Here is a 212,640-nt window from a genome sequence, read left to right on the forward strand (position 1 = left end):
GATGTCCCGATGGAGTCCATGATGAGAGCCGGGAAGAATGTCCTTCGCGCAAGTGAGGTGCGCGGATTATCACTCGTTGAGCACCTTGTTAACTGATGGCAGATTGATGACTGACTGACTGATATCTAATGGATTTTTTTTTTCCGAGGTGCAAAGTCTCTTGTTAGGAGCTTTTTTTCTCGTTGTCTGAAGTGCGCAGGTACCTGGAGGGGGGGTTTTGTGCCCTATGTGCGGGCTGCCTTTAGGCGACTGAGTGATGTGAGATTGTTTTTTTTTATTTTGGTATGTGTGATTTATTTATTTATTTTTAAAAATATATTGTTTTAAGCCCGCACATTAGGGGGGGAGTAGAATGGAGATGGGGTATGGGTATTTGGAGAGGGTGTCGCTTGGATTGGGTTTACCCAGGCTAGAGATGCTGGGGTTGGGGTTTGATGCTAGGTTGCTGAAGAAAGTTTTGGCCAGATCGACTATGTGTTTCCTAAGTGGGGGGATTTTCGTGCCTGAATTTATTATCGAGTTTCTGACAAACCATGGACTTTTGGTGTATCGTCTGAGCGTTGCATTTTGGAATTGTTCCAGACGTTTGGTGTTCCCCGTGGCCCAGATGGGGGAGGCGTAGGTAATGATAGGTCTGATTTTAGCGCGGTAGATGGTGAGTTTATTGTAAAGAGAGGTTTTTGAGTTTGCATGAAGGAGGGGGTAGAGGGCACTAGAGGTTTTCCTGGCCTTGTTAAGCGTTTCTGAAATGTGGGCGGTCCAGGAAAGTTTTTTGTCAAGGGTCACTCCAAGATATTTGGCGGTGTTGTGCCATGGTATGACTTCGCCGTGAAGAGTTACAGCCCTCCAAGGGGTGCAACGGTTCTTTCTATGGGAGAAGAAAACCGCTACACTTTTGGAGGGGTTCACATCGATGCGCCACTTGTCATACCAGTCTTGGAGTTTGTTGATGTCTTGTTGGAGTCGGTAAGTTATCATCCTGGGAGAACTGTATTGCGCCAGAAGGGCCGTGTCGTCGGCGTAAATTGCTTTTTTGGAGTGGGGGGTTGAATTTTCTGGAAGGGGAATATCGTGTGTGTAGATATTGAAGAGGGTGGGGGACAGCAGGGATCCTTGGGGGACGCCTGCTGTCATGAAGCGAGTGGTGGAGAGGGCACTGCCGTACTTCACTTGGAAGGTGCGGCGATGTAGGAAAGATTTTAGGGTCCCGAGTAGCTGGGGATCGATCCCTGTGTCGTGGAGTTTGAAAAGTAGGCCGTTGAGCCATACTTTGTCGAAAGCTTTGGCTATGTCCAGGAATATGGTGCCAGTTGACCGCTGGGAGTTGAAGCCGCCGAGAATGAGTTCGGTGACTCTTAGGAGTTGATGAAGGGTAGAATGTTCAGCTCTGAAGCCGTGTTGCTCGTCGGGAAGTGTAGAGACTTCGTGTAAATGCTTGAGGAGCCTGGTGAGGAGGATTTGTTCGAAGATTTTTCCAATGTTGGAGAGGAGGCTGATTGGTCGGTGGTTTTCGCACTGGAGCCGGTCTTTGCCAGGTTTGGCTAAAACGATGACGTGGGCGTGCTTCCAGCTTTTGGGGAAGTGGCGCAGTCGAAGGGCGGTGTTGAAGAGGTTTACTAGGGCCAGAATTGTTTTGCGGGGGAGGGCTTTTAGTGCGAAATTTGTGATGCCGTCGGGACCTGGAGCTTTTTTGTTCTTCCGACTTTTTATAGTTCGGCGAACTTCTGCGGGTGTGGTGAAATGAATGTTGGTGGAGGGGAGGTTGTTGAAGATTGAGTTTACTTTGCGGTTGACGTTAGTAATGTGTATGGGGTCGGCGTGTTTGAGGCTGGGGCTAAATTGTTTTTCTAGGCTGTCTGCGAACGCCTCAGCTTTGTCCGGGTCGTCGAAGACGAGCCCGGATGAGGTTTGGATGGGGTGGTTTGGTGTGGAGGTGGTTTGAAGGGCTTTTGCAAGTTTCCATAAGGAGCCATCTTGTAGGTTGATGCTTTGTAGCTTGTCGTTCCAGGTTGAATTGGAGTGCTCTGTTAGTGCTTTTTTAATTTGGGCTTGAAGGCGGTTGATGACCGTTTTGATTCTGGGGTTTTGATATTTGTGCCATTGGCGACGAAGGGAGTTTTTTGTTTGGATGAGTGATTTTATTGGAGAGGGGAGAGAATCTTGGAGTGGGGGGGGGCTTTTCATGAGGTGAGATTTTGAGGCTTCGGATATTGCTGAGGAGATGGTTTCGGTGAGTTCGTCAACCGCGAGGTCCAGGTCCGCGGTGTTTTGGATGGATGAATTTATTTGGGTTTTTTCGCCGACTCTGTGCGAAAAGTATGTCCAATCAGTTTTGGTTTTCATTGTAGGTGGTGGCGTGGGGGCGAAACGTTGGAGGGTTAACAACACGGGGTTGTGGTCAGAGCTGAGGTCGGTGATGGATTCAATACAGTAATTCCAGGATGATTTGTAGAATAGAGCTATGTCGAGTACGTCGGGGGTGTAGCCCAGGTCGGAGAAATGGGTGGGGTCCACGGGGGCGACGGCTATGGTGTCTGGATGGGTATCGAGAAATTTGTGTAAAAAGATGCCGTAGGGGTTGGTGACTCTACTATTCCAGGCGGGGTGCTTTGCGTTAAAGTCTCCTGCTAGGATAGTAGGTACGTCGCCGCCAAGAAGTAGCTCGAGATCCGACTCCCGTAGCCGCTGCTGGGGGGGGTTGTAAATCGAGCTAAGTCTCAGCGGGCCGGAGTGTTTCGTGTATATGGTTATGGTGGTGCATTCGAGCGTTGTTAATGTGGGTGTGGGGTTGTGTAAGTGTGCGAGTTTAGTTCTCACGTAGATGGCGGTGCCGCCTCCGCGAGAGTGTGTGCGGTCATTCCGGTACATCGTGTAGTTTGCGATTTTTGGTGTGTGAGCGGGGGTGAGGTGAGTTTCGTTGATTAATAAAATGTCCAATTTGTGAGTGTTGGTGAACAGACGGAGCTCTGGGAGTTTGTTTCCGATACCGTTTGAATTCCAGAATGCAATGCGTAGCGCGGAGGGCAGGGTAGTCGAGCTAGCCATTTTAGTTGGAGAAAAGACCAAAGATTTGGGGGACTGCTGCTAGAAGGATGGTGACGTAGTCGGACGGTGAGCCCGCCGACATGAACTTTGGGAGGAGATCGAAGAAGAGTTCTTCGATCTTGGAGAAATTTATTTTGGCGATAAAATCGAAAAAACTGAAGGGGGGGGCGGTAGAGAGGGGGGCGGTAGAGAGGGGGGCGGTAGGTAGGGGGGGGGGGGTATAAAGGGGGCGATAAGGGGGGCGATAAGGGGGGCGGTGGTTGTGAGGGGGGCGGTATGGAGGGCGTTAATGTTAAGGGGGGCGGTAAGGGTTGGGGGGGCGCTCGGGTTTGAGGCCCTGGCGTAGGAGATGGTTGGGTCAGATGGGCGGGAGGAGAAGGTGGTTTGGGAGGGTACCTGCGCACGTGAGTTTGTTCGGAGGGCGGATGGTGCTGGTCTCTTTGGGCAGAGAGAGTAGTTTGCGGTGTGGGGTCCAGAGCAGTTTGCGCATTTGCCGGGGCCGTCTTCCCTCTGCTTCAGGCATTCAGCGGTGAAGTGAGGCCCCGCGCATTTGACGCAGCGGGGGGGAGGTGGCAGCCCTTCGAGGAGTGTCCGAAGAACTGGCATCGGTGGCATTGGGAGGGGGCAGATTTCTGATCAAGGAATTCCACCTTTATGATAAGGTGGAATATGGAGGTAAGTTGGAAGATCTGCCTCCCTGTTTCTCCGTGGGTGAGCTGGACGAGCACCATTGGTACGTCGGTGCGGTCGGGTCCAGCTCGCATTCTTGTCACTGAAATCACAGGGAGTTGTTGGTTTTCCAGCTCCACTCTGATTTCTTCGGTGGTTATTGATGTAGGGATGCCACGGAGAACTGCCTTTGTCGTTTTGTCTTCGGACAACTCGAAAGTGTGGAAGGGGGTCAGCTGCTCATCAAGCATCTTTGTCGCAAGACGGAAACTGGAAGAGTTGGAGGTGGTGAGTGCGATGCCGTGGGGGATGACCTTTGCGTGGGCGATGTTTACCCCCGCCGCCATCAGTTTTGTACGGAGGGCGTTCCAGTTTGTTGCAGATTTGATTAAAATGGGCGGAATTTTGGCCGTGCGGTGAGAGTGTGCGGTGGGGGTGGTGAAGGGGCCAGCGGTAGCGGGTACGTCGGTGATGATGGTTTCAGTTGGGTCGGAGTCCGGGGTGGTCAGGATGGTGAAGCTGTTATGGGTCGGTATCGGTGAAGAGGGGCGGGGGGAAGAGGCGGGGGCCCTCCTTTTCTTCCGGGCAGGGGCACTCCATTCACCGTTCAGCGGGGGGAAATCTTCCGTGGGCTGGGGGGCGTGGATTTGTGCGGTGGTGGTCGGTTGGAGTATGGTGGTGAGGTTTAGCTGGGTCTTGGGAGCAAGCTTGGTTTGCGGCGGGGCGGGGGCCTTTACGGGCGACACTATGGGAGACAGGAGCTGAGGAGTGTAGTTTGTAGTCGGGAGCCTGGGTGGTGGTGTGGTGGTCGAAAGCGAGGTCGTGGCTGTGGTGGCTGGTGGGAGAGTGGTAATAAAAGCTTGAATGACTGCCAGAGGTGGGTTTTTGGTGCGGAGGTCATTCAGTAGCGACTCGAGGTTTTGTGTCAGGTTCATGACTCCGACTGACTCGGCTGGCCTGAGTTCTGGTTTGCTGGTTTTTTTTTACACTGAAGTTCGACTGTGGCTCGTTAGTTCCTTCACGCTCGACACTGACTGGACTGACTGACTGCTTTCTTCACGCTGACTGACTGACTTCTTCATGCTGTCGCTTTTAAAAGGTAAAGCTTCTAGAACAATTTGGTTGCTATGTATAATTTGCCAAACAAAAATGAAAAATAATAAAAGAACATCCAAGAATCTTGTTTGGAAAATATCGAAACTTCTGGAATTCCGTTCAAATGAAGTAGTGGCGTACCGCTACATTACCGCTACCGCTACATAGTTCATTAAAAAGAGTGCCATACAAAATGACCAGAGTTTAGAGGAAATTATTTTGTTCTTAAAATGAAAGAGTATTTTTTGTTTAGTGTAGGTAGGTACCTAAAGAAATTAGTGCACCTAAAAAAGTAATTTTGTTTTCTACCTTTTATTTTATGTTATTCGTTAATAATGTTCACACAGGTAATACCTAGATACTGTTTATTTTTTTATATTATTTACGAAGAAGTTATAACTTATTTAAAAAAGCACAACCATTTATTTGAAATAAGGAATGATAATTTTTAATTAATAGTAGTTGTAAAACAATGAATCTCGTGTCAGTTTTTTTTGTTTGAGAGAAAACTACATTTATTTTCATGTATAACTTGAATTTACAATATTTTGTTAGTGTTACTGTAGGTAGGTAGGTAATTTTTAATTTTAATTATATTGTAGTTCATTAAAAAGAGTGTCATAATAATACGACCAAAGTTTAAAAGAAATTATTTTGTTCTTAAGATGAAAGCTCTTCATTTAGCTTGAGAGAAAACGCTTATTTTTTTCATACATTAAGTATTATTTGCATTAAAAATATTTTGTTATTGTAGGTAGGATGATACTTTTTGATTTTAATTTTATAATTGTAGTTCATTAAAAAGAGTGCTTTACAATATGACCAAAGTTTAGAATAAATTATTTGGTTATGTGATTAAATAAAAGGTGTTTCAATTTTAAAACAAATTATTTGTTCTTAAGATGAAAGAGTATTTTTGTTTAGTGTACCTTAACAAATTAGGTATAAAAAAAAGTTATTTTGTTTTCCACCTTTTATTTTATGTTATTTCTTTTTTTATGTTATAAACGAAGCGATTTTATTTAAATAAGGAGCGATAATTATGTTATGTTTATTTTTAGTTCAAATATCAGAGACTGAATGATTTATATATATAATATTTAAAAATAAAGGCTGATTGATTAAGACTGACTATTTTTTTCACGAAAACATGACCTTATATATATTTTTTTTTAATTTGCGGACCCCCCCCTTATCAAAGCTATATATACGTCCGTGGTTGGCTGACAACGTCCATTAATTTTCCATCGTCCATGGTTACTTCCTACAGTAGTATGGCATTGTTATTTTCAGGAATGCAGTAATGATTTTTACAGAGATTTTAGTAGAAATACTCTAGGCCTGGTTCAAGGTCATTCGTTCCGCCAACTTTTCACATTAGTGTAAAATTAAATCAAAATAATTAACACTATTTTATTTTAATTATATAAACAAAATTTATTTCATTTAAATTTTCACACCATTCTATTTCGACTACTGGACCCTAGACAGGCCAATAAAATATCTGTTCTAGAAAGAATTTTGACCTACGAACATATATATATATATAAATTAACAAACAAAAAATGTATTTTTGCGAGATTGATGAAATTTTGCACACTTAACTTTCAAAATAAGAGGAAGGTCACTGCCTACATGAGATCTCAAAAAACCACATTAGTTAGAGAGAAGCTAGTGTTAGATAAAATAAACCCGAAGTAAGACAAAATTGACCTTACTTACCTACCCACATTCTATTGGTTAATCTCTTCAGTGATAAAAATCTAAATTAACAATCAAGTAATATTAAGCCAAAAATAAATTAATAAATGGCAATAAATTTATAAATCATAAAGAAGGTAGATATCGACATGGGAAATAATTTAGTGCCTTTCTTATTTGAGATCATAAAAGACAGACCTTTGCCACCATAATAAAACTGAAAGCAAAAATATGTTTGTGCATTCGTCGTTTTATTTGCATATTGCGTGTGCAGGGGTGAGGGATAAAGATGTCAAGTTGTCAAGAAGTTCCAGACAGGACATTGGACAAGGCGTTTTGCCATCAAACAGGCAACATTCAAATTGAAGGAATGGTGATAACGATTGATAGCCCTCATCTTTGTGGTTATAACAGCGGAATCGAAGAAATATTTGTCCTTGCAAGAAAGGACTTGTGACGTATGGACGTTTTACACGATGTTTTTTTTAAATAAAATTTCCATATGTGTCGCCTTTTCACATCGATTCGGGATGAAAAAGGACAATTATGTCCTATTTTGGTTTACTTTGATAATGAAGTTACTTCATTTCTAACCATATTTATATTTTATAATGTTACAAGATCCTGTACTATCATACACTCTATGATATGAGGTTTTACTCCTACACCAAACAAGAGCTAGTTCTCTTCATTGTTATTGTTGTAGAAATACTAAAAAACACTTTTTTCACTATTTTGTGCTTATTATTTTTTAATGTGTTGTTATCTATTTTAAAAGAATATATTGTGAAATAAAAAAGTAAAAATAAAAATTTCTGCCATTGTTAAAACCCTTTTTTTCACGGCAAAATAAACATATGCTACGCATGGTAATAAATATTATTAAAATGTATATTTAACAATTATTTTATAAATAATTGAAAAAAATAAAATAATTATACATCAGTAAATACAATATATATCTAGACGTATGTGGCACTCTATACATACAGCATAATTAATTAAAACATTTACATCTCTATGGGATTATCGGGAAGAGTTTGAGAAGTATAACATAAATTAAAGTGTCTCATTATACATTGAATCATGAAAATAGTAAATTCATATTTGAAAAAATCTGATGGATTTTTTTTGTAGTTTTTCCGATCCAAAAAAGAAAGAAAAAATACATTCACAGAAATAACACAAGGACGTGCGATGAAATCCGACTACCAATTAAAGGACACGGCCAACACAAAAGGAACGAAATATTATAAAGTCCTGCAGGAAAAGAAAAATGAATAGAAAAACCTATTAAAAGAATTGAACACTCGTATCATATACATTAAGGTCAGTAGGAAGCGTTCAAATATGGTTTGAAAGGGAGATATGTAAATACAAATGTTAGAGAGAGAGCGCTAATATTAAAAAAGAACGATAATAATTAAGCTAAAATTGTGAAAATATTTAATAAAACACAATTCGTTTGAAATAGGGCAAAAATATTTTGACAAATGCTTTAGTTTCATTTAAAGGTACTCTCTGTATTTTGTCCATGGCTATAACATATTAAACAACAGGATAAAACGAGTTTTAAATAATTTTCAGAGCTTACTTTGCGATTTTTTTCTATCGAGTGAATTTCATATAATTAGCGTTTCGGCATAAAAAATGTACAGATATTATCTTCAAAAATAGCATTTGTTTTGGAACTTAAAAACTTAAAGAGTTTACAAGAAACTTTTTATAAATCGGTAGAAATTGGGTATGCGGGGGTTTAATTTGTAGGTAAGGTAGTCATCATCTTCGTAATTTGAAAATTAGAAAATCTGCTGAACTTTGAAAACCGCATTTATTGTTCTGCTTATTTATATTTATCAACAAGAAAAAATAAAAACCGCAAATGCATTTACACGTTTGCACAAACATTATAATAATATTCATTATGCAGTTCTGAGAGGTTTTCAGTTCCCACGCATCCGTGGAGATATACGAGATAACGCTGCACTCAGCATTGAGACTTGAGACAAAGGACCTAATTTGTATCCGACATGTTTATTTGTCCTGAATCAATGCTGCCAACGAGATAATGGAAAATGTACCTTTTTTATTACCGACACTATTGTATAATATTAAGGTGCTTTAAGGAAATTGTTGTCAAGAAATTATCTGAAAACTTGATACGAATCTGATGTAAAACTGTCCTAAGCGGTAAATTGTCTAACAGAGCATTTTTTCTAATTTCTATCACCTAAAAGTGTGATTAGAGGGAGACGTTACAAGTTACAGATAATTAAAGATCGTTTTCTTCTAATGCGTCATTTTATCAGTGTGTTGAAAAAGTGACCCTTACCAGTCAATCTTTAGTGTAATAAAAGTTTAACACAATCCTAAACCACGTTGTGACGTTTGGGATTGTTTTGCACCCGCAATTAAAACAACAATTTGACCGGTCAGTGGCTGAGATGGCATCGCTTTTCTGGTTCCCACCCAGGCGTCGTGAGATCAATTCCTCGGCTGGCTAAATCCTCCAACACGACACAAGCAACATTTCCGCTTACTGTGATGGTGGTAGGAGTTTTTCAAAGATTGGTTTTTTGTAACCCAGGTAGGTATGTTTCTAATTTTAATTTTATTTCAACTTTAAAATAAAATAATGACTTGTCTAAAATCAAACGACAACCGAAGACAAGTTTAAATGTAAAAACGTACCAAATAACTATATACATGGGATAGCTTTACCAAAAAATTATAAATATAATATTTACTAGCTGACGTCTACCCGGTGTTGCTCGGGGAACTAAATGGTCTAATGCAGAGGTTCCCAAACTTTTTTGCCCCGTAGACCACTTGCAAAAAAAAAAATTTCCATTGACCCCCTGCCTGCCGAATATTGAATTTTCCTAAAACTATCAATGTCCCATGTGATAATAATTTATTTTTTTCGTAAAAAGATTCCCTTCCCTTGCCTGTCCAACAACCGGGTGGCGGTATAGTTCCTCTGTCTTTACACTGTGCAGACAGGGGCGCCCTTGTGAGGTATTACACCAAATGAAAATGAAGCAGGATAAGCAACGGGAATTTCTTTCTGTAGCTGGCCCTACAGAACTGCCCCTTAAGTTCTTTGTCAGCGCTTATTCCGGTCAGTTTTTCTTGTCACATAATATCCGATTCTTCAACGTTCCATTTCCATAGTCAAAATGTCCTCAAACTAAGTTTTGAAGTCTGTGTGAAGTGCATTTAAATGTTGAACGACATTATTACCCTGGACGTTTGTCAAAAACAAGTTGGGGAACTAAGAAAATACGCGGCTTCCAATGTGCAATGTTTTGCTTGAATATATTAATTCTGACGAGAAAAGGAACGTAGACTCTATTTATATACCTTAATTAACAACTTTACGAAATATAATGCAAAATAAATGCAAATATGAAATAGGTTATTTCTCAGTCTATTAAATTTGTGTTAGGTCTATTGTGTTATTTACGGAACTCCTAAATGTTGACTTGAGGTAAATGGGGGTCCGCCGTTACGTACCCTTATTTGAATCTCGTGGACACCCAGATTTTTTTCTCGCTAACATAGACCCCCAGCAAGCCAATATCAACCCCTGGGGGTCCATATAGACCACTTTGGGAACCTCTGGTCTAGTGTGAAGTTTTGAGTTTATGAGGCCTATTTACAATTCCGTAGTACATTATTGTGATGTATCTCATAAGGTTTAGCCAGCGTTAGCAAGTCCTGAAAACAGTTTTTTTACGACTTGATTATAAAACATCGACTTTTCTCTACTTTCTATAAACATAATACGCATGTATTATATACAGGGTTTTCCAATAAGAGGTGTTATTTTGGTATTCAATCGTAAAAGATCAATGATTTCGTTGCTTGTGTGGCACGTAGCGCCGTCTTGTTAAAATTAAACGTTCTCCAGATCAATACCATCCAATTCCGGCCATAAAAAATCATTAATCATCTCTCGATAGCGCAATCCATTCACCGTAACTGTTGCTCAGCCTCATTTCTCCGCCGGACCATAAACCGCACCAAACAGTCACACGTTGAGGATAGAGAGGCTTTTCAACAATAACTCTTGGGTTTTCCGAGCCCCAGATGAGACAATTTTGCTTTTTGACGAAGCCACCGAGGTGGAAATGGGCCTCATCACTCAAGATGATTTGCATTTGATTCACTCAAGTGAATTTTAATAATTTCAATGCGTTGTTGAAGCGTGTATCGTTCCATTTTTATTAATGGCGTAGTTTCTACTTGTCAAATGTCAAAAAATGACAGCTTCAAAAGTAACATCTACCGAAATAGCGGGCTATTCAAAATAACACCTCTTATTGGAAAACCTGTATATAAACCTTCCGGAAGAAATTTTCTAAGCGATACTGAAAACCCAATCAAAATCCGTTGCGTAGTTTACAAGAACTAAGCGCACAAACAGACAGACGCGGATAGCAACTTTATTTTATACTATTTAATATTTATGCGAATGTAAAACTGTGCAACGTGCTTGGCATAGTTTTGCACTTACAATGTCACTCGGTTTGTCGTTTAGAGCTAATTTACATTGTCAATTTTAAACGAAAATATTTTTATGGAATGTCGTTTAGGCCAGTTTTACAATAGATTTAATTTAAGGCGATGCACTACGTCGTGTAATATTTTTAATTGAGCCGCTATCAATAACAACTCTTACGTAGATGGCGATAAGGTTTAAATTCCCGCTTAACACCATACGCCTGTTTTGATTTATGCAAGAAAAAAACATGGCCAAAAAGTGCCTTTTATTTTATTTTGCGGATGTTCAGGCATAAATATTTAATTTTTTTCCGATCATTTTTTAAATAACTTCATTTTCCACATTATACAATAAAATCATAACCGAAAATGGGTTCGTTAGTAGGAGATTTTGAACTTTAAAGCAGTTTTCATAGGCCTTATACAATATTTTTTTCTGGGCTTATAAAAAGACTTATCTAAAAAATACTCGATTATTACATAGGCCAAAATGTATTCTACTCGCAGTATTTAATTAAAGCATCTGAAACATTTCTAGGCGACCAAATTTTCAAACCAAAAACACATGATTTTGCATTACTACGTATGGCATCGCCTTAATCTAAATTTGAGATGGTTTCGCCAACCCTTAATCAACTTCTTATTTTTTCACATGAAAAATTACTAATTTGAAAATCAGATACTAATTCCCATTATATCATTTATTTCCCCCTTTATTCTTGTACAAACATAAACACTAGCAATCACCATACAGATGAGACGTCTTCTCCAGGTGTAAGTAATTGGGTATATATTTCAAGAAACATATAGCCTGTTTAGCCGCCACGTATAGAATAGGAAAATAACTATTGAGGGGCGTTTCAATTACCAACTTTTTTTTTCTTCGTGAGACATACATAAAGAATTAAAAACATAATTATAACATACATACATAAAGTTACCAAAGAATCAACCAACGTCATAAGGTTTATCGAATAATTATATTAATAAAATATATGAATAATTTATACAACGCATTTCTGAAATACTTGTTTCTAGATCAACGAACTTTTTAATCATACAACGTTTTTCAATAAGACGCCATTAATATTATTCAATTAGAGAAAAATAAAAGACAATGTTTCTGCTTTTTAATTAAAAGTATAAATTTAAAATTTGAATTTCGATTTTGTTTTTGTTTTCTTGGAATAAATGAATGAAGTGGAATATTGTAAATTAGTGGAAATTAACATCCCGACGTCCGATCGAGCTGATACACGGCAAATAGACTCGTTGTCGATGACAATGCATTCTATCAAATTTTGGTGGCACTCACGCACACACACGCACACACACATACGCATTTCTCTGAAATAGGATGACAGTATACAAATTTACGGCAGATAATACTCGTACATGAAATAAATCCATACAATTGGGTTTTAGCTTAAGACGAGACAATATCCTAATATAAAGCCAGAATCATAACGACATAAGTGATGAAGTCGTGTAAAAACATTATTCGGCGCTCGGCCCGGCGTAATAGATGGACCTACTGTCGACTCTACCCTGGCAGGCCAAGAAAATCGATCTTTCCGTGGGGTTTATTTTAATTATTTCCGATGAACGTATTACTAAAATCTCAAATGTTTCTTGAGGGATCCCTCGGGAAGTTACTAATTCATCGCCTAGAAAAATAAAATCTGGTGCTTGCAGCTAATTTTATAGTTAACTCAAACCTTTTTTGGATTTTTGTAATACGTTCCATCAGAATTAATTAAAATGTGAGTAAAAAGATATATATTATAGTAAGAATAGATATATTATAGTAAAAATAGATAAATTATAGTAAGAATAGATTTATTATATCGTATTTCTACAGCATTCAGTCTACTTTCATCCTTCCTCTGCCAGTTCCATGCCTAACTGCCATTCATCGGGATAGGTTCCAGCACTCCATTGTACACTGCTAGTTTCGCATCTATTCTTTGAACATTTTTTGTCAGCGCCATTGTAAATTCACACTTACACGATGTAATTATTTTTTTACATCCCGTTGCTGCATCTTTCTCATCTAGTTCGAAGATCTTTTGCGAAGACACGTGCGAGAAACTGAACGGGAGGTGATAAATACACGTGGCGTTATTTTGACGTCTCCATCACTTCTGTTCCATGTGGAATCCGTGTCGACGCGGTCACCCCTCGCGTTTTGTTCAACCCCTGTCAACAAGTGAATCTGTTTAGCCGCTAAGGGGGACTTTGTTTATATTGTGAGTTCGTAGTTGATACACAGCATAAGCAAACTTGAAAGGTAAACATAGATAATTAAGTACCTTCCTAACCTAACCGTAACAACCTACCCAAAAACCTATCATCTAAAAATATGGTATTTTGATGGGTTCCACGACAAAAGAGAACATTGAAGAAAAAAACCTAGACCTTTTGTTTATTATTTATTTATACAATACTTTCAATTGTAAAAGTTGTGCATAATATAAGTATAAAGAATAGTATAAGTATAAAATCAAATTTTTTCACAGTCCCCACTAGGGTTTTCTGTTCTCAGGAGGCCTGTAGTTTTTAAACTTTTGTATTTAGTTTCAAGTGGATGAGTTTTTGTATTTAGGAAGCATGTTTACGAGAGATGGGAAGGCTGACAGAGATATTGAAAGAAGGGTAAATGCAGGTAACTCCGTTAATGGAGGAAAGAACGCCGTTGGCGCTAACAAAAAATTGTCCAAAGAAGCGAAGTTAGCAGTCCACAATGGAGTGCTGGTACCTACCTTGATGTATGGAAGTGAGGCATGGAACTGGCAAAGAAAGGATGAAAGTAGATTAAATGCTGTTGAAATGAGATCCCTGAGGCGTATGTGTGGTAAAACCATGTTTGATCGTGTGAGGAATGTGGAGATCCGCAAAGAGTGCAAGGCTGATGTAAGCGTAATGAGTAAGATTAAGAAAGGGACGCTTAGATGGTTTGGGCATGTAGAGCGAATGAGCGAAGATAGGAGTGTAAGGAGGATATATGACAACAATAATACCGCTGTACAGAAACACGCTGTGAATTTCGTTCCTGTTTAAAATCAAACAAGTAAATATTCTAAACGTATTTGACAAAAAATAGTGCACTAATATATACGGAATTGCAGTAGCAGTGTAGTAAAGAAGTGTCAAGCTGTACTAGTACATCTGTAATAACCTAAATCCGAATTTTTGAAAAAAAAGTTTGCTCTCAAAACATTTGATAAACAGCGATTTACTCGGTAATAGGCCAGTGTTGAACTCAGTTTGTGTGTGTGTGTGTGTACGTGCTACGACGTTCGACCGCCGACCAACATCGTCCACGCAGGGCCGCTAAACCTTTTACCGCTCTACATTTCGAAGCAGTACCATGGACACCAGTGACACCTTTTCTTTCATCTCTGCGGCAAACCAAATTATAAATTCCTTACAAAATACTATAATGGACCCAAGCAATAAGTTTACAAAAGAACAAATGGGGAAATTGTCACCAAAACTCACAGAACTGCTAGGGAATATAAGCCTTGTTGCTACCAAAATGGGCTTTCTGGAGAATAATCAACCTGCTGATATAAAAAAACAAAAAAATATAAAAAACAAGTACAGTATCTTAATTACTCCAAAAAATAAAGATACATCAACAGAAATACAAAATAAAATTCAAAGGCACTTTAAAACCAGCCAATTAGGAATATGCATTGAAGGCATTAAAAAAATCTCCCAAAATCGAATTGTAATCGATTGTGTTAATAAAGAAGACGCTAAAAAACTACAAACTTTAATTACTAAAGATCTACATGATATTGACTGCAAAGAATTAACAAAGAAAAAACCAACAATGATATTCAAGGGAATTTTCAACGACTTTATCAAAGAAGATTTTACTGACGATATCTTGAACAAAAATGAGGATATCAAAATTGTAACGCAAGAAACAGAAAAAAATTCTATTTTTAACCTAAAAACAATAATTAAAAACAAATACAATGACACCGCTAACTACATAGTAGAAGTAGACAGCACAACCAGGAAGATTCTATTAAATAAAGAAAAAATAAACATTGGCTACCAGCGAGTTACGGTTGGCGACGCCTGCCCAGTAATACAATGCTACTTCTGTCTACGTTACGGACATACATCAAGAAACTGCAACCAGAAAGAGAAAAACAATTCGCCTTCCTGCTCGCACTGTGGAGCTGCTCACTTGTTCAAAGAATGTGCCTCAACAAATCAACCGAGGTGTGTAAACTGCACTTTTCAAAATGAGAGATTTCAACTGTCATTTCCTACCAATCATAATGCGAATGATAAAACCAACTGTTTATATTATAAAAAAATGCTGGCATTCGCACAACAGAAAATTGAATACTAATTTGGATTCAAGGTATATTTTTCATAGTAACTCATGTTTATTGTCAATATATTATGCATGTACCTGCACTTTCAAAATTTTAAAAACTAACAAAATTAATAATGCTATGACATATTCTTTAAAAAAACATGATGTTCCCTATCAATCTCCAGTATATAAAACAAGTATACTTACTATTAAAACTGAAAATTCTAAGAAATATTAAAAAATGATACTAACAATTAAAAAAAAAATGTCCATAATCAAACGAACTGTCAATATTACAAAAAAATACTTGCTCTCACGGAACAAAAACTGGAATATTGTTATAAATTTTAAAGATGTCTATAAAAATATTTCATATCTATTCTCAATGTCTTACAAATACGCATGTACTTTTGAATATCCACAAGCTATAAAAAATAATAATAATATAGTCTATACATTAAAAAACCGACAAATCTTTCATCATTCTACATACTTTAAAGTCAGGATATATGTATTTAAAACCAAAAAATTTAAATCATTCTCTATATATAAGATAAAAAACCTAAATATTTTCTTCATGATAACACATCTCTACTTACTACACTTTTATGTTTATTTTTACAATTCATTACATCTACGTTCTACATTTGTATATTCCTACCAGAAAATAGAAAATACAATAACAATCCACAACTGCATTTATCGAATGCTAGTAAATTACAGAATACTAAAGTCTAATTATAGATATATTAATTTGTCAAAATTATTATTATATACATTACTAATCCATATATCATGCTGCCAATATTCTATATGCAATAAATCTCTACACTATATGTTCACTTGTACTATTGATATATTCTTACAAACGCTTTTTTTTTATTGTAATTATTATAAAAAGAAGAACGAATCAAATTAATTATTGCTGTCAATTAAACAAACACTCACTATGTCTCCGAGTATTATCTAAACATAAAATAAATCTTATAGAAAAAATCAAAACCTACAATTTTAGATATGAACTGAAATCGAGCAAGAATAGTGTTACACTAATTATGAGCATTATTACTTATTCATTTACTCGTAGAATTTTATATACATATTTTATCACACCTAAATAAATACAATGGAAAATTTTAACTTAAGCGAAATTGATAAAAATCTAAATATAGAAGAATACGTATGTGAAGCAGCCAGTGAATGCAATAAGATCTATGACAATATAATAAATAGACTAACAATCTTGCACCTAAACATTAGAAGTATAAATAAAAACATGGATGAACTTTTGGTATCCCTAAATACATTATGTTCACAGCCAGATTTCATAATACTATCCGAGGCGCACATACATGCAAACATAAATATACCAATCATCCCAAACTACAAAAATTACAATACAAATTATCAGATTAATAAAAATAGTGGAATTGTAGTATACGCTAAAGAAAAATTTACTGATATCAATATTACCGAAATACACATATGCAAAGCAAACTGTTTGTCATTAAATTTTGTTTTAAATAATATGCCATTCAATATAATCGCAATATATCGAACACACAGTTCTGATGTACCTTTATTTATAGAAGAATTAAAAAAAATACTATGTAACAAAAACCATCTAAATTGTATCGTAATAGGTGATTTAAATATTAATATTGGTCCTAATAACCACTGTAAAAATAAATTAGATTATATAAATGCTATGAATGAAATGAACTTTATATCATGTGTAAATAATTTCACAAGAGAATTTGCAAACCAATCGCCATCATGCCTGGACCACATATGGAGCAATATTAAACACACAGAAAAAATTAAATCTATTATATGGAAAAATGATATAACAGATCACCATACAAATATTTTTATTTATGATTTCAATAAAAACTTAGGATTAAATGACTCTAGAAAAAATATTAACATAATTTCCAAATTGAACAATGTAAAATTAAACAATAAATTAAGTAACGAATCTTGGTCCTCGATACTAAATTGCCAAAACCCAGACATGTGCGCAAACTTCTTTGAAGAAACTTTAAATGCTCATATCGCAGACTGTACAACCTTTATAAATAATCAACCAAGTTCTAAATTAAGGCAAATCAAACCATGGATTACGCAAGGATTACTCATATCTATCCGGAAAAAAGAAAAACTTTTCATAGACACAAAAAAAAACCCTACCAGTAGCCAAGTAAAAAACGAATACAAAATATTCCGGAACAAACTCATTAAAATTATCAAAGACACAAAAGAAAAATATTACAGGGAGAAAATAATCCTCACAAAAGAAAACCCTAAAAAAACATGGAACACTATAAATGAAATAATGAATAAAAATAATAAAAATAAGTCTACAATAAATGTCATAAACAATAATGGAACTAACATAAATGCTATCCGTGAACCAAAAATGTGCGCAAATATTTTCAACAAATTTTTCGCTACCGTCGGTCAAAAACTTGCATATAAAATTGACCAAAATTATCAACCTGATGACATACATGAAGATAAAATAACAAATAGCAATCTTTCAAATTTTAAACCGACTTCAGAAAAAAATATTGAAAACATAATACAATCACTTAAAAATGGTAGTGCGCCAGGATACGACGGTATAACTACAGAAATCTTGAAAAAATACTGCAATTTTCTAACCAAACCGATTACGCATATAATTAATGTAAGTACTAAATACGGAATATTCCCGTCTAACTACAAAAAAGCCATTATAATCCCAGTATATAAATCCGGAGATCCAAAAGAAGTAAACAATTACCGCCCAATATCCTTATTATCCAACATTGCAAAAATACACGAAAAAGTAATAAAAAAACAAATTACTGATTATACAGATAACCAAAAAAGTATTAACCCTAGTCAATACGGTTTTAGAGATAAACTTAGCACACAAGACGCAATTGCAGAATTAACTAAGATTATTTACAAAACATTAGATAGAGGCAAAAAATGCTTAAGTATATTCATTGACCTCAGTAAAGCTTTTGATAGTGTCTCACATTCAAAATTAATTAATAAAGTAAATAATATAGGAATTACTGGCAAAGCTAAAACATGGTTAAAAAGTTATCTCTATCAAAGAACTCAACAGGTTAAAGTAAACAACGAATTAAGTGAAATAGAAAATATAGATTTTGGAATTCCACAAGGAACTGTTTTGGGACCTTTACTTTTTATATTATATGTTAATGAACTTTTTCAACTCCCAATCATTGGAAACATCATATCTTACGCAGATGATACAGTTATAACTATTGAAGGAAATTCATGGAATGAGGTCGTAGTATCAGCTAATAATGCAATAAATATCGTTAAACTATGGTTTGACGAAAATTTATTGACACTGAATGTCGAAAAAACCCATTTTATACCTTATAGCCTAACAGGGAATAACTCAAATGTAAATCTAAACATAAAAATTCACGAAAGAAATTGCCTCCTTAAATTCGCACCCTGTAATTCAAACTGTATAAACATTAGTAGTAAAAAAGAAATAAAATATCTTGGAATAATTATTGATAATAACATTAAATGGAAAAGTCAAATAAATTCCACAGTAGACAGAATGAGAAAACTAATCTATATATTTTTTAGACTAAGAAATATTGTATCATTAAAAATACTAAAAGATATTTATTATGCATTGGCGCACTCTGTCCTACAATATGGAATCGTGGCTTGGGGGGGTGCATATAAATCATCCCTACTCCCACTGGAAACTATTCAAAAAATACTAATAAAAATCATCTTAAAAAAGCCATATTACTACCCAACTATAAATGTTTTTCAAGATTTCCCGGTTCCCCCACTTACAAAAATTTATGACAAAATTGCACTTCTACAAATACATAAAGATTTCTTTAATAAAAATAATTTACCACAATTGAATATTAGCAAAAGAATAATATCTGTTGGAGGACTAACCGTGCCACTAGCACGAACCACAACAGCACAACATCACTATATATTCAAGGGTGTAAAATTATTTAATAAATTACCCCTTGATATACGATCGGAAGAAAACTACGAAAAATATAAAAAAAAAATTAAATTAAAATACTCTTGTACCACCTCATAACTTTACTTATTGTTTAGAAATATGTTTTTGCCTTTTAAATTCTTTGAATAATTTATTAACTAACCTATATTTTTATTACTTTTATTGTTATTTTTTGTGTTATTTTTTGTTTTATTACTAATATTTTTTGTTTAATTTAAACAAATGTAAAAATATTTTTGTTGTCCTCTCCTAAACACAAGCAGCTGCTTTATTAGGAGAGTGATTGATATATTTTTGTTTATATTGTTAAAAAAATTGTAACCTTGTTTATATGTTTCAATAAATAAAAAATAAAAAAATAAAAAATATGATGCAAATGTGAATGGTAGCAGAAGTCGGGGACGCCCGAGGAAGACATGGCACGATCAAGTGAATCAGATACTCGAGTCGGGCCATGTCAAGAGTCAGAATAATAGAAGATTATGTATGAGACGATGTATGAATGTGAATGAGGCAAGGAGTGTGTGCCAAGACCGAGTTGTTTGGCGGTCCGTCCTCTCTTCCTACCCCTGCGGGGAAACGGCGTGATGGTTAGTTAGTTTAGTTAGTTAGTTGTCTTTACATCGTCTTCATAATTCAATTTTAACCTAACCTGCAAGTAACTAATAAACTAACAATCACGCAATTTCCCCGCAGGGCTAGGCAGAGAGGATGGACCTTCAAACAGCTCTGTCTTGGCATACCCCTTGCTTACTTTGATATGAATATTATCAGTAATAATTAATTTACTTAATAGTGCCATGTCTTCCTCAAGCGGAGAACTCTTGAGGCCAATCCCGCACTGGTGTAAATTTCACTAATTATTTACGTTGTTCCGATGCGATGATGTGATTATCCATTAGCGGATTTGATATTTGATTCCAATCAAAATTAATGTTGTGTTAACATGATATAAAATAATGAGCAAACAACTGGTATCTTCGAATAAAGTTGATCTTGCATGGACGCCCGACACGCGTTCATCGTGTTTTGCTAGCATGCAGCACCCCAAAAACAGTCAAAGAGGGGGAGATTCTGAATTTTATAACCTGCACATTGTCAACCCAACTATTTTCAACTCACAATGCCAATGTCCAGTGCCGAGCGCAGCTATATCGCGTGTTCTATAAAATTTTATAATTTCCAGTAAGATTTTTTTGATGGTGTTGAAACTACTGGGGCGAAACCGGGTAGTAGCTTCCAGTGCATATTATTAATATATGAACTGTAATATATTATTTTTGTTTGTAATTCAGGTCTGTTTTTACCTTCTCAAAAGAATAAAAATACATAGTATGTACACTGTAATCATTAATTTTAATGTATTTTCTTTGAACTAACTAACTAACTAACTAACCATCACGCCGTTTCCCCGCAGGGGTAGGCAGAGAGGACGGACCGCCAAACAACTCGGTCTTGGCACACACTCCTTGCCTCATTCACATTCATACATCGTCTCATACATACTCTTCTATTATTCTGACTCTTGACATGGCCCGACTCGAGTATCTGATTCACTTGATCGTGCCATGTCTTCCTCGGGCGTCCCCGACTTCTGCTACCATTCACATTTGCATCATATATCCTCCTTACACTCCTATCTTCGCTCATTCGCTCTACATGCCCAAACCATCTAAGCGTCCCTTTCTTAATCTTACTCATTACGCTTACATCAGCCTTGCACTCTTTGCGGATCTCCACATTCCTCACACGATCAAACATGGTTTTACCACACATACGCCTCAGGGATCTCATTTCAACAGCATTTAATCTACTTTCATCCTTTCTTTGCCAGTTCCATGCCTCACTTCCATACATCAAGGTAGGTACCAGCACTCCGTTGTGGACTGCTAACTTCGCTTCTTTGGACAATTTTTTGTTAGCGCCTACGGCGTTTAGTCCTCCATTAACGGAATTACCTGCATTTACCCTTCTTTCGATATCTCTGTCAGCCTTCCCATCTCTCGTAAACATACTTCCTAAATACACAAACTCATCCACCTGCTCCAAGTATTCCCCATTCACAATTATATTGCACACTGTTTTCGTACTCTCTCTTTCAAACACCATTACTTTAGACTTGCTTACATTCATCATTAACTCATTCTTCATGCATACTTCGTTCATCCTAGACACGAGAGACTGTAGATCATCTATACTATTAGCAATCAGCACCGCATCATCAGCATACAACAGGCAACATACTTTCAAATTATTCAAATTCGCGCCCAATCCCACCTCTTTCAATTCTTGCATACAATTATCCATGTATAGATTGAATAACCACGGTGACATTACGCAGCCTTGTTTAACACCTTTTGTGATATCAAACCACCCCGTAAAACCACCGTTTACCCTAACACATGCAACGCTTCCCTCATACAGAGACGCAATTGCCTGAATCAGATTCGTATTCACTCCATACTTGGACAACACCTTCCATAGCTTTTTCCTGTCGACTCGGTCGTATGCTTTTTGTAAATCTACAAAGGCACAGAAAAGTTTCTGGTTTTTTGCCAGAAACTTCTCAGTGAGCATACGCAATGAGAAGATCTGGTCCATGCACCCCCTTCCACTCATGAAAGCACCTTGCACATCCCATATTTTATCCTTAACATTAACATTATCAAACATTATAATAAAGTTAAAACATATTATATATTATACAAGGTGTCCGGGGGTAAAGTGCACTAACTTCAGGAGGTGATTCTATGTTATTATATAAGTAAAAGAGATAAAAAAATTCGAAATTCCAAATTATTTTGGTAGTTTTCAGGAATACTTTCAGGACACCTGTATATAGAATAACAGAAGAGTATGTATGAGTCGATATATGAATGTGAATAAAGCAATAAGTATGTACCGAGAGGGTTAACCCTCTAGGGAAACGGTGTTTTGGTTAGTTGTTTAGTTAGTTAGTAATAAAATAGGTAACCCAATAATAACTAACAAAAACCAGCAATAATTATTTGGTTCTAATTAATATTCGAATTATCGCGCCCCCTTTTCCGCATCCTGCGCAAAACAAAACGTATTTTTTACACTGATTAAAAACTACCTACCGTGAAGTTATAATTGGCGCCAGCATTAAATTATTCCTGCAGGATAACACGAGATAATAAAATCCATTTCTTCTAACAGGTCCACTGAGCACTGTTCATAAATAAACCGTACTGTTGCTTCGTTGCTTGCAATAACACCGCATTAACATATTATACACAACACTATAGTAAACGTAAACAAGGAAAAATTCACGTACACTTCACTTTTTAAAAATCATTCAACGATATAAATTATAACCATAGACAAACTAGAATTTGAAAGAAACAAAGTTATGGCCAAACGAACGGCGAATCACGGCGAAATTCAAAATTAGAACAACAACGCTTCGAATAAACGTCAGCGCCGTTGTGGCCGATGTCTCGACTATTCTCAGCATGGGAGCAATGAAGATTCAAGTTGCGTTTTACAATTATAAAACTTCACATGGGGTTTTTATTATTATTTAAGGGCTGAAGCCGAGACATCCGCTTGCTTTGTTTATAGCAGGATAGCGTAAATAATGTAACGCATACTGAACAGGCAACAGGCAATCTGGTCGAGGAGCAGCGTTCTGTCGTTGAGTGTTACATAGTATATTGTACTGTAGATAGGTAGGTACGGTAGAAAAAAATATTAGTAGGCATTTAAAAATAAAATAATAGCATTGAAAAAAAAAATCGTATGAAATTGCACGGACCGCAAGTTTAGTATTATCTCTTCAGCGGTAGGTAGGTACTAACGATGCGCAGTATTTATTATTATTCTGTGTGCGCTTCTGACAACTCCATCTCGGTTAATCGAAGATTGTCAGGGTTCATTGTGATCATAAACGATCGGTGACATTTAGGTCAGTACCTACCTACGTTGTCGATAGCTAGTTTAAATCATTATTATCAATATAAACCATTTAGACGTTGGGGTATTCATCAGTGTAAAAACATGTAGACATGCAGTTAGATTAGTTAGTTAGTCCGTGAGTGGTCTATTCATGGCCGGTCCTTTGCACGCGTTTCAGAAGGTCATGCACAAACTTTCATCCTTCCTCTTTAAAAGGAGACTAAGATGGTGGTGCTACACAAATTTTTAGACGAGTTATTGAAGTTTGAAATTACTTCGACGTAAAATGTCGCTTATTTGGGCGAGTCAACTTTCTTGGGTATTTACTTTTATAAAATGATGAGTCGACGAAGTAAAGGTATTTATTTTAAAACAGATAATTAATTACAAGTGAGTAAAATATCAGTTCAAATGGAGAATCTAACAACAATAGCTACAAGTAGCCTTGGTGACTGAAGGCTGAAGATTAGCCCTGACTCCTCTCATCGCTGGGCTTGTCCGGGTCCATCGTCGATGCTGATAGTGTCATTGGTGTTTAGCGCAGCTAGATAAGGTGAAGAGCTGGCTGCGTGGTGTTCTCGGTGTTTTCTTCGGGTCGTGGGCATCGGGGGCATTCTGGGGTAGGTAACAGGCGCGATTACCTGCATGCACCCGGCATCGAGTTTAAAGACGTTTCACATCAAAACCTAAAAATTCAGAAGCTTTTGCATAAGCCCCAAAAATCATTCCCCTCTTGACGTTGTTACCTAAACTGTAAGTAAGTAAGTATGATGCACACAAACAAATATTATTAAAGTCCCGACATTGATGGATGGTATTCCATCAGATGTGTGGCAGAGCCAGAACCGACACGCTTAGACCGTAAACATTTCTAATCCTATATAAGTAACGCTAAGCGCTAATGACTGCTGAGCGTTGAAAGTTTTCACCAATAATAGTTGATATTTAAGTTTAGTTAACACCGGGAGGAACGGCGAAACTTTTAATAAGCGTTTACCTACTGATATTTGGAATTTGAAGTTGGACGTCAATTGATAAGGTGACCATAACACTACGATTAACCCTAGTGCAAGGAAATATGTTTGCCCTAGTTATCGTGAGGATCGAATTCTACCAAGAACCTTATAAATCACTTTTTATTTCAATTCTTCAACACTTTGATTACTAAGCCGCGTAATCAATAGATCTAGCAAAACCAATTTATCCTACGACCATGGACCTAATAAGCCCTGGACGGATCTATTCGAGAAAAAATTGAATTAAATTTTATTTTTGTTTTACGAATACATTTTCTGAAACGGTTTAAAATGTGCCATTTTTTCGTTTGCCGCCAAAACGACATGTTTCTCAATATGGCGTTGTTGATGTCACACGTTAACTTTTTGAAATATTGGCATACAGAGCTCCAGGCCAAAGAGGCCCTTTTCTTTTTTATCATGATTTTAAAATAATGGTTGATGAAAATTTTGTTTATTTGGTTGTTTGTGAGAAATTATTTGCATAGGGACATGGCTGCAACATGGGGAGGTTAAACTTTACGAAGGATTGGTTTAGATTTTTTATATGTGATACGTACGTTTTGGTCATACCGGGCGAGGCAATTTATGGACGCGTTTTCATAGGTGGGAATAACGGCATAAAATGTTTGATGTCACACGTTACCCCCGAGATGGGGATCTAGGAGGTATTGTGTCACACCGTCCGACGTTAACGACAACCTTCTTACCAACCAGTAGAGTTTTCTCGTTGTAGCCAGTTGGAATATTCTGTTTTAGATAATTATGAATGAAAGTAAGACAGTTACACATATACAGTAGGTACAACGATCAGAATTAATAAAAATTAAATATTAGTTTGGGAAACATCCATATATTTTTAATGTAATTACCACACAAGGTCCAAACTGCTCTCATCTGTCTGGAGCCAGGAAGCCCTAATTGGGGTAAGGTGTGAGGCTGAAGGTAGTGGGGTGGGGGAGGAGACAGGGAAGAGGGAGGCGGGAAGTACTATGCAGATCTGGTCAACAAATACGGCAAAAGTCTTTCAAGCAACGTTTCAATTTTGAATGATGGTCTTACACCAGGGCGATACTGAAAGTATCATCCGCTCTATATTAGATGCTTAATATTATTATTAATTAAAATTAATAAAATTTACTTGCGCACGCCAGGCTTTGAACCCGCGACCATAGATTATTGGGATCGACTAAAAGTTGATCCACGATCGACTGATCGATCGCGATCGGTTGTATGTATGCTAGAATTATGGTAAAACATATATTTGACAAACAAATGGAAGAAATCAGAAGTAATTGATAGAAATAAATTATACCCTCACTCAGGTTTTTGGTAAAATGCATCTGCTAATCCATATTGGTAGATAATCAGAAGTGTAAATCAGACAAAATTGAATGCAAAAGCAGATTTCATGCATCAAAACCTTGATGCTTTCTCTCCCACCATACAATAAGTTTGTTATTGTCAATTCTCCGTAAATATGTACGACATAATGTTGCATTTGTAACGCAACAGATGTCAGGTAGCCGTCAATTTAATAAGTCACCTTTCCGAAATTACGTATTTCCTTCCTTTGGCTCTTTGAAAGGGGTATCGCCAACATTTGGTGACAATCCCATAAAATTAATTTAATAATATTAATTGTTCTAGCTCTCTTTACAATGAAAACAATAAAAAATATAAACCCTCAAACAGCAATGTTAGAAGAATTTGAGAATCGGCACAATTACCAAATACCTACCTACGCAGGTGGTAAATTAATGAAGTGCACGATTTTTGAAGGGTGGCAACACATCCGAAAAATATTGCCCATAAGACCGATGTTTTGACTCTGTATCGGCTGTCAGCTATCAAAGTGACAGGTTATACAGAGGTAGAGAAGACATTAGGCTCTGCTACTCGTACAATGCTCGTACACTTCGGAGCGGTGGTACCACGCGCCGCTACAGGCCGCTGCGCAGAAAAGTCTCACAATGGACTGCGTTGTAAACAGTGGCGGATTAACCCTAAGGCAAAGTAGGCACGTGCCTAGGGGCGCCAGTTACAAAGGGGCGCCGGCGGGCGCACCTAGAATTAAAAAATATATATATATATAAACTTAATTTTGTAAGTAAGTATGCACCTGCTTACACAATATAAAAGATTATTTACTTCTGTAGAGATGCAGAGCTTCCAACGCATACTCGCCTTCTTGATTATTCCTCAATGCCTACATCGCATGATTTTTTAATAGAAGGCCGCTCGCTCGTGGATTCGTTCGCGGGCGTTGCTAGATTGCAGGGCAAAGGGCGCAGCGGGGGCAGGGGCTAAGCGGCCGGCACCGGACTTCCGAACGGATGACGGGGTGACAGTCACACTCATCACTTTCAGCTTGGATGTCGCTAGTTCCTTGGAGCATCTTCCATTGAAATACCGGTTAATAAATATTTTCCGTGTTTGATGTTTTTTCTTTAGAGAATTCTGAATTTTAGTAAAAACGTCCGTAGTTGTTATGGCGGTGTGTTTTCTTGCAAGTTTCAAATCATCAGGAATATCAAATAAATGTTCATCGGGTGACTCGATTGAAGTTATGCAGTTCACACCGGTTTTTCCACCCAATGCTGCTAACACTGTAAATGTGAATCGTAACTTTTCCATTTTTCTTCACTAAAAATATCGTTTTATAAGACAAATAAAACAATGCGTGGGTGAAATGCAGATCACGCCAAACTCTGGGAATTGAATAAAAATGCACTTTCTAGATGAGAAAAGTGTGTAGAAACTCATTAAAAAAAGAATTAAGGCGCGGAAGAATAAATTGAGGGAGATACAGCCGATCAAAACCAATGCGTTGCTCTGAAGTACAAAGTAACGACATTTAAAGTTTATTTGTCGTCCTTTTTTATATTAAAAAATTACATTATTTTTATTAGTCACTCAGTCAGCCACATAGCGAGTACACAATGCTGTTCATAAATAAATGCTGTTTAAGTGTAACCAAGACAACACATAAGTGACATTTGAAAAGTGCATAAAATAAAATTCGTAATTTAAACACAAAGGGATCCTAGGCATTTCTAGGTAGGTACTTATTAGTGAGTACTTATTCCTTTACATAAATAATTGATCATTTAAATTTTTTATGTTTTATTAATTATCCCTATTAATATTATAACTGCGAAAGTGTATATGTGTGTGTTTGTATAGGTATATGTTACTTCTTCATGCAAAAAAACTACTGAACCGATTGTGATGAAACTTGGTATGTAAAAAAAAGATAGCTGGCAGTGTTGCCAACGAGGGCGATATATCGCCATTTAGGCTACTCAGAACGAGAATCGGCGCTGAAAAAATCTAAAAGGCGACTGGTCGGGCTACTTCAGAGTCAAGTTAAAAACATAATTTTCACGTAAAAACATCAATTTTAAACAATTCTCTAGCCACCCCCCCCCCCATGATTTTTTTTTCGGGACAAATTTTATTTTCTTGAAATTCTCTAGCCACCCCCCCCCCCCCTCCCACGAAATTTTTATTTTCACGTAAAACCCACCTAACTACAAATTCGACTACTTTAGGTACTTGTTAAAATTTATAATATGTGGTCGCTAGAGGGGCGCCGATGAGGTGCTTGCCTAGGGCGCTCTCAACAGTTAATCCGCCTCTGGTTGTAAACCACTACTACACTAGCCCTGGATGGAGCAATTCGAGAACAACTTAAAGCCGCGGGGTGAGGGGGAAATGTTTGGAAACTGCCAAAACCTACATCATTTTTTTAATGACGCATTCCATTCCTTATCTTATCAAATATATCAAAAAGTCATAAGCCGTTTTAACTGCATTAGCAAAAAAATCAATAATATAGGAACAGATATTATGCACCACTTTGCATACAAGTCAGTTCAAAAATTAGTCATACATTATGGCAGCCAGGCGATTTCCTCTCACCGTAGATCCAGGACTTTTTAGGTCCAATGCGGTAGGTGGGTATGGGTACCGCCGCCCCGGGAGCCATTTGTTGGATAACCAACACTCCTGCCATAGGTCACCCCAAGTGGTTCGCTACGTTTGGTGACTTAGCAGGGGTGCCCGGGTTCATGGGGGTTAGGTTTGTCTAGGTCTTGGTGGCGGATACGTTTCCCACCTACTGCGAGACGGTCGGATCCGGAGAAACTGGTTGAGAGAGAACCTTTGACCTTCCACCGCAGTGAGAGGGATGGATTCATAAGTCCGTCACTCCTGGACAGATTGACTCCCCACATTTCTACCCACCCCTCATACCTTTTTCCTTCCCAGAACTTCATCTCCTTCCTATCCCTCAAAAAGACCCTCCACTCGGGATCTCTAAGATGACATGGGTCTTGTGGAATTTTTTTTCTCATGGCCTCCTGTGTTGAGCTAATGTTAAAAAAATGGGAGAAGGTTAAGTTGGTTATTTGAAAAGGAATATGGAAAGTTTCAGGGTTTCTTAGTAAACGATGATTGATAATGATTGTTGATTGTGGGAAGATTCTACATGGTAATTTATAAGTTTTAAAAGAAATTTGATGTCATTTGTCATTTCTGTTACGACGTTCGTTTAATGTTTCTAATTTGAAATATATTATTAAAATTTTCCGAGTAGGTATACAATACATGTTTTGGTAGGTTCCAGACTCACTCCTAATAATACATTGATTTATATATTTATAATAGGGAATAATCAAGCGTTCGAGGGCCAAAGTTCTACCACCATATTTATACCAAATACCAACCGCCACGTAACATCTGCACCGGGGTAGATACTGTCTTAAAATTAAAATTTCTCATTCCATCCAACAATAGTGTTCGCCAGTTAGAATAATATTATATATAGCCGTGACCGCGGTCACCCACCGTGACCGGCCTGCATGGAGTATGGACGCTATGGGAAATAACGACGCAATTGGACGCAATAATACGAAATGACGCTATATTATAGAAATAGTACGCCAGCCGTGAGTTTACAAGTCACGGGGTTTGCGCACCCCCGTGCCGTGCGCCCTGTGCTTTCGTATCGACCTACAAGTGGAATAATTCTAGCAAAGGGTACCTACATAAGACATAGATATCATTAACGTGCTTGATCAGGGCCGGCCCTGAACCAAACGGCGCCTCGCACTAGTAAAAACTTCAAGGGCAGCGTATTAGGCATTATCAGCGCTTTGGCTCCTTGGCTCATGGAGCGAACTTGAAGACGATGCCCGTAGCAAATATTGCACCCTCTTGATAGTAGCATGATTGCGTATCGAGAGCATCTCTTATCACTATCCTCTTCCTCTCTTCTTTACCTAAATATTAATTTTAAAGCTCGTTGGCTGAAGAACAAAGCACAACACGACACAATAACCTAAAATTAATCTCTGTAATGTGTAGTAAGTAATTATTCTTCTATGTATTTTTCATGATTCCATGATAACTTAACATAATGACAATGCAACAAACCTTTAAAAGTGCTATAAAGTCAATAAAGCGATGAAAATACTAACCTATAAAACTGACCCACGTACAGGGCCGGCCCTTTGCGGGCGCAATTTGAGCAGTCCGCCTCGGGCGCCGAATTTTCAAGACGCTAAGGCGCTGATAATACCTTACAGTCAAAGAGTAACAACAATTTAAGAGGAAGCTACAAGCCAAAAATGTGTATATTCTTGCTGTACCTTATATCGTAGGTAATATGCATTAAAATCGCTTGACAAACGGAATCTAGAAACGTTCGATTTCAAGCAAAAAACTAGTTTTTACTTATTTTTTTAATAATTTTATAAGAAAGCAAAAAATTTAACCAAGTGAAACTGTCACAGATAATCTTAGCTATAAAACTGTGTTTTTTAAAAGTTGTTTCCTTTATGCGTTCATACATTTCTATGGAAAAAATATTTTTTGTAGTATTTTGCATTTATATTTTTTATTGAGTAATTTTTTTTTTTGTATTCTACTCAAGCGAAGCGATAGGAAAACCTTCAATTTAATTAAAGCATATTTTTCGGTATTCATAATGTACACCAATTCGTTATAAAGATTAATCAAAATAGTGATTTGGCATTAAGCTTCGCCTTAAGAATGTTTTATCGATTTGCCTTGATAATAATTTATATATCATGATTACAAAAAGAATTTTCGTCGAACACGTGTTCCGACATCATGATAACATATTCGTAATTTGCTAAAAGTTTACCAGGAAACTTGTTAATTCATTCGTGAGGCCTGCAATCCCGTTTTTAACCGGAATTACCAATAATTTGAAGAGATTCTTAATAATTCAGCAATAATCGTTTGCCTACGTGTAACTCTTTTGAGATTATTTTTCACCGAAACGGCGCTATACAAAATACAAACCATCCTAATATTATTGATTACAGTGATCGCTCACCTAGGCGTCTTGATTTCGACAAGGGGCGTCAAAAGTAACTCGCGCCAGGCTCCGGCGCCGTTTGGCACATGGCCAGCCCAGCCTACGTTTTTATTTATACTTTTTAACCTAGTGTTTGTTTCATCATTTATCGTGACTTTAAATCACTTTTATAAGTCTGTTGAATTGTCATTTTGATGAGTTATGTATATATGCAAATCTCTTTACTTAGATTTGACATTTTCCACAGAACTTGAACAGTGAGCATTGGGTGACCAATTTCAATAGTCTCTTCTGTGTGGATTTCTAGGCCAAATACGTTCCTATCGGATAAAGAATTTACTCGAATTAAGCCGGGTAGTACTTACCTACTAATCGTTTAATTAAAGGTTGAAGAGCAGTGGCGTAGCTAGGTAACCGAGGGCCCTGGGGCAAATTAAAAAATGGGGCCCCACTGCTATGTAAACTGATTAGGTTTTATCAAATAAAAATATGAAATATACAAACACTTTAAAAATGCTAAGCTACTTAAGCTCTTTTTTGTGCACTGCAGACTGCAGGGCAGGTAATAAAAATATTAAACAGTAACAACATAAATAACAATTAATACTTGGTGTGGGTTTGGCTAATAAAACAAATTAGAGAAGATTCAAGGGTTTATTATATAAAGGTCGGGCCTACCAACTGACTAAATAACAATTATATTTACATCTTTTTCCTAGCTTTAGTTTTCGCAAAAGTATCAATGACTTCGTTTAAATCCAGGCTTGATGCGGTTTTGTTTTCAATTGCTATTAGCGATAAATGTCGGAGTCGAGTTTGGCCCATCTTATTTCTTAAATATTTTTTTATTATTTTTTAAATGACCTTTCAGCTGCTGCAAAAGTGACAGGAATTGTAAAGAATAATAACATTAGCACTCCATATTTGCTCATTATTTCCTTACATAATTGGTGAACAGTCCATGCCTGAGTTAGTTGAGATAAAACTAGATGGTAAATATTAATAAATTGAATTGAAAAACTAGGGCCTATTATATCTGAATATTTTCTTTGGAATTCGTCACACTTTTGTAATAAAGTTGCTTCATCAACATGTAATAAAAATTTTGGTGTTAGAAAATCGAATATATGACAGACTGCACTCATACCAATAAAACGTGTATCTAATTGAGATATTACTGTGTCTAGTACATTATTGAAAATCTCAATTTTAAATATTTTTTCTCGGTTTGGAAATCGGTGATCAGCAGCTAATTCATCAAAATGTTTTTTTAACTTTTCTTTGCCTTTTTTCTTGAAAATGGGTATCAATACCATATTTTCTTGCAGTTTCACTGGCTTTGCACTTGAATAATTCCAAATCGTTTCTATAAATTTGCAACTTTGCTTTGGTCTCTGCTAAAACTTTTATACTCGCCTCGCCCAAATTGATGTCGCATTTTTGTAAAGTTTTGGATGCATAATTGATGTCGTTCAATACACTGTGCATGAATTCGCAAAGCAACACGAACTCGAAATTTAGCATTTTTGTTTTAATACTCTCTGCTTTACTACGCTCATCTTTATTAGGACTCTTTAGAACTATTTCTGATAATGCTTTGATAATATCAAAATAACGATTTTTTATTGCAGATATCGTATTGACCCTACTGGACCATTTAGTCGGATTTAGTTTTTAAATGTAGAGGTCTGTGGTTCCTCCAAACCCTCCGCTCTAATGTGTGTCATGCAAACATCATCCACGTTCACATGATCGGCGGCGGAGGTATCTCCAACTACAATAATTGTCGAATCTTCTTCAGTAGGCTTCTCAACCAACACTGTAGTTACCACATTATTTGAGTCAATATCAATAGAAATATTTTGGCCAGATGTACTTGCATAAGGCTGACTAAAAAACTTGTCAATTTTGGGCAATTTTTGTTTACTATATTCTCTTTCTTGGCGTTGTTTGCGTTTAAATGCACCACTGGGTGTCTTCTTTTTATCCATATTTTAATACGCTACAAGTGTCGTTGGGAAATGAAGCACATATCACTATCCCAACACTGCCAACCTACAGAAAGAATTTAGGGGAATTCCCTAGGCATTACTTTTGAATTTCTCTCAACTGAGTTGTCATGATTAAAGTGGGGTTTCAAGATGCAACCTGTCATATTTATTTTGAAAATGGGAGAAATTTCTAAAAGTTCAGTTCGATCGAGATATCTGGTAAGGATTCGAGGGCCCCCTGAGCTTGAGGGCCCCGGGGCACTGCCCCGCGTAGCCCCTAGGTAGCTACGCCGCTGTTGAAGAGATGTTACCATATTGGATATTACTAAATAATATTTTTTGAAGTGCCTGCTTCAGTGGTACGCATAAATGAACCACTCACGTGGTACGCATTAGATACTAAGTAGGTCTCTACTGTGCAATTAAAAACGATCTGCGATATACTTGCGAGTGTTGCTATTTACAACACTAATTTACATCACAATGGGTACCTACCCATATTATTATTCTGATTTTTAGCATAATTCACATTTACTATACCTGCACAACCTTGACATTTGCCAATCTTGATACGCGGAGCAATTATGAACACCCTTTCTGTCCAATGCGGTATATCTATGGGCCCGATGCAAGACGGCAAATAATAATGAAGATGGTGCAAACTGTAATTATGAGGCAAATTAATGTCGGAGAATTAGAGGAAGCACGCGCCACTGACAAAAGGCAGTGGCTCGTCGGTGAGCGGTGACCATTGTCGTCACGGGCCAAGGGACTAGGAACCAGTCTTCATAACGCATCCATTATTACACTGAAACATGAATTATTCATGGTTTCGGCTCAATTTTAACGCTGGAGGAGATAGTGTGAAATATGGCGCACCGGTCGCTATTTTAATTGCAGCAAATTTCTTTGTAATTATGGTCATTATGAAGTACAGAGTAATACCGAATTCACACAGGGCGATTTTAGTTGATCAAGTCTGTGTTGAATGCAGTGGCGGATTAACCCTAAGGCAAAGTAGGCACGTGCCTAGGGGCGCCAGTTACAAAGGGGCGCCGGCGGGCGCCCCTAGAATTAAAAAAATATATATATAAACTTAATTTTGTAAGTAAGTATGCACCTGCTTACACAATATAAAAGATTATTTACTTCTGTAGAGATGCAGAGCTTCCAAAGCATACTCGCCTTCTTGATTATTCCTCCATGCCTCCATCGCATGATTTTTTAATAGAAGACCGCTCGCTCGTGGATTCGTTCGCGGGCGTTGCTAGATTGCAGGGCAAAGGGCGCAGCGGGGGCAGGGGCTAAGCGGCCGGCACCGGACTTCCAAACGGATGACGGGGTGACAGTCACACTCATCACTTTCAGCTTGGATGTCGCCGGTTACGCGCGCTTCTATTGATTACGTACTCGCAGCGGTATTTGTGTGAATTAATTAGTACATTGCGTTTTAGTTCATTACCCAAATAATGAGTGAATTGAAGAAGAAACCTAGTAGTGCAGCTTATAAAAGGAAGGCTAAGGAAAAAGAAGAAAAAAATCAAAATATTATAAAGCATACGAAACATATTGAGACATTTTTTTCTAAATTAAAAAGTGATGATTCGGAATTTTCTAACGCAATTCACAGTGCGTCTTCTACCGAGTCTATTCAATGTGAAATTCCTACTAGTTCTAAACAACACGATTTGTCCATGCTGCCTACTCCCTCAGCCGTAGAAGTTGTGAGGCAGTCGCAAAATAGACTGTTTATCGTGGGATGTGACCCAGTCAAGTGGGATATCAATAACGAAACACAAAAATACATTGCAATTAATGGATTTAATCAAAATCAAAATGCAGATTTTTCATTGAGTAAGAGAATATATGAAGATAAAATCTCACGTTTTTTAACAAAAACAATGTCCCATGTTGTAGGAAGGAGGAAACACAGAGCCCGGCAAATCGTTCCACAGCCGAGCTGTTGAACACAATAACGAGTCGTAGAAGCAACCCGTTTGACATTTGTCACATGACAAATGTCAACCGTGTACATATGTTGGGCGCGCGTTTGGCGTGTTTCCCGACTATGCACCGGTGCCGAGGGGATCAATGATGCTAGTTCCTTGGAGCATCTTCCATTGAAATACCGGGCAATAAATATTTTCCGTGTTTGATGTTTTTCTTTAGAGAATTCTGAATTTTAGTAAAAACGTCCGTAGTTGTTATGGCGGTGTGTTTTCTTGCAAGTTTCAAATCATCAGGAATATCAAATAAATGTTCATCGGGTGACTCGATTGAAGTTATGCAGTTCACACCGGTTTTTCCACCCAATGCTGCTAACACTGTAAATGTGAATCGTAACTTTTCCATTTTTCTTCACTAAAAATATCGTTTTATAAGACAAATAAAACAATGCGTTGCTCTGAAGTACAAAGAAACGACATTTAAAGTTTATTTGTCGTCCTTTTTTATATTAAAAAATTACATTATTTTTATTAGTCACTCAGTCAGCCACATAGCGAGTACACAATGCTGTTCATAAATAAATGCTGTTTAAGTGTAACCAAGACAACACATAAGTGACATTTGAAAAGTGCATAAAATAAAATTCGTAATTTAAACACAAAGGGATCCTAGGCATTTCTAGGTAGGTACTTATTAGTGAGTACTTATTCCTTTACATAAATAATTGATCATTTAAATTTTTTATGTTTTATTAATTATCCCTATTAATATTATAACTGCGAAAGTGTATATGTGTGTGTTTGTATAGGTATATGTTACTTCTTCATGCAAAAAAACTACTGAACCGATTGTGATGAAACTTGGTATGTAAAAAAAAGATAGCTGGCAGTGTTGCCAACGAGGGCGATATATCGCCATTTAGGCTACTCAGAACGAGAATCGGCGCTGAAAAAATCTAAAAGGCGACTGGTCGGGCTACTTCAGAGTCAAGTTAAAAACATAATTTTCACGTAAAAACATAAAAACATCAATTTTAAACAATTCTCTAGCCATCCCCCCCCCCCTCCCCCATGAATTTTTTTTTCGGGACAAATTTTGTTTTCTTGAAATTCTCTAGCCACCCCCCCCCCCCCCCCCTCCCACGAAATTTTTATTTTCACGTAAAACCCACCTAACTACAAATTCGGCTACTTTAGGTACTTGTTCAAATTTATAATATGTGGTCGCTAGAGGGGCGCCGATGAGGTGCTTGCCTAGGGCGCTCTCAACAGTTAATCCGCCTCTGGTTGAATGACACTTGAAAGCTAATCGACCCGTGTGAATAACCTTTTAACAGAGGAGAGCTACAGTTGCCGAGAGGGAATACAATATTAGAAAAGAATACCCGGCATTGACCGTGCTTTACAGAGCGTTTTTCTAAATTAGATGTAAACAGTTATTTTCCTCTTATTTTAAACGTCAAGTGTACAAAATTCGATCAATAAGTATCAAATTTCAGAACATATACTATTTTTATGAATATTTAAACACACTATCTTCGACGGTTAGACGGTTCAATTTACGTTTTTAAGTGTGCAAAATATCATCAATCTCTCATGTAAAAAACAAATCCATAAAAAATATGTAAGTATACTTATTATATGTAATTAAATACAGAAGATTATAAATAAATACCCACTAGTTTAACTTCCGGGCGTTGCCCGGGATCTACGCAGAATTTTTCGAAATCAGATGTAGACAGTTATTTATTTTCCTCTTATTCGAACGTCAAGTATACAAAATTTTATCAAGAAGCATCCAAATATATCTGCTCTCTCGAGCCAACTTCTTGCACCCCAGTGCAGTGGAAGGGATGGACTTACACCCCTAATTCCTTTTTCCTTCCCAGAACTTCATTCCTTTAGATAAAATGACCCTCCACCCAGCTTTTCCAAAGAGGGCATACGCACTAAGGGAAATCCGCAAGTTAATACAAAAAAAAATTTATGTTGTAAAAATAAGATATAATTTTTTTCAATTTGAAATATATATTTTTTTTAATTCCTCGTCGTGATTGTTACGTTAAATAATATTCATTCACAATCGGCAAATTTAACTTCTCGCAATAAACCGAACATTCATCGTTGTACATTAATACAATCACGGGTAAATGAAAGTCAAAGGGGAGATTCAGCTTCAGGAACTTTTCCCTTTCGTCCTCTATGCCATTTTCTAGAAGGGTCTTAGACATGACCACTGGTCTATCCAGGTACCACCAAGAATACTTGAAACAATCGCTGTGGAAAATCTTGTATCGTTCGCCGATTTCCTTAAATGTCTCCTCTTCGCAGACCCTCAAGTGGATAGGTATTTCTGAAAAAGCGTATTTAACTATAAACACTTGACAGACATAATGAGGTCAGTTTTATGACCTCATTATGAATCTTATGAGAATCTTATGAAACTTATCAAACACCAACGCGGGAGTTGAATACTTTGAACAGATCACAGACTTGTACAATGTATCTGATAATAACTAATTATCACACCGTTTCCCCACAGGGGTAGGCTAGGCGAGAGGACGGACCGCCTAACAACTCGGTCTTGGCACACACTTCATTCTTCATTCACATTCATAGATCGTTTCATACATACATATACTCTCCTGCTATTTTGACTCAAGTATTTGGTTAATTTGATCTTGCCATGTCTTCCTCAGGCGTCCCCGACTGGTAGAAGTACCATTCAAATTCGCGTCATATATTCTCATAGGATAAAGAATAACACTAGAAGTGCCTTCCATACGAATTTTAATGGAAACAAATGTTCAATTTAGCCCAGTACTCTGTTTCACTCTTGCCTGACATCTTAGATCTCCATCCCATTTCGTAAACACGGTTTTGTATTGGAAATTTAAGCCTGGATTAGGCAATTATTTGAATCACGAAACACGCCCACAAGGCACTTTTGTGGTCTTCTTTATTCTGTGCATTTTCTACTCTCTAATTTGTTAATTTGGTCTACATGCCCAAACCAACTAAGCGTCTCTTTACGCTTTCATCAGCCTTGCATTATTTGTGGATCTCCACATTTCTAACACATTCATACATGGTTTTACCACACATACGTCTCAGGCTTATCTCATTTCTGCAGCATTCGGTCTACTTTCATCCTTCCTCTGCCAGTTCCATACATCATTACCATGCTTCAGGTTAGGTACCAGCACTCCATTTGGACTGCTAGCTTCGGATGTTTGGAGATTTTTTTGTTAGCGCCAGCTGCTTCAGTTCTCCATTGAGTTTCCTACACCTACCCTTCTTTCAATATCCCCATCAGTTCTTCCATCTCTCATAAACATACTTCCCAAATACACAAACTCACCCACCTGCTCCAAGTATTCATCATTCACAACTGTGTTGCACACTGTTTTTGTACTCTTTCTTTCAAACACCATGACTTTAGACTTACTTACGCTCATTTATTCACAAGACACTTTAGATCTTCAATATTATTTACTATTAGAAATCAGCATAAAAACAGGCAACATACTTCCAGATTACCTACTCATTTTCGCATCCAAGCACGCCTCTCTCAATTCTTGCATACTCCACAATAGTAATTAGGTACATTACAAACAATTTAAAAAATATATATTTATCTTGACAAATTCCGCTGCACGCTTAGTAAGCAAAAAAATATACATAGCACTTAGTTTCAACTTAATTTGGACAAGAAATAACATATTATGTGGTGGGAGATGGTAAAAGATGCATTTCTTCTCAATCAAAGTAAAGTTTGAAGGTTAGGAAATACGCATAAACTATTAAATAACTCAAACTAAACCCTACAAATCTATTTTGTGCGTGTTTACTTAAACTCCCAACTTAAATAGTTGTCTCCATTAAATAGAGAAGTCAAAATCAAGTGTTTTTTAAAGAGCCTTTGCATGCAGCGGAGTTCGACAAGTTTACCAAACATTATTCAGGTACGAGGGACACAGTCTCTAAGCGTTAGGGGTTTCAATCAATGCCAAACGATAGGGTGGTTGCATAAAGGAAATAAAATTTCAAATAATAACACAGTGTAACTTATACCTGTGAGAGTGTTTAACATAATAATTGTTCGTGGATTTTTTGTTATGTAGCCGATGACATATTGTTTGTCTTTCCACCAAGGAACGAAAGTTTTGTTCATCGATTTTATCCCCTTCAAATATTCGTCCAAATGTAATAAGGGGCCATATTGAGTGAATGGTTCTCTTTTCCCGGTTTTTGGATTTATAAACGTTTTAAATTCCGACTTCTCGTCGAACCAATGACTTATCTCTTTACCCGCAAATGCTAAAATAGGAAGAATTTTCTTAAATTAATATATTTAGCATCGAGAAGCTCACAATCTGGTTTACCAATGACAAAAATATTATGCTTGAAAAATACACACCTCATTGCTTCTGTGCTTATCTATCAAACGCGTTAAATCGAATACCTTATCGTGAATGATTACCCAAATATCATCAATATCATTGTGTACCACTACTTCGGAGGGCAAAAACCATTTTATGTTTGGCATTATTTCTAATAATTTTGTACAAAAATAATAAAAATAAAAAGGCCGAAATTAACCCGAGCGTTCCAACTGCAACGTGATCCTATAAAAAATAATCAATTGACAGGTTTGGTGTACGCCATTTTGTTTCGAATCACTTAATTAAATTAATTTTAAATACTTTAACATTTTTGCTGTTAGTACACTATTACTACCTCTATTTATTTTGAATAGAAATAGAAAAAAATTCTCTTCTTGTACTGGCAGCACTGGTACTAAACGGCATCTGTCAGATTGTGAATTTTGTAAACGTCGTATTATTGTTGACATATTGTAACTGCAAACTGTAAACTGAATCCTTATCCCTTATCACACATGCTTTTAAAAAGCATTTCTAGCTAATTTTAAATTGAAAAACAAACACAAAAATGTCGCTTAACACTGGTAATTAAATATGTGTTACGTACATTTATCCCATGATTTAATTTCATATTCGGACACGTACCGGCTGGTATTACAATATTTTGTTTTGATCAATTATTTTTTCAGATGGGTCGAAAAATTCAATTTCTAAGAATTTGGTAGCAGGGAAAGACGAACAAGAATCCATTTCGAAAATTTCATGTAGTACTTCAAATAGTAACCAAGTTATACTAACAGAAAAGTATAGCACTTATGGGAGAGAAATATTCTACGTACAACCTCCAGGTACCAACTGTTCATTTTGTAGCATAGTAACTCAAATTTCACATTTTTCGTGATATTTTATTTTTTATTTTACATTAAATCCCTCCCCATTGTGGTCACAAAATTCTAGTTTAAGTTTAAACGCGACGTTCGTTATAATAAAAATACGTGTTCATAGATGGCGTTAATTCATATTATTTCATTAAAATACGCTTAACAAGTTATGCTTTACAATATTAAAACAATTTTTTATTTGAGCATATACATTCGCAATATGAATATGAAAAAATAGTTTGGTCATAGACATATGAATATTAGTAGACCTGCCCTAAGTGATTAAAAGCGTATTATCCCCACTCCCCATACCGGTTCCATTGAGCCGGCTGGGCTCGCGTATGGCCTCAAATGAAATTTGAAAACGTGACGTCATCATTCTTGTGCGAACTATGGTCGAGGCATCATCGGTTCATTTTACGAAATAACACGGCAAAATTTTGACTTGTACTATGAAAACTGGTAAAAATAGATGTGAAAAAAGAGAATAAACCCAATTGTCGTATTACATTCCATATATAAGCATTATTTTACTTTATTTTAAGCACATTCACATCGTATAATATGAATCAGTTGTTACTATCACATCGAGAAACGTCTGGACGCGAAACACAAAGCTGGTTGGTTGCTGGGAAGTAAATTATGAACATTTATAAAAGTGTCTTAACTAAATACTCTGAAACTAACTACGACTCTGAAAATAGAAGCTGCCTTACTTTGCCGAATTTGGACTTCGCAAATTTGTTCATAACGTGGCGAGTAATTTGCGCTCCCATGTAAAAATGTCTATTCATTCAAAGCAGATTTTACTTTTAAGAAGTAAATGGTGATATTATAATGCGAGATGCCTATTTACTGTCAGATTGATTTATTGACGAATCACAGTCAGCTTCACTCCCTTCGTTCTTCAACAGTTGATTTTACCCCTCGCCCATATCTTCTCGTCTATTAATTCCTATGTCTGTGAGTTTGGTCCGTTTAAAAACTCAATTCCTTCAAGAAAGGCATACAAATACAATTAAATTAACGCCATCTTTGAACATGTAGATTATAACATACATTTACCCTAGAAAACCATTCAAACCAATGACTAACTAAAATACCCTGAGATTCAAACCAACACACTACCGCCATCTGTTGAATGTTATCTACACTTAGGACAGGTTCTATCGCAGAACTTGAAATCAACTTTGAAATTTGATGAATTGTTCAAATTCTTTGAAACAGCCCGTCCACATTCTTTTATACATTTTTTGACAAGAGCGGTAACAGTGTTGCCAGATGCACAGTTTTTATCATGTTTTCATGGTTCCTTCCCAACAAAATCTTTGTCAATAAATAATACAAATTTAATTTAATTACAGTGGTGCCTCACACAACGAACGCCTCGCACAGCGAATGCTGCACACAACGAACTTCCTTTTCGTTCATTTCACGATTCATACAACGAACTTCGCTTCACACAACGAAGTCGCCCGATCTTCTACGATCACTGCCGATTAATTGCATCCTCCCGCGCAGGCAGTCGTTAGACTCGTTAGTCACTGCGTAGTACGCTTAACTTACGCACGTATCGCAGCAATCGTTCTTCATTACGAATTAAATCGCACACGTATCACGGCAGTCGTCCTTTTAAGATAAACTCAACATTTTTTTTATATGATGGGTTCTAAAAAAAGCAGGAAGGTGATTTCTCTTGAAATGAAACAGGAAATAATTAGAAGGAGTGAATGTGGGGTAAAACAGTGTGACCTCGTCAAAGAGTTTGGCCTCAACAAGACCACCATTTTCACCATTTTGACAAACAAGGATGCAATAAAATCAGCCAAAGTAGCCAAAGGAGTATCAAAACTATTTAATGAAAAACATAGATCTTCAATCCACGAGGAAATGGAGAGGCTATTAGCGATTTGGATTAAGGACAGGCAGGTGAAAGGTGACGTAACAACCCAAGATATTATCTGTTACAAGGCCAAGATAATTCACTTCTGGCCCAACAACAGGACAATGCTCAAAGGGAAGCGTCATCTGATAACGGGGAGCAACAATCAAACAATCAACCAATTCCAACTGCTGACATCAAGAACATCCTGGTCAAATGGAAAGCAGTTCAGGAGTTTACCAATGCCCACTATCCGGATTCCGCTGAAGCAAACAGGATCAACGACCTGTACTCCGATACTCTTGTCCGTTATTTCCGGCAGATGTTGAAGAAAAGAGAGAAACAAACGACTTTGGACAGGTTTTTCACTGCACCATCGGCGGAAAATGGATGAAGATGTGCAAGATTCGATTATTTCTTAAAATTAAAAAATGTGTGTTTTTTTCATTATGTTTTTAGATGTATCTAAATAAAAATAATAACAAAAAAATTATCTTTTTTTTATGTCATCTTACCATATTTTATGCTACAGAACGAATTATTTTTTTTAACATGTATTGTTATGGGAAAACGCGTTTCACATAACGAACTTTTCGCATAACGAACTTGCTCCTGGAACGAATTAAGTTCGTTGTGTGAGGCACCACTGTACTATATTTTGTAACATTACTGCCTACTTAACTTACTGTAAAATATATAGAAATAATACTTTTCAATAATAATGAGTTATGGTAGAACGGATTATATTTATATGGGTGTTTGTTTTTTACTTATAAAACAGTATTTTTTATTTTATTTAAAAAAATATGTAAAATGATTGTTGAAGCAATATACATAATTTTTTTTTCTCCACTGCTCATCTCAATAGGGAATTCCTGTCTCGAGATATAGGATTCAAACACTAATATTATCAATATTATAAAGACGAGCTAAACTAAACTTGATATTGAAATTATTTTTAATAATGTAATCACATTGGCCATCGTTATTGAAGATTTTTCATAAAAAGAAATACGTTCACTTTTTTGTTATTTGTTTTTGGGGTGTTGCGCTAACTCCTTCTTTAACCAACGTTTACAGTGTCCATCATCAGGGCAGATGTGAGGTGATGATGGACACTGCAATGCTGTCCGAAACGTTGGCTAAAGAAGGAGTTAGCGCAACACGGCATAACACCCCAAAAAAAAAAAAAAAAATACTTTTGCCGTGAAAATCTTAAATCATATTAAACTTTCACTGTTTTGTTTTTTTTTCAAAAATAAACCACATGGAAATAAATAATCGTCAGTTGCAAAAGGCGCAATTGAATCTCTCAAGTTAAAAGAATTTGAGGTGAAGATTGTTTCATAAAACTGAGGTTATAACCGAAAGTGGCAGGTTTAAGAGACAGGTCAAACCAGTAAAAGACGAGACCAAAGACAGAGATCGAAATCATTGCCACGAAAGGCGTGAATGACGGACAGCAAGCAGCTAAAGAAAAGCACCATTCAGAATCGAAATATTTTGAAATGGCAATTACATACCTTTTTTAGTAAAATGACATCTGAATAGCCAGGTACTACCATCTCCCTTCAGCTTCACAACATACCCCAATTGGGGATACCATAACCCGGTTGGGAGCAGTTGGGACTCTTGTGGAGTATTCACATAAAAATAAGTGATTATTCTTTCTTTTCGAATCTTCCAGACCAAAATGTGCTCGTGGCAGTAGCAACTGAAACCTCGTTAGCAGGAAATATCCAAGATGGCTTCAGGAAGTTCTTCCAGGAGATATTTCTACCACAGGGCTACCCTAACAGCGTCAGTTCTGACTACACACGGTACCAGATATGGGACACCGCCCAGGCTTTCTGCAGCACTATTACTGGTAAGTTATGGGTTTTTACTGTAAAGTTTTCTATCACAGTAGTCATTTCCACTAGCAATAACAATAATTAGAAAAAGGCACTATCTATCCTACATATTGGAAAAACTGACCCAAAGCTTGCATACAAACTTAATGGAACACCTCTAAAAGCAGTGATGTTACAACAAAACCAAGGATTTACCACATCAGAAGACTTGAAATGAGAATCTCATATCGCTGGGATTATTGCAGGAAAGCTTTCCTTGACCTAACACCGGACATGATGTTAAAAATATATAAAATACATGTGCGACATCCTGGAATACGCTTTCCAAATATGGAGTCCGTATTTTGTGAAAGATATAGATCTAATGGAGTGAGTACAGAGACGATTTACAAAAATACCAAGTGCCTTGATAAACCGGCAATATGAAGATGGACTCAAGGAACTAAGATTACCAAAAGAAAGAAGAGAAAGGGGTGACTTGATTGAGACTTTCAAAATTTTATCTGGACATTAAAGTTGCCCTGGTATTAAATAAATCTTCATAGAACAAACTTCCACAACATTCTTCTAATACAAACCAATTTAAAGCTCAATTCGATTCTTACTTGGAGAGAAGGATTAATTTATTTTAATTATTGAAGACAGTATTAGCGATTCTTAAAACGAAAATTTGAAACAGAAAAATATACGGCTGTATCTAGGGCTTGAAAACCTGAACTTTGCCGGGACGCTGTTCTACCAACTTAGCTAATGGGACCCTTCGGTCATATTTAACTGTCTCATACTTTGAATAAGAACTATCAACATTATCTAAATTTTCTCACTGCACATTTTTATTGGCTGCCATCTTTATGTATGTGTTCTAGATGCGACCGTATCTTTTTCTGATTTTGGTGTTCCAAATTTTCATTTAAGAATCGCTAATATTGTCTTCAATAATTAAATATTACAATTTGAGGTTTTACTCACTAACTTATTTCAAAAATAAATATAAAAAATCTCATTTTAAATTTAAAACAACCTAATACTGTTAAATTTACTGTGAAATCAGATATGAGCAAATCGCAGTAATAAAAAAATTAAGCAATAATACTAATTTATTGAACATTACACACCACAGATCAAAGAAAAGATACACCTGCCCATAAGGGCGAGGGAAACAAACCAAGTTGTGCGAAGCGGGTGAAGTGCACAGACATAGGAATTAATAGACGAGAAGATAATGGCGAGGGGTAAAATCAACTGTTGAAGAACGAAGGGGGTTAAGCTGACTGTGATTCGTCAATAAATCAATCTGACAGTAAATAGGCATCTCGCATTATAATATCACCATTTAGTTCTTAAAAGTAAAATCTGCTTTTGAATGAATAGACATTTTTACATGGGAGCGCAAATTACTCGCCACGTTATGAACTAATTTGCGAAGTCCAAATTTGGCAAAGTAAATTTCTTCTGTTTGCAGAGTCGTAGTTAGTTTCAGAGTATTTAGTTAAGACACTTTTACAAATGTTTCATAATTTACTTACCCCAGTAAACAACGATGAGCACACTTGAGAATCGCTACATTGTGATGTGATAGTATATGTTTCTAAAACTGATCCATATAATACGGTGTGAATAAGCTTAAAATAAAGTAAAATAATGCTTACTTATGGAATGTAATACGACAATTGGGTTTATTCTCTTTTTCACATCTATTTTTACAAGTTTTCATATCACAAGTCAACATTTTGCCGTGTTATTTCGTAAAATGAACCGATGATGCCTCGACCATAGTTCGCACAAGAATGATGACGTCACGTTTTCAAATTTCACTTGAGGCCATACGCGAGCCCAGCCGGCTCCAATGGAACCGGTATGGGGAGTGGGGATAATACGCTTTTAATCACTTAGGGCAGGTCTACTAATATTCATATGTCTATGGTGAAGTGGCATGAGCGTGGCCCTTTAAGTGATGAATTGGATGGTCTACAGGCAACTCGCATAGTATAATCACTATTTAGTCTTCGAAAATAAAATCTGCTTATGAATGACTTTTCCTTTTTACAATGGCTCGTGAATTGCTTGCTGCATATACATGTAATTGGGAAAACCAAATCAGGGGAAAAAAGTTCAGCTTCTATCCAAAATTTAATATAAATTAAATATATATTCTAGGACGTAACACAAAGAGTAACTGTGATGATGTTATATCTAGATATATGCTAAAAGATCAATCCGTGGAAATTGTGACAAACCAATTTGTAAACTATTTTTCAGACAGCATTTCTTCAATGGTACACAAATGTGATTTTAGGGCATCAAATATCGTCCCGCTAGAATTGCAACATAGCTTATATATACCACGAGCGTCACTCGCAGACATAGTGAGCATAGTGAAGCTCCTCAAAAATTCAAAGTCTCCTGGCATAGACAACATACGAATGTTTGACATAAAAAGACACATAGATATCCTAGGCCCTATATTAACACATCTGATTAACATAATTTTAACTCAGGCTGTAATACCGGATGAGCTGAAGTGTAGTATTGTCAGACCTATTTACAAAAGTGGAAAACATACCGATATAGGAAACTATAGACCGATTAGTATACTACCAGCTATAGAAAAGATTCTCGAAAAATACTTATCTTTAAAACTAACTAAATACTTGGACTGCTTTTCTATAATAGATCCCAATCAATATGGTTTCCAAAAAAAAAAAGTACCGAAATGTTACTACAGGATTTTTCTAATTTTATAAATAATGAATTGAATAACAAAAGACATGTTTTGGTACTGTTCATAGACAATTCTAAGGCATTTGATACTATAGATACGACGAAATTGTTAAATATTTTGGAGGCAATAGGGGTAAGAGGAAATACACTCAAACTATTCAAAAACTTTTTAACCAACCGCAAAATCAAGGTAAAAATATCAGATAAATTTAGTGAAATAAAAAATGTCAAAACTGGAGTTCCACAGGGGTCAATTTTGGGACCAACATTTTATATTATCTTTGTATCTCTTATGACAAAATTTTTTTCGTTTGTTAAATATTATGTATACGCTGATGATACTGCACTTGTCATATCCCATGAAAATTTATCTATTGCAATGAAATTGTTGCAGCAAGACTTTATTTCTTTATTAAGGTGGTCACATGATTATGGTTTACTAATTAATTCTAAAAAAACAAAACTGATGCATATAAGATCACCACATGCCAAGTATAGCGAGGCACCTCTAATCATATCTCACTTTTTTGACTGCATTCACAACAATATCACACAGCCCTGTGCGTGTACAAATATCGAACTGGTTAACCACTATGTCTATCTAGGAGTTACAGTAGATTGTAACATGAAGTGGGATGTACACATTTCAAAACTGTGTAAGCGCCTTCGGTCTATTGTAGGAAGACTGTATAAAATAAAATATTTTGTGCCTTTAAAAACTATGAAATTGATTTATCTGTCTCTTGCAGAATCTACCGTAAGATATGGGATAACTTCATGGGGTCAATTGTGCAAAACCAACATAAATCATGTACAAATGATTCAAAATGCCATGGTAAAGTTGTTAGTAAGCAAAACCGTTTATAACCAGAGGAGAGACATTAGTATTATGTATAAATCAATAAATGTATTACCGATTCGTGCCCTTATGTGGCAAAAAATTGTATTACAGCATATATCTGACAGTCCGTATAAAACAATGGTGGATCATGTACACAATACACGTTTCATACAAAATAAAGGAATGAAAGTACCTGTGTTTCAAAACAAATATGAAAATATCAAAGAACTCTTGAATACACAATACCTTTAATTTTTAACAAATTGCCATATGAATTAAAAGAAAATTGCTCCATTAATAAATTCTCTTTAATATTAAAATCATGGCTACTAAGGAGTAACCTCATGTATTAAGACTGTTTTTTTCCCCACAACACTGTTTCTGTATTTTCAAATTTAAGGTATAACACAATTTTTATTTATTTTTTTTTGGTTTTTTTGTAGAAATGTATGTATTACTACGCTAAAGCGTTGATGATTATTTTAATTTTATGTACTATACTATTATTATAGGTGCAACTAATCTCCTGCTGACAAGCTACTTGCAGTAGCTTAGCGGGTATAAATAATATTGTATGTAATCTTTATACAAATAAAAAAAATAAAAAAAAAAAAAAAAATAAAAAAAAATAAAAATATATATGAATAGTAAAGAAGTTCTAAGGACGGGTTGTTTCACAGAATTTGAACAATTCGTCAAACGTAAAAGTAAAAAAAAATAAAAAAATAAAATAAAATAAAATAAATAAAAAAAAAGACTCTTTTAAAAACATTTTACAATTTACTCACCCCAGTAAAGAACACGTGAAAGATAAGTAAACGCTCGGGTGGTCTAATGAGAAAAAATATTCAGGCCGTGCGCAGAAAATTCCCACAACGGACTGCGCTGCAAACCGTTACCTTACTTTAGTGAACTTTCTTTTCAGCGCATTGTCTTGTTATATCGATGTGCGCTTGCCGGCGGCAGTGTATGAATTTTGTAGTTCATTTAAGATATCCCTCCTGGTGCCAAAAAGATTGTCACATGGTTTGTCTCCAGCTCGTTGAATTGATACTCAGATTTGCATTGGAGCATGACTGTGTCTTCTGACATCATTGTTTCACACGTTGAACTTAAATTACAATCATTACATATTTATAAGCATTAATTCTATACAAATAAAAACAAAAACAAGTTTTTCACCATCTAACGTATTTATTTTTAAGATAAACCTTAATACTCATTTCCACTAGCAGAATTATTTCAGACCTGATTGTGTTACACAGAGTCATTAACAACTTAATTGATAGTCCTGCCATCCTTGCCACTATTAAACTACATGTGCCGACTAGGAATACAAGACAAAATATAACATTCTTCTGTAATACATACTCGACCAACTATCAGACACACTCACTGATCAATAGGATGCATGATCTGGGCAACAAGTATGGGGGTGCTATTAATTAATTTATTGACTCCATATATAGAATTAAGCATAATCTACACCAACACTTTGTTGAATCCTACAAATTAGAGTAGCGTTGGTAAATCAGTTTTAATGATTTGTCTTATATGTAGTGTTGTTGTAATTTCTTTTTTACTTTATGTTACTCTTACGTTTTACTAATATTGCTTCATATTTTTTTAACATTTTCTCATTATACTTGTAATCACAATTTTACAAGTGTGTATTTTTTACCTTCTTTAAAATGGATTACATCTATTTACTGTCAATATCTCCTGTATAATACATATTCTCTTATTGTACCGTATCATGTATCACTTCTATGTAAAAGCCTTTTTAGGCGTATATATAAATAAATAAATAAATATATAAATACTCCCCATTGAAGTTCCCGAAACAGGAAGCCGGTTCCTATTACTGATGCATCTAATTCCATACACTTAAAAAATACATACAAATAGAATAATATACAGTAAATCATGAATATAAATGCTTAAACTTAGTTTAATCTTTAATAGGAACTTTGGCGACGCACGCTGTGATGAAGGGGGTGGGGGTGGGAGATGTGGAAGCCACCCCATTGGCCGCCACCATCACCTGGGTCCTGAAGGAAGGCACGGGGAATGTGGGAAGGATTGCTTTTGCCTGGTGGAAAGGGTACGCACATGCACTTCCTAACAATAAATATTTAACACTCATCATGAAAAAAAATTCTTTTCAAAACCCATGTTCAGTCCTCAAAAAGACCTTTCACACAGCATCCCCAAGATAACACAGGCCGCGAGGGAAATTTTTTTCCTCAGGGCTTCCAATGTGGGGTAAATGTTAAAAAAAAATCTTTCTTATTTTCCCAATAGAACTTCCTTGGACGCCGACAGTAAAAGATGGAGACTGATGGCAGATTGTTTGAATGATTCAGCCATATGCCTAGAATTGGCTTTACCTTTGTTTCAAGGGTACACAACCCACGTCCTATGTGTTTCCACTGCCATGAAATCTATTGTTGGAGTTGCAGGTAAATAACACTATTATTCAAAGTTGTATTTTATATTATTTTTTAATGATAAACTAATGTTTATAAGACAAGGTTTTATGCATAGCATAAAGGGTAACAAATAATTATTAGCAATAATTAGTCAATAATTAAATATTAATACAAATTGAAAATATCTCCGGAGTAAAAATAAATGCCGCCAACGGGAATTGAACCCGTGCCTTCTGATGTCCGGTCAGGTGCTTTGTATCCACTCTATATCTGTATGTCGGCTTCGGCTTAAGCCGACATAGCTCAATTTCGGGCAACTAATTATTGCTTATAATTATTTGTTGTATTTTCTAGGTTAACACAAATATTTTTTGCTCAAAATGCTGATAAGCAGCTGTAAAACATAGCATTTTAACATGGTGATCAGGATGGTTAGGTTTCAATCAATTTGTGTGTTTAAGGTGGAGCAACGCGGGCCGCTTTAACTCAGCATCAAGCCATCAGAGGGAATCTGGCTGATGTGGCGGCAAAAGATGGTTCCCAAGAAACAGCGGTCAATCTTATCGCCTCGTTTGTTGCCATCCTGATCATTTCATTGGTGGGAATGTAGGTGATTATAGATGTGCCGTAAATACCTATGTTTACAGAAAACCATTTATAAATTCATTTCATTTATCAATAATTATATATTCATTTCAGAAACGTCTGGCCAGTATTCTTCATCTTTACAGCAATGCATATCATTTCAAACTATCGTGCGGTATCTTCTGTTTGTCTACACACCTTCAATTCTACAAGGTTTCTGGAGACTGCCCTTTTCTTCTTGCAATATGAAATAATTTTGCCTCCAAACCTCGCTAACTCTATGGAACCTGTATTTTTCTTCAAAAACCGCCTGACTGGTAAGTACAATTCTTCCAGTTAAATCCTTTCTTCCGACAAACATTCCTAGCAACACAAAAATATTGATCAAATTAGTATTATAATCAAATTGGATTTCTACGCACTTTCTAGTAATGAAAATAGGAAAGTACTTCTTAGTAATATTGTGATGACATTGGGTAGGTACTTGCAATCATTCCACTACCACCCACTACTTGACACTGGCTAGAACACTCGTATGGTGAAGTCATTTAAAAAAAAATAATAAACATTGGTACTTATTCTCTGGTAATATGATTTTCATTCATATTATGGTTCCATTTTCAAATAATAATTGGACAAACAAAAGCAAAGTATTTTGTTTTGACAGGTGGATTATGGCGGGAAAAAAACAATTTAGGCCAGAAAAAACAAGGAGGGATAAACAATAGTTGGAGGTTAAAAATTAATACGCTATGGAAATGATAACAAAACTATTTAATAAATGCTTTTTGAGAAGATATCGAGAAATACATCATTATTTTTATCTAAATAACTGCAAACATGAATAAAAATAATCACATATCATCGACGACAATCCATCACTGCGTAAATCATATTTGGCCACTTTTCAGGAGAGACAAAAAACTGACAATGATTTTACCCAAACGAAAGACAATTGAGATGCGCGGTAATTCTATTTTCATTGTAAGTCTATTCCCTTACATTGAAAGAATCCTATATTAATCTAATCAATGTAAGTTTTATTACTGCCGTCAAATAGCATTGCAGGACGACTTACTCGGTGATGGATTGCCGTCGACGATATGTAGGTAATCTACTGTTCAAAAACCATTACCTATTTTTAATACGAGTTTGTTTTTACAGATAAAAAAATATGCGGTTTCAAGATCAAAGTTGGAGGTTCTCTCAAGGCTCTAGTAGCTTCCGGAACGGTTACCCTTGACAATTTGAAAGTAGCTACAGACACATTCCAAGACTCGAAATATCTGATAGTCTTTGACATGAAAAAAAAATGCATTCACATTGTTTTGGACGATACGGCAGATTCAGAAGACATTCTTTGCGGATATTTTAATGCAGTAATATTTGGTATTATAGTAAGCACCATCAAGAAAGAGAAACTGGTAAGCTTTTGAAATTTTCTGTCAATTGCAAGATTCATAAAACTGGGGCGGCTCTGCTAGGCAGGATACGCAGTGAGTAATCAAGATAGCCAACCAACAAAGAGAATTCTTCAAAATAAATAAACCTGCAGAATAAAAGAGCATTGGGAGGCCTAATTATTATTATTATTTAAATTAATGAGCAGGCAGTATTACGCTGATGCGCTCGTTTCTAATTTCACAATAAGTCAATCCTTTCTTCTCTCCAAAATGAGAAACCATTCGAGCGTTAAATCGATTTATATTTGTAGCGTCAACTACTCTACTCTACTACTCTATTGGCAAGTGTTTCCTAGTATGGAATGCAAAAGGTGTTTTATTAAATTTTTCAGTATCCACGGAGATTTACATTTTATATTGGTTGTGAAAATTTCTGGAATACCGGGGCAGCTATAATTTCCAGATAAAAGTCTCAATCAAGTCACCCCTTTCTCTTCTTTCTTTTAATGTTCGTAATTTTAGATCCTTGAGTCTATATTCATTTTGCTGGTCTTTCAAAGGTCTTTATATTTTAATCGTCTCTGTACTCTCTCTTATATCCTTAGCAAAGTATACCCTCCATATTTGGAAAGTATATTCCATGATACACATATGTATGTACAGGACACATATGTTTTCTCAATCCCAGCGATATGTGGTTCCCATTTCAAGTCTTGTGATATGGTAACTCCTAAGTCTTATTGTAACGTCACTGCTTTTAGAGTTGTTCCATTAAGTTTGTATGCAAGCTTAATGTTAGATTTTCCAAGTTATAGGACAATGTATTTTTCAACATTGAGTTTTAGAAGCCAATCCTTTGTTCATTGATTAATTTCATTTAAATCGTTAAATTAGAAGGCTGAATAGTGTGAAAGCCTACATAATGTGGTCAGTGAAGAATAAGTTTAAGTGTTCCTTTTCTGGTAGATAACATACAAATTTATTGTAATTTTTGCAACACAAGATTAATTTAATTAATTTTTCAGTTGATCACACTGGAAGATCCAAGTGGAGAGAAGTCTCCCTCCAATACCTCGTTCCACAGCGTGTGTGACAGCATGAAAGACGTCCACAGTTCTGAGGAAGATTCCAATAACTCACCTTCGCGAGAGGTCTATAGCGAAGTAAAGAAAGTTACTAATACGGAGTGGGAGAAGTTTAGTACTGGCCTGAAAATTTCGGGTAGGTTTTCTTACGATGTTATTTCCTTTGTGATAATAACCCTTTAACTGATCTCGCGATGTTAAAGATATATATATATATACATATACAGGGTGTACGGGGGTAAAGTGCACTAACTTCGTGAGGTGATTCTACATGATGGTAGGAGTAAAAAAGAGAAATAATATTTTCCATAATTCTGACTTTTTTCCATCCAAAAAGACATACCTACTAAAAATCCTTGGTGTGAGGTACAAACTTACCCGCCAAATTTTTTGGGAGCTTGCCGAGAGTGAGTGTGGCAACGTTGCATATTTGAGATTGGCCCGTATTCATGGAAACCACAGGTAAACAATAACATAAGACTGATAGTTTGACGTTTAAAAAATACTACAAAATCTATGTTTTAAACCAAATTCAAAAAGAGAACTGCACTAAAATAACAAATTGGTTATTCCCGACGCATGGCAGGTGCATTTCCATCATGTAGCCCATACACATAATGAATGTCTGCCCGTCCTTCGTGAGTAAAGCCAGCCATTGTCACAATAATTAAATAACAAAATTACGCACAAAAGAAACAATTAGGTAAGTCTACAACTAAATAAACACCATGTTAAAAGCAAGTAGGAGAAAACACGCACGGAATAAAGATGTTTTTTTAAGTCTTAATAAATGCACACTAGATAAATGCACACTAAATTAACAAATTTTGATTAAAACAATCAAGTTTTTAAAGTCTAACACTGTTTAAATCAAGTTCATTAAATTATCAGATCTACTTTGCGAAAAATAAAAGTTATTGACACAAAGCACGGCAACTAAAGTTGCTTTCAAATTCAACACTGCCGCACACGGCGGACCAGTTTTACTCTCTTTTACCTGAAAAGTACCCATAAACGTTGGAATTTCGAAAAAAGTTATTAATCTTTTATACTTGTACTATCATGTAGAATAACCTCCCGAAGTTAGTGCACTTTACTCGCGGACACCTGTATATGTATTATATATTATTGCCACTTCAGTAACAAATACTTATGTATATCCCATGTGTGGCCGGTGAGATTGCTAAGCTACCGAAAACAGAAATTTGCCGTTAGATTTTTAGTTGATACTTTTAATTTATTTTTTTCTGTTGCAGGATGGAACTTAGAGAAAAATTTGATCATTTCTCAAGAATGGAGGGCCAGCTGGAAGTACGAAGTCAAGACATGAAGCCAATTGTGTAATAATGTGATACACAAATCAAAATCAGTATAAAACAATGACATTACAAAACTTATAGACACGTTATAGAGATCTGAAAGTGGCTTACAAAAGATACGGTAATTGCTGTCCTTTCGATTTATGTATGTAGTACTAAACTGCCACGCGTCACGTGAGGTTGTGTGCTATCTCTAACCAAATTCGTATCTGATGAGAAAGTTTTTTCATTACACGCCCAACACTAGTAAAAGCCAGGGAATAAAATTTCATTCGTAAATATGTACACGAAAATAATACAATTATTTATATTGTTTCCCGAAGATTTTAAGCACAATTAGAGAAAGTGAGATGGCAAACGTAGGTAGCAACACAAAAGTATAAGGACAACCTTCTGGCAGTAGGACATCTCATACAGCGTTCCATATTCTCTTAGTGTAAACGAGTAAGGGTATTGTCATCTCTATCATACTCTTGACGTAGAATCTAGTATTCGGCGCAATTTTTAAGTACATAATTATATTTCATTTACACGCACATATTCTTTGAATGTCTATACATATTTGTCGTATATGCATTAACATTTGAATTAAGAATTTACTGGAACCGTAACCGTGTTTGTTACTTGCCACATTTTATGTTAATTTTGTGAGACAATGCGAGTCTATTGTTTAAATTGCCTATAAATGTTTGTAATGTCATTAATACAGGGTGTCCGGGAGTAAAATGCGCTAACTTCAGGGGGTGATTCTATTGGTAGTACAAGTAAAAAAGATATATAACTTTTTTCGAAATTCTAACTAAATATTTAAATAAATATTCTTCTGTGGAAAAATATTTTTGTATGGTAAAATAAACATTGGAATTTCGAAAAAAATTTTTTTTTTTTTTTTTACTTCTATCATGTAGAATCGCCTCCCGAAGTTAGCGCACTTTACCTCCGGACACCCTGTATAATATAAATAATTTCAGAAATTTAGAACTGAAACTAATAAAGGATCAACCCTTGAACACTGAACGTTCACCAGTGACAAGATTTTTTCCCGTTGACAAACCGATAGTGCACTGATGACATTGGAATTTTTTGTGACGCTATTTAAACCTCGCTACCAGAACGCTATCAGAATCGCTTGCGCTTGAAACACTTTAGAGTTCATTTCAGTTTAGCCCCTCAGGAAGGATCCGGTGTTCCAGAGGTCAATAAACATTACTTGTCTGATCATTAACATTTATCAATCTAAAATATATTATATATAATTAATAAAAAAAACTATTTGGTTGTAAATAATAATGTAAAATGTATTTCAAAATACCAATTACACAATATTTTTTATATTTAATACAAAGTGATGATTTCGTTCAACGATACAAATGAAGTTTATACACAAAGTTGAGAAACGTGGCAGATAAGTTAGAACAATAGATAATAAATTATTCTATAAAATAATATTGAAAAATATACAAACAGACGACCATACAAGTTATTGCACTATAACAAAACAAGATATTCCAATACTGCGATAATTCTGTCAATATGATTATTTATATAATAATACAATATAATGAATTGCCTATAAATGAATATCACAAAAAATTTCAAAATATAAATATATTTCACAAATGTAATTTTTGTGAAAAATCCTGTGTCGACATGGCTATAAAATTGCTAAATTAACTATTATTTAATGTTGTGACTGCTAAATGTACAATTTACATTGCAAAAATAATATAAGATTTTGAAGAATACTGCGAAAAAATGATTGCAACACACTATTGAGAAATTGCATTGAACTCATTGACAGACTTAGATTATCTGAAACATAAGACCTTATTAAGAACGGGTTGGTTAACAGAATTTGAATAATTCATCAAACTTTCGCAGAACTTGAAAATCAACTTTGAAATTTGATGAATTGTTCAAATTCTGTGAAAGAACCTGTCCTAAGACAGGGCATTGATATACCCTGCCCTGATGATGCAATCCCAATCTTGGAAATCGATTAGCTAACCAAACAAAAATATAAAATAGATAACTTTACACTTTTGATGCATATTCCCATAGTCGAAATGGTAACCGCATATACATTGCTTTCACAATCAGTTGTGTAGTTTAAATATTTTTTTGGCTGAAACAAGATGAAGAAATTGTAAACTGTTTTTCCAAATTAACCTGATCAACGGGGCTATCGCACCTGTGATCCATCAGCGACTCTATGCGACGTGCTATGAGATGGGATAAATTGTATTGAAGGGGTTAAAATAAACAAGAAATTGAGTCTTGTTCCTCGCGTTCTATGATATATGTCTGTCAAAGAGTTAAATGTATAAATTTGAATGTAAGTCTTAGATATGAATGAGATCAGTGGGCTGGTTAGGAGGTGGCCATGGGGGACTGCTGTGACTTGGTGCCAGCCTGCGACAGGTGTTTGACAATGTCCACCCAGTCGTAGCCGCGGGGCTTCTCACCACCCTTGCCGCCCTCGGCGCGGTCCCACACTCTCCGCTTCTGCGACTTGGTCAGCTGCTCCTTCTTGGGACCTTTCTTCGAGTCATCCTGTAATAAACGTTTCGATCAATGATAATGGATGCTCTAATGATGCGCCTCAGAAATATTTACAGATCTATGTGTTACCAGGTCAGATGGTAGATAGCGATGTTCCCAGATTATGAAACACAATATATCACAACTTTAAGACGCAGATAGTCGTGTAACACTACAGGATACAAATAGTCTCTTGTTCGCGGGTTCAGAGACCAAGGTTGTGTAGTTGGCATACAGGACACAGACATTATCGTCCTTCCCGAGATGACTTAGTTGTATCTCAGAATTGATTCATTAGTTTTAGTTCCTCCGTGATCGAGGGGTAAGGCTCTCGACTAGTAGGCCAGAGGTCGCAGGTTCAAATCATGGCGTGCGCAAGTAATTTTATTTGTGTTATTTCAACATGTAATCATTTAAAATAATATATAGTAAATTGTGGCACATTCCAGAGTGGAAGATACTCTCAGTATCACCCTGGTGTAAGACCACCATTTAGAATCAAAACGTTGCTTGAAATGACTTTGGCCGTGTTTAATGACCAGATCTGAATAGCCAGGTACTTCCCCACCTTCCTCTTCCCTATCTCTATCCCTTCCCCACTACCTTTAGCCTCACAACATACCCCAATCGGAGATGCCAGTATCACTGACTCCAAACGGTTGAGAGCAGTTGGGACTCTTGTGCGGTTTACTAGATTTTTATTTGATTGGTGAGCAAGATTTGTACCACATTATTAAAAAACTCTATTTTTAAAGTTACCTGAGTATTATCTATGGCAATTTTGGCTACGTCGTCTGTGAGTTCTGTTGTGATGACAAGAGTTTGCTCTTTGAGTAAGTCTGTTAATTTTTCTTTTAGACATTCAAATATGGTATATGTCATAGCGCAACCCAACCATTGGTCAGCCTCTTCTTCCACAGCCGCCGCTATCTTGTCCTTGACTGATTGAATTCTGAAAAACAGAACAATGAAACTATTATGCTCTGGAAAATGATTAATGCAGGTAAAATATATGCAAGTCTCCCTAAATGTCAAATCAACAAATTACAATCCGTTTTCAACGCCGCGGCAAGGCTTATCACCGGAGTATCTAAATACTCCCACATTTCAGAGCATCTCAAAAATCTGCACTGGCTCAAATGTCCTGAAAGAATCCAGTTCAAGGTATGCTGGATGGTATTTAAGTCACTTAACGGAATGGCTCCGGCTTATTTATCAGAATTGTGTATTCCAGAAGATTCCAATTCCCGACAGTCAACCCTTAGGTCAGCAACGTCATCAGCTATCGGAAGGTTGAAGGAACCAAAGCGCACACCAGATACTAAGTTCGGTGAGCGTGCTTTCGCCGTGTCAGGACCTAAAGCCTGGAATGGACTGCCACATGATTTGAGAATGATCGCAGACTCGACAGAATTTAGGTCTAAACTTAAAACGCACCTTGTCAGACAGTCGTATCCATAATTTCAGAAACCTCCACTTTCACAGTTGACGGCAATTTAAATTAACAAAATGTAAAAAATACTAAAAATAAAATAAAATAAATAAAAATAATAATTAAAAATAAATAAATAAAAATGATAACAACTAACAATTTGTAGGCTTTTAGACAGTTAAAATACATTTAAATTAAAATAAAAACTATAGCAGACTTAAGATCATGCGACGACCAGTGTTTTTTGATATAGTGTCCTCTGCGTGCAGTTCTATCTTTTATAAGCATAAACTTTTTAATATAAGTGTGTTTGTTGGAAGTGACTTGCCAGGTAAGTATGTTTCGGTATCTTTTCTAAATAACAAATGTAGATCCTAGGAAATAAATTGTACAGCGCCCTTGAGGTGATTTTTCACAAAAACGGCGCTCTACAAATTATCCAATTATTATTATTATTATTAAAACAAATTACTCCAGTATTCTTGCCACAACAAGTGTAAGATATCTTAAAATTCATCAAACATAATCACAAAATTTGCCAATTAGTACAGTTAATAGGTGTAAGTCAGTTAAATACATCTGTCGAAGTAACCAGATAACTCATCACAATGACAATTCAACATGAAAAGTGATGAAAGAACTACCTAATTACTTTTTAAAGTTGTGTTGAATTGTTATTGTGTTGAGTTATCATGGAATCATAAGACTTTGGTAAACTCCACACTGCATCCCCAAAGATGACATAGGCCCTGAGGGAAATTATTTTCTTCAGGGCCTCCTGTGTGGAGTTAATATTAAAAAAAAACTTGTCGAATTCCGCTGCATGCAAAGGCTCTTCAAAAAAACAACACTTGATTTCAACTTAAATATCGAAAGGAGATAACTATTTACGTCAGGGGTTTAAGTAAACATGCACAAAGTAGGTTAGGTTTGGGTTATTTTAATAATTTGTGCGTATTTTCTAACCTTCAAACTTAACTTTGAGAATATATGTAACTTTAATGCATGTTTTACCATCCCCCACCACATAAATAGTGTTGTCTCTTGTAGTAATTAAGTTGAAACCAAATGCTGTTTCTAATTTTTTTACATATTAGGCGTGCAGTGGAATTCGACAAGATTAATAAGACTTCTTACACTTTGGACGCCATGCGAGAAGAAATGAAAATCTGGACAAAGGGTGTGAAGGAAGAGGATGGTCTCCAACCCGCAAGACAGCAAAAGACACATCAGCAAAGAATTTGAGGATAATTACAGAAAAATCATAATAAAGATACTTACAAATTCCTATTATAAAAAGTTTCCATGTTTATAGTCGGTTTCTCGGTAGGATAATTTTCACCCCACGATATTTCTAGTAAAAATGATTTAACATCTTCGTTTTCTCCATACTGAAAACAATAAAGAATTAATGCAATTGTGTTCTGTCAACACATCATAAAAAACAAGTAAATTTGAGAGACAATAGTTACGAAAATTAACATTACGACTAGCAGGATTCGCTTTCTAAAATTTAATTACCTACATGTAAAATCTTAAAAACTAATGATAAATGTCATGAATTATGGATACTGAATATTATTACCTTGTACTGGAAAACTGTAGAGGAAATTTGTTTAAACGCCTCATCGCCATCATAAATAGAAGACAAAACTTCCCTTTCTTCGGCTTGTGATTCTAGATCAGTCATCTCTGTAAAAGAAATGAAAAAATATGTCCACAATAAAATGACAGATACACAACCAAAAATAAGTTTAGTCAAAAATAATGTTGTAACTTGGTCTCTTACCTTTATCATAAGATGCAAAATACGTTCATTAATTTAGTTTCTGTTATTAACATGAATTATATTATTTCTGGCACACGAGGAACACTATTTCACTAATAATAAGATACTATGATCACATTCAATCATATGGGAAACGTCAAATAAATATCATAGACAATTTATTACAAATTTGACAATATATTTCTTCAAAGAAATTGACATGGACAAGTTATTATAAAGCCATAGCCACACAATATATTTCGAAACTCAATCTCAAACTCAAAAATCTATTTTTTCTACATTGCAAAAATAATATTATTGTGTAAATAAAAAATACATAATATTGCTTTTGGGAGATTTATTTTAAATTGTTTTGTTTGAATTTTTATTGTGAATGAGGCAAGTAGCGTGTGCTAAGATCTAGTTGTTCGACGGTCCGACCTCCTTGCGGAGAATTGGCATAATGGTTAGTAGTTTTTGTAATGTTTAAATGATAATAAAAAACGTTTGCATATATATCTATTTAAGATTATAGGTCATCTATCTCGAAGTGGTCAGGTTTTGTTCATCAATTATTATTTTGAGAAATAATAAGTTTACTTTACAAAGCTTTACGGAAAGAATAAGTAACCATTTTATGCTAAAAGTAGTGCCTAAATTACTATTTTTTTAAATGGCTGTAGATTTTCTACGAACCTTTGGTACCGCTAACATACATTTGAATTAGAATTATGGCTATTTTTTTGTTTAATTTTCGTATAGTACAAATCCATGGCATAAATATCAAAATTTGGATCGCGCTGCACAACGTACTTCCAATGAATTATTTCCCCAATTAAAATAATAAGGCCTAGAGTAAAACCAATTGCAAGTGCAACGAAACCAGCATATAACTTTTTCAAATTCATTAACGCCTTCACACTCTCCTCGTCCGATGACATAACTGAGTATATGGGAACCATGACATCATTCAGCCATTTTTCCACGAGTCCTGCTTCAACAATCTTTCTAAGGAGCTTATCAGCTCTGGGTTTTAGAGGAGAATTTTTGTGCAAACCAATTGAAATCGGCATATGTATTGCACAATCCCTCATGATGTGTAATTTTCTGTCGCCGGTTGAGTTATTACTTTTTGTAGTGTTGCTTGCATTTTCTCTGTCTGAAAAAGTCAAGCTATCATCTTTATCCCTTTTCTCATGTTGTTTCGCACTTATAAACTTTAGAAAGTAGATGTTATCATAGTACGCCAATTCTCCTCTTGTTATTCTTCGAACAGCTTGTTCGGCATCATTTACAGTTTCAAACTTATTTCCAATTTCTTGTCCAGTTTCGTCTAGTGCAGTTATGAAAAATTCCCGCGTTTGATCACCCCATCCTCCACATGCAATAGTGCTTTCTCCTAGCTCCTTAAGTGTATCGATAGTCACCCTGAAAATAATTAATAATTGTTTTTTACCATGCAGCTAATATTATCCACAGATTTTTTTTCTACGACTAGTCACCTTAGAGAAGTTGCATGATTTTTATAGTGAAATAAAAGTCAATCTTCTTGTGGTTACCTCGGGGCTGGATTTGCTAGAATTGCAGTCATACTTGCTCGATAGGCAACCACGACCAGGACACAGTAAAGCCAGTACCAGCCAGTGAGCAACCGTATGGACCATCCTGGTGGCAGTTTTGGCAAAGATACCACGAGGAGCATTCCGTACGTGTACATGATACTGTTCGTTAATTCTTGAAACACATAGAGACCTTCCGGTTTTTTTGGCTTACCGATTTTTCTGATATCTGTTAAACAATTTAAATGCATCATTTTTTGACCAGTAGCAATTAACATTAATAATTATTGATATACATTTTTTCTTATGTTAAATTTTACTTTTAGTAAAAGCGATACATTTTTACTGTACCGAAATATGTATAGGTACTACTTAAGTGAAAAAAATATTATTTCTACCAGTTTTCTTATTAATATGTTTGTCCTTGGAATGCTCCAACTCATTTTCTAGGTGGACTTTTTCAATCAGTTCCTTTTCCATTTCATTTTCTTCGTTGATATGTTTATGAAACTGAGCCAATGAGTAAAATATAAAACCGCTTACTAAAAGCACTAGTAATACGGCAACCCACATGTAGAGCCTGCAAAACGATCAACGGTGTAGATGTTGGATTTTCAAAATTACCAGACGATGAATACTATTTAATAAAATAAAAGTTATTTTGTTGAAAACCACAATTTATTATTAATTTATTGACCGACCGGTTTCGTTTAGCTCAAACATAATCAGGGTGCAAATTAATATTGAATTCGGTCAATAAATTAATAAAAAAATCGTGGCTTTATTTAAAATGTCAAACCACAAAGTGATTGCTTTCTACAATAATACTATTTAAGTCAAATAATCTTACTTAAAGGGTAAAATGAGTGTCTTCCAAGAATTATCTGTCAATGATTCGGGTGTTAAAAATGTTAAGCATTGAGAAATATACGGGATGGTCAGATCTGTCAACTGGAGATGATATGGGGTGTAGTGTAAATTTCCCAAGCCAATATCTGCTTTTCCATCCACCATCTCTCCGAGAAGTCCAGAAAAGGAACCATTTAGTTGCTTGTGACCCCATTGCTCTTCGTTGGCATTTTGTGGCTCGTAAATTTTCGGTTTGAAATTCATAATTGATGCAAGTGCCTGCATTATCTGCAAAAGGCAATAAATTTTATTTGTAAGATAGACATTATTTATCGGCGAGCTTCTTTGGTATATTTCTTGTTATTAACTTTGCACAACCAATGAATTACAAATTAAGTAAGTAAGTACCTCAATTTCCATTCCGCTAAATAATGTATGCCCGGCCATGTCTCCCACCCGCCGACTTTTAACTACAGCGGGTATATGCTGAAAAGCGACTACTTGAAGTGAATGACCTTTTAAGTTCAGTGCCTTATCTGTAAATAATGAAGCCGGCTTGAATATTTCATTCGTCTTCCAAGTTTGAACTCTTTTGGTCACTAAAACCCCCCGAATCGGGGATGGGAATGGAACTGTGCTGAGTTCGAACCATGAACTTTGATTCTTGCGATATTCATTTTTTTCATAATATCTAATAAATATGACATTCACTACCCTTTTCCAAATATAGTGCAGGTCTGAAGTAAAGAGTCTCAAATCATGTAAAATTACAAAACGCGCTCTAGTGTCAATAACACGATATCTGAAAATAAAAGTTATTTTATTGATTGATTTAGTACACTGAAATATCGAAATATTAGACAGACATGCTCGTCCACCTCGAATGTCCTAGTTAGGTAGGTGAACACTGCAATAAAAAAATTGAAAACTAATGTATTAACATAATGGAACTGATAATATGGAACTATGGAACTGAAGGCAATAGAACTAAATTTAACTTAATTAAAGTGACATCTATCGACCAAATCATAAGCACAAATTTAAAAATGTCGAAATCATGTAAAAACACCAGTGCATCTCCTACTCCTCATTCAGCCGAATTACTCGAAGACCTAACACATCGACTAATGTCGCACATAGACACAAAAATAGATGAATTAAAAAACGAACTTTTCAAAAAAATGAACCTTGAAGCAGCAGAAAGACAAAAAACCATAGACTTTCTTTGTAATAAATATGATGAATTAATAGAAAAAATAGAACAATCCATTCTCTCGGAAAAAACAATGATGACAGATATCGAAACATTAAAAAAAACATTAAACGAAAAAAGTATTCTACTAAGGAATCTGGAAATACGGGCTGCCGAAAGCGACCATAGAATACTGGCAGACTCGTTAGAAATATCCGGAATACCTCTTAAAGCGGATGAATCTATATTGGAAATAGTAAGGTCAATAGCCGAAACAGCGGACATTCAGATCCTTCCGGAAGACATTCTACAGGCCGTCAGACTACATCCAACTACTGCCAAGGCTCAACCAGGGGGACCGTCTGCAGCATCAACGTCAACAAAACAAAGGGACCATCCGAAAATCAAAATTAGATTCAATAATCCTAAATTACGTGAGCTTTTGCTCTCTAAGAAAAGAGAAGTCAAATACAAAACATCCCCAGGGCTAAACTCAAAAATCTACATCAGTGAAATCCTGTCACCATATCTAAAGGAACTACTATGGAAAACAAAACAACAAGCCATCACAAAGGGATATGCATTCGTATGGACCAAAGATGGAAAGGTTATGGCGCGGAAAGCCGAGAAAGATAAAATAATTTGTATTAAACACTCCGATGATATAATAAAGATGATCTGAATTTACTATCCCAAAATCGTATACATCCATCCGATAATTTTAATCTTACCATGGCTAAACAATTAAAAATATTACACCAAAACATACGCAGTATCTCAAAAAATTTTGACAATTTCACTGTCGTACTTCAACAATTGGAGACAGAATTTGACGTGATAATTCTGACAGAATGTTGGCTAGATAAAATCTTCACACCAATACAATTACCTAATTATACGGTCACTCACTCCAAAAATATTAAAAATCAAAATGACGGTATTGTAATTTACTGCAAAAAACATCTACATTCAACTTTAACGGAGGTAGATATCACAGACGCAAACGGCTTTGAAATAATCATAAATAATGACATATGTATTTTAGCTATGTATCGATCACCTTCTATAAAAAACATATTTCCCTTTCTGAGGTCCTTAGACAGTCAACTTATCAAAATGAAAAAACAAAAAAATATCTGCTTAATAAGAGATATGAATATAAACATTTTAGAAAATAAAAAACATCCACAAAGTCACGATTACTTAAACCTTTTGTTATTCCATGGACTCTTTAGCACCATAAATGAACCCACAAGAGTCAACTTTAAACAAAATAACCTATTACCCACGCAAACTTGTATTGACCACATTATGTTAAAAACAAAAAGATCATACAAATCCACAATCCATCACTCGACAATTACAGACCACTATACACTTATCCTGGAAATAAACACTACAAACAATTCACAAGAAATACACTCCAAAACCACAAAAACCCACAATACAACTGATATTTTAAAACTAAATGACATACTACTTAATAAAAAATGGGAAGAACTCGTAGAAAATAATAAAATTAATGAAGCATGGTCACTTTTTATAGAATGTATGAAAGACGAATTTAAAAAAAATACCATCACGTCCGAAAAAAGTTCTCCAACTAAACATAAACTTCTAAAACCGTGGATATCAAAAGGACTCATAACAAGTTTCAGTAAAAGAGACAAACTCCACAAACAATGCAAATCTAACCCATATGACATCTATCTCATAAATTTCTATAAACGATATCGAAACTTATGCACACGACTTGCACGTATATCGAAAGAAATATATTATAAAAATAAATTAGATAAATGCAACAAGGACCCCAAAAAAATTTGGCAAATCCTAAAAGAAATATCCCACACATCTTCAAAGAAAAGCGATTCCATAACCGAGATTAAAATAGATAACGAGATTATTAAGACATCAGAACAACCACTAAAAGTATGTAATTTTGTGAATAACTATTTCGCTAACGTCGGCAAGGTATTAGCAAACAGAATCACTACAAATGACGATATCCCAGAATTCTCAAACCACTATACACACACTAGTGTTTCTTCCTTTAAAATTCCATACATTACCCAAATTCAAACACTAAAACTTATAAACGAACTAAAAAACTCAAACTCTCAGGGTAGCGACAAAATATCACCGATGACACTAAAAATAATAAAGTCAGCACTTCTTATCCCACTTACTATACTTATAAATCGGTCCATTAAAGAAGGAGTGTTCCCCACTATTTTGAAAACGGGCAAAGTAATTCCAATCCACAAAAAAGGAAACAAGGAAGAAATTAATAATTACAGACCAATTACAATTCTAAACACGCTCTCAAAAATTCTCGAGAAACATATCAAAAACCACCTTTTAATTTTTCTTAACAAAAACAATATACTATCACCAAATCAATTTGGGTTCAGGGAAAATATGAGTACCTCACATGCCATAGCCTCAGTAACAGACTTCCTCAAAACAAATATAGATCAGGGTAAAAAATGTCTTGGAATATTCCTAGACCTGGCAAAAGCGTTTGACACAATTCACCACCAAAACCTGTTCAATAAACTTAAATATTTCGGAATCACGGGAACAGAACTCAAATTAATTGAAAGCTACATGGAAAATCGCACCCAATATACCTCAATAGAAAACACATGTAGTGACAAGGAACAAGTATCCTACGGAGTACCACAAGGCAGCGTACTTGGCCCAATCCTATTTCTTATTTATATTAACGATCTTTGTCACCTCGAAATAGACGGGGAAATTATAAGCTTTGCTGATGACACTGTGTTACTTTTTAAGGCCACTGACTGGAACACACTAATCACAAAAGCTGAAATTGGCCTAAATATTACAAAAAAATGGCTTGACTCTAACTTATTAACTTTAAATATAGATAAGACTAAATTCATAACCTTTAGCATAAACTCGAGAGGCCAACCCGCCAAAAACATCTACCTTAAAATACATTCCTGTCACTCAGCGAGCACCCCATGCAATTGTCCTCCAATCACACAAACCGAAAATATCAAATATCTGGGTATATACTTCGACCGATATTTAAAATGGGACAGACATATTGAATCGGTTAAAGGAAAGATAAACAAGTTGATTTACTTTTTCAAAAACGTGAGAAATATACTGAACATATTTGATATTAAGAATATATACCTCGCAATAGCACAATCTATAATGGAATACGGCATTATTGCCTGGGGCTATGCCAGTAAAAAATACATAGACACACTATTTAAAGCTCAGAAAACCTTAATAAAAGTAATACTTAAAGTACCAATACTAACACCCACTTCAACCATATTTAAACAATTCCCAGTGTTGAAGATTCAAAAACTATATTCAAAACAAATACTTACTTTCCTTTACAAGAACCTAAACACATTTAAAACTTCACAAACTTCTCGCAATACCAGAACAAGACATGCACACCAACTACTAATACCAAAAACCAACACATCCTTTGGACAAAAACACTACAGATTCCAGGCTATAAAACTATTCAATTCACTTCCAACACAATATAAAACATCTAATCTTACAGAATACAAAAAACACATATGGAACTGGCTACAATCCTGTTAATATTTAACTTTTTATATTTCACTTTTTTGGAATAACTATGGAAAAACTACTGTTATAACTATGGAAAAATCGATTTTATATTTTAATTTTTAATGTTTTTCTGTGTAACCAACTCCACTGTATTGTTTTAGAATTATATAACTTTACAATTGAAAAAGTCCTCCACAACACAGGTGAACTCCTAGCGTGGAGGACAATATACTATACCATTGTTTAACAAATATATTAAAGAATAAATAAAATAAAATAAAATAAATAAATAAAAAAATAAAAAATATATTCTTTACCTGTCCCCAAATTTGAAAAGTCTCATCACCTGAAATCCATTAGCAATGAGAATTATGTATGCTTTACAACCATCTCTCCTTATTTGGCGGATTGACTCTAATGTGTCGAAATTGGGAGACAACAAATCTTCCGACTCGTCGACTACAACCTGTTGAAAAAACTGGTTATTTTCATAGATTTAAGTGATATAATACGACAAATCAATGTATTTTTCTTCATTGACCAACGAATAGAAAATAACGATGTTTTATTTAGTCATTAATATTTACCAAGAAGTATGAAAATGTTTTCAGGCCTTTATACCAAGTTCCTTCAAAGATGTTCAAGTAAACAGAATCGCAAATAATTGCAACGCAGCTTACATCACTACTTCTAACCAAATAGTTGACGATACTGTTTATAAGCTCTTTCAAATATCTCCTAGCAATTATTTCCTGGATAATAATATGATCCGAATGGTGCCTTAAATCCAATTAATGCTGTGTTAGTATTGAACATTCTTCTGAATTACAAGTTATTTGTAATAATAAATACAATAGTTCCTGTCATACTTCTTTTACCTTTTATGTGTATGAATAATCTGATGATTTTGTTTATACCTCATTGCAGCACAAAACCCTCCAAAACATATAAGTAAAAATGGTAGAATAATATTCCGCTTAGCTATATTAAACATAGTCACCTTTTCCCCTAGTTACTGACCCGAATGTATTTTTACACTGAAATGAGAACAGGAAACTAAAACGTTTTTATTCCCTTAATACAATTTTGTCTTGAAGTGAAAATGAATTATTAAGTAGCACGAGTGATTTTTTTTGTATTCAACATGTAATTTTAATTCCTGACAGTTCATTTATTCGCGTGTTTAACTGTGATTATCTGGACTCAACAGTGAAGTTATTCAAGCCAAAACCATCACTCGGTATCACGTTTTTTTAAATGTAGACAGAATTATTATATTTAAAAAAGTGATCGTATTGTTATTATTTACAGAGCGCTCTGGTTTAGTTTTTTTTAAATACAAAAAAATTAACCACAATACTATAATGTCTTATCAACAAACAGAAAACATGCATACAATTTTATAAAATTACCCCGTGACTTTTTTTTTCCAATTTAAAAGATTGTATCAATAATTTGATTCTTACAAATGTCTGTTTATTGAAAACTACGAAAAGTAAAAAAATCTTTTCGTTTTGTTGTTTTTGTAAAAAATAATAATCCAAGCCCCAATCATGAACTTGTTATAATTTATAACAAACCATTAGGTACCTGTTTTGCAACGATGTCGGAAAAAAATGTCTATGGAATTTTTAAAATCTTGTCTCTGAATTTAACCGTCGTCAAATGTCGGATGAAGTTTTGAATTATTACGTGACAATAATTTAAAGTATTACTCGCTCAAATGGATCGTTTACGAAATACCGATAATAAAGAAAATGCTGTGATAAGCCAATACAAAGTTATTAAATCGAGTGTTGAAAAAAACTTTGTGAAAAATAATTCAAATGCGGTTACCGTTCAGGCTTCAAATAATCAAAACAGACTTTATAAGCCGTTACATACAACACAATATCCGAATAAACCCATTTTAAAGTCCATAAAAACCTTGGACGGAGCTCCCACATTATCAAAAAATGTTAGATCTTCCATTCCGCTGAAAAGAGACGATTCAAAAGTCGGTGCTGTGAACTCTTATGGTCAAAAGCCTTCAAATTTAAAAACTGAACATGCAAATCAAGTCAATAAAGCAAACAAAAATGCCCAGAGACCAACGAGTGTCGTGTGTAAAAAAGAAATTACAATGAAACCAGTGAAACCTCTGGAAAATGTAGTAAAGACTCCCGTTGCGAATTCACCACCTAATAATAATTGTGTTCCTCCAGTGCCTACAGCAACGTTTTCTCAACCGCAGCCTGCGGAGGTCGATACCAATCCTTCAGCAGCTCCTCCCAAAAGCGTAACAAGTGGTGAGCCACCAGTTCCTATGAATCCCGAGCCACCGGTTAGCCAACCACAAGCCTCAGCCAATATTCCTGCCCAAATCGCTCCACATTTATCCAACATGAGTGATGAACTTAAGCAGGCATCTATGGAACCAAAACAGGTCAAGAATATGTGGTGCTTGGAAAACTTTGATCTGGGGCGTCCATTGGGAAAAGGAAAGTTTGGTAATGTGTATCTAGCCAGAGAGAGACAGTCCAAGTTTGTTGTGGCTATTAAAGTCTTGTTCAAGAATCAGATACAGAGTGCTCAAGTCGAGCATCAAGTGAGACGCGAAGTGGAGATACAGACTCATCTTCGTCATCCCAATATTCTACGAATGTATGGTTATTTCCATGATGATAAAAGGGTGTATTTAATATTAGAGTATGCGCGTAATGGAGCCCTTTACAAGCACTTACAAGATCAGCCCGACAAGCGATTCAATGAGAAAACTGTTGCAGCATACATCAGGGATCTCTCCAAAGCCTTAGTGTATTGCCACAGTAAGAAAGTCATTCATAGAGATATCAAGCCGGAGAACATTTTGTTAGGCAGCAACGGTGAGTTGAAGATTGCCGATTTCGGATGGTCTGTGCATGCTCCTTCATCTCGAAGATTCACACTTTGTGGAACCGTGGATTACCTGTCTCCGGAGATGGTTCAAGGAGTGGCTCACACTTACACCGTGGACCTGTGGAGTGTGGGGGTTCTGTGCTATGAGCTGCTGGTGGGGCAGCCTCCCTTCGATGCCAAAGAGTATGGATTGACTTACAAGAAGATTCTCTCTGCGGAGATTAACTTTCCCGACTTTGTGAGCGAAGACGCCAAGGACTTAATCTCAAAACTTGTGGTGGTCAACCCCGAGGGAAGACTGCCTTTGGAAGATGTCCTGAAGCATCCTTTCATCACTAAAAATGCTTGATAAGAGATCTCGTATTTGAGACTGATATATTTCTGAACTGATTCCGTATTTAAGAGTTGAACAGTCTGAAAACTAGTGTTCACAAATAAATTAACTTAATAATATTGTTTGATACAAAATGATAAATTTTTGCAATACAAGTTTATAATATTATGTCGTATATAAAAAAATGCAAATTTGTTTTTACCGATTAAAATATTATTTTATGTGATAATCAATTTTGGGTTCAGTTTGTAATAAATAATAATGGAGTTTTTGTATCAATTGAAAAATATACTACGCATTACTAATTATTTATGATTAAATGTTGGCCTAGTTTTAGAACCAGATAAGTACCTTGATATAATTACTCTTTTCCGTAAAGAAAAGCTGCAGGAGTATTGCATGTAAGAAAATTAGGTCAATGAAATACGCGTTTGAATTAATATGTTAACCTGTAATTCTATTTTTATTTTAAGACAGTTCATTTTTAGCCTAGTTAGCACGACATGCATTGTTTTTTTTAGTCACCATGTTTGTTTGTATTTCACCTAAAAAAAATAATTATAAACAATATTCTCTGAGATTGATATTGTAGATTCAAATCCATCTAAAATCATACCTCTGAGGGTATGAAGTGATGGATAAACTGGCATTTTAGCAGATTAAATCTTAAATCTTGAAGTAGGTACTGACGTAATCTCCTTTTACCAAAGTTATGCTTACCTACCATAAATCTTTGTGTGTAAAACTTCTGCTCAGAAAAAAAATTTTAGTACTTGGATAACATTTTCAATTACCAACAGAATAAATATCTTTGCAATTAATAATTCTAGCGTACAGGGTATTTTTGAAAAAATTTTTTACTAACAATGTGTAGCTATTATTAATTTGTAAATATTTTTGAATAAATGTAGTGAATAAAAATTTATGTTGTGGTGTATCATTTTTGTTCCGGCAGAGAATGTTATCTGATCAGAATTATCTGCCAGAATAGATGTGATGGTATAGTAAAATTATGTATATTATTACTATTTATAAATAGGTATGTAGTTCAATTTTCTCGAAACAAAAAAAAAATGTAATCTATAAAATTTATCCCTAATAAAAATAAAAACAAGAGTTTTTTAAATTTTATTAATATTTTTAAGCTAAGATAATTTTAAAAACAAACTACAAATAATTTTTTTCTGTTGTGTTGGCTAATGGAGGAAGCGCAACATGGCGTAGTGACACAAAATGGAAAATTGCTAAAAACGATGTTTAAACACGTTTGCTGGAAAGTTATTGTCAAAAATAAAACATACATAATATTGTTTGTCAAATTAGTTTAATAAAACCATAACAGTTGTATAAAAATATATAAATTTACACATAGGTACGTAAAATATAACAATATTTGTGTAACAAAAAAAAACAACAGTGCAAAAGTTAATAATAATATTTGGCTAATTTATATAGCACCGTTTTCGTAAATAATCCCCTCAAGGGCGCTGTACAAATATATTTATTAAATAATTAATACTAGAACTACTGACCTAAAACTAGTGACTAAGGCCTATAACTACTGTCTTAAGGCGATGCAATACGTAGTAATGCAAAATCATGTGTTTTTGGTTTGAAAATTTGGTTGCCTAGAAATGTTTCAGATGCTTTAATTAAATACTGCGAGTAGAATACATCTTAGCATTTGAAATAATCGAGTATGCTTTAAATAAGTCTTTTTATAAGCCCAGAAAAAAAAATGTATAAGGCTATGAAAACTGCTTTAAAGTTCAAAATCTCCTACTTACGAACCCATTTTCGGTTATGATTTTATTGTATAATGTGGCACATTAAGTTATTTATAAAATGATCGAAAAAAAACTTTATATTTATGCCTGAACATCCACAATCATAAAATGAAATAAAAGGCACTTTTTGGCCATGTTTTTTTCTTGCATAAATCAAAACAGGCGGATGGTGGCGGGAATTTAAACCTTATCGACATCTACGTAAGGGTTGTTATTGATAGAGGCTCAATTTAAAATATTACACGACATAGTGCATCGCCTTAATGACATTTATTTACATATGTAGAAACTTACAACTAACAATCTAATTTTACTAGCACCAGAATAGAAGAAGGAAGTTCTATTATATTAGGGTGTTTTTATAATTAATTTTAGAATTCGGTTGCAAAATGCGCCCAACATGTTAGCTGGATTTATAGAAAATTATACATATATATATCTTAAATGAAATTAATATTTTACACTGTGATCCGCAACCATTTAAAACTATCGTATTGCACTATTATTACAGTATTACTTATATCTTGGAAGGCACGTAAGTCTGCCAGTTTACCACTTCCTTCCACCAGTCGGGCCTGGAGAGTGCTCCGGGACTTGAAAAGATGGACGATTGCAAGTTCTGGTAGACCTGGAAAAAAATGTCAACAATTTTGAAAAAGAATCAAAAAGTTTTTTTTTAAACATAACATCTATTTTTATTAATAAATGTAATTAAAAATATATTTAAAAAAATATATTTGGTATACTGAAGATTGAACGATCCTCCCCAGGTACGACTACATAGACTAAATTAGACTAGACACGGCATATTCATTTAAAAATAACCCCAACACAATTTTGGTTTGGTTCACATGCACATTTATGAAAAGGCCCACGCATTATGTCGCAATGCGAAATGGGCACTGTGCATTGCGTTTTACCTTTTGTTGGTCTATTTTGTTTGTCAGCTATACTGGGCAAGTTCATTTTTGCAATCACAAAAATAACCCAGTTCCAAATATTTAAATTTGAATTATGTCCATATTACAACACCTCTGACAACAAATTCTCCATGTTTTCGCTTACGAGGTTGAACGCTTGTACAAGGAGTTTAAACAGAGTTGGGTTGTTAAGTTCATCTCCATATTTGTGACGTACGCTACGTGGCGTTATTTTTAAAATGAATTTAACTAGACAGGGCTAATCTAGTATAATACATCAATGACTGACTAGTATGAGTGAATTTTATGCACATTGCAATAGACGAGCGTCTGCACATCTTTTTTCGCTTGGGGTCTAGCTATAATAGACAATAATAATTCCCATATCTTCATATACTTTGGTTCTTCTTTGTTTTATGATGTCTCTCTTCATCTGTGACATTTTTAGGACGGGTTGTTTCGGAGAATTTGAACAATTCATCAAATTTCAACGTTCATTTTCAGGTTCTGTGAAAGTCCTATTCAAATTCTGTTATTATATCATTGTAGGCTAGTTGCTTGACAAAACTGAAATAAAAACAGAACTTGAAAAAATCTTTCACAGAACATGAAAATGAACGTTGAAATTTGATGAATTGTTCAAATTCTCCGAAACAACCCGTCCTTAGTATTAGATTTTGTTAGCTATTTAGCTGTGATACTTACAAATCCATCGCTGCTTCCAAGGACAGAGTTGAGAATGAAGTCAGGCACGGCGATTGTGTCTATCAGAGCGATGGCGTCAGGTTTAATGGCCGTACACAGTTCTATAATCCCTTCCCTCAGCAAATGTCCAGCATCACCAGTAAAGTATTTACCCTGTTAAGGAAAGTATAAAAAATTTTCGGCATATTAAAATTTTTGTTGAAGTTTGAAAAGTGTTCTTTGAAATTGTGATCAATTTTTTCAAAAATTGAACATAGAATCGTCTTTCAAATGTGAAAAAACAAAATGGCGCCGATTGTTTACATCGGTTGAGTTATGAGACTACTCGTCACTTTGGTTGGACAGGGTTCTAACTTCACTTTACCTTGTTCTGAGAGATGAGGTGTCAAAGTTTGCAAAGATGATTTCTCATAATTTTTGATTTAATAGGATGAATGCTTACTATTTAAGAACATATCTAAACATGCAGATAGAACCATATGCAATCAGCTAGAGCATAATAATTCACTGTATAAGGTTCCAACTACATATCCCTAATGATATACATACCTCCATACCAAGATATGGCCATGTTCTAATTAAATATTTTTCTTTTAAAATATGTTAAACTAATATACTGTACACATGATTAAACCTCATAATCAGAAATTGTTAAATAGGTTATGAGGATTCGTCTTTCATAAAAACAATCAACTGTCAGATATGAACAAAATGGCAATTGCAAAAAGTTCAAAGTGATGTTAGAAGCTTTAAAAACTTCATGTTAGAACTTCGTCGATTTTTTATGGCCGGAATTGGATGGTATTGATCTGGACAACGTTTAATTTCAACAAGACGGCTCTACGTGCCACACAAGCAACGAAACCATTGATCTTTTACGATTGAATATCAAAATAGCACCTCTTATTGGTAAACCCTATACAACATAGATGAATATTATTTTGGTTATAGAAATGAGCAAATGATATGGTTTTGCATTCAAAGGTCATTCTTGAGAAAAAAAGTCAGTTAGAACTTTGTCCAATCAAGGTAATGTTCCGGATTGAGTATGAACTCACCATGTACAGAGTTGCTAAGTGCTTCTCCAAACTCCAAGCGCCAAATAAGGACACAAGTCTCAACAGCACTTCTCTGGAATTCCTGTCTTCAACCTTGCTGGCGAATGTATAGAAGTTCTCAATAATGGCATGCTGAAACAAACAGAGTCCACTTCGTAAATACATAATATTTACTGTTAAGTGCCCTGAAAACAACCAAGTAAACATTATTCATATTCGAATCATTGCAACTTTGCCCTTGATCTAAAAATAAATGTGAATTTTATGTACAAAAATTCCTTGTAAACTGACTGCATTATTTATAATGCATTGTGTAAAAGAATTATTTATACTGAAAAATCAAAGGAAAGAATGAAAGGTCAAATTGAATGCTCCAAATTCAAATAATGTGTACGATAAAGGCTTTTTTGGTCTGTACACCGACATCTTTTTTTCTCAGGCTGTATTTTAGTTAGCACGGCAGTAACTTGGCGGGAACGAAAATTTCAAAGTAAAGAGACCTAAATAAATAATTAGTCGCCTGAAATATCAATACAAATTGAAAATATCTCCCGAGTAAAAATAAATGTCGTTAACGGGAATTGAACCAGTATCTTCTGATGTCTGGTCAGGTGCTCTGAAACCACTGAGCTATGTCGGCTTATTTCCAACCTGCCAAATTACTGCTTATTATATTTTTTTCACCTGTAAAGAACAATATTTTGAGGCGACTAATTATTGCTTATAATTATTTGTTATCCTTTATGCCATGCATAAAACCTTGTCTTATAAACATTAGTTTATCATTAAAAAAATAAAGAGACCTAATTACCCATGAAGGGCAATAAGTAAGAACAATATTCCTCGTCTAGATTTTAAAGATTTCAATAGAAAATGTTGGTGAATTTAACTGTGAAGGCAGAAAATATATATAACTATTATATGTTCAATATAACAAATAAATAATAATTCAATATTTTATAAAACTTTTAGTGACAGATAAATCTTATTTAAACTATATTATAATCTTAAATATATTCAAAATGTCTCATCTTAGGACGGGTCGTTTCACAGAATTTGAATAATTCAGCAAATTTCAAAGTAGATTTGCAAATTCTCTGGAGGTTCTATTCAAGTTCTGTTATATCATCATTGGCCAGTTGTTTCACAAAACTGAAATATGTAATAACAGAACTTGACTAGGACCTTCAAGAACCTGAAAGTCCTTAATGTTTCTACATCACCACCAACGCATTTTGCTAAACAATATAGAATACAAAAATATTATAGAAACATTATTGAAAATGTTAAATAAACAATCAATTTATTATTGGAACAACTTTTTTTTTTTACTTTGGAGGGTATCATTGAAGAAGAAGATAATATAAATAAATCTAAAGGAAACAGAACAAGACACGGAAAATAAAAAGATAACGGTCTCAACTGGGAATCAAACCCAGGATCTGTCTTACTGGGACAATGTCTTTATCCACCTAATTATTATCTGTCATATTTACCAATCTCATATAGATAGTGTCTCTTGATAAACATATCCAATTTTTATTTATATGTTAAAATGTAATATAAATCTTCGACAACGTAAAATAAATTTACTTAATTAATTGTTTAATTTTTTCGCATGAACTCTGGCCGCTTGAGAAATTCATACTAAAACCATAGAAATGTTCAACGAAGTCCGAAAATCGGTCTCTCTCTCAGTCAGTGCATTTCCTACAGCACGTCTTCAGAGATAAAGATGGCGGTGGTCTGCCAGATTAAATACATAGGTTAGGTTAATTCCGTAGGTCAATAATAGTTACCTCTCCGTATATGACGGATAATGTTGCAGCGTGATATGATTGTGTCTCATTCCTAATGGTAAAACTGTCCTTTCCTTCTTTTGCTAATCGCTCCACTTTGTCTGCGGTCTGCTTAAGGAGGTAACATACGAGCCATTTGTATGCCTTCAATATTGCTAGAAAGACAAAATAAATACATTCTTACAAGATTTCCCGAGGACCATATAAAAAAAACTTCTTATGTGGTATTATTTGGGCCATTTTTGCATTCCAGTCTTCGAGGGACAGTCAAAATAAAACTTCTAATCATAATTATTGACTTCTTATGCAGGGACTTTATATGTGGGTTTCACTGTACTACACATAATTTCCAATGTGCGACTGTCTGTCATAATTGTTGACTTCTTATGTGGGGACTTTATATGTGGGTTTCACTGTACTACACATAATTTCCAATGTGCGACTGTCTGTCATAATTGTTGACTTCTTATGTGGGGACTTTATATGTGGGTTTCACTGTACTACACATAATTTCCAATGTGCGACTGTCTGTCATAATTGTTGACATCTTATGTGGGGACTTTATATGAGGGTTTCACTGTACTACACATAATTTCCAATGTGCGACTTTCTGTCATAATTGTTGACATCTTATGTGGGGACTTTATATGTGGGTTTCACTGTACTACACATAATTTCCAATGTGCGACTGTCTGTCATAATTGTTGACATCTTATGTGGGGACTTTATATGTGGGTTTCACTGTACTACACATAATTTCCAATGTGCGACTGTCTGTCATAATTGTTGACTTCTTATGTGGGGACTTTATATGTGGGTTTCACTGTACTACACATAATTTCCAATGTGCGACTGTCTGTCATAATTATTGACTTCTTATGCAGGGACTTTATATGTGGGTTTCACTGTACTACACATAATTTCCAATGTGCGACTGTCTATCATAATTGTTGACTTCTTATGTGGGGACTTTATATGAGGGTTTCACTGTACTACACATAATTTCCAATGTGCGACTGTCTGTCATAATTGTTGACATCTTATGTGGGGACTTTATATGAGGTTTTCACTGTACTACACATAATTTCCAATATGCGACTTTCTGTCATAATTGTTGACATCTTATGTGGGGACTTTATATGTGGGTTTCACTGTACTACACATAATTTCTAATGTGCGACTGTCTGTCATAATTGCTGAACCTAAAATGTAATCTATACCAATTTGAAAGAACACTGATTTTGTCATAATCAAAATTTTAGATAGATAATATCTACATTGATGATAAAAACTTCGAAAATTGCTTTGGTAAATCATTAATGACTAACTGTACCCCGCCAAGCATTGCTGTGGCTCAGTCTGTCTGTGCAGATAGAGAAACAATAGCCTAAGTTACTTTTACGTCCAACAGATAGCACTGTTTAAAAAAAACATGTTTTTACCTATCACTGACCTGTGACATCTATATACAGGGTGTCCGGAAACTCGTAGTACAAGCGGGAAACTGGTGAATCTACATCACATTTGGAGTCGATTTTGTAGTATATATTTTTTTTATTTGAGCTTTCGTTATCGAGTAAATCGAGTTTGAAGTTGATTTTTTTTTTTTTTTTTTTTTTTTTTTTTTAATCAAATTCTTATAAATTATTACTGAAGATCAAAGTACCCAACTAATTAAAACTATTTGAAAGTAAAACAAATGAAGAAACTCGGATTTGAAGCATTATTTTGAAATCACCCTTCATTTAACCCGGTGTAATCATAAAATATTTCTGCTCTGCAGGGTTAAAACATCTGTTATTCAACCCTAAACACCAGAAAAAACTTTAACCCTAAAATAGCCGAAAAATATTTTTTTTTGGTTTTTTTTTTTTTTTGAAAATGCTCAAATCAAAAAACTTTATGTTTTTTTGGGTTCCCCATGTGGTGTAGATTCTCCAGTTTCCCGCTTGTACTACGAGTTTCCGGACGCCGTGTATAGGTGTATAAAAACACATGCGTATTCGAATGCAACGTTGTGTTAAAATTTCAAAGCAATCGATACATTACTTTTGGAGATTTAAGATTTTGAAAAAACGAACATTTACATTTTTATTTATATAGATTAATGATGAAAACAAAACTCTGCTAAATAATTACCCCCTTACTAATAAATATTATTACATTTTACACAACTGATAAACAAGCATTTACTATACATTAATGGTTGTTCATCATTGTGTAAAATTTTAAACACGTTTATTAGTAAGGGGGTTAGTGATTACTTATGTACATTTTGTCAACAAAGTCTAGAAATTGAATAAAAAAAAATAAAAAAATTATCACTACTACGGCAACACCGATTTTGGAACAAATTATAAGATATTGAAATCTGAGGTTATGTTTGACTTTCAAATCTGATAAATTGACTTGATGGGAAAAATGTAATGCTTTTTTGTAGTGGTTAGAATTTCTTCCTTTAAAATTCATTTGAAAGACTATAATTTTAAATGATCAAATTTCTTACATTCCGGCTGAGTCACATTCTTTGGTGAATCAGGGTTGCTACTCTTCAGGATGGTTTTGTAGTTATTGAGGAATGCCGCTGTGCCGTAAGGTGACTGCACCTGCTCCCCTTTCTGCAACTTCCTCCACAGGCCGAGGAGCCAGTTGCTGGTCTGCTGCACCAGGATGCTGTTCTCGCCCTCGTAGGTGCAGTTAGCATCATTCTCGTTGCGCAAGTCGCCTATTCCTGTCGCTGAAAAGATAAAAAAAAATTATAAGAATGTTCGGTACTTCCCTGTTATAGTAAAAATAAAACACATAATGTCATCCACAATTGTAATTGTAGTTTTCGGAGGTCAGCAACTTTTTATTGCGACCAAAACACATTTGAAATACATAGTTATTGTGTTTAAATTTTGAATTTAAATGATATATCCATATATGTATGTATGTATCGAAATTATCATTATTATTTCTAGCTTATTAAGTATATTACATTATTTTTATTGCATATATAATTTGGCCCATGATTTTAGAGAACAGTGACAAAACAGAATATTTAAGAATAATTACAGACCCACACTAAACTAACCAATTCTTTATCATGTTTTGTTTAGTCTGGTTATCCATATACATTCTTTTTTGTAGATTGTTCAAACATGGTAATCTTTACTTAACCTAATAATAATAATAATTGGATGACTTGTATAGCGCCGTTTTTGTGCAAAATCACCTCAAGGGCGCTGTAAAAAATAGGTATGTATATAAAAACTATTAACAATAAGTCTATCAATGTGTAAAATACCCTTTAAAAAAAAAAGTGTAGCAAAATGCAAAATTTTTTAAGGTTAAAATACATAACTAATATAATACTCTGTTTGTACAGATTAGTTAACATCATATTATGTTATTTAAGTTTATCATCTAGGTATATTATTATCAGTTAATTATAATGTACTTCAATTAATGTAATTTTTTAAACACCTTACAAACTATAATGGCGCCACTCCCCAATTCAAGCACGAGAAATAAATTCTCAATTGTGTTGGGCAGTTTCGTTAAAAATACCCTTTTTCACAACTAGACTCGAACTATCTGTATTTCTAAATCTATTGTGATATCTTTGTATATTTAATTAAAAAACTCAAACCTTTAAAAATAATTTAAACATCTTGCTAAACTCACTGTTTGTTCTTATCTCGTTTCCCTCCATAATCTATCTTTCCTCTGAAATATTTTGGAACAGATAAATATTGTTTTGAATAATCAATTAAAAAAGTACCTACCCCAAAGTCCTACAAAAAGTACATTTTTTTAAAAAAATATACCTGGACAAGAACTAAAGTGAGTGAATAGTAAATAGGTTACCTTTCAGATATCCATGTCCCCCGCAAGCCTCCCTGCACACCTGAATACCGTCTCGGGCCAGCCAAGTGATGACAGGCTTAGAGGAGGAAGATAAAGCGTGCATCTCAATTCCCTTATCGGGATCTTTTTCACTATTGGCATCTGAAATAACATCATAAAATTAATTAAAAGGGGAGAAAATAAAAAAGTAGGTACCCACCTTCTTATTATAGGAGGCTGGGTGCGGTTCCAAATTTAAAATACTACAAATTAGGGTAAACTAGACTATGATTAAAATGATGACTATGGTAAACTATGATGACTATGGTAAACTAGACTAGACGTATGAAACGTACGTAGGTAATTGAGCAGTTACCAGCTGTCAAAGTATCTTCCGATATTTTTTTGAAATCTTTGAGAATTTGAAGTGAAATAGTAACAGAAAACTGTTCTAGTGAATTAATCCTAAATTGATACACAAGTTAGTGAATCCTAAATAAAAATAAACCCAATAGAACAAACTTTATCTGACAAATTCTAACTATCTTTGAATAGAATTTGTCAACACTATATTTTTCAGTATCCAATAAGTGCAAATGTAAAGTGAACAAAACAGTGGCTTTCCATAGCAATTAAATAATAATAATCAGCTGATTAGTTCAACATAAAGCAAAAGAATATCAGTTAAAAACTTTTATCAACTTAACCTAGAAATTGGCAATAACAATTTGGACAATTAATAGTGGATACAAAAAGTGATACTCAAAACAATCAATTTGACATTAAATCATCTGCGGTTTTACTCATCATACATAAAAATTAATAATTAAGTATAAAAATAAATCTCAAATGCAATAAATAATACTAAAGTTGATATTGATTATTTATTTTTATCTTATCACATCTATCGACCAACAGACGAAGCTTAATCTGCTGCCAAAAACACCATAAATAGTTGCTGCCAATAGATGTCACTCTAGCCCAAAATTGAAATTTTATAATATCCAAAATAAATAAAAATCATTTAAAAATGGCTCCCAAAAGTGATACAATGGAACAAAAATTAGAATGTTTCAAAGAACAATTGTTACTAACAATGAGTGACAGAATTGACCTTCAACTAAAAAATTTTCTAAAAAAAGATGTCAATAAAATATTCTTAGACATTAAAAAAGAAATTCAGGATATAGTTAAGAGCGTAGAATTCTGCTCTAACAAAATTGATGATTTCGAAAATGAATTAAAAAAAACCAATGAACATCAAAAAAAAAATGAATCGAAAATTGAAGAACTACAAAAAGAAATAAAAAATCTTAAACAGTCAGTAAACCATATCCAACAGAGCTCACTAGAAACATCCATTGAAATTCAAGGAATCACACTGAAAAAAAATGACGACATCAGAAAACCAGTAGAAATGCTGATGTCGACACTAGACTGTAGTGACCTCCTAAAAAATAACTCATTGGTGAATTACTATAACAACCCGGTGAAACAAATTATTACTATTCAATTTGATACAAAGGAAACGAAGGATAAGGTCATCAAACAAAAAAAAAATAAAGGAATCTTCACTCCCAAGGACATCAGGTACTCAGAATCAACTGAAAAAATATTCATAAATGATAAACTTACCCCAAAGAATAAACAACTTCTTTGGTTAACAAAATCTACCAAATCTTTGGGATATAAATACGTTTGGACGAAGGATGGAAATGTATTACTGAGAAAGAACGAAGAATCCCCTATAATAAGAATAAATGATGTTAACGACATTCCAACCCAATAATCATGTACCTACTAGAGTAAGAAATTTATTTAATTAAATTTGAAAATGGATTACTATGACGATTTTTCGGTCCCAGACACTAAGGTTTATGAAAATATGACAGAACTAAATAACTACATAATTGAGGGAAATACAGATTTCAATTTAATAAATTTAAATATAAGAAGCATACGCAAACATTTTGATGATTTCTGTATTTTCCTCAATTCTCTAGATTTTCGTCCAAATGTAATCATACTTACCGAAACGCAAATGCGTGACTCAATACCCTACCACATCTCCGATTATGAGACTTACTCACTACCCTGTAAACATACTTCTCACGATGGTCTCTCAATATTTTACAGTTCAAATAAAATAACTAACGTAATAATTAATATCCCCAAATTTAAGTATTCTAATGCCATACATTTATCCTTCACACATAACAGTAAAACATACTCTATACTTGCTATATATCGCTCCCCTTCCTTAGACTCTAAATCCTTTATTACAGAACTTAAATATTTTATAAATGAAAATAATTGCAATCAATCCGATTTCTCATTTATTGTAGGTGATATAAACATCAACATTGATAATTCGATCCTAAACCCTATTGCAAACGAATATCTAAATGTAATATATAGCGAGGGTTATCTGTCTTACATAAATAAACCCACTAGATATGGCCATCACGCTGATTCTTGCCTCGATCATATATTACTCAAAACTAATAAAAATTTTATACCCAGATCAGCTGTCCTAAAATTCGATATCACAGACCACTACCCAACCTTTTTCGGTCACAGTAAATTAAATTTTCATCATACAACTAAAGAACAACAAGTGGAAAAAAATAAAATTAACTACCAAACACTAAACAATTCTCTAAAAAAAGAAACTTGGAACCAAGTTTTATCCAATGATGACCCAAATCAATCACTGAATACATTCTATTCGATATTAAATAATAATATCAAAAATAGTCTAGAATTAACACGAACACCTAAAAGAAAACATAAAAAAATTAAACCATGGATCACGCGTGGACTGATAATTGCAAGTCAACACAGGAACAAACTGTACAAAATTTACAAAAACCATGAGAATTACTGTATGGTAAAAGGTGTACCATCTAATGGAAATTTACGTCAGCAATACATAATCTATAGAAATTTTTTTAATATTCTTATGAAGAAATGTAAACAAGAATACTATGCAAACCAATTGCAAAAAGCTGATAATGATTCTAAAAAAACATGGCAAGTCATAAATGAAATAACGAATAGAACACACAAAATAAAAAGATTTCCCGAAAAAATTCGATAAAATAGTCATAACGGATGTAGGAAAAATCGCAAATAAATTCAATGATTTCTTTACAAACGTTGCCGCAGATTTAATAAATAATAATCCCTCATTTCAAAACAGTATACATAAATCAACCCAAATAGACATACCCACCCCCGAATATACTCCTAATTTATCTCAATTTAAACGGATAACTGAATCTGAAATTATAAAACACATTGACAATCTTAAAACAAATACAGCCAATGGTCCAGATGAATTAAGCTGTATCACAATCAAGTCTATTAAACAACACATTTCTATGCCCTTACAACACATTTTTAATTCCTGCCTTGAAAAAAACATTTTCCCAAATGCATTTAAACTCTCAATTATTGTACCCATACATAAATCTGGATCGATCTCTAAACTTGACAACTACAGACCAATATCGCTGATATCCCAACTTGCAAAGATATTAGAAAAAATCATAAAGATACAAGTACTAGAGTTTCTAGAATCTAATGCACTCTTGTCACCACACCAATATGGTTTCAGATCAGGTCTTAGTACTGATGATGCTTTATTTAATCTAACAAAAAAATTATACACCAATCTAGATTCGAATATGAAAAGTTTAACAATATTCTTAGACCTAAAAAAGGCTTTTGATACCGTCAATCATAATAAACTGCTTGGAAAACTTAATAATATGGGAATCAAAAACAATTGTCTGTCACTTTTAACAAATTATTTACTTGATCGCAGACAATCCACAAAAATTGGCGTAAATATTAGTAAACCAGCATCTATGAGACATGGGGTTCCACAAGGAACAGTTATAGGTCCGCTTTTGTTTCTAATTTATATTAATGACCTATGTAATATTAGTATTCCGGGAAAACTTTTCTCGTATGCTGATGATACTGCAATCACAGTTCATGGTAAATCCTGGGACGAGGTCTCTAAAAATGCAAATAAGTGCACAATTATTGTCAAAGAATGGCTCAATCAAAACCTTCTAACTCTGAACTGTGAAAAAACTATATATATTCCTTTTTATAATACCAAAAAAGCGGCACCCTTAACCCGGAGGCTGCCGTGCGCATCTATGTTTGATTCAAGATTCCGGGCCCTCGCTGCCACGCGCAATCATACGTGATTTTAATTTCATCTTGCGATATCTCGGAACTTTCTGTATAGATGGCGCAAAACTCAGGCTTAAAAAATAATTTGAACCTTTATCTAGCGACATCTCTACACAGATGTGACAAATGATTTTGTTTATATTATGAAAGACCTCGTCAAACTGGAGACTACAATATTTCCCCTCTCAGTGTTTGAATTCCCCGCGCGCGCGTAGTTGTGTTAGTGTATCACGTGGTTCTTTCTTATCTCGACGGTTCGCGAATACTTAGAATCTGCAACGAATCGTGGTTCTAACGTTATTATTTTAACAAATTGTTTTTATTAAGTGGTCATATTTTTAGTGCAAATAAGTTTTGTGGTAATCAACATGTTTTGTTTTTTTAAATGAAATAAGTTGTTATATCCGCCTTTCGAGTGAAAAAGTAATAATATACATTTTATTTTAATTATCTGTGTTTAGAAACTAATTATTGTGTTAATTTGTCTTTTTTCCTAATTTTTTTTGTGTAACCCTCCATCATGGCTCGACGCGACTTGTTTGATGACCAAATAAGAGAATATTGTCTCGATTTTATATCTGTTAAATTCTTTTATTGTACACAACACCATACAAAATTCAGGTATGAGCTTCCCCGATTATCAGTTATGTGTGATAAGACAAGTAATCGCAAAACACCACAAAAAACTCAACTCTACTCAACTCCTCATTCGTCTCATCATGACACACCATTACGTCTGCTTTCAAAAGAGGTTGTAAACATCAAAACAATCCAAGCCATACAGAGCCTGCCATGTTTGTGCGAATACAAAGCTTATACAAAGTCGCAGAAAAATGGCTCGATATGTGTTCCCAGTGTAATGTGGCATTGTGTATTCATTCTTGTTTTAAAGTCTACCATTCGAATAAAAACTATTAACATAAATAATACGATAAGAAACTGTAAATAAAAGTTTAATAAATAATTAAGTTTAAAACAATAATATTATCACAATTGTATCGTGAGAAATTTAATGGTGAGCCGTTGCAGAGGTCCCACTTCGGAGACGTGAATACTGATATTACTATAGTATGTCTGTATGTGTTGGTGAGATTACTGATTTGATAATGGCGGCGGGTCGAAGTTTGTTGATGTTTCATAGATAGTTTTTATTCTTCAAATAATGCATCAATTCATAAAGATATCTTGTTTAGACTTTTTAAAAGTGTAACGTAAACAAGTTTTTTTTTGTTTTGGTAATAATTTACAATCTCTAAGTGCTGAGGATAATAAATAATGAGGCAATGTAAAATATTCTAAAAATCCTTGGCGTGGGAGTATGTATCTTGTGTTTACTTTCGGGCAGCAAAAGGGTTAACTCATCTAAGTATAAGGTTTCACAAAAATACTTGCAATCCTGTCTTATGCACTAACTGTACAGAAATGAAATCGGGGAATACAGTTAAATATTTAGGAATTATAATAGACAGCCAACTCAAATGGACAAATCATGTAGAAAAGCTTGTAAATAAACTTAGATATTTAACTTATATTTTTAAACGTTTAAATAACATAGTAGATATCAAAAGAATCAAATTGGTGTATCATGCATTGGTGCAATCATCAGTATCTTATGGAATAATTGCATGGGGGGGGATTTATAACACCCATATTAAGCCACTAGAAATAACACAAAAACTAATACTAAAAATAATGTTGCATAAAGATATGACCTACCCCTCCTTGCAATTATTCGAAGAGGCTAAATTGTTAGAGATAAGAAAAATTTACTGTACACAATGTTTAAAATATATATTTGCTCGAAATTTTCTTTTTATAAAAAATGAAAATCGGTCTAGTAATAGGGTAAATAATGTATTTAAAGTTCCACTGTGCAAAACAAGGCTTGCGCAAAGACATGCTTATTTTATTACACCAAAAATTTATAATGCACTCTATACCAATACAGAAATCAAATGTGAAAATATATCATCCTACAGGAAACATAAAAATGTAATAAAGTCTTGGATAAATACCATAGATATTAATATTTACCTGCTGTAACATCTGATCTTAATCTCTATTAACTTTTAACAAATCCTTATTAACTTTTATTTTTCATATTTAATCCCGTAAATACAGTAAATAATGATTTTACTATAAATATTTTCATTCTTTTCTTTTCAATTTTCTACAAAGATAAAATATGTATATTTAGAGTAATTTTAACTGAACTGCCTTAAAGAAACACAAGTATACCCACGAACTGGCGATGCCTATGTGGGATTTTTTTGCTATCATACATTTATGCATTTTATTATTTTTATGTATATGCTGTTTATGAACTCGTGTGTGTGTACGTGTATTGTGTGTGTATGTTATGTATGGTGTGTAATACACTATATATGTATACATATGTGCATGTGTACATATACTTTTCTGTAATTCGCATTGTTTCTTTCTTTTTTTAATATGTATGTAAAAAACATAATTTGTATTTTAAAACCATGTATGTAACAAAAAAAAAATTAAAAAAAAAAAAAAAAAAAAAAAAAAAGATTGTCCGCAACTAGTGATGCCCACTCTCACTTTTAGTCCTTTTCTCACTAAGGTAATTTTCTTCTTTGAAATCTTAACAAATGTCACAATCAGTTCAATATGAATCAGGGGGGTATAACTCCGAGAAAAAAGTGGGTCAGAAAAAAAGACACGGTAATCTCTATGGGTGACTTGTGACGTATATTTTCCACAAACCAATACGAACTTCATGCATGTTTATAGGCCGCTGTCATTGGCCGATTTTCTAGCCAATGGGTTGGCTCCGAATGAGAATTATATTGTCTATGGTTACGCTTTTTTTATAGTTTCTATCCTAGTCGATGGTGAGTATGTGTAGTAGTGACGTATATTTTTCAGTTACAGACTTTTATCTATGGCAAACATTAGGACCCATGGGCTCAGTACTAAAAACCCGAAGATATTGATCTAGTGAGTGGTTCATTTATGATGTGAATCAACACACTGCCATATCAGCAGAAACAGCCAGGTTGTTAAAAAGTTAAATCAGATTTCGTGTAGATTTTTAAAATTTTGCAGGTATTTCTTATATTATCTTAAAGTTTTACCTATTATTTTATTATATTATTGATAATTAAAAATAAGTGTTTACCATCAGGTTGTTTTACTAACAGTTTTTATTGAATTAGTAAAGTGGGCAATCACCGTCATTATTGTGGGAATCACTATGAACAAGTGGATTATCATTGTACAATTATGTAGCTATATTTTTTTATTAATTAAAAAAAAATCTCATTACGTTATGGTGTGATAAAATCGATGGAAGGATTTGATACGTAATTAATACACAGTCGAACTTGGTTATAACGATCACGGCAATAGAGAGTTCACGGCTATACGAGCAATTACAAAACTATATTTTAGTTCAGGTTTATCTTCATATAGTTGTTGACTGTTATAATGAGGTTGATTCACTGATATAACGAGCAAATAATTTTGTCAACACAATTTTTCAATACATTACTGGCTCGTTGGGTCTGAAAAAAATAGTTGGGAATTATTCAAGAATTATTCTCGAAGTAGTAACAAACACAGGGGCGGGAATTTCCTATCCCGTTAAGGACAGATTCATATTTTTATGGCACTACCTGTGTAAGATTGTCGGATATGTGAATCATTGCTATCCAACGGGCACAATGTAAAATTGTCATAAAATCTGCGAAATTCATTGCAAAATTGTTCCCTTTTTACTTCTGTCTTCTTTTGTATTACAACTTATCGTCAATTTTGTTTTAAAAACCAATAAATATACGAGTAGGGCTAAATTTATGATAGTGATGCACAACTTTTTCAGCAGAGGGGGCACTTTACCCATTTTTCAAACAGGCCGCGACCTACAAGTGGATTTTTTTTCGTTACGGGGGAAGGGGTTGACAGCGAAATTCAAGAGTGAAGGTTTAACCAGCCAGGGTTTTGAAGAATTAATCCAAACATTTAGATTTTTCTCTATAGCAAAGTGGGCCGTATGAAATTGACATGCGGGCCGCAAGAATGGGGCCGCGGGTTGTGCATCACTGGTTTGTGACAAATAAATTTTTACAACCGAAAACCAAAACAATCCCGCAAGGTAGTTATTTATGACAAGTGTGATTTTACAAGTGATAGGTACAGTACACACAAGGTAGTGATAATAAGATAGACAATTTAGTCATATTTTTCTTGAAAGCCTAGAACCAGGTGATGATAATTATAATGCGTTGATTGTTTTGAAGAGGAAATTGAGAAGCATGAAAGCGAAATCTTTAAAACAATCTTTGATAGTAAATTTGAATAATAAAAGTGTATTTTATTTTGTAAGTGTAGAGGCGGGTAGATAGATAAATACGACTTTAAAAAAACTTATTTGTATATAACGATTAACAGCTATAAGGAGCAAATTTAGTTGGTCCCCTCGTGCTCGTTACAACAGATTGTATTATGCAACTATTCATTGTTTTGTAATGTGGTGGTAATTAACTAAAACTACCATCCAAGTGGGCCATTATTACCTAGTTTACCCTTGCCTGCCTTCTTATTATTTTAGGAGGCTGGACGTGGTTCGTAAATCGACATTTGACTGCATTTTGTAGCCACAGCGGTCTAACTACAAAAACTGGTGTTCTGAGTTAGGCTTTGTTTCGATAAAGCCATAATCAAATTTATTAGTGACACGAAGTTCTATCTTGTACATACAGCCGTTTAAGATATACAGTTGGGCATATCAGTTTGGCATACAGGAGGGCATATGACCATTCCAATCTTTATTTGCCTTATCTAAAACTATGGTTTTGTAGATAAGCCCCTGTTATCCTAAACCCCCGAGCTAGCTGTCTGTCACATTCAGATTTACGAAATTATATGATTTATTTTTGCAAAAATCGAACTTTTTTTAATTACAGTAACAGATTTTCGTGTGCAGACAAAAATAAATTTAGAATTTCGAATTAAAAACATTTTGAAGGTATGAAATTTTTTTTCTGGGGATCATGCATTTTTTTTTAATTATCAGTGTTTGAATTAACTAGGTTCTAATGTATTTGTAAAAGAAGTGATTTTTAGTAAATTTAATATTATAAGAACTTACTGAGTACGGATACTATGCTCAAATTAATGTGAGTCTCTGACAGCCAATTGGAGAAAATTCTGGCTGCGTAAGAAGCAGCCAAGTAGGGTAGTAGGCGGAATTGCTGAAAAAGATCCCATGTTAAATAAAATCATTAAGAAATGTTAAATACTCGGGTCATAGCATAATATATTATTACATGTCACATATCAAATTCATTATGCAGAGCTGTCCTAGATGATGATTTCCAATGTTTGGAGGTTGTTAAAGTTGGAATTTTTTAGTCTGCATTAGAATGAATATGACAAATAAAAATGCATGGATTACTATGAACATTTTTAACCTATAAATAGTATAAAACAAAGTCACTATCCGCGTCTGTCTGTTTGTGCGCTTAGTTCTTTCAAACTATGCAACGGATTTTGATAGGGTTTTCACATTTAGAGAATTTCTTTCGGAAGGTTTATATATATAATACATGCAAATTATATTTATATAAAGTAGAGCAACTATGTACATGTCAGATAGTTTGTTTGTAAGGGACCTTGACAAAGTAACTGGCATAAACTACGAAATATTTTATTGTTTATCGTTTATTGTGTTATTTTAAGTAGGTACATAGTTATCTATGTCCTAATACAATCCTTACATACATATACATATAATTATGGTAACACATTTAAAATGAATCAATCACAATTATTGTTTGTAGACAACTGTTTTAGTAAGAATGTAGCTTTTTTTATAGGTTGCCGCATCTATTGTTTTTCCGCATTCATCGTTTTCTTCAATAGGTCCCTTAAAAAACGATACATATAGAGAGGTTTCACTGTAGTATATTTTAACATATATGTAATCAAACCTGTTGTTGGTATTCCAAAACTGGGAACTCCATGTTGGAATCGTCGGGTCCAAACTGCTTCCTGACTCCGGAGTATCTGACGGCCACGGTGAGCGCCTTTTGCAGCTGGTTGGTGGCCATGCCGCCGATGGAGACCCGTCCCCCTGACAGGATGCCTAGCGAGGCCCCGAAGCGCTTGCTTGGGTCCTTGATCGGGGTCACGTAGTTGCCCTTCTCGTCCACGTCGCTTAGGCGGTTCAGAAGATTCTCGGCGGGGATTCGGAAGTTGTTGAACATTACGAATCTGGAAATAATTCACAAAGTTATTGTTTAATTTTAAATTATAATGTCACATAACAAAGTATCAGCTTCACGTGAAAATAAATAGTTTTTTTTTTTTTATATTAACTCCACACAGGAGGCCCTCAAGAAAATAATTTCCCTCAGGGCCTATGTCATCTTTGGGGATGCTGTGTGGGGGGTCTTTTCGTGGAGAGGAAGGAGTGAACATGGGTCTTGAAGAGTCCCATGTTGTAGGAGGGAGGAAACACAGAGGCCGGCAGTTCGTTCCACAGCCGAGCTGTTGAACTTAAGAACGAATCGTAGAAGCGACCCGTTCTCATGTGACAAATGTCAACCGTGTACAAATGTTGGGCGCGCGTTTGGCGTATATCCCGACTACGCACCGGTGCCGAAGGGATCAATTACGCTAGTTCCTCAGAGCATCTTCCATTGTAATACCCATAGAACAAGGACAGCATACCTACCTGACGCCTGTGCTCTAAAGATTGCAGTCTGTTTGTTAAGATTGGGGAATCTATCAAACGGACCGCCCGTTTCTGCACAGAGTCAAGGGTTTTTTTCAGGTATTTAGGGGCTCCGGACCAGAGATGGCTGCCAGATTCGACAGTAGGGCGCACTTGCGATTTGTACAGGGTCAGCAGTTGTGTACTATTAAAGTATCTGCGGGCCCTGTACAGTACGCCCAGCTTCTGAGAAGCCAACTTTACTCTGGCTTCGATGGAGCCCCCGTACCTGAGCTGGTCACTTATAGTTACACCAAGCATATCAATGGAAGGCCTGTTCGGAAGATTGCTTCCGTTGAAGGAGACTAGATTATCATTTAGATCCCTTTTAGACGTAATCAGACAGGATTGGGTCTTTGAAACATTAAATTCGACGAGATTATTTTTACCCCAGGAGGAAATACTCTCGAGATAACCGTCCATTCTCTGCTTCAAAGCCCTCCTAGCCGTTGGAGTTTGTGTGCCCTTTGGGGGCTTGTCAAACAAAAAGCTATCATGAACTGTACTGTCATCCGCGTAACATCCGTGTTGCCATGGTAATGAAAAATTTGAGTTCCAATTTATTAAAATAATGTTTGGAATTTCTTGACAGTTGAAGTACTTAAGTTACGGATGTTCAAGACTGATATGCAAATATGTGGTGTCACAAAAATAATATTATCAAGAATTATTAATACCCATTATCCACGCCATTGAGAGCAATCTTCTCCCCCAGATCTCCCACGATGACCCCTGCGTACGGCCGCAGGGTGCGCGGACAGCGGATGGGAACCACGAAGGCGTGGAGTCCCTGGTTTACTCCGTCTATGGTAATCAGCTTGGCGTAGACTATTGCGTGAGTGGCACTCTTTCCTGAAACGAACAATCTTAGTTTAATTAAATATGTATAATAATGCAAAGGAATAATATCATATCATATTTTGCTCACATACAGGGATACCGCTAAGATGGTGGGCGAAAAATATACCAAAAATGTATGATAATTATATTTATTAATAATAATAATAATTTAATATGTATTCTAAAAACGATACTCATTTCACATATAACTTACCATGTTTATTAAAAAATATTTTACATTCGAAATAAACATTAAGTTTAATCTAAAATTTCAATAACCTACTATACTTAGTTTGTATCTTTGGTGACCAGATAACTCATCAAAATGACAATTCAACACACCTATAAACAGTGTTATAAAGTCATTAAAAGTGATGTAACAAAAACAAGGTTAAATAGTTACAATGTAACCTATTTAACTTAGATTTTGTTTTATTACTTTTCATGAGTGAAGTTTCATGAGTTATCGTGGAAACTGTAACTTTATAGCTGTGAATGTATTATAGGATACATATTATATTGAAGAGCGTGCATTTTTTTACCGGACGATTCATTTTGAAAAGCTCAAAACCTAAATTATTTAGTAAAAAATTTTCATTTAAAATAAAACAATAACTTAACACCACTTTTATTTTTTATACAGGGTTGTACAGTATTATACAGCCCTGATGAAGCTACGGTTGTAGCTAAACCCGGTCGGCATTAAGTATATAAAATAAAAGTGGTGTATACTAAGCTATTGTTTTATTTTAAATTTTAATGTGACATCACACAAGTATCGGCTTCAAATGAACAAATAATAATATTTAATTCAATTGTTTACGGTACCGTTAATCGAAACCAAGCATTTAGCTGCGAAATATGGTTTAAAAATGTATGTTCATACTTTAATAATGATCGGTCAAGAAAAATATGTAAAAAAAAACTATGTGATTTAAACGATGAATGTGGTAAAACTATGCATAGAGGAACGATCAGAGCGGTCTATTGTTGCAAGTTTTGTGTGACGTAAATTCGGGACTAGAAGAAATAAACGATAAATGCGAGAAAATGATAATTTCATTCAAGGAACGATCGATCAAGATTTCACTGTAATTCCAAAATGAGATTGATAAAAATGACGGAATGTAATTAGGCGGCAATAGCTCAATTGTTAGAGATGCCAGTCCCGGTAGGAGTAGAAGATCTGGGTTTAAGTCCCAATTATGACCGTTACCGTGTATTTGTCTCTTTCATATTTTAATTGAAAGTTGTTGGTATGTATTATCTTCTTCAATGATTAAATAATTCTAAGCATATGTTCTTTTCTGTTTCTTTGTTCTATATCTTATAAGTTAGTTTTAATATTCTCCTGATGAAGGAAGGGTACTTCTGAAACCGGTTGAGTGTAATTAAAATAAAGTGGTCAAAAACAAATTTATGTGTTTATCTTGTGGATTAAATAATATTACAATGAGGTTTATAAACTTCAATAAGTTATTCCAATAAATTGAATATATTAGTTAGTTGTGTATTACAATTAGCCTCAGGCTATGCAATTAAATCCAAATAAATGGAATATTTCTGAATGTATCCGAAAACTGTTTTGGAAAGGTGATAAAATACACTTTCAAATTTTATAATTAGAAATAAAATTTTGAATGCGAACATAAAAAAAAATTAAATTGCTCACTTTACGTTTTTTATAACTAAAATTACTGACTATGAAAAAATATGTAAAAACACATATTTTGTTAGGCAAATGTATAACAGACATCAATATTTGCGCCCTTGAGTTGATTTTCTCACGAAAACGGCGCTATACAAATAATCCAATCATTATTTTTACTATTATTACCTCACTTTTTTGTAAATTCATAAAAAAAGATTAAATAAAAATGTTTTTTTTTTTAAATTCCGGTCGGAACCTTTGGTTTTATAAAGGTGATCAATATAATTATTCTACGGTTAATTTCTTGATTTGAATAAAAAGCATGGTGTTTTCTCTTTCTAACACTGTTTTTATCATATTTCTCACCACAACAGTAAGGAAGACACCACGATTTCTGTGAGACCATATGAGTTGTTCCCAGAAGCGAACAAATTAGGGGTTAGTTTAGTGTAATTTTGCAATGACTTAAAACTTTAACGACAGTATTGAAATATTAAAAGCATGTAACATTAAGATAACTAGGTTCTAAGTAATCATAGGCAGCAATTACAATACATGTACAATTAATTACAAGTAATTATGTACAATGGGAGGTAAATCCATTGATATAATTTTTTTTATTTTTTTGAAATGCCAATTTGTGATGATTTTAATGATAGATAATGTTTGCTTATCATTAGAATAATGATTATTTCTTTACGTCATAGCAATAATATTATGAAACTTTAATTTCAACATCAATGTTATTAGTAGCATGCAATCTATAAAAACATAAGAAATAAAGTTTATCTGAGTTCAACACTGATAAAAATTAGATTCTAATAAGGCCAAAGAGAAAATTTTAGCAAAAATATTCCAACTGTTCCGAATTAATTATTGATAATGGTTCTAATACATCATTTTAAATATGCACGATCGATGCCTCGTGACTTTTGTTTATTTTAAAACCGCATTCTCATCTGCGAACTGTAACTGGGACAGATTGTAGTTACAGTAACCAGGTTCTAGTGTGTACGTTATGTCCACACCACTGTAACCGTGACGGAGAACTGGTAGATCGTCCTTTGGTCACCGTGAGCCACGTACACAAATGGTTACAGCTCGCAGATGAGTTCATGCAGCTTAAGCTTTGGCATGGCAATAACACGATCAAAATTTTTAAAAAAATCAATTGGATTGTCCTGAACATTTGTCTAACTTCAGTTAATACACATATTTCAATTCAGAGCAGTTGATTTTATTTATTTTATTTGTTAATTAGCGAGATGTTTTTTGGAAAAAAAATGAGGATCAGGAAGTTGGCCGAATCTTTTCAATTATTATTTCAAGAATAAAGTACCAAAATCTAAAACATTTATTTTCCTAACCATTGGGGGGGACCTCGTAAGCGACCTATCGTGAGAGGTTCATCAAAGGGGACCCATCATGGGGGGCATCATGGGGAACCCACTAAAAGTGACTAATTGTAGGGGATATTTTAGATGAGATTGCAGGCAGGTGTAAGTTAGATTTTTTGGTATTCAATTTTGATATTTTTATAAAAAAATTGTCAGTCGTTAGTAACCAACAAATAACACACTTCTAAGCACCTCGTAAGTATTGAAACAAAGTGAAAGACATTACAATAATTAAAATTTTAAAATTTTTACCCAAATTTCCAACCCAGCATTTGGCGGCTTCAAAATCGGCCGAGTGCATCACAAACTGCTTGTTCTGCGCATCGTGCGTCGCAGTGGTGCGCATGCCTTTGGCGTTGGAGCCGTGCGCCACCTCGGTGAGGGCGAAACAGCCGTTGATCTCCTGCGCGTCCGACGCCTCGATGAACTTGTAGTGGCGCTCCGTGCCCATACCCCGGATCATGTTGGTGAACATCTTGTAAACGAGGCTGTACTTCACAGCGGTGCCGACATCATAGCAGAAGAAGGCTTCCGTCCAGGCGGCCGGGAGTCGGGGTTCCCGGAATATCTGAAATTAAAATAATTTACTTAAAGCAGATGTGGGTGTTTGATCAGTAAATAAGAGCTCAAAAAAAATTCTTGATGAGAGAACCGATAGAGAGATCCATCTAATCACTAAAACACATTGTGAATATGGTAGGTGTCCTCAACTGGTGCTAAAACATAATTGATATACTATGTTAAGAATTCCGCAAATTCTATCTTAAAAAACCCAAAGGCAAACGATTGAAATAAAATGAACAAATGGAAAACATAGATATTTTTTAGTGTCTTCACCACAAGGAGTGTTCTAGCCAGTGTAAAGTATGGAATGTTTGTATGCGTTGGTTAAAATTTAGTTAATAGTAATTATTACGAGTACCTTACATAAAATACAAGTTGCCAATTTATTCATTCAGAGGTAACAATTAATATATATACTTTTGTTTTGGAAATCTCACGATTGCTCAGAAAAAATTTGGAGACAAAATCTCACACAAGACTTAAATCAGGGCTGGCCATAGATATCCAAATTAATAGATGAGCAATCAGGGCAAGGGGAACAAAACAACTTGCTCAGAGCGTGAGAGGCGGTGATTTGTCAATAAATGAATCTGACAGTATACAGGTAACTCGCATTGTAATATCACAATTCGGTCCTCGAAAATAAAATCTGCTTACTTAACTACATATCCCAAATCGAACAAACAAAAGTTCAAGCTCGTTTCCAAAATTTAATATTTTGTTGCTCTATTAAATATGTTATAATTTAACAACCACACTCAATGTTAGCGTCACTATGCCAAGCGATTCGTTGAATAAATATTCAGATCATGCGCAGAAAAGTCTCATAGTGGAAACTTTAATTTCAATGTGCTCTCTTCGGTGGTCAATGTACGACATTCTCGAACCTTCCTGGTGCAAAAACATGGTCACTTGGTTTGTCCAGCTTGTCGAAATGATACCCAGATTTCATGTTAGGGGAAGTCTATTAATTTGAATATCTATGAGACTGGCCAAATTATGGCCCACTACCAGTGGCGGCCGGTGGTCAAAATATGTGGGGGTTCACCGGATTACAACATTAAGTCATAAAATAAATTAAATAAAGGTAGATACCTAAAGAAGTTCTATTCTCTGCTCCTTTTGTTTAGCGAAGACCTCTATCAATGCTTAACACTGATAGTGCGTTCAGTCTGTCCTGGCTCAACGTGTTTAAAAAAGATTTTATTCTTTTTAATGTTGAGAAACATCTTTAGCTTTCATCTGAGGTCATTCCAAACGTCATGAATAGCGCACAAAATTTTTAGTAATTTCACAGTCTCGCGAAAGTCTTCTAATAAACAAGTACTATAAAAAAGTTGTAAAATTGATAAAGCGCCGTTAGCTTTTGTCGCGGGCGTAAATTGCACAGAGTTCATCTTTTACTGAACTTTATTTAGGAAGTCATACGTTTTAAGCGTCTCATTGTAATCATGTTCTGGGAAATTTGACCTTTATCGATTTTTATTAAATAGCTCATTATGGTGTTTAACTTAGGCACGGTAGCCTGAATCCAATTGCATTCTGATGTCAACTTTTCCTAAAACCTTTAAGCTCAAAACTTTTTGTAAGTGTAAATGACAAGAATTATGTTTTTTGATTTTTTCAGAAAGGTGAGTTACATCAGTAACACCGCTGATTGTCCAAACTGAATCAATATCGTAAATTAAACATGTAAAACAAAATAAACTATTCAATTGATCACATGCACAGAGCTACGAACCTTTGTTATACATTGTTTTGTTAAATGATCGAGTAAACTTCTTCGATTCAGATTTGCACTCTTGTTTTATTATCAGTTCAGGTTTAGGTGGACCGGCATTTTTTATTATAACTTTGTTTTCAAAACTCGACCTATTGTTTTTAATATATTCCACATTCAAACTCATTCTTAATTTATACGTTGAACAATCACAAAAGTAATCATAAATTAGTATAACCTGCAATTGATATGCCTTATTAATAATTGATATAAAAGATCGATATAACCTGCAATTAAACTTTAAAACTTTCGCAGAGTAAGAAAAGTTTTAAATTCAACAGACAATGCCCATTGCCCGGTAACGGCGAGTACTAACTAAACTGATAATAAGTAATCTGACCATCACTCATCTCTTAATGACATCTTTTATCCTGTATGCTTGTATCGAAGAAGCGGATCATTCGCTGAAAAATAGCAGATGGTAAATTGAAACCACGATATCGACAATAATATCAAACATACGCGTTTTAGTTTAACTTTCTACTGAATAAACCGTTCCTTCTGATGTGGTGGTAAAACCCCGAACGCCGTCCTTGATATGGTATTATTTGCAAAGTATAGTATGAACTGGTATGTACCCACGCTTTCGACTGTTCCACAGAATATGCGACAAAGCAGTTAAATTTTGGATCGCAATCGAAAACGAACTGCTACGAACATAGGCACAAGTCAAAGTCGGTCTGCACGTTAAGCGCGCTTAATAAGTAGGTACCTTTTGTATGCGATATTATAACCGAACCGAATTTCGTATTGTGATTAGCCATGTCGGAAATCTTGTTGGTTGTTCGGCGCTCGGGAGCACATATTAGCTGGCCGCCACTGCCCACTACCCTTTTGTATGAACGGCAACACATTTGTTTATTTAATCATTGAAGAAGCAGATAATGTGAACAAATCCCAATTAAATATAAAACAGAAAAAGACACAGCAAAGATATTATTACTAGTACTTAATTCTTAAATTGAAATATGAAATTGTCAAAAATGTCCGAATATAACTATATCGAGGGTACGATAGAGGATATGGGTTCCATTCCCAGTTGCGACTGTTACCAATTTATTTTCGGTGTATTTTTCCGTTTCATATTTTGTTGAGATTTGTTAATATTATCTTCTTCTTCAATGAATAAATATTACATTTATTTACATAAACTTAAAAAATTATTCCAATAACTGTTCAAACCTCTTCCAACGGCAGAAAGTCTTCTTTGATCAGCACCTTCATCCTTCGATGAGCCAGCTCTCTCTGCTCATCGAGCGGGAGGGTCTCCGGGGATAAGCTAAAGATCTCATGGTTGCGGAGGAAGATCCATATTCTGTCCTGCAACAGATTTCATGCAAATGAGCACCCAATCTAAATCTAAATTTAAATAGAACTTTAAAATAATATATTACATGGGATCCTGAGTGAGAATATTAGAAAATAATCCTGACATTACGTAATGAAACCTGCAACAGATTTCATGCAAATGAGCACCCAATCTAAATTCAAATTTAAATAGAACTCTGAAATAATATATTACATGGGATCCTGAGTGAGAATATTAGAAAATAGTCTCGACATTACGTAATGAAACCTGCAACAGATTTCATGCAAAGGAGCACCCAATCTAAATCCAAATTTAAATAGAACTCTAAAATAATATATTACATGGGATCCTGAATGAGACTATTAGAAAATAATCCTGACATTACGTAATGAAACCTGCAACAGATTTCATGCAAATGAGCACCCTATCTAAATCCAAATTTAAATAGAACTCTAAAATAATATATTACATACATGGGATCCTGAGTGAGAATATTAGAAAATAGTCTCGACAATACGTAATGAAACCTGCAACAGATTTCATGCAAATGAGCACCCAATCTAATTCCAAATTTAAATAGAACTCTAAAATAATATATATTACGTGGGATCCTGAGTGAGAATATTAGAAAATAGTCTCGACATTACGTAATGAAACCTGCAACAGATTTCATGCAAATGAGCACCCAATCTAAATCCAAATTTAAATAGAACTCTAAAATAATATATTACGTGGGATCCTGAGTGAGAATATTAGAAAATAGTCCTAACATTATGTAATGAAAGGGTGAGTGTTTGAATAAGTAGAGTCGATGAACAGAAAATGAGAATCAGGGGATTATATAAAGCGAAAGTGAAAAGAAAAAGACGATAAAATAATAATCAAACACTTGAGTCCGGTCATGACTAGAGTCCATATAATAGAAAAGTATGTAGGTGTGATAAGATGTATTACATAGTGTGTAATAAATGCTTAAATTGACATCATATTTTATGTCCTCCCCACAAATGCGAAATAAATTATGATGTGATGGGTGTAAACGTTACAATGGTGACCAACTTTGTGGTTTCCAGTTGAATTGCAAAATTTTTGTGGGTAGTCAAGTGTATGAAGTAAGAAGTGTCTGACAGAAAAATATAGAGTTCCACCCTCTCTCTATACGTCTAGAGAAATTAAGTCATGTTTAGTCAGAGTATATATTAATCATCATATTAAAACGATGGAACAAAAATAGAAATATGTACATATTAAAAAGAACACGTGAATGGTTCAATGGAAAATATGCACATAAAAAAGCATGTATGCAGAGAATAATTTACATGAAAAGTGATTTATTATGTACATAAAATAAAATTGCATTGTCACGTTGCGCTATGAATGAAAAAGAAAACTTTTTTGGGCGATGAATTTAAGACATTAAAAAATCTGCAAAAACAGTCAATAAATCTGGTAATTTTTACCTTATATCTGATCATCTCTTCCCCCTCAATTGCCAGCTTCAATGTCTTCCAGTTGAAGGAAGCATTCTTCCTGTAGTCGGAGAGGGGGCCTATTGGGGGCTCGACCAATATCTCCTCAAGACTCCTGGGCTTGTCAACGGTTGAACCCGCCATTCTAAGGATACATTCATTCATATATATTTGATATGTATTATCTGAGACAACTAGAGCTTGACAAACTAAAGAATGTCGTTTGCCCTTGGCGTACTGCGCAGCTTTGCTAAAGTTATTCAGGAATTCAGAATAGTGCTAGGTGATTTTACAGAGTTGGGCGTCGATGGCAACTAACTGTTATTTCCAAAGGCTAGTTTTATTGAGTATTAATCAACACCATTGCAAGTTCAAAAGATTGAGATGGTCTGGACATGTAGAAAAAATCATGACCAAGTGCCAGACCGAGGAAAAGGCGGATTGACTGTGTGGAAAAGGATTGGATCAGGATGGGAAGAAGGTCCTCACCAGTGGCGGCTAGCTTTAACGCACTCCGAACATGTCGGTCAATCTAAAAATAATAATTATCAACCGATAATAATATCACCAAAAATCAAAGCAAATAACAATAATAAGAATAATACTATATTGTTACTCTAAGAATACTATAGAAATTAAGTTGGCTTTCGGCTTGAATTTTCGTTCTCTGTATCACGTGTCATAAGTCACGTGGTGCGAGCGAATTCCATATCGCTCATCGAGAAACGTCATCCGGGAACAACAATTAACAATTCGCGCAGAGCGTGGATGCTGACCATAATATTGAAATTTCTCCCAAACATGAATGGGGCTCGCCAATGCCTCAAACTCTTAGGCGAGATGGCACCACTTTAGTTTCCAGCTCGCATACCGATCACTCCACCAGGACGGTATAAGCTTAAGAATTTCTATTTGCTAGTATCTTCACCGCTGCTCTAATTCCAACAAACATTATAAACTCATGATGAAAGAGAAAGGAGCCTTTTTGGCCCGGAGCTCTGTATGCCAATATTTCAAAAGTCAAAAGTCTTCACCGCTGAAGGTTTACCTGACCTGACGTACCGAATACAGATTGATTGGCAATATTTTTAGCGCACCACCAATTTTTGTGAGTACAAGCCGCCACTGCTAAGAACTAGAGGCAAATGATGAGGAACCATTTGTGGAGGAGGTTAAATCTCTCCCTATTAACATAGTAACGATTAAATTTATAATAAATAAATATTAGAATAAAAACTTCGGTAAAGGTTACGAATTCCGCTTCACGGTAAATATGGAATGTTTACTTTGAATTAATACTTGAATTTAGTTATATTTTTACTAAAAGTTACTATAAATGTTGGGGAAAACCTTTAATAACGCCTGCTCGCGTCCCCTTTAGAGTTATATCCCAGTTTTCAAGTAGTTTGTGGGCTACGCTAGGTTTGTATAAACTGGTTAGTGATTTAATTCTAATACGATATTATGAATATAATCCAACTCTTGATATGAACATAGTCACCGTCGGCTGCGACTATAACGGCGCTGCATACTAATTGACATATCGCGTAAGTGACTTAATAAACGAAATTAAAATTAAAAGTGCGTATTTTTCCGTCTCCCCCGACATAATAAATCATGTTTTGAATTAATAAAGCTAAATCCATTTATTTGAAAGTGAAATAATGCGTATTAAGAGTGAAGCGGAATAAGAGAAAAATAATAAAACTTCTTTTATTAGATGTAACGTGTACGAAAGAAAGGGTGGGAGCAATATCACTGTATATCATAATCTTTATCCTTACTTTCAAATTATTGTGTGTAGATTTTATTTTAGTATTTATTTCGAAAATTGATTTCGCTTCTGATTAACCTATCCATCAATAAAGTAAGTATTTAATTATGTTTTTGACAGATTTATCATAAATGCTATCAAAATATAGTGATGATTTTAGACGTGGAGTATCTATATATATGCTTAAATTTGCTTAGATGGCAACAATCTCTTCTCACTTATGTCGTGTTCGTATTATTGTGTCTGAACTGTGATTCATTGATAACATTGTTGCAATAATTGTTTACAGAGGATTAATATGAAGAGATAATTAGGAGACCAGTACATTTTTAACTAGATAAGCTGAAGTAAAAACTGGTGACTTTCTTGTGTTAAATAAACTAACATTTAATAATAAATGTAAATAAGCAGTTTTACAAAAATATATTTTGTAACAATCTATGAATCTATTCCCCTTACAAAAACAATATCAAATCAACTGCCGCCACCAAGTGCTCCCTATTCATAGAACAATGATCTTAAAAGATAATGATTATTTTTGTTAAATTATCTGTAGCATTTAAAAATGGCTTATAATAATTATAAAACTATCTAAAAATAAATGATGATCACAAAAATAAATAAAGGACGGGTTGTTTCGGAGAATTTGAACAATTCATCAAATTTCAACGTTCATTTTCGGGTTCTGTGAAAGTCCTATTCAAGTTCTGTTATTATATCATTATAGGCTAGTTGCTTGACAAAACTGAAATAAAAACAGAACTTGAAAAAATCTTTCAAAGAACTTGAAAATGAACGTTGAAATTTGATGAATTGTTCAAATTCTCCGAAACAACCCATCCTAATAGTAAGTTACAAACAAAAATTCCAATTTTGAATTCAGTTGTTTTTAATGCTGAGTTCACACAAGGACAATACAATATTGTCCTGTCCCAGCTCCGTCAACCTCGATTGTGAAGGATAAGACAATGGGACAATACAACAATTCAACCATAGCGAACCCTGAGAAAATGGATACACGATGAAGTGTGTTACGAGCGAGTTCACGAAAAGTAATTAAAATAGTAAAATTCGCATATTATAATTATTCTGTTAAATTATGTTTGAAGATCATAAAATTTTATTGAAGAAGCAGAAATACAATTAATTAATTAATTAAGCTTGTCGTTTCAATGCCACATCATTGATGGAATAATTTCAATCTTCAATATATACATAAATATATTCTGAATATATCTATAGTGTGGAACATTATAATAATAATAATAATATTTGGATGATTTGTATAACGCCGTTTTTGTGCAAAATCAACTCAAGGGCGTTGTTGTGGCCCGGATCCTAATTCACAAAGAAAAAAAAGTGTCATTATTTACTTGCACAAAACAGGTTATAAAAATATGCGATTATCTATAATATACCGTAGATAAAAAAGTACTCACATTTAAACACAGAATTAACAGCTGACACTACTTTAAATAACACAATATAAATGCGTAATAATCAATAAATTAAATAAATATCCTACTTAGCACTTTTTGCGGTGGTATCTCCAGCGACAGTTCGCACAAAAAGTGTTCGAAAACCAGACAGCTTTTTCATGAAAGTGGGTCTTATCATCGTACAAAAAATATGAGTTTACACGTTTTTGTTTGGGTGTTCAAGATTACAGCGCGTTTTACGGTGCAAAGTTCATAATTATTGCTTTGCTAATTTGCATAATTAACTCACGCCAAGTTACGCTATATTATAAGAATATATGAATCGGTAAGGTCAGTTATCGGACTTCCAACATCAAATTTGTAATTACTAATAGATAAATAGTGCGCCGTCACTTAGTTACACAACGAATTGGTAGTTTATTATGCGATATGTAACAGCTTATTTAAATCGCGTATCACTACTTACTTGTAAACTATTGTCACTTTATTTTATAATTTTTCGCTAATCACTAAATTCGAACTTTTTCTTGTAGGTTCTTGTGTTCTTGTCCGAACTGTCATGTGTCAGTCAAAGTAATGTCAATAACAATAATAAACAAAATAAGCGATCTCTGCACATTCACGGCGCAGCTACAGCAATTTCCTACATGAGACAATGATGAGGCCTGACCGCAAAATTATTGATCTTAGTTTTTATCAAGTGACCTAAATCGAAATAATATATTATTTTTAACTCCTTAGGCTAATTTGTTCGGTTTTTTGAACAAACAGCTATTATCTGTAGAGACAATTTGTTAGCTTTTCGGAACAGCCATAATGGGAACAGCTCATAACGGTCTCATCATCCTCATCATTCATAAAAATCGTCATAAATGAACCACTCAGAAATCGTTGTCTCCTTTCTTGTCATAGTTAGAAACATAAATAAACCACTCACGTTAGAAATATGAACTAAACCAGAGGTTCCCAAACGTTTTTGCCCCGTAAGCCACTTGCCGATTTTTTTTTTGCCGTAGACGCCTGCCTGTCGAATATTGATTTTTCCTAAAACAATTAACGTCAAATGTGATAATCATTTATTTTTTTCGTAAGATTCCTTCCTCTTGCCTGCCCAACAACTGGGTGGCGGTATAGTTCCCCTGTCTTTACACTGTGAAGACCGGGGCACTCTTCTGAGGGGTTCAAAATAAAAATGAATTCCATAAAGCAGGTTTTGCTCTGAAACTAGATTTGCCCTTAAGTACTTCGTTAGTGCTTATTAGGATCAGTTCTTCTTGTCATATGATATCCAATTCTTCAATGTTCCATTTCTATAGTTAAAACGTCCTGAAACCTAGTTTTGAAGTCTGTGTGAAGTATATTTAAATGTTGAACGTAGACCAAAACGTCATTACACTGGAAAACGAAAAGTTAGGGTTGAATAAGCGCCTTCCAATGTGCAATGTTTTGGTACAATTTATTAATTTTGAGAAAAAAAGGAACCTATTATCTATTTATATCTCAATAAACAATTTTGCGAAAGATGAAATAAGTAATTTCTGTCTATTATTAGTGTTCAGTAAACTGTGTTGGGTGAATTATGTAATTGTGCAGTATTTGCAATAAAAGTGTTAATTTTGGTTTTACATTCACTCCACACAAAATTATTTTTCCTCAGGGCCTATGTACTCTCTGGGGATGCTGTGTGGAGGGTTTTTTGGCGTAAAGGAAGGAGTGAGCATGGGCCTTGAAGAGATCCATGTTGTAGGAGGGGGAAACACAGAAGCCGACAAATCGTTCCACAGCCGAGCAGTTGAACCCAAGAACGAGTCATAAAAACGTCCCATTCTCATGTGACATTGTGTAATGTAAGTTCTGACAGCGTACAAATGTTGGGCGCCTATTTGAAATATTTCCCAACTGTGCACCGATGCCGAAGGGATCGCACACGCTAATTCCTCCGAGCATTTTCCATTGAAATACCGGTGGAACACCACGGACAGCATTCCCACCTGACGTCTGTGCTCTAATAATTGCAAGCCGTTTGTTAAAATTGGGGAAGTTATCCAACGGACCACCCGTCTAGAGTCAAGAGTATTTCGGGGCTCCAGACCAGAGGTGGCTACCAAATTCAACTATGGGGCCGACTTGCGATATATATACAGGGTCCGCAGTTGAACGATATCCCCAAAATGCATAAATATTTTTATGTGAATACACTTTTTATGTGAGAGTCCCAACTGCTTCCAATCCTCTGGAGCCAGTGAGACTATGGCTTCCTCTATTGGGGTATAGGGAGGTGGGAGAGTACCTGGCTATTCAGATCTGGTCACCACATTTATAATAAGTCAAGAAACTTTTATTGTAACGACTCTGAATTTGAAAAAAAAAACTTAAATTCTTATTAAGTAAATATTTCTTAGAGATTTCTTAAATATTTCTTAAATTCTTCATAAATATTTTTTACGATTTAATATTTCTAAGTAAATTTTTATTTAGTATATGTCTTAGATATGTAAAGATGTATGTTAGTTTCCTTACTCTGTCTTTGAGTATGTTTATGTGTGTGGACCATTTAAGGCATTGGTCTGCTGTAATGCTGTGGTTTTTATTTAGTATATGTCTTAGATATGTAAAGATGTATGTTAGTTTCCTTACTCTGTCTTTGAGTATGTTTATGTGTGTGGACCATTTAAGGCATTGGTCTGCTGTAATGCTGTGGTTTTTATTTAGTATATGTCTTAGATATGTAAAGATGTATGTTAGTTTCCTTACTCTGTCTTTGAGTATGTTTATGTGTGTGGACCATTTAAGGCATTGGTCTGCTGTAATGCTGTGGTTTTTATTTAGTATATGTCTTAGATATGTAAAGATGTATGTTAGTTTCCTTACTCTGTCTTTGAGTATGTTTATGTGTGTGGACCATTTAAGGCATTGGTCTGCTGTAATGCTGTGGTATTTTTTTTCGGGTTTTTTTCTATTACTAAACACTAGTTATTGCAGTTATGTTGTTGTGTATTTGTTATAGAGTGGATTATAATTTGCATTTCTTTGGGTGTTTCATCCCAAGCGTTTAGACAGCAATTTCCTTCAAGTCCTTTGGGCATGCTGTGTTGAGGAGAGGATGTAATATACCTACAAATTAGGCATCGTTGCTTAATCTGCGAAAGGTTATTTTAATTACTGGTTGTTATTGTCTAGCTTTGATTAAGTGCCATCTATATATTTCACAAAAATGGTACTACAAAAATAAACCGAGTAGGCATTTCTATGAAATCGCATGACATTACAGCAGTTAATATACAAAATAAATGTCAGTCCTACCCAATCGGCATGCATTTGGCAAGGTTGTTAGAGCAGTTGACTCCAGTCCCTGGGAAGAAAGGTACAATCATAATTTTTTTCCGCAGAAATGTAAAGTTGTGCCTATATTAAAAAAAAGGCGACAAACACAACCACAAAAAAACACAGTGTAAAAGCTTATTTTTTGGGCGTAAATAAATTGATATTATTACCATGTAACCCCCACCCCACCACACCCTCTCTGAAGCTCTGTCCTCGTCTAATATGATTTCTCTTGCTTTATTTTAATATTATATTTTATACATTATTAATGTCTGTACCTAGATTAGTTTTCTATAATGCTGTCCTATAAACCTAACAAAGTGGTTTAAAACGAAATAACTTTTCATTTGATTATAGTGTCAAGCCACAAAGTAAACGCTTTCTTTGATAATTATATACTACATATTTTATACAAATAATTTTGTAAATTAATAAAACTTTTGCCCAATAGTAAATATGAGAACGTTTCCCGTTTTGGTTCAATGTGTATTGTGTACGTGTACAGAATCCAAAAAGGAAAAATGAGAAAATAAAAATCATTTTGTGTTATTTATTAGTCCTTTACCTGAATAAGACTTGGTTCAGCAAAAAATGTTGGTTTGGTGAGGGCTTTGTATTCAAATTACAACACCTCGGTAACAAAATGAACGCTTTTCAATGGTTTCGCTTACGACTTTAGAAGCTTGAATGCAAAGTTCACACCATGTTGGATTGTTAAGTTCATCACCATATCTTGGGACGCGGGCTGTTTATGCTTTCCTATTGGCTGATAGAAAAGCGAACTACTTTACGGGATTTGAGGGATAACTTCGTGCTCTGTTTTAGACTGCAGGGAAGATGCATTTATATTATCTAGGCTTTCTAATCGAGGCGGCGGAATCCGAAGATGAGTTGTATTGTGAAATTACTCCAACGTTGGTTTATTTTCAGATTGGAATTACATTACAAATTTATAAAGATAATATTCTAAATAAAAATGTACCTTTTAAAATAATAGAATACTCAGACATACGTCAATACTCCCAACTCCGAAATATAAAAAAACAATTGGGCAATTCGGTGACCGGGTATGTCATCAAAATGACAGTTCAACACACCTACAAAAAGTAGGTGACTATTTAACCTAGTTTTTGTTTCATCACTTTTTCATCACTTTGGGGACCCAGCAGCAGCGTTTGGGGCGCATTGGATGCCCTCTCCAGCCGGACTCTCCCAGCCTATCGCCTAGCACCGCAGTGGGTGGGCTGGAACCAAACGCTCATCACTCCACAGCCTGAACCCAGATTCCTACCCACCCCACATACCTTTCCATTCCAGACCTTCCTTTCACCTCATACCCTTAAAAAAAAAAAAAAAAATTAAAATCATGAATATACATAAAAACAAACTTAACATCATTACAGCGGCAAGTAGCAGGCGTCCCCGGTGCGGGCCAAAACTGTTGGTAAATTTTGCCAACATTCGCGGTCTGCACACTAATTTAAATTCTGTTCATCACCATCTTTTGTCCCAACGTCCCAACCTTCTTTTCCTATCCGAAACTCAGATAGCCGAGCCGCCAGACTCCTCCTATCTGGACTGCCCGGGTTTTACCCTTGCAAGCAAGTTCCGACTCAAAGGAGGAGTCTGCCTCTATAGTCGAGCTGACGTCAACTGTGTACGACTATTGAGTCTGGAAAACTCCAGATTCGACGTAATGTGGGTGCGCGTCAATCTTGCCAGTATGGCAAGATTCTACGCATGTTTATACCGCTCACTGAACCATAGCGAATCAGACACTTCCGAGCTCTTCAAACATTTGAGAGATACTATTGATGATCTCTTGCCCCGCTACCCTTCGGCAGAGTTTATTGTTCTGGGGGACTTCAATGTTCATAACGAACCATGGTTGAAGTTCTCAGGCCCAACGGACTCGGCTGGCCGACAGGCGGAATCCTTTGCCATGTGCTACGGATTAGAGCAACTGGTTCAGGAGCCTACAAGAGTTCCTGATGTCCAGACTCTCCGTTCCAATCTGTTAGACCTATTCTTAACTACTGTGCCACACGGTTATAAGATTGACGTCACAGCGCATCTGGGATCATCTGACCACTGCCTAGTGACGACATCAATCCCCGTTAGCCTCAGACCAACCAATGAGAGGCTGAGGAGAAAAGTGTGGCACTAGCATCGAATCGATAATTCATAAACATGTGCTGTTTCAAGTAGAGCCTTTCTTAATATCGGAACAGCATGGGTTTAGAAAAGGTCGATCAACAGATACTAACCTACTGGTACTCACAGATTATGTTTCCAAATCTTTAGATAAGGGCTACCAAGTAGATTGCTCATATAATGATTTCTCGAAGGCATTTGATACCGTAAACCATGACATATTATTGAATAAATTGTCAACTATAGGTTTTTCTTTACGGTTTCTCATATTCTTTGCAAGCTATTTTACTGGAAGAAAGCAATTTGTATCTCATGGAATATTCATGTCAAAATTATTCCTTGTACTCTCAGGCGTTCCACAGGGCTCTAATTTAGGACCGCTCCTCTTTCTAATTTTTATTAACGATATTACAGAAAATATTCTGCATTCCAGGTCACTTCTTTTTGCTGATGACCTAAAACTATTCTTGGAAATTAAAACTTTAGAAGACTGCATTCGACTCCAATCGGACATTAATAGAATTGTTGACTGGAGTAAACGGAATCGGATCGAATTCAATGTTTCTAAATGTTTCATTCTTTCTTTCACAAGGGCACGTCATACTTGGTTTTACCGGTATACCATGAATGCCCGAAGTTTAAAACGTGTCTCCACTATGAAAGATCTTGGCATCATGTTTGATAGTAGGCTGACATTTCATACTCATATCGAAATGACGTGTAGTGCTTCACTGAAAATGCTGGGCTTCGTCCTACGCACTGCGATGAATTTTAGAGACACCCGGGTTCTCCAAGTGCTATACATTGCGTTGGTTAGGAGTAGGCTTGAGAGTGGGTCGGTGGTTTGGAGCCCACATCAGGTGAAGTATTCCCTTATGTTGGAGAGAGTGCAGAAGAAATTTCTGAGATTCCTCTACCTGAGGGAGTATGGCTACTACCCGTGGCTCTATCCTACTGACTTTCTCTTGGGCATGCTCGGTATGAACCATCTACGGGTCAGAAGAGATGTGCATATTGTATCACACTTCTTCAAACTGATTCGTGGATGGTTAGTAAATCCGACTATCATGGAGAGTATTAGTCTCTATGTTCCTGATGGTTATCTCCGTCACCGACAGCATAGACTGTTTTATCTCCCGGCCTGCAGGACCAACTTGCCAATGGTCATGCCGGTGGGGAGAGCAGTCTTGCTGTTGAACAGAATTAATTCGGATATCGACATATTTAGCATCGGTGAAGCTGCCTTTAAAAGGCAAGCTCTATTGATGCTGGTATAGTTTATACACCGTTTACTTATTATGTAATACCATTTTACAAATGTACTTAAAAACGAAATAAAATGTAATTTTGTAATGTTTTTAAAGGAATAAACTAATTGAATTGAAAAAATTGAATTGAATTGAATTGAAACTATAGGTCAGCAGATTGGTTCGGTATGCGGGCCCATTTCAACGCTTTTCCGTGGTCAGCTGTTTGTTTTCGGACTTCGGACCCTTCAAGATGTGCCCAGGAGATTGGTGAAGTCATCAAATCGGCGATGGATGGCTTCATACAATCAACTACTAAAGAAACTGGTCTGGGCTCAAAGCCGTGGTTCAGTCGACAATGCTACGAAGCAGTTCGACGAAAAAACGTGGCTTACCGAGCCTACAACACATCTCGAACGCCCAAAAGCAGATCAGCATACAACAAATCGGCAAAAGAATGCAAGAGAATCATTAATAGGTCAAAATTCAAACACGACCTGCAGATCAGCAAAAAGCTGGCTTCCTGCCCGCATGGCAGCAGAGCATTCTGGTCCCTTGCAGGCTCAATAGGTCGGAATTTTTGCAAACCCAGTTTGCCACCTCTTACCAGACCTGACGGCTCACTAGCAAACACCGCCACCGAAAAGGCTAACTTATTAGGGAAAATGTTTGCAGAAAACTCGACCCTCGATGACGGAGGTGCTGTTCCACCGTCGGTTCCTCACTGCAGCTTCTATATGAAAAAGCTGAGGATCCGGCATCGGGATGTACTCCACGTTATACGGGGGCTCGATGTTAACAAAGCTAGTGGACCTGATGGAATACCTGCCCTGGTATTGCAGAGGTGTGCTGCGGAAATAGTTCCAGTTTTGACAAAGCTCTTCAAAATGTCCCTGAAGTGTGGCACTGTGCCCTCTGGTTGGAAAAAAGCGGTCATTCACCCTATTCCCAAGAAAGGTGACCGCTCCAACCCGGCCAACTACCGCCCCATAGCGATCACATCAGTTCTGTCCAAAGTGATGGAACGTGTGATCAACGACAAACTGCTCACATACCTCGAGAAGAACAAAATTATCAACGACCGTCAATACGGATTCCGGCGGAACCGCTCGTGAGGTGATCTTCTCGCGTATGTGTCGCATGTTTGGGGGCGGTGCCTGGAACGTCACGGTGAGACCCAAACGGTCGCACTAGACATATCCAAGGCCTTTGACCGGGTCTGGCACCGAGGACTTGTCAACAAATTGCCTTCTTACGGACTTCCCGCATCCCTGTGTACGTGGATTGCTGACTTTTTAAGGGATAGGTCGATTCAGGCAGTTGCTGACAGTTTCACCTCATCCTCACACTCTATAAATGCTGGCGTCCCACAGGGATCGGTTCTGTCTCCGACTTTGTTTTTGTTGCACATCAATGACCTTTTGACATGTGCACCGATTCATTGTTACGCGGATGACAGTACAGTTCATGATAGCTTTTTGTTTGACAAGCCCCCAAAGGGCACACAAACTCCAACGGCTCGGAGGGCTTTGAAGCAGAGAATGGACGGTTATCTCGAGAGTATTTCCTCCTGGGGTAAAAATAATCTCGTCGAATTTAATGTTTCAAAGACCCAATCCTGTCTGATTACATCTAAAAGGGATCTAAATGATAATCTAGTCTCCTTCAACGGAAGCAATCTTCCGAACAGGCCTTCCATTGATATGCTTGGTGTAACTATAAGTGACCAGCTCAGGTATGGGGGCTCCATCGAAGCCAGAGTAAAGCTGGCCTCTCAGAAGCTGGGCGTACTGTACAGGGCCCGCAGATACTTTAATAGTACACAACTGCTGACCCTGTACAAATCGCAAGTGCGCCCTACTGTCGAATTTGGCAGCCATCTCTGGTCCGGAGCCCCTCAATACCTGAAAAAAACCCTTGACTCTGTACAAAAACGGGCGGTCCGTTTGATAGATTCCCCAATCTTAACAAACGGACTGCAATCTTTAGAGCACAGGCGTCAGGTAGGTATGCTGTCCTTGTTCTATCGGTATTACAATGGAAGATGCTCTGAGGAACTAGAGTCATTGATCCCTTCGGCACCGGTGCGTAGTCGAGATACACGCCAAACGCGCGCCCAACATTTGTACACGGTTTACATTTGTCACATGAGAATGGGTCGCTTCTACGATTCGTTCTTAAGTTCAACAGCTCGGCTGTGGAACGAACTGCCGGCCTCTGTGTTTCCTCTCTCCTACAACATGGGACTCTTCAAGACCCATGTTCACTCCTTCCTCTCCACAAAAAGACCCTCCACACAGCATCCCCAAAGATGACATAGGCCCTGAGGGAAATTATTTTCTTCAGGGCCTCCTGTGTGGAGTTAATATTAAAAAAAAAACTTTTAATGACTCTATATCACTTTTTAAAGGTGTGTTTAATTGTCATTTTAATTTTTAATCAAAATATCATGAAACTGATAAATAGCAAAGGGCCTAAAACTGATCACCAACTTGATCAATTAATTTAACCTCTTGGGGTTTTTTATTCAGGTAATTAATTATCCATGCTAAAACTTTTCCATTTATTCAAATGGATTTTAATTTTTTTATTAGTTTTTTATGTGATAATACTGTCGAACGCCTTTTTTAAGTCTAAAAATATTCCTAGACATTTTTTATTAGAATCTAGTGTGGTATATACGTAATTCGTTAATTTAGCAATAGAGGCTTGAATGCTTGCACTTTTTTTTAAGCCAAATTGATTAGAATTTTTTATGCTATTTTCTTCTAAAAATGTCCAGATCTGTTTTTTTTACAATTTTTTCATATACCTTTGGTATATTTGATAAGAGTGATATCGGGCGATAATTTTGTGGGTCTATACGACGTTTTATGAATAGGAGTGATGATTGTTTTTTTTATAATTGTTTGGGAATAAACCACTTTCTAGACTTAGATTAATTATATGTGTTATGGGACGCACTAGGTGATATTTCATTAAAAATATCAGTACAAGTACTTAAGAACTAAATACGAAAGAAATAAGAGATATTTAAGAAAGATTAAAGAATTATTTAAGACATGAATAAGAAATATTTAAGGAGAATTTAAGAAATAAATAAGATATTTAAGAAACAATTAAGAATTCTTAAATACTTCTTATTTAGTTCTTAATTATTTCTTTAATCCTTCTTAAATATTTCTACTAATAAGAAATAATTTTAAAAAAGCCAACCTAAAGAATCACTTAACCAGGGGGCCTTAAATGCAGGTGTCTCTCGTTCGAATACAAAATGGATTTAAAAAAATCAAACAAACTGTAAAAAGTGCTAAAAAGTAATAAACAATGACTAATAGTTTTACGAAATAGTCCATTTACGGATCCTTTTTCTAATAATGAAGCTCAGTTAATGCAGGATGGAATCGTGGATACAATCGGTCCTCCTGACCTCATCCTTAATTCTATTTTAGAGAATGTTGTTTCAGTTGCAAATGTATATGAAAAAAAAAATGTCATGTTTTAATTTATTTTATTATACATCCAAAGTATTTCTGTGAAAGTTTGTTATAAAATATATTTCTCATAATATGTCTCATCAATAATAATATAATACATAATAAAGCATCATAATAATCTCAAAAAATACTTAAAACAATAATTTTATATTTATAACTAGCTGTACCCCGCCACGATTGCTGTGACTCAGTCTGTCTGTGCAGATAGAGAAACAATAGAGCGTGTTACTTTTACGTTCAACAGATGGCGCTGTTTAAAAAAATATATATATATCCCGTCACAGGTGACATCTATATAATATAGGTATATAAAAACACATGCGTATTCGATTGCAACGTTGTCAAAATTTCAAAGCAATCGGCAAAGAACTTTCGAAAATTTAAGATTTGGAATGAACGAACATTTACATTTTTATTTATATAGATAGATGATATACTTAAAGACATTCAACTATTTGTTGCAGTAACATTAGAATTAAGATATTTTATCATAGCACCAATAATAATTATTCATTGAGAAAATACCAACATCAGATTTGAGGTTTTCTTTAACAGTTTAGGATTGTTGTAAACAGAAGTGGCGCCCTCTGTTATTGAAGTCATAGAATCTAACGAATCAACTGTTTTTTTTCTCTCTGAATATACATAGTATCCGGAAACTACTGATAGTATTATTATGCTAATATCTGTACAGTTTCAGATTGTTGTAAACAGAAGTGGCGCCCTCTGTTATTGAAGTCATAGAATCTAACAAATCAACTTTTGTTTTTCTCTCTGAATGTACATAGTGTCCGTCAACTACTGAAAGTATTGTAGCGGTTATGTCACCGCTCCTAGAGTCATCAAAATCATAACCAGACGGCATGTGTTAAACAGCCGAGACAGCAATTATTCTTTCGAGACTTCAATAATAATATCGGTACCACCATACGTAGACTGCTGACTTGCATATAGGGTGATGCAAACGCCCAGACAATAAACCGAGTCAGCGGTCCTGCGGGTTCGAAGTCCAGACGCTACTCCAACCCGTGGCAGACGAGAACAAAGAAATCAGCAGCTATATAAGCGGTGGAGGACCTAAGTAGTCAGTAGTCAGTCATTCATCAATCTGCAGCCAACAATTTACTAATCTCACAAGTGACAACTGGGGGGCCCCGCGCCCCTCCGCGAAGGACATATACCCGGCTTCGCCCGTACTATCATGGACTCTATCGGGACATCATCTTAGCGCCTTGTCCGGATCGCCGTCCCTGGCAAGCGCTACTCGGATTACAAGCGCCCTGGTCCCAGCGTCTCTGACCAGCGCTTCTTCCACGCATCATGACCACCACGAGGACACGCAGCATCCTCACTGGTCACACCGCGCCCGTTCAACCGCCTACAAGGTCCACCGCACCTTTGGCCGTCTCATCAGCACTGGAGTGCCTGAAGACCTACGTTCTTCGCCAGTACCTGACCTTCATCGAGTCCCGGTCACCAGCGCCCGGCGTCGACTCACTGACCCGCGCTTGACCACCACATCATCGCAGCTACCGGAGTATTCAACATCTGTCCTACATCACCTCCTCGTCACGGCAACTGACTCTCAATAAACACAACAACAACAACATCCTTATCTTGCATTGTCTCACTACCAATTCCCAAAGTATGATTATGCTAATGTCTGTACAGTTTCAGATTGTTGTAAACGGAAGTGGCGCCCTCTGTTATTGAAGTCATAGAATCTAACAAATCAACTTTTTTTTTCTCTCTGAATGTACATAGTGTCCGGCAACTACTGAAAGTATGATTATGCTAATGTCTGTACAGTTTCAGATTGTTGTAAACAGAAGTGGCGCCCTCTGTTATTGAAGTCATAGAATCTAACGAATCAACTGTTTTTTTTCTCTCTGAATATACATAGTATCCGGAAACTAGTTATTATTAATACTCTTAACAAGACCACATATTTATTTCTCCTGAACATGCCATGTCTTACTGAGGTGACCCCGTCTTCTTCTACCATTCAAATGCGCTATATTGACTGAGTGTAACAAAGTTTTTTTTATCTCAACCGTATTGAATTTTGTCGTCCGTAAATTTTTTTATACGTTTTGTTTCCGTTTCAAGATTGGTTTGGTAAAGATAAATTTTTCAAATGTGAAATATTCATGTTTATTTTGATTTTCTTATTTGAATTTTTCAATATTATGGTGCATACCTCTGTCTGAAGAAAGTTTGTAAAAAAATTGTTATTTAGATACCGACGTTTCTGTGGACAACTTAACTTTACTTATTTGAAATAAAAAAATGTTATGTAATGGTTTATAATTAAACTGGTTGGTATTTAAGTACGTACTTACAAATCTTATGATTATTTTTATTTATTTATAGAATACATGATAATACAATAATACATTTTCTTACATGTGATACATTAAATCACCACACTAGGCGACTGCCTGTCTCGTGGCGACCAATGGTATATAGTTAGTATGTGAGGTCTAGTGTTAACATATGAATTAAATATTTATACATGTTTAAAGTATGAAAGATTATATTAGAATGAATTATAATGGAAATAGAAAATATAAAAATGTTAAAGTAGAAAGCAGAAGACAAAAAGAAAATTTCAGAGGAATTTTTGGTTTTGATTTAAAAATCAGAGAAAAACTAAAAAATACTTTTTCGGATGCGAGGTCTACTGTTGAAAGAACTATGTACTAGTATATTATCTTAACTCTCCTTTCCCCGTCCATTTGCTCTATATTTTCTTTTACTAACATTAATGCTTAAAAATATTATAATTTCGATGGCGTGTGTTGTGCGACCTCTTTCCACCAGGTTGGTCTTGAAAAGGTATCGGGTCCTGAGAAAATGTGGGATTGTAGGTTCTGGTAAACCTGCAAAAGAAGAAAATAAAATTTTAAAACAAAATCTGAAAATTATGTGTTGTTGTCTTGTTGGCGAAAAGTAAAAAGTAAGTGCACGCTGATTTGTTTTTTGAATTCGTAAACTTTTCGGTTTTTAACATTGATTTTAAGTATTTGCAAATAGATCGATGAAAAAGCCTTTGTGTGAATTGAACAAAATCTAAATACAGCGTATATCAGGATGTACCTGACAAACTTTAAGCAGTGATTACTGAGTTTATTTGTAGTAAAAATGTAGATGGAATTTTGGTCATGTGATTTTTTCTCCTAACACCATAAACCCAGTAGGTATAGACAGTTAAGGCTGGGGTGGACGGTTGGGTTAGGTTAGGTTAGGTTAGGTTGGACGCTGGGGTGGACGGTTGGGCGGTTACTCGGCCGAGTGAACATCGACAAATTTTTTTGTTTAATAAAATTTGTAAAAACCTAAAAAAAATTCATCAGAGACCAAAATACCATCTACAATCAGGAATCACATTTCTAGTCCAATCCAAGGGAGTCTGCTATGTCCCAATACAGAGGACTAAACCTTGGTTTTGATAGGACTATCGTAGGACTATTTCGATAGGACTATCCTATCAAAACCTTGGTTTCAACAATTCCCCGATTTTTCCAGAAAAATAAATTTCCTCACTTATTGGACATTGTTCCGTTCCTTCTCACCTTTTTAAAATTCACTTACTTGACTCTCCAGATTGTACATTCCATGGTCTAGAAATGGGAGTGTTTTTAAAATTCACTTACTTGACTCTCCAGATTGTACATTCCGTGGTCTAGAAGTGGGAGTGTTTTTAAAATTCACTTACTTGACTCTCCAGATTGTACATTCCGTGGTCTAGAAGTGGGAGTGTTTTTAAAATTCACTTACTTGACTCTCCAGATTGTACATTCCGTGGTCTAGAAGTGGGAGTGTTTTTAAAATTCACTTACTTGACTCTCCAGATTGTACATTCCGTGGTCTAGAAGTGGGAGTGTTTTTAAAATTCACTTACTTGACTCTCCAGATTGTACATTCCGTGGTCTAGAAGTGGGAGTGTTTTTAAAATTCACTTACTTGACTCTCCAGATTGTACTTTCCGTGGTCTAGAAGTTGTCCTTCTCTAAACAAATATCCTCTCTTCTATCAAGACTTATCTATAATTGCCTCTCTCCGTTCAACATCTCATCTCTTCTATGTCTGAACTCGACTCCAATCCTCCATATGTATAATTTTGAAATTTGCCCATTTAAATAAATTCACCTTCCCTATCTCCATAATTTGAAATTACGGCCGATAACACAAGTTTGTAGGGTACATCCTCATGCACCCTGTATATCTATCAAAAACATTATCTTTAAAAAATGTTTCCACCTTCAAATATTTAAACATTTGAGCTATAGCTGCCCAAATTTAAGCAGGTGATTTTTATAAATTAAACGATTTAATTTTTTTTAATAAATTCTAAAAATATGGAATAAAGGTGAAATCTAGTTGGATTGAATGATGGTGGCTTTAAACTGCAGTAAGCAGTTCATATGTTTCCATATTGATATTTGGAGATTATGTAGTTACTAAAAATAATAAGCTCGTAATGCTTGTAACCCACAAATTGCGAAAAATAAAAGAATTATTATCTTACCATGCCGTTGCTCATCCCTAAAACAGAATTAAGGATGAAGTCAGGAGGAGCGATGGTATCCACTAGTGACACCGCATCCGGTGCCAAAATTCTACACTGATCCACGATTCCATCCCGCAATAACTGAGCTTCATTATTGGAAAAGTATCCACCCTAGAAACAAATCGTCCGTTAACAAACATTGATTTATTTACTCGTAAGACTTTGCTACGTCTTATTATGTGACTCGGGAGTTGTTTATGGTCTACTACTGTCAAGCGACTGCTGAGATTGACGACTCAAATGACAATAGCAGTAGTAAATTAAATACATTGTGCACTTTGGCAACCTTAACTTTACATTCAGTGGCGTGGTACTAAGAGTAGAAATTGCAGATACAATAGGATGTATGAATTTTAAAAAATTGCTACTTTCGTTAGTTACTCTTTTGGCCGCATGCAAAAATATGGTTGTAATGTTGTTCATATTATTATAGTTGCAGGAAAGTAAAACTGCTGTAACCGCCACTACCTTGCATATTACAGTAGAGCCTTGACTCTATAGTCTATACTTAAGACGGAAATTCACACACAGCGACACAGCGCAAGAGCTCTAACGTAACTACAGAAGAACGGCCTCAGTATAAGGAGAGAGCAGTCGTTTGGTAGTTCGGATGACATCGACGTTCGGGTTAGCCTGGATACGGCTTATCCGGGTCCGTGATTCTTGGAAAATTCTGTAAACAATGTTCAATTCACAAATTATTTTGTAATTGGACAAGTTTCTTGTCTCTAAGGTAACACAAAATTTATTGTTTGCTTCCACGGATAATGGAAACAAAGGAGATGGGCTATGAATCATTATTAGTATGAAACAGTGCCAACATCGTTCACTTGCATTATATACTGCAAATTGCATCTACGCACATTGGGCCTCACCTTTGTTTCCACATACACGCCAAACGTATAACTTTCAATGCAAAGTCGTTTGATAGTTCATGAAGTTTGCCATATCTCACTATGTTTCCCTTATCTATCGGGATGGCGATATACAATGTCAGGCAAGTGTATGAGAGACAGAGCACATGCTGAATGGGCTAGAACCAAAATGTTGCGACATTGTTTTCTACATCGGATGTAAAAATAGCAGAAAAAATATGTATACTTACAATGTATAAAGTTCCCAGGTGTTTTTCCAAAGACCAAGCTCCATACAGCACTGCCAACTTCAACATAATAGCTCTGCAAGCGCTATCACCGATTTTAACAACAAACTCATGGAAAACTCGAAGAATCGAATACTGAAAGCAAAAAGGGAAATGAAATCATACTGACAACAAATATAAAGATTGCACCAAATAATAACTGTGATACAGTAAAAATATATAGGGCAAGGTATTGGATTTTTTTTAGTATTTTACATATTTATATAGGCTTGTTTGTAATTATTTGATGGTACCTCTGCAAGGATTAGGGAGAGTGGTACGGCATAGAAGGATTGTGTGTCGTTCCTCACAGAAAACTTGTCCTTTCCTTGCTTCAGTTGCGCATTAACTTTCTCAGAAGTGTTTTTGAGAGTGTAACAATTAAGCCATCTGTAGGCGCTGAGAATATCTAAAAGAAAATAATATTTATAAAAACAATGTGATAAATATGATAAATTCTATGTGATTTTAAAAGTAGAAAAGATAAAAAACTTTTTCGAAATTCCAATGTTTTAAGGTAGTTTTAGGTAATAAGTTGAATTGTTTCTATGGAAAAATATTTTAGTATGGGGAAAAAAAGTACTTCTACCATCATGTTGAATCACCTCGCAAGGTGGTAAACTTTACCCGGACAACCTGTATATTGTTTTCAAAATGTAATTGCATAAATAAATGTTCACTCAGTTGAAACTACTCGCCCCGGTGTCAAGCGCTTGAGAAGAACTTATTAATTTAACAAGCGTGCAGTTATGAACACAGCGACGGCCGAGTACATAATCATAGATTTCAAGCCAGTTCTAGAGAGGTTGGACAGCTGTCAGGGTGTGCATCACGGAACGGATTCCCAAGAGGTTTTGTGTCATTAGAAACACGTGAGCGATTGTCATCATGTTATTTTAGAATTCACAATATGGTTTACTATAATTATAAATTTGTTCTTCATATGATAATTAAGAAGAACTGGCGCCCTATGTATTTAAAGCAAGATTACTATTTGAGATTTGAAACTTTAACCTTTTAATTTTTTTTATACCCACAGATTAGCATATTAGAATTTTAAATTCGCATCACTAGTCAGATTTAGTTTAACGATCTGAACATGCCCTGATATTCATAGTAAATGTAGAGTCTCTTGCCAATTAACTTGATTAATATTGTAATTTAATGGATGATAAAGAATTATGGAAAATAACCTCAATAAATTTGTTCTTAGCATTACACACAGCTCTTTAATTTCAGATTTCCTTACTTAATTTTGTACTACACTTGAGATGCATGTTTTACACACCTTTTCAGAAATATTACACCAAGAAATCTTGGTACACAGTTTGTGTCGGAATAACTCTAATTACTTACTTTCTTAAATCAGATTACTTACTTTCAACGTCCAATACATCTCCAATAGAAGTCAGCTTCACTCTAGAACTAAGTATAGCCTTCATGTTGTTTAGGAAATCTACTGTGTTTAAAGGGGTGATAACTTTGTCCCCTTTTTCAATGGTCCTCATCAAGCCGAGGAGCCAATTGCTGGTCTGCTGCAGCAGGAGACTGTTCTCTCCCTCGTAGGTGCAGTTGGCGTCATTTTCTCCACGCAAGTCACCAATTCCCGCAGCTGAAAAATAAACAAAGATACTCTAAATACTATAAAATAAAGTCGCTATCCGCGCCTGTCTGTTTGTGCGCTTAGTTCTTCTAAACTACGCAACAGATTTTGATAGGGTCTTCAGTATCATTTAGAGAATTTCTTCCGGAAGGTTTATGCATATAATACATGCATACATATTATATTTATGGAAAGTAGAGAGAAGTCTCCGAGCAATGCCGAGTACATATCAGCTAGTTAAATGATAGTTAAAGATTGGGTTAATTAATATTGATCATTGCCGAGAGAGCCATTTTGTAATGTTTTTTAATGATAAACTAATGTTTATAAGACAAGGTTTTTATGCATAGCACAAAGGATAACAAATTATTATAAGCATTAATTACTCGGGAGATATTTTCAATTTGTATGGATATTTCAGGCGAGTAATTAATGCTTATAATAATTTGTTATCCTTTGTGCTATGCATAAAAACCTGTCTTATAAACATTAGTTAATCATTAAAAAAATAAATATATAAAAGTCAAAATATTTCACCAACAAATGTAGATATAATATATCTCAACACCATCTAGTGGGAAATTCAGCACTAACAAAGCCTTTCCTACAAAAATAAATTTGGTTGTTTACAGGTGAAAAAAATATAATAAGCAGTAATTGTCGATTGAAGTACTTGTACATATTGAATTATTTGGCGGGTTGGGAATAAGCCGACGTAGATCAGTGGTCTAGAGCACCTGACCGGACATCAAAAGGTGCGGGTTCAATTCCCGCCGGCGGCATTTATTTTTACTCAGGAGATATTTTCAATTAGTATGGATATTTAAGGCGAGTAATTAATGCTTACTAGTCGCCATTTTATCGTCTCTTTTTATTACTTTAATCTACGTCCGTTAAAATTAATTGAAATATGCAATGAAATGCGGTGTTATTATTTTGATGTAGCGAAGTTAAGTTTTAACTAGACCGTTTGTCATTTCGTCTATCTGTAAATTTGTTTGTACGTTCCATTTCCGTTTCAAGTTGGTGGCCGTATTGGATTTTTAGGCCTTTAACCGGTCAGCAACGTAAGCAGATATACACGATAAAATAACGATAGCAGTCAAGTACAATAAGCGTGTTTACACGTCAACGCGTGTGTTTCCACAAAAATCGTCATAACTCCGTTATTCTTCTAGTGACATCCCTAAAACAAAAAGTAGAATATTCGTATTGAATGAAGCTTCACATCTCTATTCAAAGTTATCCATAGAAACCCGTAAAAAGACCTACTCAGTGGAAGCAAATTTTACCCGCCAAATCGTAAAACGACGCCAAGAAAGCCGTTTGACGTGCCGACCCGCCTCGCAAGTTTAATTATTTTTTTAAAAATATATTTTGTATGAAATGGTCAAAAAGTGAAGTGACAGAATTGTTTATTGTACATTTGTACGATGAAATAAGTGTTTTTTTTTTACATTATCCGTGATTTTAGTATCGTTTTTACATAAAACATTACAGGTGAGTCATTTTTACAATTTTTTCATGTTTCCATTCTAAATTTAAATATTTACAAATGTTAATATTTATTTATGATACAACAATTTGAAAGCCTATTTTGTAACCTTTCTAAAACAGTTTTTACTATTCGGCTCCGTTCAGTAATGTTTCATTTATAGAGCTTTGATTGTGAGGCGGTAATAACACAACGTTTTCGTGAAATTGACATTTCGATAAAGACATTTTAGCTTCAAGTTCGCGAAAAGTCGGAGGGGTTAAGGAAAAGATAAGGCCTTTTTATTCCGCATGAGTGTAGATCCTTCTAACGGAGCTGTCAAAACTTAATAATCATTAAAACTACATGCCTGAAGAAAAATTTAAAAATGACGTTTCTCTAGATAAATTGTGTAATTCCTTATTAGATGTAAAAAATGTTACATAAAATATATTGTTAAAATATAAAAGTAGGTGCAGGTATTTAAGTACTTAGTAGAAATTTTGGGTTTGATTTATTAAGTAAGAGAAAATTAAAAATACTTTATTGTATGCAAGGTCTACTCCCGGGATTTTAAATGAAAAACTAACTAAATAACCATCACGCCGTTGTCCGCAGGGGTAGGCAGAGAGGACGGACCACCAAACAACTCGGTCTTGGCACACACTCCTTGCCTCATTCACATTCATACATCGTCTCATACATACTCTTCTATTATTCTGACTCTTGAAGTTGGCCCGACTCAAGTATCTGATTCACTTGGTCGTGCCATGTCTTCCTAGGGCGTCCCCGACTTCTGCTACCGTTCACATTTGCATCATATATTCTCCTTACACTCCTTTAAATGATTTTAATTTAAATAAAAAAAATAAACTTTATATACCCAACTATTTCATTAAAAGAATCGACATGTTTTAAAACCAATGGTTTCTTCATGTGGAATTGATTTAAACATTTTAAATGATTTTTTTTCAGCGGATAAAGAATAGATATGATTATTAAGTTTTAAAAGTATTATCGTGATTGATTTTTGAGTTATTTTGCCGTGTGGCGGTTGCTCCTCCTTTGACCGACGTTTCAGGCAGCCTTACATTGTCCATCACATCTGCCCTGATGATGGAAACTGCAATGCTGTCTTAAAAGATGGCTAAAGGAGGAGGAAGCAACATGGCATAATACCCCTAAAATCAATCACGATAAGGGAACAGATACGTACATGTATTTTTGTTTCACACAAAAAAAGTGATTCAGTTCTAACAGAGGTAAAAAAAATATATCTCGTAGTTACACAGTGTAATAGTGAGTTGCGGAACTAATGGTGAATTAATTATTAACCCTTTTGCTGCCCGAATGTAAACACAAGATAGATACTCCCACGCCAAGGATTTTTAGAATTTTTTACATTGTCTCATTATTTATTATCCTCAGCACTTAGAGATTGTAAATTATTACCAAAACAAAAAAAAACTTGTTTACGTTACACTCTTGAAAAGTCTAAACAAGATATCTTTATGAATTGATGTATTATTTGACGAATAAAAACTATCTATGAAACATCAACAAACTTCGACCCGCCGCCATTATCAAATCAGTAATCTCACCAACACATACAGACATACTATAGTAATATCAGTACTCACGTCTCCGAAGTGGGACCTCTGCAACGGCTCACCATTTCTCACGATACAATTGCGATAATATTATTGTTTTAAACTTCATTTTTATTTTATGCTTCCGATTTTGTTGTCCGGGTTAAATCTTCCCCATAGGAAAAACTAAACCCTTCCACTCACTTTTCCACAAATGATCAACTAGTCAATCAACACTATGCAAGTGCATTATATAAGTAAAATAAATACAAAACAATACAAGAACAACAACATGTCAACTCACCAGATATCAAATGGGAAAAAAAAATTCACCGTCTCCAAATATTTTCATATCAGAGGGTTCGGCTCGGGAGAACTTCTAATAGGGCCTATAAATCCTACTGATCCCTCAACATAAATATTTAAAAAATCTTTTGTTATCCTACATGTATTCAAAATGACCGACTTTTGCACCTTTATATATAAATTTTTTGATAGATCTAATACGCCTAAATTTTTAATTAGAGAGCTAGGTATAATGCCAGTAGCCGAAATAACGAATGGTAATATTTTTATAGTCTGAGAATGCCAAATTCTTTTTATTTCATTTCCTAAATCTGTGTATTTTCTTATTTTTTCGCTAACAGATTTTTGAATATTACAGGAATTTGGTATAGCGACATCAATGATATAAGTTATTTTTTTAATTTTGTCATGTAAAACTATATCGGGTCTATTATGACTAATCGCTCGGTCTGTTAGTATAGTTTTATCATAATATATTTTATAAAATTCGTTTTCTAAAAATGAATTTGGTTCGTATTCATAATATGGTACTATATTACGACAGTCAATCAAGTTATGTTTAATTACCAAATTTTGGTGAATTATTTTTAAAACTTGATTGTGCCTAAATGTATACTCGGACGGCGCTAATACAGAACATCCCGATATAATATGTTCTATAGTTTCCGGAAAAGCCAAACATTTTCTACACAAATCATCAATTTGATTTGTATCTTTGATTATATGCTTTCTATAATTTTTAGTATTAATGACTCTATCCTGAATGGCAAGCATAAATCCTTCTATTTCTGCGCTCAACTCTCCAATACTCAACCATTTCTGAGCTATGAGCTTTCCTATGGAAAAAAGTTCTTAGCATTTCTACCTGATTATGTTTCAAAGAAGTTATTTTGACTATACCTCTACCTCCTAAATTTCTAGGTAAATTAACTCGTTCTATAGCTGAATTTGGATGATGGCAATTAAACTTTGTTAGCGTAGTTCTAATTAATCTTTCTAAGTTTTCTAAATCTGTATTAGACCATTTAATTATGCCAAATGAGTACGTTAATAGAGGTATTGCCCAAGTATTTATTGCTTTTACTAAATTTTTAGCAGATAGATTGCATTTTAAAATTTTCCTGATCCTAGTTTGAAATTTAATCCTAATATCATTTTTAATACTAGTATGGTCTAATCTATTTGATTGTGGGTATCCTAAATACTTATAAACCTCATCCCTTTTCATACTAGTAATTTGGAAATTTCTAAATATACTCTCGTCCCCGTCTACAATTTTGCCTTTCTCTATATGGATCGTTCTACATTTATCTAAACCAAAAGTCATTTTGATATCATCTGAAAAGTTTTTAACTACCTCGATCATTTTCTCAAAATTTTGTTCAAAATTCGAAAATAATTTTATGTCATCCACACGGACGTATATATAGCTTTGATAAGGGGGGGGTCCGCAAATTAAAAAAAAATATATAAGGTCATGTTTTCGTGAAAAAAATAGTCAGTCTTAATCAATCAGCCTTTATTTTTAAATATTATATATATAAATCATTCAGTCTCTGATATTTGAACTAAAAATAAACATAACATAATTATCGCTCCTTATTTAAATAAAATCGCTTCGTTTATAACATAAAAAAAGAAATAACATAAAATAAAAGGTGGAAAACAAAATAACTTTTTTTTATACCTAATTTGTTAAGGTACACTAAACAAAAATACTCTTTCATCTTAAGAACAAATAATTTGTTTTAAAATTGAAACACCTTTTATTTAATCACATAACCAAATAATTTATTCTAAACTTTGGTCATATTGTAAGGCACTCTTTTTAATGAACTACAATTATAAAATTAAAATCAAAAAGTATCATCCTACCTACAATAACAAAATATTTTTAATGCAAATAATACTTAATGTATGAAAAAAATAATCGTTTTCTCTCAAGCTAAATGAAGAGCTTTCATCTTAAGAACAAAATAATTTCTTTTAAACTTTGGTCGTATTATTATGACACTCTTTTTAATGAACTACAATATAATTAAAATTAAAAATTACCTACCTACCTACAGTAACACTAACAAAATATTGTAAATTCAAGTTATACATGAAAATAAATGTAGTTTTCTCTCAAACAAAAAAAACCGACACGAGATTCATTGTTTTACAACTACTATTAATTAAAAATTATCATTCCTTATTTCAAATAAATGGTTGTGCTTTTTTAAATAAGTTATAACTTCTTCGTAAATAATATAAAAAAATAAACAGTATCTAGGTATTACCTGTGTGAACATTATTAACGAATAACATAAAATAAAAGGTAGAAAACAAAATTACTTTTTTAGGTGCACTAATTTCTTTAGGTACCTACCTACACTAAACAAAAAATACTCTTTCATTTTAAGAACAAAATAATTTCCTCTAAACTCTGGTCATTTTGTATGGCACTCTTTTTAATGAACTACAATATAATTAAAATTAAAAAGTACCATCCTACCTACAATGACAAAATATTTTTAATGCAATAATACTTATTTGAATATAATGAAAATAAAAAGTGTTTTCGTGGCTCGCAGTTCAGTGCACCGAACATGTCCGACCGCAGGACGAAATCTCCCGAATTCAGTTTCGGTTTCGGCCGTAGTTTCGGCTGGATGGCGGCCGAAACCGAAACTAAGCCGAAACTCGTTTTTTGGCCGAAACTAGGCCGAAACCGAAACCGAAAGTTCGGTCGGACACTACTTTAAAGTAATACATTTAGTCTTTTACGTTTAATTGCTAACTGATTAATAATTTCTTCGGAATCAAGTTGCACCGCCAGATCTCGGTGTACGCTCATTAAAGCCAGACCAGTAAGTCTTTCGTCGCCCATTTTATTTCTTAGGTAAGTTTTTAACCTCTTTAATGTAGAGAAAGATCTTTCAGGGGTTGCAGTGGACACTGGGAGTGTGGCTAAAATAATTAGAAGCTTTTTTATTAAAGGGAAAAACTGATCATCGCAGTTATCGATGGTGTCGATCACAGTTGCAGGTTTTTGTGCTACAGATTTCCAGTGATTGTGCCATATCTCATATTCACTCAGAAATATTGTGCCTTTATTTTCCCCACCCAGAAATGTTTGTGTAATCTTGTTAAGATTTTCTTTTATCCTGGAGTCATTACTGGTTTTTTCAGGTAGCAGCATTTGAATTCCTTCGATCGTCGATTCATGTGGTTTAAAACGAGCGTCGAGTTCTGTAATAACATGATCAATGAAAGGGTAAAACACATTTCGTCGGTAGTATATTTCGGCAGTTTCTGCTGCAATATTATTGCGCAGGGTTTGCCTTCCAGTTATTCTTGGCATTACTATATCGCTTAAACTCATCTGCTGTGCTTGCTCAAAAAGAATTGCGAACTGACTTTCGTTCCGAACATTTAGTAAAGTCGTTTTTACATTTTTTGTATATTCGCAAATGTTGGTCAAATCGACATTGACTTTCTGCATTGCTTTGTTAAGGTTTGCTGTATATGAAAAAACTTTTCTCAGTATAACTAAAGAAACAATAAACTGGCTGTTATCCATAGCGATTTGAAGATGGTATGCTTGAGTAGCGACGTCGCTACTAGCAGCATCTTGAAGTGCCCCAAGTGTTTCGCATATAACGGGAACCATTTCTGCAAATCTTTCGACAGCCACGTGTTTCTCGGTCCATCGTGTCTCACAAAGAGAGATAAGCGTTGAATGAGATGAATTAATTTGATCCGCAATTTTCTTCAAAAGTCCGTCGCGAAGCGGTGATAGGCGAAAAAAGTTTATTACGCTCTTAATGGTTCCGATACAGTTACGTATTATTGGTATCTCACATGAATGCGCTAAAACTAAGTTGAGAACATGAGCAACACAGTGTACTAATTGCGCTCTCGGGTATTGCTCTGCGATTATTGTTCTTACGCCCCGTAACCGGCCGCTCATCACTGCAGCGCCATCATAGCCTTGACCAATCCATTTATCCATATCCAAATTATATGATAAGAGATGTGATATAATAGTCGTTGCCAAAGCTTGAGCTGAAACATCTTCTACGTGGATGAATTCTAAAAAATCTTCCCGTATAACCGATTTCCCAGATGAGCAGTGTACGTATCGTAAACATAACGCTAATTGTTCTCGCCGTGATATGTCTTGTGTTTCATCAGCAAGTACAGTAAAAAAACCAGCCTCTTTGACCCTATTAAGTACTTGCGCTTGAATAGCACTACCACATAGTTCAATCACTTGATTTTGAATTCCTGGTGACGTATACATGGCTCTACTGTGAATGTTTTGTGTTAGTAAATGATTTTTAAGTGCTTCATCGCCAGATCGCGCACGAAAACGAAGAAGTGCTCTAAAACTACCATCATTATGTTCGGGTTCATTTATCCCAATTTCTCCAAAATCACGACTTCCTCTTAGTGCTATTTCTTGCCTTCCACAAAGAATAATTGTTTCAACAATGGCTTTCAATCTTTTTCTGTTCTCTTCGGCAATTTTACTGTTTTCTGCATTCATGCACTCTATAACATCAAACGTTTTTCCTTCCATGATCCTTGCAAAATTTGCTGCCTGCTCAACAGCAAATTTATGATACTTAGTATCTGCATGGTGATCAAAGCTCTCTAAAGCTTTCTTCCAGTAAGTAAATGGCTTACTAACCAAGGCTCCAAGTTCTTGCTGACCACGACCGCCATGCTTTTTTCCAAATAAAACACATACTTTGCAAAGTGCTCCCTGCATGACGTTTGAATATACAAGCCATGAGTACCTGGTAGTCCAATGGCGTTGAAAAGAAAGTTTCTTTTTACCAGTGATAGTGACTGGAAATTTAAATGTATCCGGAGGGGTCCAAAGCTCTTTTAATGCTCTCAGCTTTTCCTCGTCATTGCTTGGAGGATGACATACGTAGAGCGCAATATCATAACCCGTCCTGGCTGCGGCTGCGGACGTAGCCGAACACAAATCCATCCTGGCTGTAACAAAGACATATTTGACTAAAACAAAACAACAGCACATACCCATCTTCAAACAGCTTTTTGGTCATATTTAATTGTAAGAATAATAATAATAATTTGTGACTCTAATACTCTAATCCATACTATAATTAAATCGTAAGCGTTCCGTTTCTGTAAGTACATAAATATTTACAAAAAAAAAACAATTCATACGCACTATAATTATGTTACTGAGGTCAATAAAATAGTTATTAAAATTTTTGTCTGTTTGTCTGTGCGTTTGACCACGCTAATCTCAGAAACGGCTTAATCGATTTGTATGCGGTTTTGTTTAACATTTTAGTCTATGTTTCATTCCAATCGGTTCATAAACTAAAAAGTTATGTTAAGAATAAGAATTTTCAACTAAAAATTAAGTCTACGCGAACAATGTCGCGGGCACCAGTTAGTTGTTAGTTAAATATAATTGTATTTCTTTCTGTTAAAAGGCGAAATGATTTTATAACACTTAGGTACACGTCGCATATACACTGAAATTACCATTTGTCAAATATTTTATGCTCACGGCAAAACATTTGTTTACAGAAATTCTCTGGGAATAAAAATAAGAGCAGGATAAAAGTTTTTAAAATTCTAGTAACTGGGTTCCTTCCTAATAAAATAAACAAGAGACTTACCTTTCTTCACTTCATCGTCATCAGTATCTGTAGATGGCCCCGCTCTATTTATTCCTACTTCTTCAATATGACAGGATTCCACATTGTCTTTTGATAAAAGTTCATTGGGATTTGGTCTCTCTTTCTTAGAAAAAAAACTCAAAAGAGATACCTGATTTGATCGTTTCATACTTTTTAAATGCGACACTTCTTTCTGTATTAAAACAACTGACAACTGCGCAACGCGAAGAGACAAAATAGACTAAACTAGATTCTAGCTTGGTATGGTGCGCGCGGCCGAAACGCGGGCGGCGGCGGCGCGCCGCGGCGGGGGCACTGCCCATTCCCCCGCTCCCCGCACTGTGGCGGACTTAAGAAACTATCGTATTCTACAATCGGCGCGGTGCAATGGGGGGGGTCCGGACCCCCAAGACCCCCCCCTTATATACGTCCGTGGTCATCCATATATAATAAATGCGAAATTGTACTACTCTCCCTTGTATTACCCTTAACTTTTATTCCAAACTTGCTTTTAATTAACATTTTAGATAGAGGATTCAATGCTAAGCAAAACCAAAGAGAACTCAATGAGTCTCCTTGAAAAATTCCTCTTTTAATTGAAATACCCGGTATTACTATTTTCTTACCTTTTAAATTGATAAGTAAATTGGTATTCCAAAAGGACATAATATTTTCCAAAAAGCTAATAATAATGGGGTTAATTTTATATATATTTAATACTTTGATCAGCCACGAGTGCGGGACACTATCGAAAGCCTTTTGGTAGTCTATATAGCAAGTATGTAAATTACGTTTTCGAGTTTGAATCTGTTTTAGAATTACAGAATCAATAACTAATTGTTCTTTACATCCCATATGTTTTCTGCGACAACCTTTTTGTTGTTCAGATAAAATATTTTTTTCATCTAAATGAGTATATATTAAATCTGTCAAGCAAGAGGTTAAAATTTTGTATATTGTCGGTAAACATGTAATGGGTCTGTACTGAGAGGGATTATTAATATTTTCGCTTTTGGGCAACATATAAGTAATGCCTTTAGTTAGAAAATTTGGAAAATTTTGTGGTTGACTGACAAATTTTGAAAGATTTTTTGCCAAAAGAGGATGTAAAGTAGTTAGACGTTTGTACCAAATATTATGTATCCAATCGCAACCTGTGGCTTTCCAATTATGAGTATTTTTAATAATTTTGGTTAACAATTCAACCGATATATTAGAAAAACTCATTTGTTCAATGCCTGAAAAATTGAGTTCTTCATTTTCTATCCAGGGACTTGATTCGTTATGTTTTATATCTTTACTCCAAATTTTAGTCCAAAAATCGCGCATATCTGATTCAGATGGCAACGGAATATTATTATTCGAAATAATATTTTGTTTATCGTCAAGTTTGGAATAAAATATTTTTTCATTTTTCTGGAATAATCTGTTATTATTTTTTTTATTATACATATAATTATATCTTTTTAATCTACTAGCTTTTACGCCTAATTTTTGTTTTAATAAATCCAATAAATCATTGATTATATTTTCATTATTATGACTATCTATGTTATAACCAAATTTTCTCCCAATTTCATCTACATGTCTCAAAATTTTCCTACTTCTATTCCCATTTTTATATTCTATTACTCTAGCTATGTTACTTCTTAAAAATACTACATCATTTTCTAATCTGATCTGCCATTCTGGTTTACTATAACTATATGATCTATCATCTGAGGATGATAATTTGATTCCTAACTTATTACAAACAGTAACAGCACTAGCATATACTATTGTATGAAGATCTAAAAAACTAATTTCGTCAAAAATGATTTTTGGTAAAATTATGTTATTTAATTAAAAAAATTAATTTAGATAATTTCTTTGACGTATGCAATTTTGGTAATTTTGGTCTATCTGTTGGTTCTACATCTATATATCTGTTTATATTATTATGAAGTAAGTTAGCTAATTCTATTACATTATCATCAACAAAGTTTAAATTTGCAATGTTGATTTCCCTAAGATTATAAATAACATCTAAGTTATTTGAATCTACTGTAATATCATTGGACATTTCGACTAGAATATTATCCAAACTATCTACATTCAATGTATCTGATATGACATTACTTGTGTTAATTTGTTCTAAATTATTTCCCATTTGCAATCTATCTGCTACTTCTCTTTTAATCTGTTCTAATGTGACTACAGGAATTAAATTATTTTTGAAAATTGCTCGCTTTTGGTCTGCTAATCTTTGTTCGTTTACTTGGGCAATCGGATAATTTTGTGAGAAAAGTGAATGTAATTTTTTCCTATATAACAACATATCTGTTTCTAGTTTGGTTACATAAAAATATGAACGAACAATGAACATATTGACATCGTTCGTCCATTTCATACGCTGTCTAGGAATACTATTAATACTATTAATTCTATTAATAATTAAACTTTTATTTACAGTTTCTAATTTTATTATTTATGTTAATAGTTTTTATTCGAATGGTAGACTTTAAAACAGGAATGAATACACAATGCCACATTACACTGGGAACACATATCGAGCCATTTTTCTGCGGCTTTGTTTAAGTTTTGTATTCGCACAAATATGGCAGGCTCTGATGGCTTGGATTGTTTTGATGTTTACAACCTCTTTTGAAAGCAAACGTAATGGTGTGTCATGATGAGACGAATGAGGAGTTGAGTTGAGTTGAGTTTTTTTGTGGTGTTTTGCGATTAATTGTCTTATGGTGTTGTGTACAATAACAGAATTTAACAGATATAAGATCGAGACAATATTCTCTTATTTGGTCATCAGACAAGTCGCGTCGAGCCATGATGGAGGGTTACACAAAAAAAAATATTAGGAAAAACGACAAACTAACACAATAATTAGTTTCTATACACAGATAATTAAAATAAAATGTATATTATTATTTTTTCACTCAAAAGGCGGATATAACAACTTATTTCATTTAAAATAACAAAACATGTTGATTAACACAAAACTTATTTGCACTAAAAATATGACTAGTTAATAAAAACAATTTGTTAAAATAATAACATTAGAACCACGATTCGTTGCAGATTCTGTATTCACGAACCGTCGAGATAAGAAGGAACCACGTGATACACTAACACAGCTACGCGCGCGCAGGGAATTCAAACACTGACAGGGGAAATATTGTAGTCTCCAGTTTGACGAGGTCTTTCATTATATAAAAAAAATCATTTGTCACATCTGTGTAGAGATGTCGCTAGATAAAAGTTCAAATTATTTTTTAAGCCCGAGTTTTGCGCCATCTATCCAAAAAGGCCCGAGATATCGCAAGATGAAATTAAAATCATATATGATTGCGCGCGGCAGCGAGGGCTCGGAATCTTGAATTTATATTTTTTTATTTTTTTTTATTGAATACATATACATATCAACAAACAAGTCCTGCTAAGCCAATTGAATTGGCTTGTCAACAGGTGCTTAAAGTTTAGTTTCATATACATTTTTAAGTTATAATTTACATCTTATATCTACAGAATCAACAATTTTTTCATACAATTTTTCATACATATTAAAGTAAATTTTTTTTTTCCGATAGCCAATTTTTCACCATATATTTAACCTTATTCATAGATTTACATTGCTTTATAGTGTCAGGTAATAAATTAAATATCTTCGGTATGTTGTATTCAAACATTCTCTGTCCGTATTTATTATTAAATTTCGGAACTATTAACCCTATAGAACTATTAATCAAACATAGATGCGCACGGCAGCCTCCGGGTTAAATGTAAAAAGTACGTAATTATTACCTTTCAGGTATCCATGTCCTCCGCAAGCTTCCCTGCAGACCTGGATGCCATCCCTGGAGGTCCATGTAATGCTGGGTTTGGTGGCTGACGACAACGCGTGTATCTCCATGTACACCGCAGGAGACTTGGTTGTCACTTCTAAACACCAATATACATAAACAACACTATAACCGCATTAGATAAAAGTCAGTAACAACACATCATTTAAAACTGTAAAAGGAACAAATTTGTGAGGAAAACTTGAACAATTCTATTTGAATATTAGAGATGGCAGCACTTCTGTGTGCAGCTGGTATGTGGAGCGAGTGGACGACAGACGTTATGGTATTTACGATCAGAGCACCACAGGATCCAAGACGACCGCGGGAGTGGCAGCTTGCCACACCAATTCAATTCAAAGTACTCATAAAGAGCCAAGAAATAATAACAAACACGTACAATAGAAACACTAGATCTTATGGTCAAAAACTTATCCAACAAATAACTACTAATACAACTTTTGGGCAAAAAAGCTTCTTATATCATAGTATTAAACTCTACACTAAAATACCACTCACACTAAAAACCTCAACACTTTAACATTTAAATCTCAAATAAAAAGCTGGATACTTAACATAAGGAGATCTGAAATAGAAAATTTACTGAGATCAAACACAGACTAAAACAGAATCAACTGAACTATACCAAAAAACACTATCTTACTTATTTTAAAATTATTTAAAAAAAAAAAATTATACCACATGATATATGTTCATAATTAAATTCATATGTAACTTTGATGTAATATAAATTTTCTTTTAATTAAATTATACATAATATGTAAATGAAATCCTCAGCACGGGAGATCCCAGTGAGGATATCATTATATCTATTTGTTACAAAAAAAATATATAATAAAACACTATTATTATTATTATATAAACAGACCAGAATTTAGACAAACCAGTGAACTCATGCAGTTGTTGGAAGTGGAAAATACCAATAGATGAAGGAAATGTGAATAGGATGTTATGAGTTAGCCCATATCCTCCATTAATCAAGTATCCCTACGACTACAAATCATAGAGGACACACTATCACATCCATCACGCAGCAATCTAGTGTAAAATATGCCTTGGTTATGTGTAATCAGAAGGATCACCTTATATGGTGATCGACGGAAGAGCAACAAGCGCTAATGCAAAAATCATGTCCATAAAAGGCATAATTAACTACAGAAGAGGGGCAGAGACGAAACAGGAGTGGTAGCGGGAACACAAAGCCGAACTGCACTTGGGTATGGAGAAATCTTCACTTCAGCGCAGAGAGCCGTGGACTTCAGTTGTGGTAGTCGGGAGACGACCCATTGATTTCCACACCCATACCCACACGTAGCGGCAATGCCGAAACCTGTTTTACTCTAAACTCTGAAGGGTTGAACGACGCGATGATGACATGAGAGAAGCAACACAAACGTCCCACATCAGTGCACAACAGTAAGCGCTTTTAAATATACTGTACCTCTAACAAAAGTAAAGAAACAGAGCCAGTAACTTCCAGCGTACAATTGTTCCGTACAATAGTTTTAAGCTAATTTAGTAATATTATGCATAACCTTGTTGCCAAATGAATGGTATATCAGTATACATAACTGCAAAAAAGTATTTTCATTTTGAGGGTTCCTTGAGAGACGGCCAGAACCCCAGACCCCTGAGACCCCAATACTGGCAAGATCGCCATGTATAATGTTATATCTTAAGTTTAACAAGGATGAAGAAAATCCAATTCACAACTCGTAACAATAATCGCAGTGACAGCAGTTCGTGTTTACACTTTGCTCTTGCGAAAAAACTAAAAAAAACCTCCGAATTCGTGTGCAAACAGTATTTATATGGAAAATTTAAGTGCCAAAAAAGTTTATTTGATAAAACAGTAATAAAATAATACTATTCTAGCGGATTCTAAACATTTTTATCGAAAGTTTTAAAACAACCTAAGATTGTGTGTTTGTTCTCATTGAAATGTCCATCCCACCGATGCCTGATGAATGCTGCCATCGGCGTAAAAAAAGAATGCTGGATAAGATGACGTCCCCATCACAAAAAAAAGCCTCGGGAATGATTTCTCCAGTGGTTGAAGATGAGGAATCTGACGGAGCATCGGACTATTCCGACGTGTCTGAAAATGATAGTGAAATCCCAGTGTCCTCAGTACAGATACTGAACGACACTGAAGCAAGTCTAAGAGCACTCCAAGATGTCCTTGCTGAAAAGCAGTCAAGAGTCTCAAAGGATCAACAACTGCGGATAAGCGCATATGTATCCGCTGTATTCAGATCAGTTTCACAGCTGTTATTGGAACGAGAGGGTTTCAAAGCTGATCTGGCAACAGTCAATGCCAAATTAATAGTGGCAAAGGGAGAGATCGCGATTGAAAAAGCAGAAAACCAACACAGGTTAGAAAAAATATTGCAGTTGGAGTCAGATCTAGGACCAGTGATGCGTAGAGTAGCCGATGCCACGGAAGCAAGCCTATCGTTTGCCGATATTGTGAAAAATGGCCCACAGAAGATGATACCATCAATCAACCGCTCAGGACTTAACGTTGGGACCCCCAAACCTGCTGTATGCATCTTCCCAAAGCTGGATTCTACAAAAGATAGCGACGATACGAAACAGCTACTAAAAGATACATTACGACCATCAGAACTTGGAATCCGTGTGACGGGTATTAGGAGAATCAGAAACAAAGGCGTTGTAATCCATACTGCAACACAAGAAGATCAGGATAAAATACTGAAAACCCCATGTCTAGCAAACTCGGACACTCTAAGCGCTCGATTACCAACAAAACGGCTTCCAAGGGTGATTTTCTTCAACGTTCCTCGTGACCTAACGGACGAGTGCTTCCTAAAAAATGCCTTAGCAGGAGCCCAGGACAAAGCAGGCCTAGATTTCGCAGTAAAAAGTTGCAAGCTAAGTCACCTTGCTGGCGCTCGAACTGGATCAACTTGCCACCGGGTCTTCGAGGTTCCTGCCCACATTCGTCACGTGCTGGTGGAGCAGGGGAAAGTCTTTGTGGACTGGAATGTGTGCCGTGTTCGTGACTTCATTGGACTTACAGTGTGCTCCAAGTGCCAAATGATCGGACATTCCTTCAAGTTTTGCAAGGACCAGCAAAGATGTGGACACTGCGCAGGCGAAGGTCACGCCCGGATAAACTGCCCAAAAGCCGCCGCCGAGCCTGTCTGCGCCACCTGTACAAGATTTGGGAAGCCCGCTGCACATCCGACTGGAGACAAGGACTCCTGCCCGGCCTACAAGGCTGCCCTTGCCAAGGACTTTGCAACTATTGATTATGGCGTCTAATTACATTGAAGAAGATGACGAGGTAGATTACGAAAATACTCATAATTTCTGTGATTGGCTAAAGTTTCATAGCAACTACAATATGGAAAATATTAATATTGTTCAGTTGAATGTTAGATCGATTTATAAATACTGGGATATTTTGAATGTCTACTTAAATACTTGTTGGAAGCATATTCATGTGTTAATGTTATGTGAAACGGCTATAACACCGAATCTTGTCTGTCTGTATAATATTCCTGGATTTAATTGTTACAACTATTGCCGAACTAAAAAATCTGGAGGAGGTATATTGCTATATGTTCGAAATGAATTCACATTTCAACAGAAAACGATAGAAACAAATCATTTTGAATGTGTGCTTGGCTCTATGACACTTCCAAACAAGAGTATTTTAAACATCATAGCAATATACCGCCCCCCCAACTCTAGCCAACCACAATTTCTTAATGAAATATCTGCCATTCTGCATACTATAAGCCCCAAAGAAAATGTTTTACTTATAGGAGATATTATTCTATACTTGTTAAATTGTCAAAACCCTATTATTATGGCATATGAAAATAAAATGTCGGATAATTATTTAATAAAATGTATTTGTGACGTAACTAGAGAAGCAGTTTTAGCAGGAAAAGTTACTCGTACTTGTTTAGACCACATATTTGTCCGATTTAACAGTGGATGTAAACAAAGCGATTCTCTTTCCTCATGTGTATGTAATAATATTACTATAGCGGATCACTTTTTAACTGCAGTTAATATTAAATATAGTGCAAGGAAAGAAGCCCCAGAACACGGGGAAAGAATTTCGTTTTTATCGCAAAACAAAATCGACAAAAACATTCATAATTTTAAGTGGCACTCCTTGCTTGAGGAACAAGATTGCAATATACTATATAGTAAAATTAAAAACAACTTTAAGAATTTGTATGAACAGAGTAAAATCGTTATGAATTATAAACCCAAAAAAAGACCTCTGTCAATAAAACCTTGGATAACTTCTAATATCTTAGAAAACATTAAAAAAAAAGATTCATTGTACAGAAGGTGGAAGAATTTTCCTAGCAATCAATTCTTTGAATTGGAATATAAAACTTTCAGAAATAAGGTGACAAAAGAAATTATTAAATGTAAGTCTACCTTTTTTAACAATAAATTCAAAAATTATTTTGGAAATACAAAAAAAAACTTGGGATGAAATAAATAAATTATTAGGACGCAAGTCCAAAAGTAGTTGTGACGAAATAATCTCGAAATATATGTTAAATACGAATAATGAAGAAACCGTAGCAGATAAGTTTGTTGAATATTTTACAAATAGTGTTAGCTCTATGATACATAAATGTGATTATTTAGCATCGACCGTCAGGCCAAATGAAGTGCAACATAGTATGTACCTACCCAGAGCTACCTGCAAAGAAATCAATATTATTGTTAGCAAATTAAACAATTCAAAGTCACCAGGGATTGACAACATTCGAATGTTTGACATTAAGACACATATTAATATTTTAGGGCCTGTTATAACACACTTTATCAATTTAATTTTATCGCAAGCAGTAATACCAGATGAACTAAAAAGTAGCATCACTAGGCCAATTTACAAAGGGGGCAAACATACAGATATTCAAAATTATAGGCCAATAAGCATATTGCCAGCCCTAGAAAAAATACTTGAAAAATACATTTCCATAAAACTTAATAAATATCTAGAATCTTTCTCTTTGTTGGATCCCAACCAATATGGATTTCAAAAGAAAAAAAGTACGGAAATGCTGCTTCAGGAATTTTCAAATCACATAAATTATGAATTAAATCTAAAAAAACAAGTTTTGGTTTTATTCATAGATAACTCTAAGGCATTTGATACCATTGATACAAATAAACTATTAGAAACACTGGAGGCAATAGGAATTAGAGGAAAGCTGCTAGTTTTATTAAAAAATTTACTAACTGATCGACAAATAAGAGTAAAAATTCTTAAAAAATTTAGCAAAAGAAAATATATCTCAACAGGTGTTGCACAGGGGTCAATTCTAGGGCCAACCCTTTATATTATTTATGTCTCAATTATGAGAAAATTGTTTTCATTTGTTAAACATTTTGTATATGCAGACGATACGGCGCTCGTAATATCGCACGAAGATCTGGTTACTGCAATGAACCTTATGCAACATGATTTTATTGCCCTACTGAAATGGTCGCATGATGCAGGCCTCTTTATAAACGCCAAAAAAACTAAAATTATGCACATCAGATCTCCACACGCCAGATGTAATGTAATTCCTTCATTATATACACACACATTTGACTGCATACATAAAAATGTTGCACAGCCCTGTTCATGTGAAACCATTGATTTTGTCAAAAGTTATGTATATTTGGGTGTTACTATTGACTGCTACATGAAATGGGATGTACAAATTGCTAATGTTTGTAAACGTCTACGAGCTATTGTGGGTAGGATTTATAAAATAAAATATTTCGTGCCTATAAGTACTTTAAAGTTAATCTACTTATCTCTGGCTGAATCCACTATACGTTATGGAATTACTTCTTGGGGACATTCTTGTAAAACTAATATAAGCTAATACAAACATTACAAAACTCCATTATAAAATTGTTAATCCATAAATATGACAATCAACACAGAAGTAACATTAAATTAATATACAAGTCTCTGAATATTTTACCTGTCAGAGGATTATTGTTTTATAATATTGTAAGTCAACATGTTATATTGTCTGATTCATTGTATAGGGAAAGAGTTTGCCATAAACATAACACAAGATTCACTCAAAATGAAGGACTGGTAGTTCCGAAATGTACTAATAAATATGGTGAAAGAACTTTAAACTATATAGTACCCAAAATGTTTAACTTATTACCAATGACAATTAAAAATAATAACATGTATACTGCTAATGTTAAATATAATCTAAGGAAATGGTTATTGGATAATAATGATCTATACTGATGCCCCTGAAATGGAATTCATATTCTTAGAAAATGGAAAAACAATTATTTTGTAATACCTGACTACCTACCTCTATTTATGAAACTATTGATGTACTTGTTGATAATACTAATTTGTTCATACATTTATTTTTACTTGCTTATTTTATAAGGCTTTTATGTTTTATGTTGATAATACTAATTTGTTCATACATTTATTTTTACTTGCTTATTATATAAGGCTTTTATGCTGCTATTTAAACTTTTCTGCAATGTAACCAATTTATGTAATTATGTACCGTTCAAATTGTATCTTATGAATGTATAAATGTTGTCTCTATGTCCCTGCTGACAAACTACATAAGTAGTTTAGCGGGTTTTAAATGTGAATAAATAAAAAAACCTATGGTGCCAATGTTCCGCCCCGATGGGAACAAGGCTCAGATACCTGGGAAGACATATTGTGGAACCAGGAGACATAGTCACAGATCCAATGACAACCCTGGTGAACTTTACTAAAGGCACCGGGTGACTGTTAAAGGAATGAGGTAAAATGGGGGATAGCACAATGGGCCTAAGTGCTCATGGGAAGATTATTATAAGTTTATTGGCACCTACCATTGATAGAGTGAACTTCCAAAAACCACTTTGAAAAGATTTCCATCGCAAATGCCGCAGACAAATATGGTATAAGTCGAAATTGCTGTAAAATGAAATAACCAAAGAATGACACACTTGCAGAAAATAATAAAAATATTCAATTTTTATAATTTACTAATAAACATCAGGCCATTTCTTTGCAGAGGTCAACAGATGGATTGGAGGGCCATTCCTTAATACCGGCATACACTCTTTGCTTCGTCTACATTCATACATCAACTTGCACAAACTCCTATATGATTTCCATTCTTCTACACATCATACTATACTCTCCTAAAACTTCTTTCAAATATCTAGTTTATGTACATTCAAATATCATCACTTTGAACTAATTTCCATTATAATACTCTAACGGTGATTACAAAGTTAAATTAACCACAAAACTATACAATTCCATACTTGTTGTTGGTATTCGAGGACAGCAAATTCTTCTTCCGAGTTGTCAGGGCCAAACTGCTTCCTCACAGCGGAGTACCTGATAGCTATCGTAATGGCTTTCTGAAGAAAAGACGTTGAGATGCCCCCGATTTGCACACGGCCCGAGGATAGCACCGAGAGGGACATGGCGAACCGGAGACTCGGATTCTCAATGGGAGAGAAGTAATTTCCATCATCGTCAACATCACCCAGTTGATTGAGCAAATTAGCCGCAGGTATTCTGTATGAGTTAAACATCAGGAATCTGCAAGCAAAAATACCAAACATTCAAATTACTTAATTAATTAGTTTTCCAAATAAAACTGTGTGTACTGGGCTTTACGTTTATACTACCAAACATGGTTAATGCCTGCCATTTTTTTGACAGAATAATGTAATAGTTTTTTGTTGTTGTTTTATAATCATAGTGTAGAAAAGAGTTTACTTTAAAAAACATAGATCGATAAATGATTAGCCTTACCCATTATCCATACCGTTTAGAGCCATTTTTTCGCCCATATCCCCCACCACTAATCCTGGGAAGGCTCTGAGAGATTTAGTGCAACGAATAGGAACCACAAAGGAATGGAGTCCTTGATCCTTTCCGTCTACAGAAATTAATTTAGCAAACACTACCGCATGAGTTGCTCTCTTTCCTGTGAAAAAATAATTGATATAGTAATCAAAAATTGTCATCACAACATCAGGGGAGCTATACTGTAAACAAAAGAAGTCGCACAGTCGCATGTCTCTTGTCATGTGCAGAAAGGGTGTGATTTAATAGTAGCTCGCTAGCTTTCGTTGGTGGCTTGCCTCGCCAAACTCGCCCCCCCGCAATGCACTTCATTCTGGACGATGCTAGGAAACAGTCTTTTGTCTCTGGTCAACCATAGCACTGCTGGACGAATCAATAAAACTGGAGGCATTTGATGGAGATTTGTACAAAATGGAATACCAGAAGTCTCCTGAAGTAATTCAGATTACTGGCTGCATTCACTTCAACAGTAGCACCCGGTCTAGGGATTTTGTATTGACAAAACAAAACAAAGAATACAATATTACCTAATAATCCCACCCAACATTTTGCAGCTTCAAAATTTTCTGAATTCAGCACAAACTCTTTAGTCTTAGAGTCAAACGTAGCCGTTGTTCTCATCCCCTTAGCGTTGGACCCGTGGGCCACCTCCGTGAGGGCGAAACATCCCATGATCCTGTTCTCCTCGGCGTCTCGGAGGATGTGCTGGTGGCGATCGGTGCCCAGGTTCTTCACAACGGAGTAGAACATCTTATGGGGGACGCTGTGGCCCATGCCCGTTGTGAGGTCGTACATGAAGACGGCTTCGCACCACGCATAGTGTAGCTTTGGATTGGCTACAAACTAAGGACACATAAGATTTATGTATAAAATACCATGAAACTTTTGAACAACAATTAACTCAGTTTTTTCACAGTAAAGAATACACTACAAATTATGATGTACTGCAAATTGGGAAATAATTATTTTATTGGACAATTTGTATAGCGCCGTTTTTGTGAAAAATCACCTCAAGGGCTCCGTAGGCACTATTGTTTAAAAATCACTCCAGGGTGTCAAAAAATTTATTGTGTTATTTTGTTTATTCCTATATTATTATTGGGTAGTGTATGCGAGGGGGTGGGAAAAACCTAGGATTCTAATAAGAATGGATTTTACTATTGCACTTAGCCGACTGTGTTTTTTTAAAAACAGTGTAAAGACAGAAATTACTGCATGTTGATGTATTTAAAAAGTGATTGAGGATTGTGACAATCCAATTCACTGGTCAAAATATGATAAGAAAGTGTAAAATTGATGATATTGTATCCCCTTTGTTTCACATGACTAACGCAATTCAATTATGTTATACTAGTAGTTCTGTGAACAGTAGACCTCAAGTACAAAAAAGTAAGTTTCGAATTTTCTATAATTTAATAAATCAAAACTATAATTTTCTTTGAAATCATAAGATTTGTAAGTAGGTACTTAAATACATACCTACTTATTTACAAAAACCATATATTTTACATAAAATTTCTTTATTTCAAATAAGGAATTATACTATTTTTCCAAAGAAACAATGACAATTCTTTTGTCAAACTTTTAGGCAGGTCAGGTAGGTACCAAAAAATTGAAAAAATGCGATTAAGAAAATCCGAATAATCTGAAAATGTCATATTTGAAAAATTAATAATTTCTGAATCATTATAGCGGCCACCATGTTAATGTCCATCCAAAAATGTACCCACAAACAAAATGCAAAATAGTAGAGTTAAGACAGGGCTTCGCTTCACTCAGTCAATTTTATACATATGGGCAGGCCACTAAAAATTGAAAACAAAAAAAACCCAGTGAAACTTATTAGATACAGATACAATTGAATGATTCAAACTGTCCTTTTGAGAAATAATAGCACTTTTGACCTAAAATGTCAAAATTATAAAAAGAAAATTGAACTTTTTGAACTGCTCTTTTTAGAATTTAGAATAGTTTTACCTCTTCAAATGGTAATTTAGCTTTAGCAGTCAGGAGCATGATGCGTTTCTGTGTGAGGAGGCGCTGAGCATCAACGGGAAGAGTATCGGTCAGCTCTTTAGAGCCGCCATACTTCTGTAACATCGCCCAAATGTCATTCTGAAAGACAATTAAAAAGAAACATTAAAAAGATAAGACAAACATTCCCGGGTTGCGGATAACCAGAAAATATTTGAATTCCTTCTACACCCATCATAATAAGCAGAAAATGTTGCTTGTGCATTGAAGGATAACTTTGCTAGCAGGAGATTGAGCCAGCAATGCCTAGATGGAAAAGGTATGAGGGATGGGTAGAAATCTGAATGATCTGTGACATATGAATCCATCCCTCCCACTGCAGTACAAGGCGATGTTCCGAGAGAGTTCTGCTGGAGAGGTGGAAGGGTCTCCCTCAACCAGTCTCTCGCGATCCAGGCTGCCACACAGTTGGTGGACAGACGCCTGCGCCACTAAAACCCGGACAAACCTCTCCCCATGAACCCGAGCACCCCTGCTACCTAACAGAGAAAACCACTTGCAGTGACCTATGACAGAGGTATGAGGTGTTGGTTTTCAAATGAATGGTTGGACATCCGATAAATGGAGTGCTGAGTCAGGATTTCAAGCAGATATAATAGAATACTTTGGCAAGAGTCTTGATTCAAAGTAAGTATTCTGTTAAAAAAATTTCATTACCTTGTAGCGGATCAGTTCTTCTCCGTCAATAGCTAATTTCAGTTTTCTCCAATCGAATGATGCTTTATTTCTGTAGACTGATAAGGGTCCCGAAGGTAAGTCAGGGAATAAGTCCTCCATATTCAATGCTGCCATTATTGCTCTGAAAACCGGTGTTAATTTTAGATAAAGTAACAAAAACTACAGTCCAATATACACATATTATCGAGATGTGTCAAATTAATAACAAATCGGTTCAGTGAATTCAAGATAAGACAAGAAAACTATACTTAGAATATTAGAGAGAGCGAAAAAAACCAGATAAAACACTTTAACCATATTCTTTAATTTTAATAAACGTCCATGTATCGAACAGTGTGATTTTGGCACAAATCAACCTGTTTGTGCCTGAGACTTACACTTGGGGACGTCGCCAAAATCTGTTGCATTGTCAAGCGAATCGTTCAAATCTGCATGGGAATTGGGGAGAGCGACCCGCTATCTAAATACAGTAGATGACTAATTCGACGTATTCTTTGAAACCTACAGTGAGTTAACAATGGTTTTGGAACTACATACTAAATGTATCAACGGTGCTTTTCCAACAAATTAGGTAATGTTATATAACATGTAAATGACATAAGATTATTAAATTAAATAAAAATAAATATTGTTACTACAGGAAGACATGATCTGCAGCATATCTGCAGTGATCTGCTGACCATAAATCAACTATCTGCTGACCATCTGCTGACCTGCAGCATCAACCAAAAAATTACTTTACTTTAAAAAAACTGTTTTATTTAAACAAAAAATAATAACTTTTAAATCTGTGGCATAGGTATCTAGGTAAGTACCCTCAACCAGGATTGACCCGTAAACTGGCCTCACACAGATGCATATTGGACTTCCAAAAAATTCCCGGTGAAATTGAAAACATTTTATAACAATTAACACAATGTAAAAACTCTTTGAATAATTGTAAAAACTTTATAAAAAGTTATAAAGGTAAAATAGGCCAACTTGATTCTGTGTCCTAGCCTGGGTTGAGGTGGTTTTGGTTACTCCGGACTCCCAGCGGGTTCAAACGTTTCAATTTTAGTCAACTTCTATTGAACTTATTAGTTCAGACTAACTTGTCAATATGCTTACAAGTGCAGAGTTGATCAAATGAAATTGAAACTTTTGATACTAATATTAATTAATTATTCAATGGATTATAAATTATGATGTGATCTCTAGGGATCAAAGTTCAGACTGTGTAAGGATAATTAATTATATTATTACGTCAGCTAATTGATCAAAACAGATTTTAAAATATTAACAAAATGTATATGTATAGACCTTATGAATACAAAATAAACTTAACTGTTAAAATGTTAAATGATATCCATAAATATACCACTCTCTAGATCGATATCTTCCGGCTTTTTGTATTCAATAAAATTATACAGTACTTAACCACAGATATACAACCAGTACCTACCGTGCGGAGCAGAGCAGTAGACAAGGTAGAGGAAACTCAAGGCCATTTAAAAAAAGATGCGACCATAGACAACATAATTGCTCTCAGCCTATTCTATTCATTCACTAGCCCAAAAAAAACTATTATAAAAATAAAAATGTCCTTGAAGCAGAAAAATGTCGAAATGTTTTCCAAGGGCAAGGTTCATCTGACTAAGAAAATAAACTTTTACAGTGCATTTCCTTAAGATGAAACTTGTTAATCTGAGAAGAAGAAACCCAAAATGACAAGAAATTTGCAAAAACACTGAAGAAAATTTCCAAAACATGATTGTCCGACAGTACGACGAAAAATTCCGACATTTGTCAGCCTCATGAACTCATGGTTACATATGTTTAAAAATCTTTAATTTCACCAAAACAATAAGATAATACAGGATAACACTAATCAATAACATGAATAAGTTTATCGATATAATAAATAACATTTATACGTTGTGGAGGAAGACATATGTCAAGTATGAAGCATTGTTCAAAAAACCGAACGAATAACCTAAAACTGTTAATTCACTTTAAACTTGAACTTACGTAGGTAGGTTGAATATAATATGTTTGTAACTCGCTAACACTATACTGGCTTATATTGTATTTTTATCACGAACAACTTTAACACGCAATATTTTCGACGGAAATGATAGTATTTCGGCAGAAAATGACAACCCGCGTGTATAAATAAACCACTCTCATTTTGTTAATAAAAATCAGATTCACTTACCACAATTTTAATGAAGCCAAGGGGGGAAGAACGACTTTTTATACACACTAACATATACGTATTATTATTTACACTTATACTATTGTATTTTCATTATAAAAATTAAACATAGGTATACAATGTATATGCAGTCAATAATTACGATAAAAATAACACTATTCTAATTATTATGTACACTATCTTAGGAATAAAATTGTCTTCACTAACTAATACTGCTTTTTCGTACGGTAGTCTTCGAAACATGGATATACGCAAAATGCAAGATTGCAGTCGGTGCACATATATTTCGTGTCACTTCTTTTTTTAGCTCGAACTGCTGTATGTCTACACACATGGCATTGTCGTTGAGTTCGCTTTCCTTGGGCTGCAGTTTCTGGTACAGGACGGAGAAAATGTTTTCCTAAAAGGCGAGTTGGTTGATCCACTACTCTCCTTCCTCCAGATGATGCCGGCCTTGGCGTGTGATATTTTTCGATCATTTGAGAGACTAAGTTTTCCCGGAATTCGCTAAATGATAAAACCTTTTGCGTTTTCAAACGATGCAAAAAGAAAGCATTTAGTGTTCCAATGTCTATCAATCTGAATAAAATTTTCTTATACCATTTTAGAGACTTCCTGGAACTGCTTGTCAACAGCTCCCATATTCTTGGTATAATCTAAAACTACCTCTGGTTTTATTTTATATTCTCCCGTGGAGAAGTCAATTTTATCAGTAACAATCATTGCATCTGTATATATGTTACTAAGCATAAGTACATCCCTTTTATCGTGCCATTTCAGCGCCATGAGATTGTTCGAATTCAAAGACTTCATTTCCCCTTTTTTCATTTTCTCCTTAACAAATTTGGGCATATCTTTTCGGTTTGCTCTAGCCGTTCCACATGCATTAGTTTTATGTTTATGCAGGACATCGAACAGGGCTGGACTTGTATACCAATTATTAAGTTATCAATACGAATCACAAAGTCAAATCCCAGTAAAACACTGTCCAAATTATTAATAACCTAAAATAATAAAATGTCAATGATAATAACAGTATAACGAATAATATTTCAAACAGTTCACAGCACTCAGATACACTATTGAATTTTGTTCAAACTGTCAAAAACTGTATTCAAACTGAAAAAAAACACTGTCGGTACAAATATATGTAATAAATATTCACATACAAACACGTGACGTAATTTTTAATGCAAGATGATTAGGTTATTCAGTGTAAAAACAAACAAAAACCACAAATTTCACTTCAAAAAAGACGTCGCTCGCAATAAAAATGTTGTTTACCACCAACTGCCAGACGGTGACGTCACGGAATATTTTAATTGTGAATAACTCCGTTGGTAATGTACCTAAATCGATAAAAACTTTTGCAAGTTATGACAAATTGTCCCTAGATAGCAGTAACTATCGGTTTTCCGGAAGAAATTCAATAGTTAATTAATTTTAGGCGCAACCGTACGGGTACGGTCATACTCCTTACGAGGATTTTTTTTCTCACCGTACCTGTACGGTCATACCACCGGACAGGTTAATGATTTGAAACTGTCAAACGGGAAAATTCCGTCATCTCTTTCTGTTACACGAGTCATTATGGTAGAGAGCGAGAGATCAAACCAATCCTTCTGTTCTCACCAATGAGATCTGAGCTTTTAGCCATATTATTCGTTTTCTATAAGAATTTTGAGGTGGGCGTGGCGATTTCAAATGAGTTTCGAGGCCAAAGCTTAGTTAAATGCCCCTGATGATATCCATCATTATAATCAGTACTAGATATTTTTTTATTAATTTTCTCCTATTCCGCTTCACTCTTAATACGCAATATTTCACTTTAAAATAAATAGATTTAGCTTTATTAATTCAAAACATGATTTATTATGTCGGGGGAGACGGTAATGTACGCACTTTTAATTTTAATTTCGTTTATTAAGTCACTTACGCGATATGTCAATTAGTATGCGGCGCCGCCGAAAGCGACTATGTTCATATCAAGAGTTGGATTATATTCATAATATCGTAATTCATACCTACAAAATATTTCATAGATATTGCTGCCAACCAAAAAAATTAGTATTGCCATATTAAATAAATAATATCATCGTGTATAATTAATCCATATTAATATGTAAGTCAATGTATTATTTATAACAAATAATCAACAGATAATGAAATAAAATAACCCGAATAACAAACAAATAGAATAAAATGTGATTAAACGTATTCCGTTTAGGTTAGGTTAGGTTAGAACATGGAAAATAGGTATTGGAATTAAATCACAAACCAGTCTATACAAACCTAGCGTAGCCCACATACTATTTGAAAACTGGGATGTAACTCTAAAGGGGACGCGAGCAGGCGTTATTAAAGGGGCATTTTTTTCTATAGAAAATCACAATAGATTAGGTTAGGTTATATATATATTAATTTAATATTTTCAAGATTTTATTTTCTTTAACTGAATTAGTTAGTAGGTAGGTACTGTACCTAACCCGCGCACTGGCTAGGTAAATAACTAGTGGTATTTCCGGCAAATGTCACATTATTTTGTTTCTTTGAAATCTCGTGTGACATATCGCGTAAGTGACTTAATAAACGAAATTAAAATTAAAAGTGCTTATTTTTCCGTCTCCCCCGACATAATAAATCATGTTTTGAATTAATAAAGCTAAATCCATTTATTTGAAAGTGAAATATTGCGTATCAAGAGTGAAGCGGAATTCGTAACCTTTACCATTTTTTTATCAGTGCATTGGCTGACTTATATTATTTGACATTATTTATTGTGCAGATAAATTATTGTTTTGACATTTACATTTTAAAAGTATTTTTATTTGTTTTGTTATTATAAATTATAAGGCTGTTGAATGATGAATACAAACATACCATTAATAAAACCGTTATGATCTCACTCTCTTTCGCATTAACAACACATGTAACCGAAAGAGAAGTAATGACAGAGCTCTCAGTGGCAAGACCAAAGAAAAAATGAGGAAATGTCTATGTGCTTATTAATGGAATAGTCTATGATATTTTGAATTGTGTCTGTCAGTGTCAAAAACCATGGTTTATTTATGTCAAAAACATATTTTTGTGTGTTCAGTTTCGTGTCTTTGTGAAAAGTGATACTATTTATTATAATATATTAAGCTGATCGTCATACCCTTAAGATGATCGTAAGAGGTAAGGATATCATTATTTATGAGTATTTTAAAATAATATGATTCCATTAGTTACCTTTGCCATATGGACAGGGTTCATTTAATAAATTGATTATTTTAATAAGACATTATCCTGGGACATTAAACAGGGAATTAACTCAACCAAATTGAACAAAATGTTGTATTAAACTATATTTCTCTTCTATTATAGACGCAAGCATACTCTAATTTTTTCTTTAAATATTAGACTAAACTCACTGTAATTTAATTATATGTGAATATCGTATTTTATATTTACCCGACAATCTGTCTTTTATTATTTACATTAACAGTACTTTTTATTCCATGGTTGGTACGTGAAAGAAAGAGATTAACTGTCCTAAATCTACTAAAAAAATATTTTCACTACAGACTACAGATAACGCTATCAGCATTTGAAACAAAATGTTGATTGGGTTCAATTTGAATATGTCGAGGGTAAGAAACGATTCCTTACATGGAATTTTATTTTATTTTGGAATTATTAACAGAACAGTTAGCAGTAATAGCATCTACTAAAATATTATTTAAAAAATTAATAATAATAATAATAAAATATTTGAAAAACTCCTACTACTATCATTATAAGCCGAAAATGTTGCATCTTCATTGTTCAATGAAGGAATAGGGACAGCAGAGGAATTGAACCCATGCCGTCTGGGTTGGAATCCAACTCATTTGTCCGCTCCGCTACTGACCAGTCAACATATGAATAAATATTAATGTACTGAACTTGCTACCATCAATAAAATCACCTTGATCCGGGTAGTCTGGTTACCAGGATAAAAGTAATTGAGGGTAAAGAGCTGGCCGTAGGAGTGACAGCTTGCCACACCAAACTATACAGGGTGTATCGGCACGTACCCAACAAACTTTAACCAGCTATTCCTTAGCACATTTAGAATAAAAAATGTTATGGGCACTTTGCTGTCCGGTAACATTTTTTTTTTATAAAAAAATTATCATTCATATTTTCACCACATGTCACCACTGTTTTATCCTTTGTCACAGTTTGAAAACCCATCTGGCAATATTTTATTCGAGTTTCGTTGAATAATGTACGTACGTACGTACCACAGACATAGGAATTAATAGACGAGAAGATAATGGCGAGGGGTAAAATCAACTGTTGAAGAACGAAGGGCGTGAGGCTGACTGTGATTCGTCAATAAATCAATCTGACAGTAAATAGGCATCTCGCATTATAATATCACCATTTACTTCTTAAAAGTAAAATCTGCTTTTGAATGAATATACATTTTTACATGGGAGCGCAAATTACTCGCCACGTTATGAACAAATTTGCGAAGTCCAAATTCGGCAAAAAAATTCGGTTGTATTTTCAGAGTCGAATATTTCGTTTAAGTATTTAGTTAAGACACTTTTATAAATGTTCATAATTTACTTCCCAGCAACCAACCAGCTTTGTGTTTCGCGTCCAGACATGTTTCTACAACTGATCCATATTGTATGATGTGAATATGCTTAAAATAAAGTAAAATAATGCTTATATATGGAATGTAATACGACAATCGGGTTTATTCTCTTTTTCACATCTATTTTTACAAGTTTTCATAGTACAAGTCAACATTTTGCCGTGTTATTTCGTAAAATGAACCGATGATGCCTCGACCATAGTTCGCACAAGAATGATGACGTCACGTTTTCAAATTTCACTTGAGGCCATACGCGAGCACAGCCGGCTCCAATGGAACCGGTATGGGGAGTGGGGATAATACGCTTTTAATCACTTAGGGCAGGTCTACTAATATTCATATGTCTATGGTACGTACCTACATTGGCGCGCTTTTACAATCACAACGAAATGGCATGGCACCATTCGTCTCATTTTTAACTATTATTATTTAGTGTGTATGAAAGAGCGAAGACGCTTTTTGACACACTTGCTAATAACAGCTGTTGAACACGAGAAACAATGCCAATGACAGTGACGGAGTATGGATTTTTTAATAATTTTTGTTTTTAATTGAAAAAAAATGTTACCGGACAGCAAAGTGCCCATAACATTTTTTACTCCAAATGTGCTAAGGAAAAGCTGGTTAAAGTTTGTCATGTACGTGCCGATACACCCTGTATATATATAGGAGAGGGCAACCTGGAATGAGAAAAACCAAAGTACTCGTAAACAGACCAGACCCAATATGAACCAGGTAACTACTCCATATGGACAGAAACTCATTGAGAGAATTAGTAGGACTACTAACGGGACACTGTCACCTCAGGAGACACATGTAGAGACTCATACATCTAAGGTGCTAATGTCCCGATCTGATGGAAACAAGACTCAGCTACCTGGGAAGCCAAATATCCAATGAAAACCCTGGTGAACTTTGTCAAAGGGATCAGGTTACTGTTAAAATAATTAAGTGGAATGGGAGATAGCATAATGAGTCCATGGCCTGAGTGCTCACAGGTACTATGGTAAACGGTCTCCGTTTAGTAAAAAAATATACATACGAGTATTATATAAATATGTTTTGTATACAGGGTATATCAGGACGTACCCGACAGACAGACAAATAGCGATTAACATTTTTTGTCCGGTGACATTTTTTTGTTTCGGTCAGTGATTTTTGTTTGTGTTGGTCTAATGTGTATTTATCTGATTTAAGTATTATTTATCTTTCCTTGTCTCTGATCATAGTAATAATATATGCCACCCACCCCAAAACATTAGAACCAAATGATTTAAAATGAATTAATTTAGTTTTTAACAGAACTTGACACTTCACTCCAATTTGATGCATTATTATCCTGTTTTCTTTTCAAATTTCTATCTGGATAAAGCGTTTGACACAAAACTAGGGTTAGCCTCACAAAATAAGGGTCAATAAATTATAAATAATATCAAATAACCTTAAGACACGAGAAATTTTGAGGAACGGTTCGTGCCGGGGGTAAGGCCAACCTGGTCAGTTTCAACGTCTCAAAAACCCAAGTGTGTCTGATTCCGAAAAAGAGGGAGATCAATCTTCATCGAATCGTACACCCGCGCGCTTGAATCATTCTCGAGGAACGGCTGCTCGGCCTTTTAATACAAAATTAGACAATTTATCTGTCAGATATATTATATCCACTTGTTACAATCTTCGTCGATTCGAATACGCGCGCGCTTGAATTATTCTCGAGGAACGGCTGCTCGGCCTTTTGATACAAAATTTAAATTTGGATTTGCGGCCAAAAGCTAACCTAACCCAATCCAACCAAACTGAATAATATTTTTTCATCGAAAGGTATAAGAAATATCAATTACCGATATGTGCTATTTTATTTATTTCTTTTAAATTATAAAATATATACCATTAAAGAATTCGATTTATTGTGATTTTAAATTCAATTTTGGCAATTATTTTCTAACTGATGATTATTATTAAAAATATTAATTATGCCTTACCTACTATTTAAATATAATGAGATATAAAAAATGATTAAAAATAACTTTTTATCGGCTTAAATTTAAATTACAAATGACTAATTTACATTGTTTGCATACAAATTTATGCTACATGAATAAAATTTTTCACTCAAAAACCTTCTAAAACAAAAAACGCTTCTTTTAAGATGTTTCATTTATTACTAGCTGTTTTCCGCCGCGTGTTGCTGTGGCTCAGTCTGTCTGTGCAGATAGAGAAACAATAGCGCGTGTTGCTTTTAATCCAAAAGATGGCGCTGTTAAAAAAAAACATGTTTGTCGAACAATTGGCGCTGTTTTTCCAACAGATGGCGCTGATTAAAATAAAACCCGCTAGTTTTTACCTGTCACAATGTATAAAAACACACGCGTATTCAAATGCAACATTGTGTCAAAACTTCTAAGCAATTGGTCAAGAACTTAGTAAAAACCTATTGTGTAGGTTGGGTAATATTATTTTTTTTTTAATAATTACTCACAAAAAATGCCAAAGTTGTCAAATCAAATCAAGAAAAATCGATTTCTCTAACGGCCTTTATTTCATAATTTAAAACACAATTAATAAAATAGCACATATCCATATTAGATAGTTCCTAACCTTTTGATTTAAAAAAATGTTATTCAGTTTGGTTGGGTATTTCGGCATTAAATCCTGAAGCACCTATATTTGGTACTAGATAGATGTAGGGTTGCCAGATAAAAAAAAACTTATTATGGTCCACATAAAAAAAAACCGAACATTTTTTATCAAAGGGTCCTTTGATTTACACCCCATTGATTTTGGCCAAAACAAACAGAGAAAATTACCGAAAATATCTGAGGGTGAACACCATGAAACACTTAGTAAAAATTAAAACTTGTATTTATTATTACTATTGGTAAGCAAAAAATCACCTTTTAACATATTTGGCACTAGATGCTACTGCTTTAAATAATCGTTTAAAGAAATCGCCCGAAACTGTATAATATTTAAATGAAATAAAACACCTAATTCGCTTTTTACGGTATTCACACCCAGTCGATATCTTTCGCCAGTCCATGCATTACCCCTTTTTTTATATATTTGGTACAATATTTTTTTACATTTCAAAGTTTTCCAGTAATGTTGGCCTCACTGGGTGGCTTGCCCGTGCTGAGGCCTTCATTTTATAATATGAAAATATAATCTAAATACAATCTACAATATAAGATAAAATAATACATTTAATATATAATCTTGTGTGTTTGTGAGTGATGTGTGTTTATATTGGTTTTGTGCGTTACGTGTAGGTTTTATTTTTATTTTATGCTATGACATTTTGGTAATATTGTCTTTTTTGTTCTTTAATCCATTTTGTAATTTTGTGTGTGAATTTATTTTTATTTTCCTCAATTTTAATTTCATTTTTTAGACGGTTGAAAGCTTTTATAGCATGGTATTGGTAGTGTCTTTGTCCAAAGCTTGAATTTACTGTTTTTATGTTTTCTTTCCTTTAGAAGGCATTAGAGACGGGAACACTGCACATATATTGTACCATTTTCAACAGATTTGAGCAAGTCTTGCTACCATCCGCCAGAATCGCTCACGGCGTTTGCTCTGTAAATTATCTCGTGAGAGAAGTATATACTCGTATGTCGCGTATTTTCAAAAAAACCGGACATTCTATTGTCTGGTTTTCCAAAATTTTCTAGACCGGACAGCCGTTCAAAAAACCGTACTTTCCTGTAAAAAAACTGTAAGTGCTGGCTTTTTCCATCTAAGGCAGATAAAATCAATTAGGAGATGCCTTCCCTTTGATGGAGCAAAATCACTCATAAATTCGTTCGTTGTCTCACGCATGGACTATTGTAATAGTGCATATGCTGGCCTACCTAAAAAACAATTCAACAGAATCCAGTCCGTTTTCAATGCTGCGGCGAGAATGATTTTTGGTGAATCTAAGCATTGTCGTATAACCCCGCTTCTAAGGGATCGTCTTCATTGGCTTCGATGCCCTGAAAGAATAGAGTTCAAGATCTGCCTAATGACCTTCAAAGCATTGCAGGGAATGGCGCCAGCCTATATATCGGAATTATGTGTCCGACAAAACCTAAGCGATAGACAGCTTACTCTGAGGTCAGCAGATCTAGATGTTACCAATCGTTTAATCGAACTTTCTCGGTCAAATCGAGCTGTTTACTATGATCGCTCTTTTCGTGTAGCTGGCCCACTCATTTGGAATAAACTTCCCCCAGCCCTTACCAATATACAAAATTTGGCTGAATTTAAACGGGTTTTAAAAACAAAATTATTCAAAAAATCATATTTAATAATTTAAAATCATTTATATTCTCATGAATCTAAGCTTCTTTTTTAATATACTATAAAAAGCCAGGTTTTGAAGTTTTCCGGTAATTGTTTGGTTTCGGTTTCCTCCTTATTGTACTTTTATGTTTAATGCCCACCTATTATATAATATGTATTTTAATGTTTTCCTGTTTTATATAATATTTTAATTTTAAAGTTTTTTTCGTGCACTGTCACTGTCTTTTATTGTTGTCCTCTACTAAAATAGCACTGTTATTGTTAAATTTTATTCTCTGCTTTTGTGTAAACCGTTTATTCTTTATTTCATATTATGTAATTAATTTTTTTTAAAGGAACACAATAGGAAATTTTATTTTAGTTTATTATAGTTAAGCGCACTTGAAGTGAAACAACACAAAACTGCGCTATATAAATGTTATGTTATTATTATTATTATATTATATCCGGTTCAAAACCGGACATCTGGCAACCCTAGATAGTTACCAAATGAAATTATAAAGAAAAAAAATCTTCAACCATCGATATGTGAACAAGACCTACATTTCAGCTTTCAATGCATTAACAAAAACGACTATAATTATTGTGTTTCGGCGTAGTCGATTCGACGAATGTTCGCAATATAGGGTCAATACCTAATACCATAGAATAAAAAAATAACACTAGAAGTGCCTTTCATACAAATTTGCATGGAAATAAATAATGTTCCATTTAGCCCGTTATTAGCCCAGCGATTATGTCTATGTTCTTTACAAGTTATGTCATTATTTCAATTCTGTCAAGTATCTGGCATATAATGATATAATAACAGAACTTCAATAGGACTTTCACACAACCCGAAAATGAAAGTGGAAATTTGATGAATTGTTCAAATTCCCCGAAACAACCCGTCCTAACTTACACTAGGCTGACATCGTGTATCACCATTCGATTTGAATATCGTAAACACAGTTTAAGGCCCGATTGAACAAAGATTTGGATCACGAAACACGTCCACAAGGCATTTCTTGTTTTATTCTCTATTTTGTGTTCAGTTTGGCATCTAAATATTTTTATTAGATTTTAACATCTAAGCCTAGTTTGATCCTAAAATAAATGTTAAAAGCTGTCAGTTATAAATTTTAATTAGATTCCGTAGTAATCAGACAAAGCGCTAAGAGTAGGAGATAGCGCCCAGTCTCTTCTCCTGTTACTACTGGTCTAAAGCCTCCAGTATGTCTGGTGTAGCCAGCGTAGCAACACGCCTACGCGGACTACGAGAATTAGACCGGTTCGTAGCCGAGTTAGCTACGATGTTTCGTTCGATTCGTGTTCAATTCTCAGGTAAATAAAAACTGTTTTTAAACGGTAAAAATGCATCACGTATAATGAATTGAGTTATAGCGGTTTATTTTCGTATTTTTTACCGATATTTTTTTGCGGTATTGTTTTAAACACTACTTTGGACGGTGGATGTTATTAAATTATTTATCTGTTTTTTATGTAAATGTAAATCGTTATAAAAATTTTCAAATGAATAAATAAATGTTTGAGATTGTACCGAGTTCTCTTCGAATGAATTATAGGGTACATCGTAATTTGCCAATCCTTGGTAAATTATGTATTTTTATCGCGTCCCTCTTTTCTAGGGCTGTAAGTATAATCTTATGCAAAGTGTAATCGTTAAGTTTAACTAATTAGATTTTTTGAAATCTTGTTTCAGCGTTCTTGGTTCTCGTATATTCGCTGTTTGCCGCTTCAGTTCTCCGTAAGTACCAACCTGTCTATGTAATTTATTATAAAACTTAGTTGCTAGGGTATTTAAAACACACGTTAAGCCCCCTCACTCCGAATTTATACCAATTTATGAAATATTTCTCTTGAATACTTTTCAAATTCCCTTAAAAAATATGTTATTTTTAAGATAATGTACATTTGTAAAGCCAAAACGGTAATTATACGAAATTTCAACGATAAAAAAAATCGCAAAGTATGCTCCGAAAATTATCATAACATAAAACATATTTTCTGTTATTTAATATGTTATAAATATGAAATAATTCACAGTGTATCTTTAAAGGCAATTTAGGAATTTGTCGAGAATTTTGTGCTGCATTGTAAACGATTCGCGTTTTAATAAATATTTTCATAACCAGCTGGACCCCGCCACGCGTTGCTTTGGCTCAGTCTGACAATGCACATAGAGAAACAATAGTGCATGTTGCTTTTAAGTTCAACAGATAGCGCTGTTTTAAAACATGTTTTACCTGTCACAGGTGACATCTATATAATATCTAAATATATAAAAAAAATACGTGTCACTATGTTCGTACTCGCTAATCTCCGAAACCGCCCAACCGATTTCAATGAAATTTTGTGAATGTGTATGGTTGGTTCCAGCTTGAAATGTAGGATATTTTTGGACCCGATAGGTGGCGCAAAAAAAACAGATTTTTCATCCGAAAATACACACAACCACAAATTTTAACTTCCCTACATATAAGGCGGTCTGTGGCAGGATATTGTCTGCTTGAACCCACTATTAAGTATATAAAAAACACACGTATTCGAATACAACGTTATCACCCCTGACTCGGTTAATGAATATCGTAGCATTAGCTAAAATATTGTACCAGTCAAAGTGTGCCCGTATTAGGGTGAAACCGGTCTGGTCCCAATTAAATAATTGTAACAAATGTATATTTTTTGTTAATTTTAATATTTCAATCGAAATTTAAAAAAAATGTACATATTGCTACGAAAATAATTAAATTTGGGTTGAAACATTTGATTTCTGTATACCTGTTAGGTACTTTTTGAGTTCGAAGTATTTTTTTTAAATCGGATAACTCAACACAATTACAATTCAACACACTTTTAAAAAGTTAAATGAAAAGTGATGAAACAAAAACTACATTCAATTGGTTACTATATTTTCAAATCCAATATTTCGACTGTGCCCATCTCTACACAGAGAAAAATGACAAATATTTAATTTTGCTAATTTATTAAGAATCTCTTCAAATTATTTGTAATCCGGTTAGAAACGGAATCGCAGGTCATTCACGAATGAATTTATAGGTTTCCTAGTAAACTTTGAGTAAAATTCGAATGTACAGGATGGGGCAAAAGTAATCACCCGATTATCTTTTTATTATCGATAATTTTTTTTAATGATAAACCGACGCATGTCTTGTCGATTTGTATTCTGGGTTTGTTTACTTCACAAATGTCATAACCGAATTGACATTTGGCGCCATTTGAAAAAGCTATAGTGTTTTCCAATAGGGTGATTACTTTTGCCCCATCCTGTATTATCACGATGTCGGAACATGATTTCATAAAAATTGAAATATTTTCGCATTTCGTCATTGTTTGTCATCAAGGCAAATGCAGGTGCATGAATACGTATTCCGATATATTACGAATTTACTAAAAGTTTATCAGGAAACTGCCTGAAATCCTGTTTTTTACCGGATTATTTTCGTTTACATTACAACACGACCGTTACGTTTAATAACTGATCACACAATATGATCGAAAGCTTAAACGGACCGAGAATCGTCGTTTAACGGGGACCTTTATCGAATGAAGTTTGAAACACCTCAACCAAGAAATTACCTTATGAATGTGTAAAACATTAAATTTGCGGCTAATGGCTGTTTTAAAAATTAATATAAATACTTATTTCTGCTGTGCCTCTGTCTGTGACTCCGGTTAAATGAAACAATTGCGTTTTTTTAAATTGGAACTGATTTGTTGTGAATTTAGACTGTTCCCATTGATGTGTTATACAGTCAAACTTAGTTATAACGAGCATGAGGGGACCGACTAAATTTGCTCCTTATAGCCATTACTCGTTATATACAAAACAGGTTTTTAAATGTCGTACGAACCTACTTACCTCTACTATCAATATATTCGCAAATGTACAGTATATTATAATAATTACAATATCGTATTATCCATGGTGGATATTTTCAGTTGCGAACTTACCAAATACAAGAGGTCCATAAAAGATTATTACTCTGATGGTTTGTGAATAATGTTATGTTTCTATTATGATTTGATTTATATCTACGACCTCTCTCCATGGCTATAAATGTATTGATAAATGTTTTGTTTTGTAAATTTTTCGTTTTATATAATCTTTTGTTTTGTATAAATTTTTGATTTCATATTCCTTTCTTACAAATTTAATTTACTTATTCCTTATCATTCTGTCTCAGTAGAGGTAAAGTCACAAGGAGGAAATCCATAATTGGTTTTATTTTGGCTATATAATACTTATGTACAAACTGAAATAAATGTAAACTGTCGATTTCCGTAAAATTAATAAACAAATATTTTCAAAGTACGAGTAATTATTTCTTAAAATTTAACATCAAATTCTAAAAAATCATAAGAAACCCTAAATCTTGAATTTCGCTGTCATCTTGAATTTCCCTTTTTTTCTACTTTGAGAATAATTCCCAGTTAATTCGTTGACCCAACGACCCATTCAAGTATTCGGTATATCAGTGAATCGACCTCGTTATAACAGCCAACAATTATATGGTGACCGGATAAATCATCACAATTATAATTCATCACATCTTTAAAAAGTTATATAAAGTCATGGAAAGTGATGAAACAAAAATTTTATTAACTGGGTTAAGTAGGTTATGTTAGGTCAGGTTAATTTTTTTTTCATCGTTCTTAATGACTTTATATCACTTTTTAAAAGTGTATTGAATTGTCACTGTGTTGAGTTATCAAGGAACCCAATTATATGAAGATAAGCCTGAACTAAAATATCGTCTTGTAATTGCTCATTATAGCCGTGAACTCGTTATTGCCGTGATCGTTATAACCAAGTCCAACTGTGGATTGATTCCACTTTTTTACCTTCAATAATTAGTCCAATTTGACTTCAAACGCTCTAAAGCCGAACGACCGGAAACTACAGAATCCCCGCGCACTGCTACTCGCGTGTTAATAGTGAATCACGTTCCGACAAGATATATTAGCATGCAATAGCGCTTCTATGACTATTCCGTGAATTTTGACGGATTTGCGCAAGTATGTATTAAAATCTGTGTACGAGTTGGTACCTATATAAAAATAGCTTTGATTTTCTGAGCCAATATCATGCATAGATAATGATCACACTGCCAATCCCAGAAAGTTCTTTTTACCAAATTCAAATTACGTTTTCCCGGGTAAATAATTGGCGGCAAAACTGACAGCTCACCTTTAAAAGCTCGTTTCCTCCGAGTGTTTTTCGCCGTTAGCGTTATTCCCCGCTGTATTTTCCTCTATTATGCAGAATTTTCCACTTAGAAAATGCATTAAGAAAATATACAAATGGCTAGAGATTTTACTCAATTCGGTAGATAGTTATTGAATTAAGCTTCTTAGAAAATTATTGTGGATGAATTAAATGAGAGAAAATATGTTTTGTTTTCAAAGATTTTTTCCTAAACGTTCAGTTAGAATGTTTCAATGATATTTCAACTGGTTTTTCACTGCAGTGCAATTTTTTTTACATTAGCTACACACAGGAGGCCTTGAGGAAAATGATTCCCCTCAGGGCCTGTGTCATCTTTGGGAATGCTGTGTGGAGGGTCTTTTTAGGAAAGGGAGGATATGTACGAGGGGTGGGTAGCTGGGTGATCTATCCCGATCCGGTTTGCCATGTAGTTGGAGGACACACGCATCCGCCGCCAAGACCCGGATAAACCTCACCCCATGTACCCGGACACCCCTGCTAAGTCACCAAACGTAGCGAACCATTTAGGGTGACCTATGGCAGAGGTGTTGTTATCCAATAAATGCTTCCCGGGCGGCTGTACCCATGCCCGTAATTATTAAGAATCTCTTATTGTTAATTCGGTTAAAAGCGGGTTTGCAGACCGTTTTCCGATAAACTTTTAGTCAATTCCTAATATATCGTAACACGTGTTCAGGATTTTTATGAACACGTTTTCCGGCATCGTGATAAAATATATATATTCGTATTTTACTAAAAGTTTATCAGGAAACCTACCAATTCATTATTTAAAGGCCTGCAATCCCGTTTTAAACCGGGTTTCTAATAATTTGAAAAAAATCTTATAAATTATCAATATTCATTTTTCTCCGTGTAGGTAGGTACTTGTAATAAAACGCAGTAGTAATGACAGAATAAGTGATGCAATAACTACGTAAGTAAATTTTTTTAAATATCGCACAAGAGTCCCAACTGCCCCCAACCGTCCGGAGCCAGTGAGACTATTGAATCCCCAATTGGGGGATGTTGTGAGGCTGAAGGTAGCGGGTAGGGCAAGGAAATCGAGTAGAGGAAGGTGGGAAAATACGTGGCTACGCAGATGTCATAACCAAACACGGCTAAAGGCATTTCGAGCAATGTTTAGATTCTGATTTGTGTTCAGGGCGATACTGAGAGTAACACTCTGGAACATGCCGCAAATATACTATTTTTAATTAATAAAGTATACTATTTTATTACGTATATTATTCTTAAGGCGATGCACCACGTAGTAATTCAAAATCTTTTATTTGAAAATTTGGTCGCTTAGAAATGTTTCAGATGCTTTAATTAAATACTGCGAGTAGAATACATCTTGGCCTTTGAAATAATCGAGTATTTTTTAGATAAGTCTTTTTATAAGCCCAGAAAAAATAATGTATAAGGCCTATGAAAACTGCTTTAAAGTTCAAAATCTCCTACTTACGAACCCATTTTCGGTTATGATTTTATTGTATAATGTGGAAAATTAAGTTATTTATAAAATGATCGGAAAAAAATTAAATATTTATGCCTGAACATCCACAAAATAATATAAAAAGCACTTTTTCTTGCATAAATCAAAACAGGCGGATGGTGTTAAGCGGGAATTTAAACCTTCTCGCCATCTACGTAAGGGGTGCTATTGATAGCGGCTCGATTTAAAATATTACACTACGTAGTGCATTGCCTTAATGAATTACGCGGAGAAAAATTATGATTGCTAATTTATTTAGAATCTCTTCAAATTATTGGTAATTCTGGTTAAAAACGAGATCGCAGGCTTTATAAACTTTTGGTAAATTACGAATATATTATCATTTCTCTCCGTGCAATTGTGAAAAGACGATAATTCCAGATTCATTGCTGAGAGCCTTACCCATCTACCACGGAGTTCGTAAAATCAGACCGTCTACCATAATATTATAAGAATTCTGCCCGCATTCAGTACTAACCCCATTTCATGGCGTGCATTTTCTTCCCCGAAGTCAAGAAAGCTCATTTAACGATCGATAATAGCTTAGAATTTTGCTTGCACAGGTTATTATAAAATCTTTTCTTGTCATTCGTCTAACTGAACTTTTAAGTCGACCTAGTTTTAAATCGAACGGTGCAATATTTCATTTATTCAAAACTTACTGCAAAACTGGGTACCCACCCAACTGACTACAAAATGACAACTGTTTTTTTTAAATATACATAATATTACGACGAACTAACAGGAGATCCACCATTAGTCATCACATGTGAATTTTTAAAATTTTTATTTTTATATATATTTATTTATTTATTAACGGACATCGTCCAAATTACAAAATAATAACACTAATACAGTAAAAGGAAAAAACAGGATTAGACAAAGGTACATGAAAGCAAAGACATAAGGCAGATATAATATAAGAAAATAAAGTGACAAGTCGAATCAAGTCAAGACTACGCCGTGGGTCAGGACAACAGGAAACTTATAGTATTCCGTCACTTGTTTAGCGACTGGCAAAAATCATTCAGACTTGTCCCAAAAAAGTTAAGGTTTTGACTTGAGTTGACCAGTCTACACATTCTGGACAATGGTGAATAAAAATTTGTCGAATGATGGTTGAGGAAGAGCAGTTCATTATTTCTGAGTCTGTGCGAGGGGATATTGAAGGGAATGAGTTGCAGTAGAGTAGGTGAATCAATAATACCATTTGTAATATAACAATACAATGCAAAATTAACCTTTGTCTGTCCAACTGGGAAGGATTCCCGTTTCAGAACAGCCAAATTGTGTATTTAGTACATAATATTCTTATAATCGAATGGCGATGCTGTCAAAACAAATTTTGAGAACATTGTTGACTGCATTCGAAGTGACAGGATGGTTTCTTTATCCTTGAAAGAATTGCAAAGATGTAATTTATTACCAGCGTCAATTTGAATAACATTAGTAATTGCATTCAGAACAGATGAATGGTTTCATTCGGGACATCACAAGTCTGAGATTCTTTCCAGGGCATTTTGGAGAACATTTACATTTTTTTATTATAATAACCATTGACATCCAGTTGATAGACTTGCAATAGCATAAAGTCTGTGTACTGTGGTGATGTGGGCAATCCACGTGACTTTATATTCGACACCAGGAGGGTTAAAAAATAATGTTTTGAATACACTACGGAATCAGTCGTACTTTGATCGCCGAAAAGCGCACGTTGAAATAAATAGACCCTGCGCAGAAAAGTAAAGTAGGCTACAGCAAGGCAACGGTTTGCAGCGCAGTCCATTGTGGGCCTGAATGTTCGTTTTTAACCAAACCGCTTACAAATCGGGTTGCTTAGCGACGCAAAAATGAGTGAGGTGAGTAAATTATAACACCTTTATAAACGTGTCTAACTAAATAGTGTAACAAAATATTTGACTTTTTAAACAAACCCGAAATTTTGTTTACCCGGTTTGGGATTTGTAGTCAGGTTTTTACGCAGCCAGCATTTTGCGCGTCATTGGAAAATTAACTAGTATTATTTTTTTAAATACAAAGTAAATAGTTTATCCACAGTCCTCCTCACTAGCTATTACTGTTCCGAGGCGGACTGTAGGTTATTGTATGGGTGTTACATCATAATTTTCTCATCTTAATGTATATTGATATCCACAAAATAAATAGCATAAAAAAATCTTCATGTTTGTTGATTGTAATTTGTGTTCATGCGACTTCACAATTTGAATGATTTCCCCATCGTAATTTTTAGTTTAGCCATATTTTGATGTATTTTTTAAACTTTTATCTCCACACGGAGAAAAATGAGTATGGCTGATTTATTAAAATCCTGTTATAAACGTGATGGCAAACCATTTCCTGATAAAATTTTAGTCCATTCGGAATATTTCGGAACACGTGTTCATGCAGCTGCGATTTTCCTGATAAATATAATGACGAAATGCGACAATATTTGAATTTTTATGAACACGTATTCCGACATTCTCCTAACACATTCGTGTTTTACTGATAGTTTGTTAAGAAATCTATCAATTCATTCGTTAAACACCTGCAGTTCCGTATTTAACTAATAATTTGATCAGATTTTTAAAACATTCGCAATATTTTATATCAGTATTTTTTTTGCGTGCTGCTGTTTATAATTTAATTTAGGAAGGGCATTAAATGTATAGTTTTGTAGTAGATTTTATTTCCGGGGACTAAATAGTGATATTACAATGCGAGTTGCCTGTATACTATTAGATTCATTTATTGATAAATCACAAGAAGGGAGACGGTCACGATACCTCCCCGCTCTGCGCAACTTGGTTTGTTCCAATATCGCTGATACGCTGGTCTATAAATTTGAAAGTCTATGATTATAACAATAAGTCATAGTTCACAGCTTGATTCGTTCAACAATTTATTATGCCTAACAGTGATCATTCATAAATCGAACTCTTTTATTAGACACAATAAAACCGTATGATTCGGAAAGAACGTAAGTTCTTTAATTTCTACGTGTATTTGATTGGAGACGTGCGACATGCTGGTATTTTTTGTCTTTATCGTTTTCATGGGAGACGTGTGTGATGAAGGATACCTACATTTCTGGTGGCCAGATAAAACACGATGTAACTGGAGTCCAGAAATGATTTTGTTGATTTTCTTTCTGTAGCTGGGAGATCTTTTCAAACTTGGGGAGTTATAATATAAACATATATTATGAAGTGTTGAAGTAGGGGTGATCAGTAAAGATTAGGATGGGATTAAGTAAGGAAGGAACGGTTGTTACGAAACCGGTCGGCTTTGATATAAAAAATATGGAAACAAAGTAATATTTTTTAATTTTCATATTATAGTCTTTTTATCAATAGTAATATTTTTTCAAATAATATTTTTTTTAAATTAAACGAAATTATCACACAATATTTCCAAATGGTATACTTAAAATTTACGTCCTACATTACGTAGAACAATGGCATACGACAAAATGTCAGCCGTCAGATCAAATAATATACCCAAAATGCAACCAAAATAGAACAATTCCTTTTTTCATCCATGTGAAAATAAAGCCAATGAATCCACCTAGATTTCACCGTTTATCCAATAGTTTTAGGTTCTATAAATTTGGCACATTATGGCAATGCCAAAAATCGCTCGAGTGGATATTTAAACTGGACGAAAAAAGCATCGTGTAAACCTCCCACTTTTATGGTGATGTTTTCGCTCTTATACCGTTTATATTTAGGTCTTTACCACATTTTCCCTTATGAAATATACTCTGCCAATAATATGACAAACTCATCTGTTTTCATTCCGTCATGGTTGCGTGCAAAACATTCATACCACAAACGTGTATTCATCATTTAGCTTCATAATAATATTTAGTTCGTGTTTTTCTCACGGGGCGGTGTTAGTCGCCGAACCAATTTTGTTTTATTGCCCGCCTTTATCTGCGTCAGAGGCATCGCGAGACATTTTTTACGCGGAAAACTGAACCCCACTTTTCCGATTCCCCCCCGTTTTAGCCGAAATCCAAAACATCTCGCCGAATATTATGGTGACATTAAATACGATGGATCACGCCATCCGTGCCACGAATCTTCGAGGGATTATTTACGAAATCGGTTTTTATTCGGCGGTAAAAATGACACAAATAGGGGCGCGATGCTTTCGAATTTCGAAAATTCGAAGCTCCGTAGTCCGTCATCAAACAAACCATAGATATATTATTTTATAAATATTAGGGATGGGCGATATTCCTGCCCCGGTTCTCCGGGAACTGGTTCCTTACCTGTCACTGGCACCGTCGATATCATTTCTCTGAGGAACCGGCTATTTTTTTAATATTTTATTTTTATTTTATTTTATTTTATTTGGGATACCAACAGTTCAATCAATAACATCATAATAATAATTTAGTTACAGTAAATAAACCATTTACAGGTTTCCACATAGGTGTTATAATAATATACAAGTGAAAATTACAAAGTGGAATAGGCAGGGGTAGGATGAGGAGGGATCGGTTAGGTTGAGGTATGTATAAAAGAAGTTAATAAAGTGGTGGTTGTATTATATGGTATCTGTAGTTATTGTTATTGTAAGGTATCGAGAGAGTGTCTGTGGGATTTTAAGGACTGTGGTGCAGAGTTAAATATGTCAAATTGTGAATAGTGTGTGTTAAAAGTGTTGGACGCACGATAGATGAAAGAATTCTGCTTAGAATTAGTGTTGCATCGAGGGAGGCTAAAAATCATGTTTGATCTGGTTCGTCTGTTAGGAACTCGTATCTGTATTCGTTCTAAGAGTTCTGGGCAATCAACAATGGACCTGGCTATTTTTTGAAGAAAAAGTACATCGGCCGAGCTTCTTCGAACTTCTAATGATGGTATATTGAAGTACGCTGCTGAATCTTGGTGACTTAGATGTGGGCGGTAGCTGCGGAAATCCAAGTATCGTAGAAAACGATTTTGAACACGTTCTAGAATTTCGACATACGATATGTATTGCGGGTTCCAAACTTGTGACGCGTATTCTAGTAAGCTGCGGACATAAGCGAAATATAGGATTTTCATTGTTCTAAAGTTGTTGAATTTTTTACATGTCCTAAGAATGAATCCTAACATTTTAGAGGCTTTTGATGTGACTGAGTGTATTTGAATATCAAAAATAAGCTTAGAGTCCAATGTCACTCCCAAATCTTTGATTTCTGTTTTGTTGATTAATATTAAGCCGTTCAAATTATATTCATTGAAAATGATATTTTTATTTCGTGTGAAATTCACAACGAAACACTTTTTAACATTAATTTTAAGGGTATGCTGTGTACAGTAAATATTAAGACGGTTTAGGTCCTCTTGCATTTTATGACAGTCAGCAGTACATCTGATAGGATAAAAAACCTTCATATCATCTGCGTAAAGTAATGTTTTGGAGTATTTGAAGCATTGGCCTATATCGTTGATGTAAATGTTAAATAGTAACGGTCCCAATAGAGATCCTTGAGGCACACCTGATGGGACGGTTACCCAGTCCGATTTAAAGCCACCCACAACTACGACTTGACTACGGTTTGATACATAAGATGAGAGCCATCTGAGAAGATCACCGTGGACTCCGATTTGCATAAGCTTGCGTAATAATATGTCGTGATTCACTAGGTCAAAAGCTTTGCTATAATTCGTGTATATTGCGTCTACTTGTACACGTTGATCCATATAATCTTGCAAGAATTCCGTGAATGCTATTAGATTGGTTGTTGTTGATTTTCCACTCATAAACCCATGTTGGTTAACATTGAGTGAGGATTTCAAAGCGGGAAACATCTGATCGTATATTATTTTTTCAAAAACCTTGCTGAAGACACACAATTTTGAAATAGGACGATAGTTTTCAATGTCAGATTTTTGCCCAGTTTTGAAAATGGGTGTTATGAAGGCAGTTTTCCAAGTATTAGGTACCACACCCTGTTTTAAGGAACGATTGAATATAATGGATAACGGCTTAGAGAGACTGCTTGCGCATTTCAGGATGAAGAAGGGGGGAATTTGATATGGGCCTGCGCCTTTATTTAGTTTTAAATTTTCCAGATATGTCTGCACCAGACGTTCGTCAACTTCAATACAATGAATAGTGGAAATCTCTAAATAGTATAAAATAAACAAACATAATACGCTTTCCACGTCTGTCTGTTTGTGCGCTTATTTCTTCTAAACTACGCAACGGATTTTGATAGGATTATCCCTATTTAGAGAATTTCTTCCGGGTAGTTTATATATATATTTAATACATGCATATTATATTTGTAGAAAGTAGAGAATAGTCGATATTTTGCAATCAAGTCGTAGAAAAAATATTTTCGGGCGCTTGCATTGCTAACGCTGGCTAAACCTATGAGATAAATCAAAATAATGTACAACGGAATTGTATAGGTATCTTAAAAAGACCTGCAGAAAGTTCTCCTAAGGATAACTCCCAGAAACGCCGGGTACACGTCAGATAGTTTATCATAAATTTACTTTTTCTCAGAAATTCTCCAGCAACCACTTCCCCGTGTTTTCTTTTTAAGGAACCGGTTACAAAAGTAACTGAATAAAGAGCCTTCGGTAATTGGAATCGCAGTGACAAGCCTTTTCAGATATCAACCATCTCTAATAAATATTATACACACAGTGTGAAATTTTTACGGGTTTTGCGAAAAATCGACATTCTGATATTTTCTGTTCATGTAACACATGTGAGGCGGAAGATAATTATGGAAAAAATTTGCATGATACAAATTATTTGTCGACGAGTCGCGCAACTCTGGTAATGTACGCGGTAACGTGGTAAATGTTTGAGAACCGCTAGAAAAGATTTCAAAATATGTTTAATGAACTCCTTTGTTTTATACCTTGAATAGGAAAGTACCACAGGAACTTTCGCTCTTCAGTTAAATTTGAGCTTTGAGTAATTGTACTTTTCCGTTTTCTTTCTATGGCCGCTTTAGATTCGGAAATCTCTGTTTATTTACCTGAATTCGTGTTTCTTTATATTTTTTCTTTACAAACGTCAAATAATTTCTCGAGTCATCGTTCAAAAATTTCAATATGATTTATTTTTTCACAAATATCAATAATAGTCTTGCATATTCCATGGTATTTTATCCCTGCTTCTTCTAGTTTCTAGTAGATTGTTGGTAAGATTATGACAAATTCAAAGTTACTCTAAAGATGGTCACACACAAGTAATTTCCACAATAAGTTACTCTAAAGATGGTAACACACTGGTCCCACTTACGCAACATATGCGATGCTACATTCACATTCATACATCGTCGTAAAAGAAACATCGATAACTTGGGCTCACTAAGGTATCGATATCGTCTACATCACAACACTTCGCATACTGTATACATATTTATCAAAACCCTCTACCCTCCCCCCCTCGTATACTGAGTGAAAGGGACAACTGCACCTCAGGCTGATAATACAAAAATGAAATCGTCAAAACCGAGGATTCGTAATTCCCATTTTTCTTCTCCAAAACTGGACCGATTTGTAATGTTTTTTTTACCAACTGTATTCGAAGAAAATATTCTATTTATTTATTGCATCTATACATAAATCATGTTCTTTCTCATAACAATCAACCTCACTAGGACTAAGCCTGTATCGAGGTTAACAATTTACATTTTAGTGAAGCAAACATAGAGTAAACACAAAATATAGCAATACTACATACAAACACAAATATTACAAAAAGAAAGAAATATATGTATTAGATGAGTTACCAGATGGCTAATTTGGCAGTTAATACAATATTTGAAACAAAACTAATCATTAATTAATTGATTAATCTATGTCTGTACGTTTTGCTTTTTAAAAAACACTGTTTACTTTGTATACAGAACGTATCTTATCAAAGAAAGCAAAAGCACCGACATGCTTTTTGGTCGATATCTACAGGGTTTTCCAATAAGAGGTGTTATTTTGATTTTTTCATAAGAAGCAATTACTTTGTAGTTAGACATTATATTTTTTAAAAATAAAACAAACACTTTGTATTTAACCACGAATATTTATTATTTTACACATCGACCGGTTTCGTTATTATGTCCTGATGATAGTTATTATTATATCCCGATGAAGCTTGGTTTATGCGAAACCGGTCGATGTGTAAAATAATAAATATTCGTGGTTAAATACAAAGTTTTTGTTTTATTTTTAAAAAATAAAATGGTATTTTGATATTAAATCGTAAAAGATCAATGGTTTCGTTGCTTGTGTGGCACGTAGCGCCGTCTTGTTGAAAGTAAACGTTGTCCAGATCAATACCATCCAATTCCGGCCATAAAAAATCATTAATCATCTCTCGATAGCGCAATCTATTCACCGTAACTGTTGCTCCAGCCTCATTTTCGAAACAGTACGGTCCAATGACTCCGCCGGACCATAAACCGCACCAAACTGTCACACGTTGAGAACAGAGAGGCTTTTCAACAATAACTCTTGGGTTTTCCGAGCCCCAGATGTGACAATTTTGCTTGTTGACGAAGCCACCGAGGTGGAAATGGGCCTCATCACTCAAGATTATTTGCATTTGATTCACTCAAGTGAATTTTAACAATTTCAGTGCGTTTTTGAAGCGTGTATCGTTCCATTTTTATTAATGGCGTAGTTTCTACTTGTCAAATAATGTCAAAAAATGACAGCTTCAAAAGTAACATCTACCGAAATAGCGGGCTATTCAAAATAACACCTCTTATTGGAAAATCCTGTATATTATATTAAAAAATATTTGCACTAGTGTCAAAATCTAAAAAAGAGGAAATTGAGGACTACATTTGTGTGGATGAAACGCCGGCGCCGCCCGGTTTCCTCTTAACGTTCCGCTTAAGTATTTTCTGCAAGGAGAATAAGACATATGTTTTTTTTTGCATTAAGTGTAAGTAGATTATTATCCAACCATGATTTTAAAGTATACTTTCATCTTTCCTCTCCTAGTTTCATGCCTCACTGCAATTGGTCACAGCACTCTACTATGGACTGCTAGCGTCGCTTATTTGGACAATTCATTAAAAAAAAAATCAAAAATGCAACAAACTCCCACAAAACCAATAACATCCATAATATCTACATACGAGTGCCACAAATTTCGCGTTATTTTATACTTTATACAGGCTGTATGCAAAAAGTTTATGAAACTGCTAATAATGGAGGCCCACTGCAATAAATAAATTGCCCCCAAGCTTTGAGCAATTAACAATTATATTAATTATCATAAGCCCAATTTTAATACGCGCTGGTCGGTTTTAATGGTACCAACGAGGGTTCTCTTCCACTGTGTTTGCCTATTAAATTATTCAACATTATAAATAAATTATCATCTGGCAACTGCTTTAATTAAGCGGCGGACATTTCTAATTTAAATTTAATTATGTTAATTGCAATAAAGTTTTGCTATTCCTATTTTATTCGGGATGTTATTCATTATTTTCATATCTTTATCGGTTTTATTATGGGAGTTGTGAATAATTACTACAAACTACTGACGGGCATAATCGAGATAGATATCAATAATTTTGCAACAATCCATCCAGCAGAATAATGTATCCATAGATATATGTCACTAAAACTCGCACATACAAAATATCAACTGTTTACCATATTTTTCTTATTTGATTACCTATTGATACATACTAACTTACTAATAACTTCTTAAATATGTATAATAATAATAATAATATATTTCACAAAAATTATATAATAAAGCGTATGCGAAAACTTTGACCAGCCGACTAGGAATGGATCCTGTTTTAGGCCAGTCAAATTGACAAATTTAGTTCACAGCATAATTTCATATTAATTAAACAATAATATTGTTTAATTATAGAACATACTATTTTATAGAAGGAAAAAAGACAGATTGAATTCCTGTTAGAAGCTTTAGTTAAACATACAATTTTGTACTTATAAGAATAATATTTATGTTTTTATATTCTATACTCCTTACTATGTTTTATATTCTATATTTAATATTCATTATTTTTAAATTCCTCTATATTTCAATCTTTTCATACATTCTTTAAAATTGTTTTAATGTATTTCACATAAACATTAATTCGCACATATAAAATATCTTATTAGTACTTGCATTGATTTCGTAAATTGAATTTATATATTTTTTTATAAATTATATACTTCTTATATTCTGTTAAACTCTATACTCCTTATTTTATTTTATATTGTATACTTTCTATATTTCACGATATATTATTTTAATGTACTTTATATATAACCAACCACCACAACACGGGCATGTGCCTAGTTTGGTGGTCTAAACATTCTTAATGACTGTAATAAACAATGCACTGAATCAAGAAAATAAAAATAAAAAGCATTATTAATACTGAGTTGACATCGCGTTTGGGTCCCACCCAGTCATAGATGTTCAATTCCTCAGCTGGCTTAGTCTGCCATCACAACCAACATTTTCCGCTTACTGTTGTAGTAGGAGATTTAAAAATATTGTCGGGTTATTCGTAACCCGGGAGTGTTTGTCTTTCTTTAAAAAATAGATAAATAAAATACAAAATGGACAATAGTACATATCTCATACACATTTCCCGATGTTTGTTTTTTTTCTTCTCATTAGTACGCATTATTTCTTTGAACTGGAATATCGTGTAGAGTTTTAATAGTAGTAATTCGGTGTACCTTCGCGACTTGTTCTGCGAGACAAATAATTATAAGCAATAATTAGTCGCCTGAAATATCAATACAAATTGAAAATATCTTCCGAGTAAAAATAAATGCCGCCAACGGGAATTGAACCCGTGCCTTCTGATGCAGTATTTCATATTTCAGGTGACTAATTATTGCTTATAATTATTTGTCATCCTTTATGCTATGCATAAAACCTTGTCTTATAAACATTAGATATTAAATTATAAATTGATATTAAACCCTTGACTCTGTGCAAAAACGTGCGGTCCGTTTGATAGATTCCCCAATCTTAACAAACGGACTGCAATCTTTAGAGCACAGGCGTCAGGTAGGTATGCTGTCCTTGTTCTATCGGTATTACAATGGAAGATGCTCTGAGGAACTAGCGTCATTGATCCCTTCGGCACCGGTGCGTAGTCGGGATACACGCCAAACGCGCGCCCAACATTTGTACACGGTTGACATTTGTCACATGAGAACGGGTCGCTTCTACGATTCGTTCTTAAGTTCAACAGCTCGGCTGTGGAACGAACTGCCGGCCTCTGTGTTTCCTCCCTCCTACAACATGGGACTCTTCAAGACCCATGTTCACTCCTTCCTCTCCACAAAAAGACCCTCCACATAGCATCCCCAAAGATGACATAGGCCCTGAGGGAAATTATTTTCTTCAGGGCCTCCTATGTGAAGTTAATATAAAAAATATAAAAATAATAAATAATTGTTCTGCGAGGTTACCGGAGGCCGCAAAAAGTTAAATTAAAGTTAAAAAAAAACAAAATATACTGGGAAAACATATTGAACACCGCATTAATTTCGCTTTAGTCACAACCAAAGATATTAGAAGAACGAGATATGCTATGTTGGCCGCCGGACCGTAGCCGGAGTACTACCTAATTAGGGTACTTTGAACGGTATTGGGACGTGTAGGCACAGAAATCTGTTCTATGTATTAGTGCGGATACCTTAGCGCAAGCGAAGGTGTGCAGTAGTATTGGTGAACAAAACCGGCGACACTCGGCAAAACAATTCCACTCAGTACGAACTGCGCATAGCATATCTCGTTCTTCTAATATCTTTGGTCACAACAAATTCAAATAAATAAATTTAAAAAAAAAAAACAAAAATTTCTCTTAAATTGTTAAAAGTCTATAATCATCTCATCGTCCTTAAATACATGGTTTCCATTTGATATTTCCACATTTGATTTTTATGTTTTTTTAATCATGGATGCTATTTTATTCCCCCTTTTAATTAATTACTTTTAAACCCCATAATGGTTTTCTAAGTGTTTGCACAAACTGTTTTGCAAATTTTCATATTGCCAGCCATTTTTTAATTATAATTTCAAGTGCACTCGCATGTCTTGTCTATTATTTCGCTTATGAAAACTTGAAGTACCTACCTATTGCCGTCCATGCTCGCGATCGGCATTCAGCCGAATAACGATCTCATTACCCCAGTATCGATTCCCTATTTCTACCGGAAATAGGGATGTTACTCCTTTATATTATTATGTCGAAAGTATAAAGGACACTAGACTTTCCTGGCCAGACGAGCGGTAGTAAGGAAGTTTTATTTTATTATTACCGTGATTAATTTTCATACAAAGACGAAGACACCTAAGTAAAGTGATCTTCATCTTTGTTATACGAGCATGGTATAATATTTATTTACTTATTTATTTATTACACGCCCTAGTGGGCTTTTCTTTAAAAAAAATACATGCATTTTGTATCAGAGTAAACACTTAAAAATTAATACAATAAAGAAGGATGTAAACATAATGGCAAAAATGAATCCTCACGCGTATAATTGAATTTAAAAGATTCAACAAAACAAAATAGTAGAAGCGGATAAGTTATATGGGTACATAGGTCTATTTGTGTCTAGAAGAATAAAAGTGATAGAATATACAACATTTATACTGATTAGTTTTTTAATGAAATATATCACCCAGATCAGAATATTTGTTTCCGAGATTGTGAAGTCTCGGAATCGGAGAATTTTGGTAAGCTAGTGTCCTGGTGTTATTGAAGTAAAAAGGTAAGAAATGTCGGCATGATTTTTTGGGAACATGGATACATTGAAGTAATTCGGGACAGTCAATTTTAAAATATAGTATTCTTTGTACTTAACAGTATTAAATCTGTGCTTATTCTTCTTTCTGAAAGTTTCAATAGAGACATTTTATTCAAGAGGTAATTGTAATTTATGTTTTGTATAGGAATATGCAATTTATAATTTATAAACCTTGGAAATATGTATGTATATTATTTAGATAATAACCGGAGAACTCAGAACAATGGCAATTCAGTACAATTTTGAAAATATATTAAAAGTGATGAAAAATAAACGTTAAAAATAAATCAGTTTAGGTTTAAGGCCAGTTTTTTTATCACTTTTCAAACTTTTGTTTAATTACGACTGTCTTTTTTAAAAACAATGAAATCGCCAATCTGCTAATCCTGAACTGTTCGACTTTTGAAGGTAACGCCACTAGTAAAGGTGACCGGATAACTCATCAAAACACACCGTTAAGGCGAAGCTTAATGCTAAATCACTATTTTGATTAATGTTTATAACGAATTGGTCTACATTATGAATACCAGATAATATGCTTTAGATAAATTGAAGGTTTTCCTATCGTTTCGCTTGAGTAGAATTCAAATAAAAAAATAAATTACTCAAAAAAAAATGTAAACTATTAAAAAATAAATTTTTCATTAGAAATGTATGAACGCATAAAGGAAATAACTTTAAAAAATACAGTTTCATAGCTAAGATTATCTGTGACAGTTTTACTCTATTAACTTTTTTGATTTCTTATAAAATTATTTACAAAATAAATAAAAACCAGTTTTGTGCTTGAAATCGAATGTTTCTAAACTCCATTTGTTAAACGATTTTAATGCATATTAACTACAATATAAGCTATACCAAGAATATACACATTTTTGGCTTGTAGCTTCCTCTTAAAAGGTGATATAAAATCATTAAAAGTGATGGAACAATAGGTTACATATGTAACTATTTAACCTAGTTTTTGTTATTTTAATGACTTTAATTGAATTGTCATTTTAAGGAGTTATCATGGAACCACTAGTAAGACGCCTGTCATGGAGACAAAGAACTGCCGCTAAACAAACCTTTTTGGCGGAAAATCCAAAACGGCAGATTTTAAATCGTTATAAAATTTTAATCTTCGCCGTTACTGCACGAAGAAAAATGAGTTCGCCTTTTTTTCGAGATACTATTAAAAATATGAATGCATGACCATTTAATAATAAAATATTAGTCATTCAGAATAAATCTGAACACGTGTTCACGCAGGCGGCCTTGTCCGAATAAATATAATGGGCAAGATGTGACAATATTATTATTTTTAAGAAGACGTCCTCCCACTTCCTCGTAATATAGTCGTGCTTTACTGATAGTTTGTTATGAAGTATGTCAATAATTTGACCAAATTTTGAATAAACTAACAATATTTCATGTCAGTAAGTTGTCTCCGTATATCTTTTTTCCCTATATTTTTGGAAAAAAAATAATAACCCCTAATTTTTGGCCATAGTTGGTACGTCTGCTTCAAAACCCCTGATGTATGGAAGTTAGGCATGGAACTGAGAAAAAGGATGAAAGTAAACTGAATGCTGTAGAAATGAGATCCTTGAGGGGTATGTGTGGTAAAACCATGAGAAATGTGGAGATCCGCAAATAATGCAAGGCGAATGTAAGCGTAATTAGTAAGATAAAGAAGGGGACGCTTAGATGGTTTGGCCATGTAGAGCGAATGAGCGAAGAAAGATAATTATAATAATGATTTATTGTCTTCTTTTCTTAGTAACATATAGAGACAATGATATCCTCACTGGGATCTCCCGTGCTGAGGATTTCATTTACATATTATAATTTAATTATAAGAAATTAATATTACAACAAAGTAACATATGAATTTAATTATAAACATACATCATGTAGTATAATTTTTTTTTTTAATAATTTTAAAATAAGTAAGATAGTGTTTTTTTGTATAGTTCATTTTAGTAGATTCCGTTTTAGTCTGTGTTTGATATCAGTATATTTTCTATTTCAGATCTCCCTATATAAAGTATCCAGCTTTTTATTTGAGATTTAAATGTTATAATGTTGAGGTTTTTGAGTGAGAGAGGTATTTTATTGTAGAGTTTAATAATAGATGTGTAAGGAGAATATATGACGCAAATGTGAATGGTAGCAGACGTCGGGGACGCCCGAGGAAGACATGGCCCGATCAAGTGAATCAGATACTTGAGTCGGTCCACGTCAAGTGTCAGAATAATAGAAGAGTATGTATGAGACGATGTATGAATGTGAAAAAATTGGCTGTACGTTCTCTCTGCCTACCCCTGCGGAGAAACGGCGTGATGGTTAAATAGTTAAAATATATATATGTAACGTGTCATAGCGTTGCTACCTGCGGTACAAAAAATCCCATCAAAAAACGTACGCAGATATCTATGAAGCAATTGGTATGTACCAACTTTATTGGGCTTTTATGCCAACCAAACGTCGGTCCATTTCCATTTAAACAAATAAGGGAATTGCCCCTCGATTTTTTATTGGCTTCCCAACGTATGTAGTGAATATCTAACAGCGACCAACTGGGGACCCTTAGCACCCTGATTTATTTACGGTCTCAATAAACACGATTCCAAACTCATCGCGCAAACATTGGTTCGGTTATGTTTTCGTTTTTCCAACATTCAACCCTTTGAAATTTGCGTAAATCAGTCATATTTAACGTTTTATAAGTTTGCTGGGCTTTTCTTTGATAGTAAAATGATTGTTCGGAAATTTGAACGTTTTTCACGTTTCCACCCATAGATAATTAAAGCGAGGGAGATGGGCCGTTATTAGTTTCACATTTTATCATCAGAATCTCAAAAATCTCTCACTAAGAGCAATTCTGTGGTATAAAATTATATTTCAACATATGAATAGTCCTGTATACATAAATAGCTGAACCACATTTACAATACTTGTTTACGTCAAATGAAGGACTAATCATACGAATTTAAACAAATATGGATAAGGAACGATTCGTTACATGATACCTGATTACTTAAGGCGATGCACTACGTCGTGTAATATTTTAAATTGAGCCGCTATCAATACGTAGATGGCGATAAGGTTTAAATTCCCGCTTAACACCATCCGCCTGTTTTGATTTATGCAAGAAAAAAACATGGCCAAAAAGTGTCTTTTATTTTATTTTGTGGATGTTCAGGCATAAATTTTAATTTTTTTTCGATCATTTTATAAATAACTTTATTTGCCACATTATACAATAAAATCATAACCGAAAATGGATTCGTAAGAAGGAGATTTTGAACTTTAAAGCAGTTTTCATAGGCCTTTACATTATTTTTTTCTGGGCTTATAAAAAGACTTATCTAAAAAATACTCGATTATTTCAAAGGCCAAGATGTATTCTACTCGCAGTATTTAATTAAAACATCTGAAACATTTCTAGGCGACCAAATTTTCAAACCAAAAACACATGATTTTGCATTACTACGTATGGCATCGCCTTAAATATCAAATCTTATGTTGAAGACTCGGCTCGCTGAAAGAAATATTTTGTATTAGACTATTATCTCTACAAACTATTTCTAACTGCATGAATATTTTTATTGCATATGTATTATGTTACATATCTCTTTAGGCTATACCTCTTATGTATGTACATCCACGTGATTGTTATTTAACCCTTTCAGCATCGCACATTTATTTCCACATATGGACCATATTTTATGCTTGATAACACCTAAAGCAATTATTTGAATTTCGTTGGTGTATAAAATTTTATTTTTGATTACTAATTTCGATTTTTTCCTAACTTGATTTTTTTTATTGTTTGGTCTCAACGGGTTGTATTTTATCAGTCAAGAAAAAACCTATCGCACTTAATATTCTTTAATTTAGAAAAAATGTTAATTTACAATGTAACATGCATGAATTTAAAGATAACATAAAAAATAATAATGTATCCCAGTCCAAGCAAAACAGCCAAAACGGGATCTGTCATTTTATTTACAGTATTCGTGTAAACCATGCGGAATATCCTTTACAAGCGATACACAAAATATTGGGCGATTTACTTGACAAAATCAAGAGATATTAATTTTTTGTTCATGTTCCTCAGGAGGAACTCTGGTATTGAAGGATTAAAATGTTTTTAATTTTGTTATCTCTGGAAAATAAGTTTTTTTTCTCTCCTTTTCAACGTGAAAAACACCTTTTGACAAACTTCTACAAAGTAGTTTTTTGGGACTTTTCTCTTCGTTGTATTATTTCTTATGTGTAATATTGTAACATGTTGTAAATAAACTATCTACGCATAACTTTCATTAGCTCCGCCGCGCGCTTTGACATTCCGTGCCGTTTGTTCGTAGCTCGGCGACAGTTGGCATGCTTCCATGTTATATCTCCCCTAGTTTTTACTATCTATGGTAAGTACCCTTCCAGTGCCATCCAGTTCTCTACCATCCCGGAGAAGATGAAGCTTCCACGTGCGATTTTTTTTACTTAAAATAAATCCCAAGTGTTCTCGAGTTGATTGTAGCGTCGCCTGCATATTGAAGTATGTCTTCCACTCTAGGTATTAAGCGGCGAATAGGAAATCTACGTGGAAATCTTCGTCTTCGCTCGAAAGTAAACTAACGTGTTTCACGGAGCGCACCGCTCGGTGCACCGTCGACTCAACGAAAGTTGGGGCGTGAATAAAACATAAGGACGTCACGTCACGATGCAGGAGTTTCCCACCTAATGGTATGGGGTACCTACCCGCTGAAACCAATAGATGTGTGCAATGCTAGTCTATGGGTGAATCCAAAGATATTGGTGAATCCGTAGATGCATAAGTACTGAAACCAATGGATAGATAGGTGAATCGGGAGTCTGTAGGTGAATCCATAGATGCATAAAGGGTATGGATGAGGCGTTCATTCTCGTATTTGCCACTGCATGACGTAATAGCTACGCTGAGTATGTTTGTGGTAGAGAGGGGCATAGTCGAAAAATAATATACTAGGGTCCGGAAACTCGTAGTACAAACGGGAAAACACAACCAAAAAAACATTTTCCATTTTTTATGCAGCTAAAGAGTTAAAAAAAGCCGGAGCTTTTTGGAGCCGGGCAAAGATATTAGAAGAACGAGATATGCTATGTTGGCCGCCGGACCGTAGCCGGAGTACTACCTAATTAGGGTACTTTGAACGGTATCGGGACGTGTACGCACAGAAATCTGTTCTATGAATTAGTGCGGATACCTTAGCGCAAGCGAAGGTGTGCAGTAGTATTGGTGAACAAAACCGGCGACACTCGGCAAAACAATTCCACTCAGTACGAACAGCGCATAGCACATCTCGTTCTTCTAATATCTTTGGAGCCGGGTCTTCACTTTTTCACGTATTTTAAAAGACACAACAGCTGATAATTTAAAAAAAATAAAAATATATATAATTAGCCTTGTGGGAATGATAGGTACAGACAATACAAGTTATTATGTATTGTCACTGTGTTTTTATTATACTGTGGTCTGTGGTACTTCGAGATGCATATCACGTAAATCACACAACGTCGGTATGCAGATCTGTGCTCGACGCCGTGCGGGCGGAGGCAGAGTGATGCTGTGGTCAGCTGGTGGTGAAAATCCGAAAGTGCGGTTGTAGCGATGAGTTCGATGCTCGATACCGTGCGGGCGGAGGCTTCGAATGATTTACGACACCTAAGACAGATTTACGTATATTATGATTTTGAACGAATACCTTTTTAGGAATTGGCAGAATAAATTACCAGTCATGATTATTATGACAAATCGATAAAGTATCCTTAAATTGATGTTTTATTAATAAGACCTGTTAATTTATCGTTAGGGCAATAATCTATTTCTCTCCGTGTTGCGATATCGGGATTAGAGAACTTTTAATTTAGATTTGTGTGATATACGGGATGTTAACGGACGTACTTGACTTATTTAACCATTGATTTATGACGTTGTTTTGAGTAAAAATGTAAATGAAATTTTCGAATCCGGTGACATGAAATGGTTTTTCAAATTATTTTAAAGTCACCGTATTTCAGAAGTTCGTTTACATTTTTAACTCCAAATTATTTCAGGAATCACTGGTTACCTGTATATCACACAAATCTAAATTAAAAGTTTCTGTTGCAATTATATTACACAATTTTAGCCCTCTGACATGGAAAAGTGTCACACTACTTTGGCGTCGTTCTTACCAGAGCGAATTTCGATTAAACATCCGATTATTATATTGATTTAAATTTCGATTATCGAAATGTTTCGACTCTGCCCGCCACTACGCAGTCGTTGTTGGTTCACCCAACCGTCGCGTGTCGTCTCTTTGAGCGTCGATTCCAAATTCAAAAATGCGCGCCACTCCGCTTTCCGCAAATATATTCCCGAGGCGCGCTGATTGGTTCCCGCCATGCCAAAATTTATCACGCTAAATGGCCATGAAGAGACTAGTTTCATTATTTATTTATATTTTCTATCATTACTTAGAGAGAAACGAATGAATTTCATAAAAAAATATTATTATTAGTACTAGCTTGTACCTCTCCACGCGTTGCTTTGGCTCACTCTGTCTATGCACATATATAAACAATTGCGCGTGTTGATTTTACGTCCAAATCGAGCTGTTATTTTTTTAAAGCATGTTTGACCAACAGATTGCGCTTATTTTTTTTTTAATTTGCCTGTCACAGGTGACATCTATATAATATAGGTATTAGGTATGTAAAAACACAAGAGTATTCGAATACAACGTTGTATCAAAATTTCAAAGCAATCGTTGAAGAACTCTCTACAGTAAGATAAGTATCTACAGTATCCATAATGTTTTCCATTTTCTAAAAGTATTTAAATACTTTATTTACTTACTTAATGAACGTACGTCGAAATGTATGAAAGAGATATTCGTGTATGAAAGAGATAGCGTGATTATGCCGTTGATTATAAATGGGTAGGTCTTCTTTTGTTTTGTGTTTTTACCAGTAACTTCCGTCTAAGTAACATATACCAGTAGTGCGATAATAAAGTGTATATAGTCTTTTATTATAATTAATCTATTTATCTAATAATTTATTTGTTTTGTTCATGTAATTATTTACATATTCCGGGTTTTACAGATGTTTACAGTCCAGTTATAAAAAAATCAGTTATTGTAGAAATATATAATTACAAAATTATGTAAAAACTCTCTCAAATTACAAATAATATAAATAGAGGCAAGAGACATAAAAAGAAACAACAGTGATACATAATATTATTAGCTCTACAATTCTTACATATTTTAATAGCAATAGCAAGACATATTTTCTGAATTTGCATAAATTATCTACGAAAATGTCTACTTCAGCACACTTTTTTTTCATTTTTTCTGGCTTTCACCATTCAAAGGTGATCTAGGCCATCATTTCAAATTATGGAGAGAGGAAAGGTGAATTTAAATGTTAATTTTATTTAAATGCACAATTTCATAATTATCTGGAAGATCGGAGTGGAGTTCATTCTTAGAAGAGATGCGGTGTTGAATGGAGGGCAGGCAATATTAAATGAGGCTTGATAGAAGAGAGGATATTTGTTTACAGAGGGACAGCTAAAAAACTTACAATATAATTTTTTTGAAAAGCTCAACATTGAAACCGATTTATCTACCTATGTTTAAAGAAAATTATTAGAATATATGTATATTAATTATAAAACTAATCTTTTCAAATCCACACCAGACGATTATTATTCTTATTTTATATTATCGTAGACCCGTGCAAAATCACGGGATATTATAATTGTAGGATTTGTGAAGCTATAATTGCCTTCTGAAAACTTTTTCAGTTTTAGAGACTATCAGAAATTTACCATTCGAAAGAACACCGCTAGTAAACTTGAAAAATTACGATATCTGTCAAAAATCAAAACAAAAGAAATGCATTTCATATATAGAATTATGAACTAATTAATAAAAATTTATTTTATTGTTTGTCTGAATTGTTCTTACAATCAGTTCCGATTTTGAAAATGGCTCTTAAATTCAAAGCAAATCCAAGTTCTAGAGTTCATTGAACCGTAGTTACAGGCAGAATCACAAATCCTTAAAGTTTTCACGGTTAAGATAAAGGTAACACTTACATTATTGTGTATAATTTCCATTATACACAATAAATGTAGGAACTTATCTACTTTCATTGTGTTCAATTAATTAACAAGGAAATTATTTTGTTTAATTATGTATTTTTTATCGACTGCACGGATGAAAAGAAGTATTGCTAATTTTTTAGAATCTTTTTAAATTATTGTTAATCCGTTTAAAAACGGGATTGCAGGCCATTATCAATTCTTTCGTAAGGCGAAGCTTAATGCTAAATCACTATTTTGATTAATGTTTATAACGAATTGGTCTACATTATGAATACCAGATAATATGCTTTAGATAAATTGAAGGTTTTCCTATCGTTTCGCTTGAGTAGAATACAAATAAAAAAATAAATTACTCAAAAAAAAAAAAATGTAAACTATTAAAAAAAAAAATTTTCATTAGAAATGTATGAACGCATAAAGGAAATAACTTAAAAAATACAGTTTCATAGCTAAGATTATCTGTGAAAGTTTTACTCTATTAACTTTTTTGATTTCTTATAAAATTATTTACAAAATAAATAAAAACCAGTTTTGTGCTTGAAATCGAATGTTTCTAAACTCCATTTGTTAAACGATTTTAATGCATATTAACTACAATATAAGCTATACCAAGAATATACACATTTTTGGCTTGTAGCCATTGTTAATTAACGAATTGGTGTACATTATGAATACCAAAAAATATGCTTTAGATAAACTGAAGGTTTTCCTATCGTTTCGCTTGAGTAGCATACGGATAAAAAAATAAATTACTCGATAAAAAATATAAATGTTAACTACTATTTTTTTCATTAGAAATGTATGACTGCGTATAGGAAACAACTTTTAAAAATACAGTATTATAGCTAAGATTATCTGTGACAGTTTCACGTGATTAACTTTTTTTGAAAATTTTTTTTGAAGCTTTCTTATGAAATTATTTACAAAATAAATATAAACCAGTTTTGTGCTTGAAATCGAACGTTTCTAGACTCCGTTTGTCAAGCGATTTTAATGGATATTACCTACTATATAAGGTATACCAAAAATATACACATTTTTGGCTTGTAGCTTCCTCTTAAGGGCCTGGCAAGAATTTGAAGAGATTCTAAATTAGCAATACTAGTTTTTTCTCCGTGTGGGTAGGTACCGTAATGAACTAAAATCCAATATTCTTACCCTTTAAAACATGCATAAATAAATAACGATTTGCATTATGCTTTCATCCTCTTCAGGTGGCCTCGTTATGAGTTTTCAATAATATTTTGCCGGTTTTTAAATTCAGTTCGCTTTGCATCGGCTGCTTCAAGTACCCCTTTCGCTTCGAAAGGTAAGTACAAGGCTAATTGCTTCGTTCCTTTCGTATTCATAAACTAGACTGACAAATAAAAGATAGATTATTTGTGCATTAAATTTTGACGTTGAATAAAATTTTCTTGTTTTTTTCACCTACTTGTAGGTAGTTACTTCCTTGGGATATTCTAAGAGGCACCCCGCACAGCAGTATTCCAACTTAAAACACGCTGTTCCCGCCATATAACTTACTCGCATTGCAAACTTGTTTCCAGTCCCCAGATAAGCCTGCTTTATGGCTGCAGCGATACAGAATGCACGTTTTCGGTGTATTATTATCACAATATATTAAGGAGAGGACATGTATACCGCTGGTAGATCAGTTGCAACCACACATTCTTTCTCGTAAACCACGAATACAATAGAAAGAAAAGTTACAACGCAGCTCTCAGTCGTAGCGTCGTAGGACCATCATAGTTATACATAGTATATCCGGGTGCTGGGTTCCTTACCCACGAATAAATAATAGGTACCTAGTACCTACCCACACGAACCTGCTTACTATGTACCCCAGTTAGTAGGTGCCTGACGTGTGATCCTCCTTTGCGGTATGTGGCATCTGCTGCGCTTTTTGCGTCCGCTTCCGCCATGTTTGCACGAAAGCGCAGCAATTTACTTTGTTCTGAGAATGTGGTGAAGAGTAAAAACCACAATTTGAGTGGAGAATATGATAAATTTGCTCTGTCGAATTATTTTGTTCTTTTATAGAACTTCAACCTCGTAATGAAGTTCAATTTGTTTAAAAAATAGTACTAGACTAGCTTAAGACCGTGAGAAATCTTGGGATATTATGTTTGTAGGATTTGTGAAGGTAAAGGTATTTATAGAAAAAAATTAGATCACTTAACTAACGATAAAATGACTATTATATATTATGTACATCTAAATTTTTCGCGAACAATATTCGCTTCATCATGAGTAAATAAATGTACACTTACTCCTGATGAAGCGATTATTTTAATTTTTTTTTTTTATTATTTTTATTTGGTACAATATTTTTTACATTTTAAGTTTTCCAGTAATATAGGCCTCACTGGGTGGCTTGCCCGTGCAGAGGCCTTCATTTTATAATATGAAAATATAATCTACATAATACATTTAAAATATAATCTTGTGTGTCTGTGAGTGATGTGTGTTTATATTGGTTTTGTGTGTTACGTGTTGGTTTTATTTTTATTTTATGCTATGACATTTTGGTAATATTGTCTTTTTTGTTCTTTAATCCATTTTGTGTGTGAATTTATTTTTATTTTCCTCAATTTTAATTTCAAGTTTTACACTGTTGAAAGCTTTTATAGCATGGTATTGGTAGTGTCTTTGTCCAAAGCTTGAATTTACTGTCGGAGTTTTTATGTTTTCTTTGTACGCTTGTCTAACTGGTCTGTTAGTGCTATTTTGTGTATGTTGAAATTATTTTTTTTTTGTCAAAAATGTAGTTTAGTAGTGTTTTAACGTATAATTGGCGGATATCTAGTACGTCACAGCTGTTGAATATTTGGTCTGTATCAGTCAGTCTATGTTTTTTTAGTATTACCTTTAAGATCGTTTTCTGTGCGGTTTCTATGTAATTGATAGCCGAGTTTGTTGCTCCTCCCCAAGCAACAATTCCATATTCTATTATTATTTCTATTACATTGTTCGCGAAACATCTAGATTATGTATAGAAAAATAAATTGATGTGTTTATGTGTATTAAGTTATTTGTATTATTTTTAAGCAGTAATAAGTATTAGCCTGAAACACCTGACCGTCGCCCTTTGTGGCAGCTGGACGCGCCATGCCGTCTCCAACCGCTTTGTGTTTTTTTAGTATTTTCAAGGGAAACGAGACAACATCCCTTTGAAGTTATTTTAAAAATCAGTGAATCAACATTTTAAATTAACTTACCAATTAGTAATCAGAACTTAATAGTAATGTGACTAGAGTGCAGTTTTTCAAAAATGAATAATCGAAAATTGTGCTAAAAATATTCTAAATTCGCTGAAGTTGAACTTGGGACGAGAATCGGTAACTTTTTTCGAGGATCCCACCACTTACCCGCCCCGGTATAGGTAACTTATGGTTACCCCTTCAGGGCACTAGCATGGACTCTAATTTTTTTTTCATGAACGACTCTACATTTAAAGAACGAAGCTAAACCTCGAATGTCCCCGCATACGTTGTTAGCAAGCAGTATGCAAGTGCTTGGTTATGTACAGGTTAGTATAGTGCTAGTAAATGCTTACCTTTTGATTAGTGGATATAGGGATGAAGAATAAAACACATAGGAGGACACTAGGTCCGCCAAAACCAGTTTTGTGTACATAATGCACTTGAAAGGAAAAGTCAGAACATTATATTTAAAATGGTATGAACTAAGGTACATCTGAGAGAGGAGCTAAGAACTTCCCTCTCGGCAGTCCAGAGTTGGGTGAGACTGTGATCAGGCTGTCCGATGCGAGTTTCGGGTACCGCGCCCTTAAGCCGATTTCCCGATGGAGCCCTGACGAAAGTGTAACTGGGAACAGTTGGGTAGGAACCCGAAGACCCTAGGGAGTTGAAGTAGCGTCGGGTTGTCGGAGGCGGGGCGGAAGGTTTCCTAGTTCGAATCGGACATCCTTCTGACCTCCCACCGTCCTCAGGGGTGGCGCGTTTGGTCAGTAAGAAACGCCTCTTCAGGGGAAGCCCGATAGTCAGTGCGCGGGGACGAGGTTCAGATCCACCCCCATAAGGGGAGTAGGACAAAACAGAACAACTCTCATTCTACGTACTGGTGTAAGAACTAATATGTCAATCCTACAATTAGAAAAAGACAAGAAAGATTAATTGGAGCGAGATGGATGGAGGAAGGGAGAAGATTTTGGGAGGGAAACAATTTAAAACAAGATTAGTAAAGCGAACGAGGATGTGTGACCAAATTACAGATGTTGCCAAAATTAGTGATCGGTGAGGATGAGCTGATGACGAGGACTCCTGTAAGATGCATCAAATAAGAAATAAGTTTCTTAGCTATGAAAATAGCTGTGTCAGACAGGTAGTATAACGGAGATCAGTTTGCTTCACGGCCGGTACACGGGTTGACGGGGATCAGTAGATTGGGTACATCGGTGAGGTCAGGCTAAAAGGTGGATAGCAAGGAACAATTTGGTACATATAAGGTTAGGGAAGAGATAATTAGTGCATAAAGGTAACATTGTACAAAAGAAGATCAGTGCGTAAAGGTAAAAGAGTAAAGAATAGCGTGTACCTAAGATTGGTACTATTCTTGGAAACTCTGAAAGCCCTAACAAGTGCCCAAGGTGATTTATTATCCCGTCCGCCGCCTTTTATTTCGGAACAATGCACCACTAACATAATCACCAGAAACAAGTGTACAAGGAGATGGAACGTCACAGCGGTGCTGCCAAGGTTTGTTATCTATGTGAGGATACTGTGACAGCGCTTAATTAGCAGCAGACACATACCTGGACGGATGACGAACCTCGTGCTGGCACTGTTGGTGGCGCGGTGCACTCTTTCGCTGCAGTAGCTGGTCCAGTTTCCTCACCACCTGGGATTCTTGCTGCAGAGTCTCCATCCTCTACCTTCGTCGAATGTCACAGCGGTGCTGCCAAGGTCTGGAATCCATGAGAGGACATTGTGTCAGCGCTCTATTAGCAGCAGACACATACCTGGAAGGATGACGAACCTCGTGCTGGCACTGTTGGTGGACGCGGTGGACTCTCTCGCTGCAGCAGCTGGTCCAGTTTCCTCACCACCTAGGATTCTTGCAGCAGATTCTCCATCTCCGTGTCACCTGTTTCTGTACTTCATTTTATTTAACTTAATTTCAATTTCAATTTGTAATATTTATATTTTTTTTTTGTAATATCTGCATTAACTGTACAGCGCCCCTGAGGTGATATTTCGCAAAAGCGGCGCTATAAAAATCATCCAATAAATGTATAAATAAATAAATCAGGCTAATATTTATTTATTTTAAAATTAAAAATGTTATCCTTTGTCCTATGCATAAAAAACCTTGTCTCGTAAACATTAGTTTATCATTAAAAATAATAAGTTATTTGTCTAATAAAACAAAAAAAAATATATTTATTAATAAAATTATGTGGGTACAAGTTACCCCTTGTGCTATACGATAAGGTGGTTTCAATAAGTAGTTACAATATTGAATTAAAAGTTCATTGAACTTGAATAATGATACGCATTGAGCAGGAATATTTCACATTACTAACCAACTCACCGACAGCCGACATTTCTAGCTTTATACAGTTCATTTGACATTGACAGTATTTGATGCGATAATTACTTCTTATTATCAGCAAGCATGTCTTCATTTTTAACATGGCGAACCCTTCTTGTACACGAACAATTACTATTGATCAAAATGAGACAAATGAGACTTCTTGTACCCGAACAATTATTATGGATCAAAATGAGACTTCTTGTACCCGAACAATTATTATGGATCAAAATGAGACTTCTTGTACCCGAACAATTATTATGGATCAAAATGAGACTTCTTGTACCCGAACAATTATTATGGATCAAAATGAGACTTCTTGTACCCGAACAATTATTATGGATCAAAATGAGACTTCTTGTACCCGAACAATTATTATGGATCAAAATGAGACTTCTTGTACCCGAACAATTATTATGGATCAAAATGAGACTTCTTGTACCCGAACAATTATTATGGATCAAAATGAGACTTCTTGTACCCGAACAATTATTATTGATCAAAATGAGACAAAAACTAAAATGAATCTTCCATTAAATTTGTTCAATAATCGATATATTATTTTTTTAACTAAGTTAGTGAGTACATTGGTTAGTTATTTGGCACTTGATAAATAAACCTTTTATCTCGGCAGATGAATACTAGCAGAGTGGACCATTGTTTAAAATGCCGGTAATTCTCAACCTGTGAGATATTATTATTGTTTTTTAATATTATATTAAAATGTAACTCATATATGTATTTATTTTATACTTTTTGTCAAATGAATACATATTTAAAAATTTCAATCGAATTTATTGATATTTCTCTTATAAAGTTAACTATTTTTTATCGAAATGAATTAAGGTTTTTCTTGTAAGGTTATCAATATAAAATGTATTCTTATATATTATAATATCTAATTTTGTACATTTATATAAATTATATACCCGTATATTAAGTATACTTAGAATTAATATCTATTATGAAAACAATTTTTACATACTTTATACTTGAAACTGTGTTTTATTTACAATATTACTTTATTTAGATTTATGTTAATCTTAGTATTATCATTTGATTTTTTTTTTGTATTTAGTTATGCTATTTTATCCATGTGTTATGTTACACTTACATACATATACTGTCAATTTACCATGTAAAAGCTCGATAGGGCGTTAATGAATAATAAATAAATAAATACATAACAACACGGAGATAAATTATATTGTTTTAAGCTTTTTTATCAAAAGGATTTGAACCCTAGATACATCAAAACAGACAGTGCAGTTTGAAGGGCTATTTAACTAACACACAGAAATGGAGTTTATTTCATTTTATGACTTATTATGATTTCTTCGCGACACATCTTACATTCAAACAATATTTTCGACATTGGGTCAACTCTTTTCTCTGGCTAGACAATAAGGTTTCAAAATCCACAACCAAAAGGAGAATGATCAGATATGGATTGCAGTTGGTTAATCAAAAAGAAAATGTCGACGATGCGTCTTTCTTCTCCTCCATCGACTGCATCATTTTTGTCCAACCTAGAAAAGCAAAAGCAGCACCAAAAGTGAAGAAGTACTAACTGAAAATATAAACATTAAAAGAGATTTAAATGTCAATATAACTACAGGGTTTTCTTATAAGAGGTGTTATTTTGATATTCAATCGTAAAAGATCAATGCTTTCGTTGCTTGTGTGGCACGTGGCGCCGTCTTGTTGAAAGTAAACGTTGTCCAGATCAATACCATCCAATTCCGGCCATAAAAAATCATTAATCATCTCTCGATAGCGCAATCCATTCACCGTAACTGTTGCTCCAGCCTCATTTTCGAAAAAGTAAGGTCCAATGACTCCGCCGGACCATAAACCGCACCAAACAGTCACACGTTGAGGATAGAGAGGCTTTTCAACAATAATTCTTGGGTTTTCCGAGCCCCAGATGCGACAATTGGGCCTCATCACTCAAGATGATTTGCATTTGATTCACTCAAGTGAATTTTAATATTTTCAATGCGTTGTTGAAGCGTGTATCGTTCCATTTTTATTAATGGCGTAGTTTCTACTTGTCAAATGACAAAAATGACAGCTTCAAAAGTACCATCTACCGAAATAGCGGTCTATTCAAAATAATACCTCTTATTGGAAAACCCTATACTAAAAATGTTTGAGCTGAAGATATTTTTTTTCATATGAAGCAGAAACTTCGTTATTATTTGCTAACTTCTGTATTTCCTCCTTTTTAAAATATGGATCTCTTAAAGACCCAGTTTTATTCCTTCTTTTTCTCAAAGAGACCCTCGACATAGCATCCTTAAAAATGACACAGGCTCTGAGGGAAGTGATTTTCTTCAGGGAATCCTGTGTGAAATTACGCAAAAAAATATCATTATAATTCAACGGCCAATACAAAGCGAACTTACTCGGTTTTACCAGTTATAAATGCATTAAATATATCTTCAAATTGACGCATTCTTAAATAAATAAAGTATGTGTAACTATAAAATAATTAAAAAAAACATAATTTTTACTGTTAATAAGTTTAATAAATTTTTATACAGAGTTGTCCCTTAGCGATACTTTCTAATACTGGGTTTGTTTGTGGATGTATACAGAATTGTCCTTTAACGAAAATTTCTAATACTCAGGTTTGTTTGTTGTTTTTTTTTTGCTTTGGCTATTTAAAAAAAAATATAAGTAAAAAAAAAAATTTATAAAAGTATACGTGATAGTTAAGTTTTAATTAAATATATTATTAATATAAAAAAGAACTGCGTAATTCATTAAAGCAATAATCTCCCCACAGTTTTAGAATTATCAGTTACCCGATGCGTTGTTATGAAAAATTAATGCGATAGCCCCTTTTACACGTTTTCAGAAATTTGGTTTTCAAGTAGATATTTCTGTAAAAGTTAATTCCTACAATTAAAAACTCCAGGTGCTATTTAAGAACTGGCATTGGTACAGCGACAGATAATATTTATCGAAACTTCACAAAAAATTGTTTTTGTTGGGAAAAATATCAATCGTGACGTAAAATATACTCATCGAAAGATTGGAGCTAGGATTTTGGTGGTACTCTTTTAGAATATATAACGGTAGAACGTCCCATAATTTTGCGCTAATGCAGGCCATTCCATTATTTTAAGAACATGACCACCAATACTAAATTACTGTTTTTAAGTTTGTTATATGGCACTTGAAGTGAAATGACGCTAAACTGCGCTATATAAATGCTATGTTATTATTATTACTATTCCATATCATGGTACTGGCAATCGGAAACCGAAAGATTGCAAGTAAAAATTTCGTTTTAAAATTTTTGAAAAAGTATTTATTTGGAGTAAAAAACGTATGGTAACAAGGTAAAAAAAATTTTTATGTAATATATTTATATTAAAGTAATAATAAATATACGGGAACTATGTAAAACGGGTTTTGCACGCCCTCAGTAGCAAGAAACTACCGTCCAGATTGCAACATTTGTGACCACAGACATAGGAATTAATAGACGAGAAGATAATGGCGAGGGGTAAAATCAACTGTCGAAGAACGAAGGGAGTGAAGCTGACTGTGATTCGTCAATAAATCAATCTGACAGTAAATAGGCATCTCGCATTATAATATCACCATTTACTTCTTAAAAGTAAAATCTGCTTTTGAATGAATAGACATTTTTACATGGGAGCGCAAATTACTCGCCACGTTATGAACAAATTTGCGAAGTCCAAATTCGGCAAAAAAATTCGGTTCTATTTTCAGAGTCGAATATTTCGTTTAAGTATTTAGTTAAGACACTTTTATAAATGTTCATAATTTACTTCCCAGCAACCAACCAGCTTTGTGTTTCGCGTCCAGACGTTTCTCGATGTGATAGTAACAACTGATTCATATTATACGATGTGAATATGCTTAAAATAAAGTAAAATAATGCTTATATATGGAATGTAATACGACAATTGGGTTTATTCTCTTTTTCACATCTATTTTTACAAGTTTTCATAGTACAAGTCAACATTTTGCCGTGTTATTTCGTAAAATGAACCGATGATGCCTCGACCATAGTTCGCACAAGAATGATGACGTCACGTTTTCAAATTTCACTTGAGGCCATACGCGAGCACAGCCGGCTCCAATGGAACCGGTATGGGGAGTGGGGATAATACGCTTTTAATCACTTAGGGCAGGTCTACTAATATTCATATGTCTATGTTTGTGACTTTATATATATTTTTTGTTATTTATTTCCCATTTTTGAAAAAGAATATTATTTAACCGATAACATGCTATATACAAGTAAAATAAATTATTCAAATATTAACGATAAAATATTATTTACAATCAATTTTAGGTGCCGAAAGCACAAGCGCAAGTCCATTAGGCATCCATTAGGCTTGCCGTCTGGGCGGCGAATGACGATTGTTTGAAAGGGACTGTAGACTGTATGTAAATCCTAATGTTAGAGAGAGCTCGCTAATATTCAAAACGATTGGAATGAACAGACGTAAGCGCTGCTGTGAAAATATTTAATTATTTAAAATCACTCGTCAATGTCTCGAGAAGCATTTAAAAAAACACTGTGAATTTTTTCGTACCTGTAATGTGTTGAATAACAGAACAAACCTGTTTCTATTAATTTTCGGAGTATATTTCGCGATTTTTTTTCTATCGAGGGAATTTACTTTTTTAACATAACAAATGTACGAAGATTATCTGAAAGAATAACATATATTTTTTGAAGAACTTGCAAACTTAAAGTGTTCAAGGGAAACTTGTTATAGTTCGGTAGAAATTCGGAATGCCGACTCTTAATCGCCGGTGTCGTAGTAGTTGAAAAATGTAAGTATTTCTTTTCCACTTAACAAATAACTTTCCCGAAGTACTTTCTCTGAAAATTTGAACAAACTACATCTAAAACCGCTTTAGATTATTGAATCTCCATATTATGGACGTGTGGCCCCGATCGCATATTTACAAAGCCTATGCCATTTCTGTCACGGTGACGACTCTTACGGCGCGTATATACTTGCGAGCCGTTTGCGGTTGGTTCGTTCCTTTCTCACGGTTCGTAGTTCGGTTCGCGGTTTGCGCATGTGCGCCATAATGGAGAAGCTTTTGTTTGTGCAAAACCATATTTTTCACAAACCTAAAGCCTGAATATAATAGAATACGTAATAGTAACGGTGACGACTGTAATAGAATAGGTTTTGTTTGGCAAAATCATTTACACCAAGCTTCAGTCCATAGACTTTATTTTACTAATGAAATTGGAAGATAAATAATTATGATCGCAATGGGGGCGACTGCATATTATAAACACGGAGAAAAATGGTTATTGCTAATTTATTAAGAATCTCTTAAAATATTTGGTAATCCGGTTAAAAACGGGATTGCAGGCCCTTAACGAATAAATTAATATTTTTTCTAATAAACTTTTAGCAAAATACGAATATATTATTACGGTGTCCGAACCTGAAAAAATCCTAATATTTACTCATTTCGTCATTATATATTATCAAGGCAAATGCAGGTGGATGAACACGTGTTCCGATATATTAGGAATTTACTAAAAGTTTATCAGAAAACGGCCTGCAATCCTGTTTTTAACCCTATTACCAATAATTTTAAGAGATTCTTAATAAATTAGCAATACTCATTTTTCTCCGTGTAGTGCAATTCTAAATTTGCACAAACAAAAGATAATAATGGTTTTGTACAAATAGAAGCTTGTGGAAAATGTTGCTTGCGTTGTGATGGAGTACTTTGCCAGCCGAGGAATTGAACACACTACGCCTGGGTGGGTTTCAGTTTTACAAATGCGATGTCAACTCAGCCACCGACCGGTCACTACCTAATTACGATCGTTACTGTTACTGAAATGGAATAGGCTTTGTAAATACGCACCCTGGTCGGAAGTGTCACTGATTTTGGTCACGTTCGAACTGATTTCACCATCTTTCATTTCCACACTCCAATATCCGCATAATACATCATCCCCTCAGAGCAAATCTTCCCAAACTGTCCCTCATTCAATTTTACGTTAGTACGGATTTGAAATTTGGGATAATAATATTTACCCACAGTAGTTCAGCTATCTAGAGCTTACGTATTTTCAGTGAAATCTGCGAATACGGTTTTTTTAAATAACTATTTTTAGGTACATATTCACTTGTTTCCTGATAAAAAAATATATCAATGGATTTCACCACCAACATTCTTTTTTATTGCTGTTTATCATAAAGCAATAATAATTTGGACTAATACGTTATAATATTGTGGGGTTTTTAATAAAAAATATATTTATAATATGTTATATTGTTAACATTTTTTTTTTAAATTACAACTATTTTATTTTTAACTAAGACTAAATATTTATTTATTTATTTCACGCCTATTAAGGCTTTTACATACATATATATATATAAAATATTTACGAAATTATACACAAAAATAATGCAGGAAACGACTATTTAAAACAATTGCAGAAAAATAAATATAAAGTCAAAATATCACTGAACTTGATCAACACAGCATGAAGGCACAAAACATAAAAAATCCAAAATATTTTTTTCTGTTTCAGTTGACAAAATTATTATGTGTTAGTTAAATCAAATTAAATACCTTTATTAAAATATTCCACGACGTAACCAAACCGAGCATTTTGACGAACGTAAATATATCTCAAGCCGACCTTAAGAGGAAGCTACAAGCCAAATATGTGTATATTTTTGGTATACACATGACATTGAGAAACGGAGTCTAGAAACGTTCGATTTCAAGCAAAAAACTGTTTTTTATTTATTTTGCAAATAATTTTATAAGAAAGCAAAAAAATTAATCAAGTGAAACTGTCACAGATAATCTTAGCTATAATTCTGTATTTTTTAAAAGTTGTTTCCTTTACGCGTTCATACATTTCTATTGAAAAAACATATTTTTTAGTAGTTTAAATTTATATTTTTTGTTGAGTAATTTATTATTTTATTTGTATTCTACTCAAGCGAAGCGATGGGAAAACCTTCAATTTATCTAAAAGCATATTTTTTGTATTCATAATGTACACCAATTCGTAATATAGATTAATCAAAATAGTGATTTGGCTTTAAGCTTCGCCTCCGAATCAAAGAATCTGGGCTGGTTGAAAAAAATTGATAAGCCGCCTATCCTTTTCTATTACGTACTGACTGACTGACGAAATCTTATGTTGACAGTGACCTTCTTTTTTTTAAGGATAAGTGTGTCAAATTTCATCATTATCGGAAAAAAACTGTAGATTTGTATAAAAATCAAATCCACGCGGCCTGCCCGGTGTCTGCCCGTCTGATACAGGACACAGACACTCTCCTTTATATAAATAGATACATATAAAGATAGAAGATATGGGTTACAATGTAGATACCAACAAAGATTTCTTTAATGACTGGAAAAAGTGAATGATTGAAGAGCTGTGACACGAAATTCGCTACGCACTGCGTACGAGGATCATTGGTTCAGCTCGTCAGCGCTACGTCGTCAGTCGACGGTACGCAACACTGCGTCCAGCCTTAGATATGTTTTTTTTTTTTTTTTTTAAAAGAAAGACAAACATTCCCGGGTTACGAATAACCCAACAATGTTTGAAAATCTCCTACTACCACCACAGAAAGCCGAAAATGTAAATGTAATGTAAATGCGTAATTTTTTTTTCTAGAGCATGAAGAGGTGCTGTACGTCATAATGTCCCAGAAGCATCCCTACCACGTGAGCCTGGCGGAACGATTGCAGGACAGCATTGAAGATCAGGTCTACAACCTGGAGAAGGTAATAATAAATAATATTTAATGGCAAAAATAAATAAAAAATCGCAAATAAACAAGGTGGGAAAATGCACAAACTTCTTGCACTAAATAAATAACTTTTTCCGAAATTTCAAGTTTTCAGGTAAAAAAGTTGAATTGTTTAAATAGAAAAAATAATATTCTTTTATGGCCAAATATATTTTTGGATGGAAAAAATATTTTTTTATGGAAAAATATATATGTATGGAAAAATATATTTGTATGGAAAAATAATATTCAAATTTGTATGGAAAATTTTGTATCGAAAAAAGTTCTTTACCGTTTTTACTTCTACCATCGTGTAGAATCACCTCCCAGCTACCAGTTTGTACACTTTACCCCCGGACAGCCTATATATTAACGTCAGAAATGAGTGTAAAAAATATCTATTTATCTGGCTTTAAATCCCAAAACTCTACATGTGCACTGACCCCCTTACTAATAAACGTGTTTTAATTTTTACACAACTGTGTAAAATTTAAATCACATTTAATGCCATGCGTGTACAGCACAGTTTGCTAGGTAATGAAAGCATAATAATCATATACATTTAATGACGACTGTAAAAAAAATCTATAATTTTTCATAGCCATCTATAATTTTTTTGTGATGCCAGCATTTTCCGAGGTAAAATATGTATTTATAATATATCGTATATTTTTTGTGTGTTTTTCTAAAGTAGGTACACAATTGCGTAAACAAATAAACTTATCTGAATTTCTCATGTGTTGAGATTATTCAATCTCTCAGGCCTCTGGCACATTCTGTATTCTCGGAGTATTTCCGCTTTGCAATAAAATCCAAATAAACGCAATAATTCAGAAAGGTTTTCTAAAATTAAAAACTGTTTTAGAAAGGTGATGAAATACCCTTTCAAATTTTATTATTAGAAATAAACATATAATTTTTGAATTATTTAAATTTTGAATGCAAACATAAAAAAAGTTTTTAAAATGACTCAACTTAGGACGGGTTGTTTCGGAAAATTTGAACAATTCATCAAATTTCAACGTTCATTTTCGGGTTCTGTGAAAGACTTATTCAATTTCTGTTTTTATATCACTGTAGGCTAGTTGCTTGACAAAACTGAAATAAAAACAGAACTTGAAAAAATCTTTCACAGAACTTGAAAATGAACGTTGAAATTTGATGAATTGTTCAAATTCTCCGAAACAACCCGTCCTTACATTTTTCATCTAAAACAACAAATTCAAAAAAAAAATCTTATTTTACTAGACAAATCTATTTAACAATTTAAACATTAGTCTCTTCATTTTTTTCGTTTCCATATAAAAAAAATAATGAATAAATTACGAAGTTTCACATAGACATATGAATATTAGTAGACCTGCCCTAAGTGATTAAAAGCGTATTATCCCCACTCCCCATACCGATTCCATTGGAGCCGGCTGTGCTCGCGTATGGCCTCAAGTGAAATTTGAAAACGTGACGTCATCATTCTTGTGCGAACTATGGTCGAGGCATCATCGGTTCATTTTACGAAATAACACGGCAAAATGTTGACTTGTGCTATGAAAACTTGTAAAAATAGATGTGAAAAAGAGAATAAACCCAATTGTCGTATTACATTCCATATATAAGCATTATTTTACTTTATTTTAAGCATATTCACTTCGTATAATATGGATCAGTTGTAGAAACATAATATACTATCACATCGAGAAACGTCTGGACGCGAAACACAAAGCTGGTTGGTTGCTGGGAAGTAAATTATGAACATTTATAAAAGTGTCTTAACTAAATACTTAAACGAAATATTCGACTCTGAAAATAGAACCGAATTTTTTTGCCGAATTTGGACTTCGCAAATTTGTTCATAACGTGGCGAGTAATTTGCGCTCCCATGTAAAAATGTCTATTCATTCAAAAACAGATTTTACTTTTAAGAAGTAAATGGTGATATTATAATGCGAGATGCCTATTTACTGTCAGATTGATTTATTGACGAATCACAGTCAGCTTCACTCCCTTCGTTCTTTAACAGTTGATTTTACCCCTCGCCATTATCTTCTCGTCTATTAATTCCTATGTCTGTGGAAGTTTCATTATTTTTTCTCAAATTCATAGAGGTGTACATTTTAATTATTCTGTGGTTAACTTCTAGATTTTGTACAATTTTTTTTTTTGTAATTAGTGTAAAAGATTTTTATAAAAATGTATTTAAAAATATATATTTTCAATTTAAAATGTATTAAATTTATTATAATAAGGAACTCCAGTCCATTTTATATCAATAATGACATTCTAACTTATATGCCAGTATATTTTTTATTGTTAGTTTTAGTAGTTAAAATAATTATCAAGTTTTAATTTTTCGGGTCTTCCGAAAACCCACCAAATCTATGGACGTGACCTGTGACGTCACCAGTCACCATTCTCAAAAGTCTACGGTATTTTTTTACCGGCGCTGTATTTTGAATGGCAGACCCGCTTTAACATTGAAGAACACTAGTTAAGGCGATGCACTGTGTCGTGTAATATTTTGAATCGAGCCGCTATCAATAACAACCCTTACGTAGATGGCGATAAGGCTTAAATTCCCGCCTAGCACCATCCATCTGTTTTGATTTATGCAAGAAAAAAACATGGCCAAAAAGTGCCTTTTATTTTATTTTGTGGATGTTCAGACACAAATATTTAAATGTTTTTCGATTATTTTATAAATAACTTAATTCGCCACATTATACAATAAAACCATAACCGAAAATGGGTTCGTAAGAAGAGATTTTGAACTTTAAAGCAGTTTTCATAGGCCTTATACATAATTTTTTTCTGGGCTTGTAAAAAGACTTATCTAAAAAATACTCGATTATTTCAAAGGCCAGGATGTATTCTACTCGCAGTATTTAATTAACGCATCTGAAACATTTCTAGGTGACCAAATTTTCAAACCAAAAACACATGATTTTGCATTACTACGTATTGCATCGCCTTAAAATGTTAGCATCTCGTCTCTTATGTTATTGTATTGATCCAAAGTGCAAAAATACATCCATGACCGCACCCGATAAACAATTTACCGGTATTCAAAAACCTGCATTACAACATTTTCGTCAGTTCCAATGTGAATTTGGACAAGAATTTCCAATACATATATACATATTATGTTCTAAAATATCCACAAGAGATGAAGAGATGTTCAAATTCCCCACAAGTTCCTTTACCTAAAAAATGAAACCAAATTCTATTGAATTTAGCATTTATTTTTTATTATCTAGTCATTTTCGGATTTTCTCTTTCTTTTGAAAATTTGCTGCGAAAGAAAACAAAATATGGTACATTCTCACAATTATTGTAATTTTTTTTTTTAGTATGATTGGATAGTGAATAAATGCCCTGAATCCCCGTATTTTCCCCATAGTAAATCAAAACCAATTGTTGAAAAATCTTAAAATTTCCCACAATTTGGAAAATTCTCCACAAATTGGCAATCTTGGTGTGGATATGGTAGACCATAGATATATTACTCACGTAGACTGGTTGTGATGAATCGACAGATTCAGTCTTACCAACCAAACAGTGTGTTTTATTCGTTTTTAAATGACGATTTATAAATTCTATGTATATATAATAAAACTTATAATTACAAAATCAGTGTTTGTTGATCTACGTGAATATGTTTTTTGTCTAACAAAAACGGTGAAGTTAGGTGAATAGCAGTCGTGGTCTTTTTACACAACAAATAAATAAGCGAATATCGGATATTTCTGAATTTTTAACTCAAATTGCGATTTTTACATACAGGGTTTTCCAATAAGAGGTGTTATTTTGATATTCAATCGTAAAAGATCAATGGTTTCGTTGCTTGTGTGGCACGTAGCGCCGTCTTGTTGAAAGTAAACGTTGTCCAGATCAATACCATCCAATTCCGGCCATAAAAAATCATTAATCATCTCTCGATAGCGCAATCCATTCACCGTAACTGTTGCTCCAGCCTCATTTTCGAAAAAGTAAGGTCCAATGACTCCGCCGGACCATAAACCGCACCAAACAGTCACACGTTGAAGATAGAGAGGCTTTTCAACAATAACTCTTGGGTTTTCCCAGCCCCAGATGCGACAATTTTGCTTGTTGACGAAGCCACCGAGGTGGAAATGGGCCTCATCACTCAAGATGATTTGCATTTGATTCACTCAAGTGAATTTTAATAATTTCAATGCGTTGTTGAAGCGTGTATCGTTCCATGTTTATTAATGGCGTAGTTTCTACTTGTCAAATGTCAAAAAATAACAGCTTCAAAAGTAACATCTACCGAAATAGCGGGCTATTCAAAATAACACCTCTTATTGGAAAACCCTTTATGTGGTTCTTTTGCATTACATGAGCTATATTCATCTCCTTTATTGACTACCAAAAAGCACGGCCCGTATTAGTAGTTTTCAAATCATTTTATTTTTATTTAGTAATGAACGGATAATCACTGCCCCAGAACGGAAAATCTTTTTATTAATTTTTGGTTTGAAGAGGGGTGGAGGGCACTTTTTTTTATCATTTGATTGATGTGTCCATCACTACTCTGTAGTGTCAGTAAAAAAAAATTGTGAAATACTTTGAAGATGTAATTGATTTATTCTCGGAGTATTAACGTTTCGAACAGAGTCTATCGTGTCTAACATCAGGGCAGATATGGAATGATGGGTGACCCTATAACGCTGCCCGAAACGTTGGCTAAAGAAGGAGGTTGCGCAACATGGCATAATAACTCAAAAATAAATCACGATAATTCTTTTGGTCTAGTGATATATTTTTGATTTCCATCACACTTTCCGAATTTCTATTACATTTTATAAACAGAATAAAAAGCATCCCCTCTCATTGGCAGGGTTTCCCGACCGTCATCATCAGCACTGCTCCCGGCTCCTGGACCGTGTTGCCACAACTGCGCGAGCTGCACGACAAGCACTGGCAGGACTTCAAGTGGGTCGTCTTCTGCGAGGATCACACCGAGTTCCGCCTCAACTTCCTCCACGACGTGCTCAGCGAATATGATCACAACGAAGTAGGTTTCATCTTATAGGTAGCATATCGTTTTGGATGTGTGTATGTTTCTGCAAAATATCGGCAAAAAGGAGAACTTCATTAACGCCCGGTTCACCGTTTTACCGCCAGAGTGCACATTAGCGATGCTTTCATCACTGACGGTAAAAACGATAACTCTTCACCCTATCGGTATAAAAAAGACTGGGTTTTTGTGGACTGCAGTCTGAAAAGAGGGGATACCAGAAGAAGATTAACTTAACAGAAGATTTAAGATAAAATCATTGTTATAAACGGTGTCCGGAAACTGGCAGTACAAGCTAGTAGTTGGTAAATCTATATCAAATAGTGAACCCAAAAAAACTTCCACTATTCATTTCAAAGCATTTCAATTTTCTTTTCAAATTTTTTTCATCGTTAAATGTTCAGATTAAAAAACTTTTGGAGCCTTGTCTACGCTTGGACGCGTTTTAAAATATAATAAACAGCTAATATTCCAACTTCGTACTTGATTTACTTGAAAACTCAAATTATAAAAAAAGTTGTACCCCAAAATCGACTAAATTGTTTATATTATGATATGTATTACCTAAATGGATTTTAGAAAAATGCCACTGTAGTTTGACAAAAAAACAAAAGATTGTTCCCTAGCTTCGCATCGTCTGGAATGAAGCGTGGTGCGGTATGGCAAGCCACCAACTAACAGTGGAAAACTACTAATTTATCAAGCCCTTTCTGCGCAAAGCAAGAGACGTACATCTGCAAACCTTTGCTTGCGATCCAGCTATACGAAAACAGTTTTTGTTTTAGGCTATTATAATTAATAAATGTTAATTTTTTTTCCTTTAGGAACATTTCCTCGGCCACGGTTTGAAGGACGTGGAGCCGACCATAATCCACCATTTTGCCCTGATGGAGAACGAACTTACGTACCCAAATTTCGGCTCGGGGTTCGCAATGAGCATGGGCCTAATACGCACGTGAGTCTTACTTGGAAAGAATAGTAATTCAAATTTATTGCAGTTAGTAATACTTTCATTTACATGGAAATGTGTTAATAAAGAAATGAGATTGGTAGCTTTTTTTTAACGTTTCTTTTGCAAGGTGCCCTAGGTCTAAAACAAAACTTTATAGCGCGCCATTGTTCGAAATTGTTGTCACAAATTTTCAGACGCACTAGAAATAACTGGTTCATGGAAACAATTGCCACAAACTACCAAGTCACTCTAGCAAGTCCAAACTTGCACTGAAGCTACATCAGATGTTGGCCTGCTTCGCCCCCCCCACCAATCTAGAAGTCTCCAGTATTGCCACATCAAACGCAACTCTACCGGTCTCATTGCTTTGTATACACAGGTGTATTTAACTCCACGGTCTTTAATAAATATTCATTTAAAAATGTAAGTAAGTACTACTATTTCACTGATTCTTACTGTTTGTATGAGCGCATCATTTACTCCTGAATCGCTGAACAATAATCTTTTACAAATTATATTATGTATCCTGATAATATAGTAACTAAATTCTCATTTGAGCATTTATAATTAAGAAAAAATGTTAAAAATTAAAACCTGCATCGAATACTTCTTTCTGTCAACACAATTTTAACTGGCCGCAACTCGTCCTAATATTGGGAATTATCCATGAATTCCAAAGCTTTGAGCATCACTTTACATAGGTTTCCCATATTAATTAAATAAAAAACAAAAACTTTGAAGAAACACAATAATTGAAAATATTTTGAAAGCTTATCCATCATCGTTCACCCACTCTACTACAAGTCGCATCTGCGCACAGCAGCGTCCCGCCTTTGTTTCTACCTACACACGAAACGCATAACTTACATTGCTTTGATAGTCCGTGCAGTTGGGTTGTAGCTCGGTGACAGTCGGCACGCTTCCAAGTCATATCTTCCTTTGTTTCTATTATCTATAGATTATTTTCTTCATCTTTCGGAATTTTTTTACTAATCACAATAATTTCTCGTTTTGCATGTGAAGACAGTGTCAATAAAGTCCTCAAGACCTATGACAAGACAAAATTCTCCGAGTTCTCCATTGACCCGGCTTACGAGTTGGCTAAGTTCATTTTGGAGGAAGGGCCCGAAGTGCGCCTCACCCATCGGAAAGAGTTCTGCGTGGTTTCCTCTCAAACTTGTGCAACCTACCCTAAATCATACGGCCCTTGTGTAAGTATTAATAGTTAAATTGATGAAAAAGATCTATGGAATCTGACTCTTGGCCATAAACAATACATTTATGGGTAGTATGTAGATACCATTAGATTAGGCTTTTTCCCTTATGGTGCCTTCAGGGAACCAAGGGGGGAGTTACCTCTTCCATCGTGGGGCCTTCAGGGAACCAAAGGGGACTTGACTCTTCCCCCATCAGGCCTTCTGGAACCAAGGAGGAGTGGAGAGGAGAGATGAGGCCGTCTTCCCTCGTGGGGTCTTCAGGGAACGAAGGGGGATTGGAGAAGAGAGATGAGACCTGGGAAGACACACTGTAGAACCAGAAGACATAGCCTCATATCGAGTAACAACCCTTGTCAACTTTATAAAAGGGACCGGGTGACTGTTAAAGGAGAAAGGTAACATGGGAGATAGCACATCTGGGTCTATGGCCTGAGTGCTCACGGGAACTATATGAATACCTTCTCCGCTCTATAATAATAAAAAATAAATAAATAAAAACATGTAGATACCATAGACAAAGGTATAATTAATATTGCCACTTCTTGGCGTCATTGCACTCTGTTTTAGTATTATTTTGACATTGAAAATTTTTGTTACATTGGAACAGTTATAAAATACCAGGAAATATAAAATCATAAGCATTAACAAAATAATCTCACAAAGGCAAAACCCGTACTGCTTTATATTTAAACATTACATTTTAAGTATGACATAAAGTCTTAGTTTCTAAGAAAAATTATATGAAATGAAGTTATTAGCGAGATAAAATTTAAAAAGATAAGAAGGTAAAATTCTGTGTAGGAGTAAATGCTATATAGATGGTGACTGCCAAGATTTATAAGAAAAGTATATCGATTTCAGTGAATTTTAGCCAAGATTTGATATATTTTTAAAAGAAACATTTTGATGCAACATGGTCTCTTCAAAATTTGTGAGTGGTGAATTGTACGTTTTAGGGACAGTAAAATTAATATGTGTTGTGTTCAATCTGTATTGGCAATTGGGTATACACATACATATACACAAATGCCATCTATGGCTAGAAGGATTTGAAATGTTTGGACGCTTGTAAATAAATTTTAGAAATTGAATCCTGTAGGTTTGTCTTGAGTCCAATACATCACTTTCTTGGAACAATTTGTCACCTCCATGCAGTTGAATATGCAAAACATCAACTTTTAGGAGAGCAAAAAAAGTATGGTTTTTTTACATGTCAGATTTGAAAGTCGTTTGAGGTTTATTTTATCGAAAATAATTTACCATGAGTTGATTCGAATGACTCTTAGCCACTCGAGCGCTTGGTCAATAACTGGAATATGAGTGGAATTTCAAATTGAGATATATAAACGGATTATAGTGCTATTTGATCGTGTGAGGAATGTGGAGATCCGCAAAGAGTGCAAAGCTGATGTAAGCGTAATGAGTAAGATTAAGAAAGGGACGCTTAGATGGTTTGGGCATGTAGAGCGAATGAGCGAAGATAGGAGTGTAAGGAGGATATATGATGCAAATGTGAATGGTAGCAGAAGTCGGGGACGCCCGAGGAAGACATGGCACGATCAAGTGAATCAGATACTCGAGTCGGGCCATGTCAAGAGTCAGAATAATAGAAGAGTATGTATGAGACGGTGTATGAATGTGAATGAGGCAAGGAGTGTGTGCCAAGACCGAGTTGTTTGGCGGTCCGTCCTCTCTGCCTACCCCTGCAGGGAAACGGCGTGATGGTTAGTTAGTTAGTTAGTTAGTGCTAAATAGCCAATAAATTCAGCTATATTTTACGGTTTATCCTATATTTTTGCGATTTATAAAAAGTCCTAAATGCACGAATTCTGCGAGTATAAATTGACATATTATGGCGTGCGATCACTCAAGACGTTTTGCAACCTCGGCATAATACACTCGAATGTATAATATAGTTATTAAGGTTCGCAAATTTGAGAAGTTTGATCTCCGCAACTGCTGGAGATAGGATTTTGCTGATTTGCTGTAGTGCGTATCATCAAATAATATATTTTTTTAAATTTCAATTTTTCAAAAATTGGAGTTTCTCAACTTAAGCACGGAGGTGACGGATTGTTAGGAGGTTTAGGATTTGATTTTATGGTACACAATCTTGATTAATTATTTTAGTACATAACATAATGCTTTCTTTATTTTTTCAGGGTAATTCAGTACAATTGGATTCATTATTTTTCGCAGTCAAAACATATCACAAATTTCACAATACCAGAGTTCAAGTGGTAAAAAAAACCTGGGGCAAATTCCCTGTTCATATGCTGTTCTTTAGTGACAAGAATGGTAAGAACCATGCTTTATTTATAATAAATACTTACATAATATTCATTAGAAAATAATTATTTTAGAGTACTTACTTAATTTATTTTCAGTTTGTGTTTACATATTTTAGTGCTGTCCATTTTGTAATTCTTTTCTTTGCAAGGGTTTTATCAAAAATCTTGTATGATTATTTGTAAATTATACTTGTTTGTAAAATTGAATTCATACGATTGTTGCAAAAATTTATGTTTTTATTTAAACTAAAAGATTCAATATATAAATATTTTTAGTAAAGTTTTGAAATTCCGCCTCATGCACGCAATTTATAAAAAAATAACACTTGATTTCAACTTAATTACTGATGTAAACAACTACTTAAGTCGGGAGTGATGTTAAACATTCACAAAATAGTTTTTAAGGTTGTTAGCTTGGGTTATTTTAATAATTTATGCGAATTTCCTAACCTTCAAACTTTACATTGATTGAGAAAACAATGGAACTTTAATGCATCTTTTACCATCTCCCTCGACATAAATAAATATTTGTTTCTCGTAGTAATTAAGTTGAAACCAAGTGTTATTTTAATTTTTTTTCATATTAAGCATGAGACAGAATTCAACAATTTTACGAACAATTTTCAAGAAATTTTAATTATTTTAATATTTTTCAAGATATATTAAATAAAAAAATATTATATATTTCAAGATATATTATGTATTTAAATATATTTCAAGAAATATTATATATTTAAATATATTTCAAGAAATATTATATATTTAAGTACCTATGTTTCAAGAAATTTTCTTTTCCTTAACACTTCAGATAAATCATTGCAAATAAACATACCAACCTAAAACCTCTGCTAAAAATGGTGAGCGAAGTATTTTAAATTGGTTTTATTTATGGTGAAGGCATCAAATATTGTAAAAGTATTAATTTGTCTAATAAGTCGTGTATTCTTATTCTACTAACAAATTGTAATATTTCAAGACAGTAATATTCCGTCCATTGAGCTGGGTGTCCCCAACGTGGACAGAGGCCACTGCGCCAAAACCTTGGCCATTATTAACTATTTTTCCACGGCGTTGCACTTGCACGATAAGGCATTGAAGTGGCTCGTCATTGCTGACGATGACACAATTCTCAGGTAAATTACGAGGTGTTTTATTTTATTTAATTATACACCCAGCTAGATTATAAGAACACAATATGTATAATAAGCTATCAAAAATTATACAAATTATTTTTAAAGCATACAGTAATGTAAAACTGATAAACTTAATATGTTAAATAATATTTTTAAAACATAACAATAATGTAAAATAAAATAGAAACTAAAATAACATTATAAGACAAATCACTAAAACTGCATTAACTACGTTACTATTATAATGTGTAGAATTCAGCAAAGTGCTCATATAGATTAATTTATATAATTTATGTGTAATATTTAATACACATATCAATATGTATACTACAAACTTGTTGCTAGATAATTTTACTGTAAAAATATATTCGATTTTGTAAACAAGCCAAACTTTTGTTTACCCGATTTGGAATTTGCCGTAAAGGTTTTTACGCAGTCAACAATTTGCGTGCTATTGTAAAAAGGACTAATTATTTTATTTTCAAAGTCTAAATATAGAGATAGTACAATGGGAGTTGCCTGTGTTTTGTCAGATTTATTTATTGACAAATCACTGAAAGGAAAAAGGCCACGCCCCCTCCCCGCTCCTGTCAGATTGGTTTGTTTCCCTTTCCCTTTTGATCAGGTCTATTGGTAAACAGTCATTTTCCTGTTATTTTGAACATCAAGTGTGCAAAATTTCATCAAGAAGAATTTAAATTCTGCTTTAACCAGTGGAATGCCGATGGGTCTCTGGAGAACATGCAAGCATTTTAATATTTTCCTTTTTAGAATAATTTGTGATGCGATTTTGACCTTAATGCTACGAAAAATGTATGAAAAACAAAATCGACATCGCTTGGGCTAATAAAACTTTAGATTCCTATGAATAATAGATAAATTCCACTTTTGATTATTATGAATAATAATCTCTAAAGGCCAAAAAATTTTTTCGGTTTTATGCTCTGGCCTTCAACAGGTTAAGGGGTGGGAAAAGGAAATGTGGGGGTTTTAAGAAATTTTATGTAGACAGTCATCTGCCACTTGTTTTGATGGTGAAATAAAACACTATATAATATACAATTAAATAAATAAATTTCGGCCAAATTGTATTTGTATAATGCCGTAATTTTTAAAAAATGCAGCAGGTCTTAAAAATGTAGAGCATTTTATTTTGTTAATTTGCAGCGTGGCCCGACTAACGGAGCTCCTGTCCTGCTACGGCCATCGCCAGCTCGCCCTGGGTGAGCGCTACGGCTTTCACGTATGGAAGGGCCGCGTGGGCTATGATTACCTGACAGGCGGCGGGTCGCTGGTGCTGAGCGCCGACCTGCTGGCCCCGCTGGCTGCCTGTGCCTGCCCCGCGCCCACCGCCCCCGACGACATGTGGCTCGGCGTGTGTCTGTCACGCCTTGGGGTACCGCTGGCGCACTCGCCTCTCTTCCATCAGGTAACCTAACTGACGAGGCGAGCGCTAACTAAAGGGTCACGTGGGCTACGACTATCTCTACTGTTTTTTCGATATCAAATAGCTGTTATTTCCAACAGCTAGTTATATTTTAATATACTGCTCTATTTAATAGTAATACACACTTTTTGATTCTGGAAATAAATGTACAGTCAAATTAAAAGGAGACACCTTTAAGGAAGGTTTGCCCAAGGCTCAAATTTTAATTAATTCTGACAAATTAACACACATAAAATTAGTAAAAACAGTACTCACTAATCAAATATTTTACGAAAAACGATTTGAAAATTTTTTGCAATATAACATTAGTGGTAAGCACCAGAATTTATTCTTCTAGATGATAACTTTATGGGGTATTCAGTCTAAAACATGTGAGATTTTAGCAACATTTTCATCAAAATTAATTAAAATATACCCCTCGGAAAGATCCATTTTCTAGGCCTGACAGGGCTAATTCGACCGTAAGTCCATCCAATACGCCGGAGCCGCTCCCCGTATACAACTTTGTGCACGTCTTCTTCACTTACGTCAGTTAAGATTCTGACTTTATTTTTGAGTATTGTGTCATCAAGCGCAATTTGGTTGAAATAACAAAAAAAAAAAGTGAAATTGACGTTTTATATTAAATATGCCCCAAGATTAAATAAATTATACTCTTAAATTCAATAAGTAATAAACGATTTAACTTTTTTATAAAATACTAAACTCCAACTTTGACGGTTCCGAACTCCTGCAACTCATAAACGTAAGCTTTCCCACAAAAACAATACAACAAATACAGTTTTCTACGGTAGCTTACCTAAGCGCAACTACATTGCTCATTCATCGATACTATACGATCATTTCGATAACTTATCATCATTCCCGAGCACAACTGCAGATCGCTAACGCAAAAACTACAGTTCATGTCGAATAAATTAAAACCACTTAATTGTTGTTAATCGTTGTTTGTTCGTTGGCGATCTGCGTCATGCTCGGGAACGATGACAAGTTACTGATATTTTCGATAAATCCTTTATCGATCTACCGTGCTAGATACCCTGACCAATGTACATATTTATAAAAATTCTCATATTTTTATTTTTATTATTTCTTTCACGTGTTCAAAATTATTTCTAATGTTAAAGTTGTACTACCTGTAATACAGCCATCATAAGCAAAAGGCAGCTATAAATTTGCAAGGTTCACACTCTGTTGCACTACTTTTATTATATTAGGTGAAAGGTCTTGCATATCAGAATGTGACCATTGCAAAATCCTAATTGCCTTTTCGCTTATGATGGCAGAATCTCCAAAAGCCTTCTGAGTGTTTAGTAAATAAAAAATACATATTATGTATCATTGTTATAATTATTATATATTATCTTCTATTTGAATTGACAGGGCCGTCCCATGGACTACCCCTTGGAGTATTTGGCCCCCCACCGCCCCGTGTCCTTTCACAAACACTGGATGCTCAACCCTGAGGAAGTGTACCGCCAGTGGTTCCTCAGTGACGACCTCACCTACTCCAAGTCCCACCCCGGCCACCAGGATCCCCAGCCTGAACCTACACCCGCATCGGCAGACAGCCACATTAGACATATTGAATTATAATTGGGAAGTGCTGGATGTAGTGGAGATGGTTCCTTGATAAAACAGAACACTGTCATAAGTGAAAACAAAAAGATATCTCACCTAACCTAACCTATTTTAATATCATGTTCTATTTTTGCCATTGTTCTGTTTTGTCATTGTTCTATTTTATCCTGTTACTAGTGGAGATAATGTTGGATACCACCTGTCGATAGCACTACTAAAGATACAGCAGTCACTTTTTTTTTTAAATTTTGATGAATTTTCACAATAAAATGTTTTCAGTTATATATCCAAATTCAAAGTTATATATTCATTTTATATATCCAAAAATCTCTCTGGGCATGGTTTTTTTTGCTGTAGAAAATTTTTTTAAATGGGTTTGGTTTTCAAACAAGGGTTCCATTGCCTGGAGCCAGGAAGATTATGACTCTCGTACAGATCAAATTTCCCAGAATGTGATTTCAGTGTGACGCTGAGAACATATGACTTTTTAAATAAAGTTTGGTTAAAAGGTGAACTCATTACTGCAACACAGCAATGATTTTGCAAACGCTGGTGGCGCTTTGTAAATTTCACAACTTTTTTATAATTCTGTTTTATTAGAAGACTTTTCTAAGACTACGAAGTTACTAAAACTTGTGTGCACCATTCCAATGACCTCGGTTGAGAGCGATAGATATTGTTACTAAAACTTGAGTGCACCATTCCAATGACCTCGGTTGAGAGCGATAGATATTGTTACTAAAACTTGAGTGCACCATTCCAATGACCTTGGTTGAGAGCGTTAGATATTCTTACTAAAACTTGAGTGCACCATTCCAATGACCTCGGTTGAGAGTGATAGATATTTTTCAATGTTAACACCATGAGCCAGGACAGACTAGACACTCTATCAGTGTTAAGCATAGAAAAGTTTTTTAATTCATATTATGCATATATCTCAACAAGAGGGTCATATAGGTCTTCGTCAAACAAAAGGAGCGGAGAAAGGAACTTCTTTATAAATAGGTGTGTACCTAATATTGAATTTATTGTCTGACTAAAAGTTTTACTCTGGAGAACCCCCCAAATATTTTAACCATCGGCCACCAGTGATTAGAAAAAAGGAGGCATGGAAGGGTTTATTATAATACAGAGGTTGCGAAAAGGTTTTTAAATTTCGTTGGGTGGAATAACCCTATTATCTTTTTTCTGCCTTGGAAAGATATTAAGGTTTTTTGATTACTCAACTCAATCCAGCGAACTATTCTCCACTGGTTATGGATACCTTCCAGAATGCATTATCTCGCCCATTTAGACATTCCTGATCAAAACCTACAAAGGTGACAACCATCACCTCTTGGGTTATTCCAAGGGGATATAACTCCCATCGAAAATTGCAACCGAAATATTGTGACGTCATATGATTGCCTAACTGTATCCACCAATGAAAAACTCTGAAAGTCTATGGAATTAACTTTCAGAGTTTTTCATTGGTGTATAGTATAATAAGTAGGCTCCGAATGAAAATTTAACTGTCTATATATTGGCATATCTATGGTTTTTTAGGACCAATTTGTTTCATACAAAAAGCCCGGAGATATCGATCTAGTAAGTGGTTTATTTATTGGTTATTCTAAATAAGACAAAGGTGACTCTTCAAAAAGATACTTGAAATGTAATAAATATATTATGTTCTAGGATAACGGCAAAATTTTTTGCTGACTGCTAGGAGTAGCATTACTTTATCCAAAATATTTTTTTTTAAATATTGTGGTGGGTAACAAACATTATTGTTCTAAAAAGTGGGTTTAATATTTTATAAAGTTTGAGAACTTGTAATTACATATTTATATAATTATTATAACTGATATGATATGTACCTAGTCATAATAACAACATACCCTAAATTCTTAGCCAAAATTTTATTATATTTAAGATATTAAATTATTTGTTATTACAATATTTGTTTTATTCAATTTATGAACATGTTCCTCCATTGTGGTTTATTGTTTTATTACATCTATGTATACATTTATTGGTGTGGTAAAGGTTTGAAGCAATTTCTCCCTTGACAGACGTGAAGACTTATATTGATTACAAATTACAAACTCCCCTCTTACCCCGCAGTAGCCCAACGATACAATACACCACCTTTACAAGCAAGCTCTTTTTTCTAATTTATCTGTACCTACATTATACTATTAACTTTCCTATTTTGTTAATGGTTAAACTGCACATACATTTTAAGTTACAAAGTAGGTACCTACCTGAGTTTATTTCTACAAGATCATACATTATTTAGTCCCCACTTGTATGATTTTAGTAGCTGTTAATTATTTTTAAAATAAGTCACTAACTTGTATAATCAAAATATGTAAACATATAACTATGTATATTGTACCTACATACTTTACTTTTAATATAATACTTATTAATTTAAAAAATTAGTTAGGGTCTGTATTTCACTTGCTTTTGCTCGGCTTGTGAGATATTTACGTTTGTCAAGTTGCTCTCAGGTAGGAACCCTGACAACCTAATCCGACTGATAATATTTTTAAGTATACTAAAATAC

General features: G+C 34.6%; 8 protein-coding genes across 11 annotated transcripts; 3 read left to right on the plus strand and 5 right to left on the minus strand.

Moving 5' to 3' along the window:
• Nucleotides 1-23,782: 23,782 nt before the first annotated feature.
• LOC149421967 (cytochrome b5 domain-containing protein 1) lies at nucleotides 23,783-39,151 on the minus strand. The gene is made up of 4 exons (XM_089634342.1): nucleotides 39,023-39,151; nucleotides 38,677-38,941; nucleotides 36,714-36,955; nucleotides 23,783-23,941 (listed from the first exon to the last, which is right to left on the minus strand). Exons 1-4 carry the CDS (start codon nucleotides 39,149-39,151, stop codon nucleotides 23,783-23,785), a joined length of 795 nt encoding a protein of 264 aa, XP_089490468.1.
• A 251-nt stretch (nucleotides 39,152-39,402) lies between these two features.
• LOC149421968 (RUS family member 1) lies at nucleotides 39,403-55,229 on the plus strand. The gene is made up of 10 exons (XM_089634190.1): nucleotides 39,403-39,571; nucleotides 39,677-39,835; nucleotides 43,438-43,617; nucleotides 49,131-49,269; nucleotides 49,470-49,627; nucleotides 50,059-50,203; nucleotides 50,297-50,499; nucleotides 51,347-51,606; nucleotides 52,611-52,806; nucleotides 53,927-55,229. The coding sequence occupies exons 1-10, from the start codon at nucleotides 39,556-39,558 to the stop codon at nucleotides 53,998-54,000; spliced, it is 1,530 nt and encodes a 509-aa protein (XP_089490316.1). The 5' UTR covers nucleotides 39,403-39,555; the 3' UTR covers nucleotides 54,001-55,229.
• A 610-nt stretch (nucleotides 55,230-55,839) lies between these two features.
• Nucleotides 55,840-59,884, minus strand: LOC149421969 (RWD domain-containing protein 4). The gene is made up of 5 exons (XM_089634191.1): nucleotides 59,752-59,884; nucleotides 59,548-59,654; nucleotides 59,244-59,353; nucleotides 57,290-57,482; nucleotides 55,840-56,542 (listed from the first exon to the last, which is right to left on the minus strand). Exons 2-5 carry the CDS (start codon nucleotides 59,650-59,652, stop codon nucleotides 56,360-56,362), a joined length of 591 nt encoding a protein of 196 aa, XP_089490317.1. The 5' UTR covers nucleotides 59,653-59,654; nucleotides 59,752-59,884; the 3' UTR covers nucleotides 55,840-56,359.
• A 553-nt stretch (nucleotides 59,885-60,437) lies between these two features.
• Nucleotides 60,438-67,819, minus strand: Ir68a (Ionotropic receptor 68a). The gene is made up of 8 exons (XM_089634343.1): nucleotides 67,815-67,819; nucleotides 67,485-67,677; nucleotides 67,215-67,363; nucleotides 62,547-62,940; nucleotides 62,140-62,426; nucleotides 61,721-61,869; nucleotides 61,290-61,488; nucleotides 60,438-61,158 (listed from the first exon to the last, which is right to left on the minus strand). The coding sequence occupies exons 1-8, from the start codon at nucleotides 67,817-67,819 to the stop codon at nucleotides 60,438-60,440; spliced, it is 2,097 nt and encodes a 698-aa protein (XP_089490469.1).
• A 746-nt stretch (nucleotides 67,820-68,565) lies between these two features.
• On the plus strand, nucleotides 68,566-70,953 carry LOC149421971 (uncharacterized). Its single transcript, XM_089634630.1, has one exon. The coding sequence runs from the start codon at nucleotides 68,621-68,623 to the stop codon at nucleotides 70,121-70,123; it is 1,503 nt and encodes a 500-aa protein (XP_089490756.1). The 5' UTR covers nucleotides 68,566-68,620; the 3' UTR covers nucleotides 70,124-70,953.
• Nucleotides 70,954-71,427: 474 nt separating this feature from the next.
• On the minus strand, nucleotides 71,428-103,982 carry LOC149421972 (peroxisomal acyl-coenzyme A oxidase 3-like). Of its 3 annotated transcripts, none has more exons than XM_089634193.1 (13): nucleotides 103,852-103,982; nucleotides 100,164-100,317; nucleotides 98,577-98,714; nucleotides 95,303-95,618; nucleotides 91,840-92,014; nucleotides 90,378-90,660; nucleotides 89,537-89,639; nucleotides 80,230-80,370; nucleotides 78,884-79,114; nucleotides 76,378-76,532; nucleotides 74,579-74,710; nucleotides 73,521-73,673; nucleotides 71,428-72,523 (listed from the first exon to the last, which is right to left on the minus strand). In XM_089634193.1, the coding sequence occupies exons 2-13, from the start codon at nucleotides 100,314-100,316 to the stop codon at nucleotides 72,413-72,415; spliced, it is 2,091 nt and encodes a 696-aa protein (XP_089490319.1). In that variant the 5' UTR covers nucleotide 100,317; nucleotides 103,852-103,982; the 3' UTR covers nucleotides 71,428-72,412. The 3 variants fall into 3 exon arrangements, with proteins under 3 accessions (XP_089490319.1, XP_089490318.1, XP_089490320.1); XM_089634192.1 differs by lacking the exon at nucleotides 103,852-103,982 and adding an exon at nucleotides 103,472-103,799; XM_089634194.1 differs by lacking the exon at nucleotides 103,852-103,982 and adding an exon at nucleotides 103,386-103,798.
• Nucleotides 103,983-114,920: 10,938 nt separating this feature from the next.
• On the minus strand, nucleotides 114,921-146,504 carry LOC149421973 (peroxisomal acyl-coenzyme A oxidase 3-like). 2 transcript variants are annotated; one of them, XM_089634197.1, is made up of 13 exons: nucleotides 146,379-146,504; nucleotides 144,348-144,489; nucleotides 143,634-143,771; nucleotides 142,184-142,499; nucleotides 141,603-141,777; nucleotides 141,104-141,386; nucleotides 140,663-140,747; nucleotides 133,743-133,880; nucleotides 120,700-120,933; nucleotides 119,576-119,730; nucleotides 119,286-119,417; nucleotides 118,139-118,291; nucleotides 114,921-116,489 (listed from the first exon to the last, which is right to left on the minus strand). In XM_089634197.1, exons 2-13 carry the CDS (start codon nucleotides 144,480-144,482, stop codon nucleotides 116,388-116,390), a joined length of 2,046 nt encoding a protein of 681 aa, XP_089490323.1. In that variant the 5' UTR covers nucleotides 144,483-144,489; nucleotides 146,379-146,504; the 3' UTR covers nucleotides 114,921-116,387. The 2 variants fall into 2 exon arrangements, with proteins under 2 accessions (XP_089490323.1, XP_089490322.1); XM_089634196.1 differs by lacking the exon at nucleotides 146,379-146,504 and adding an exon at nucleotides 145,696-145,743.
• Nucleotides 146,505-149,602: 3,098 nt separating this feature from the next.
• Nucleotides 149,603-211,965, plus strand: LOC149421974 (beta-1,3-glucosyltransferase). The gene is made up of 10 exons (XM_089634198.1): nucleotides 149,603-149,742; nucleotides 157,179-157,223; nucleotides 196,319-196,428; nucleotides 201,289-201,465; nucleotides 202,293-202,423; nucleotides 203,448-203,631; nucleotides 205,800-205,935; nucleotides 206,905-207,061; nucleotides 208,229-208,490; nucleotides 209,892-211,965. Exons 1-10 carry the CDS (start codon nucleotides 149,730-149,732, stop codon nucleotides 210,102-210,104), a joined length of 1,428 nt encoding a protein of 475 aa, XP_089490324.1. The 5' UTR covers nucleotides 149,603-149,729; the 3' UTR covers nucleotides 210,105-211,965.
• Nucleotides 211,966-212,640: the final 675 nt, after the last annotated feature.

The sequence above is a fragment of the Hesperophylax consimilis genome, chromosome 8 (genome assembly GCF_061612785.1).
Source record: "Hesperophylax consimilis isolate HC1 chromosome 8, BYU_Hcon_1.0, whole genome shotgun sequence".
Lineage (NCBI taxonomy): Eukaryota > Metazoa > Arthropoda > Insecta > Trichoptera > Limnephilidae > Hesperophylax > Hesperophylax consimilis.

What these genes read in the sequence shown, in the direction of transcription:
- LOC149421967 (XM_089634342.1), bottom strand. Translation starts at nt 39,151, where the DNA reads ATGCCAAACATAAAATGGTTTTTGCCCTCCGAAGTAGTGGTACACAAT. An exon ending in ATAAGCACAGAAGCAATGAG is followed by an intron (nt 38,942 to 39,022) that starts GTGTGTATTTTT and finishes TATTAATTTAAG; the next exon opens with AAAATTCTTCCTATTTTAGC. An exon ending in TATGTTAAACACTCTCACAG is followed by an intron (nt 36,956 to 38,676) that starts GTATAAGTTACA and finishes ACGCTTTTTCAG; the next exon opens with AAATACCTATCCACTTGAGG.
- LOC149421968 (XM_089634190.1), top strand. An exon ending in ATTCTACGTACAACCTCCAG is followed by an intron (nt 39,836 to 43,437) that starts GTACCAACTGTT and finishes CGAATCTTCCAG; the next exon opens with ACCAAAATGTGCTCGTGGCA. An exon ending in CCATCAAGAAAGAGAAACTG is followed by an intron (nt 51,607 to 52,610) that starts GTAAGCTTTTGA and finishes TTAATTTTTCAG; the next exon opens with TTGATCACACTGGAAGATCC.
- LOC149421969 (XM_089634191.1), bottom strand. Translation starts at nt 59,652, where the DNA reads ATGACTGATCTAGAATCACAAGCCGAAGAAAGGGAAGTTTTGTCTTCT. An exon ending in CTACAGTTTTCCAGTACAAG is followed by an intron (nt 59,354 to 59,547) that starts GTAATAATATTC and finishes TATTGTTTTCAG; the next exon opens with TATGGAGAAAACGAAGATGT. An exon ending in TTGCCATAGATAATACTCAG is followed by an intron (nt 56,543 to 57,289) that starts GTAACTTTAAAA and finishes CGTTTATTACAG; the next exon opens with GATGACTCGAAGAAAGGTCC.
- Ir68a (XM_089634343.1), bottom strand. An exon ending in CTTTTCAAATTTGGGGACAG is followed by an intron (nt 62,941 to 67,214) that starts GTAAAGAATATA and finishes TTTTATTTTCAG; the next exon opens with ATATCGTGTTATTGACACTA. An exon ending in CTAGCAAATCCAGCCCCGAG is followed by an intron (nt 61,159 to 61,289) that starts GTAACCACAAGA and finishes AATTATTTTCAG; the next exon opens with GGTGACTATCGATACACTTA.
- LOC149421971 (XM_089634630.1), top strand. Translation starts at nt 68,621, where the DNA reads ATGGATCGTTTACGAAATACCGATAATAAAGAAAATGCTGTGATAAGC.
- LOC149421972 (XM_089634192.1), bottom strand. Translation starts at nt 103,563, where the DNA reads ATGATAAGACCCACTTTCATGAAAAAGCTGTCTGGTTTTCGAACACTT. An exon ending in ACCACCGCAAAAAGTGCTAA is followed by an intron (nt 100,318 to 103,471) that starts GTAGGATATTTA and finishes ATGTATCCTTAG; the next exon opens with AATGGCGGGTTCAACCGTTG. An exon ending in GAGCATAGTATCCGTACTCA is followed by an intron (nt 80,371 to 89,536) that starts GTAAGTTCTTAT and finishes ATGTTATTTCAG; the next exon opens with ATGCCAATAGTGAAAAAGAT.
- LOC149421973 (XM_089634197.1), bottom strand. Translation starts at nt 144,482, where the DNA reads ATGGCAGCATTGAATATGGAGGACTTATTCCCTGACTTACCTTCGGGA. An exon ending in AAGAACTGATCCGCTACAAG is followed by an intron (nt 143,772 to 144,347) that starts GTAATGAAATTT and finishes ATTGTCTTTCAG; the next exon opens with AATGACATTTGGGCGATGTT. An exon ending in ACCTGGGAACTTTATACATT is followed by an intron (nt 118,292 to 119,285) that starts GTAAGTATACAT and finishes ATTTGTTTCTAG; the next exon opens with GGTGGATACTTTTCCAATAA.
- LOC149421974 (XM_089634198.1), top strand. An exon ending in AGGTCTACAACCTGGAGAAG is followed by an intron (nt 196,429 to 201,288) that starts GTAATAATAAAT and finishes TCTCATTGGCAG; the next exon opens with GGTTTCCCGACCGTCATCAT. An exon ending in GCGAATATGATCACAACGAA is followed by an intron (nt 201,466 to 202,292) that starts GTAGGTTTCATC and finishes TTTTTCCTTTAG; the next exon opens with GAACATTTCCTCGGCCACGG.